The sequence below is a fragment of the Ranitomeya imitator genome, chromosome 1 (assembly GCF_032444005.1).
Source record: "Ranitomeya imitator isolate aRanImi1 chromosome 1, aRanImi1.pri, whole genome shotgun sequence".
Classification (NCBI taxonomy): Eukaryota; Metazoa; Chordata; class Amphibia; order Anura; family Dendrobatidae; genus Ranitomeya; species Ranitomeya imitator.
In genome coordinates, this window is record NC_091282.1 from 723921309 (window position 1) to 724165101 (window position 243793).

A 243793-nucleotide genomic window follows, 5' to 3' on the forward strand; every position below is an offset into this window, starting at 1 on the left:
TAAGCCTCCTTACCTTGACAAGCCAGCTGGTATGTCACTCTCCATAAGGAGAAACGTTACAGCTTAGACCCCAATACAGAAAGACATTTTCTCAATAAAAAAAACAAAAAAAAAAACAAAGATGTAATTGCTATACAAAATACTGTATTAGCTAAAGCAACGCTTACATAGTAAATCCGCAATTATGACTCCCTTAAAGCACCACCCCAGCATTCGGTGCTTCTCATCTAAGGTTCTTAATCTTACTATAAGTTTATGTTCACATTTTTTTTCTCCTGCAAAACCTGCTCTTTTGGCAGTAAGACACTAGAATCAAAAAAGCAGGTTTTGATTTTTATTACTTTTTATGGACATTTTTGTTATGCTACATGTGTCTCATGAGCATGCTGAACTTTTCTATTCCATAACTGCAAACCGCAACCACACGATAAATAAAAAACACAAAAAAGATTTTACACTACTGCACAAATATAGTCAAAGAGATCGGTAAACCTCATCCTGGCACAATCAGACAAGTTGTGTAGGTACAGGATTCGGGCAGGAACCGGTCCGACCACTTCACAAATATCTCTGGACTGCTTCCATCATGTAGTGTCAAATATTAGTAAACTAACCACAGCAAGCAGAGAAAATCATCTAACTCAATTACCCGGTCATGATACACGTGAAATTCCAAGGTTATGTAGCTGGCACAGGACAAGGACAAATAGCTCAAGTGCATGGAGACATACAGGGCCATGCACTGCTATAATCCATCATTGCAAGCATGAGATTATTCCTCCGCTGCCATGCCTGATCGGAGCAGTCACAGGGGGATGATCGTGTATATTATAGCGCGCCTGAGCCCTAATTACAACTCCATAGAGGGGCATGGCCCATCACTCAGCAGCTCTCTGTCCATTTCATTTTCATCATGATTTTGAGGATCTATAAAGCAGTCATTATGAGCAAAGGAGTAACATTTTTTATTTTTTCAGGAATAAGTGGGTTAGTAGAAAACACGAGAGTCTGATCACAAACGATGAGACTACACCTCGTATGACATCCGAGTGTGAACCAATTTTCATGGACTGTAAGAACGGAGAAGGTGGAGAAAAGTTTTTTTTTCTTTCCTCATTCAAGAAAAAATGATGAGACTTGGACCAAATTCTAATAAGAATAATCAGTCCGTTTGTAGGGAAATCAGTGTGAATCTATGCCAAAATGAAATCCCGGAAACTGTTAGGTCGTATCAAGAACATTACTTTGCTACAAAGTGTCAAACTAACCACAGCAAGTTTCAAGATTCCATTTTTTTCTGACATAAACAGCTTTTTTGGATTATTACACCAAATTAAAAGCTCACAAATAGACGAATACCAAAAAACCCCTATGATAATGGGAATAAAATATCACCCCTATGGGAAGCTTACTGTATAGTTTTACTATGGAGTAAAATATATAAACAGTTTGTACACAGCTCCCTCTCTTCTTGGTGCTACAAAAGAATAATCTAACTGTATGACGAAAAAGAGAATTTGGAGCTTTTTTTTTATTACCATTTTGTCTAGTTTTACTAGAAACTGACAGTTTTTATCTCGTGTCATTGTATCACCTCTAGTTTTTCACTTGTGTCATTGTATCGCCCCCAGTTTTTCACTTGTCATTGTATCGCCCCCAGTTTTTCTCTTGTCATTGCATCGCCCCCAGTTTTTCGCTTGTCATTGTATCACCTCCAGTTTTTCGCTTGTGTCATTGTATCACCTCCAGTTTTTCACTTGTGTCATTGTATCACCTCCAGTTTTTCACTTGTGTCATTGTATCGTCCCCAGTTTTTCGCTTGTCATTGTATCCCCTCCAGTTTTCCGCTTGTGTCATTGTATCACCTCCAGTTTTCACTTGTGTTATTGTATCGCCCCAAGTTTTTCGCTTGTGTCATTGCATCGCCCCTAGTTTTTCGCTTGTCATTGTATCGCCCCCAGTTTTTCGCTTGTCATTGTATCGCCTCCAGTTTTTCTCTCGTGTCATTGTATCCCCTCCAGTTTTTCGCTTGTGTCATTGTATCACCTCCAGTTTTTCACTTGTCATTGTATCGCCCCCAGTTTTTCGCTTGTCATTGTATCGCCTCCAGTTTTTCTCTCGTGTCATTGTATCCCCTCCAGTTTTCCACTTGTGTCATTGTATTACCTCCAGTTTTTCACTTGTGTTATTGTATCGCCCCAAGTTTTTCGCTTGTGTCATTGCATCGCCCCTAGTTTTTCGCTTGTCATTGTATCGCCCCCAGTTTTTCGCTTGTCATTGTATCGCCTCCAGTTTTTCTCTCGTGTCATTGTATCCCCTCCAGTTTTCCACTTGTGTCATTGTATCACCTCCAGTTTTTCACTTGTTATTGTATCGCCCCAAGTTTTTCGCTTGTGTCAATGCATCGCCCCTAGTTTTTCGCTTGTCATTGTATCGCCCCCAGTTTTTCGCTTGTCATTGTATCGCCTCCAGTTTTTCTCTCGTGTCATTGTATCCCCTCCAGTTTTCCACTTGTGTCATTGTATCACCTCCAGTTTTTCACTTGTGTTATTGTATCGCCCCAAGTTTTTCGCTTGTGTCATTGCATCGCCCCTAGTTTTTCGCTTGTCATTGTATCGCCCCCAGTTTTTCTCTCGTGTCATTGTATCCCCTCCAGTTTTTCACTTGCGTCATTGTATCGCCCCCAGTTTTTCTCGTGTCATTGTATCGCCCCAAGTTTTTCGCTTGTGTCATTGCATCGCCCCCAGTTTTTCGCTTGTCATTGTATCGCCTCCAGTTTTTCTCTCGTGTCATTTTATCACCTCAAGTTTTTCGCTTATGTCATAGTATCGCCCCAGTTTTTTGCTTGTGTCATTGTATCGCCCCCAGTTTTTCGCTTGTCATTGTAACGCCTCCAGTTTTTCTCTCGTGTCATTGTATCACCTCCAGTTTTTCGCTTGTGTCATTGTATCGCCCCAGTTTTTTGCTTGTGTCATTGTATCGCCTCCAGTTTTCTCATGTCATTGTATCACCTCAAATTTTTCGCTTGTGTCATTGCATCGCCCCAAGTTCTTCGCTTGTGTCATTGCATCGCCCCTAGTTTTTTGCTTGTCATTGTATCGCCCCCAGTTTTTCGCTTGTCATTGTATCGCCTCCAGTTTTTCTCTCGTGTCATTGTATCCCTTCCAGTTTTTCGCTTGTGTCATTGTATCGCCTCCAGTTTTTCTCATGTCATTGTATCACCTCCAGTTTTTTGCTTGTGTCATTGTATCGCCGCAAGTTTTTCGCTTGTGTCATTGCATCGCCCCAAGTTTTTCGCTTGTGTCATTGCATCACCCCTAGTTTCTCGCTTGTCATTGTATCGCCCCCAGTTTTTCGCTTGCCATTGTATCGCTTCCAGTTTTTCTCTCGTGTCATTGTATCCCTTCCAGTTTTTCGCTTGTGTCATTGTATCACCTCCAGTTTTTCACTTGTGTCATTGTATCACCCCCAGTTTTTCTCGTGTCATTGTATCGCCCCAAGTTTTTTGCTTGTGTCATTGCATTGCCCCGTTTTCGCTTGTCATTGTATCGCCCCCAGTTTTTCGCTTGTCATTGTATCGCCTCCAGTTTTTCTCTCGTGTCATTGTATCACCTCCAGTTTTTCGCTTGTGTCATTGTATCGCCCCAGTTTGTTTGCTTGTGTCATTGTATCGCCCCCAGTTTTTCGCTTGTCATTGTATCGCCTCGTTTTTCTTTCGTGTCATTGTATCGCCCCGTTTTTCGCTTGTGTCATTGTATCGCCCCAGTTTTTTTGCTTGTGTCATTGTATCGCCCCCAGTTTTTCGCTTGTGTCATTGTATCGCCTCCAGTTTTTCTCGTGTCATTGTATCACCTCCAGTTTTTTGCTTGTGTCATTGTATTGCCCCCAGTTTTTTGCTTGTGTCATTGCATCACCTCCAGTTTTCCGCTTGTGTCATTGTATCGCCCCCAGTTTTTCTCTCGTGTCATTGCATCGCTTCCAGTTTTTCTCTCGTGCCATTGTATCACCTCCAGTTTTGCTCTCGTGTCATTGTATCACCTCCAGTTTTCATCTCGTGTCATTATATTGCCTCCAATTTTACGTTTGTGTCATTGTATCGCCCCCAGTTTTTCACTTGTGTCATTGTATCACCTCCAGTTTTTCTCTTGTGTCATTGTATCACCTCCAGTTTTCGCTTGTGTCATTGCATTGCCTCTAGTTTTTCTCTCGTGTCATTGTATTCACTCCAGTTTTTTGCTTTTCATTGTATCACCCCCAGTTTTTCTCTCGTGTCATTGCATCGCTTTCAGTTTTTCTCTCGTGTCATTGTATCACCTCCAGTTTTTTGCTTGTGTCATAGTATCGCTTCCTGTTTTTCTCTCGTGTCATTATATTCACTCCAGTTTTTTGCTTTTCATTGTATCACCCCCAGTTTTTCTCTCGTGTCATTGCATCGCTTTCAGTTTTTCTCTCGTGTCATTGTATCACCTCCAGTTTTTGGCTTGTGTCATTGTATCGCCCCAGTTTGTTTGCTTGTGTCATTGTATCGCCCCCAGTTTTTCGCTTGTGTCATTGTATCGCCCCAGTTTTTTTGCTTGTGTCATTGTATCGCCCCCAGTTTTTCGCTTGTGTCATTGTATCGCCTCCAGTTTTTCTCGTGTCATTGTATCACCTCCAGTTTTTTGCTTGTGTCATTGTATTGCCCCCAGTTTTTTGCTTGTGTCATTGCATCACCTCCAGTTTTCCGCTTGTGTCATTGTATCGCCCCCAGTTTTTCTCTCGTGTCATTGCATCGCTTCCAGTTTTTCTCTCGTGCCATTGTATCACCTCCAGTTTTGCTCTCGTGTCATTGTATCACCTCCAGTTTTCATCTCGTGTCATTATATTGCCTCCAATTTTACGTTTGTGTCATTGTATCGCCCCCAGTTTTTCACTTGTGTCATTGTATCGCCTCCAGGTTTTCTCTCGTGTCATTGTATCACCTCCAGTTTTTTGCTTTTCACTGTATCACCCCGTTTTTCTCTCGTGTCATTGCATCGCTTTCAGTTTTTCTCTCGTGTCATTGTATCACCTCCAGTTTTTTGCTTGTGTCATAGTATCGCTTCCTGTTTTTCTCTCGTGTCATTATATTCATTCCAGTTTTTCGCTTGTCATTGTGTCACCCCCAGTTTTTCTCTTGTGTCATTGCATCGCTTCCAGTTTTTCTCTCGTGTCATTGTATCACCTCCAGTTTTTCTCTTGTGCCATTGCATCACCTCCAGTTTTGCTCTCGTGTCATTGTATCACCTCGTTTTTCTCCCGTGTCATTGTATTGCCTCCAGTTTTTGGCTTGTTTCACTGTATTGCCTAGTTTTACTGTCATGTCATTTGTATCGCCTCCAGTTTTTCTCTCGTGTCATTGTATTGCCTCTAATTTTTCTCTTGTGTCATTGTATCGCTTCCTGAATACTTCCATTGCTGATCACAGCTGTCATTTCACAACGTAGCACCGCGGCTCTCTGACTGGTGGGGATGATGACAGCGCGACAAACTTCCGGTGTTCGGGGGGGCCGAACCCGAACAGTAACACAAACTTCCTGGTGAAGTCTGTGTTCGGTGTCCATGCTGAACAGTAGGTGTATGATACGGACGCCAAACTTTACTGTTCGGGTTCGCCCATCTCTACTCTTAACAACTCAGACGCCACTCTGAAATACAAAGTCTGTCTTCAGTTTTTAACAAATTCCCCAAAGAATTTGATGTCCGAATCTGATCCGCAGAACTGATGTGTGTATGGATCAACGAAAGGCCGTGTGCTGTCTGTTTAAAAAAATTGAAAGTGCACAATGGATTTGCATCCAAATGGATTAATCCCGGGGGGGCGTGTCTAGCAGCCGGAGAAGGACGCATGGTGGAGAGCTCCTCCAGCAAAAAGGAGGAAAAAGGTCTTCCCCCAGACCCTACACAAACGTGGACCACCAAATTTTAGTGGGCAATTACATATGGACTAAGGGAGACCCCCAGCGGGTGATCCCCCATCCACGAGGAGCCGTTGCACCGGACCCACGGGCTTGGAGCGGCCTTACAGTTCTCCACTCCGGGCACAGACTGACACAGCAGGCGGTGCAGGACGAGGTGAGCGGCGGTTGTGGGAGGCCCACGGACCCCAGCCAAACTGAGGGGGCAGTGAAGAGGGGACCCTCCCGCCCTTGGATTCCCTGCGGCGCCCGCCGAAAGAACATTGCGGGCGAGCCCAGTTAGAATCCCCGCAGGTGAATCCCAGAGAAGCGCGCGGTTCGCGCTCCACCGGTTCCATCAGGCTCTGCAGGGGGCACGGTGCGGCTCGGCGGTCTGGGCGCGGTGAGCATCTGCGGGGAGAACGCCGCGGCCGTGCTTGGTCGGAGCCCCTGCGGGTAAGTCCCTGTGGAGTGCGCGGGCTGCGCTCCACTGATCCCCTCAGGCTCTGCGGACGGCTCGAGGAGGCTCGGCAGGCGCGGTGTGCACTCACAGAGAGAGCGCCGCGAACATCCTGGAACCCCTGCTGGGAAAACCCTGAAGTGCGCACCTCACTGAAGAAGAGGACAGGGAAGGTAGGACTCCTAAAGGTGGGATAGGAGAACCTCCCCAGGGTACCCACCATTGTGCCGCCAGTGTGGATTGGTTTCCCGCCATTGAGAGGGTGGACGCCATTTTGGGGACGGGACTCCTCATAAAGAAGCACCATTTCAGGGCGGACGTGCATAAGTTACCTGGCACTCCTGCATATTGTTTTGCTTGTCATCCTTGCTGCAGAAGCGGTGCAACCACCCTACCATAGCTCCTTACAGGGTTGTCATTGTGACTTATTTACATTATTATCAGAAAAAAGAACTGCAGCACACCGTGTAACAAGCCTATAACTTACAAGCCCAGACCTCTGGTGACACCTAGTGCTGGTATTGTGTATAACAACTAAAGGTTCCTTTTCCTAGTCCAGGACATTGTATATGCCCCACTAACCTCAAGATCATAACTAATGCACCTCGGAGGGGGCTTGCTGATGGGGGGCTTTGTCTGATGTGGTGACCGCTGCACCCCCATGCTCCCCTGAACACTACCACGGGCAATTAATAGCAGCAGATACATATGGGTAAAGCTAAGAAGACTTCTGGACAACCCATAAGCTTACACAAGGAACCTCCTATAGAGGACATGGATCGATTCTTAAACCAACCACTTCAAACAAAGAACACCAGATCAGCAATGTCGCAAACACCGCACAAAAATAGTTCCTCCCCAAAAGAATCACAGACCTCACACGTCTCTCCTAAAAAAACAACAGACAATGGTGGGGAAGATGTAGACATATCGGAGGACATGAATATAGCTGAACTGAGTAAATACATTAAAGCTCTTCCAACTAAAACGGACCTGGAAAGTTTTGCGTGTAGGCTTGAGAACTCATACAAAAAGGAGATACATAACTTACAGACAGAATTCACATCGCGTATAGAAGATGTGGAAAAGACACAAGAGGATATTTCACAGGAACTTCAGGCGCACAGAGAAATTTTAATGGACCACACCATGAAACTGGAGGAAATGTCATCTGGCCTTGAGGATCTGGAGAATCGCAATAGGCGCAACAATATCCGTATACGTGGCCTCCCAGAATCTGTCAGTCCTCGGGACCTAGACCGTACAGTTCAGAGAATATTTCTGGACATTCTCGGCGACCACGAGGACAACACCATTGAGTTTGACAGGATCCATAGATCCCTTGGTCCTAAACCCACGTCTGAGGCGCGCCCTAGAGACGTCATCTGCAGGGTGCATTATTTCAGAATTAAGGAGGCCATCATGATGGCCTCTAGGAAAAAGGGATCCCTCCAGTTTGAAGGCCAACCAATTCTACTTCTATCAGACCTATCCAGGCGCACCCTATTTCTGCGCAAAGCTCTGAAACCCTTGCTGGAAGTTCTCAAGGAAAGAGATATCCCTTACAGATGGGGGTTCCCATTTCAACTAACAGCATTCAAAGGTGGCAAAAGTGCATACTTTCGCCGGATTGGGGACCTGGCTAACTTCTTAGGAACATTTGAACTCCCATTAATAAATCTTCCAGATTGGCCTCAGGCTCCGACACTTCCTGATGCTCCTCCGAGGTGGCTTAAGGTTCCCCGTTCCAAGAATCGTCATACCAACGAAGGCTCCTCAGATCCCCCATGAAGTTCTCCTCTCTTCATTTGTTCCATCTTCTTCTTAGTTTCAATTAGTTTCTATCCATTGTTGCAATATGCCCAGATACTTTGCTGCATCTGAGTGGTCCCATGATCACTTATTGTTATTGGGCTGAGTCTCCTGGCGGGGCGGTTTGTCTCGCCATGGGCTCGCCTTAGAGGTTTGATCCTAATTTTTTTTTTTTTTTTTTTTGAGCACCCGAGTGCGTGGCGTCTTGTCTGCCATCGGTGAATTTATTCCCCCCCCTTTTTCCTTTTTTTTGTGTTCTCTGATGGCATGCGGGACGTCTCGCAGGTGCAAGGACTATTATCCTATTCAATCAGACATTACATGTTTGCAAATCCTCATTTATGGGACATATCAAGTTCGGGGGGGTTGGGGGGTTCGGTATCTCCCTTGGCTTCCCTTATCCACCTAAGGTGCACGGGCGAAGGGAAGGGAGGAGACTTAGAAAAATACTTTATCTAAAAAATTAATTAAAGCTGCCAAAAAGGAAACAGAGAAGCACATTGCTAAGGAGAGTAAAACTAATCCCAAACTGTTCTTCAACTATATCAATAGTAAAAGAATAAAAACTGAAAATGTAGGCCCCTTAAAAAATAGTGAGGAAAGAATGGTTGTAGATGACGAGGAAAAAGCTAACATATTAAACACCTTCTTCTCCACGGTATTCACGGTGGAAAATGAAATGCTAGGTGAAATCCCAAGAAACAATGAAAACCCTATATTAAGGGTCACCAATCTAACCCAAGAAGAGGTGCGAAACCGGCTAAATAAGATTAAAATAGATAAATCTCCAGGTCCGGATGGCATACACCCACGAGTACTAAGAGAACTAAGTAATGTAATAGATAAACCATTATTTCTTATTTTTAGGGACTCTATAGCGACAGGGTCTGTTCCGCAGGACTGGCGCATAGCAAATGTGGTGCCAATATTCAAAAAGGGCTCTAAAAGTGAACCTGGAAATTATAGGCCAGTAAGTCTAACCTCTATTGTTGGTAAAATATTGGAAGGGTTTCTGAGGGATGTTATTCTGGATTATCTCAATGAGAATAACTCTTTAACTCCATATCAGCATGGGTTTATGAGAAATCGCTCCTGTCAAACCAATCTAATCAGTTTTTATGAAGAGGTAAGCTATAGGCTGGACCACGGTGAGTCATTGGACGTGGTATATCTCGATTTTTCCAAAGCGTTTGATACCGTGCCGCACAAGAGGTTGGTACACAAAATGAGAATGCTTGGTCTGGGGGAAAATGTGTGTAAATGGGTTAGTAACTGGCTTAGTGATAGAAAGCAGAGGGTGGTTATAAATGGTATAGTCTCTAACTGGGTCGCTGTGACCAGTGGGGTACCGCAGGGGTCAGTATTGGGACCTGTTCTCTTCAACATATTCATTAATGATCTGGTAGAAGGTTTACACAGTAAAATATCGATATTTGCAGATGATACAAAACTATGTAAAGCAGTTAATACAAGAGAAGATAGTATTCTGCTACAGATGGATCTGGATAAGTTGGAAACTTGGGCTGAAAGGTGGCAGATGAGGTTTAACAATGATAAATGTAAGGTTACACACATGGGAAGAAGGAATCAATATCACCATTACACACTGAACGGGAAACCACTGGGTAAATCTGACAGGGAGAAGGACTTGGGGATCCTAGTTAATGATAAACTTACCTGGAGCAGCCAGTGCCAGGCAGCAGCTGCCAAGGCAAACAGGATCATGGGGTGCATTAAAAGAGGTCTGGATACACATGATGAGAGCATTATACTGCCTCTGTACAAATCCCTAGTTAGACCGCACATGGAGTACTGTGTCCAGTTTTGGGCACCGGTGCTCAGGAAGGATATAATGGAACTAGAGAGAGTACAAAGGAGGGCAACAAAATTAATAAAGGGGATGGGAGAACTACAATACCCAGATAGATTAGCGAAATTAGGATTATTTAGTCTAGAAAAAAGATGACTGAGGGGCGATCTAATAACCATGTATAAGTATATAAGGGGACAATACAAATATCTCGCTGAGGATCTGTTTATACCAAGGAAGGTGACGGGCACAAGGGGGCATTCTTTGCGTCTGGAGGAGAGAAGGTTTTTCCACCAACATAGAAGAGGATTCTTTACTGTTAGGGCAGTGAGAATCTGGAATTGCTTGCCTGAGGAGGTGGTGATGGCGAACTCAGTCGAGGGGTTCAAGAGAGGCCTGGATGTCTTCCTGGAGCAGAACAATATTGTATCATACAATTATTAGGTTCTGTAGAAGGACGTAGATCTGGGGATTTATTATGATGGAATATAGGCTGAACTGGATGGACAAATGTCTTTTTTCGGCCTTACTAACTATGTTACTATGTTACTATGTTCTTCTTCTCCATTCTTTTGCCCTAACTACACAGATGCATAGTCTAACCTGGTGCGTCAATCCTAACGCACCTTCTTTTATGTTTTCCATGCTCTATTATTTCTTCTTTACCCCACCTTTTTCCCTTCCCTCCTATTGTTTCTTCCCTACTACCCTTGGCTGTCGCGGGTTCTGGCGGACGGGGCTCATGGTGTTGCGGGTTGGCGTGGGGATATTTGATAATGGATGAAATTAAATTTTGCTCCTTCAACGTTAAGGGGCTAAATATACCAGAAAAAAGACGTCGGGTCCTATTTGAGAGTCACAAACAGAGGGTCTCTGTGCTACTGCTCCAAGAGACACATTTCAAAACTGGTGTGGTTCCAAACTGTATCACGAAAAATTACCCCAAATGGTATCATAGCCCGAATCCATTTTCAAAGTCAAAAGGCGTCTCAATAGCCTTCCACAAATCCTTTGTGCCTGAGATCTTAGATTCACAAATTGACAAAAATGGCAGATATATCTTCCTACTCATCACATGGGCAGCACATAAACTTGTAATTGCTAATGTATATTTTCCAAACCAAGGGCAACAGAAGTTTGGAGCCGAATGCAAAAGACGTCTCGAGGAGTTTGCTGGTTCCTCTCCTGTGATACTTGGGGGCGAGTTTAATATTCCTATGAACCCTGCGGTGGATGTCTCTTCGGGTAAGTCCTCATATCCTGCATCTTCTATTAAAAAAATAAGATCCCAGCTGCGCAACATGAGACTGGTAGATGTCTGGAGGGTTCTTAATCCAACAACTAGGGACTACAGCTTCTTCTCACAAATACACAACACTTATAGTAGAATAGACTATTTTTTCGTTTCACATAAGTTACTCGACATGCAGGTAAAGGCGGATGTGGGGTCGATACTGTGGTCAGATCACGCTCCTATTTACCTAACAATCTCACTTCATTCCGCCTCGAGACCAGGCTTCTCGTGGCGTCTGAATGAAAATCTGTTACAGGATCCCATATGTAAATCCAAGATTGATCAAACAATTACAGATTTCCTGACTGACCACGAGGAAGACACCACGTCCCCCACTGTAAAATGGGAGGCTTTGAAAAGTGTAGTAAGAGGCGTCCTCATCTCTCATGGCGCTAGGTTAAAAAAAGTAAGAGCGGCAGAAATACTTAGCTTAACAGAACAAATCCACCAACTAGAAAATAAACACAAACGAGACCTTGAGGCCAGCACATTTGCTAGGCTCTCCTCGGCCAGACAAAAACTGCTATCTTTAATAGACCAAAAATCTAAATGCCTCAGAGAAAGACTCAAGAGCCGCTTTTACCAGCTAGGCAATAAAAGTGGTAGACTCTTGGCCAGAGCCCTTAATCAACGTAATCCCAATACCTACATTTCTTTTATTAAAAACAAAGAGGGGAAGAAAGTGTTTAACACCAAAGATATTCTCTCCAACTTTAGCGAATACTATAAATCTCTATACAACATAGCGGGTCACTATAAAGAGGCCCCACTACATTCTCTCCGTAACAAAATCAAATCATATTTACAGGAACATAAACTACCCACTCTGCCAGAAGGCGATCTACTAGATCTTGAAAAGGAATTCTCAGTGGAGGAGGTGTCTGAAACCATTAGCGCCCTGAAACAGGGCAAGAGCCCGGGCCCTGATGGGTTCTCGGCAGGCTTCTACAAGTCGTTCAACTCACTGCTTAGTCCAATACTTCTGAAGGCTTGTAATTTTGTCTCTCTTGGGGGCTCTTTCCCTACACAGGCACTCATCGCTCACATAACAGTTCTTCCTAAGCCTGGCAAGGACTCTTCTATGTGCGAAAATTACCGCCCGATCTCTTTAATAAATTTCGATATCAAAATATATGCAAAAATGTTAGCCAATAGATTATGCCCTCTTCTACCAAAACTAATAAACCAGGACCAGGTGGGCTTCGTCCCAGGGCGAGAGGCAAGGGACAACACAATCCGAACCATTTCTCTAATTGACAGAGCGGGCAGAGAGGGGGACCCCCTGTGTATCATGTCAATAGATGCGGAAAAGGCCTTTGACCGGGTCCATTGGGAATTTATTTCCCAGACCCTAGAGGAAATTGGCCTAAAAGAAAACATGCTGCGTAGGATCTCCGCCCTATATTCTTGTCCTAGTGCCCAGGTCAAGGTAAACGGTACATTATCGGAATTGTTCCCGATCAGGAATGGTACAAGGCAGGGGTGCCCTCTCTCTCCCCTCTTATATATTCTAACAATGGAGCATCTAGCTGTGGCCCTGAGAAACAACCCATCAATCACTGGTATAAAATTACGTTCTGAAGAACATAAACTAGCGCTTTTTGCAGATGACATCCTGCTATACATTACATCCCCCTCTACGAGCCTACCAAATATCATTTCAGAGCTACATAAATTCGGCCACCTAAGTAACTTCAAAATGAATTCCCATAAATCCGAAATCCTAAACATTTCACTCCAACTCCCCTTGGTGGATCAATTAAGGAGGTCCTTTCCATTTAAATGGTGCTTTGATTCCCTTACTTATTTAGGTATTAAAATAACAAGCAAAACTTCTAAACTGTTTGAAACCAACCTTACACCAACCCTACAAAAAACAAACTCAGACTTGGAGAGATGGCACAAGCTCCAATTGTCCTGGCTGGGTAGGATCAATGCAGTTAAGATGGACCTCTTACCTCGCCTCTTATATTTTTTCCAAACAATCCCCCTATACCTACCAGCTTCCTTCTTTTCCCGCCTTAAACAAATAATTACTCGTTTTATTTGGTCTCATAATCGGGCACGTATTTCATATACAACATTAAGTAGATCTAAACTGACAGGTGGATTGGGTCTCCCGGATCTCGCGATTTATAGTTATGCATCAATAGGAACCTGTATCCTAGACCTTTATCACAGTAAAAACAACAAAAAGTGGGTAAACCTGGAAAACGATCTTAACGGATGTGACCCCCAAGTTGTTCTTTGGACAGGAGGCAGGGGGCTAGGATCGGGCACCTACATACCTTTCCTCACGCGAAACATATTGCTTCTCATTAAAAACCGGAACAAAGACCTTCAGATCACAACTCTCCCAGGCCCCTTAATTCCAATTTATGACAACTCTGCTTTTCCAGCAGGGCTGAATAGAGAGACATTTCTAAATAAGAGAAAAGACTCCAAACCCATCATCCATGATTACTTAAAAGAAACTGGGATGAAGTCCCTTCGGGAATTACTCCCGGAGGAAGAATCTCACTCTACCGATTGGTTCTTCTATGAACAACTAAAAAGTTATATCCACTCAATCTCTAAACAAACCAATATCTACAGGCCGCTAACTCCCTTTGAGATGCTTTGTACATCAGCAAACCCCCCGGATCATACTGTCTCGCTGTTATATAAAATTTTCCAAGAGGGGAGGGCTCCACTGCAGGGTTGGCCATTGTTTTTCTCGAAATGGGAGGGCGATCTGGGAAGGCCCTTGTCATCTGAAGACAGGGAAAAAATTCTTCTCTTCTCTTCCAGATCGTCATTATGCGCGGTATCACAGGAGAGGAGCTATAAGATTCTAGCAAGATGGTATAGATGCCCCGCCATGGTGCATGCGGTGTTCCCCACGACCCCTGACACTTGCTGGAGATGTTTAAAGGAAATAGGCTCTTACATGCATATCTGGTGGGATTGCCCCCCCGTAAAGGATCTGTGGTTGGCCGTCTTTGAACTTCATAATAAGTTGTCTATCACACAGATCCAACCTTCAGCAGGTCTAGCATTGCTGTCTCTATGCGACCTATCAATATCTAGGTTCAAGAGGGGTATCCTCAGACACTTTCTTACCGCAGTCAGAAATCTAATCCCTAGGTTTTGGAAACAAGAAAAATTTCCTACCCGTACAGAATTTGTGGCAGAACTTAATAGCATCTATAGAATGGAGCAGTTGATAAACCAGTCACCAGGTAACGTAGAGAAAACCTACAACATATGGGCCCCTTGGATCGCTTTTAGGGAAACTCCTGAACTGGATCTCTGGGTTTCCAGAACCCGACACACTATGTAGCTTATTGTCGTATGCCTTCGGGCCGTTTCTCGGCATGTATCCTGTCCGCTAGGCTACGGGGGTAGCCACACTCCTTCCCTGAATTCCTCACCCCCTCAATTACCCTTCTCTTCTTCTTCTTTCTACCCTCTTTTCTTCCCTCTATCTTACTTTCTATGTTTGTCCTCCTCATATCCAGTTTTGATTACACATATTATATTTTAAATATTTACAAAGGAAGCTCAGAATTGTTACCAACTATCTCGGTAGTTCTTTAATGTTAATAATTCATAATTTCAGGATAGTCAAGAGCATTATTAATCAGAAAAGTATATCGCAAGAGATAAATGTAACTATGCTCTTCTTGTTTGACTTAAAATTATTGCCTATCATTGCACTGATTTATAAGTTTGTACGGTTTACCTTTATTCTTTACTGCTGTGACCAATAAAAATGATTTATACAAATGGATTAATCCCTTTCCTCCATTGATTAGCGATTTGAAAAATAGGATAAATAATATTATTAGACTGGAAAAGGGTATATACAAAAAGCAAAACATAATGAATACATTTGTTAGAATATGTGTTCCATGGTTGGATACTTCTAGAATGCCATCAAGAGGATTGTTGATGGAGAGGCAAGTTGACCTACTGGGGGAAGGAGGGCGAAGCTGGGCCTAATACCTCACTATAATATGTGAATTATTTGTTATCAGGTGTTTTGGGTGATGTTATATATTTAGGCCTATAATAGAAATGTTTTAGATAAGAATTCTGTCTTCTACAGGTAGTTAAGATCAAACTATTTTGATTGTAAGGTATAATGAATATGAATTACTGGACAGCGTTGAGCTAGATTGTTAGCTATACTGAAATAATGTATGTTTGTTACCCTTAGGTTATCATGTTTGTATGTGATTCTTCATGGGAAGGTTGCTAATGAGGTTTGTAACAAAACTAAATGATAAAAAATTGTTTCAATAAAAATAATTTGATTTAAAAAAAGAAAGTGCACAATGGATGTGTGAATGCAGCATAAGTAATGTTTACACGGACATCATGGCTTCCATTTTTACGGGCTCCATTACTAATGGGTCTTAACATATCACTGACCTATAATAGGTCTGTCAGGTTTTTGTTGCTTTTATTGTAAAGTACAGGGCGGTATCCTATCAGTTTTAGATTGTGCAACAAAAAAAAAAGTGTGAACAGAGCCCAACTTGCGACATCATGTGGGAAATTAATAGTTAGAAAGAGCTGTACATAGGGCATGTACGGCAGCTTTCATCTGGCATACACAGCGCACGTCAAAAGTCAATGCCATTACACAGTATCCATTTTTTACTGGATGACTTTCTTATGGTACAAACACCTGTGCTATTTCATAGAGCAAAAAATTGTGCACCATGTTCCAAATTATTATGCAAATTATATTTTTCTCGGATTTTCCTAAATGGCCGGTGCAAATGACAGCCAGTCTAATAAAAGTCATCACCCGTTAGCGTATACATCGAATTTTATTGAAGAAACCTCCCAGTGATAACAGTATAATCTCCAAAATGAATAAAACCTCAAAATGCACTGTTCCAAATTATTAGGCACAGTAGAATTTCTAAACATTTAATATGTTTTAAAGATCTGAAAATGCTCATTTGTGGAATTTGCAGTGTTAGGAGGTCACATTTACTGAAAAAAAAAGCTATTTAACTCCAAAACATCCTAACAGGCCAAGTTACATGTTACAATAGGACTCCTTCTTTGATATCACCTTCACAATTCTTGCATCCATTGAACTTGTGAGTTTTTGGAGAGTTTCTGCTTGTATTTCTTTGCATGAAGTCAGAATCGCCTCCCAGAGCTGCTGTTTTGATGTGAACTGCCTCCCACCCTCATAGATCTTTTGCTTGATGACACTCCAAAGGTTCTCTATAGGGTTGAGGTCAGGGGAAGATGGTGGCCACACCATGAGTTTATCTCCTTTTATGCCCTTAGAAGCTAATGACTCAGAGGTATTCTTTGCAGCACGAGATGGTGCATTGTCATGCATGAAGATGATTTTGCTCCTGAAGGCACGTTTCTGCTTTTTATACCATGGAAGAAAGTTGTTAGTCAGAAACTGTATATACTTTGCAGAGGTCACATCTTCAGGAACCTTAAAGGGCTCTACCAGCTGTTTCCACATGATTCCAGCCCAAAACATGACTCCTCCACCTCCTTGCTGACGTCGCAGCCTTGTTGGGACATGGTGGCCATCCACTAACCATCCACTACTCCATCCATCTGGACCATCCAGGGTTGCTCGACACTCATCAGTAAACAAGACCGTTTGAAAATTAGTCTTCATGTATGTCTGGCCCACTGCAACCGTTTCTGCTTGTGAACACTGTTTAGGGGTGGCCGAATATTAGGTTTATGCACCACAGCAAGCCTTTGAAGGATCCTACACCTTGAGGTTCGAGGGACTCCAGAGGCACCAGCAGCTTCAAACAACTGTTTACTGCTTTGCAATGGTATTTTGGCAGCTGCTCTCTTAATCCAATGAATTTGTCTGGCAGAAACGTTCCTCATTATGCCTTTATCTGCATGAACTCTGTGCTCTGTTTCAGTCACAAATCTCTTCACAGTATGATGATCACTCTTAAGTTTTCGTGAAATATCTAATGTTTTTATACCTTGTCCAAGGCATTGCACTATTTAACGCTTTTCAGCAGCAGAGAGATCCTTTTTTTCCCCATATTGCTTGAAACCTGTGGCCTGCTTAATAATGTGGAACATCATTTTTAAGTAGTTTTCATTTAATTAGAATCACATGGAATACTAATTCTACCTAATTATCACATTTGAAAAACAAAACAATTAAATCTTTATGACACTTAAATCCAATTTGCATAATAAATTGGAACATGGTGTATACCAACATATAAAATCCCCATAGAGGCTAAAAGGATATACTTTTGTCTCTGCTGGGTGAACGAAGGCCTACGGATATGCTTGACGAATTCCTTAGCAGTGTAGATGAATCGTAGTTTACTGTGTAGTTACATGAACAATCTTTAGTAGCCCAATCGAATAATTTATTAACGCTTTAATTGATCAATCAGGTTTCTGGAAAAGTAATTTCACTCTACAGCTGACCATTTAATATGCCTTCATTAACAACACACTCCTGACATCAATCATATAAATAATTTAAGGTCAGCGAGCTAACAGCACAGTAATTGATCAGTCTCAGCATTGTATCGTGTGCTGCGCTAATTTTGGATGTGACTTAGAGGTGACTCGTCATGGAATTTGTCCATTTAAGGTGCTTTGAGAAAAAAGTTAGGATTTTTTTCCAGGCGTCTTCCTGTGCTTTGGCATGTTCTTTCATTTGTCCTCCCCACAACACTGGCATACCCAGCAGTTTGTGGTGGGAAGCACTGCACAATGGTGAATAAGGGGGCTCGAGTAGGTGGCCGGCGCCAGGATAGCACTGAAACTCCACATCCTTCTGATGAGCTTCCAGACGGGCGACCAGTTGATCAGCATATGCAGCACTTGGCCAGTTTTTGTCATCTAATCCGCTCAAAACGAGAAAAGCCGCCGGGGACCGTTCTACTGGAATAAGACACTCTGAATTTGCTGGATCCAACGGATCATCCATGGATTCTGAAAAGTCCAACTCACCAGTCTCTGTGAACTTAATCTTCTCAGCACTGAATCCAATGCTTGGGATGACAAACTTACCACACGGTAAAGGTGTAAATGTGTTGGCGCCGCAACCAGAGATGCTGACAGCTGCTTTAATCCCAGGTAGGAAAGTTGCCATGCTCAGAGCCAAATCCCCACCTTTCGAGATACCAATGACTCCAATTCTTTCTTTGTCAACCTACAACAGTTTAAGAGCAGAATATCAGAGGTCTTGTGTAATCCGAAAACCTTCTACAAAATATGTGTACGGACCGAGCTCTGCTCTGCAATTTATTCCCAATATAGAGCCGTTCTGCACGATCAGCAAGCCTCCGCTGTTGTGAAACTACAACTTTCAACATACCCGGACAATGGCCTTGGCAAGGTTGAATTTGTTTGACCTAGGCCTTTTTTCAACCTATGTAACCTGGCTCATTCAGATGTCTGATTTTTGTGTACGAGAGCTATTCATGGTTTTCACAGATAGCGCTGGAACCCAAGATAGTCTATGGGGACAGTCACATGTCAAAAATTTTCCACAGACCGAGAGGTCTGTAGAAAATCGTGGAGACATGTCTGATTTTGATCCGAGGATCGGATACAAATCAGCATTGCAAGTTAATTAGTCAGTGAAAAAAATCAGCATGCACTTAGATAACATTTGAGTGCAGTCCATTTTCAAGGACTTACAGAATGGAGCGCCGTCCTTTTTTTAAAAAAATTTCTCCACACACTTGGACCACACTCTAATCAAACTGTGATGGACCCACTGCACCACTGACTGGGGTTATACTGGAGAGATGTAACTAAGTGACTACCTGACCTTCAATAGATCCCCTGATGGTCACCAGGTGCCACTCCAAAGCAGTGCCTGGACCTGCAGCAGCTAACCTAAAGGTCAAAGCAGAAATACAAGGCAGAGAGGGTGAGGATAGAGATGAGGTCAGACAGTCCAAGGTCAGGGCACACAGCACAGTTTCATCATAAAAAGCCGGGATCAGGAGAGGAGAGATCAGACAAAACAAGTAAACAAGCACCTAGACTGACTGGTAACTAGAGACAAGGTATGGAGGGAGAAGCTGCATAATATTTTCCCTGCTGGCAAGGGATAGGCCAGGAAACAAAACTCCATAGGACAGGGCAAGTTAAATGCCTGCGGAGTCTGGCAGTGGCTTCCTATAGCCAGGTGAAGGCTCTCTTGACAAATGAGGATGCAGCAGTGCTTCAAGAGGCAGTTCAGCGCGATGGTCTGACACTGGGAGGAGCAGGTTGGTGAACACAGTAAGTAGGACGCCACTAAGACTTGCGAGTTACCGGCGAGATCAGAATTACTGACCAGAATAATTGATTCGTTTTTCTCATACATGGAAAAATCGGACGTCTAAATGAACCCAAAGGAATGCAGAATCGTAGTTTCACAACAACTGGAATGCTGACAATTCTTTTTCATATACAAGTGCTTCTCACTAAATTAGAATATAATCAAAAAGTTAATTTATTTCAGTTCTTCAATAAAAAAAAGTTAAAATCGTATATTATATAGAATTATTACAAATAGTGTGATCTATTTTAAGTGTTTATTTCTGTTAATGTTGATGATTATGGTGTACAGCCAATGAAAACCCAAAAGTCATTATCTCAGTAAATTAGAATACTTTATAACACCAGCTAGAAAAATGATTTTAAAATCCGAAATGTTGCCCTACTGAAATGTATGTTCAGTAAATACACTCAATACTTGGTCGGGGCTCCTTTTGCATCAATTACTGCATCAATGCGATGTGGCATGGAGGTGATCAGCCTGTGGCACTGCTGAGGTGTTATGGAAGCTCAGGTTGCTTTGATAGCAGCCTTCAGCTCGTCTGTATTGCTGGGTCTGGTGTCTCTCATCTTCCGCTTGGCAATACCCCATACATTCTCTATGGGGTTAAGGTCAGGAGAGTTTGTTGGCCGATCAAGCAGAGTGATACAGTGGTTTTTAAACCAGGTATTGATACTTTTGGTAGTGTGGACAGGTGCCAAGTCCTGCTGGAGAATAAAATTTCCATCTCCAAAAAGCTTGTCGGCAAAGGGAAGCATGAAGTGCTCTAAAATTTCCTGGTAGATGGCTGCGCTGATGTTGGTCTTGATAAAACACAGTGGACCTACACCAGCAGGTGACATGGCTCCCCAAACCATCACTGATTGTGGAAACTTCACACTAGACCTCAAGCAGCAGGGATTCTGTGCCTCTCCATTCTTCCTCCAGACTCTGGGACCTTGATTTCCAAAAAAAATGCAAAAATTTACTTTCATCTGAAAACAACACCTTGGACCACTGAGCAACAGTCCAGTTCTTTTTCTTCTTGGCCCAGGTAAGACACTTCTGGCGTTGTCTATCGGTCATGATTGGCTTGACACAAGGAATGAGACACTTGTAGCCCATGTCCTGGATACATCTGTGTGTGGTGGCTCTTGAAGCAATGACTCTAGCAGCAGTCCACTCCTTGTGAATCTCCCCCAAATTTTTTGAATGTCCTTTTCTTAACAATCCTTTCAAGGCTTCGGTTATCCTGGTTGCTTGAGCACCTTTTTCTACCACACTTTTTCCTTCCACTCAACTTTCCATTAATGTGCTTGAATACAGCACTGTGTGAACAGCCAGCTTCTTCCGCAATGACCTTTTGTGGCTTACCCTCCTTGTGGAGTGTGTCAATGACTGCCTTCTGGACATCTGTCAAGTCAGCAGTCTTCCCCATGATTGTGGAGCCTACTGAAATAGACTAAGAGACCTTTTTTGTCTCTTAGTCTTTACAGATGTTTTGTTAATTATTCTCATTTACTGAGATAATGATTTTCGGGTTTTCATTGGCTGTAAGCGATAATCATCAACAAAAACAGAAATAAACACTTGAAATAGATCACTGTTTGTAATGACGCTATATATGAGTTTCACTTTTTGTATTGAAGAACTGAAATAAATTAACTTTTTGATGATAATCTAATTTTGTGAGAAGCACCTGTATTTGGGGATTGGCTTTTTTATTAAAACACTTTTCCAAACTATGTGATGAGGTCTCTAGTGCTTGAATACATTTTTTGAAAGCACAGATGCTGGATATTTGGAAAAAGATGTTTATTAAAAAAAAGTAGCAATACCTGAGAAAATTAATGTCAAGACAAAAGTTAAAAAATACCTTTGGGTGGCACCTAAGAAATTCCAATGCATTTCTAAAGTAATCCAAATGAAGCCCCCCGAGGGTTTTTGGAAGGTCCTCATAATCAAAATAGGCCAGCGCCATAGTGCAGAAGCCATGGCTGGACAGGAGACTGGCTCTGTGCTCCATGAGACCGCCGCCTGTGCCATAGAGATCAATGAGGGCAGGGAACAGGCCGGGTCCTAGAAGAGATGGAATAAGTCAGAATGATGACATAAACAATAACTCATATACGAGGGGCGATCCAAAAGTAATGATAATCGGTTATTTCTATTGCACACAGAAATTAAAATAAAATGTTTTCTTCTCTCTTAGGTACCCACTAGTCCAGGAAAAAAAAAATTACTTAAATAGACCACTATTCCCGGGAGCTACATTCATTTGAATATGAACTGCCGAGGAGTGAACATCAAAATGGGAAAAAACGAGCTCAGAGCTGTCATCAAATACCTCTGCTTGAAAAAAATGACTACCAAAGACATACACAGCGACTTGGTGGAAACATTGGGGGACTCTTCTCCTCCATATTCCACAGTTGCATGCTGGGCCAAGGAATTTAAGCTGGGAAGAACATCGACAGAAAATGAACATCGTGAAGGACGCCCATCCACGTCCTTCAATGAAGAAAACGTGAAAAAAGTTGAAGAAGTTGTATTGGCAGATCGAAGAGTGACTATCAGGCATGTAGCTGAGGTCACAGGGATCTCATATGGCAGTATTCAAAGAATCCTTGCAAAAGAATTGCACATGAGAAAGGTCTCCACGCGTTGGGTGCCAAAAATGTTAACCGACGAACAAAAGAAGAAACGAGTTGACATTTCAATAGCAAATCTCGAAAAGTTCCAAGCAGACAAGGAAAATTTTTTGTCACGTTTTTTGACCATGGACGAGACCTGGATCCACCACTTTGATCCCGAAACTAAACAACAATCGATGACATGGAAACGAGCCGACGAACCGACGCCGAAGAAATTCAAAGTGTCAAGCTCAGCAGGGAAGGTTATGGCGTCCGTTTTTTGGGACGCTGAAGGAATTATTATGGTGGACTATTTGGAGAAGGGAGCCACTATTACGGGCTCCTACTACGCAGAACAAATAAGAAGATTGCGGGAGGCTATCAAGGAGAAAAGGTGTGGCAAACTGCGGGCTGGAGTGTTGTTTCACCAAGATAACACGCCGGCTCACAAAGCTGCTGTTACCATGGCTACCATTCAAGAAGCGGGCTCTGAACTGGTGGAACACCCCCCCTATTCACCAGATCTAGCCCCCAGTGACTTCTTTCTCTTTCCTCGGCTCAAGGAACACCTCCGGGGCAAGAAATTTGACGACAATAGCGACGTGATAACCGCTGTTGGGGATTTTTTGAGGGTCAAGATCAAGAATTTTTTTTCGAAGGGAATTCTAAGTTTAGAAAAGAGATGGACTAAATGTATAGACTTGTTAGGAGACTATGTAGAAAAATAAATTTATTTTTTGACTATATTCATTGTGTTTAGTATTGATTATCATTACTTTTGGATCGCCCCTTGTATTTAAACAGTTTTCAGCAGGCTCCATATGCAGAGAGGCAGGATCACAATGACAGGTGACACCTCTGTACACAGCTAACACAGGATCTACCAATCAGAATAGGTAATGTCACAGCTCCCCTGCTCCCCCTCTCTGCTCAATGACATTTGAGCACACGCTCATATTGGAAGCCTCAATAAAAAAAGGTTGTCACAAGATTTTGGCCCTTATGTACATTTGCTTTTGCTGAAACAATAGGAGTCAAAAAGCCCTAGTGACCAGTGGGAAGATTGCAAGATTTCTATTTTTCAGTTTTCATATAGATTTTGATGTGTAAAAAAAATTGCCAAAAATGTGAAAAAAAAACATTAAACAAAACAACCCGATTTAAACAATCGGTCATTTTTTGATATTAGTTATGTGTACATGAGTCTTTATGCTGAGTTTTTGGAGTGAAAACTGGGCAGAAGCTCTAAGTTTTTGAGGAGGATTTGTAGAGTTTCCTCTCAATTTCTCCTCCAAAAAAACTTTGCACATAGACAAAAGATGTTTCCTCTAAAAAAAAAAAAAAAAAGCTTCAAAACGTTCTGAAAGACTCTTCCTATTAATTGATGTTATTTCGGTTTGCTGCTCACATGTTCAGTTTTTTTGAGTGCTGTTTTCCTCTGAGTCTTTCTGCTGAATTATTGAAAAGAAAACACTGATAGGACACTCCAAGTTTTTGAGGATAGATAGATAGTCATACATTAGGTACGGAAAGTATTCATACCCCTTTAACTTTTTCACTCTGTTTCATCGCGGCCATTAGGTAAATTCAAAAAAGTTCATTGTTTTCCTCATTACACTCTGCACCCCATCTTGACTGGAAAAAAACTGAAACGTGGAAAGTTTTGAAAATGTATTAAAAAAGAAAATCTGAAATATCACATGGTCATAAGTATTCAGACCCTTTGCTCATTATTGAGTAGAAGCACCCTTTTGATCTAGTACAGCCATGAGTCTTCTTGGGAATGATGGAACACATTTTTCACACCTGCATTTGGGGATCCTCTGCCATTCTTCCTTACAGATCCTCTCCAGTTCTTTCAGGTTGGATAATGAACATTGGTGGACAGCCATTTTCAGGTCTCTCCAGAGATGCTCAATTGGGTTTAGGTCAGAGGTCTGGCTGGGCCAGTCAAGAATGGTTACAGAGTTGTTCTGAAGCCACTCCTTTGTCATTTTAGCTGTGTGCTTAGGGTCATTGTCATGTTGGAAGGCGAATCTTTGGCCACGTCTGAGGTCCAGAGCACTCTGGAAGAGGTTTTCATCCAGGATATCTCTGTACTTGGCCGCATTCATGTTCCCTTCAATTGCAACCAGTCCTCCTGTCCCTGCAGCTGAAAAACACCCCCATAACATGATGCTGCCACCATGTTTCACTGTTGGGATTGTATTGGGCAGGTAATGAGCAGTGTCTGGTTTTCTCCACACATACCGCTTAGAATTATCACAAAAAAGGTCTATCTTCGTCTCATCAGACCAGAGAATCTTATTTCTCATAGTCTGTGAGTCCTTTGTGTGTTTTTTAGCAAACTCTATGGATGCTTTCATATGTCTTGCACTGAGGAGAGGCTTCTGTCGGGCAACTCTGCCATAAAGGCCCGACTGGTGGAGGGCTGCAGTGATAGTTGACTTTGTGGAACTTTCTCCCATCTCCCTACTGCATCTCTGGAGCTTGGGGTTCTTCTTTACCTCTCTCGCCAAGGCTCTTCTCCCACGGTTGCTTAGTTTGGCTGGACAGCCAGGTCTAGGAAGACATCTGGTGGTCCCAAACTTCTTCCATTTAAGGATTATGGAAGCCCCTGTGCTCTTAGGAACCTTGAATATTGCAGAAATTCATTTGTAACCTTGGCCAGATCTGTGCCTTGCGACAATGCTGTCTCTGAGCTCCTTGGTCAGATCCTCAAGATTCTCATTTGGTCTGACATGCAGTGAGCTGTGAGGTCTTACATAGACAGGTATGTGCCTTTCCAAATCAATTCCCAAAAATGTAATTAAACACAGCTGGACTCAATGAAGGAGTAGACCCATCTCAAGGAGGATCACAAGGAAATGGACAGCATGTGACTTAAATATGAGTGAGCAAAGGGTCTGAATACTTATGACCATGAGATATTTTAGTTTTTCTTTTTTAATAAATTTGCAAAAAAATCTACATTTCTGTTTTTTCAGTCAAGATGAGGTGCAGTGTACATTAATGTGAAAAAAATGAACTTTTTTGAATTGACCAAATGGCTGCAATGAAACAGTGTGAAAAATTTAAAGGAGTCTGAATACTTTTTGTACCCACTGTATACCGTATATAAAACGCTGTGAATGTAGCAAAAAGGATGTAAAAAGGTTTTAGGAAATAAAAATAAAAAAACAGTTGCAAAACCTCTCCAGAAAAAAAAAAAACCTCCTGCAAAAATCCCCTAAGGGCATGTGTATGTATTATCTTTATCAGAAGTATCCCACATGAAAAAGCACAACAAAGTATCAGCAAAACAATGGACATAACCATGGAACAGAGACATCGCTGCGTGCGCATAGTAATAGGGACATTGCTGCGTGCGCATGGTAATAGGGACATCGCTGCGTGCGCATGGTAATAGGGACATCGCTGCGTGCGCATGGTAATAGGGACATCGCTGCGTGCGCATGGTAATAGGGACATCGCTGCGTGCGCATGGTAATAGGGACATCGCTGCGTGCGCATGGTAATAGGGACATCGCTGCGTGCGCATGGTAATAGGGACATCGCTGCGTGCGCATGGTAATAGGGATATCGCTGCGTGCGCATGGTAATAGGGACATCGCTGCGTGTGCATGGTAATAGGGACATGGCAATGTTCTCAGGGAGAGTTTTTCAAGCAGAAAGCCCTTCAGGAAACGCTTCTTGTGAAGGCTGAGAACACATGATGCTTTTCAGGCCCTGGAGCACAAAACTGCTGTATTTTTCCTGAATTTTTTTAACCCACGTCATTGTATAATTCACAATACAGTGAGTAATTTCCCAGCAGAGGCCGCCTGACGAACAAGTGATCAACTTCTAAGACGGAGCATGTGCGCGGGGATGTCCCTATTACCGTGTGCCCGCAGCGATGTCCCTATTACCATGCGCATACAGCGATGTCCCTATTACCGTGCACTTGCAGCAATGTCCCTATTACCATACGCACGCAGCGATGTCCCTATTACCATGCACACGCAGGGATGTCCCTATTACCATGCACACGCAGCGATGTCCCTATTACCATGCACACGCAGGGATGTCCCTATTACCATGCGCACGCAGCGATGTCCCTATTACCATACGCACGCAGCGATGTCCCTGTTACCATACGCACGCAGCGATGTCCCTATTACCATGCGCACGCAGCGATGTCCCTATTACCATGCGCACGCAGCGATGTCCCTATTACCATGCGCACGCAGCGATGTCCCTGTTACCATGCGCACGCAGCGATGTCCCTGTTACCATGCGCACGCAGCGATGTCCCTATTACCATGCGCACGCAGCGATGTCCCTATTACCATGCGCACGCAGCGATGTCCCTATTACCATGCGCACGCAGCGATGTCCCTATTACCATGCGCACGCAGCGATGTCCCTATTACCATGCGCACGCAGCGATGTCCCTATTACCATGCGCACGCAGCGATGTCCCTATTACCATGCGCACGCAGCGATGTCCCTATTACCATGCGCACGCAGCGATGTCCCTATTACCATGCGCACGCAGCGATGTCCCTATTACCATGCGCACGCAGCGATGTCCCTATTACCATGCGCACGCAGTGATGGGCTACTTTCACACTAGCGTTTTCTGGCGTACGTCGCAATGCGTCGTTTTGGTGAAAAAACGCATCCTGCAAATGTGCCTGCAGGATGCATTTTTTCTCCATACACTTGTATTACCGACGCATTGCGATGTATGGCCACACGTTGCATCCGTCATGCGACGGATGCGTCGTGTTTTGGCGGACCGTCGGCACAAAAAAAGTTCCATGTAACGTTTTTTGTGCGTCGAGTCCGCCATTTCCGACCACGCATGCGCGGCCGGAACTCCGCCCCCTCCTCCCCGGACATTACAATGGGGCAGCGGATGCGTTGTAAAACTGCATCCTCTGCCCCATTGTTCATTTTTTTCATAGCTTGCGTCCGGCCGACGCATGGCGACGACCCCGTACCGACGCTAGTGTGAAAGTAGCCTTATAGAGGCGGAATCCTGCTGGAAATCACTCACATTTCACACCTCATAGAACTTAAATACGCTATAAAGAAAACCCCTCGTAGTATGTGACCGCCTCTGAGGAAGAATAGGCGGAGAGAGTGTACTGTCCGCAGCGGTCACTCACCGGGCGGCAGGAAGAGGCTCCCCCGCACACGGCCCTCCCGCAGCGGCTCCCGCCTCACCCCTTCCCCCATGAAGCTCCTCTCCTGAGCGGCCTCCGCCAGCAGCAGAGCCCCGGGGGCGCCGTGTCCCGGGTGCAGGGAGAAGCGCAGGCGCAGCGGGCTCCGCACGTCCTTCTTCACCAGCCTCCGGAAAGGAGTCCGGGACCGCAGCGACCACAGCGGCCCCTCCGGCTCCACCCCGGTGTAGCTGCCGCCGTCCAGCGCCGGGCTCCGGCTCACATCCAGCTCCCCGCCGCTGTCCGCTCGGTAGTGAGCCGCGGAGGTGAACAGCTCCCCGCCGTCATCGCTCAGAGCGGTGCGGAGAGTCACGTCCTGCCCGGGGCTCAGCCCGCGGCCCAGGAGCTGCAGAGGCCGGTCATAGAGGCAGCGGCCCGGGGACACGAGCAGCGACACGGCGGACATGGCGCGGCTGCACCGGGGGACCGAGGGCAACGTCCTGTGGAGCCAGTAGACTGGGGCAAAGATCGAGAACATGGTGAGGGGCGACCGGAGATCAGCGCTCAGAGTCCATTAGTCCAAGGGTGAGAGACAGTGCGGGATCTCCGGCTCCAGGAGCAGCAGCGATGCCGGCGCGCACAGTGACCGGGCTGCACCAGGGCTGTAGCGGAGTCTCCTCCGGGTCACAGTTCCCTCCTATTGATTGCACAAGGAAAACTCAAAAGTGAACTGGCACTGAGTTTACATTGAAGCATTGACTGAGGCATTTTCCTCCTGCTTCTGATAATTGGGTGGTCAATCATGAAGCTTGTTTTTCAATCAGAAAAGTGTACAAAAATAGGAATATATATATATATATCTAATATATAAAGGTGCACGCGCACCGTCGCAGCTACAGCCACAAAATTTTGCACAGTCACAGGTAGAGCATCATAGGCTATGTTGTGAGGCGAAATTTTAACACCACACGTTCCAATTCACCAAACAATTTTGCCCCTATCTACATAATGGTGAAAAAGTGAAAGGAAAAGTGTTGGAGGCAAATTGACAGCTGCCAGATGTGAACAAGGGGGACTTAAAGAATGAGAGCGATGGCGCCAAAGAGTATATACCGTACAGTTGCTAAGGTGGGGCCCCGACCTGGGATACCACACACGGGGATATGAACACACACACAAAATGCGCCACACACTACCACGTGCTTGAACACATACACCACCCTCAGCACATATTTCACCACACATACACCAACCTCGCCACATAAAAGTCAAAACTCGCCGCGCAAAATTCACCACATGCAAAACTAGGCTCACGCAAAACTCGCCACACATGTAAAACTCACCTCATGGGAAACTCGCCACACGCAAAACTTGCATACGTGGAAAAATTGCCACATGCACAAAAGTTGCAACACATGCAAAAGTTGCCTCACACAAAACTTGCACATACTCAAAACGCACCACACATAAAACTCGCCACGCGCAAAGCTTGCTGCACAGAACTTGCTACACTAACCTACGCATGTCGCCACACAAAACTCATCTCACAAAAGTCGCTACATGCATGTCGCCACACGCAACTTAACACACAACTTGACACATGAAACACCCTAAAACACACACAAGTCTGGTCCTTCAAAAATAAAAATCTGATTAATAAGCAGACAAACTACAAGAGCAACAAATGTACCATATAGGAAAAACGGCAGCTGTCAGTCACATGACCTGTCTATTATGTGTATGTGTGAGCTAATATATACTGCCAGGGGGAAGGGCTTCCTGTTGGCTGGGGATCTATCAGGCTGCCAATTTAGCTTACAAATACTGAGGTAAAAATACCAAATAACGTGTGAACAAGGTCTAATACAGGAGGAGATGACATACAGGTACATACTATATACAGGAGGAGATGACACAGTTATATACTATATACAGAAGGAGATGACACGCAGGTACATACTATATACAAGAGATGACACGCAGGTACATACTATATACAGGAGATGACAGGTATATACTATATACAGGAGGAGATGACACAGGTATATACTATATACAGGAGGAGATGACAGGTATATACTATATATAGGAGGAGATGACATACAGGTATGTACTTTATATAGGAGATGACATACAGGTATATACTATATACAGGGGAGATGACATACAGGTATATACTGTATACAGGAGCAGATGACTTACAGGTATATACTATATATATAGGAGATGACATACAGGTATATACTATATACAGGAGATGACATACAGGTATATACTATATACAGGAGGAGATGACATACAGGTATATGCTATATAAGATAGATGACATAGGTATATAGAGATGACATACAGCAGGTATATACTATATACACAGGAGAGATGACACACAGGTATATACTTTATACAGAAGATGACATACGAGTGTATACTATATATAAGGGAGATGACAAACATGTATATACTGAGGGGAAAATGAGAGGTGTGAGGTGAAAATAAAGTGTGAGTGCAAAATGAGAGGAGTGAGGGAAAATAGTGGAGTGATGGAAAAAAACAGATGTGAGGTCAAGATGACAAGTGTTAGGGAGGAATGAGAGGTGTGAGGGAGAAAATGAGAGATGTGATGGGAAAATAAGAGAAGTGAGGTACTATAACTAACCACAGATATTTATGTCCAGGCAACGCTGGGCTCTTCAGCTAGTGTGTATATATATATAAATAAATACACACACATATATACAAAGTATATACATAAACATATACAGTATATACATACATACACATATACAGTATTGACATACATATATCCTCACCCATCCCTTGTAGATTGTGAGCCTTCGCGGGCAGGGTCCTCACTCCTCCTGTACCAGTTATGACTTGTATTGTTTAAGATTATTGTACTTGTTTTTATTATGTATACCCCTCCTCACATGTAAAGCGCCATGGAATAAATGGCGCTATAACAATAAATAATAATAATACATACACATATACAGTATATACACATACATATACATACACATATACACACACACATACATATATACATAAATATACATATATACAGTACAGACCAATAGTTTGGACACACCTCATTTAAAGATTTTTCTGTATTTTCATAACTATGAAAATTGTACATTCACACTGAAGGCATCAAAGCTATGAATTAACACATGTGGAATTATATACTTAACAAAACAGTGTAAAACAACTGAAATTATGTCTTATATTCTAGGTTCTTCAAAGTAGCCACCTTTTGCTTTGATGACTGCTTTGCGCACTCTTGGCATTCTCTTGATGAGCTTCAAGAGGTAGTCACCGGAAATTGTTTTCACTTCACAGGTGTGCCCTGTCAGGTTTAATAAGTGGGATTTCTTGCCTTATAAATGGGGTTGGGACCATCAGTTGTGTTGTGCAGAAGTCTGGTGGATACACAGCTGGTAGTCCTACTGAATAGACTGTTAGAATTTGTATTATGGCAAGAAAAAAGCAGCTAAGTAAAGAAAATCAAGTGGCCATCATTACTTTAAGAAATGAAGGTCAGGCAGTCCGAAAAATTGGGAAAACTTTGAAAGTGTCCCCAAGTGCAGTGGCAAAAACCATCAAGCACTACAAAGAAACTGGCTCACATGAGGACTGCCCCAGGAAAGGAAGACCAAGAGTCACCTCTGCTGCTGAGGATAAGTTTAGCCAAGTCACCTACCTCAGAAATTGCAGGTTAACAGCAGCTCAGATTAGAGACCAGGTCAATGCCACACAGAGTTCTAGCAGCAGACACATCTCTACAACAACTGTTAAGAGGAGACTTTGTGCAGCAGGCCTTCATGGTAAAATAGCTGCTAGGAAACCACTGCTAAGGACAGGCAACAAGAAGAAGAGACTTGTTTTGGCTAAAGAACACAAGGAATGGACATTAGACCAGTGGAAATCTATGCTTTGGTCTGATGGGTCCAAATTTGAGATCTTTGGTTCCAACCACCATGTCTTTGTGTGACGCAGAAAAGGTGAACGGATGGACTCTACATGCCTGGTTCCCACCGTGAAGCATGGAGGAAGAGGTGTGATGGTGTGGGGGTGCTTTGCTGGTGACACTGTTGGGGATTTATTTAAAATTGAAGGCATACTAAACCAGCATGGCTACCACAGCATCTTGCAGCGGCATGCTATTCCATCGGTTTGCGTTTACTTGGACCATCATTTATTTTTCAACAGGACAATGATCCCAAACACACGTCCAGGCTGTGTAAGGGCTATTTGACCAAGAAGGAGAGTGATGGGGTGCTACGCCAGATGACCTGAACCCAATCGAGATGGTTTGGGGTGAACTGGACCGCAGAGTGAAGGCAAAAGGGCCAACAAGTGCTAAGCATCTCTGGGAACTCCTTCAAGATTGTTGGAAGACAATTCCCGGTGACTACCTCTTGAAGCTCATCAAGAGAATGCCAAGAGTGTGCAAAGCAGTCATCAAAGCAAAAGGTGGCTACTTTGAAGAACCTAGAATATAAGACATAATTTCAGTTGTTTCACACTTTTCTGTTAAGTATATAATTCCACATGTGTTAATTCATAGTTTTGTGCCTTCAGTGTTCATGAACAATTTTCATAGTCATGAAAATACAGAAAAATCTTTAAATGAGAAGGTGTGTCCAAACTTTTGATCTGCACTGTATATACATATACACATACATACATATATTCAATACAATTCAATTCAAAGAAGCTTTATTGGCAGGATCAAATAAACATTAGTTTTGCCAAAGCAGAAGTACAGTAGGGAATAGGGAGTAGAGACTGTGGGGATAATGGATGGGGTACAGGGTGGGGCTAAGGAAGTCCATGACATATCATGGTTGTCTTTCTCGCAGTCTATGGCACGCACTCACATACTGCGCTGCTATCTCCACCGCGCTCTCTTCATATATATATATATATACACATACATATATATATATACATACATATATACATACACACACACATACATACATACACACACTAGTTGGCCCATGCGAAATTGATGCGCATTGGTTGTTGGGGGCGCAGGCAATTTCTGGAAAATCAAGCTAGTCAAATGTTAATGTATTTAATGAGATGGTGAACACAGACGTATTTGTGTATGTAGATTGGTTAAAAAAATGTCTCGAGGTTGTGGTGCCACCTGCAGGTTGTTTTTTTTCTGAAATTTCTGCAGTTTTCTGAAAATTAATGTCTAAAGGGAATCTGTCGCCTCATTTTTCATATATAAACTACGGCCACCGGCATCAGGGGCTTATCTACAGCATTCTGTAATGCATTCTGTAATGCTGTAGATAAGGCCCCAATGTATCCTGAAAGATAAGAAAAACAAGTTACATCATACTCACCCAGGGGCAGTCCGGGTCAGATTGACGTCGCTGGTCCGGCACTTCCCATCTTCATACGATGTCATCCTCTTTGCTTCCTGTCACGGATCCTACGCAGGCGTACTGATTTGCCCTGATTTGAGGGCAGCGTAAAGTCCTGCAGTGCAGGCGCTAGACCTTTCGGACCTTCCCCGGTGCCTGCGCACTGTAGTACTTTGCTCTACTCTCAACAGGGCAAATCAGTGCGCCGGAGCCGCAACAGGAAGCAAGGAAGAGGACATCATCGCATGCAGATGGGGGGCCCGGACCACGACACCCATCACACCGCCCCAGGGTGAGTAACTTGTTTTTCTTCTCTTTCAGGTTACATCAGGGGCTTATCTACAGCATTACAGAGTGCTGTAGATAAGCCCCTGATGGCGTGGGCTTAGCTTATAGGCCTAAAATGGGGTGACAAGATTCCCTTTAGGCTATGTGCACACGTCAGGATTTCTGGCAGAAATTTTCCTGACAAAAACCTGACATTTCTGCTAGAAATCCGCATGCGTTTTTTTTTCACGTTCTTGCGTTTTTTCCAAATGCAAAGAATAGCGAAAAAAACGGAAAATGAATGAACATGCTGCTTTGTTTACCGCGATGCGTTTTTTTCGCGGAAAAAAAACACTTCATATGCACAAAAATTGCAGAATGCATTCTAAATGATAGAATGCATAATGTATGCGTTTTTTAAAAAAAAAATTCTGTTTCTTAAGTTTTTCATCAGATAACAAAACACATACAATAATAACAATTCCAACAACAATTCCCTTCCTTGGAACCCACCCCGAACCCTCCCCATAAATTCTGTGTGCATATCTTTAACAATTATATTATGGAATTGGTGAGTGACCACTTATCCGTTGTAACAAATACCATTGCGTATTTTCAAATTGAGTTAGTAGTTTCTCTCTAGTTTCTAAAGGAAGCGAGGGAATAAAGAGACCATGTAGTCAAAAATTTGCTCGATAACCTCTCCTTATTTGTCTGAGCTTCCATCCACTCCATTTTAAACAAAAAATTAATCTTTGTGTGTATAAGAGAAAGCGATGGGACCACAGGATTCAGCCAATGCTGTAATATGCTTTTCCTAGTTGCCGAGGCCCAAATCACTAGAGTTGCCTTAATATGTTTAGGCCAATTATGATTTGCATCGTCTATAATGTTAAAGATGGCCCACCATTGCGGCGTAAGTGTGAAGCTGATCCCACACAACTTCTGTAGCTCAAAGTGTATGGTGTCCCAGAGCTCACAAATTTTTGAACAACTCCACAGATGATGGTAAATATCGGTGTTGCGCGATTTGCATTTTGAGCACAAGTATACATTTGAGGGAGACATTCTAGACTGTAAGTAAGGAGTGATATAGGCTCTATGTAAAATCAAAAGGGCCATGTCAGTGTAGCTACTACAGTGCCTACAAGTAGTATTCAACCCCCTGCAGATTTAGCAGGTTTAATAAGATGCAAATAAGTTAGAGCCTTCAAACAAGAGCAGGATTTATTAACAGATGCATAAATCTTACAAACCAAAAAGTTTTGTTGCTCAGTTAAATTTTTATAAATTTTAAACATAAAAGTGTGGGTCAATTGTTATTCAACCCCTAGGTTTAATATTTTGTGGAATAACCTTTGTTTGCAATTACAGCTAATAATCGTCTTTTATAAGACCTGATCAGGCCGGCACAGGTCTCTGGAGTTATCTTGGCCCACTCCTCCATGCAGATCTTCTCCAAGATATCTAGGTTCTTTGGGTGTCTCATGTGGACTTTAATCTTGAGCTCCTTCCACAAGTTTTCAATTGGGTTAAGGTCAGGAGACTGACTATTCCACTGCAACACCTTGATTTTTTGCCTCTTGAACCAGGCATTGGTTTTCTTGGCTGTGTGCTTTAGGTCGTTGTCTTGTTGGAAGATGAAATGACGACCCATCTTAAGATCCTTGATGGAGGAGCGGAGGTTCTTGGCCAAAATCTTCAGGTAGGCCGTGCTATCCATCTTCCCATGGATGCGGACCAGATGGCCAGGCCCCTTGGCTGAGAAGCAGCCCCACAGCATGATGCTGCCACCACCATGCTTGACTGTAGGGATGGTATTCTTGGGGTCGTATGCAGTGCCATCCAGTCTCCAAACGTCACGTGTGTGGTTGGCACCAAAGATCTCGATCTTGGTCTCATCAGACCAGAGAACCTTGAACCAGTCAGTCTCAGTCCTCCAAGTGATCATGAGCAAACTGTAGACGAGCCTTGACATGACGCTTTGAAAGTAAAGGTACCTTACGGGCTCGTCTGGAACGGAGACCATTGCGGTGGAGTACGTTACTTATGGTATTGACTGAAACCAATGTCCCCACTGCCATGAGATCTTCCCGGAGCTCCTTCCTTGTTGTCCTTTGGTTAGCCTTGACTCTTCAGACAAGCCTGGCCTCGGCACGGGAGGAAACTTTCAAAGGCTGTCCAGGCCGTGGAAGGCTAACAGTAGTTCCATAAGCCTTCCACTTCCGGATGATGCTCCCAACAGTGGAGACAGGTAGGCCCTACTCCTTGGAAAGGATTTTGTACCCCTTGCCAGCCTTGTGACCCTCCACGATCTTGTCTCTGATGGCCTTGGAATGCTCCTTTGTCTTTCCTATGTTGACCATGTATGAGTGCTGTTCACAAGTTTGGGGAGGGTCTTAAATAGTCAGAAAAGGCTGGAAAAAGAGATAATTAATCCAAACATGTGAAGCTCATTGTTCTTTGTGCCTGAACTACTTCTTAATACTTTAGGGGAACCAAACAGAATTCTGGTGGGTTGAGGGGTTGAATAATAAATGACCCTCTGAAAAGACTTTTCACAATTTAAAAAAAACAACAAAGAAATAACATTCTTTTTTGCTGCAGTGCATTTCACACTTCCAGGCTGATCTACAGTCCAAATGTCACAATGCCAAGTTAATTCCAAATGTGTAAACCTGCTAAATCTGCAGGGGGTTGAATACTACTTGTAGGCACTGTATATGCAATAAATTTTCTTTGTGTTGTGGTTGCGTCAAGGAAGTCTCCCACTTGAAAGCCTGTGAGATCCCCAGACCACCTTGCGACACCTGTAGTCATACCTTTCCACAACCACTTTCTTCGTATTACTGAGTAAATAATACTGATAGACGTCGGTTGGGACCCTGCGTTTCTAATGAAACCATCCAGATTGGTCTTCCACTCTCCTCTCCCCCCAGTAAGAAGGCATTTCTGAACTAAACTGCGCGCTTGAAGAAATAGAAAAGGGTTGTTGCCAAATAATGGGAAACGGAGCGAAGCAGATTCAAAAGAAAACAAAGAAAAGTTAAGGTCTAGCAAATCTATTGCTTGTCTGCATCCCTGAGTCGCCAATTGAGTATAGAATGACGGTGCCTTACCCCCAAAAAATCCTGGATTCTTAAGAAATGGCTGAAAACGGGAAATCCCAGCACTCAACCCACAAAGTCCCCTACATCGTCTGCCACAACGTTGGGTATTCTTGTATTTCCACCGGAACTTCCTCCCCCCTTAGATGCAGCAATGCCGACAACGAGATATGTGGACACATCTGTTGTTCTAAGCTCACATTAGCAAAATGAGAGATACCCCTTATCCAATCAATGGGAAATCTAAAGTTAGCAGCTAGGTTATACATGTCTATGTCCGGAAAATTAATTCCACCATCTTTTTTTGTCGCCTGCAACTTTACAAGGCCAATGCGCGTCCTACCGCCCACACCCCAAATAAATTTTCGGAAACTGGAGTTAAGTAAGCTAAGATCTGTCTTGGACAACAGAAGGGGCAGAGTCTGAAAGGCATATAGTAGTTTAGGGAAAACTATCATTTTGATTAAATGACATCTACCTGAAAATGATGTGAAATGTTTCCATGAATGAAGGAGATTAATTATTGAAGATATCAGTGGTTTATAATTGACTGTGTACAAATTAGACAAAAGCCGCTATCACCCGTATCCCTAAGTATTTGATAGACCCTTGGCTCCAGTGAAATGGAAACAGTGGATCATGCAGCCTTCCAGTTCTAAAAACTGCCAGGGTCTCTGATGTACTATAATTGACTTTAAAGCCCGAGCACGAACCAAAATCTTTTAGAATTTTCATAATAGCCGGAATTGCTCGGGCTGGATTGGCTATAAATAAAAGAATGTCATCTGCAAAGGCTGAAAGTTTTACAAAATCTGTTCCCACTCTTACCCCCTCAAAAACCGCCTCATTCTGCAATGTTCTCAGGAGTGGGTCCAATGCCAAATTAAACAGCAAAGGGGACAAAGGACATCCCTGGCGGGTTCCCCGTTGAATTTCGAATGGTTTAGATAGGATGTTATTCACAGACAACCTAGACATCGGATTTTTATAAATTGTTTTTACGGCTTCACTGAACCAAGGGCCAAAATTTCGAAATGCTAATAGGTCATACAAATAATCCCATGCCACCCTGTCAAACGCCTTGTCAGCATCTAAGCTGACCACGATTGATTTCGTATGTTTATGTGCTCTGCAATAAGATATAGCTCCCAGAGCTTTTCTAATATTGTAAGTAATAGATTTCCCGTGTATAAACCCGGTTTGTTGTGGTGAGATTAAGTTAGGGATAATTCTTTGAAGTCTGTCAGCCAAAATTTTTGTAAAGATCTTAAAGTCAGTTAAGTAGGGATATTGGCCTATACCCTTCCACTTGCATACGATCTTTGCCCGGCTTTGGAAGGACAATGACCACCGCCTCGTTGAATCGATTGGGGAGACGCCCACCTCTAACCATATCATTGTACAAATCACAAAGGTGAGGCACCAAATGCGGTCCTAGAATCTTATAATGTTCATTGCTGAACCCGTCCGGGCCCGGTGCCTTGGAGACTTTGAGTTTGTTAATAACCTGTAAAATTTTGGAGGTGGATATGGGGGCATTGATTGCCTCCCTCTCGTCCTCAGCTAATGTTGGTGCTAAGTGACTTTTGAGGAATTTCTCATTCTCCTCTCCCCCCTTAGGTTCTAATTTATATAATTCGCTAAAAAATAGTCTAAATTCATTTACTATTTCTTCGTCATTAGTTACCTGGTGTCCGTTGCGATGTTGTATTTTGTGTATCTTTGCTCTCTTCCTACAAGGCCTTGTAAGTAAAGCCAGAACCCTTCCAGAGCCAGAGAGAGTACAAAGGAGGGCAACAAAATTAATAAAGGGGATGGGAAAACTACAATACCCAGATAGATTAGCGAAATTAGGATTATTTAGTCTAGAAAAAAGACGACTGAGGGGCGATCTAATAACCATGTATAAGTATATAAGGGGACAATACAAATATCTCGCTGAGGATCTGTTTATACCAAGGAAGGTGACGGGCACAAGGGGGCATTCTTTGCGTCTGGAGGAGAGAAGGTTTTTCCACCAACATAGAAGAGGATTCTTTACTGTTAGGGCAGTGAGAATCTGGAATTGCTTGCCTGAAGAGGTGGTGATGGCGAACTCAGTCGAGGGGTTCAAGAAAGGCCTGGATGTCTTCCTGGAGCAGAACAATATTGTATCATACAATTAGGTTCTGTAGAAGGACGTAGATCTGGGGATTTATTATGATGGAATATAGGCTGAACTGGATGGACAAATGTCTTTTTTCGGCCTTACTAACTATGTTACTATGTTACTATGTTATTGCCCCACTTGTAATATTTGTGTTTCTGGTAATCTAAATTCAACATGGCCCTCTCATGTGCCAAAGCATCCGCCTTTTCTCTGGCCTCTAAAAACTGTGTTCTTGTTAGTGGGTTATTATTTGACTTGAATGCCTTGTAGGCCTGGGTCAACGATTTTTGTGTATCTACGGTTCTTTTCATTAGATCATTCCTTTTATGACTAACATAGGAGATAATCTGACCCCTTAATACTGCCTTTGACGCCATCCAAAACAAATGTGAGTCATTCCAATGAATACGGTTATCCTCGTTATAAACTTCCCATGACATTTGCAAATGTTTCTTAAAATGATCTGATTGATAGAGGTAGGAGGGGAAGCGCCACCCCCTCTCCTGATGTATTGGGGCCGTCAATCTAGATTTAAATGTCACTGGAGCATGGTCCGAGATATGGATGTTATGTATAGCCGTTTGAATTAGTATGGGGAGTAGTGATGAATGTAGGAGCCAGCAGTCTTTCCTAGCATGGGAGTCATGTACGTGGGAGTAATGGGAGAAATCTCTCTCAAGAGGGTGTTGCAGTCTCCAAATATCCACCAGATCTAGATGTTTCGAAAGTGATTGAATGCTGTTTCCTTGTGCCAATCTGTGGGTGACCTTCGAACAAGATCTATCTATGGAGGTATCAGCCACCTCGTTAAAGTCGCCACCCATAACCACCCTAGATGTATCCCACCCCGCCATTCCCTCCAGTATCTTGACTTGGAACTGTGCATCTAGTGTATTCGGAGCGTAAATATTAATTAGACTATAGTTCATTCCCTCAATTACAATCCTAACTAGAAGAAATCTGCCCTGCGGGTGCTCTAGGGTATCAATAACTTCATACTTAAGGCCATTATAGATTAATATAGCCACACCTCGTTGTTTCTTGGAGTATGATGCCTCTGCGCAAAGTGTGTATTTCCTACTAAGCAAAGATGGGTGATTATTTTTTATCCAATGTGTTTCCTGTAGGAAAATAATATGAAAATTTTGTTTATGTAAAAAAATTAAAACCTTTTTTCTCTTAATTGGAGAATTCAGCCCGTTTACATTCCATGAGCACCATTGTAGAGAACGGATTGTGGTCATCAACCCACACCTGTCCGATTAAACAATTGTTCAACATGTAAATACTTTAAATGAGATCCCCGCCTATCCCAGCGAGTAAGCATGAGACCTCGCCTTACAGAAACAAAATGGATACGCACACAGTAAACCCTCCCCCTCCCCCCACCCCAGTTAACTTTTATAACTATCATCAGAAAGCTCAACTGTAAAATGAACATCATACAAAATAAAAACATGCCACTCAATGGGCAAAGGAGCATCAATATAAACTAAACATCGCTGACGATGAAGGAATCAGGGTAGATCTTGTCGTTCAAGTAGGGCTAGAGTTAGCAAGTGACTGGAATTCCCCACGGAGAAACTCCAGAGCTCTATCTGGGTCATTAAAGGCCCAGTTTTTCCCCGCCGAGTTAAATCGCAGAATTGAAGGATACTGCAAACTGAAACGGATGTTTTTTTCCACAAGGATTTTGCAGGCAGGGTTAAAAGCTTTGCGTTTGGCTGCCATGGTAGCCGAATAATCCTTGAACAAGAGTAATTTATGATTGTCATATAACAGGGATCGTTGTTTCCTGTAAGCTGATAGGATGCGGGTTCTATCTTGAAAATCAAAGACTCTAAAAATGACTGGTGTTGGTCTGCCTCCATCTCCATCCCTAAAAGGTCCCAACCTGTGGGCTCTCTCTATGGCCATTGCACCTGATGGTAGTGAGATGCCGAGAGATTTCAGTAGCCATTCTGAAGTTAGTTTAATCAATTCTGAGGAGGGGACAGATTCAGGAATACCTATGAGTCTCAAATTGTTGCGGCGGGATCTGTTTTCTAGATCATCCACCTTATCCAGGAAGTTTGAAATGTCCTTTTCTTTATTAGTCAGTTTGTCCTTGAGAGCCTTAGTGGAGTCCTCTAAGGGTACCGTCACACAGTGGCACTTTGATCGCTAGGACGGCACGATCCGTGACATTCCAGCGATATCGTTACGATCTCGCTGTGTCTGACACGCTACTGCGATCAGGGACCCCGCTGAGAATCGTACGTCGTAGCAGATCATTTGAAACTTTCTTTCGTCGCTGGATCTCCCGCTGACATAGCTGAATCGGCGTGTGTGATGCCGATTCAGCGATGTCTTCACTGGTAACCAGGGTAAACATCGGGTTACTAAGCGCAGGGCCGCGCTTAGTAACCCGATGTTTACCCTGGTTACCAGCGTAAACGTAAAAACACAAACACTACATACTTACCTTCCGTGTCTGTCCTCCGGCACTGTGCTTCTCTGCACTGGCTGTGAGCGCCGGCCAGCCGGAAAGCACAGCGGTGACGTCAGGACAGACACGGAAGGTAAGTATGTAGTGTTTTTTTTTACGTTTATGCTGGTAACCAGGGTAAACATCGGGTTACTAAGCGCGGCCCTGCGCTTAGTAACCCGATGTTTACCCTGGTTACCAGGGGACTTCTGGATCGTTGGAGAGCTGTCTGTGTGACAGCTCTCCAGCGACCAAACAGCGACACTGCAGCGATCGACATCGTCGTATCGCTGCAGCGTCGTTTCAGTGTGACGGTACCCTAAGTCTGAGATTCTTTGTTCTGCTTCTGCTATGCGCGCTCCATGGGCATTAACTTGTGACACAATCGAGTCTAGAGAAGACTGGAAGGCTGCCAGACGGTTGTCAATTACAGGTGTCAACCGGTCTAAGATAGCTTCTGCAATGGTTTGTGTGTTCTCATTATTAATCTCAGAAGCTTGTGGAGTTGGAGATGCGCCTGCCTGGTTGCGCGTGGAGCTTCTGCCAGGTTTGACGTTTTTGCCCATATGTTTATCCATAATGAGATGAAATGAGTGCCTGTTATATTAAGTAAAGGAGTCAGCGATGTCGTAGTAGGTGCCACATACATCTAGCAGCTAAGTTAGAGAGTTATATAGATCAGTGCTGCCTTCTTTCTCCTCTCCCCACAATAGCTGCTCAAAAGTTCTATGTGGGATCCCCCCTTATTCCGAACAGTGGTCAGCCTGCAGCCTATGTGCAGTGACAGTCAGCGGTATGGTGATTCTAGAGGGGCTGCGCTGCTAGGATGACTCAGGAGGGATACGCTGATGCCCAGCACACAGAGCCGCAGCGTGGTGTATCGTTCCGAAGCCCAACACGTGGGTCTGTAAGATGGCGCAGATCTGACTCCGCCTCCTGCCTTCCCCTCTCCTGCACCGCTCATCCAGCCGGGAGTTTCCCTCGTTCTCGCCGGAGCTGCTCACCCTCGTGCCGCACCTGGCCGGTAAGCTAGATGAGAACTTGGCAGGTGTGCCTCTGTTCCTTCCTCCACCGTCGCAGATTCCCGCTGCAGAGGCTTCACTATGCGCAGCTTTATCTTCGGCGCTGCTTGCACCTTGTGCCTCCGGGGCAGCCGGAGAGCTGGGTCAGCGTTACCGACCCATGTCCGGACCTTATCCTGGAATTAGGTTAGATGGAAGTCGGGAATTTTGCCTCATATAGGGCTCGCGATCCAGGAGCTCATCTAAAAGGCGGCCATCATTAGGCTCTGCCTCCCGGAAGTCCCAATGTATGCGTTTTTATCGCGAAAAAACCTGAACGTGTGCACATACCCTCAAGCTGGAAAACAGGTGAGGTGTACTTATAAAGGGTTAATCCAGGACGGTATTGTTGTACTATGGGCTTAAGCACTAATAGGTAGATAATCACTAACTCCGTATCTGTTGTGCCCAGCCCCATTCTCTGCTGGCACCAGGGCTGCCACTAGGAATTTCGGGCTCCATACTGGCAAAATTTTAAGGGCCCCATTAAAACTTTTTTCAGTTTTGGCCGATATGAGTTATGGCCACCACCTTTCAGGGCTTATCTACAGCGCTCTATAATGGGAGGGAAGGGGCAAGTCTGGTCCGTTGGGTGTCGCAGGTCCGGCGCCTCCCATCGTCTTGTGATGCCGCCCTCCTGTTGCTTCATGGCTCCCTGGCATCGCACTCCGTCACAAGTGTACTTATCTGCCCTGTTGGGGGCAGATAAAAGTACTGCAGTGCACAGGCGCTGACCTTTTCTGGCACCTGCGCACTGCAGTACTTAACTGTGCCCTAAACAGGGCAAAGTACGCCTGCGGCGGAGCACGATGCTGGGGAGCAATAAAGCAACAGCAGGGCGGCATCACACGAAGATGGGAGGCGCCGGACCAGGACCTTCGACACCTATCGGACCGGACTGCCCCTCGGTGAGTATAATAAAATGTATTTTTCTTATCTTTTAAGTCGGACTGGGGGCTTAACTACAGCATTATAGAATGCTGTAGATAAGCCCTGAAAGGCGGTGGACGTATCTTATATCAGCCAAACCTGGTGACAGGTTTGCTTTAAACATTTGTTAAAATATCCAATACAATTTTTGGTATATTTTTATTTATTTTTCAATTTTTAAAATTACCAATAATATCACATACAAGGGCCAAATACCACCGCACCATGACTGAATCACATATTACCACCACATGGTGACCAATAATACTACATACAAGGAACAAATACCATCACGCAGTAGTGTAGCTACCGGGGGGGCAGAGGGGGCAATCGCCACGGGCCCCGCGCTCTGAGGGGGCCCACCCGGAGCTACGCTACTGTAACTGCATCGCGCGCGCCGATGCAGTTACATTCTGCGACAGGGCAGGGTGAATCGATCTCCCTGCTCTGCCGCTATAGGGCCCCTGAGCAGGCGGGGGGGCCCGGTGCCAGCAGTGGGCCCCCCGCCCACTATCGCAATGTGAGCTGTATCGGCATCTAGCCGATACAGCTCACCGCAGTGATGAGGGAAGGAGCGCTGCGCTCCTCCCATCATCCCCCACACTGACAGCGGGCGCGATGATGTCACTGTCCGGCACCCGCTGTCGGTGTAGATGAGCGGGAGCAGGGACCGCCGCTGGAACAAAGAGGGAGAGGTGAGTATTGTTTATAGGATCTGTCTATTGGGGGGGGGGGGGTGTGCTGCCTTATTTATAGGATCTGTCTATTGGGGGGGTGCTGCCTTATTTACAGGATCTGTCTATTGGGGGGGTGCTGCCTTATTTATAGGATCTGTCTATTGGGGGTGTGCTGCCTTATTTATAGGATCTGTCTATTGGGGGGTGTGCTGCCTTATTTATAGGATCTGTCTATTGGGGGGTGTGCTGCCTTATTTATAGGATCTGTCTATTGGGGGGTGCTGCCTTATTTATAGGATCTGTCTATTGGGGGGGGTGCTGCCTTATTTATAGGATCTGTCTATTGGTGGGGGTGCTGCCTTATTTATAGGATCTGTCTATTGGTGGGGGTGCTGCCTTATTTATAGGATCTGCCTATTGGGGGGGGTGCTGCCTTATTTATAGGATCTGTCTATTGGCGGGGTGTGCTGCCTTATTTACAGGATCTGTCTATTGGCGGGGTGTGCTGCCTTATTTACAGGATCTGTCAATTGGGGGGGTGTGCTGCCTTATTTACAGGATCTGTCTATTGGGGGGGGTGCTGCCTTACTTACAGGATCTGCCTATTGGGGGTTGCTGCCTTATTTACAGGATCTGTCTATGGGGGGGGTGTGTGTGCTGCCTTATTTACATGATCTGCCTATTGGGGGGGGGGTGCTGCCTCATTTACATGATCTGTCTATTGGGGGGGTGCTGCCTTATATACAGGATCTGCCTATTGGGGGGGCGCTGCCTCATATACATGATCTGCCTATTGGGGGGTGCTGCCTTATATACAGGATTTGCCTATTGGGGGGTGCTGCCTTATATACAGGATTTGCCTATTGGGGGGGTGCTTCCTTATATACAGGATCTGCCTATGGGGGTGCTGCCTTATATATGGGATCTGCCTATGGGGGGTGCTGCCTTATATACAGTATCTGCCTATGGGGGATTCTGCCTTATATACAGGATCTTCCTATAGCAGGGGGTGCTGCCTTATTCTACAGGATCTGCTTATGGGGGGAGTGCTGCCTTATATACAGGATCTGCCTAGAGGGGGGGAGTGCTGCCTTATTCTACAGGATCTGCCTATAGGCGGGAGTACGGCCTTATTCTACAGGATCTGCCTATGGGGGGAGTGCTGCCTTATGATACAGGATCTGCCTATGGGGAAGTGCTGCCTTATTCTAAAGGATCTGCCTATGGGGGGAGTGCTGCCTTATTCTAAAGGATCTGCCTATGGGGGGGTGCTGCCTTATACTACAGGGTCTGCCTATGGGGAGTGCTTTAAACTACAGGGTCTGCCTATAGGGGTGCTGCCTTGTGCTATATTGAGGACTATCTGGCACATTATACTATATGGCGTTTATCTATGGGGCCATCATACAGTATGGGGATTACAGTGTTGGAGCCATCAAACAGTTTGAAGGCTACTAAGGCGTCAGTATACTGTGTGGGTGGTACTATAAAGTTAGGGGGCATTATACTGTGTATAGGGGAGCTGTACGGGGGGGGAGACTCGGGACATTATTAAATGTAAAGTGGGCACTTATTGAAATAGGGGAACTCAGGTTACTGTGACTATCAAAGGGGCACACAGAGGGCATTATTACTTTCTAGGGGGCAAAATGTGGGCTCTGTTTTCTAGGGCACTTGCACCCGGCATTACTATATTATAGAGGGGTGCTTTAGAATTTAGAGGGTACAGAGAACCACAGAGTAGGTGCAGTAATAGGGTTACATACGGCAGCAGCGGCTCAGTATTGGGGTATTAGGTGCAGTAATAGGGACACATACGGCAGCAGCGGCTCAGTATTGGGGTATCAGGTGCAGTAATAGGGACACATACGGCAGCTGCGGCTCAGTATTGGGGTATCAGGTGCAGTAATAGGAACACATACGGCAGCAGCGGCTCAGTATTGGGGTATCAGGTGCAGTAATAGGGACACATACGGCAGCAGCGGCTCAGTATTGGGGTATCAGGTGCAGTAATAGGGACACATAAGGCAGCAGAGGTTCAGTATTGGGGTATCAGGAGCAGTAATAGGGACACATACGGCAGCAGCGGCTCAGTATTGGGGTATCAGGTGCAGTAATATGGACACATACGGCAGCAGCGGCTCAGTATTGAGGTATCAGGTGCAGTAATAGGGACACATACGGCAGCAGAGGTTCAGTATTGGGGTATCAGGAGCAGTAATAGGGTCACATACGGCAGCAGCGGCTCAGTATTGGGGTATCAGGTGCAGTAATATGGACACATACGGCAGCAGCGGCTCAGTATTGAGGTATCAGGTGCAGTAATAGGGACACATACGGCAGCAGCGGCTCAGTATTGGGGTATCAGGTGCAGTAATAGGGACACACATGGCAGCAGCGGCTCAGTATTGGGGTATCAGGTGCAGTAATAGGGACACATACGGCAGCAGAGGTTCAGTATTGGTGTATCAGGAGCAGTAATAGGGACACATACAGCAGCAGCGGCTCAGTATTGGGGTATCAGGTGCAGTAATAGGGACACATACGGCAGCAGCGGCTCAGTATTGGGGTATCGGGCAGTAATAGGGACAAATAGGGCAGCAGCGGCTCAGTATTGGGGTATCAGGTGTAGTAATAGGGACACATACGGCAGCAGGGGCTCAGTATTGGGGTATCAGCAGGATTAGGGGTTTGTGCAGGTTGAGAATAGATGGTGATAGCTGGAATGTGAGAAGTGAAATGTGTCTTTGTTGTTTTCTCTGCAGACAAGTTATAGCTGGAAGTTGTCATGTCGGTCTGGACTAGATGGAAAAGACGGGAAAAGTGACGATTCCATCATAAAGAACGTCAATGGTAAGTCCTTATCTGTAACTGTGCTGTGATCTCTTATATGCTCTGTAGGGCTGGTATTTACCACTGACCATATGGCGGTAATATCCATGTTGGTCTTTATATAGAGATTATCTTCAGTAACAGCGCGGTCATCTGCTGAGGTTCTCCACTATTAGGGGGCGTCATCGAGTTGTAATCAAGGTTACCTGGTTAGGGGCCCACTCAGAAGCTTCGCCCCCCCCCCGGACCAAAACCCTAGCTACGCCTCTGCCATCACGCCATGACCAGACTACATCATATCAGTGACCAAATAGCACATACAAAGAACAGATACTGCCACACCATGACCAGATCAAATTATCACCACATAGTGACCGAATACTACGATACTGATCATTAATAAAAACAAAACACAATACTAATATCATTGTACACAGGAGATCAAGTACACAGTGTCCGTGTACAGGCAATACAGTGATCACTAGTGACATACACAGGAGCTCTGTATATAGTGTCAGTGCACAGGTAATACAGGGATCACCGGTGACATACACAGGAGCTCTGTATATAGTGTGAGTGCACAGGTAATACAGGGATCACCAATGACATTATACACAGGTGCTCTGTATATAGTGTAAGTGTACAGGAAATACAGTAAACACTAGTGACATTGTACATAGGAGCTCTGTATATAGTGTCAGTGTACAGGCAATACAGTGATCACCAATGACATTGTACACAGGAGCTCTGTATTTACTGTCAGTGTACAGGTAATACAGTGATCACTAGTGACATTATACACAGGACTTCTGTATATAGTGTAAGTGTACAGGTAACACACTGACTTCCCAGTGACTTCTTTAGTTGGAGTCCTTCATCTTCACTTTTCTTTTTCATCCACTTTAAACAGTCATCACTTCTTCCAGCCAGGACTCATCTCTGCAGAAAATAAGTTATCTAGAGCACATTCCCCAATTTTTCCCCAACCTCTATACTATTCCAGATGAAGAAAAAAGTGACCGTGTCACCTTGCACAGTAACAGGACCTCTCCTCCCCCACACTGAAAACAATATCCTCAAGAATAATATCCTTTAATTAGCCCATACAGTAATAATATCCCATATTCTAGACCCATTGTGTCCACTCCTGTCTCGTTATTGCCCCCATAGTCATCCATAATAATATAACGCATCCCATATTCATATATAGTATAATGCACACCCATAGTCATACATTATGTATAATGCAACCCCATAGCAGTATAATGCACTCCATAGTGCAATGCACCCTCATAGCAGTATAATGCAGCCCCATAGGAGTATATTGTAGCCCCATAGGAGTATAATGCAGCTCCATAGGAGTATAATGCACCACCACAGCAGTATAATGCAGCCCCGTCGCAGTATAATGCAGCTCCATAGCAGTATAATGCAGCTCCATAGCAGTATAATGCCACCCCATAGCGTAGAGCGCAGCCCCATAGCCAGTATAATGCACCCCATAGTAGTATATTGCACCTCGAAAGTGTATAATGCAGCCACATACCGCGGCTTTAAAAAAAAAATAAAAATGTTTCTCCTTACCTGGCCGAAGTCCAGCGGTATCCGCTCGATACATCTAAGGCGCAGACCTTTCTTCCAGCGTATGACAGTGACATCATACGCTGGCGACGTGCGCTCTGACGTCAGCTGCTGGCCTGTGATTGGCTGGTGGCTGTTAACTGTTACCATGTAGGAAATCTCCTGCAACAAATTTTAACTGCTCGTGTGTCTTAGCATGCACGATCAGTTACTAAGCTGGCAGAATCTTGCCGCTGGGGGCCGGTGAGCAGAAAGGAGGGGGCCCACGGTTGACAAAACAGCCCAGAAGAAGAAGAGCTGCTCTGATGACATGGAGCAGTTGAATCGCCGGATAGAGCAGGCAGGTAACAATTATCTCCCTGTTAGTTTTTAGACACATAGTCCAAAAAAATAGTCTTAGACAACAAAAATGGTGCATCGACAGCCTGTGCTTGGTTTGAGCAGTCATTCTGTGCTGACCGTCCTTTTTCAGCAGCTGCTCCGTTTGGCTCATCGTTAGGCCTGTAGTATGTAAAAAAAAAACAAAAAAAAAAAAAAAACTTTCCACTAACCCCTTTATGACATTTGAAGTACTATCCTGTCCATGTGCCCTGGGCCTGTGTGACCATGGACGGGCTAGTACGTCATAGCGATCGGCCGCGCACACGGGTCATGTGCGGCCAATCGCGGCTGGGTGTAAGCTGATTCTCACAACTGACACCCGGTATTAAGTGCCAGGAGCGTTCACAGACCCCTCCCGGCACTTTAACCCCCAAAGTCAGTCTGCCTTTGGATCGGAGACCCCGCGGCGTGACACAGGGTCCCGATTGCTCCATGGAGACCCGATGTCTATAGTATGCAGATCTGCTTCATCTGCATGCTATAGAAACAATCAGCCTGCACAAAAGGATTGTCCCATAGTGGGAAAAAGTGTAAAAGTCAGAATGAATAAAAAAAAATAAAAAATTTAATTGTAAGAATATTTTAAAATTTAAAAAAAAAACCCCAATATTTATTCTATCACTAAATACATACCGTATATACTCGAGTATAAGCCGACCCGAGTATAAGCCGACCCCCCTAATTTTTCCCCAAAAAACTGGGAAAACTTATTGACTCGAGTATAAGCCTAGGGTGGAAATGCAGCATTTACCGGTGAATTTCAAAAATAAAAATAGATCATTATTTCCCCATAGCTGTGCCATACAGTGCTCTGCACCGTTCATATTTCCCCATAGCTGTGCCATATACGGTGCTCTGCACCGTTCATTGTGCCCCATAGATGTGCCATATACGGTGCTCTGCATCGTTCACTGTGCCCCATAGATGTGCCATATACGGTGCCCTGCACCGTTCACTGTGCCCCATAGATGTGCCATATACGGTGCCCTGCACCGTTCACTGTGCCCCATAGATGTGCCATATACGGTGCTGCACCGTTCACTGTGCCCCATAGATGTGCCATATACGGTGCCCTGCACCGTTCACTGTGCCCCATAGATGTGCCATATACGGTGCCCTTCACCGTTCACTGTGCCCCATAGATGTGCCATATACGGTGCTCCGCACCGTTCACTGTACCCCATAGATGTGCCATATACGGTGCCCTGCACCGTTCACTGTGCCCCATAGATGTGCCATATACAGTGCTCTGCACCGTTCACTGTGCCCCATAGATGCTCCACATAAATCTCTGCCCCGCCGCTGCTGCAATTAAAAAAAAAAAAACACATACTCACCTCCCTTGATTGCAGCTCCCGGCGTCTCGTTCCGGCGCCTCCATCTTCCCGGCGTCTCTGCTCTGACTGATCAGGCAGAGGGCGCCGCGCACACTATATGCGTCATCGCGCCCTCTGCCTGAACAGTCAGAGCGCAGACGCCGGGAAGATGGAGGCGCCGGCCGGGAAGATGGAGCGACGCTCGGCGGCTGGAACGAGGACAGGTGAATATGCTATACTTACCTAGTCCTGGCGATCCTCGCGCTGTCCCTCTGCCTGGTCTTCGGTGCCGCAGCTTCTTTCTCTATCAGCGGTCACCGGCACCGCTGATTAGAGGAATGAATAGGCGGCTCCACCCCTATGGGAGGTGGAGCCGCTTATTCATTTCTGTAATGAGCGGTCCCACGTGACTGCTGAAGAGGGGAAGAACTGCAGCACAGAAGACCGTGGGACGGCAGGGACAGCGCGAGGATCGCTGGGACTAGGTAAGTATGCCTCAGCGCCCTCACCCCCTCACCCGCCGACCCTGCCACCCACCTTGACTCGAGTATAAGCCGAGAGGGGCACTTTCAGCCCAAAATTTTGGGCTGAAAATCTCGGCTTATACTCGAGTATATACGGTATTTGAATGAAAAAAAAAAATCGAAACCATAAAAGTACACATATTTGGTATCCTCGCATCTGTAATGACCCGCCCTATAAAACTGCCCCACTATTTAACCCCTTTAGTGAACACCATAAAAAAAGGCAAAAAAACAATGCTTTATCATCATACCTCCGAACAAGAAGTGGAATAACACGCAATTAAAAAGACAGATATAAATAAACATGGTACCGCTGAAAACGTCATCTTGTCCCGCAAAAAACAAGCCGCCATACAGCTCCATCACAGGAAAAATAAAGTTATGGCTCTCAGAATAAAGCGATGCAAAAATAATTATTTTTTATATAAAATAGTTTTTATTGTATAAAAGCGCCAAAACCTAAAAAATATATAAATGAGGTGTCGCTGTAATCGTACTGACCCGAAGAATAAAACTGCCTTATCAATTTCACCACACGCGGAACAGTATAAACGCCCCCTCCCCCCCAAAATAAATTCATGAATTGCTGGTTTTTGTTCATTCAAAAAATGTCACGAACTCGTCCAGCAAAAAACAAGACCTCACATGACTCTGTGGACCAAAATACGCAAAAATTATAGCTCTCAAAATGTGATGCAGAAACTATTTTTTGCCATAAAAAGCGTCTTTTAGTGTGTGACAGCTGCCAAACATAAAAACCCGCTATATCGCCTCTTTCACACATCCTGATATTCTCCCCTGCTTGTGCCAATCGCCGGCAGAGCAGGGGAGAATGATGAGAGCCGTGTTCACCACCCGGTGCTGGGGACAGTGCTTACTGTAACGCTTTATTGTAATGCTTCTTCCTCAGCGCCGATGCGTGTCACATGGATGACATCCAAGTGTGTTATGCGTGTGCACGTGTGCTGGATGTTTTGTGGCCCATGCTGACATTAAAAAATGGACATGTCAGCGTGTTTTGCCCACGGCCACACGGTCCGTGGAAACACACGGACGTGCACAGAACCATTCACTTGAATAGGCAAATAGCGCTCTGTTCCTCTCGAGTCTCTCCGCTTGGCTGCCCAATGGTATAAAATTCTGTGACACACCCATGGTGTCAATATGATCACTGCACCCCTAGATGAATTAATTGAGAGGTGTAATTCGTAAAATGGGGTCACTTATGGGGGGGTTCTGCTGTTTTGGTACCTCATGGGTTCTCCCAGTGGGTCATGGCACCTGCAAAAAATAACAGTAAAATCTGGCGCTCCTTCCCTTCTGAGCTCTGCCATGTGCCAAAACAGTGGTTTACCCCCACATATGGGGTATCAGTATGCTCAGGACAAATTGCACAATAACTCTTGGGGTCCAATTTCTCCTGTTACCCATGGAAAAATAAAAAATTGGGGGCGAAAAGATCATATTTTTTCCGCAAAAATTATTTTTTAATTTTACGGCTCTACGTTATAAACTTCCGTGAAGCACTTGAGGGTTCAAAGAGCTCACCACACATCTAGATAAGTTCCTTGGGAGGTCTAGTTTCCAAAATGGGGTCACTTATGGGGGGTTTCCACTGTTTAGGCACATTAGAGGCTCTCCAAATGCGACATGACGCCCACAGACCATTCCATCAAAATCTGCACTCCGAGCCCCGACGTGCGCCCATACAGTAGTTTTCTCCCACATATGGGGTATCAGCGTACTCAAACTAAACAACAACTTTTGGGGTCCAATGTCTCGTGTTACCATTGGGAAAATAAAAAATTGGGGACTAAAAGATCATGTTTGGAAACAGGAACACATGGGCTACTTGCACAGTGAACAGTGCACAGTGAAGTCTGTAGGAACATGCTCACACACCACCAAGAAACTTGAAGACACAAAAGGGCATAGTAGAACTAAAAACACTCAGGTTCAAAAAAAATCACAGTAATCTGCAGGTGCTAGTAAAAAGATGTAAAAATCAGGGTATTTGGTTGATACGTTTTTTGCAAAAAATGTATACTAAGCTGCTCCACCAAACGTCAAGGTATACCCATATCAGAGCAGTCCTAACTGATGTATGCAATCCCTCTCTTATGTATTTAAAAACCTGATCATCTGTATATTACCTGTGTGAACAGGGTTCAGAGAGGAAAAGTCCATGTGGACATGCTGAGTGGAACAGCTTTTGTGCAGATAGCCCAAGAGGAGTGGTGGGTAACTCCCTAGTCTTGTAGACACAAGAGAACAATTATGGAAACAGGAACACATGGGCTGTTCCACTCAGCATGTCCACATGGACTTTTCCTCTCTGAACCCTGTTCACACAGGAAATATACAGATGATCAGGTTTTTAAATACATCAGATAGGGATTGCATACATCAGTTAGGACTGCTCTGATATGGGTATACCTTGACGTTTGGTGGAGCAGCTTAGTATACATTTTTTGCAAAAAACGTATCAACCAAATACCCTGTTTTTTTTACATCTTTTTACTAGCACTTGCAGATTACTGTGATTTTTTGAACCTGAGTGTTTTTGGTTCTACTATGCCCTTTTGTGTCTAAAAGATCATGTTTGTGGAAAAGATTTTTTTATTTTCATGCCTGGGCACATCAGTGGCTCTCCAAACGCGACATGGCGCCCGATCTCAATTCCAGCCAATTTTGCGTTGAAAAAGTAAAACGGCACTCCTTCCCTTCCAAGCTCTGCCGTGCGCCCAAACAGGGGTTTACTCCCACATATGGGGTATCAGTGTACTCAGGACAAATTGCACAACAACTTTGTCCAATTTCTCCTGTTAACATTGGGAAAATAAAAAAAAAATTGGATCTGAAGTAAATTTTTTGTGAAAAAAAATTGAATGTTCATTTTTTTTAAACATTCCAAAAATTCCTATGAAGCATAACTTCCTAACAAAAAAAAAACTGTTTCCAAAATTGTGCAGATGTAAAGTAGACATGAGGAAAATGTTACTTAAGTACTTTGTGTGACATATCTCTGATTTAAGGGCATGAAAATTCAAAGTTGGAAAACTACGAAATTTTGAACATTTTTGCCAAATTTCCGTTTTTTTTTTTCCACAAATAAACGCAGGTAATATCAAAGAAATTTTACCACTATCATAAAGTACAATATGTCCCGAGAAAATGTCAGAATCGCCGGGATCCGTGGAAGCGTTCCAGAGTTATAACCTCATAAATTAATGTTCTGGATCAGATTTTCATCAGTATCTGGTGGGGGGGGAGGAATACAGAAATTGCAAAGCTAAAAACAGACAGCACGAGGATACACATATGGGTGACTCCATTGTCCAGCTCCGTTAATAACATGAATAAATGAACAACCCCACAGAGTTTAATGGGTGCTGTTCTATCTGTAAAAACCCAGCTAAAACATGTATATGTAGAACAAACATCTGGAGGGTCAACGTGGTCAAATCAAGATTTTTTTTTTTACTGCGCTTTTCTGTAAAACAGCTTCCAGATGATGGCCGGTTTGACGCGATTTTGTGCTTTGTGGCAAAAAATAAGATTTGGCGATAGGAAGATTTAAGGACACCCATCATGTGCCTCCTTTGACTGAAAGCTACACCATTATCCCGTTTTTCTGTAAACAGAAAATTGCTTGTAAAAGTGGAGTTTCAAATTTAGATATATAAAAGATATACAGCAGAATAGTGGCCATGTATCTGCTCAACATATGACCACAACCCAGCAGACAAGTTTTACTATATTGCATCGCAATGTGCAGCACAGTGGTTTTTATGCCGCCAGGGCTTGTAGAATGCCGGGCTACCAGTGTAAAGTGCTACAGAGCACATGATTACTGTCTGCCGGTCCTTACAGTTGTCTGCATACAGGCTCTGATTCATTAAGACTGCCATTGTAGATGCCGCTTTTAATTTACAGGGTCCCACTGCAGTAAGGTGCACCTACTTAATTTAACGGAATCTGTCAGCAGGTTTTTGCAATCTGTAATCAAAGAGAAGCATGATGCAGGTGCAGAGAGCCCGATTCCAATGATGTGTCACTTACTAGGCTGCTTGCTGTAGTTTTGATAGAATCTCTGTTTTCTCTGCTGTAGATGTAAGCGAGCTTGGAACGCAGAGCTGTGTATAACCACACCCCTGATTGGCAGCTTCCTGTGTTCACTGTCAACAGCTGCCAATCAGTGGTGGGGGTGGGGTTAGACAGATTAGCTGAACTGCCTGGCATGTGGGACCTAGTCTTGTAGTGATAATCTTCTGCTGATAAAACACTGTTTATATTGTAACTGCCCGCAGTCTATAATAAGTGACACATCCCTGGATTCAGACTCTCTGACCCTACAGTATGCTGCTCTCAGAATAAATAACAAAAAGCTGCTCCATATTTATAAGAGGAGCACAGCAATGAATAAGTTGGGCACATCTTAGAATGCCGCGCACCTTCACTAGAAATGTTACTTTAATCAGGGACTAGTGATGAGCGAATATACTTGTTGCCCGGGTTTTCCTGAACACGCTCAGGTGACCTCCGAGTATTTGTTAGTGCTCGGAGATTTAGTTTTCATCGCGGCAGCTGAATGATTTACCGCTAGTAGCCAGGCTGATTACATGTGGGGGTTGCCTGGTTGGTAGGGAATCCCCACATGTAATCAAGCTGCCTAATAGCTGTAAATCATGCTGCTGAGGCGAAGAAAACGTAATCTCCGAGCAGTCACAAATACTCGGAGACCACCCGAGCGTGCTCAGGAAAACCCGAGCAACGAGTATATTCGCTCATCACTATCAGAGACCGTAATACATGTCTTCGGTTGGGTATGCCACATTCTAGACTTGTTGAAGAATTTGTCTGGCGGGTTTCGCCATGCCCTGTCTCGCCCATTTTGGCGAATATGACGGGGACTTGCATTAAAACACTAAGTTCCAAGTCGCCAAATTTTTCAGGCAACTTCCAAGTTATGCATAAACGTGACATTTTTGAAGATATATATTATACCACCTTTATAAATCGGGGTTATAAAGTGAACCTGACCATGGATTCATGCTGCATGACTGGCAGGCGGCATGAATCAGACCCTGGCCGCCTTACTGCGGCCCCTGTTATATGCATCTCAGATGACTAATCCGAGGTCCCCGGCCGCCCTGTGACACAGCCGTGAGTTTTACATTTTAAACTTTGCAGTTTATTAAATAAGAGGGTGCCGAATACATTAATCATTCTCCAAGTGTCCAATGTTGATAGATGTACATCAGAAGCAAAATGAACTGCGGACCCCCTATCAGCCCAAAGTGATCAGGCACGGCTGACTGTGTTGGGACGTGTGCACACGTGACAGATTAGTTGCAGATTACATTCCGTACCTCTAAATTGAGTTTCTTCTGCAGTATGTGCACAGATTTCTGAAACTGTCAGAAGTATGGGACCGTGGCTGACATTTCTGCAACATATCTGCTGCTGTGTATGAATTGGTCTTTAAGAGGTAGATTCGCTTTTGAAAAAGTGATCAATTTTAGGGACTAAATCCGTAAAATTGTGTCCTTTTTTTTTTTAGCCACGGTCTTTAAAAAAAATAAATAAAAACAAGTGATTTCACTGCAATGTGTGAATAGACCCCCAAGGCATTTCTTTTCCATCATCCCCCAATGGGGTGTGTTAAGGGGAAGCTAGCAGCATGAAATGCACAAGGGGTCCCAAATTTTAAAAAGCTCCGAATTGCTGACGTGTCTGCAGGGCGACTAATTTGGGTTTCTGCCTGATCAGCTCTCCTTATACACAAATAGGGAGAAACAATCTCCACAATCAGGACACACAAATTATGAAAGGTGGTGCACATGGATTAGTCCCTTTGTGAAAGATCGCTGGGCATCACTTGAAGTGTGATACTCTGCTCCTGTATCAGAGAGTGAGCGTATATATTCATATTTTGGAAAGAATAATTCCCATCCAGCATTTCACAACCAGATACTCCAAAGTCTAGAGCCTCGTCCCTGCATGCACAGGGTCACCTCTGTCTCATGGCACATGGATGCTTAGCTGTTCTTTGGCCATGCTAATGTCCCTGGCCCATTCACAGATTTCCGACGCTTTTAGTGAGAGAATCCAGAAGTTGAAAATAGTGGTATTTCAGGTCATACTCCATATCATACCAGAAATTCACTGAAAAGGGAAAAGACAACCATTAATTATAAAGATTGCAATGTCTAGTGGCCCTGAATGCTGCATTTTGTGCTGGAGAACAGGGTTGTGCAGCCGATTCCTGCAAGTATCTTCCAGATGAATGAGACAATTCAGCAACAGACCTGAACATACTTTTACGTGCCATGTCTATTAGTACAACCCCTGGCAAAAATTATAGAATCACCGGCCTTGGAGGATGTTCATTCAGTTGTTTAATTTTGCAGAAAAAAAACAGATCACAGACATGGCACAAAACTAAAGTCATTTCAAATGGCAACTTTCTGGCTTTAGGAAACACTAAAAAAAAAAAATCAAGAACAAAAAATGTGGTAGTCAGGTTGTCATGGACCATTTTCTTCAACTTCCACCAAAGATTTTCAATTGGATTGGGATCCGGACTATTTGCAGGCCATGACATTGACCTTATGTGTCTTTTTTCAAGGAATGTTTTTACAGTTTTTGCTCTAAGGCAGGATGCATTATCAAAAATGATTTCATCATCCCCAAACATCCTTTCAATTGATGGGATAAGTGTCCAAAATATCAACATAAACTTGTGCTTTTATTGAAGCTGTAATAACAGCCATCTCCCCAGTGCCTTTACCTGACATGCAGTCCCATATCATCAATGACTGTGGAAATTTGCATGTTCTCTTTAAGCAGTCATCTTTATAAATCTCATTGGAACGGCACCAAACAAAAGTTCCAGCATCATCACCTTGCCCAATGCAGATTTGCGATTCATCACTGAATATGACTTTCATCCAGTCATCCACAGTCCAAAATTGCTTTTCCTTAGCCCATTGTAACCTTGTTTTTTTCTGTTTAGGTGTTAATGATGGCTTTCATTTAGCTTTTCCATATGTAAATCACATTTCCTTTGGGCGGTTTCTTACAGTTCAGTCACAGATGTTGACTCCAGTTTCAACCTATTCGTTCATTTCTTTTGTTGTGCATTTCCTGTTTTGGAGACATATTGCTTGAAGTTTCCGGTCTTGACGCTTTGATGTCTTCCTTGGTCTACCAGTATGTTTGCTTTTAACAACCTTCCCATGTTGTTTGTATTTAATTCAGATTTTAGACACAGCTGACTGAACAACCAACATCTTTTGCAACATTGCGTGATGATTTACCCTCTTTTAAGAGTTTGATAATCCTCTCCTTTGTTTCATTTGACATCTCTCATGTTGGAGCCATGATTCATGTCAGTCCACTTGGTGCAACAGCTCTCCAAGGTGTGATCACTCCTTTTTAGATACAGACTAATGAGCAGATCTAATTTGATGCAGGTATTAGTTTTGGGAATGAAAATTTACAGGGTGATTCCATAATTTCTTTCCTCAGAATTAAGTGATTCCATAATTTTTCCCATATGCTTGGTTAAAAAAAGTAAGCATTACTGACTACCACATTTTTTGTTCTTGATTTATTTTAGTGTTTCTTAAAGCCAGAAAGTTGCCATTTGAAATTACTTTAGTTTTGTGCCATGTCTGTGATCTGCTTTTTTATGTACAAAATTAAACAACTGAATGAACATCCTCCAAGGCCAGTGATTCCATAATTTTTGCCAGGGGTGTATAGACGGGAGGTCGTGTAGTTTTATTTACTTCTGCATTCCCTGTGGAGAGATGCTGCTAAGTGCCAGATGAGAAATCTGCATTCATCCTTCTAGATGTACAGCATCATCTCTCCATGCCCAATGCAGAAACGAGGAGTGCTGGACAATAGCGATGAGCAAGTATGCTGGGATAAGATGTTATCTGAGCATGCTCCTGTGCTAACCGAGTTACTTCGGCGTGCCCGAATACTATGTTCGAGTCCCTGTGGCTGCATGTCTCACGGCTGTTTGCCAACCATAACACATGCGGGGATTGACTGTTTGTTAGACAATCCCTGCATGTGCTGCGGCTGTCGAGCAGCTGCGGGGACATATTTTTCGAGCACGCCAAAGACACTCAGTTAGCACCCGAGCATGCTCAGATAACACACCAGTGCATGCTCACTCATGACTACTGCACAACTCTTTACATCTGAAGTTGCAGTGTTCAGTAATTCCTTTTGTTTTCCAGTTTAGCAGAAATCCTGTTGCCTCGGCTGCAGTTTCTTTAATGGGAACCTGTCACCCCCAAAATCGAAGGTCAGCTAAGCCCACCAGCTTCAGGGGCTTATCTACAGCATTCTGGAATGCATTCTGTAATGCTGTAGATAAGCCCCCGATGTATCCTGAAAGATGAGAAAAAGAGGTTAGATTATATTCACCCAGGGGCGGTCCCGATGCGGTCTGGTCCGATGGGTGTCGCGGTCCGGTCTGGGGCCTCCGATCTTCAGCAGATGACGTCCTCTTCTTGTCGTCACGCTGTGGCTCCGGCGCAGGTGTACTTTGTCTGCCCTGTTGAGAGCAGAGCAAAGTATTGCAGTGAGCAGGTGCCGGGCCTCTCTAACCTTTCCCAGCGCCTGCGCACTGCAGCACTTTGCTTTGCCCTCAACAGGGCAGACAAAGTACGCCGGAGCTGCAGCATGAAGACCAGAAGAGGACGTCATCATAAGAAGATGGGAGGCCCCGGACCCCGACGTCTATCGTACCGGGACCGCCCCTGGGTGAGTATAATCTAACCTCTTTTTCTCATCTTTTAGGATACATCGGGGGCTTATCTACAGCATTACAGAATGCTTTAGATAAGCCCCTGATGCTGGTGGGCTTATCTCACCTTCGATTTTGGGGGTGACAGGTTCCCTTTAAAAAAAAAATTAAACAAAGCCTCCTCAGGTCCACTGCTGAGTCTCTGCCATTACTTCCAGGGTCTGATAGTGTTTGTAGCACTGACATATCGCTAGCGCTGCAGTCAGTGAGCTCAGTGGCTCTGGCCAAGTTGCCAGTACAAGCCACGATTTGCTGCAGCGCCATTCCTGTCAATTCAGTGATGCAGACAATAACATCCTCAGAGCCTGACCCGGGGAGGGTGAGTAAAGCATAGTTTTGCTGTTTTTTTTTTTTTTTAAATAAACAAACCCATAATACCTCACCTGCTATACAACCATGGGATTGGCGGACATGATGAAACCAAAGAGAAGGCAGATACAGCATTTCTCCGGCCTTCACCGTCACATGCAGAGGTCGGCTTTCACCGTACGATGGATATAAACTCAGATCTGGCTCCAGAGGGTCAACAGGAATCCAAGGAACCTAAGGAAGAGCACAAGGCCGACAGCTGTCAATCATCAAACTCATACATGACGTTTACAGGGCTCTCTGCATTGAATGGAGACTGGAGGAATCACTGCAGACTTTAGGAACTAATCATACCGTACCGCTTCAGGATGCATCTAAAATTTCCATTTTAGCCATGCAATAAATCTTTTCATAGACATCAGTATGAAATATCCTAAGGCCAACAATCACGGTCTGGGGACGAATTGGCTGCAGGTCTCCAGCTCCAAACATAAAGTGGTCTCCTGCAGAAACTTTCTGATTGACATTCGTCTGCCCCAGTCCTGATGAAGAGATTGCAGATCTTGTAGTGACTTGTCACCCAGCAGGGTGCACACATTCCCCTTCGCGTTGTATTATTCATTTGTATCGGAAAACCCAGAAGATCAGTGGTGCATGGGTCAAATCTGCAAAAGCTTTTTCTTTCGGAAAATATTCTCTAAAAACCGAAGCTTTATATTTCTACAGTCATTATGGGAATTAATAGTATGTCCCTCATCCTGGAGATGAACATGGTAGACCGTTCTCTATGACTTTTACCTTGTCTGCATGCTCCTGGTCTATAACCTCAAATGTCCCATCTTCATTAACCCTATATGTGGCCGGCTGGTACGTTTCTAAAATATGCAAATAAAAAAACACCTTGTAAGCATCATTGTCACGTGCTCATTATGAGAAAGAGCAAAAGGAGGCCATAACAAAATCTACATATAAAATGGCAGGGTACAGACCATTATTCTGTGCTGAAAAAAAAGTGACGGAGACTCAGGATGGGTCTCACAAAAAGATGGCACACCCTAGAGAATCTACATGACTCCAGCCTGTGACATATAGCCCATTGTATAATGATAATTATTGGGAAAAGTCCCATACACAGACTGATGGACACATGATTACACTGGACATACCGTAAGGTATAAAGGGGCGGTCACTGGGTGGGTGAAGAACAAAATGCTTCTCTCCTGAAATGACGCAGTAGAGGTTCTCGTAGTGATCTTTGTGCACTGGAAGAAACGGGCATCATGTCAGCCGCAGGTTCACTACTAGGAAATCTGCTCCATTCAACTACATTTTTTGTCAAAGTAACAGAACGTGAATGAGCATTTTTTTCTGATTTTGCAATAAAAATTAATGAGCAGATCGATCCAAGTGCGAAATGGTATTGTACAGGGTGCACAGATGAAAGGGTTAGTCCTAATGTATGTACACACCTCACAAAAAGTTTATGCTATTTGGCTTTCGGGTGAAGTTTCAGGATAATCCTAAAATGCCCTCTAACCTTTTCAGGTGAACTTAATGTGACGTCTCTGAACGCCCATGACCAACTGTTCAATGTCCTAGTACTTTTTGCACAAGTTGCTGTTCTCTAACAAGGAACTTAATGGCAAAACTCACAACAAGTGTTTGGTCCATGAGTCGCCCAATAAATTTTGAGGGTCAGTTAGAATGGTTATTTAACAGTCGTCCTGCATCACCCTGGTCACATGTTGACATCAGGAGACCAAGACGACACCAAACAATTGATAAACACTTTCACCATTGCAAACTTCAAAAGCAGCATGTTGTCAGACGAAAGTGGCCCCTGATCTTAGATAGTCACAGAGTCATCAGCAGGGTGCAACAGAGATACAGGAAGAGTCACAGAACGGCAGAGAAGTGGACGTCTTCTGCCACATCCCACACCGATGACTGCTTCATTGTGAAAAATTACCCTTCAAAACTAGATGATGATGAATGCCACACAACCCCAAGCACATGCAAGGGAGGCGAGAGGCAGCCAAGTGTCACATCAGACCATTCATAACCATTTACATCAGCGTGGTTTGTGTGCTAGAGGACCTGCAAGGTACCAAACCCCACCATCGGTCACAGGCGTTATCTACGCTGGACCAGGGGACCTCAGAGCTATTTCACTGATGAAAGGAGATTCACAATGAGCAGAAATGATGGACAACACAGGCCTAATTGAATCTTCATGGACGACAATGCTCCAGTTCTTTGAGGTCCCATCATTAGGGAACGGCTGCTGGAGACTGGGGGCATTCACATGGAGCGGCCTGCAATATCTCCAGACATATGTCTCCAGAAACCTATGGGATCAGCTGAGTCGCCGTGTAGAGCCTCGTAACTCTCTACCCCAGAACCTCAATGACTTGAGGGCCACCCTTGAAGAAGAGTGGGACACCTTGCCTCAGACAATAACTCGCCTTATGAACAGCAGTACACATCGTCACCTGGAATTAATGCTCAAGGCGTCGTGACATGTTTTTGAGATCCACCATTTACCCACCACTGTTCTTGGCTTTTGTTTCACTAAATTGTTTGAGATAAATGAATCACCATTTCTGCTTCTACTTAAATGTCCGACTCATGAGAAAATATCACTGTAGCAGGAATTTTTATGTTTTCCATCAATTTCACCTGAAAGTCAAATATCCCTAAATTTTTGTGAGTATTGTATTAAGTTATCCACTAAAAAGTCTACTGGAGCCCCCACGAACCTGAGAACAAGGCTTTGGAACCTGGCTCTATAAAGCCGTACAGTCCTCCATGGCACAGAGTTGCGCATGCTCGAGCCCTGCACCATTCATTGTCTATGGGACTGCTACAGAAAGTATGGGCTCTGCATTCTATGCCTAGCAGTCTCAAAGACAATGAGTGGAGAGGAGGTTGAGCATGTGCACCTCTGTTCTTTGCAAGATGGGGCTTTATAAAGTCCAGTTTCTAGGTGCGGGCCATTTGTCTGTACAGTTAGTATCACAGGCAAAGTGAAGGCTCACTAATCATGTTCACGGCGTGCATGCTCAGACACGGCGTGCATGCTCAGACACGGCGTGCATGCTCAGACACGGCGTGCATGCTCAGACACGGCGTGCATGCTCAGACACGGCGTGCATGCTCAGACACGGCGTGCATGCTCAGACACGGCGTGCATGCTCAGACACGGCGTGCATGCTCAGACACGGCGTGCATGCTCAGACACGGCGTGCATGCTCAGACACGGCGTGCATGCTCAGACACGGCGTGCATGCTCAGACACGGCGTGCATGCTCAGACACAGACAAAATCAACCGATTCATGACTACTCAGCCAGATTCTGTGCCCAGAAGAGGGGTAGATCTGACAAAACAGTGCAGACAGGAGGAGCTACCCTCCAATAAATCGTCACCCAACATGAGAGGCACTTAGAGAATTGCGGCAATAAAATATTTTGAGGGGTTAGGACAAATAAAAATCAAAAAGTAGAGTAAAACCCTGTAGGATGCACACATGCTGCTCTCCTGTAGCGTGCCACTAACATCAATGAACACGTCCACAGTGAGGAGATCCTCCAAAGATAAAGTAAAGGGCCCACATGATATAGTGTGCCCAGAATACATGCCTATACTAATCCTGATAGCGGCACTTGTGTGTACTCACAGGACGTTATCGCTGCAGATTCTCCCAGCCAGAAATTCACGGCATCAGGACACTTCCCTGTACCAATAAGAGAACAAAACATATTTCATTAATCTCTAGTTAAATGGACTAGTCTGGTCCGATTTCAACAAGGCAGGCGGTGCTTCACAACAGCAGGAGGGCGATTGTGGATGAAGAGCAGTGAGACTATAGTAAATCCTTGCAAATGTAAAAGTTCATGGAGCGGATTCATCAATCAGTTTTCATCTGAATTCTGGCAAAAAAAAAACACTTTTTGAAATGTCACAAACTTTTTGAGGCAGCTCACAATTGTGCAAAAGTTTTGTGCCTTTTGGCATTCTCGACTACAGTCCCAACTAGGTTCACCTACTTTTTTGTACACTGGTTACAGCTTACCCGGGAACAGGTGGTTGAGCATGGCCGATAAATTCAGTCGCATTTAAGGTACAAAAGTGTTGTAAGCTACGATAGAAATGTAATTCAATCAGTGACTGGAGCAAATATTTTTTTTGCAATGGCACCTGGCAGCTAAAACATGTACCAAATTCTTTAAGAGGTGTGCACCTCCAGCACGACCGTCACAAAGTGCAGGTCTGGATGAATTGGAGACAACGTCCCCCCATTAGGAATGACGTTTCGTACACAGGTCTTAACGAGAAGGATATAGCAATAAGATGTGCCAACTTCATTAGTAGGCGTGCATCTCTTAATGAGTTTGGTGCATTTTATTGGTGGCGTGCACCTTGCCCGAAATGCTACCGGAGGAGAGTAACATTTCTGGCATAAAAACCCAGCCAGTTTTGAAAAATGTGATGGACAGAGTAGCTGTGCCCAGTCTCCTCCCCAGATAAACCCATTTTAGCGGAGATGCCTGAAAACACCAAAAGTTGGAACATTTTTATGCAATTCTGCGTTGTGCAAAAATTTTGTGACTTGAAAAAAAAAAGGCACTAAAAGAAGAGCACCCAAACTTGGGGGCAAGGAAACCTCCAGTGATTGACCACCATCATTTTACCTAGTGCCTCACTCATCCAAGGAATATGACTCTCCACATCTCCTACAAGCTCGGGAAACTCTTCGGTCAGGTTGGAGCACTGTTTCTGGATGTAGAAGACACCCGGAGAAGTCGTCCTCTTCTCAATAACATCCAGAACATCAGCAAAATTCATTGTTCTCTCCTCCGGCATCACAAACTTGTTGTCGTACACGGCATCTGCGTAGCCGTTGGGAGTGACGGCCACACTCACAGCCTTGGATCCTATACATTCCCTTCATGTGAAAAAAAAAAAACAAAAGCTACAAGTCAGCTGTCCAGGATGTACTGATAGGGAACTTAGATTGTGAGCCCCAATGGGGACAGTGATGATGATGTCTGGAAAGCGCTGCGGAATTAATGGTGCCATATAAGTGAGTAGACTAAATATAGAGCAAGTGATTAGATGATCGCAGGTTCAAATCCCCCAAGGAGACTAACAAATACAATAAAAAGTGGAAAAACTAATTTTGAAAAACAATGAAAATATTAAAAACACAAAAATTCAAATCACCCCTCTTTTCCCCCATTCAGAATAAAGATATAAAAAAAAATACATAGTGGTACTACTGAATCCATAAAAGTCCGAAATAACAAAACGAAAAACTCTGTAAAGGAAAAAAAAAAATAAAAAAAATAAACACCAAAAGTTTGGAGTTGTTTTTTTTTTAAGCTGGTGTAATGCCGCAAAAAAATTACCAAGAAGCAATGAAAAGGTCTTTTTCATCCAAAAATAGTATTGATAAAAATGGCGGCTCGCGAGGCAAAAAATAAGCCCTCACACACACCAACAACCAAAAAAATTAAAACGTTATGATGGCAATATCAAATATATATATTTTTTCTTACAAATTTTTTTTTTCCACTACCAAAATATTAAATTTTTTTTTACTAGTTTGGTATCTTACTGACCTGGACAATCTCGATGCCAATTTATTTTTACCACACAATTTATGTCACAAAAACAATTTCCAAAACACAATGTCTGAATTACATTTGTGGGGGTTTTTTCCGCAATATCACCACACTTCACGCAATTTTTCCCCTTTTTCCAGTACACTACAGGGTAAAATTAATGGGGTCATTCAAAAGTACAACTTGTCCTGTAAAACACAAGTCCTCTTTGTGGACTGAAAAAAAAATATGGCTTTTGGAAGAGGGGGAAGGACAAACAAAAACAGAAATTGGCCATGTTGGGAAGGGGTTGAGACATATTTCCAAAAATCATTAAAAAAAAACAAAAAAACAAACTAAAACAAAAAGTCTGATGACCTGTAAGAGGGTTTCCATTTATCAGCGGTAGTCTAGACTGATGGTGACACTAGCAGATGTTCAACCACTGGTGTCACTTACAGGAAGATGTCCGCCGGGTCTGGATAGAGGAAGACCAGCAAGTGACGAGTTATTTTTTACATGATCTGAGTTAGTCAAAGTTATCTGTACACAAAAAGGCAGAAATATCACCGATACCTGAAATCTATAAGAACTACAGCTCCCGTACCGGAGGTAATCTAATGTCCATCTGTGCAGCGCTGGCCAGTGGTTAAAGGCATTGCGGATAATACACGGTCGGTTTGGACACAGCCATTCTCTATGAAACTGCAGAGGAGACGGCGGCTCTTCTAGATACGGAACACAGTCGGTGCCATGTAGATCTGGGAGAAAGGAGAAAAGGGAACGGCGCACATCACAGGCTAAAGAGAAAGAAGACAGACCAGAAATGTCCCACCACTGCAATCCGTGTCCACAAGCCAAACGTCTACAGGAAGAGAGACACCTTTTACAGCAGCAAAGTTTGGGTCCTCATTGTCATCTATGGGGTTCAGGTTCAAATTCAACCCAACAGAATTTTCATTTGTTAAAGGGGATGTCTCATTTCAAAAAAGGGTCTCCAAAATGCTCAGTCAGAATTAAGCAGTGTCCGCAGACTGGCCATTCATTGCCTATCCCCCAACTGTCCCAAGTACCATAGACAATGAATGGAGCAGCAGAGAACTTTGTATCACCACAGCATTTCAGAGCCCTGTTCTTGGGATCGGTACGGGTTCATGGATAGGGGGTTACTGGCAAAATTGGGATAACCCCTTTAAGGTCTATAAAGGTTGTTAAAAAAAAGTACCAAAATTATTTCATAAAAAGGTGTTTAAATTTACAACTTTATAAAAAAAAAAAATCACTTATTTTCTACTGACATTTCTTTTCTAATACAAGTTGCATACAACAGCCGCTAGGGGGAGCTTTATGCTGACACATTGTACAGCCGCTATTGAAATGAATGGGAGCGCCATAGTACGCGCCACCTAGTGGCGGCTGTCTGCACACTTTGTAAGTGTATTTTATGTGTGACACGAGATTTCATCCACTGTAGATGTCAATAACAGGAATATAAACCGCGCCAGCAGCACCTACAGCTGAGAATAGCGAGTACACGCGGCCATCTCCATTCGCTACACTCACCCCGGACCTCCTCTGAAAAGTCCCGCAGACACCTCCATACCGCGTCTCTCACCGTAGTCGCCGCCATCTTACTTCTCTAATAACGTCACGTGACGTAAGAACAAGTCACATGGCTCACAGCAGCTGCCTATAGACGCCAGCGCCCTCCGTGTTCTGCAGCTCAGGACAGCGCCACCTGCTGGTCTCTCCTAGTATTACCGAACACTAGAGAAGGAACCAATGAATCAATCCAGTTGTATTGATGTAGCTATATATTCCAATGCGTCTGTGACAAACAGAACTCTAAACGCAGGTGTGAATTGAGCCTAATGTTATAGCACTAACTGTACAGATCCACAGGAGAAAAATAAAATCAAAGGGTGTTTTTTCCCCCCAAAACTGCAAGTTAACCCCTATCCATAGTATAGTGGAGCTGATCGCTGAGGGGCCAACTGTTGGGACCACCACCGACCCCTGTCCTGAGATCACTTGTGGTACAAGAGATCTGACCAGTTTTCCTTATCCTATTGATAGTGGAGAGTAACCATCATTGTATTTATTTTTTCATAAATCAATAATACACTTTTACACAATAAGAAACTTTCGAATATACCTTATTATTATACATTTTTATAGCACCATTTATTCCATGGCGCTTTACATGTGAATACGGGGCAAATATAGACAGAAATCTCCATCTTCCCCATCCCAGGACTGATCGATCATTCTCAAAATCATCAATTCACATGTAAACTGTATTCAGGGAAGCAAGAACTTCCCATTACTGAGAGGTGACAGCTGGCGCTCATAACATGCTATGTAGGTGGACAGATAGTCTGCCCTACGTTCTCCATAGAACATTATGAGCACCAGCTGTCATCTCCTCTCTCAGTAATGGGAGAACACGTCTTCACCCTATACGGAATGTACCCGAGAGATGAGAATGATCGATCTGCCCTGGGGAGACAGAAGCGGAGCTCTCCGATTGGATTATATGTACTATTGCTTTATGTTACTACACAGAAAATTGTAGAATTGTTTTTTTCCATTCCACAGGTCATGGTTTGTTCATGATTTTTTTTTTAATACATTATATGGTAAAATTAAATTATGCCATTAAAAAAACACAACAACTTGTCCTACCAACAACAAGCCCTCATGTGACTAATTCAGTGGAAAAAAGGGCGGCAAATGTTACACGTGTAAAGATTCCCCCTTGTGCACCTCTGGCCATTGGTGGGACTCGCATCTAGCAGACATTTTGGACATTTCCTGTGAATACGCCTTAATTGGATGAGATGAGATCAACCCTTCTCATGGCAGAAAGGCAGCCTCGTTCAGAGGCGTTTCTCACATACAGTGCCCAGTATAGTCTATGGGGCTGTTCAGAAGTCACTGTATGTTTGCAGAATGTATCAGCAAAAAAAATAAATAAATCACAGAGACATGTCTGCTTATGATCGGAGGAATAAATCAAAATTACCCAATAAGAGTCTATGGGTCGGTGAAAATCACAGACAGCACCCGGATGGGATCAGTATACAATCTGGAGCTGTCCATGATTAATATGAATAGGGAATAGGAGAAGCTTTCGGATTTATTTTTCCAGAAAAAAAAAAATATATCACCGACTGTAAAAACGGACACTGACTGAACTCCAAAACCCCTTAGGAGCCTTTATTACACCATGCAGCAGGTGATGTGGCCGAAACTTGGCTCATCCACAGCAGAATAAATTTTTTTTTTTATAAGGCTATGTGTACACGTTGCGGATTGGTGTGCGGATTTTTCCGCACTGTTTGTGCAAAATCCGCAGGTAAACCGCACTGCATCCGCAGTTTTTGTGCAGACGGATTTCACCTGCGGATTCCTATACAGGAGCAGGTGTAAACCGCTGCGGAATCCGCACAAAGAATTGACATGCAAAGTGTGCACATAGCTTAATGGATGGGCAAGTTCTCCCTGCACCACCAGCTGCGAGGTGCAGCCTTTTAATGGGAACTCGTCATGTTAAACATTGCAGGATGTTATGGAGCACAGGGAACTAATCAGATTGATAGACTTTTTGGGGGAGAAAAGTTTCATTTTATTCAATGACATCTCTACTGTTTTTATGCATAGGAGTCCAGTGGGCGGTCCCATCAGTGATTGACAGTCTTCCCAGTATGACTGTGCATGCGGAGATAGCTGTCAATCACTAATAGTCCCACCCACCAGACTCATCAATACAGATATCAGAGTGTCCATTATTCTCCTTCCCTATACCGTGCTGTCCACAGATCGCACTGCATGGACATGACACGTTCACTTTAAACAATTATACTATTGGTATATACATTTCTGGCACACTGGCCTCTAATTGGGGGATAAACGATTCACACTAACGAGCATCAGTGATCAAGTGCACCAACATTTCAGAGTCATAGGTGCAACACCAGCTCCCCGGAGGTTTTACCAATCTGAACTTTGATGAGTTGAGACTAGAGTGTCTATGGTCAGTAGGACTGAGGATCCAGGCGTCACTTTTTACAATTCACTACACAAATGGTCTATTCAGAAAGGAAGAAAATTAGAACTCTAGCGCCACCTATTGCTAAAACTATGCCAATCTCCAACCACAAACAGAGGGCTCCCTCTTAGATCTTATTCCATTTTTCAGGGATAGAACATGGACCTATTGGGCTACATTCCCACGATGAGCTTTTTGATGTTGAAGATTTTCTGCACCCATTAAGTAAGATGGGTTACTTGTATTTTTCCCCAAAAACTCACCAACAACTCACAGCGGGAATGTAGCTGTCACGAGTCCGACTTATCGGATACCCTGGGGCCAGGGGCTCCTTCCCTGTCCCCAACACTAGAGGCACCCTATCTCACCTTGTCCCCCGGATTATTTCAGATGGTGAAGATGCTGGGGCCACGTACCTTGCCTTGGCTCCTGAATCCACCCTCAGTCTGTATCCTTCCCTCAACTATAGAAGAAGGGAGTAGTAGTGTACCCTAATACACCAACTAGACTAACAAGGGAATACATACAGGGATAAAGGAAAATACCAATCATACAAATATGCTCTGACAAACAACAGAGGTAAACCCCGGGGAGTAGAGGAAGGGAAAAATTAAAGTAGGAGAAGAAAAGGATTTCCACCCAACCAAAACCAAGCAACAGTCTTTAGATACATTTCCCACACTCCTGAACCACACCGCATGAAGCCAACTCTGGCAACGCCTACTTGACAGAGTCCAGTTTATAGAGGAGAGGGAAGTGGCCAACTCTGAATAGCTCAGAGCATCAATGCAGGAAAGCTTCCAGGAGCTGTTAACCGAGATTAACCCCTGCACTGCTAAAAGAATCCTGCACTGTTTAAAGGGAACCTGTCACCTGAATTTGGCGGGACCGCTTTTCGGTCATATGGGCAGAGTTTTCAGGTGTTTGATTCACCCTTTCCTTACCCGCTGGCTGCATGCTGGCCGCAATATTGAATTGAAGTTCATTCTCTGTCCTCCGTAGTACACGCCTGTGCAAGGCAAGATTTTTTTCCATGTTGAAGATATGGATTGCTTATTGTTGTCTTTTTCGTTGCATAGACTTCCTTGACAAAGGCAAATTCTGCCGAAACGTTGGAATTTATGATGTCTGTTGTTCTGTAGTCGGCTGTTCATTAATAAATCTACCTTTTGTAAGCATAAGACATTGTGGACTGAGTGCCAAAGGTTATCCTTTTCTAGTGTTCATTCATTCCTTTGGGCACCTCTCTACGTTATCGAGTGCGCCATTTCTGACCCTGTTATTATATGATTCCATTTACAGCCTACTGAGGTCGCACAGGAAAGTGGAGTAGAGCGGATCAGAAGTCCAGATGACACAAATTAATTCCCAGGACCCGGTCCACTTGCCACTAGATGGGAGCCTTGAGTTCTGGCTCATACCTCCCGAATACTCTATATTAGCCAGCCAGGTTGCACATCACATTACAATGATGTAGTGCCAAGCAGACCAATTAAAAAAAAAAACGAATGCCAGGTGATAGGAGGAAGTTCTCATGGCTCCCATATGGCGGCCACAGAATACTGTCATGGCGGCTGGACCGCGTCCCGCAAATTAATTCCCACCAACTCTATAATCAAAACATAAAAGGCACAGAAATATCATGTGCGCAGTTCCAAACTGATCAAAAATGTCTTGCATATAATGTATATATTTTCATTTTTGTAAATGTTAAAAGGGGTCGTCAGAGTGACTGCAGACTTGTGACTCCTCTAATCGTGTGCACTGTGGGGAGTCTCTGGTTTGGTCGGTCATGTGACTTGTATACTTCTGGCCACAATAAGACTAGTCTGTATCTAGCCTCACTAAGGGTATGTGTCCACGTTCAGGATTGCATTAGGATTTGGTCAGGATTTTATACAGGTAAAATCCTGACCAAATCTGCACCTGAGGTCACTGGCAGGTCACCTGTGTTGTCCTTGCGTTTTTTCTGCAGTGTAAGGACATGCTGCGTTCTTAAAAGACGCGCAGCATGTGCGTTTTCGCGGGTCTGCCGCATGCGTCTTTTAATTCATAGTGGAGATGGGATTTCAGGAAATCCCCTCCACTATGCTGTAACATCTGGACGCTGCGGCTCAACGCGTCAAAAATGCAGCGGTTCCTGAACGTGGAAACATAACCTAAGACTTGCATTGACCGAGGTTGCACAAGTCTAGTTGGCACATGACCGCATATATGCAAATCGCTTACTTGCAGTCACAGGCATGCTGCTCTCGGCACTGGAGAATCCTAGCAGCGTGCATGATGTGAGGATTCAGACTAGTATCTTAAGGCTGGACAACCCCTTTAATCCAAGCTGTATTGTTCTGTAGACTATAATGACCAAATTGTGAATGTTGCCTGAGAAAATTACAACTGACTAGAGCAAAAGTTGACTGGTGTTCATGACCAGCCGGAGCGGAAGGCTTCAGCTCCTGGACCAACACAACTCAAATTTTCTGACATTTCAATAAGTAGGATTTGCTGTTTTTTTTTATTTTTTTTTAAGTGACCATTAAGAACGCATTCTAAGAAACATCCGAGCATGAAAAGAAATAGAAGACATTTTTGACACCTCTTATAAGAACAACGTTCTAAAAGATTCACACTTTTATTGAGTTTAAGACCATGAAATACAAAGGAACAGTTAAAAAACAGCCCAGTCTTCCTCGTTAAATGTGAGAAAGGGGCAAGTCACAGTGCAAAAAAAACAAAATATAAAACGTAACAATTGCTCCAATTGATTTTAAAAAAAAACATTTCAAAAATTGTATTCCCTCTCCCCACCCCATATATTAAAGTATAAAACTGTACTGGAGCGCATGATTGCTGGACCATTGCTGGTAGCTGCTGCAGTGGGGCAATGGAGTTATAGTAGATGCTTAATGCAAAGTGTGTTCTGCCAAATGTTGGACTACTAGCACCAGCATGCCCTGCTAGCCCTAGGGTCATAACTTCCAATTAACCTGCGTGCTGCTGGGCGATTTGCTGTAGTCCGTATAGTGAATGACATGCACGCCGCTCGCCTATGACCTAAGCATTCACTAGGACGTCACCATGCTTCTCGTCACCATGCTCCGAAAACTTTATATGAACATCAACACTTAAGATTGTTCCCTCTTTATAAAGGTTTATTTTACACTATTTACAACAGTGATACATAGATACTAGCAATTTCCAAACGTGAAAGATGGAACCCTTTTGGGATTAAGGAACAGTTTCCCATCTACTGACTGTTCGTTATGGGTTATGTTGGCCGTCTAGTTTCGACAAACCATTGAGGAAGATCAATGATGAAGGGAGGTGTTAGGAGTTTTTTGGCTCTGGGGCCAAGAACTTACCCTGCAACGATCTGTCCTGGCTCAGAGTGCTCACAGACCACTCCCGCCGGCGATTCTCCTGCTTTCTGTGATGCAACGTCAACAGAGCAATTCCTTCTCTGCTGATAGGACGTGACTGCCAACGTCATGCTGATTGACATCCAGCTCCAAGCTGCAGTAGGCTGTGTCGGCTGTCAATTAGCATGATGTCGGCAGTGACGCACTGTCGACAGAACACAGCAGAAGAGAAGGAGGTGCCCTCTCAACGTGAGGAAACAGGAGAATTGCAGCCAGAATAGATGTTGCAAGGCAGATGTTAGCAACAACCTACCAGTAAGTTCTTAGCCCCATAGCCAAGAAACCCAAAGTTACAGATAATCCCTTTAAACAACTGATTAAGTTCTTCTACTTAAATGTAAGCAAAGAGTTAGGGTACCGTCACACCATACGATTTACCTACGATCACGACCAGCGATATGACCTGGCCGTGATCGTAGGTAAATTGTAGTGTGGTCGCTGGGGAGCTGTCACACAGACAGCTCTTCAGCGACCAACGATGCCGAGGTCCCCGGGTAACCAGGGTAAACATCGGGTTACTAAGCGCAGGACCGCGCTTAGTAACCCGATGTTTACCCTGGTTACCAGCGTAAAAAAAACCAAACAGCACATACTTACATTCTGGTGTCCGTCAGGTCCCTTGCCGTCCGCTTCCCGCACTCTGACTGCCGGCCGTAAAGTGAAAGCACAGCGGTGACGTCACCGCTGTGCTCTGCTTTCACTTTACGGCCGGCAGTCACTGAGTGCGGGAAGCAGACGGCAAGGGACCTGACGGACACCAGAATGTAAGTATGTGCTGTTTGTTTTTTTTTAGTTTTACGCTTGTAACCAGGGTAAACATCGGGTTACTAAGCGCGGCCCTGTGCTTAGTAACCCGATGTTTACCCTGGTTACAAGCAAACGCATCGCTAGATCGGTGTCACACACACCGATCTAGCGATGCCAGCGGGAGATCCAGCGACGAAAGAAAGTTCTAAACGATCTGCTACGACGTACGATTCTCAGCAGGATCCCTGATCGCTGCTGCGTGTCGGACACAGCGATATCGTAACGATATCGCTGGAACGTCACGAATCGTACCGTCGTAGCGATCGAAATGGCAGTGTGTGACGGTACCCTTAGACGGCTGTTTAACTCTGAGGAGGATCGCAACACAATGCTCGGACTGGCTGGCGGCTCTCCTGACCAGAATGTGACAGGATGTATTTCTATGCAGCAGTCATGCTCCGGTCAGGAGAGCCGCCGGACAGTCCATGCAATGCTTTCCTCTACAGTTTATTCAGCCGTGTGACTCCGTGTGACATTGAGTTGCCCCAAAGATGTATCTGATCTCACGGTCCAGATCCCTCAAGTATAAAGAAATTCCCCTTACAACATCTCACAAAGACCGGTCAGAAGGTGCCAATGTTGGCGATCCATTACTTTGGACACATGCAGATACCTAGCTAAAATGAACTGCAAGGCTTCGTTCACATGTTTTAGGTTTAGTGCGGTTTTTATGTGCAGACTTCTTAAAAAAAACAAACCACGACATCATAGTGCCTCCTCTTATAGCACCTTTTGAGACGTCTTTGTGCAAAGTCACGAGATCTGTGGAGGAGGAATAAATACAAGAGACGACCGATGTGCCGCCGCTGGTGTGACCAGCCTGTAAGGGTGGCTACCGATATACAGAGAGGGGTGTTTGAATACTATTTACAAAAAACAACTGGCTCAGTTTCCTGACAAAAATCAGGGCAATCGTAAACTAAGATAGGTTTGAGTAAACAAATTTTGGAATAAAAAAAAAAAAATTAAGGTAAATCGGCTGAGTGTAGGTTACGATTCACACTGTCTTTTATGGGGTGGATTCCTAGCCGCTATAACTTGGGGGTAAATGTCAGGACCATTGGGTGGTAGCTTGTGAAGGAGGGTAAATGCATAGCTCAAAAGCCTAAAAACACCCATGAGGACATCAGCGGTAGCCGGAAATGAGGAGGTTTCTACAGTAGGAAAAAGAAAAAACATTCTTAATACTATATATCTATAACCACATGCCCATCGTCACATCCCATCCCCTGCAGGCTTCTCATACCATAGGAATTTATTTATTAGCTTTAACCAACTTGTGTCTTAATTCAAAAACTTCTAGAAAACTTTCTGGTTGCCACCATCAGAGGACCAGCCTCAGTTTACCACCCAGCTGCAAACTGCATGAACCTTAAAAAAAAAAACCAAAAAACAAAACACCTCTATCCCTGCAGTAATAAGAGCACACACGCTTCTCTACTTACATATAATAAAAAACCATCTACAACTTGCATTACTCAACTAAAATAAAAAACGATAAAAGAAAAGCTTGAAGGGTAAATTGACACCTCGCCTCTGCCCACTGTAACAGAATCAGATGGGATTAGTCCTTGTTCAGACTGATTACAGAGGACAAAGCACATGCCCGGTCACGGTCTTATGTCCTCACAGATGCCAAGACTGGAGAGGACGACATGTAAAAACTGTCCGTATATGGGGAGCAACAATACATAAAGGAGACAACGGGAGATTGGCCAAGCCTAACAAATCCCAGGAGCCACACAATGGGCATGTGCATACCGACTTTTTTTTTTGGCGTTTTTGGAGCAGAAAGTCTCCAAATCCACCTCCAAACCTCAAAATTTTTAAAAACTGAGTTTCTGCTCTGAAACTCTGCGACAATGCCTCCGGGTGCACATAGCCAGCCAGTGAGCACCTTTAGTTAATTTTTTTATGCACTTATTTTAGGCTTAAAATTGTTTGTTTTTATGTAACCCAATTCCAAAAACTAACAGCAGTTTGCCTTTATAATGCACGGTTTATTGCTGGCTACAGAATGAGTTGGTGGAGAATCAGTCAAACTCACTGAACCTTGTTAGGGTTCATTCAGACGTCCGTGCTCACCTGTCCGATCTCGGACTACAATGCACGGACTGGTTGGCGGGTCTCCCGATCCAAGCAAGACAGCTACATAGACATTTATGAAGTGGTCACGCTCCGGTCAGGAGACCTACGGCCAATCCGTGCACTGTGGTCCAAGATCGAACAGATGAGCATGGAAGTCTGAATGAGCCCTTACTCTATTACCGGTCTCTTTATTGAAGCCCCTACCGGCTGATTTATGATCATCTATCCCCGTCAGAAGTAACTCACTGATGGATTCTAGGTTAACTCATTCTGCGCCCAACAAGGATATAAAAGGAAAACTGCAATTTTTTATTTTTTTTTTTAAAACAAACCAAGTTGCCAAAGTCCTTTTTAGAGACCCCCAAAAACATGGGAAAACTGTCTGGAAAGAAGGCAGTCAGATATTCATGGTATATGCCACAAATGTCTATCCTGAGATAACCTTTAGGCCGGGATCACACATGCGAGAAACACGTCCGTGTCTCGCATGTGAAATCCAAGCTCTGGCGCCAGCACTTGGGAGCGGAGCGTGCGGCTCCATGTGTTCCTATGTGGCCGCACGCTCCGCTCCCAAGTGCCGGCGCCAGAGCTTGGATTTCACATGCGAGACACGGACGTGTTTCTCGCATGTGTGATCCCGGCCTCAATCGCTAGATCCAAGTAATAGCAGCACTAGGGACGGGCTGTGGCAGATTCAACTTTGCTTTCACCAGAGGTTGCACCATTGGCTGTAAGAGTCAATGCTGGACTATGTGGGCCCCATAGGAGAGCACACAGGTGTTCAAGGGGGTACACCGTGCTGACCTAGTGATTGATGGGGGTCACAAGGCAAGACCCCTGCCGAACAAACATTAATCAGATACTACCCCACCAAATTAAAATGGTCTCCTAAGTGGTGCTGTATTTTATCCAGACTTGCAAAAAAAAAAAAGTAACTTATGCATCATTTATATAGCTGCGGTCATGTGCAAAAAAAAAAAAAAAAAATGCAACAAACATTAGAGATTCTATGCTACCAATCACCACCTGCTTGCTGGTGGTTTCTGACACCGCTCTAACAGGTGAGATGTAACCCATCACGGCTAGGGCATAAAACAAACACACGCTATAAGGAAAGTGTCCATAGACTGGAATTGGAACTTTTATTTTTTGACCCTACACGCCTGATTTCGCACATCACAAGCCCAGTTGTGCCCTTTCCCTATGCTACGTCCACCCTTCTACTCAGCCATCAGGGGCAGAATCGGCATGGGAAAATTGCACTGCGTCCAGATATACCTGCTCTCAGAAACTTTTACAAACTTTCTACAGAACCCGAATAAAATGTACATTTTTTTTTTTTTTTTTTTTTAAAGGGAGCAACAGAAACATACAAAAAACACAAATATTTAAAGCTAAAAATCAATAATTTAAGATATATATATAATGCACAAAATATAATACTTATTCAAGGCTTTCACGTAGTGTACGGGGGTCATCTACCTACAGCCCTAAGATGAATATCCAGCTCACAGTATGGCGGTAACCTGGATTACTGCCATAGGTTTAATCGTGAAGAAGTTCTGCGTCTCTGCAAGTAACCAAGTGCAGAAACAGAACTCTTGGCACCATCCAAAACAAACTAGTTTTGTAGAGGAGCAGTGCTGCGGCTCTGCAGGAGGGACGGTAACGCTGCTGCTGGTTTACAGGATCTACATAACCATAACTTTTTTCTATTTTAGCGTCTAAAATTTTTTTGGCTTAAAAAAACCCAAACTCCTCATATGTGAACAATAATGAAATGTACACGTTCATTCTCTATTAAAGTTTTTTATCCATCCTCTTTTCCACTGCTTGAAGTAAAAGTTCTGAGTACTGCTGCAGGAGAGCGAGCGTCTTGTCATCGCCCAAGTGTCGGGAGCCACGCGGTAAGGAAGGATCAAGCTTTTCTTTGCAATCCTCCTCCTGCGGAGATGAATATTCATGCTTTGCAGGCTCAGGATCAGCATCTTTTAAAGAGTCCAACTCTCTCTTTACCATGCCAAATGTTTTGGTGAGAAGGCCTGCCATCTTGCCATGATCCAAGTTTGCTGCTGGGCCAGCTGTGGTCACCTGAAAAAAGGCAAAAATAGGACAAAAGGTTGAAATGTCAAAAGTTTTTTTTTTACTGCAGATATACTAATCCTGTGTAGAAGTTACACATAAGTGATGCCCGATCGTGTGTGAACAGAGTCTTCGGCGTGCTCGACTACTATGTTCGATTCCCCGCGGCTGCATGTCTCACGGCCATTTGACAACCATTAGACAATCCCTGCAATGTGTCGCAGCTATTGAACATCTGCGAGACATGCAGCCGCAGGGACTGGAACATAGTAGTCGAGCACGCCGAAGACTAATCACACACGATCATAACACTTTATCCAAACACGGTCGCTCATCACTATTACCCAACTTAAAATTAATATGTATGGGATCCCTCAGACTCCACCAACAGATGATGTCAAGGGGGAGAAGAATCCGGCACATTGGATGTCTGACGACCCATCCTTTTGTTCTCCATGAAGAGAAGCCAGAGATGTCTGGCAGAGACTTGCTTATAGAAAGTACAGGAGCGCTTGGATGCGGGAGTCCGGAGAGATATATCCATCAACTAAACCTTTAATATGTTCTTTTCAGATTTGGCTGCACTTGAATTGCCTGCAGATCAGTTGGGATCCCTGTCCTTTCGAGGGTGGGGAGTCTATTAACTGATTGGTGAGTGTATCAGGACCGGGACCCTCAGTGATCTGAATGCAATTAAAAAACCTATCAAATCTGAAAAATCATATTCAAAGTTTATTTACTCTTTAAGCCAAAAAGCTGGAGAACACTTTGGTAAATATGGTATATATTAGAATGTGGTTACAACACCTATTGCGCATAAAGCTAACGAATGAGCATGGGGTCGCGGTGCAACTCACGAACTACAGCAACGAGCAAATTGCTGAAAATCAAAATGATTCCGAGATCTTAAGATTCATCCATCGCGGTCACAGTATCATGCAGGTGACCACATGGACTAACATTAGGCGGTGACGTTTTTTTTACGCAATCATATTCCGCGAGAAAGGGGCCGTATTTGAAGTCGCCATGTAGCCACGAGCAATACAAACACCCTTAAGTTTCTAGAAAAGCTGTTATGGCTTTCTAAATGACTAGTGAAGTGCAAAACGTTTTCTAAACCCTAAATAAATCTGTTTTACGGCACGTTCACCAGAATTATGGCTCAAATTCCTACAGAATTCTGGCTCCTGTTTGTCAGTAAATCTCCCCCAAAGTGTTACGTACAAGATCGTAACTTAAAACCCTTTGAAACCATACTTCTAAGAAACAATGCAACGTACACATTTAATAACTAACAATTGTAATCATATAAGGCAGCAGAGATTCAACAAGATTAAAAAGTCATCCTTCATTTCCTATAGGGGAAAAAAAAAAAAAATTAAAATATGGTGATCTTGCAAAAAAAAAAAAAAAAAATCTGCTGGATTTTTAGCAATAGTCGAAAAGTTTTTTGCAACTTTTTGCCATTAAGGAGTTTTAGGTTTAATTTTGTTTTGTAAGAATGTTCTTTCTAAGGTCTGCATGACTCAAAGACTTTGAAGAAAGAAGTAAGTAGAGTGCCTTGCAAAAGTATTCGGCTCCCTAGAACTTTTCAAACCTTTTCCCACATATCATGCTTCAAACAAAGATACCAAATATAAATTTTTGGTGAAGAATCAACAACAAGTGGAATACTATTGTGAAGTTGAACGAAATTTATTGGTTATTTTTAAATTTTTGTAGAAATTCAAAAACTGAAAAGTGTGGCGTGCAATATTATTCGGCCCCTTTAACTTAATACTTTGTTACGCCACCTTTTGCTGCGATTACAGCTGCAAGTCACTTGGGTTTGTCTCTATCAGTTTTGTACATCGAGAGACTGAAATTCTTGCCCATTCTTCCTTGGCAAACAGCTCGAGCTCAGTGATGTTTGATGGCGATCGTTTGTGAACAGCAGTTTTCAGCTCTTTCCACAGATTCTCAATTGGATTGAGGTCTGGACTTCAACTTGGCCATTCTAACACCTGGATATGTTTATTTGTGAACCATTCCATTGTAGATTTTGGGATTTTATGTTTGGGATCATTGTTTTGTTGGAAGACAAATCTCCATCCCTGTCTCAGGTCTTTTGCAGACTCCAACAGGTTTTCTTCAAGAATGGTCCTGTGTTTGGCTCCATCCATCTTCTCATCAATTTTAACCATCTTCCCTGTCCCCGCTGAAGAAAAGCAGGCCCAAACCATGATGCTGCCACCACCATGTTTGACAGTGGGGATGGTGTGTTCAGGGTGATGAGCTGTGTTGCCTTTTACGCCACACATCGTTTGGCATTGTTGCCAAAAAGTTCAATTTTGGTTTCATCTGATCAGAGCACCTTCTTCCACATGTTCGGTGTGTCTGCCAGGTGGCTTGTTGCAAATTTTAAACAACACATTTTATGGATATCTTTGAGAAATGGCTTTCTTCTTGCCACTCTTCCATAAAGGCCAGATTTGTGCAGAATGAGACTGATTGTTGTCCTATGGACAGACTGTCCCACCTCCGCTGTAGATCTCTGCAGTTCATTCAGAGTGATCATGGGCCTCTTGGCTGCATCTCTGATCAGTCTTCTCCTTGTTTGAGATGAAAGTTTAGAGGGACGTCCGGGTCTTGGTAGATTTGCAGTGGTATTATAATCCTTACATTTCAATATGATTGCTTGCACAGTGGTCCTTGGGATGTTTAAAGTTTTGGAAATCATTTTATATCCAAATCCGGTTTTAAACTTTTCCACAACAGTATCACGGACCTGCCTGCTGTGTTCCTTGGTTTTCATGACGCTCTCTGTGCTTCAAACAGAACCCTGAGACTATCACAGAGCAGGTGCATTTATACGGAGACTTGATTACAAACAGGTGGATTATATTTTTCATCATTAGGCATTTAGGACAACATTGGATCATTCAGAGATCCACAATGAACTTCTGGAGTGAGTTTGCTGTACTGAAAGTAAAGGGGCTGAATAATATTGCACGCCCCACTTTTCAGTTTTTGAATTTCCACAAAAATTTAAAATAACCAATAAATTTCGCTCAACTTCACAATTCTGTTCAACTTGTTGTTGATTCTTCACCAAAAATTTACATTTGGTATCTTTATGTTTGAAGCATGATATGTGGCAAAAGGTTGAAAGTTCCAGGGAGCCGAATACTTTCGCAAGGCACTGTATTCTGCACCGTATCTTTTTTTAATCCAGGATTCCTTTACAGCTTCATGGATAAAAACACACAAAGAACTGATTGACATGATACCTTTACTTACCAATCGATAAAGGCTCAATGCCCGGCGGAGACTATCCTGCAGCTCAGAGGCGATCATTTCACACTGCTCAAAGCTGACAGCTTGTGCTGAAACACAGACGGGCATTTAAATTAACATAGAACTATAATTTTATAATACTGTTACTACATTATGTCAGTGCACAAGACATATGGTTGGCATATTTTAAAAAGGGTTGTCCTATATAAGCCATTGGGAATATGGACATCACAGTGGAGGTAGGCTCTACTGGAGACTGGCCTCAACATGCCAAAATAAGGAGCAGCTCTGAATAGAAATGTAAAGTCTGCAATTTACTCGAATGTCCACCATGTAATGCCACTTTCTCCCTGCAGTAGCAGCCGCAAAGGCAATATGCTTATCAGCAGGTCACTTTGATCAATAGCTGGTCACTTTAGAAAATTAAGAATGGAGTGACATTGTGCATGAGCAACCTCCGCTGCCATTTACACAGGAGCCTAGAGCCACGGTTCTCGGGATTGGTGGGAGTCCCAGTGGTCAGACCCCCAGTGATCGGGAAGTTATCCCATATCCTATGGATAGAGGATAACTTTCACACTTGAGAACACCCCTTTAAAACTTGCAGATTTGAAGCCAAAACCAGGAATCTATTCTATACACGTAGGAAATATGAAAAATATTAGCAAATCTCTATAATTAGAAATGCAGTACAGTTCTTCTGAATCGCTATGTCGCTTACCCCATGTGCAGTAAGTGGCAGTAACCATGGATACCTAAGCTATTGCAATGGGGTAAGTAACATAGCGATTCAGAAGGACTATACTACATTTCTAATTGGAGGTATTTGCTAATACAATTACACCTACTACATAGTTAAAGAGGTATTCACATCTCCAAGATCCTATCTATGGCTCCCATACACATTAAATGAGCTTTCCAGACTCCAGTTCTCATGACCTCTAACATCATGTTTTCAGGATTTCCTTGTTAGGCTGCCATCACGCTAGCAGTATCTGGTCAGTATTTTACATCAGTATTTGTAGCCAAAACCAGGAGTGGGTGATAAATTCAGAAGTGGTGCATAGGTTTCTGTTATACTTTTCCTCTATTTGTTCCACTCCTGGTTTTGGCTTACAAATACTGATGTAAAATACTGACCAAATACTGCTAGTGTGACGGCAGCCTTATTCTCATTAAGCTATTAGAAAATGACACCGGTCCTCTCCCTTGTGCAATACTAAGGACATCCTGATCTGTTGAAGGCAGTGGGGACTGGAGTTTGGGAAGCCAAGCATTAGATTAAAGTCATTGCTCATTTCGGCAGGACTGGATGACCATCTGAGGTGTATAGTGGCCTCCAAACAGATGATGTAGGGTAAGAGTAGGATTTCAACGACTGATCATTTTGTTTTTAGGTGTCTGGCAGCGGCTTTATCCTTTCCCAGTTTGGCGGAGTACTCTTGTATGGGGGAATCAGAGCAGATGTGTATAACCAGCCTTAGATTTCTCGTCTCTGCGTCTATTCCTAATCTTGGCTTCAAAAAGTCAATCTGTGTGCGAATACGGGGTCACCCATGAAAAACAAAGATGTTGTTGGAGACATTACTCCAAAAAGGAGTTACTCCTTGTAGGTAGTCGCCTATTTAGCTTTTCTACTTTGGTTTCACACCTTTTATCATCTTAGATCATCTTAACCATCCTTGACCTCATCACAGGAGATCTAGGACCTCTACAAGACGTCTTTAGACCAAACAATGGTATCAAATAGATTATGAATTTCTAGGCTAGGAATAAGTCTGATCGACTAAAAGGTAGAAAATATGTTTTTCTCATGTAATAGCCTGGGAAGTAACATGCATGAAAACATCCATATAAAAAAGTAAAGGACTTATGGTAAGTAGTATAAATCAAAGAAAAGAAGTGAAGTGCCTCACCATTCTGATAGTAACTTATGGAACGAGACAGGTGAGGACAAGACGAAACAAGCCAAAGACTGGACGGAGAGAGATGAGATGGAGTTGGGAGATCACCTACACAAACTGGGGACAGAAAGGGAGATACCACCAAAGGTTGTCATCTGTGCCCACCTGAGTCGAGAGAAGAAGCTGCATCAAGTGAGGGAGATCTAGGTCTTATAGTTTCAACAGGACAAAGTCCGGGATGATGGTCCGGAGTGTGGCTGATTGTAGAAGCTCTGCCTCTATGCATGGGCTTGAAACCTTCCGGACTTAAATCCACTGTGTCAATGGGTTCATTTATGATCAGGTTTATTTCAACATTTTCTTCTGGACTCTGCTTCTTATGACTAGTGTCCTCTGACTGACCTTTTTCACATTCCCCTGAAGTTTCGTGGTCATTCTTGCAAGTTAAGTCTGCAAAAGATAATCTAGGTTTCCAGCTGCAGCTGGGTGATCGAGGCGACCGTGGTGATTCCATCTCAATTGAGCTCCTACTTCTACCGAATGAAAGAAAAGGTCGGTCAGGCAATGGTTTTGCAATGTCAAGAGTCAAATGTGCCCGATTCTTTGACTGAAAGGTCTTTGGAAAGGAGGAAATTGTACTGGTTTGCAGAAGCGGTTTGACAATTACACTGTCTTTCATTGGTAGCTGGTTCTTCTCGGCTTCTATAGAGACAGCCAAGCTTTCTGCTGCTTCGCAGACATCTTTCACATCAGAACCATTAGATGTCTCCTGTGTTTCGCCAATGTTCAAATTGTCACCAACAGATACGCTTCTGGAGATCTTGGCCATGGAGCTAGTTGTTGGGTTCATATAGGATCTACCCTTAGGCTGTTTTACATCCTTAGACTGGAATGGTAAAGTCTGGCATTCCGTTTTCATCAGCGTTGCTGGCAAAGTTCGCCGGTGTATGGCCTTCTGTTCTTTTTCTGCAGCAGTTTGGGTCTGTGGACGCATTTTGACTGCAAAAAGATTCCACGACAGTAAATCAGAAAGGGCTTGTGCCATCAACTATTAAGATCATGAGTCTCACCATATGCAAGAGGCATGAGAGTCTATTCTAAGCTAACAAAAATAAAACAATCTGAAATCAATATTAAAAAAAAAAGCCAAGAATTCATAATAAAAATGTAAAATAAGGATTTTTGGTACTCCCCATAAAATCTTTCTTGTAGCCTTCATTAGAGGACACAGACACCATAGGTATTAGGCTGCCACTAAGAATGCAACTTATAAATTAAAGGGCCACTGTCACCCCCCTCCAGCCGTTATAAACTAAAGGGCCACCTTGTGCAGCAGTAATGCTGCATTCTAACAAGGTGGCTCTTTTAGTTTTGTGTTCAGGTATTACTAAAATAAAGCGCTTTGAAATTTATCCAAAATACCTCTTTGTCCATGGAGGCGGGTCCTCACTCCCCAGCTTGAACCGGTACTCTGCCGTCACTCCAATCTTCAGGGGCTTTCGGCGCCGCCCCCTCCGCGCTGTTTTCGCTTCAAAACCTGCGCCTGCGCTGTGTACAACTGTGTGGGGCAGGCGCAGTAAGCTCTGGCCGTCTGACGTCCCAGCCAGGCTTGCAGACTGCGCCTGTGCAGACAGTGTGGCCACCTACCTTGGGAATCCCAGCCCCGCAGTGTGTTATGCATTATGCACAGTGCGGGGCTAGGATTACTGGGCATGCGCACTGCGTGTGTCAGCCTGTCACCCAGGTCCCCCGCCTTACAGCGTCTGTATATTCAGCTGATCATGCCTCCTCCTAGCAATCGCCGGGAAAGAATTGCTAGGAGGAGGCACGATCAGCTGAATATACAGACGCTGTAAGGCCTGGGACCTGGGTGACAGGCTGACACACGCAGTGCGCATGCCCAGGAATCCTAGCCCCGCACTGTGCATAATGCATAACACACTGCGGGGCTGGGATTCCCAAGGTGGGTGGCCGCACAGGCGCAGTCTGCAAGCCTGGCTGGGACGACAGTTGTACAGAGGTTTTGAAGCGAAAACAGCGCGGAGGGGGCGGCGCCGAAAGCCCCTGAAGATTGGAGTGACGGCAGAGTACCGGTTCAAGCTGGGGAGTGAGGACCCGCCTCCATGGACAAAGAGGTATTTTGGATAAATTTCAGAGCGCTTTATTTTGGGAATACATGAACAAAAAACTAAAAGAGCCACCTTGTTAGAATGCGGCATTACTGCTGCACAAGGTGGCTCTTTTAGTTTATAACAGCTGGAGGGGGTGACAGTGGCCCTTTAAGTCTGCGCCTCTCCAGCAGGCAACACCTGGCCTGCTGAAACCCAACTATTCAGTCAGTGTTAAAGTAGTAGGAAAAGCAAATAAAAAAAACAAACAATGGAGGCTATGAGAGATTTTACAGCGTGTACCAAAAATCCTCTTTTTTTGGCTGCTTCATTGAGGGACACAGAAACAATAGGAAGTCCTAAAGCTGTCATGGTGTGGGAAAACTAATGATGTTGCAAACGGAGGAATAGCAATGTCTCAGGTTACCACCCGAGCAGCTGACGCTTGCAGTACCCTACTGCCTAGACATGCGTTCCCGGATGCAAAAGTAAGAGCTCTGCTAACAAGTGGACTGAAGATCAATTAGGGACCCCATGGAATGGGAAACACTAAGATAAACTAAATAGCTGGGTGTCGGCTAGCCAGGTGTAGCCTGTTGGGCAGGAGACTTTTTTTTTCAACATGTACTCTAAGTATCAGCCTCCAGGTGGCAGTATATTACCCCTGGTTTCTGTGTCCCTCCCTCCCCCAATAAAGCGCCCGAGAAATAATCAATATTCTTGATTTATAGTCATTCCATTCTGACGCCTTCCCCCATTCCTAAAGGCACTTCGTGTTATTTTGCTGTCAAGGATGGCTTTACATAACACAACATAAGGGTAGGTCCACATAGGCAGACAAAAATACTGCATTTGAATTCGCATGAGGATTTCCCTGTTAATCTGCACCAAAACCTCTTGAAATAAGCGGGAAGGAGGGGCACAAAAAAAACACAGCAATAACTAGAGAAGATTATTATTGCATAGTCTGCTGTTGACACCTGTAAAAAAAATAGCTGAAACATGAAAAAAAAAAAAAAAACACAGCATTTACGCTACATGTGAACACGGTCCAATGCACCCAAATAGATTTGTTGTAACCCAATTCAGAGGTTCTGGAAAAAAATTGGGATTTTTTTTAGTGGCATGAAAAAAAAAAAAAAAAAAATTAAACCAAAAGTAATTCTTGTGTATTCTGCATTGAAAAGCCCAATGCTCTTGTATTACCACCTGGGATTATCTGCGATGTCTGTACACACCCTTTTAAGTATATAGAGGTTTTTTGGTTTTTTTTTTAAATAGGTCTCGGTTGTCCCTGGTACCATCATATTGTCACGCTGGTCAGCGGAACAGTAGTGACCATAGTTTTATTTAAGAAAAAAAATTAGCAGGATGTTTTTTCCCTTATTTTTAAATATTTGAAAAAGGTTGTCCAAGTATATAATATTGATGGCCATATACGTAGGATAGGTCATCAGCAATATCTGATCGGTGGGGATACAGAACCCGGCTAGCCCAATGATCAGCTGTCATGAGAATTGGAGATGAACTATTGATGAGACTAGGAGCAGAGTGCAGAACTTGGCAGAGCTAATAACAGCAGATCAGTGGGGAGCCGGGTGTCATACCCTCATTGCTCTCTGAGATTGATGACATATCTTGAAGATCATATAACTAAAAGAACTTTTTAAGTGCCAAAATTCCAAGAATTCCCATCTGTCCTTGCTCTTACCTTCATGAGCGATATCTTGAACTGATTGAGTTTTGCGTATGCTTGAAACAACGGAGTTAAATAGTGGACCAACTTTGGCCATCTTCACTTCTGCTGGTTGTTTCCTCTTCCTTAAGTAGGCTGGTTTTAGAGGGCTGGCAATGTCTTGTCCCCGAGCATAGATGCCATTTAATGTAGGATACTCAAAAGGACTCCCATTAAATTCCGGACTGAAGTCCTGATCAGACAGATCGCAAGTGCTGGATCCCGGATCGTCTCTACTTTTAAGAGAACACATGGGAAATTCTTAATCATAAAGATGGCAATCTTTCAGCTACGGCAGAGCCGATCAGTATTAATATACATCTACTTTAGGTTTCACTCGCACGTCATTTTTCCATGTATGAGAAAAACGCACCGATAATTCTGATCAGGGTAGTCAGTCATTTATTTTTCTCGTACGTGGAGATATATCTAAAAAAAAGTTTCTCCATGTTAACAGTCTGTGAAAATTAAGACGACATCTGAGTGCAGTCCGATTTTTTCACCAGCCCATCAACTTGCATGGCTGATTTTGATCAGACGCATGGCTCAAAATTGGACATGTCTCCACGATTTTCCACGGACCTCTCAATCCACGAAAAGCCATGGTCATGTGCTTTCGCAGGTACAAGTGCTATCCATGACAAACACTGATAGCAGTTGTATGTTAAAATCTGACCCCTTATATTAAGCATCTGAATGCAGTTCATCTACAGACATGTATGGTTGTGTGTGCATGTCCATGCTAAAATAGAGCTGAAATTTCTGAATTGCTTAAAAAGGTCCCATTGTATGACCCTTTAAAATGAAATACAGCACATACATGGGTCCATCACCGAGGTACAAAACAAGCGTCCTGGGTAAGAGGTTAACCAAACCCACTCGTGTTGATTTTTTTTACCTACTGACCTGGTTGCTGGTACCTGTGCCATCGCTAGAAACCTGGATGAGATACTGGCACATTCATTCCTCTCCGAGGTCAGGACTGGTCCGTCTACAAATGGAAAACAGAGCGTTAAAAGTAGAGTTCTTTCTTACAGCAAAAAATAGTCTGCTCCAATGAAAACAAGGATGTGATTTACTTTACTAGCAATGTCTTATTCAAAAACCTTCCTCACTGACATACCGATGGACTATTCTTCATCACACCATGATTAAAAATAGAGACAGGTGTTGTATAGGTTCCAAACAGGACAAAGTTTTTTTTTTTCGAAAAGTCTTAAAGTATGTGTGGCTTTTACTTTTCTGTCTACAGCACCTATGCAAACCTATGTGTCCCCATGGTTACAGAACACAAATCTTGTGTAGTCTGATTCTACAATCGCACTGTTCAATTCAATTCTTAGTCCCTGTTCTCATCTTGTTTGCCTTGTATATAAAAATGTCTGATGGACACACTATGTACGTTATACCGATAGGGCCTCATCAGCCCCACAGAGGCCCAAAGAGCATCTGGAATCAATCAGACATACCATAAAAAAACAAAAAAAAAAAAAACAGAAAAAAACAATATATAATATTAACATGGAGCGGCATGTGCCACCCACGCTCCATTCATTCCCTCTGGGGCTGCTGAGCGCTGTGGTCGTCTTTTCCAGCAGACCCAGAGAGAATGAATGGTGCGGTGGTTGGCACCTGATCTGCCATTCCATTATGTAATGCAATCCTAGGAAGGAGTGATAACCCCCGTGACCTTTATATGAAAAGGTACCTATTCTGTCCTAGTGTCCCAGCATTGTAGCTACTACCATTAGCCAATAACTGTTTTCTATTTAACCATTCTGATCTACAGCTGCTAAAGGGCCCCGGTGAGTAAAGGTGGCCATAGACCTCAGATAGCGGTTGGGCCAATACTCATTTGTTCACAGTCCTCTCTCCCAACCACTTTGGTTCCCCATCATGTGCTTTCTATGGGGAGAGGGGAGTAAGCCCACTGTCAGATATTTGCTGGCGACAACTTCTCTCCCTTGGGAATTAAAAAAAGAAGTAATTGGGCAATAAAACTCAACACGTCCCAGCTTTATATTCCATCACATCTATTGGTAGTTGGTAGGTCACTATAAGCATTCCCTTTGACTTTGCTCAAATGTGCTTTTTTATTGTGTATGTGCAGTCTTATTTTTTTCTCTTGTACCAATTTTGCTAAAAATGCTGTAAAGCGGGAAAAAACAAGAAATTAAAACTAGATAGACTTCTACCATCATAAAGGCGTTAAAGAGATTGACTGGGATTATAAATATAAGGATCGGCTTCTTTACTGTGTCTGGTATTGGATGATTCAAAACAAAAGTGACCAGTTTTTGCTTCTATTTTATTCCCACTTCTCCCCTGAGTATTCAGTTTATGTTTTCCAAATCCTTCAAATGGTTCAAGAGATATAGGGCTGTATATTAGTGCAAGTTTTTTTTGTTTTTTTTTTTACTAAGGGGTGGGGCTTACTGGGTAATTATGCACAGCATCCTAAAGACATGCCCCAGAGGATCCTGTGAGCCACACTCACCTTGTAAAAAACACAAAAATTAGAACTAAACAACAAGGCCATATCTCTAGAACTTCACGGTGGATTTAGAAAAACAAAAAGCCTGAATGCTCAGAAGTAGGAAAAAACTCGCCACTTTTGATTTGGTGAAAGGTCCTCTTTAGAGAGGTGTCTGCTTTTAGTCTTGGATAACGCCTTAAAAAAAAAAAAAAGAACTACTTGTCTAATATTACAGAAAAATTAGAAAAAAAATAAGGAATTATAATGTGGTAAGAATGAGAAGGGGGGGTGCAGTGTGCAAACATTAAGAAACTTAGAGACAAAAAGGTAATTTATGCAGGGACAATAGGGTGCAAGCAAGCAAAAATTAATAAGGCGATTAAGAAAACAAAAGGAAAACACAATAAATGAACACTCAAATGAACTCCTAGATCATTCAGTGCAGGTGCTGGAATTCTCCATCTCTCTAGGGAATGGTTAGTATTACAAGGGTGGTCCAAGTCAAAAATTAAAAAAAAAAGAAGATTTTTTTTTTAACCTGGGCCATTGTTTGCCGAAAGATTTCCAAAGTGCTGTTTAAGGAACATTTCCTGATCGGGTGTCTGTGGGATATCACCATCTAGAACCAGGCAGGGGGTGTCCAGCTCCTCAACCTCTGCTTGCTCTTCTAGATCTGACGAGTTCCCATCTACACTTAGGGGCTCCGTACTTTCAGAGTCTTCTTGGCACAAGAAGCAAAATAAGAAAGCACGTAAGTGAAACACATTTCAGTGCTGGATGGGAATATGAGATTCTGAAATGGAGGAATCCAGTGTTTGCATGCAATAATTGTGATTAAAGGGGACCGGTCACCAGTTCAAAAGTGACCAATTTTCACGCTCATTGTATTTCTGCTGCTCCCGAGTATTTTTGGTTTTCTTTTCTAAATCCACTGTATGGTTCCAGAGACATCGGCCTTTTTAGTTTGTTCCAAGTTTTATGGTCTTTCCAAAGGGGGTGTGGCTAACAAGGTAAAGCGCCTGAGCAGCCTAAAGACACGCCCCCAAAGAACTCTCCCTGGGAAAGACCTGAATAAAAAGGTTCATATCTCTGGAACCATGTGGCGGATTTAAAGAATACAAAAAACTGAATGCTCAGGAGAGCAGCGGGAATAGAGTGGCGAGCTGGTGACAAGTCTTTACATAATAGCTCAATTGAGACAACAGGTTCAGTTCTACACAAGACAAGGTCTCAGTGATGAAATGGAGTCGACAGATGAAATATTATGAGTTTACAATACTCCACATAGGAGCTTTCACACATTTTATACAGGTTTTTGTCTATGAGGCTTTAACACAACTAGAGAAGTGACAAGTCAGTTAAAAATATATAATATATTTAACAGCATATTGTAATCATGTTAAATATACATGTTGCTTTGTGAATAGTGATGAGCCAACGTGCACAGATGAAGTGCATGCTTGAAAAATATGTTCCAGTCGCTGTGGTGGCATGTCACAATTGTGGCGACTGCCTAACATGTGATGCAATTGTTGAACAGCCGTGAGACAGGCAGGCGCGGCGACAAACATATTTTTCAAGCACGCCGAAGACACTTGGTTAGCACAGGAGAATGCTCAGATAACACCTTATCCCAGCACGTTCACTCGTCACCATTTGTTAAATCAGACTCAATTGGTCACAAAATAGCATTGTTCTCTAAACGATAAACAGGATTTCCAATTCTGTAAAAATAAGACCACAAGAAGATTTAAAACTCTAATGGACCGAGTTTCATTATTGCCCCATTTCAAAATCTCTGCTTGCCGCTATAAAAAAAAATAAAAAAAAATTATATATAATATATATATATATATATATATATATATCTATATCTATCTCGTAGGTAGAACTAGAGCTCTAGTACTCATTTCCTCTCAATAGATAATTTGCATCTTTAACCCCTTCACCCCGCTTTCAACTTCCTGACCAGGCCATTTTTTTCAATTCTGACCACTGTCACTTTATGAGGTCATAACTCTGAAACGCTTCAACGGATCCTGGCGATTCTGAGAATGTTTTCTCGTGACATATTGTACGTTATGATATAGTGGAAAAATTTCTTCGACATGACTTGCGTTTATTTGTGAAAAAAACGGAAATTTGGCAAAAATTTTGCAATTTTTAAACTTGTAGTTTTTATGCCCTTAAATTAGAGTCATATCATACAAAATAGTTAATAAATAACATTACTCACATGCCTGCTTTACATCAGAACAATTTTGGAAACAATTCTTTTGTTAGGAAGTTATAAGGGTTAAAAGTTGACCAGCGATTTCTCATTCTTACAACAAAATTTGCAAAACCATTTTTTTTTTTTTTTTTTAGGGACCACCTCACACTTGAAGTCACTTTGAGGGGTCTATATGACAGAAAATGCCCAAAAGTGACACCATTCTAAAAACTGCACCCCTCACAGGTACTCAAAACCACATTCAAGTTTATTAACCCTTCAGGTGCTTCACAGGAATTTTTGGAATGTTTAAAAAAAAAAAAATGAACATTTAACTTTTTTCACAGATTTTTTTACTTCAGATCCAATTTGTTTTTATTTTACCAAGGGTTACAGGAGAAATTGGACCAGAGAGGTTGTTGTACAATTTGTCCTGAGTACGCTGATACCCCATATGTTGGGGTAAACCCCTGTTTGGGCGCATGGCAGAGCTCGGAAGGGAAGGAGCGCCGTTTGACTTTTCAATGCAAAATTGGCTGGAATTGAGATTGGAATCCATGTCCCGTTTGGAGAGCCACTGATGTGCCTAAACAGTGGAAACCCCCCACAAGTGACCCCATTTTGGAAAGAAGCACTTTTAGCCCCCAATTGTTTTCACTAAAGTTTATAATGCAGAGCCGTGAAAATAAAAAATATATTTTTTTTCCACGAAAATGATATTTTAGCCCCCAAATTTTTATTTTCACAAGGGTAACAGGAGAAATTGGACTCCAAAGGTTGTTGTCCAATTTTGTCCTGAGTACGCTGATACCCCATATGTAGTGGGGAACCACTGTTTGGGCGCACAGCAGAGCTCGGAAGGGAAGGAGCACCACTTTAATTTTTCAACGCAGAATTGGCTAGAATTGAGATCGGACGCCATGTCACGTTTGGAGACCCCCTGATGTGCCTAAACAGTGGAAACCCCCCAATTATAACTCCAACCCTAACCCCAACGCACCCCTAAGCCTAATCCCAACCATAACCGTAACCACACCCCTAACCCTAATCCCAACCTTAATCCTGACTACACCCCTAACCCCAACACACCCCTAACCCTAATACCAGCCCTAACCTCAACCCTAACCCAGTGGCGTAGGAAGGGGGCTGCGGGGGGGGGGGGCGGTCCGCCCCGGGCGGCACAATGCGGGGGGCGGCCGGCGCTGCAGGAGGAGAAAGAAAAAAAAAAAAAAAAAAAGACGCCCCTTTAAATCTTCGGGCGGCGCCGTCCGCCGCCACGACCAGGCTCCCTCCACCCCCGGGCCCCCGCTCTAATACTCACCTCTCCTGGTTCCTGCGGCAGCTTCAGCGTCCTCCGACTCTGCGACGTCCCAGGGCAGAGGGTGCGATGACGTCATCACTGTGCGCGCCGCTCAGCCTCTCTGTCCTGAGCGTCGTAGAGCCGGAGAGACGCTGACTGCACCGGACCTGCGCTAGGAACGGGAGAGGTGAGGATTTTACTTTTTTTTTTTTTTCTTTATGTCTGACTCTGGGGGCAATGCTGGACACACTGGGGCAATACTGGAGACCATGGGGCAGATTGCTGGACACACCGGGGCAATACTGGAGACCATGGGTGGGGCAGATTGCTGGACACACTGGGGCAATACTGGAGACCATGGGTGGGGCAGATTGCTGGACACACTGGGGCAATACTGGAGACCATGGGGCAGATTGCTGGACACACCGGGGCAATACTGGAGACCCTGGGGCAGATTTCTGGACACATTGAGGCAATGCTGGAGACCCTGGGGCAGATTTCTGGACACACTGGGGCAATACTGGAGACCATGGGGCAGAATGCTGGACACACTGGGGCAATACTGGAGGCCATGGGGCAGATTGCTGGACACACTGGGGCAATACTGGAGACCATGGGGCAGAATGCTGGACACACTGAGGCAATACTGGAGACCATGGGGCAGAATGCTGGACACACTGGGGCAATACAGGAGACCATGGGGCAGATTGCTGGACACACTGGGGCAATACTGGAGACCCTGGGGCAGATTTCTGGACACATTGAGGCAATGCTGGAGACCCTGGGGCAGACTTCTGGACACACTGGGGCAGATTTCTGGACATACTGGGGCAATGCTGGAGACCCTGGGGCAGATTTCTGGACACACTGGGGCAATGCTGAACACTGGGGTAATATGCTGGACACACTGGGGGTAATATGCTGGACACACTGGGGCAATGCTGGACACTGGGGGTAATATGCTGGACACACTGGGGGTAATATGCTGGACACACTGGGGCAACGCTGGACACTGGGGCAGATTGCTGGACACACTGGGGGCAGTGCTGGACATACTGGGGCAGATTTCTGAACACACTGGGGGTAATATGCTGGACACACTGGGGCAGATTGCTGGACAACATGGGGGTAATATGCTGGACACACTGGGGCAGATTGCTGGACACACTGGGGGCAGGACTTGAGGCATGGGCAGAATGTAGATACGGGGCATGATTGGAGACACGGGGCAGGATTGGATCATGGGGCAGGACGGATACGATGGAGGCTGATGGGGCAGGATGGGGAGATCATATGGGGTAGAATGGATACTCATGAGGGCAGGATGCGAGAACATATGGCTGGAGCCAGGAATGAGATAAACGGGGCCAGGGTGGGGAATAGTGTTACCATAGGGGCTAATTAAGGGATATTATTACTGCAGTGATGTATTTATTTTATTTTTTGAGTATACTGTTTTAAATGGGGGGGCGGTCCTGTTACTGTGCAGAGTGACACTATATCACCTTTTTTTCTTCATGTGATGTAATGTAGAAGTTGTGAAAAATTAAGTAATGTGTTCTGCAAGCGGAGCTCGAGATAACTGTTATTTCCTGCAGAAACGAGTCCTGGCTGGAAGGAATGATGGAGGTCTGTGCTGGATGAAAGATGAAGGACTTCACCTAGAGACGTCACTGGTGAGTCAGTGTTACCTATACACTGACACTATACACTGTATACTATATACAGCGGTCCTGTGTACAATGTCACCAGTGATCACTGTATTATCTATACATTATATACAGAGCTCCTGTGTATAATACCACCAGTGATCTCTGTATTACCTCTACACAGACACTGCATACTAAGTACAGATCTCCTGTGAATACTGGCACTTATGGTGATAGTATTGTGTTTTTTTTTTTTTTATTACTGATCAGTATTGTAGTATTCAGTCACTATGTGGTGGTAATATGTGGTCTGGAAATGGTGTTGTGGTATTTGTCCCTTGTATGTAGTATTATTCGGTCACTGTGGTCTGGTCATGGTGTGGTGGTATTAAGTCACAGGTTTGGCATGTGGGGGTGACACCATTAGGCCCAATTTAAGTTCTACAAAACAGGAAAACCATTTTTGGTAACCTTTGTGTGTATTGAGCTGGGGGAGGAAGGGGGGGTTTGTGTGTATTGAGCTGGGGGAGGAAGGGGGGGGGCGCCAAACTCGGGAACAGCCCCGGGCGGCAAAAGCTCTAGCTACGCCTCTGCCCTAACCACACCCCTAACCCTGACACACCCTTAACCCTAACTTTAGCCCCAACCCTAACTTTAGCCAATCCTAACTTTAGCCCCAACCCTAACCATAACTCAACCCTAATGGGAAAATGGAAATAAATACATTTTTTTAATTTTATTATTTTTCCCTAACTGAAGGGGTAATGAAGGGGGGTTTGATTTACTATTTTATAGCGGGTTTTTGTTTGGCAGCTGTCACACGCTAAGAGATGCTTTTTATTGCAAAAAATAGTTTTTTCCATCACCACATTTTGAGAGATATAATTTTTCCATATTTTGGCCCACAGAGTCATGTGAGGTCTTGTTTTTTGTGGGACGAGATGACGTTTTTATTGGTAACATTTTCAGGCACATGACTTTTTTTAATCGCTTTTTATTCCGATATTTGGGAGGCAGAATGAACAAAAACCAGCAATTCCTGAATTTCTTTTAGGGGGTGTTTATACCATTCCACGTTTGGTAAAATTGATAAAGCAGCTTTATTCTTCGGGTTAGTACGATTATAGCGATACCTCTTTTATATTTTTTTTATGTTTTGGCGCTTTTACACAAAAACTATTTTATAAAAAAAAATATTGTTTTTGCATCGCTTTATTCTAAGAGCTATAACTTATTTTTCTGGCGATTACGCTGTATGGCGGTTTTTTTTTTGCGGGACAAGATGACGTTTTCAGCGGTACCATGTTTATTTATATGATGATAAAGCGTTGTTTTTTGCCTTGTTTTTTATTTATTTTTTTGTGGTGTTCACTGAAGGAGTTAACTAGTGGGATGGTTTTATAGAGCGGGTCATTACAGACGCGGCGATACCAAATATGTGTACTTATTGGTTTTTTTTTTGTTTACATAAGTAAATGGATTTATTGGAAAATATTTATTTATTAATTTTTTTCGTTATTTGGGGATTTTTTTTTTTTACACTTTATAACATTGTCCCAGGGTGGGACATCACTATGGTACATCAGATCGCTGATCTGACACTTTGCATAGCACTGTCAGATTAGCAATCTGACAGGCAGTGCAGGAGGCTTTCTGGTGCCTGCTCTCAGCAGGCGCCGGCAAGCCACCTCCGCGAAGGACCCGGAAGGAGCCCTGCAGCCATTTTGGATCCGGCGTCTCCTTCCAGAACATCGCGATCGCATCGCGTTGTTCCGGTGGGAGAGCGCAGGGAGCCCCCGTCCATGCGCGATGCCCCTCTATGTCGCTGCCACTACTGACAGCGGCATCAGAGGGAGTTAAATGCCAACGATCGGCGCTAGTGCCGATCGTGGGCATTGCTGCGGGGTGTCAGCTGTCACATACAGCTGACACCTGCACGTGATGACCGCAGTGCTTACCGAGACAGCGCGATCAGGCCGCCATACTAGTACTGCGGTTTGCGGGAACTCAGTTCCCGAAGAGCAGTACTAGTATGGTGCATGTCGAGAAGGGGTTAATATGCCAAAGGATCATTGCAAGGCCTGTAAGTCTCCTTACCCTGGCATGGCAAGCATGCCTCTCTCCATAAGAAGAAACGTTACCCTTTAGACCCCAGTCAGAGGACTCATACAGCCAAATCAGATCTCATGCTTTCTACTGTGGAGTGGCAACAACCCAAAACATTTGTTTGTTAACTGTGATTCTCAATTAACCTTTATCTTTGAGGATTGATATCGACTTTTAGGATTGCTCTTTCTCTACGAAGAGGCAATTTGCATATTTAATTTACCAGGGGAGCAGTGTATGGCCTATAAAAGTCTCCTTACACTGGCAAGTCAGGCATGTAACTCCCCACAAGGAGAGACGTTACCCCTTCGAAAACTTGTTTATACCTAGAAATTGATTACAACATAACTCAGGTGCCTTGAACAGGCCTCTGGATTAAGTTAATGTATTACTATTCACTCACTGCAAGCAGAGACCTTAAAAAGGCTTAGTCTAAACATAAATATGTAATAGGTGTAATAATAATATTAGCAAATACCTCCAATTAGGAATGTAGTATAGTTCTTCTGGTTCGCTATGTCGCTTACCCCATGTGCAGGCATTGCAGTAGCTTAGGTATCCACAGTTATGGCCACTCATATAGTGAGTTAATTGCTAGTGGTCGTAACCATGGATACCTAACCTACTGCAATGCCCTGCAAGGAAAAGACAGGCAGCGCATGCATGAGAGGTCAGAAATCTCATTTACTTAGCGGTACTGTGAAATGATGCATCTTTTTTTCTGCGTCAAAAAAGCAACATGGGAACAAGCCCTTAATCTGTGATCTGTCACTTGGTGCTCTTTGACACTTATACAGCGATTTATCCATCTTGGCAGACATTTCGTCCAAGCACTTAAAGGGATTGTCCACTCCTAGGACAACTCCTTTTTAAACTAAATGCTCGGCCTCAATAAAATAATAAAGTCTGTACTCACAGTCTCCACCTTCGGACAAACTGAACATTGAGAGGAAGCCAAGGCTGCAGCTGATCCCCGACTTCCTCTTCATGTTCAGTTTGTCCAAAGGCGGAGACAGTGACGCCAGAGCTGATTGGACACCGGGCATCACATGTCATTTCACTGCATCACAGCACCGGAACTGAAAGTGCCGACAGCGGGAACGGAGCCGGCACAGGAGGCGAGTATAGGCTTTATCATTTTAAATCAGGGCTGAACATTTAGTTTAAGCAGTTATTGTCCTAGTAGTGGACAACCCCTTTAAGAAATCTTACTAACGCAATTTACATAGGGGTAATGGATAAAGCATGTTGTGTAGCTTTATGACTAGTAATAAAATCTTACCTTCATTGGGGTGCTCTGGACTGGACAGGCGGCTGCTGCTGTAATCAACGGAGCAGGCACTGTCCGGGCTATGCTTCTCCTGAAGGTCCTTGGGATAGACTCCACAAGGCAAGCCTTTTACCTCAAACTCACTGGAAAGTTATAGAATTAGGTTTAAAAATATATATTTATACCTTTAAAAACAAAAAAACACATTAATATCATATGAACTTATCCAAGATTATGGTTCGCACATTTGTATTATTCCCATGGTTTATGCTTGATGGATACACTGCATGTGTACCATCTCGACCATCACTATGAGAAAGTTTATAGCCATTCCTGCCTATCCACACTTGGCCAACGTAGTGGTAGCAGTGGATGTGATACAACTAATCCTAGCTGATAAAACAGGGAATCAAAACTGCACCAAGCAGCCCCAGTAAGTGACATCACTGGAATCAGGCTCTCTGCCCCTACATCGTGCTGCTCTCAGAATACATATCAAAAACCAGCAGACAGATTCCCTTTAATACATCTTTTATCAGTACGTTCAAGAAAAATTTCCTGTATTCTTCAGAATTTAGGCTTTGTGTACACTGGTTTGCCCATATTTTAATATCAAAAGACTGAACGTCACTTCCAAACAAAACAGGTGTGAATAGGTGCATACTAACAGTGGCCATCTCCATATATAGCTAACAAACAAGATGCAGTCTGAACGTTCTAGAATGAAATATATGAAACGCACTGCTGAAAGAAAAATAAAGTGAAAAATTAAACAACAAAATGTAACTCCACGTCAATCACACTTCTGTGAGATCAACCTGTCCAGGTATGAAGCAAAACTGATTGTGAATCAATTTCTCCTCCGGTTGTGCAAATGGCACAGACAACAGGTAGAAATTATAGAAAATTAGCATGACAACCCTTATAAATGGAGTGGTTCTGCAGGTGGTGACCACAGACAATTTCTCTGCTTTCATCCTTTTTGGCCGTTTTAGTCAGTTTTGCATTTTGTCATTGCTCTCACCCATAGAGGTACTGTACAGCAACATGAGATGGTGTCTTTTGTACAACCAACAGGAGTTACTCAGGTAGTGCAGCTCATCCAGGACGGCACATCAACGTCAGTTGTGGCAAGAAGGGTAGCTGAGTGTCAGCGTAGTGTCCTGAGCATGGAGCAGATATCAGGAGACAGGCCAGTACACCAGGAGATGTGGAAGGGTCGTAGGAGGGCAACAACCCAGCAGCAGGACTGCTACCTAAGTCTTTGTGCTAGAAGAAACAGGAGCAGCAGTGCCAAAGCCCTTCAAAATGACGTCCAGCAGGCCACAAATGTGAATGTGTCTGCTCAATCTGTCAGAAACAGACTCCATGAGGGTGGAATGAGGGCCTGACGTCCACAAGTGGGTGTTGTGCTTACAGCCCAACACCGTGTCGGGCGATTGCCATTTTCCAGAGAACACCAAGATTGGCAGAATTGGCATTGGTGCCCTGTGTTCTTCACGGATAAGAGCAGGTTCACACTGAGTACATGTGACAGATGCGAGTCCTTCTGATGCATGACAATGCTAGGCCTCATGTAGCTGAAGTGTGTGAGAAGTTCTTGCATGATGAAGGTATTGATGCTATGGACTGGCCTGCCCACTCCCCAGACCTGAATCCAATCGTGCACATCAAGTTTCGTTCCATCTACCAACGCCACATTGCACCACAGACTGTCCAGGAGTTGACTGATGCTTTAATCCAGGTGTAGGAGGAGATCCCTCAGGAGACAATCTGCATCTTAATCAGGAGCATGCCCAGGCATTGTAGGGAGGTCATACAGGCACGTGGAGGCCACACACACTACTGAGCATCATTTCCTTGTCTTAAGGCATTTCCACTGATGGTGAATCAGCCTGTAATTTGATTTTGTGTGTCATTCCAAATCCAGATCCCCATGAGATATTTTGATTTACATTGATCATTGTTATGTTTTATTGTACTCAATGCATTCCACTATGTAATGAATAAATATCTGCAACTGGAATATTTCATTCAGTGATATCTAGGATGTGGCATTTTAGTGTTCTTTTAATTTTTTAAGCAATGTATATGAAATTGGAATTGCATTATTGCTCTCAAAAATAGGAAAACAAAAAGATGGCTACCCTTCGTAAACACCTGTACACACCTGTTTTCTGTTTGGAAGTGAGAGTCTTCTGTTATTTATACATAGGCTCTCTGACCAAGCGCTCCAACCGTCAGCCTATGGCGGTTTTAATCACAGGAGGATCCTACCTACCCATATAAATGTAGGCTCTCAGCCCAGGAGAGGAAACACATTAGATTAGGCACCCAGCAAAGACTATAGCCTTGTCGCAGCTGCTGGATACACATGAATTGGCCAATTTATGTGCCAAGCATCTTTATTTTTTCCCTATTTTCTAGAGCAGTACTGCAATTCTAATTTCCATCTTATGTCAATTTTTATCTAAAGTAATATCAAAACGCTAAAGAGGTGGCTTGTGAGCCGATCAGACACATGAGCTAGGCTTGGCGTTATCTCGCATTGTTACCTGCATGCATCTAGTGCCTGCTCCTCTCCAATCTCTGGATAGATAACACACTCCTTGCCATCCGGGGTATCCAACTCCTGTTTAAACATCCCGTCCTCACAAGACATGAGCCGTATAACCCTTGGACGTGCATGTCCGCCTATGGGGAGAAATGGATCCTGGAAAAAAATAAGATTTAAATTCAGGGCAAAGTATAATTCGCTCTGGGGCAACAAATGAAAAATATTCAAGGAACTTTACCAAAATATCAGGTTATCCCCCCTATCCATCAGATAGGGCATAACGTGCTGAACGCTGGGACTCCCCTAGTGATCCCAAGAAAGGGGGCCTCCGAAACCCCAAGAACTGAGTTCTGCAGCCCTGTCTTTTATTGTGTGCACGCTCCATTCATAGTCAACAAATTGCCAAAAATATCCAAGTGCTGTCCTTTGCTTCCTCCAGCAGTCTCCTTCATTCAAGGCAGGGCTCTACAGAATTTCATTTTCTGCACGATCTCCAGACCCTCAGTAATTTATCTCCCATCCTATGGATGAGTGACTGATTACGCACAATTTTAGTTTATTTTTTTATGCATTCATTAACAGTTTTAACAGAAGCCAATTGCAAAAATCATTTTTTTTAGCCAATAAATACTAGATTTAAAAAAAAAAAAAAAAAGTGTCCTCAAAACTTGAATTTTTCCATAGCGATTGCTCCAAAATCTGAAAAGATTGTCAAAAACAATATCTGAAGGGAATTTACGGCACAGTAAAGCCCGGAGAGGTAAATTACGGTTCTTGATTTTATTGTACTGAAGCATTATTGATCATTCTATCACTAAGGTTTTGCTTTCTGTGAATGAACCTTATAACGGACTAGATTGTGGCCCGATTCTAAGGCATCAGGTATTCTAGAATATGCATGTCCCCGTAGTATATGGACAATGATGATTCCAGAATTCGCGGCACACTGTGCCCGTCGCTGATTGGTCGAGGCAACCTTTATGACATAATCGTCGCCATGGCAACCATTATGACATCTACGTCGATACTGTGCCCGTCGCTGAATCAGAAACGTGGGATTTCTACATCCTTTATGACATCATCGTCGCTGTACCCGTTGCTGATTGGTCGAGGCCTGGCGGCCTCGACCAATCAGAGACGTGGGATTTCTACGTCGATGCTGTGCCGGTCTCTGATTGGTCGAGGCCTGGTGGCATCGGGTTTTCTAGAATATGCATGTCCCCGTAGTATAAGGACAATGATGATTCCAGAATTCGCGGCAGACTGTGCCCGTCGCTGATTGGTCGAGGCAACCTTTATGACATCATTGTCGCCATGGCAACCATTATGACATCTACGTCGATACTGTGCCCGTCGCTGAATCAGAAACGTGGGATTTCTACATCCTTTATGACATCATCGTCGCTGTGCCCGTTGCTGATTGTCCAGTTTCTGGACCAATTCTAATTAGTGACATGCCCCCTTTAAAAATCAAAGAAAGGGAATACTAGAAGATAGGAGAAGGCAGGGAAAGGGGTTGCAGGGCGGAGGGATGGGATATGCTGGTATGTTCATTTTTGCTTTTTTTTTGTTTGTTTATTGGGGGAGGGGCAAATTATTAGATGTATTAAGTGAAGCAGCACAGAAACATCAGAAGTTCAATCACTTTATACAGTTATGCAGTGAAGCGGTCACATAGGGGTAAGATATAGTAAAAAATAGGAATGTTAAAAGGAGTGTAACAGGACAAGGAGTCTTGTAATGTCACAAGGACCAACATACAAAGCTGAAGATGGGAGAACATGACTCCAAATGCAGCTAGCACACTTTTCAGATCACATTTCAGGGTCAGTAATGATTATGGAGTTTTTACAGATGCAATATTTATTAATAAAGTACATTAATATATGTGCCCCATTAGGTCAGTATAAAAAACACAACGTTATTTATTAATTTTTAAAAGTCATTGAAATACTACTTAAAAGAAGATTAGCAACATGCAAAATCCATATCCTTTTTTTTTTTCCATTGCACAATCATCATAAATAACCATTTCAAACTTACATATAATTTTACGGGGTCAGGTTGCACTTTTGATTCCATAAATGCAACTCCTTGATTTTCTTGGCGTCCAAGGAGGTCGTCGCATGGAGAGAAAGATTCCAGCTGGCGGAGGTCAAGCATGGACTTTACAGTGAGCTCGATGTTTCCAGTGGGCTGAGACCAACGAACGCGCTGCCTGGGTGTTTTACCAAGAGAGTCTGAGTGCTGGGAGACGGACTTGTCTTTATCCTTAAAATTAAGCAAACGTTTGGAAAAAAAGTGTAATCCAGGACCTTTTTTTTATATAAACTAAAAGATGCACCACTGATAGTTCTTTTTCTGCTAGCGAGAAATGGAGACACATTCAGTTGTTTTCATGGCAATAGGGGATAGAAATGATGGGAAAAAAAAGCCGTACGCTCGAAAATCAGGCCCAGACATCGTGTTCAGCCAGGTAAAAAGGATCAGCATTGAACTAGCCTGATCACAGCATGTGAAAACGGAGGCTCATAGCAGTGAGACAAACCCCATTTTCTACAATGAGCTTATTTGTAGACAAATTTGTCCAAATACGTGAAAAATCGTCTGGGCTTGGTCAGTTTCTCTCGTACGTAAATAAATCGCACTTGTGAATAGCCCCATAGAATATTAGTTATGAATGCTACCAAAATGTAATAATTATGATGGACAGCTCAGCCTACAGTAAGTGGCAGGATTCACCCCAAAAGATCTACTGTCTAGAGCAGTGTTCCCCAACTCCGGTCCTCAAGAGTCACCAACAGGCCATGTTTTCAGGATTTCCTTAGTATTACACAGGTGATGGAATTATTGCCTGTGCAGGTGATGCAATTATCACCTGTGCAATACTAAGGAAATCCTGAAAACATGACCTGTTGGTGGCTCTTGAGGACCGGAGTTGGGGAACACTGCTCTAGACCATCCTAAAACTTACCCTTTTCATTTCCCAGAAAGATACACTTCTTCCAAAAGAATTGGCAAGGTCATTGTTCTTCTCAGAACCTAAAATGCAAGATATAAACGCTCTATAAACAAAGAGGAAATTAGAAGATGTGGAAGTGCATTACATTGTAGGCGTAAATACTTGTTTTACATAAAATAACTTTGATATGAACAGTAAAGTGTTCAGCAAGGAAACAAAAGATGTTAGTTCCACGTTGCTTGAATAGGGCCCTGATGCAATAGTGTGGTGCCATAAACGAATTTGCAGAAGGCTCAACCCTATTGCTGGGTGACTTTGGTTCCGATGCACTCTTTCCACTTTTTCCTCTCCAGTTGTTGCAGTGGTCTGGTCATAAAGCAAGATCAAAAAACATTGCATGCAACATATTTTTTGGACCCGGCTATGGATACATCATTTGTGTCCAGCTCAGAAAAAGCAACTAGCCGGATATAACTGATATATGGCAACCTGGCTATAGGCAATTCCTTACCAATCATATCTTCATCACTGCCTTCATCAACCCCATCTTTGTCGCTATCAGATGAAAGTGCAGGTGCCGGGCACATCACAGCAATGGTCTCACGTCTTTGGAAAAAATAAAAAATTGAAATTAGAGCTCACTATGGTGTGAACCTAACCAACACGTGAGCCATTTAACAAACAGGTCATAAAATAGGAACGAGGCAAAAACATATACAACTAGTGCAAATGCTCACATGCTACATAGTCTCTCTGCACGGTCACTGAGCACATCTTATTAATGGCTGCTTTATTACAAATCACACACAAGAAAAGAAAAACCTACAAGGAGGTTACCTGGTATTTGCAGTCTTGCTCGGTGCACATTTTTCGCCCACTTTCCCACGTTGCTTTATTTCAGCGAGTCTTTGGCGCATGTTGATCGTCATCTCGGAGCTAAGACGCCAGATAAAAATGCAACTGGAGAAAGAAAAAAAAAAATGCTCAGTTTACAGGTTTTAGGACATGTTCATAATTTCAGAATTTGCTGCGGATTTGGGACACAAATCTTCGGCAATTAACAATACATGTCAAGCGAATGGTTTTTAAAACCTCATGCACACATTGTGGGAGAAAATAAAACAAACAAAAAAACAACCACATGAAAATCACATTTTTATAGCGGACCTCAATGTAATAGGGTAAAATCCAAATTATGTTACATGGTTACAAAAAATGGTTGTCAGTCCGTGAAAATCAGACCGCACTCTGGTATCATCCGAGTGCCATCAGATGGTTTTTCACGGACTCAGACTTGAATGGCTGATTTCTATTCGACACTCGGAGTAAAATCGGACATGTCTCTTACTTTCCAAGGACAGCTCGGTACAAGGGGGAAAAAAAAAATAAGAGATTGGACATGTGCACAGCCCCATAAAATATCATAGGTACAAGCGCTAGCCGTGAACACCACTAGTTCAAGAAAGTCAGTGGTGTGCAGGATCTCTTCCATGGAGTCTCACACTTAGGTTCTTACCTGTCTCCAGACACAGATATCAGATGTTTGCAGTCATTGGTAAACTTCATCCCTGTCACAATCTCTGAAAGGAGGATTACACAGTCTGAGATTGGTGCTCTAGTAAGGGGCTACATATTTTCATGATTTGATAAGCAATCACTACCTGAATGTCCAAACATGGTGGCCACGCACTCCCCAGTGTAGAAATCAAAGATCGACAAGTTCTTGTCTGAGCAGCTGGTTGCTATATAGAGGCCGGATGGGTCAGTTTGAACCTACAGGGAGAAAGAAGTGTTAGCTGTGGGACAAGGGGCAAAATATACACTCACTCTCACACTCTCTACAAGTGAGAGAGAGTGAGAGAGAGCGTGAGAGAGATAGAGTGTGTGTGAGTGAGTGAGTGAGAGTGTGTGTGAGTGAGTGAGTGAGAGTGTGTGTGAGTGAGTGAGTGAGAGTGTGTGTGAGAGAGTGAGTGAGAGTGTGTGTGAGAGTGAGAGTGTGTGTGAGAGTGAGAGTGTGTGTGAGAGTGAGAGTGTGTGTGAGAGTGAGAGTGTGTGTGAGAGTGAGAGTGTGTGTGAGAGTGAGAGTGTGTGTGAGAGTGAGAGTGTGTGTGAGAGTGAGAGTGTGTGTGAGAGTGAGAGTGTGTGTGAGAGTGAGAGTGTGTGTGAGAGTGAGAGTGTGTGTGAGAGTGAGAGTGTGTGTGAGAGTGAGAGTGTGTGTGAGAGTGAGAGTGTGTGTGAGAGTGAGAGTGTGTGTGAGAGTGAGAGTGTGTGTGAGAGTGAGAGTGTGTGTGAGAGTGAGAGTGTGTGTGAGAGTGAGAGTGTGTGTGAGAGTGAGAGTGTGTGTGAGAGTGAGAGTGTGTGTGAGTGAGAGTGTGTGTGAGAGTGAGAGTGTGTGTGAGAGTGAGTGAGTGAGTGAGTGAGTGAGTGAGTGTTCTTTACAAATGGGTATAGCCCACAGGATCCTCAGAGGCGTGTCTTTAGACTGTTTTGCATTATTACGTTGAGTCACGCCCCCATGGTAAAGACCATAACAAATTAGCACTACGTAAAAAAGAGCCCCCTTCTCTGGAACCATACAACTGATTTACAAAAGAACAAAAAAAATACTAAGGGGAGCAGTGGAAAGAAAATGAGGGCAAAAAAGAATTGGCCAGAGAGCATGCAGAGACAAACCAAGTTTGCGGGGAAAGAACCAGCAGCACATATAGGAAATATCTGCATTGGCCCCAGATAAAATGGCCCCTCAGGAACAAAACTATCAGGTTAGAACAATTTACAAGGGAAGACCAGAGAAAATCGGATTACTCTAATAAAATTAAACTGTGCACACTTGGAAGCCATAAAAATTGGGAAAAAGTCAGAGTCAGCACAGTATATGTGACATGTGGTGTGCGCGCAGTCCTGGCCTTTAGCAGCCAAGTCTAGATCACTGCTCCAAACATTCCCCGCAGATCTGAATCCTGTTTGCTGACCGGGCAGTAATGACAGCAGTAAATAAGGCTGATTAACATTTACTAAGCAAGAAGCCAAAAAAAAAAAAAAAAAAACACATGACCTTCCTAGAAAATCAACTTAACTCTTAAATGAGCAGACAGCAAGCATATGGCTGAAGGAATTTCATAGACCGATTTATGCGGAAGCCTAGTTTATCGGGATTTCTATAATGGTCAGTGGACAAGATACGCCATTGCTTAGAAGCGTAATTTACTTTCAGGAAATTCATTTCTGGAAATGCATTAAGTATGTCTGACAGGTCTCCTCAGAGAATAATGTGAGGATTTGCAGATTGCTCTCTTTTTATTAAGCCCTTGTCGCCTTTACGCAATAATCTGACTCGCTAATTTTGCTGGATAATTGAGCCAATAAAGAACATAATGCACTTACTTTAATGAGAGTCCCGTCTTCACTCTGTGATCCCTTGTACAGCTTTTTCTGCTTCCCGCTGCTGATGTTAAATATCCTAAAAACAGCATTATACAAGCAGGTGCATTACAAAAAAATATAATATTAAACAGATATTTTAGAAATCACTGCGATTTTCTACAACTTCTCATATATTTTACCCAACATGACAAATATAAAATAAAGTTCCCCAAAAACACTTCCCCGTTCCCCAATTTGACTCGCAATAAAGACCGATATTTGATAGCAGCGTATATAAAACTATAAATCAGGTAGGTACGGCAGCCTTTATGTCACCAACCTGCAGACATTTATCCTAATAGCTCTGCAGACACCCCCACATCCCCAATACGGTTGTACTTTTTTTTTTTTTTTATTAAAAACATTAAGTTTATTTTTCTCTCGAGTTCTCCATTAATGACTTCATGAGATGAAAGGATTCTTTTTAGATTTGGATGATATGTTCTCGGTATTTTCTATACACTGCTCATTTGACAGAAGGTTAAATAGGTTATTATGCTAATGATTGGAAATATACAAATATCTGCATTTTTCATTGCTTTTTATCCAAATTAACATTTTAAGAAATGTAGTCCTGAACTGGTATTAGGTGTTTAAAGATACAGTTGTGACCAAAAGTATTGACACCCCTGCAATTCTGTCAGATAATACTCAGTTTCTTCCTGAAAATGATTGAAATCACAAATTGTTTGGTATTATTATCTTCATTTAATTTGTCTTAAATGAAAAAACACAAAAGAGAATGAAGCAAAAAGCAAAACATTGATCATTTCACACAAAACTCCAAAAATGGGCCAGACAAAAGTATTGGCACCCTCAGCCTAATACTTGGTTGCACAACCTTTAGCCAAAATAACTGCGACCAACCGCTTCCGGTAACCATCAATGAGTTTCTTACAATGCTCTGCTGGAATTTTAGACCATTCTTCTTTGGCAAACTGCCCCAGGTCCCTGATATTTGAAGGGTGCCTTCTGCCATTTTTAGATCTCTCCACAGGTGTTCTATGGGATTCAGGTCTGGACTCATTGCTGGCCACCTTAGAAGTCCCCAGTGCTTTCTCTCAAACCATTTTCTACTGCTTTTTGAAGTGTGTTTTGTGTCATTGTCCTGCTGGAAAACCCATGACCTCTGAGGGAGACCCAGCTTTCTCACACTGGGCCCTACATTATGCTGCAAAATTTGTTGGTAGTCTTCAGACTTCATATGCCATGCACACAGTCAAGCAGTCCAGTGCCAGAGGCAGCAAAGCAACACCAAAACATCAGGGAATCTCCACCATGTTTGACTGTAGGGACAGTGTTCTTTTCTCTGAATGGCTCTTTTTTTCTCCTGTAAACTCTATGTTGATGCCTTTGCCCAAAAAGCTCTACTTTTGTCTCATGTTACCAGAGAACATTCTTCCAAAACGTTTTAGGCTTTTTCAGGTAAGTTTTGGCAAACTCCAGCCTGGCTTTTTTATGTCTCGGGGTAAGAAGTGAGGTCTTCCTGGGTCTCCTACCATACAGTCCCTTTTAATTCAGACGCCGACAGATAGTACGGGTTGACACTGTTGTACCCTCGGACTGCAGGGCAGCTTGAACTTGTTTGGATGTTAGTCGAGGTTCTTTATCCAACATCCGCACAATCTTGCGTTGAAATCTCTTGTCAATTTTTCTTTTCCGTCCACATCTAGGGAGGTTAGCCACAATGCCATGGGCTTTAAACTTCTTGATGACACTGTGCACGGTAGACACAGGAACATTCAGGTCTTTGGAGATGGACTTGTAGCCTTGAGATTGCTCATGCGTCCTCACAATTTGGTTTCTCAAGTCCTCAGACAGTTCTTTGGTCTTCTTTCTTTTCTCCATGCTCAATGTGGTACACACAAGACACAGGATAGAGGTTGAGTCAACTTTAATCCATGTCAACTGGCTGCAAGTGTGACTTAGTTATTGCCATCACCTGTTAGGTGCCACAGGTAAGTTACAGGTGCTGTTATTACACAAATTAGAGAAGCATCACATGATTTTTCGAACAGTGCCAATATTTTTGTCCACCCCCTTTTTTATGTTTGGTGTGGAATTATATCCAATTTGGCTTTAGGACAATTCTTTTTGTGTTTTTTCATTTAAGACAAATTAAATGAAGATAACAATAACAAAGAATGTGTTTGCCATCATTTTCAGGAAGAAGCTGAGTATTATCTGACAGAATTGCAGGGGTGTCAATACTTTTGGCCACAACTGTACATTGCTTTAAAGGGAATCTGTCAACAGGATTTTGTTATGTAATCCAACGCAGCATGATGTAGGGGCAGAGACCCGGATTCCAGCGATGTGTCACTTAATGGGTGCAGCAGTTGTGGCAGAATCAGTTTTCTCTGCTGCAGATCAAGCAGAGCTTGAATCCTGAGCTCTGTATAACTCCGCCCACACCACTGATTGGCTACTATCTGTTTACACACCCCTTGAGGAAGGCATTAGCCGAAACACGCGTCGGGGTGGACGGATGTGCGGTATTTGTACACTGTGGTCACTACTCTGTTTGGTATGTATATCTTTTATACAACTATTTTCTATGGTAAAATGATCATTATAACTAAAATGCGAATGATGATACCTATTCATTGATGTGCACTTTATACGGTCTCTTTTTGTATTTTTGTCATTGATATGCATACCTATATCCGCCTCTGTCCTGTTTGTATGTGCTGAGGGTGGCACGGGGGAGTATCCCTATCTGCGGTTTTTATATCTGTCATGATAAATAAAGATTCTTTGTAATTTATATCTATTCGGACTTATGACTGTGTTTTTTCTAAGTGGGCTGTTCTATGTTTACACTGCTTCAGTGTTGGAGGCGGAGTTAGACAGAACACGTTGCCCAATAGCCTTGAGACACAGACCTGTAATGATAATCTCCTGCTGATAAAATACTGATTTTATAGATTAAAAAAAAACAAAAACAAAAAAAAAAAACACACACACAGACCAGTAAGGGATACATAGCCGAAATCAGGCTCAGCCCCTACATAATGCTGCTCTCAAGATTACATAACAAAAACCTGCTGACAGATTCCCTTTATACAATCGTGCCTATATTTGGCCACTGGGTGGCACTGTTCTATATTGATATAAAATTAATTTAGTCTTCGCACCTGCAATGATTACATAGGTACTCCCTCGTACTCAGACCTGAAGAGTTGTGCACCTCTCGGGGGAAAATGTATTTATTTATTTTTTTATTCTATGAATGTATTTGGGGCTAAATAATTTTGCGATATGGTTTCATTAAAAAATATTGCAGTTTGGCTTTAATAAGATCTTGGTTTCTAGGCACAGTTTATTGTGATCTGTTGCCACACATGAAATTATTTTTAACCAAAAATACATACGTTTTGGCAAGGTGGTCAACTTTCCTAAGTGCAGAGATAGGAAATATAACATTGGGATAGGGATCAGAAAAAGTAAAAAGAAACAGCAAAGTTTGTAAAGCCTATTGGTACCGGATATTTCGATCCTGACACCCGATGGCGGCATACTTCAGGCTGGGATCCACATCCATGTCATACAGGGTTGTTTTACGTACTATATGGTGTGTGCGGGTAAAGTGGACTGACCCTTCCCCAGTCTGAAAGAAAAACCACACAGTATTCAGGTGTGCTTAATATTCTTATTGTAGGTGTCGCATTATGACATGCTATCGTCCGTGTATCCGTACTCCCGCTCCCTTGCTCAATTCTATTTCTTGATCGCTTCATTGGGGGACACAGGTAACCGTGGTTTCCAGCGACCCTCATTCACCCGAGGGCTCCTGATGCCATCCTCATAGGTGAAGAGGACCATGGACACCGGCAGGTATGCATGTCTCCATACAAGGCTGTCAAGCTCCGATAAGGAGGCCAGTCCGCACATCAGTTTCCGTACTCAGACCGTGACACACTCATTTATAAAAGTTAACATAACAGAGTTGCTGTTTTCTGCCCAAAATTCCACAAAACCGTTCATTAAGGTTCTTGGATTGGCAAGTAAAATGCTCTATGTATTTATTGTTGCACATTTTAACAGCAAAAAGTGGTCGGTTCATTTAAAGGTTAGTTGCACTATAACATTTGCGCAAAAATAGATAAAATAAAAAAGTTATTAAATAATCACAATATTAATAATCATAACAATCCCTGCATGGGTGTACTCAAGTAAGAGTAAATTTGCCCCCAAATTACAACTTTTTAAAACCATGACAAAATAAAAAAAAAAAAATAGAACAAAATAGAGAATAGACAAAGCGCAACTTAAAAATATGGTGCAAAACAAAATACAGCCTCAAAAAAGGAAAAACTATAGATAAAAAGAGTCACAGGAGAAACAATCTGGTCCATATAATGGCAGAAAGACTTCAAACATGTAAGCCAACTAGCGAAGCACTTGCTCTATATACTACTGGTATGTGTATAGATATTTCATAGCCATACCTGCTCAGCGGTGCGGAAGTAAATGCTTTTATCTGCTCCACAGCTGATCATTCGCATCTTGCCATCGTTGGCTGTAAAAATACCAGATACAGGTTAGCAATACTACAGCGAGTATCTGGGTGGATATAATCGGTGTTCTTTACAGGGAACATCCCTATATTACTGCACGTGACAGCTCACCAGCAAATTTTACAGCGGTGATCGATGAAGAGTGATCGTCCAAGGTCTGCTGAAGGCTGTAGTCTTTGGATGCATCTAGTACATGGATCAGTCGGTCACGGCTAGCAGAGGCCAGCAGGTTCATTCCTAATATGAAATACAAAGTATTGAAGGAATGACATGACACATACACTATAAAGGCACATCTAAATACACACAATTACCGGTTTCTGGCTTAGAATATTCCAGGCAAAGTATTTCAGAATCGTGAGCTTCCACTCTCAATAGCTCCGTCAGAGTCTGCAACTCATGAACCCTGAAATGAAGAATGAGAACCTAGTCCTGCTGATCTAGTGAGAATCTCAGTGCCATTTGTCCCCGCCGCTGACCCAATACCTGAGTGTGCCGGTTCTGTCTCCTGAGGCCAAGTGTTGGCCATTAGGGCTCACGCACACTGAGCGAATCCCAACCTTCGTGTCCAGTGTCTGCACATCAACCTTATCCACCAAGCCAGTGCAGTTACAGTCTGTGTCGAGCAGAGCTTGAGTGTTACCATCAATCAGAAGAATTTTCATCAAGTCCTGGAAAAAGTCAAAGAGCATGGGACGTTAGGAGTATTGATATATGTGCATAAAATACCAAAAAAAGCCATAGTGCAGCATTTTGTACACGCACGCTGCTGAGGATGTTCCTGTGTAGGGCCGTGCCGTGGATGTTCGAAGTCTCCATGTTCCACAGTCGGATGGTGCTGTCAGAAGAGCAGGTTATGAAAGAGTTTGGTGGCAGGCAGGCCTGGTTGCTGTCCTTCATTTCAGGATAAACCTAGGAGGGTGAATGCAAATCAATATATAATAAGTGAATGCTACCTTTTATAGTCTTCTTTGTAGACTCACTTGCTTTACACGGTCCTGGGAGGGGCACTACCAGATGCACATATCTGGGAACAATATGGCGTACACAGCGGGTGGTATACAACTAACTGACCAATGTTCTGGCATCATTCGACCAACTACAGATAACTTCTAATATACCAAGATCCCAGTTCCGCAACCCCAGACCAACCATCTCTGAGCATCACCCCTCAGCCCTACATCAATGAGCCATCATCCATCACTTGGTAACTACATTACTTGTGGCTGGTGGACAACGCGAGAGCGGTCACCTCCATTAACACCAATGTAAGAGGAGACCGAGGACCATTATGTGTGACAACAAAAAGTTATGTCAATGTCTTTCCTTCCTTTCATGTTTTTTTTCACCTTTGCAACTAACAATTTCGGCTTTGTATATAACATTCAACAAAAAGTAAATAAAATAAGAAGTCCCCAGTAGCGTTACTCATCATGTACACGTTGTGGAAAATTCCAGTGCAGCATGGGTCCCAAATCCACAGGTCTTACAGATTTTGTTGTGGATTTGGCTGCAGATTTCCCACTTCTCCATTACTAATCTCCAATAATCAGCTTTACTTTAAAATAAGGTCACTCGGTAAAAATTAATAGGGTGAGGCATACACGACGCCTCAATTCCGACAGCGGAGCAGCCAATGTTTTCCTAGGAAAATGCCAGCGGTCTTTTTCCTGAAGCGGCTTCACTGGCGATTTTGCAGTCACAGTATCTTTTCCTTTGTATGAATGTGGCAGCGCATTAATACCGTAAAACATACATGTGTTATTTTTTTTTAGTTCGGTCAGCATGGCCATACCTCAGCATTCCATACACAGGAAGAGTGGTACAGAGCAGAGTAGACTTTCCCCACTTTCTTCAGATCTTTAATGTCCCACACATAAAGACTGTGGTCATTGTACACACACGACAGCCATTGGTTGGTGGAGTCAAAAGTCATGCCGACAGTGTCCGGGTACTTGGCATCTGCAGCATTGGAGAAGAGGCGGCTGCCAGGGAAAAAAAATAAGATTGGCATAAGAGTACGTAGGTTGCTCTGCCGGACAGAGGGACTGCTACCGGACAGAGGGACAGCTGCCCCCTGTGCCCCCTGCAGTATTGGGGAGAATAGCATATATTCATACAGAACCAACTTTGTAGGTTTTCTTATAAAATCTGCAACACCAAAAAAAAAAAAAAAAAAAAAAAAAAAAAAATCGAGCTTCATAGAAGTGAACAGGTACTGCAGGACGGTGAATGCATACGCAGCGGATTATGCTGCACAAATCTGGGCAACAGTCCTGCTCATCCAAAACCCCACATAGATGAACAGAAGAGATTTTCACTTGTAGAAATTTTTGTAACAATCTGCAGTGTGTGATTCAACGCTTCAGACCCCAGTACAAATTAGAAAAACATCACCCACACCTGCACATTTTGGCTGGACCATGACCCTGGTGTAATAAGGGCTTCCTGACTTTTCAGTGACAGATTATTTTGATATAGAGAAGATTTGGACATACTGAATTAGAACGCCTGCCGCCAGAAGGGTCTGGTAGAAGGTTCTCAGTCATGTCACCCCAATAAAAACACAAAAATGGGGAAAGATGGCCAACGTGCAATGCACAAAGCCCCATATGTATCACCGCAAATAACACAAACTGGAGACTGGGACAGATGGAAAAAGTTCTGAAAAGTTTCTCCGTGAAGTTTACAAACATATGAAAATGGGGTTTGGAAGAGACATTACTCTACAAATAATAGTATAAACTATCTGTGCAAGTAACTTAATGACAAAGCTGTAAAAATCAAGAGGTCAACTAAAAAAAACTGACCCACTTTATGTCTGGCCTAGGGGAAACACTGGGTCTTTTCAAAGCCAAAGCATGCAGCTGTGGGCTGGGGGTCAGCAGAGAAAAAAACCACATGCAGAGACATAGATCAAAGGGAGGACTGTTCTTCCTGAGAAACCCACTGTAGAAAATACCAGGCTGAATGCCATTCACCGAATTCGGGGTTTGCCAAGCCCCAGATGCAGGAATATCCTACGCAAATGTATAATGGAGGGCTGGAGACTCGCAACACTGGGGCAGTGCACAAGGAAAACTGTTGTTTCCTTAGCAGACGACAAATAAATGAATTCACAATACAAGGGCTCATACGACATCCAGAGGAACGGCCATTCTGAAAATGTATGCCCCTTGTTTCCCAATGAGACTGCAAGACTTAAAGGGTTTTATTCAGGACCTAAAAGGCAGCTAATATGTGATCCTAAGGGTTCAGATCCCCACCCACAATGAAGACGCCACTAGTGCAACCAAGTCCAATTTACCCGAATGGTACAGGGTGGCAGCGCCAGGCAAAGCTGCTCTGCACACATGGCCCCTACAGTCTACTGATCAGCAGCACTCATGGGATTCAACCACACCAAAAACGGTCCTTCCTGATGTTTAAAGGAGTTTTCCAGGTGGGACAATTTTTTTGCAGTCACCATTTGCCTGCAGATTGCAGAATTTTGACAGTGTGCAATATGCTCATTATAGAGGGAAATCCTGACAGACAGCTCAAGTGGTCGTCACATTTGCATATATGAGTCAACTAGCAATTTATTCTGTTCTCATGAAGACCACTCGAGCAGGCAAAATGCAGTCAATCTGTGGAGCCTCAAAAAGTTGTGGAAAAGCCCATATCCAGAAAATGATGTAAGGGATGGATGTGGGGTAAGATGGGAATTTATTAACACTGCAGAATTTCATTGGATTATACCTCGCCTCTGTGACTGTGGCAATGTCCACTCCAAGGCGATGTGGCTTTGGCATGGTGTTAAGAAAGTGCAAATTGTTTGGGTTAAAGATGCGCACAGTCCCATCGGCACAACCGCAGAAAATATAGTCTTGGTTGACAATGATGCAGCTCGCCATGGTGGTCTGGAACAAAACAGAATATAATGGTCGCTATAGAGCTGACATGACTAGGACATCCCTCACATTAATGTACTAATATACACAAAGTAGTTTGCTACCTTTCTAATATGATATATTAAAAGAATTCTTAACATTTTGGATCTATACCTTCATAGCAGGAGAACAATGAACTATCCGTAGAAGTTATCACTAGTGATGAGCGAATGTGCTTGGAAAAGGTGTTATCTGACCATGCTCGTGTGATAACCGAGTGACTTCGCGTGCTCGAATAATAGGTTTGAGTCCCCGCGGCTGTTCAACGGTTTGGGTATCACGTATCCGAGCACGTTTGTTCATCACTAGTCATCACCTATCCACAGGATTGGTGGAGGTTTGACTGCTGGGACTCTGATTATCAGAATAGGGCACTTCTATCCCCGAAAGAATGGACATGTGACTGCTGCTCCATCGCTTCTCTAAGGGACGCTCTGCTTTTTCAGCAGTCCCCGTAAAGAATGAATGGAGTGGTGTCTGGACACATCCACTGCTCCTTTCTAAACAAGGCTAAAAGCTGCCCCAATCTGCAGATCCCAGCGCTCGGACCCCTACCAATCACCTATCCAATGGACATGCTGTACAATAAAGACTCACCCTCAGCTCTACCCATTTGTCGAGAAGTCTCCGTTCATTGAATTCGCACAAAAGCCCGGAGGAGGTGATGCAGAAGGTACTGCTCGCCTTCTTTCCTTTACCACATGCAACATCTGTGAAGAAATTGTTCCTGAGTTCCCCCAAAAGGCCTGAGCGCCCCAGCAGAGGAATCGTAGAATTCACCTGGAATAAGAAGAGCCCATAATAAAAACGTAGCCCAAACTACTAAACGTATTAATAGATGTGCTGCACTGTTACATATAAAAAAACTTTTAGATTTTATGTGCAAACACATCAGTTTATTGGCTATCCATTAGTCTGATTAGCAAGATTCTCATCCAGAAAGAAGGAAGATTATACATCTGCATCAGTTATTAAAATGTATACATTGCAGTTCTTTACCATTGGGCACTGGATTTCTTATGAGTAAAAATTCTATATGGTTCATCCATACAGGGTGAACTGTACCCTAACTCTCATCCGATACACCGAAGAAACTAGTGTATGCTGTGATTTTTTTTTTCACGCCATGTAAAAAAATAAATAAAATCAGTCACATGTACAGCCCCATTGAATAACATTGGTGCAATGTCGTCACACTTTCCAAACACCGAAAAGACATTTGTGTGAACTTCGGCCAGAAAGATGAAAACGAAAAGTTTTTACGTGTGGACTTCAGTGTCTATGGAGAGTGGACTATGCAGGCACGGAGAGATTTTCTCTATGGTCATACAAGTGTTTTGTATGCCTCCATTTCTATCTTTTTAGTAGTGTTTAAACTGTTGATTAATTAAATTGCTGATTAAACTAAAAAATAGGATGTTTGCTTTAACCATTTTGGGCCTTGGTTCAGGCATTGGGATCTTTTTTAAGTGCCAAAATGATAAATAAAAAAAAACGACTAATTTTATTGCCTGGTAGAGCTGTTCGGATTATTATTATTTTTTTTTTTAAATTGGACCAAATGTCTGCATGATAAGCCACAGCATGTATAATTTTCTTTTGAGTGTTGGACAAAATGTGCTCTTTCAAGTCTATGGTTGCCCCCCAAAAATAAAAAATAAATCCCATATGGATCAACCATATAGCATGTGATCTTTACGGCTACATTGAAAGCTCTTTAAACATAGGAATCTGTATTTGTTCTGGTAAGTTTTAATAACATGGCAGACACCTGACTTTTATAGCAGAGGACTAGAAACTTTCTATACATTCACTGAGCAAAAAACAGGTAGCTAAAGAAAAATCAGAGCTCCAGATTGAGAATAAAAAACACAGTTGGTTTTATTTGTTGCACTGATGATTACTACTCCTGGAAAACTGATCTATTTCTTCGCTAATGGCAGCAGTGTTTTATTCAGACAGAACAATTGTGAATGTCACAAATAAATGGGTCCGTGCAATATTCCAAGCCCAAATTAATTCTTGGGAGTTACCTTGGAGGACTTTGCTTCATCCAAGTACCAGAACTTGACGTGCCTGTTCCCGGCAGTCACAAAGTAGCTGCTGTCTTCCGAGAAGGAAACTGCTGTTACTTTACTAGATACTTTATTTGCTGCTACAACAACATTTTTCTGAAAGACAAAAAAAGAAAAAAAAAAATATACAGAAAATGTGACTATGAAAAGTAAAGGTCATTTTAACTAAAAGTTTCCTTCACTTTTCAGATGACGACACCTAAAAACGTTTCCACTGCAGACTAATCCTTCCTGCCAGGGACAGTATGTTCTGAGACCAGTGGATACATCTTACGAAGATTTATATAACCTTGAACATTTTGATACAATCATAAATTGACACCCGCATTGGTCAATCCCCTAAAAAAAAAATATATATATATAAAATAAAAAAAAAAACACGACAACCAGCAAAGTAGTGGGTCCCTATAAGATGCTGCTTGACACGACCATTCTTATAAGCGCCCCAATCAACAATTGTGAAAACTTTAAAAGACGTTATTCACAAACTGACGAAAGGTATTGTCAGAAAGAGCTTGTAAATATAAGCAATTTTGCAATGTACTGCTTATTAAAGTTTTGAGCAGTTTCTGAGATATGGACACTTGTTTTCAGCTAGTTGCCTTGGAGACCGACCACTGCTGCTAGTCAGCAGAACATGTGCGGTGCTTCCAAGCAGTTTTCTACTGCAGTATTTGGAAACTAGCCAGGATTGCAGGGCCGCCCCGTTCGCTCCTAATCCGGCACATCCTCAAAAACTGATGAGCTAGACCGCAGCGGTGGTCTGTCTCCTAGACAACAAAACAGACAACAGATAAAAAAGTACTAATATGTTAAAACCAGTTATAGATTTAAATAAGCAGTAAATTAGAAAAGTTCTCGTTTTTACAAGAACTATGACAATATCAGTCTATGACGATAGGGATAATCCTTTAATCCTGCGCAGTTTCTTGCCACCCATGTGGACAAGTCCCAATTTCTGTAGGGGCCCCGAAACACATACTTTGTCATATGCAAGCCCTTGTTATCTGCCAAACAGAGGCAACTTATGGGATTTCCTTCAATCCGAACAATGCCATACATGGAGAGAGATCTCCCCAACAAAAAAAAAAAATCAAAACACAGGAAGAGGTCCTGATAGAAAACAGACACCTCTATGCTCCCAAAGATGGAGGGGTCTAATCCGTCACTTTTGTAGTAGAAGCAAGTATCGGGTCAATGCAGTGATAATGTACAATAGATATAAAAAATAAAAATGAATAAATTCCAAGCGATGGACTCTTTACGACAGTGCAGAAACATCCTCACACGACCTAAAGGGTCGGTGTATAATGCAACAACACAGATCATACTCTATAGAAGACCAAGTGCCGGATAAGCTTCATCATTATGTGCGAGTGTCATCTAGAGAACAATGGCAATCACAGGATAAAGGTGTCTAACAAGATTAGATTATACAGACAGTCCGAGAACAACAAGTACCACTAATAAATGCAAAAAAACATGTCCCGGTCAGAGGGCAATCGGCGACCATTCACGAAACTTCAATGTTTCAGGACAACACAAGAACATACAAGAATTAAAAACACATTTTAAGGCTGGAGTCACACCACCGTGTTCTGCGGTTGGAGTATGGATCGAGTCTGGATCTCCTGACCCGAACTCAACATCCTCATAGTCATATATAAGGACGCAGAGTTAAGGGGAGGAGAACCACGGTCAATCAGGCCGGATTCACACTTCTGTGTTTCGTGATCACACCGCGGTGCAATGCATGAAAGACTTATCTTTGGTGCAAATCAAATAATGTTTCAGGTCCATGGAATAAATCAGCAATGATGAGCTTCAAAACGATAAAGGATATCCTAAAGATTAGATTAGTGGGCGCACAAGATACAATGTTCTGCATCACCGCACTCACCTTCCAAGACCACACATTGACGATCATATCGTGCTGGTACCCAACCGACACGATGTACTTGGAGCTCGGGGAGAAAGCAACGCAGGCAACGCCATACTTGTGTTCTTGTAGTTCCGCCACTTGTGTTCGCTCAGCCACATCCCAAACCCGCACGGCCGGCATGTGCCCGCTCTAAACAAAGGAAGCAGATGAGACAAGTCCACAGCTTTCTACTTCACACACCAGATAAGTTGACATTTTAGTGACTAGTAACAAAGCCATCTTTGCTGCAGACCAAGCACATGTAATAACTGTTCATCTGGTGGGCACTGTTCCCAAATCCCCCATAAACATGGATCAGCTGAGTATGTATAATTAATAAATATATATATATTATTCATATACACATGAATTGGCCAATTTATGCGCTAAGAATCTTCATTTAATCTATTACTGTAAGTTTTATAAAAAAAAATTTTTTGAAAAAAATATTTTTGAGAAGTATAATTCATATTGAATATTTGTTTTCACATGGCCTAGATTCATGTACATGTGCTGCTGTGATAGAGATATATATATATATATAATATATATATATATATATATATATATATATATATATATATACATACATATATACATATATATACACACACACTTTATATATATATACACACATATATATATATACATATATGTACATACATACACACACACACGTACGTACATACATACATACATACATACACACATTTTCAACAGGAAGAGGGCAATGATCTGCTGAAAAAATTCTTAAAATGATGTAAAAAGAAAAAAAAAAGAAAAAAAATAAGTGTGCAGCAATGAAACAATTTTTAACAAATTTTTAAGTTACCTAGTGCAATATCGGAGATTTTTTGTTTTGCAGTAAAATATAAAAGTGTGGGTGCAATCCCAACCTTAAAAGGAGTCTTACAGTTTGAAAAACCCCTATCCTTAGCCTTTTTTTTTAGGGTCTTTCTCACCTTCCCCTGGTCCAGGACATAGTCCGTGCCTGCTCTCTGCATCCGTTCTTGCCTACAGTGCTGACATCACGTTGACAGCAGCTAATCAGTGAGCTCAGTGGATTGTGCTGTCTAAATGGGTAGAGAGGGTGAACTCAGTGATTGGTTGCAGTGCTGTCAGTGTGACATTAGACAGCAACAAATACTTAGTGCTGGACCTGGGGAGGGTGAGAAGAGGGGACGTTTTTTTTTAATCCTATAGGATAAGGATTATTATGCAGGGTATTTTCAAATGGGTGTTTAAAAAGAAAAAAAAAAGTCAGCAGCAAAACACCTGAATTTTTAGACGTCTATAAATGAGACACCTTAACTTCGACAGTCGTAAGTTATGAATTATTATGTTGGAGTAGGAACCACAATAAACAATACAATGCAAATAAAACATGAGGATTTTCCTGTTAGGCAGGACAATGACCTGTAAGGATTGGGACAGGAGAATACTAGGCCCCTAAAGCTTTACAGAGCACAGAATTTTCAACCCTTTCCTAATGAAAATATGGTAATGGGGCCAACACTGGAGGATCGGCTTCTTTAACCCTTATCCGGCTGAATAGGTACAATTGTAACTATTCCGTTTTAAAATTGCAATAACTTTTTTTTGAAAAGACGTAGAGGGCTGAAATTTCGTGACATCTCTACATTTTTGGTCCAGAATATATTGGCCAAATTTCAATAAAATATCTCCACCCGCTTCCGAGATAAGGGGTCGAGATCTTTTTGCATCCATAACAAGCTGCATAGGTACAAATGTACCTCATATATTTTGAATGAAGATAATGCAAGGGAAAAAGCATAAATTTTTTTTAATGATAATGCTATTTAACTATTATAAACAAGTAAAAAACTGTTCATTTACATTATAAAAGAAAATGTAAGAAACTTTTTTTTATTGATTTTCTTTGCAAGTAATGCATGTTGGCTTTGCTACAGAGTGTTCATCGCAAATGGGTTTCACACAAACCACACAAGACTTTCTAGTCTTGCGTTGTTTTCGCCTCAGGTCTCTGCAGACATAGCAACTACCAACAACAGGGGAGGGTCCACGACTACCATGAGGTATTTTGGGGCCAGCTGCTGGCTGCGATGCTACCACAATGCATCGTCCAAGCACCATTTCTACTGCACCTCGAAGAAAATGGTTTCTCATTATCATTTTGTTTGTACTACGATCTTCAATTGCAATCATACACAGCTGATTTGCGAGATCTTTCAGGAACTTTCTTCGTTGATCCTTTGCCCTGAAGCTTGGATTGTGTTCTCTGTAGATGATGTAGGATGCTAACCCACTGACATCAATCATATTGTAGAAAAATGCCAAAGTCCAACGTGATGTTCGTCGTTTCACAGTGTACTCTCCCAACATTTTATCCATAACATCAACGCCACCTTTTGTTATGTTGTAGTATTTTATTATCTCTGGCTTGGCTGCTAGTGTCTCTTCAACTTCTCCCGTCATGTGCATAGATGATAGAAGCACGACTGATTTGTTCTTCTTTGGTACATATGAACAGACTGTTGCATCATGATTGTAGGCAAAATTTGTCGAGTATACAGGCCTTTCTTTGGCAGGCTGCATGTTGTTAGGTAGGAACCTTTTGTTTTTTCTCACTGTACCAACTAGTGTCATGTTCCAGGAGTTCAATACCTTAGCTAGTTCCATGGTTGTAAAGAAGTTATCGGTGGTGACATTTCTTCCAGAGCCTTTATACGAGCTCACTAGGTCCAATACTGTTCGTTCTCCAATGTTTACTTGTCGAGGACCATCAGTGTAGAGCTGACCTTGTAAAGGGTAGGCATTTGATGAGTCACAAGCCCAGAAAATCTTTATGCCATATTTAGCTGGTTTTGAAGGTATATACTGGGTAAATTTAGTATGACCTCTAAATGGAAATAATTGCTCGTCGACGGTGATACAATGATATGGCTTGTAGGCTCTCTCCAGATTACTGTTCAGCATTGTCCAGATGTCCCGTATTGGTGCAGCTTTATCTGTTTGCACACGTTCTGCACGTGTATTTTCGTTGTCAAACCTGATAAATCTGAGTATCATCTTGAAGCGGTCACGAGACATGGCTGCACGTATAAGAGGCAGAGCAGCAACATTCCACATTTCCTCCAGATTCTCTTTGTTGGCTCTGTGCACACCAGCAGCAATCAGTATGCCCAAAAATGCATGAAGTTCAGTTTCAGTAAATTGCTTGAATGTTTTTTGTGGTGGCCGTTTGGAAGAATCAGGAAAACGTTGTACCAGTTCGTTGTTGTAAGCATCACAAACTCTCTTGGCCTTTCGATTCGTTTCCCGTAATATGATGTCACACATCTCGGGAGTCATGATGGACTTGAATAGCTCTTTTGCTGTATATAGGTTGCTGATTGCTGCAGGGCCACCTCTTTGTCGTAGGACATTACGAGATTTTGTTTGTGCATTTGGCAGTGGATTACTGCACCATTGAGTTTCATCCTTAGCAGTCCAAATGTCGCCTGCACTTTGAGGCACAGAATCATCCTCAACACTTTCGTCTGATTCGTATTCATTTTCATGCTCTATGACCATTTCTTGTTCAATGTCTGAATCTTCTTCAGTAACATCCACTTGTGGTACATAGTTTTCATCATCAGATGGAACATATGGTTCATCCTCATGCTCAGAATCAGATTCTTCTAGCATTCGCATTATTTCGTCAGACGTAAATCTGTAAATATGAAAAAATGTAAAATAAATAATTTTCCGAAATACTACATTATTGGCTTTTCACAAAATTATACTAACCTGCAAACACGTTTTCTTGGATTATGGCGGAAACTAGATCCAGCATTACTATCACTCATGATGACTTGCTAGATGAATTTTGGCTTCGTATTTTGTGCTGAATATAAATAAAACATCGTAAAACAATATGTAGATACTAATTATTATCCATTTTTCGTATAAAAATTATACCTATAGTGATAAGTTTCATACAAAATATATGTAAGCCAAGTCCAGGCTGAAAGACAATTTGACTGTTCTGTCCCCACATAATGAGAATAAAGGTATAACTGGCTGTTAGATGCTGTGAGACTTTCCTACCTTCGTTTCCAAGAAATTGAAGACTTCACAAGCCTAGAAATGTGTGCTCACAGCAATGAGATGAACAGCAAAATGGCTAATGAGAGGAGGGAGGCAGGAAGACAAGTAGAAGCCACTCCCAGTTTCAATTAACTTAATTGACAGCAACATAAGTGACCAGTAACAACACTGAACAATAGATATCAGCATAACATTTGTAGCTGAATGAACTTTAGTTTCTGAAACCAAGTAAAGTCTTCCCACAGTGGAGGTATATGTGAAGGTACAATTGTACCTATGCAGCCTGTTAAGGTTGTAAAATTATGCAGCCTGACAAGGGTTAAATCCTATTAGAAGCCCGTGATAATTTCCCCGCTGCCCCATATGTGGCCAGAAATCCCTGACAAATTGCTTAAATCAGAAATCCCAAATATTAAAAAGGATGGAAGTCACAAACAGAGGTGGTAATTTGTGCATGGCCACTGGCAGCCGGGAAGAGAGAAGGTTTTATTTTATGCTGTACATCGGAAATGGAGAATTTTTAGCTGATTTGGTGACTTGTCAATATGATTCCATCCACTTTAATAGTCTTATGTCTGCAAAATCTGGGACACGCCAAACATAAACCTAATCCTGGAGTGGCTAGATGGAAAGCACAACTTCCCGCATCTGCTCTGCAATGTAAACCAGAGAGGAAAACATGAAGTGGGAACTAGGACACGTGCTGCATGGTTTTATCTGGAGGACCCTCAACACATTTAACATCCCTGGGATATCTAGATTATCTCCAGACAAGATCTGTAGGCATTTTAAAGGGAACCTGTCAGCAGTTTTGGACCATAAAAGTTACAGCCACCACCTTTCAGGGCGCTGGACCAAGAAGAGTGACACCCCTCGGACCACCCCGCAGGCGAGTATAATAAAAGCGATTTTTTTGCAAGTCGGGTTGGGGCATTATAGAATGCTGTATATCATCCCTGAAAGGTGATGGCCGTATGTTATACCGGCGAAAACTGCTCATAGGTCCACTTTAAATACAAAATATACATTTCCAGACCTTTAGACCTTAAAGGGAGCAGGTTTTTGCCATTTAATATGAAAACAGCATACTACAGGGCAAGAAAGCCCGATTCCAGGGATGTGTCACTTACTCTACTGCTTGGTGCAGTTTTGATAGAATCCCTGTTTTCTCTGCTGTAGATGCAGCAGTGCTCAGAATGCTGAGCCCTGTATAACAGAGGCCACACCTCTGATTCGCAGCTTGTCGATAACACACAGGAAGCAGCAAATGAGTGGTGGGGTGGGGTTACATAATAGCTAGACTGCTGTGCATGTGACACCTAGTCCCGTGGTGATTATCTCCTGCTGATAAAACACTAATTGTATTGAAACTACAATGCAGTCTGATAAGTGACACATAAGGCAAGAGAGCCTGATTCCATTGATATTATGCTGCTCTCATAATAAATAGCAAACATCTCCTGACAGCTTCCCTTTAAAGGGAATGGCATACTACAGCAAATTATAACCTATCCACCAGGCTCTCATGAGGTTATAACTGCTGTAATCACCATTGATCTCCAGTGCACAGGGTGTGATAGTAAAATTCCTTAAGAGGAAGAAAAATAAATAACATAGCAACATCTAACCTCAACATTAGCTACCTAATCATGACCCCAGAAAAAAAACAAAACTAAAAGAATACTATATATTCTGTGATGGAATAAGTCCTATTAATACTTAAAAATATTGAAATAAATACTTGCCTCTCCAGTAACCAAGAACTTTCCATCTGGGGAAAATGCAAGAGCGGTGATAGTTTTTCTGAAAGAAGAAATGTCAGTAAAGATCAGTAAATTCCTCATCAATAAGGCATAGCCAAGGCCATCTATGACACGACAAGTCTATGCAGGGACGGTTCAGTCCTGGCATTTGAAAGCACGTAGGCCCATGTTGTTCCTCCCCGCAGATGCTCAGTCTCAACTGCACCCTGAGGACGCCAACACTGTTAACAGCATAGCAGACAACGCGGCCCACGACTGGAGAAGCCCATCGGCATTAGCCAGAATAGCAAGATGGCCAGTCCAGCCCGAGTCATGGTCAACAAACCAAAACAGAATACTGAATTATTAAACTGACAACATCCCAATTTTTGGCTTTTTTTTTTTTTTTGCAAGGAGTCGCACCCAAAACCATTCTTCCCTCCTCATGCATGGTACTGTATTGTTAGATAACCATGTCCACATGTGGCTGGCAGCTGAAAAATCTGCACCAAATCGTGCAACACTTCTTTGAATATTCTACAGATTACCCAAAGATACCGGTATTACCTTTTACTTTGCAAAGGGGGCAATCTGCAATATAAATTGACAAGCTGTGCATTTGGAAAAAATGCAGAATTGGTTGATTTAGGTTGGTGGCTTTCCCCTCTCCACAGTGTATGAGTGAGATTTACTAAAATCATATTACATAAAAAGGTCACTACTACAATATGCTGCATGCAAATCCATGGCTGAAATTCCACAGTACATTCGCAAAGTGGGAACGTAAGCCTAAAGTTTCAGCAAGAAGGTTTTTTTTTGTTTGTTTTGGCAGCATAAGTAATTTTACACTTCCAAAAACGAGGTTTCCAATATAGAATGATGCATTTAAATGTACTATAAATCAGAAAAGAACATGAACATGAGGAGGTCGGTGGTTCTAAACCCTGCAGTCTCCATAGACAAACATTGCCAGTGGAATGGGTCATAGCATAGGAGGTCGGTGGCTCTAAACCCTGCAATCTCCGTAACAAACATTGCCAGTGGAATGGGTCATAGTATAGGAGGTCGGTGGCTCTAAACCCTGCAATCTCCGTAACAAACATTGCCAGTGGAATGGGTCATAACATAGGAGGTCGGTGGTTCTAAACCCTGCAATCTCCGTAACAAACATTGCCAGTGGAATGGGTCATAGTATAGGAGGTCGGTGGCTCTAAACCCTGCAATCTCCGTAACAAACATTGGCAGTGGAATGGGTCATAGTATAGGAGGTCGGTGGCTCTAAACCCTGCAATCTCCATAGACAAACATTGCCAGTGGAATGGGTCATAGTATAGGAGGTCGGTGGCTCTAAACCCTGCAATCTCCATAGACAAACATTGCCAGTAGAATGGGTCATAGTATAGGAGGTCGGTGGCTCTAAACCCTGCAATCTCCGTAACAAACATTGCCAGTGGAATGGGTCATAGTATAGGAGGTCGGTGGTTCTAAACCCTGCAGTCTCCGTAACAAACATTGCCAGTGGAATAGGTCATAATACAGGAGGTCGGTAGCTCTAAACCCTGCAATCTCCATAGACAAACATTGGCAATGGAATGGGTCATAGTATAGGAGGTCAGTGGCTCTAAACAAGGCAATTTTGCTACAAGTCAGTTTGCAAAACAATAGATCTGTAAGGGCTAGAATGATCTATGATATAGTGTAAAGGCCAGTCTTTCTAGCAAAAGTCAGGTCGGGCATGATATTGGCATGATTAAATCTACTGTAAAAAGAGTGTGGGTGTTCTAAGTAGAGATGAGCAAATTTGTTCAGGTTCCCTCGTAGACGCCAAGCTATAGCTTACCGAATAAGCTGCAGAGGGAACCATGGAGCGCTGATCAGCTGATTGGCGCCGCAGCTGCATGCTTGTTTGTTGGGCTCTCCGTGCATGTTTCGTGACTGACACAGCCGGGACACATGCAGCTGCGGCACCGATCAGCTGATTATTGGGAGCGCTCCATGTATCCGGGTTTCCTCTGCAGCTTATTCAGCAAGCGCTATAGCTTGCCGAATAAGCAGAACCCGAGCAAATTCACTAATCTCTAGTCCTAAGTTGCATACATGAAACAAACTAGTAAACTAAATCTAATGAAGTGCAACAGACGGAGGGAATAAAAAAGTGATTTTCCATGAATTTTCCACTGATTTCATTTTCAATGAATATTCGCAGAATCACAAATTTTCCCTGTACCAGGACAACCACATTTACGGTTTTTGTGATTGGTTTTAATAATCCATTCACAGGCAGAAGGTTTTTATGGTGCAATAATGTTGAGGGGAAGAAACTGTAGCCGTAATTGGTACAATAATTGAATTTTTGGGGAATGATATTTAAAAAATTACAAACCTTTACATATTTATTTTTTTTTTTTTAAAAATTGAAAAAACTAAAATCTTGGAAATGACAAAAAATAAATAAAAATACTTACTTGCATCCCTGAGGTTTAAAGGGAACCTGTCACCTGAATTTGGCGGGACCAGTTTTGGGTCATATGGGCGGAGTTTTCAGGTGTTTGATTCACCCTTTCCTTACCCGCCGGCTGCATGCTGGCCGAAATATTGGATTGAAGTTCATTCTCTGTCCTCCGTAGTACACGCCTGCGCAAAGCAAGATTACTAGTACAGGCGTGTACTACGGAGGACAGAGAATAAACTTCAATCCAATATTTCGGCCAGCATGCAGCCGGCGGGTAAGGAAAGGGTGAATCAAACACCTGAATACTCCGCCCATATGACCCAAAACTGGTCCCGCCAAATTCAGGTGACAGGTTCCCTTTAAACAGTGATCATCCCCATAGCTGGCCGGTGGGGGAGCTGCCTACTATTTACATGCATCATGCTGGTCTTGAAAATCAAAACAGACTAGCGCCAGCTGCAAATTTTTTTTTAATTTTTTTTTTACCAAGCAGACCTGGAAAAATCACCTGCGTGCACATAGCAGATTGACTTCAATTGGTCCGTGTGCTGTCTGTTACGCACGTGGTTCCAATGAATGTTCCCTTATCATGAGACGTGCTATACAGCACACATAAGGAACCTTACAAATATTTTTTTTTTCACACATTACTTAAGAACCGGTGAGAAAAAGCCAGTGCACAAAATCGGAGGAATTATTGTGAAAAGCTATATCACGTTATGACACGGTCAGACTTGCGAAGAATTTTAAGCCTTGCATTTTAGTTTGACAGAACTTTCTAATGCCTCTATATAAAGAAAAGATTAAAAAAAAAGAAAGAAAAACAGCAGTGAGACGTTTTGTTGTAGCAAGGGACTTTTTTTTTATTAAAACCGTGCAAACCGTGATCTAGAAGACTGTAAAGCGGGATAAATCGAAATGTAAATTAGTTTCTGCTTCTGCCAGTAAGCCCTTTAATATTTGATCATAAAGAGGAGTCTTAAAAGCGAAGAGTAAAGAAGAATTAAGAGAATCTTCACAGTGAAAAATTTTATCCGGGCGCAAATCTGCTGATTGAGACATCACCCAACATGCATAAAGAGCGATCAAGTAGTACACAAAATAAACTGAATATTTTTTGGACACTCCATGCAGTTCCTTTTTCACCCAATTATGAAAATCTTTGCAAAACCATGAGAAACTGCAAAATAAAATATATTATAAAATATGGCAGCGTGTTAATTAGATCAAGTGGGCAGAGCATCAGATGTCCTGATGTCGTCAGTCAGCTGTAGGCTGGCATGGTGCCATATATGATACCCTGTGACTGGCACCCTACAAGTATAATACTAATCAGCCGCCTCTTGTTCGGTGTGTTATACTCCACCCACGAAGCGTTACGGCTTCTGGACTCCGCTGAGAACTAGTATTTGCACCTGTCTTCGTGGGAAAATTCAGACGGACGTTATGCGGCTGCATTTTCTTGTCGGTTTCCATTTCAATATCTGGCATGCCCATGGGTTTCTTGACTCTCAAATTAATGGGATTACAGGCATCTATGGTCATATTAATTAAGCCTACAGTTGAGCTGGAACTTGCGTCCATAATACCACTGCAAAAGGGTCATGTGAGAAGTGTGGCGCCTTATTTTAATCACATATCATAAGATCGGTACGATAAAAAAGTATATATTTTGATACTGTATATAAATATCCATCCTTGATAGAAAAATTAAGGTCATACACTTTAACCCCTTAATGACCGTGAGTCTGTGTGACAATCCAGCAGACGTACACTATAGCTGACAAATTGCTGCATTGGCCAGGGTTAGTTTTTGCACTGACCATGCCTGGTTAACCCCTTAGATGCTGCTGTCAATAGTGACTACATCATATAAATAGTTAAGTGTGGGGGCTCCCTCTATCTCCATCGGCACCCTGAGATCATGGTCGTGTGGTCCTGATGTTTGCCATGGCAATTCAAAGTCAAATAGTCTGCCGGCTGTAGTAACATGTTCAGAAGTTAGCGACATTTAGGTGGTAAAAATACGCATTTTCATTCCTATCATGCCTCTGCATTCATCCTGAAAATCACCTGAAGGGTTAATAAACTACCTGACAGCAGTTTTCAATATGTCAGGGGGTCATTTTTAAAATGGTATCACTTTTGGAGGTTTCCCAATATATAGGACCCCCAAAGCCAAACCCATAGGTCCCTAAAAAAATAAAATGATGTACAATTCTGTGAAAAAAACGAAAAATGACTGCTACACTTTTAAACCTCCTAAAATGCTAACAAAATAAAGTAACATTTTACAAACGGTGCTGATGTAAAGCCGACATGAGGGAAATGTTATTAATGTTTTTCTATGGTATGACTATCTAGATAAAAGAGATCATCATTCAAAGTTTGAAAATTGCTAATTTTTTAACATTTTTTTTTAAATTTCTGATATGCTTTATGTTTATTTACAAAACATTTCAACCTAAATTTACCATTATAAATTATAATGTGCCATGAAGAAAAAAAAAAATCTCAAAATCACTGGGATTTGTTGAAGCGTTCAGGGGTTATTAACGCAAATGGACACTGGTCAGATTTAAAAAATTTGGTCCGGGCACTAAGGGGTTAAGATCCTTCCTCTGATCTTGTTTAGATGTCTTTGTGTCACCTACAAGTATGAAGGAGAAAATAGGATTTCTCTAGGTCAATGATTGACTCTAGGAGCCATGAATAGAGTTAGAAGACAAATGGTATGCACACGCCAGGATTTTTTGCAGAAATTTTCCTGACAAAAAACGGACATTTCTGACAGAAATCCGCATGCTTTTTTTTTGCGTTTTTTCCCCAAATGCTTAGAATAGCGGGAAAAACGCAGAAAATCCGCAAAATTAATGAACATGCTGCTTTTTTTTACCGCGATGCGTTTTATTCCAGGAAAAAAATGCATCATGTGCACAAAACATGCAGAATGCATGCTAAATGATAGGATGCATAATGTATGCGTTTTTAATGAGTTTTTATAGCGAAAAAACCTGAACGTGTGCACATAGCCTAAGGGTAAGTTCACACTGGGCGTTTTTGCTACTTTTTTTATGCCAATTTTCAGCTGCTTTTTAGAGTAGCAGCAAAGCCTATGAGCTTTCAGAAATCACATGCACACACATTGTTTTTTTGTTTGATCAGTATTTTGTGCTTTGCTGCGGTTTTTTTACATAGAGGATGTCACTTTCAGCGTTTTTTGCTGCGTTTTTTCACCCATTGACTTGAATGGATGTTGGAAAAAACGCAGCAAAAACGCAGGTATCATCATTTGCTGCGTTTTTGCTGCTGAAAATACAAGGACATTAGCCTGGAAAAAGAGAAAAAAAAAAAAAACGCACCAAAAAAATGCACCAAAAACACACCTAAATTAGCATAAAAAAATGCAGCAAAAATACGCAGCAAAAAAGTCCTGTGTGAACTTACCCTAAGAGGGAAACAGAATGTAACAGCAAAGGCTGAGGCAAGGCTGACATAAAGAAAAGATCACAATGGCTGGAGAAAAAGTACACAAATGCTGGAAGCCAGGGTACGGGCAGGAAAACACAAGAGTTAGTGTAGTATTGGTTTTAACTGAGTAGTTCTTGAACTTGTCTTTACTGCCTTTAAGAGGAGAGGAGCTTACGAAAAACAACAATAATGTAGAAAGTATCATAAATATAAAATATCAAAATAGGTTATCCCCTTTATATAGTCAATGTCTGTTCAATTAAAAAAAATAAACAAAAGATAGATAACAGATAGATAAATAGATAGATGATAGATAAATAGATCAGATACATAGATAGATAGAATTATTGCCCAATTGTGGCAATGGTTCAGTACTGAAACCATCCATTAGTTAAAACTATGAGTGAGGAGTCAATGAGAAGGAATATGAGGTGCTCAGGACCCCGGTTCCAGTGATTGTAGCAATCCAATATCACATTTATCATCTACCCTACGCATAGATGGTCAAAGTACATGTGTGATAATCCCCAACAACTTTTCAGGACCTGAGAACCCAGCGACACGTCTCTGTAAGCGAGGACTAGTTACCATGACCCAGCGTCACTCACCTGGAGCTGTTCAGGATATGATGCTGTTTGTTCTTTCTTGGATTTAACAACACTACAACACATCTAGAAAAAAAAACATACAATAAAACAATAAATAATGGGCGCAAAGAACATATAATACATATTATTCCAAGGCTGCTCATTACATACACTGATGTGCCCATTTATACCATAAAGGAAGAACATAGTAACATAGTTAGTAAGGCCGAAAAAAGACATTTGTCCATCCAGTTCAGCCTATATTCCATCATAATAAATCCCCAGATCTACGTCCTTCTACAGAAACTAATAATTGTAAGATACAATATTGTTCATAGTAAAAGTTAGTAAAAATTTTAGCAATTCCATTCACAGCTTCCCATTGGGGTGGGGGAGACTAGAAACCAGGTCTCCCATGCTGTCGTTACCACTAGGCTACAGTGCTGCTTTACAGCACACAAAGAACACACGTCATAGCCGTAGAGTTTATATAGAGAGATTGGACTGTCCTTCCATCATAGCAGGTCTGGGTGATTACTTATGTGCGTAAGAGAGCACCGAGAGGCGCGCCAAAGGGGCGGCCCGAGAGCACAAGAAGGTGATGAGAATGGAGACAAGGATTTGGGAGTAAATTGGTTGCAACAAAGATTTGATTTCTTCAGAAACTAGAATATTTGGCAATTTCCGATTAGTTATTCTCAGGATGCCTCTGGTAGTATGATAAATTACTACTTCTATTCTACTCAGTTCAAACTCTATACACAGCAATAAAGTCTTCCATAAGAAGTCCAAGCACACGATGTATACCTCTGACGGAAGGCCCTGATGGATTCCCATACATACTCATATTACAGACAGTACAGTATATATTTTTTAGCCTACAGCTGTACACTAATTCCACTTCTAGATTTCACAAAGATAATGTTGAAAGACGCAAGACGCCCCAGGCTTAGTCTGCCCCATCAGGCTCTGTTACTCACATTAGCCTCTCACACACACCGCTATAAAGAGAATATTGCTGAAATCATTACACAGCTCTGCCTCTTTCAGCAGCACACTGCCAACCAATACAATATGATAAAAATCAATTGTCTAAAACAGGGGTCCCCAACTCCAGTCCTCAAGGTCCACCAACAGGTCATGTTTTCAGGATTTCCTTAGTCTTGCCCAGGTAATATTTGCATCACCTGTGCAATGCAAAGGAAATCCTGAAAACATGACCTGTTGGTGGGCCTTGAGGACTGGAGTTGGGGACCCCTGGTCTAAAACATTGGAGAAGCAGCTATGTTTCCAAACAATATTTGTAACTTGTTTTAACTATGTTCGTGTAGCTGCAATGTACACAGGAATCAGCCAGGAGTGTGGGCGGGGTTATACAAAGCTCAGCATTGTGAGCAGTGCAGAAGAAAACAGGTATTCTACACAACTGGAGCACGCAGCCCTGTAAGGCTACGTTCACATTTGCATTGTTGGGCGCAGCGTCGGCAACGGTTACCGACGCATGCGTCATGCGCCCCTATCTTTAAGGCCTCTTTCACACGTCAGTGTCTCCGATACGTGTAGTGACAGTTTTCTCACGTACCGGAGACACTGACACACGTAGACCCATTAGGATCTATGTGTTTCTGCACATATGCGTGTTTTCACACGGACCGTGTGTCCGTGTGCAAAACACGTAGACATGTCCGTTTTTTACCGGCAGCACGGACCACAATACGGACAGCACACGGAGAACAGTGTGCACTCTCCTCCGTGTGCACGTACCGCCCGCAGGAGAGACAGCGCTACAGTAAGCGCTGTCCCCGCTGCGTGTGGTGCTGAAGCCGGTATTCATCCCTTCTCCCCAGCAGCATTCGCTGGAGAGAAGGAATGAAAAATCAATGTTATTTTATTTATTTTCCCGTAAAAATGCTCATATTCCTCTCTGTAATGAGCGGGACCATGTGACCGCTCTCACACAGGACCTGCTGCCAGCGGCCACCGAGCGGAGACATCGCAGGAGCTGGCTGAGCATTTCCCTGCAGGCAAGCGGGAAGGGGGGGGATGCGCACAGGGGATGGGAGGCGGGAGGGGAAGCACAAACTTTATTTTTAAGAGAAAATAAATTTTAAAAAATTGATTTTTCATTCCTTCTCTCCAGCGAACGCTGCTGGGGAGATGGGATGAATACCGGCTTCAGCACCGCATGCAGGGGACAGCGCTTACCTGTAGCGCTGTCTCCGGCACGGTCCGTGTGGTCCTCAGTCGGCACATGGGCGGCACACGGCTGCCGCACGTGTGCCACACTGATGTGCTACGTGAGCACATGGACACAGATAATTCCGGTACCGGAATTATCTGGACGTGTGAAAGAGGCCTAACATGGGGGGCGCATGGACATGTGTCGGTATGCGTGGTCATGCGTTGTATGACGCATGCATTTTTTGGCGCACCAGACAGGGCGCGGACGATGCTACAGGTTGCAGTTGTGAGGTCTCACATTTCCGAAGAAAAACGAATGCAACGCACCTGCTTCGTAAATGCGCCAAAAAAACACAGTGTCTATGAAAAACGCATAGGGCGCAGGTGCCAGCGTTGAGCCGCGTTTGACGCATGCGCCTTTTGACTTAATGTATTTTTTGGGGCATTTTTGATCTTCAATTGTATAGGACAACGCATGCGTCAAAAAACGCTGCGATTTGTATATGCGTTTGACATGCGCTGGGCGTTGCGTCGACGACGCTGCGCCCAACAACGCAAACGTGAACGTAGCCTTAAGGTACCTTCACACTGAGCGACGCTGCAGCGATACCGACAACGATGTCGATCGCTGCAGCGTCGCTGTTTGGTCGCTGGAGAGCTGTCACACAGACAGCTCTCCAGCGACCAACGATGCCGGTAACCAGGGTAAACATCGGGTTACTAAGCGCAGGGCCGCGCTTAGTAACCTGATGTTTACCAGCGTAAAAGTAAAAAAAAAAAAAAAAAAAAAAAAAAACACTTCATACTTACCTTCCGCTATCTGTTCTCCGGCGTTCTGCTTCTCTGCCCTGTGTAAGCACAGCGGCCGGAAAGCAGAGCGGTGACGTCACCGCTGTGCTTTCCGGCTGGCCGGCGCTCACAGGGCAGAGAAGCAGAACGCCGGAGGACAGACAGCGGAAGGTAAGTATGAAGTGTTTGTTTTTTTTACTTTTACGCTGGTAACCAGGGTAAACATCGGGTTACTAAGCGCGGCCCTGCGCTTAGTAACCCGATGTTTACCCTGGTTACCAGTGAAGACATCGCTGAATCGGCGTCACACGCCGATTCAGCGATGTCTGCAGGGAGTCCAGCGACGAAACAAAGTTCTGGACTTTCTGCAGCGACCAATGACATCACAGCAGGATCCTGATCGCTGCTGCCTGTCAAACACAACGATATCGCTAGCCAGGATGCTGCAACGTCACAGATCGCTAGCGATATCGTTCAGTGTGAAGGTACCTTTAAGAGATACATCGTTGGAATCAGGGTCTCTGCCACTACATCATGCAGCTCTCAGATTAGATAGCAAAAACCTGCTGACATTCTTTTTAAAAAGGGTCACAACAAGGTTTATAACCAAGTGTTGCTGAAACCTGCTGACTTAGAAATCCCGGCAATTCCCATAATACCTGCTGATCACAAGGACTCAGGAAGTCACGCCTCATCTGGGCGTTGGGTCCACACGCAGCTGTAAAGCCGTACCTCTGTGTAATGAGGACATAGCTATACAGTGCATGGTGCCTGTATACTCAGCAAATGTTTTCCATGTGTTCTACAAAACGCACGTCTGCGAGTACAAGCCTATAAAATGTTTTCCGGTGCAAGAATAAAAATCTGTATCCAATACAATCAACACTGCCCTATAAGCAAACCATGATTTATCTTCCCAGATATTTCCCGTGATGTTTCGGCATGATGAAGCGAGTCACGTGCAGACGTGTGTCATGGAGATTACAGGACATGTGTACGAGTCTGCCGTATTATACATTCGTGGGGAGTTTATTGTTCTCTCATCAAAAAGGCAGAACATCGGAAACTAATTAGGACCTCAAAAGGAGGAAAAATATTGGTAAACAGACTAGGAAAATAACCAGAGGGGGCAGACGTCATCAATCATGATCATTAGGGTCCAAGTTTTTAGGGAAGCAGAATTTCCTTATATTCGGAATTGATTAAAGAAATGCACACACACATTAAGGATCTACTATCAGAGAGTAATTGTATAACAACCCCCCCAAAGTATGGAGGAATGAATATCCCCCGTTACTTGGAGGAACAGAGGAGTTGGGGCACAACTTTCTGGATCTGTGACCAACTTTTTAACACTGCAAACTTAAAAGTGCAAGACAAGTGGATGAGGTTTCTCAAATATCGATCCACATGTAGAGTAAAATAGGGCAAGCTGCTGATTTTCACATCCATAGCATATCAATTCAGTAAAATTTTCACCCAGATTTAAAACTTTGTATTATAAAAAAGGAAAAATCTGTAGAAAGAAAAGAAAAAATCCTCAGGATTATTTTCAGTGTATCCACAGGTCCATCACGTTTCAGCAGATAACCCATGTTTATCCTGAAAAAAAAAAAACCCATGGAGGTAGATGCCAATTGCCCTATAATAGGGGAAACATTCCTGTCCGACTTAACATATGGCAATCAGACTAGTTCCCTGGAATGACATCCCATCATATCATATCATAATGATCAAGAAAGGCACTCAGGCCCTTCTTGAACTTTTCTGATGAATAAAGAAATGCAAAATCATTTATTCGTACTGAATCAATAATCTCACTGCTCTTACAGTTAAGAATCCATAATCTCACTGCACGTAGAGTAAAGAATCACAGTCAGTTATGGATGATTAAAACTTCTGCTACACAGAGTGACCTGTGTAACAGGAATGGAGATACCACGTATCCTCTGGACAGGTGGTAGCAGTGTAACAGGAATGGAGCGGTGGTGACATTTTCGTATACCATTCAACAGATGAAAAGTTGAACAAATCCACAGATGTACCCCCCAGGATCTGGCATTTATCAGCTATTCGGTGAATTGGGGATAACTGGGTATTACAACCTGAAAGTATTTAATTTAAAAATCTCATTTTTCTGCTATTACAGTTTTATTCATGTGACATCATTTGTGATAATCATTCCACATTGCTCAATGAGTCTATAAGGGGCCATCGCAAGCCTCTTAACTTGACCTTATAAAATGCAACACAACTCCGAACATGAGAAAAAGTCAAATCCCAGACCAGAGCGAAAGATGCAATTACAACAGCAAAAGTTGTGCCTGGGTGTTCACAAGAGGGGACTGTTCTGTAAACCTCACAGAATCGCTGATGGAAGAGGGCCAGCTGGAGCTTGTGAGGACATAGAGTTCGATGAGGACAGACCATACAAAAAGGAGCGAGCGAGAGCCCTGAAAGAGTTAAAGCAGCGCCATACAGATGTTTGGCGTGACGTACTGGAGCCGACACGCTGCCATCACCTCCGAGGCCAACAGATCTGACTCTTCCCAAACAAGCAAAGGATAATGCAGCAGACCCAACTCCGCACACGACCAGCAGAGACCCCAGAACATGACCTCTTCACGGGAGAACATAAAAAGATGTTCAAAACCGGCCGATACATAGTGTTCAATGTTCGTAACCATTAATATCTACAGAAGAAACGTTGTACTTTCTCTGCCCTTGTATAATTGTGGCTCTCCTCCTGCAGCCGCCCCAGGGCTGTGCAGCTATTTTACAGCATCCTATATTGCAAGAGACTAAATTACCCTTTTCCGCCGACCAACATCTGCCGGCGTGTTTTACTTGCGTGCCAAAAGGTGGAATGACACCATTAACTTTGCTACAAAATGTACCACGGGGAAAAAAAAACAAAAGATTTTTTATGGTACAGGTTTAAAAAAAAAAAAAATCCACAAACCTGCCATGTTACATGGGTTCTGTTTTATGGTGTTCATTGTACAGTAAAAAATTCATCTGATCAGGGAATGTGCACATTTCAGTTGGGTTCCACCGGAAAAAGTGCAGAAGACGCTCCGCATATTAACATCGTGCACAGAAATGTCAAAAGGGAATCGCATGATCCGTCTTAGGTCACTCCTTCAGAGTGGGAAACGGAGATGGTTAAAAGAAGCAGTGACATGTTCATTGGCATTTGCCACAGAACACCAGGATTGGCAAATTCACCACTGGCGCGCTGTGCTCTTCACAGATTAAAGCAGGTTCACACTGAGCACATGTGACAGACGTGACAGAGTCTGGAGACGCTGTGGAGAGTGATCTGCTGCCTGTAACATCCTTAAGCATGACCGCTTTGGCAGTGGGTTAGTAATAGTGTGCGGTGGCATTTCTTTGGAGGGCCACACAGCCCTCCATGTGCTCGCCAGAGGTAGCCTGACTGACATTAGGTACCGAGATGAGATCCTCAGACCCCTTGTGAGACCATATGCTGGTGCGGTTGGCCCTGGGTTCTTCCTAATGCAGGACAATGCCAGACCTCATGTGGCTGGAGTGTCAGCAGTTCCTGCAAGATGAAGGCATTGAAGCTATGGACTGGCCCGCCTGTTCCCCAAACCTGAATCCGATTGAGCACATAATGTCTCGCACCATCCACCAACGTCACGTTCCACCACAGACTGTCCAGGAGTTGGCGGATGCTTTAGTCCAGGTCTGGGAGGAGATCCCTCAGGAGACCATTCTCCGCCTCATCAGGAGAATGCCCAGGCGTTGTAGGGAGGTCATACAGGCACGTGGAGGCCACACACAATACTGAGCATCATTTCCTTGTCTTGAGGCATTTCCACTGAAGTTGGATCAGCCTGTAACCTCATTTTCCACTTTGATTTTTGAGCATCATTCCCACTCCAGACCTCCGTGGGATATTAGTTGTGATTTACGTTGATAATTTTTAGGTTTTATTGTTCTCAACACATTCCACTATGTAATGAATAAAAATTTACAACTGGAATATTTCATTCAGTGATATCTAGGTTGTGGGATTGTGCGTCTAGGTTGTGCGTCAGGAGCCGGCACGGCGTTTGTCCTGATGGTCCATTACATCTCAGGTCACAACATTGAGGCAGATGAGAACCACTTTCACAAATCAGAAAATCTAAGCTTTTCCTCTCTAAATCCAGCTTATCACAACAGGAAAATAAGATAAGCTTTTAATTGCTTTAATCTTTATCAAGATGAACTTCCTGAAGTCGACAAATGCAATAAAAGGGACTGCTCCACCTATACAGTGCGGCCAAGGGAAAACCAATAAAAAAAATGGTAAGATTTGAGATTTTAAAAAAATAAATAAAAAAAAAAAATATATAAATATATATATATATATATATATATATATATATATATATATATATATATATATATATATATATATATATATATATATATATATATATATATATATATATATATATATACATACATATATATATATATACATATATACATACACACACACACTAGCTGAAGAGCCCGGCGTTGCCTGGGCATAGTAAATATCTGTGGTTAGTTATAGCACGTCACTTCTCTTATTTTCCCATCACGCCTCTCATTTTCTCCCTCACTCCTCTCATTCCCCCCTAACACTTGTCATTTCGACCTCACATCTGTCATTTTCCGATCACTACACTATTTTCCCTCACTCCTCTCATTTTGCACTCACACCTTTTCATTTTCACCTCACACCTTTCATTTTCACCTCAGTATATACATGTTTGTCATCTCCCTTATATATAGTATACACCTGTATGTCATCTCCTGTATATAGTATATACCTGTATGTCATCTCCTCCTATATATAGTATACCTGTATGTCATCTCATTCTATATATAGTATATACCTGTATGTCATCTCCTCCTGTATAAAGTATATACCTGTGTGTCATCTCCCCTGTATATAGTATATATCTGTGTGTCATCTCCTCCTGTATATAGTATATACCTGTATGTCATCTTCTATATATAGCATATACCTGTATGTCATCTCCTCCTGTATATAGTATATACCTGTATGTCATCTCCTCCTATATATAGTATATACCTGTATGTCATCTCCTCCTATATATAGTATATACCTGTATGTCATCTCCTCCTATATATAGTATATACCTGTATGTCATCTCCTCCTATATATAGTATATACCTGTATGTCATCTCCTCCTATATATAGTATATACCTGTATGTCATCTCATTCTATATATAGTATATACCTGTATGTCATCTCCTCCTGTATAAAGTATATACCTGTGTGTCATCTCCCCTGTATATAGTATATACCTGTATGTCATCTTCTATATATAGCATATACCTGTATGTCATCTCCTCCTGTATATAGTATATACCTGTATGTCATCTCCTCCTATATATAGTATATACCTGTATGTCATCTCCTCCTATATATAGTATATACCTGTATGTCATCTCCTCCTATATATAGTATATACCTGTATGTCATCTCCTCCTATATATAGTATATACCTGTATGTCATCTCCTCCTGTATATAGTATATACCTGTAGGTCATCTCCTCCTGTATATAGTATATACCTGTATGTCATCTCCTCCTATATATAGTATATACCTGTATGTCATCTCCTCCTATATATAGTATATACCTGTATGTCATCTCCTCCTATATATAGTATATACCTGTATGTCATCTCATTCTATATATAGTATATACCTGTATGTCATCTCCTCCTGTATAAAGTATATACCTGTGTGTCATCTCCCCTGTATATAGTATATATCTGTGTGTCATCTCCTCCTGTATATAGTATATACCTGTATGTCATCTTCTATATATATATAGCATATACCTGTATGTCATCTCCTCCTATATATAGTATATACCTGTATGTCATCTCATTCTATATATAGTATATACCTGTATGTCATCTCCTCCTGTATATAGTATATACCTGTATGTCATCTCCTCCTGTATATAGTATATACCTGTATGTCATCTCCTCCTATATATAGTATATACCTGTATGTCATCTCCTCCTATATATAGTATATACCTGTATGTCATCTCATTCTATATATAGTATATACCTGTATATCATCTCCTCCTGTATATAGTATATACCTGTGTGTCATCTCCCCTGTATATAGTATATATCTGTGTGTCATCTCCTCCTGTATATAGTATATACCTGTATGTCATCTTCTATATATAGCATATACCTGTATGTCATCTCCTCCTGTATATAGTATATACCTGTAGGTAATCTGCTCCTGTATATATATATACCTGTGTGTCATCTCCTCCTGTATATAGTATGTACCTGTATGTCATCTCCTCCTCTATATAGTATATACCTGTGTGTTATCTCTCCTGTATATAGTATATATCTGTGTGTCATCTCCCCTGTATATAGTATATACCTGTGTGATCTCCTGTATTAGACCTTGTTAACACGTTATTTGCTCAGTATTTTTACCTCAGTATTTGTAAGCTAAATTGGCAGCCTGATAAATCCCCAGCCAACAGGAAGCCCTCCCCCTGGCAGTATAAATTAGCTCACACATACACATAATAGACAGGTCATGTGACTGACAGCTGCTGTATTTCCTATATGGTACATTTGTTGCTCTTGTAGTTTGTCTGCTTATTAATCAGATTTTTATTTTTGAAGGCTAATACCAGACTTGTGTGTGTTTTAGGGCGAGTTTCGTTTGTCAAGTTGTGTGTGTTGAGTTGTGTGTGGCGACATGCATGTAGCGACTTTTGTGAGATGAGTTTTGTGTGGCAACATGCGTGCAGCAACTTTTTGTGTGTCGAGTTGCATGTAACAGGTTAGTGTAGCAAGTTGTGTGCAGCAAGTTTTGCGCATGGCGAGTTTTGCGCGTGGTGAGTTTTATGTCTGGTGCCTTTTGAGTATGTGCAAGTTTTGTGTGAGGCAACTTTTGCATGTGTTGCAAATTTTGTGCATGTGGCAATTTTTCCGCGTGTGCAAGTTTTGCGTGTGGCGAGTTTTCCATGAGGCGAGTTTTGCGTGAGCCTAGTCTTTGCATGTGGCGAGTTTTGCGCGTGGCGAGTTTTGAGTGGCGACTTTTGTGTTTCGACTTTTATGTGGCGAGGTTGGTGTATGTGTGGTGAAATGTGTGCTGAGGGTGGTATATGTGTTCAAGCACGTGGTAGTGTGTGGCGCATTTTGTGTGTGTGTTCATATCCCCATGTGTGGTGAGTATCTCATGTCGGGGCCCCACCTTAGCAACTGATCGGTATATACTCTTTTGCGCCATCGCTCTCATTCTTTAAGTCACCCTTGTTCACATCTGGCAGCTGTCAATTTGCCTCCAACACTTTTCCTTTCACTTTTCCCCATTATGTAGATAGGGGCAAAATTGTTTGGTGAATTGGAAAGCGCGGAGCTAAAATTTCACCTCACAACGTAGCCTATGACGCTCTCAGGGTCCAGACGTGTGACTGTGCAAAATTTTGTTTCTGTAGCTGCGACGCCTCCAACACTTTTCCTTTCACTTTTTTCCCCATTATGTAGATAGGGGCAAAATTGTTTGGTGAATTGGAACGCGCGGGGTTAAAATTTCACCTCACAACATAGCCTATGACGCTCTCGGGGTCCAGACGTGTGGCTGTGCAAAATTTTGTGGCTGTAGCTGCGACGGTGCAGATGCCAATCCCGGACATACACACACACATACACACACACACATACACACTGATTAGGTTTTATAATTTAAAAGTTACAGACCGAATAAGAGATCAAATGAACGCTCATCAATAAGATGGTAGATGTTAGTTGTTTTCGCTTATTTTTAGCTTCGTTTCCATGATAAACCAAAACCGTCAGTAACATGCTGTTGGTGGTGCCTACTGTGTCTCCTGTGCACCGACCCATTACGGAGTTATATTTCCGTGAGCATTGATAAAAGCTTGGTTATTTGGCATCTGATGGAGCGTACCACTGAAAACACATGGCGGCAATATGGCCATATAACTGAGGCATTACAAGGGATTGTTTAACCATGACATCCCCAGCCCATACAGTCTACAGAGGAGTGGGAGCACTCATCAGAACCCCCATTACACGAGAAAAAGAGCATTTCATGACTTGGTACTCAAGTTACCTGACCACTGCAGCCAATCACATGCTGCAGCGGTCTTTTGACCGATGAAATGGTCACATACAGTAAATAATTTCCTGCATCTGCGCAGACGACAAACCTTCCAGTGCAGATCTAGGTGGCTGGCGATAGATGAGCATCGTTGGGTTTATTTATTTTCACATATCCCATTCTTTGGGCAAGGTTTGGTTTTGCCCCTTTAATTAGGAACCGGAGCCACAACACAAATATTAACAGAGCCCAAAACTTAACATTTCTTTCTCATAAGGCCCAATGGCGATCGCTGCATCGCTGTAAACGCATTGCAGAAGAGCAGTATTTCTATGTAAAATTAAAAGGTTATGTAAGGAAAGACGAGAGATATTTATTAACAGACATGGCGGCTTTTAATCCTGCAGGAGATACTTGAACGGTCCTGCGGTTCCAGAACAGGAAATAGCCTATAGTTCAGAAATGAGGGACCACCTGTAGATGGTGGAGATGCATGTAACGGGGAATTTGGGTAAAGAAAAAACTAAAAGTTAGATACATTATTCTTCTGGCTATGGATAGGTTTATGGTCGCCTTGTGGCTGCAAGTCCATTTGTTCCATGAAGCAAGCAGACTGGAAAGCTTCCAACCGAGGAAATAACATTCCAACATCAGAGTCCCCGATGTATCCACAATTATGGTTAGCAGCATTTACGCTTGCATAAGCGTCATCACACCGCCAAACATCACAGGCATTATCTGATGAGCGGACAAGGGATTCAGAAACACAAGATAAATGTTTCCACTTTATGGAGAGCAAATTCCCATTTACAGATCCAGAATAATAACGGATATACACTAAGCTAAAACAACAAGCAATAAAGTAATGCAATGGTTTGGTGAGCAAGGGGTTAAGCAGCGTGCACACAATCCATGTATGTGACTAGCTGACACCTCAGTGTGATCACCGGTTGTGAGGTGCCAGCTCGCCCACAGTCACACTCAGCAGCTGAGAATGCACTTCCTTCCTTCACATGCTGGAGCCAAAACAAAAACTGGGACAGGGCTGTAAAAATAAGGACTGCAAGCCCCCCACAGAGCGACGAGACAAAGGGTATGGTATCACAATGTTGGGAGAAGGGGCGCAGAAAAGGGAAGTATGACATTGAAGGAACTAGAATACTTCTGCAGAAACAAAGGGGGGGACGGGGACGTTCAAGGCAGTGATGTCAGGAATCTGGAGTAGCAGCCCAGTCGCGACAACCATACATCAATGTTGAGGTGTAAACAGGCGAGAATACGCGACAGCGGACTTGCCAACGGCTAATGAAAAGACAGAGGCCCGAGTCAGTGGGATGTAGGTCTTTCCATGAAACTCGCCCTAATCCAGCAGTGCCGCCACCGCAAGCAGTCCACCCACTACACCGGCAGTGCCACCACCGCAAGCAGTCCACCCCCTACGCCGGCAGTGCCGCCACCGCAAGCATTCCACCCCGTACGCCAGCAGTGCCACCACCACAAGCATTCCACCCCCTATGCCGGCAGTGCCGCCACCGCAAGCATTCCACCCCCTACGCCGGCAGTGCCGCCACCGCAAGCATTCCACCTCCTACGCCGGCAGTGCCGCCACCGCAAGCATTCCACCCCCTACGCCAGCAGTGCCACCACCGCAAGCATTCCATCCCCTACGTCTGCAGTGCCACCACTGCAAGCAGTCCACACCCTACGTCTGCAGTGCCGCCACCGCAAGCAGTCCACACCCTACGCCAGCAGTGCCACCACCGCAAGCATTCCACCCCCTACGTCTGCAGTGCCACCACTGCAAGTAGTCCACCCCCTACGCCAGCAGAGCTGCCATTGCAAATCTAACCCTCCATCAGAGCTACCATTGAAAATATTCCTCCCCCCAACAGTAGTGGTGCAGTAATTGTAAACCCCTTCACGACACCAGCCATGATGCCATTGTAAAATGTACTATGGGGTGCTGTCATTAGAGATCTGTCCTCAAAAGTCATGTGCTTGAGGTCAATACTGTATATTCTATTCAGACTGTAAATTATTTCTACTGCAAATCTGGTGCAATGCTACACAATGTAGACAGATTACTGATCTGTCACACATACCCGAAGGAACTCTATGGGCATCAGTCAGGCGTATGAACTCTAAAGCCACAATCAGTATGCAGAGCTTGTTGGTGCCCAGAGCTCAAAGTTTCGTAAAAGACAAAGTAAAGAAAAACTTTTTGGGTGCAAATGGATACTAATTACAATCAGAATTAAAAGGGGTAACATGGATTAGGTTTCATTACTTCCCATTCCTAAACTTCTCTTGAAAGTGCAATCGATGACCGTTTCCAGCGTTGCTCCAGCCCTCTTCTCAACGCTCCGGCTCACCTTATGTTCTATGCGCGAGCCTGGTGTCACATTTACAATGCAAGCCTATGGAGTGCCAGAACGAGACTCCACAGAATTACAACGTAAAAAAGACTCCCGACTCTCGCATAGAGGGATCTGGAGAGTTGAAACTGCAGGTCATGAGAGTGAGAAGAAACCAAGGCAGCGCTGGAAACAGGTGAAGACGGCAATCAGTAAGTAGTTTATTACTATTACATTACATACACATTTGCTCAGGGTTAGGGAATAAAACATTTATCAGGAGTGCTTTTTTATGTTAGATTTTATTTTGGGTGTGTTTATTTTCTTTAAGTTTATTTATAAAAAAAAAAAAAACCAAAAAAAACAACATTTTCAGTAAAGCTTCTCATGAACGCATTTCTGGGATTTGTAGTAGTCAGATGGCTCAGGTAGGTCACGTGACCGATCTAGAACAAAGTTTCGGACAGTGGAGGAAGGCAAAAGCTGGATGTTATGGTAAAAGCAAAGGAATTGGGAAGGTAAAAACCATAGACAAGGATATGTAAATGAAGATCTCTAACCAGATTTCACAATTCAAACTTCATGCAATCCTGCTCTTAAACTGGATGAGGCTAGTATACTTTCAAAATTTCATTACCGTTCTGGTGTGGATTTGCAAAGTTATCCAGCCAGATATTAAAATATTCGTTTTTTTTTTGTTTAAGGAGTTCAGCTCTAACGTCTCTTAAAAGGGCCAGGACAAATTTTTTTTTTTTTTTTTTTTAATCATGAGGCAAAAAACTTAACAGGCAGCTAGTTGCTAACAGAGGCAATTACCTGCCTGCTCTACCCAGCAAAGGCTCACAGTAGTCAACGACCTCTGCTGCTGGCGATTCAGTTGCTCCACATCAACAGAGCAGATCTTCCTCTTCCACTCTGTTGACGGGGTGTGACTTCAGACATCATGCTGATTGACAGCCAGCTCCCAGTCAGGCAGCCGGCTGTTAATCAGCAGGACATCAGAGGTCACGCCCCTAATCAACAGCGCGCAAGAGAAGTCGCTGCTCTGTTGATGTGACATCAGCGGAAACTGCTGAATCGCCTGTCAGGAGAAGTCCATGACTGCTCTGTATCACAAGAGCTTGGTGCTGGGCAAAAAAGGCAGGTAGGTAGCTGTGAGCCCAAGAACTAATTAAATACATTATATTATATTTTATAATTATATACAGGTGCTTCTCACAAAATTAGAATATAATCAAAAAGTTAATTTCAGTTTTTCAATACAAAAAGTGAAACTCATGAGTCACTACAGAGTGATTTCAAGTGTTTATTTCTGTTAATGTTGATTATGGCTTACAGCCAATGAAAAGCCAAAAGTCATCATCTCTGTAAATTCGAATAATTAACAAAAAGAACCTGCAAAGGCTTCCTAAATGTTTAAAAAGGTCCCTTAGTCTGTTTCAGTAGGCACCACAATCATGGGGAAGACTGCTGACTTGACAAATGTCCAGAAGGCAGTCATTGACATACTCCGGCTGTTCACAGAGTGCTGTATCCAAGCATATTAATGGAAGTTGAGTGGAAGGAAAAAGTGTGGTAGAAAAAGGTGCACAAGCAACCGGGATAACCACAGCCTTGAAAGGATTAAGAAAATACCATTCAAAAATTTAGGGGGAGATTCCCAAGGAGTTGACTGCTGCTGGAGTCATTGCTTCCAGAGCCTCCACACACAGACGTATCCAGGACATGAGCCACAAGTGTCACATTCCTTGTGTCAAGCCACTCATGACCAATAGACAAAGCCAGAAGCATCTTACCTTGGCCAAGGAGAAAAAGAACTGGACTGCTGCTCAGTGGTCCAATGTGTTGTTTTCAGATGAAAGTAAATTTTGCATTTAATTTGGAAATCAAGGTCCCAGAGTCTGGAGGAAGAGTGGAGAGGCCACAATCCAAGCTGCTTGAGGTCTAGTGTGATGTTTCCACAATGATGGTTTGGGGAGCCATGTCATCTACTGCTGTATGTCTACTGTGTTTTATCAAGACCAACGTCAGTGCAGCCGTCTACCAGGAAATTTTAGAGCACTTCATGCTTCCCTCTGCCAACAAGCTTATTGGAGGTGGAAATGTCATTCTCCAGCAGGACTTGGCACCTGTCCACACTGCCAAAAGTACCATTACCTGGTTTAAAAACAACAGCATGACTGTGCTTGATTGTCCAGCAAACTCGCCTGATCTTAAGGTACCGTCACATTAAGCGACGCTGCAGCGATATAGACATCGAGCCGATCGCTGCAGCGTCGCTGTTTAGGTCGCTAGGAGACGTCAAACACCGGCAAAAGCAGAACAATGCAGGAGCGATCCAGTGACGTACTTATCGTTCTCACTGGTTGTTGCTCCATGAAAAAACATTGCAGGCATCGTTGCTTTTGCTGTCAAACATGACGAATCACGCCGACCAGACGACCAAATAAAGTTCTGGACTTTCAGTGATGACCAGCGATGTCACAGCAGAATCCTGATCGCTGCTGCGTGTCAAACACAACGAGATCGCTATCCAGGATGCTGCAACGTCACGGATCGTTGTCGTTCTCGTTGGAAAGTTGTTCAGTGTGAAGGTACCGTTAACCTCAGAGAAACTATGGAGTATTGTCAAGAGGAAGATAAGACACCAGATCTAACAATGCAGACGAGCTGAAGGCTGCTATCAAAGCAACCTGGGCTTCCATAACACCTCAGCAGTACAGATTGCCTCCACGCCACATTGATGCAGTAATTGATGCAAAAGGAGCCCCAACCATTGAGTGCATTTACTGAACATACATTTCAGTAGGCCAACATTTTGGATTTTAAAATCATTTTTCAAGCTGGTGTTATAAAGTATTCTAATTTACTGAGATAATGAATTTTGGGTTTTCATTGGCTGTAAGCCATAATCATCAACATTGACAGAAATAAACACTTTACAGAGTGATCTATTTCATGACTAATATACGAGTTTCACATTTTGTATATACACATACATACATAAACATATCATGTATAACTCCTTTATCAGGAGTTTACGGCCATTCTGAAATGAATTTTCAAAGTGAGCACACCAGCCTCTTTAAGTCAAATATCTGTTTATTTAATGTATGCAGTTTGTACTGTGAAATCTGATGACAAATCAACTTTAAATTAGACTAACACATGGGGGGGGGGTGAAAAGTTAATAAGTTATAGGACCTACAGGCCTACAGGTAGGAAAGGAGGGTATATGTAGCACATTTGCTCTATATTTATACATGTGCTATTGTGGACACATGAATTGGTCAACTTAATGTTGATCCATTTGTTAGGAAAGTTTACTTCATTGTACCCCCAAGCTGATGACGGTGCACAGACTGGTCTTTTCCGGATTCCCTTCCTGTTTCCTTTAGTGTTTGGTTTTTGCTGATGGTCAGAAAGATCAGAAAACAAGATTTATTCTAACAATGCAGGCTCCCAGATAACAGACCTCCTGCAATGTCATGTGTTTTTGTATGTAGGGTGGTAGGCAAAACTGGAGGTACCATGTATAGTATCACTGGAGTATCCATCGTTACATTCACAGTGGCGTGTAATCGTCACACTGCGAGCCACAGGCATAATGCGCTCCCACAGGTTACTTTGTGCTTCATGCTCACGCTGAATGACAACTGCGAGTGGAAGTACAAGTACCAACGATCTTAGTTTAGCATTCAGCGATCATGACATACTAGTCATTAAAATGAAACATAATACATGGATGAGCTGATCTCCAAAAGGAGAAGACTATTTTATTGTAGGAAGGCAGACCCTTCAGAAAATTCTAAATCCAGATTTCCAGCCTCCAAGTTATTTGTACTTGTGTATATTAGTGAAGTAGTAAATCTTCTTACACCTCTCAACTGGAATTCTAGACCACTCTTTTTGCAAACTGCTCCAAGTCTCATATTTGAAGGGTTAATTCTCCCAACAGCAATTTTAGGGTCTCTCCACAGGTGTTCAATGGGATTTAGATCTGGACTCATTGCTGCCACTTGAGAACTCTCTAGGACTTTGCTTCCATCCATCTCTGGGGGTATTGTCCTGCTGGAAGACTCATGACCTAGGACACAAACTCATCTTCCTGACACTGGACACTACATTGTAAGACAAAATCCTTTGGTAATCTTCAGATTTTTTAAGTCGTTGCACACAATCAAGGCACACAGTGCCAGAGGAAGCAAAACAACCCCAGAAAATCCTTGAACTTCCATCATATTTGACTGTCGTTATGGTGTTCTTTTCTTTGTAGGCCAAATTCAGTTATTATAATAATTTTTATAGTGTCAATATATTCCACAACACTTTATACCATTTTAAAAGAGGACTTGTGCAGACAAATACATTACAGAATAAACATAACTCCAATATCAGAAAGGAGTGAGGACCCTGCACACAAGCTTACAACATGAAATGGGGAGGCATGAAAGGTAAGTGGTAAAATGTCAAAATAGAAAAAGTAGGCGCGCACTTACCCTGTTGCGGTGAATATCACTTTATTAGGACATATAAACAAACGGATAGCAGGGAGGGATAGAGTCAGCCACGGACAACGATCGTTTCGTGCTCTACGGCACTTCAACGGGTCAAGTGGTAAAATGTGCTTATATTGTACTATACAGCCATAATATACTAAATCGCGTTTGCACACAACGCTGCATGAGCCGATAGCTAGAGACTATGTGAAAAGTAAAGACCGAGAGCTATTAAAGGGAACCTGTCACCCCCAAAATCGAAGGTGAGCTAAGCCCACCGGCATCAGGGCTTATCTACAGCATTCTGGAATGCTGTAGGTAAGCCCCCGATGTATCCTGGAAGATGAGAAAAAGAGGTTTGATTATACTCAGCCAGGGGCGGTCCCGCTTCGGTCCAGTCCAATGGGCATCACGGTCCGGTCCAGCGCCTCCCATCTTCTTACGATGACGTTCTCTTCTTGTCTTCATGCTGCGGCGCAGGCGTACTTTGTCTGCCCTGTTGAGGGCAGAGCAAAGTACTGCAGTGCGCAGGCGCCGGGAAAGGTCAGAGAGGCCCGACACCTGGGCACTGCAGTACTTTGCTCTGCTCTCAAAAAGACAGACAAAGTACGCCTGCTTCGGAGCCGCGGCAGGAAGACAAGAAGAGGATGTCATCGTATGAAGATGGGAGGCCCCGGACAGCAATGCCCATTGGATCAGACCGCCCGCCCAGGTGAGTATGATCTAAGCACTTTTTCTCATCTTTCAGGTTACATCGGGGGCTTATCTACAGCATTCCAGAATGCTGTAGATAAGCCCCTGATGCCGTGTGCTTAGCTCACCTTCGGGGGTGACAGGTTCCCTTTAAGTGCATGAGAGGTGTGGACAGATGCTACGGGGGTCATGATTTTGAAGAAAAAAAATGTTATATGGGCCAAACATGGATAGTTAGATAAGTGAGGTGGGGCAATAGCCTAGTCTAAAGAAATGCGTTTTTAAGCCACTCTTAAAATTGTGGGTACTGGAAATTAATCAAATGGTCTTCGGTAGTGCAATCCAAAGAATTGGTGTAGCACGCAAGAAGTCTTTGGAGATAGGAATGAGAATTTCGGATTATTGAGGAATTAAGTTTAAAGTTATTGACAGAAGGGAGGGCATGGGTAGGGTGGTAGACAAAAAAGGGAGGAGATGTAGGGGGTGCTGAATCATGGAGAGCTTTGTGTTTGAGAGTGACAAGTTTATGTTGAACTCTTGAGTGGATGGGCAACCAGTGGAATGACTGGCATAGTGAAGAAGAATCATTGTAGCGGTTGGCAAGGAATATGATCCTGGCTGCAGCATTCAGAAAGATTTGGAGAGGGGAGAGTTAAGAGGGAGATCAAATATTAGAGTTGCAATAGTCCACACAAGAAAGATTAAGAGTTACAGTAAGGGCTTTTGCCAAATCAAAAAAGAATCTACCGTAATTCTAGAGGTGTTTAACAAATGTAGGTGACATGAGTGGGCAAGTGATCAGATGCAGGGAGTGAAGGAAAGATCTGAATCAAAGATGACACCAAAACAGCGGGCATGTTACTGGGGAGTAATGGTAGAGCCACACACGGAAATGGCAATATCGGGCATAGGTAGGTTAGTGGAAGGAGGAAACACGAGTTGTTCAGTTTTTGACTGATTCAGTTTTAGACAGAGGGAGGATAGAAATGGTAGAGACCGTGGAAAGAATCACTGGTATTTTATAGCAATGCAGAGTTAATGTCAGGAGACAAGGTATAGAGGTGATACTGAAAACCAAATTTACTGATTTGTCCAGTAGGGGTGGTGAACAAGGAGAAAAGGAGGAGGCCAAAGACTGATCCTTTAAAAACCCCGACAGTAAGGGGAAATGGAGCCAGCAAGAGACAGTGAAGGAGACAGTGCCTTGGGAGCCCAATAGAGCAGAGCATAGGGAGGAGCTGGTGATCCACAGTGTCAAATGCTGCTGAGAGATGAAGGAGAATCAGCATGTAGTAGTGACCATTAGATTTAGCCGTTAGGCCGGGTTCACAGTGCGTTAATAGCAGCCCGTTAAACACATACAGGTCCTTCTCAAAAAATTAGCATATAGTGTTAAATTTCATTATTTACCATAATGTAATGATTACAATTAAACTTTCATATATTATAGATTCATTATCCACCAACTGAAATTTGTCAGGTCTTTTATTGTTTTAATACTGATGATTTTGGCATACAACTCCTGATAACCCAAAAAACCTGTCTCAATAAATTAGCATATCAAGAAAAGGTTCTCTAAACGACCTATTACCCTAATCTTCTGAATCAACTAATTAACTCTAAACACATGCAAAAGATACCTGAGGCTTTTATAAACTCCCTGCCTGGTTCATTACTCAAAACCCCCATCATGGGTAAGACTAGCGACCTGACAGATGTCAAGAAGGCCATCATTTACACCCTCAAGCAAGAGGGTAAGACCCAGAAAGAAATTTCTCAACAAATAGGCTGTTCCCAGAGTGCTGTATCAAGGCACCTCAATGGTAAGTCTGTTGGAAGGAAACAATGTGGCAGAAAACGCTGTACAACGAGAAGAGGAGACCGGACCCTGAGGAAGATTGTGGAGAAGGACCGATTCCAGACCTTGGGGAACCTGAGGAAGCAGTGGACTGAGTCTGGTGTGGAAACATCCAGAGCCACCGTGCACAGGCGTGTGCAGGAAATGGGCTACAGGTGCCGCATTACCCAGGTAAAGCCACTTTTGAGCTACAGAGAAGCAGCACTGGACTGTTGCTAAGTGGTCCCAAGTACTTTTTTCTGATGAAAGCAAATTTTGCATGTCATTCGGAAATCAAGGTGCCAGAGTCTGGAGGAAGACTGGGGAGAAGGAAATGCCAAAATGCCTGAAGTCCAGTGTCAAGTACCCACAGTCAGTGATGGTGTGGGGTGCCATGTCAGCTGCTGGTGTTGGTCCACTGTGTTTCATCAAGGGCAGGGTCAATGCTTTATGGTGAAGATTTCATTTTTTCAGCACGACCTGGCACCTGCTCACAGTGCCAAAACCACTGGTAAATGGTTTACTGACCATGGTATTACTTTGCTCAATTGGCCTGCCAACTCTCCTGACCTGAACCCCATAGAGAATCTGTGGGATATTGTGAAGAGAAAGTTGAGAGACGCAAGACCCAACACTCTGGATGAGCTTAAGGCCGCTATTGAAGCATCCTGGGCCTCCATAACATCTCAGCAGTGTCACAGGCTGATTGCCTCCATGCCACGCCGCATTGAAGCAGTCATTTCTGCCAAAGGATTCCCGACCAAGTATTGAGTGCATAACTGAACATTATTATTTGATGGTTTTTTTGTTTGTTATTAAAAAACACTTTTGATTGGATGGGTGAAATATGCTAAATTTATTGAGACAGGTTTTTTGGGTTATCAGGAGTTGTATGCCAAAATCATCAGTATTAAAACAATAAAAGACCTGACAAATTTCAGTTGGTGGATAATGAATCTATAATATATGAAAGTTTAATTGTAATCATTACATTATGGTAAATAATGAAATTTAACACTATATGCTAATTTTTTGAGAAGGACCTGTACGTTAACAGCCTGCTGTTAAAGCAAGTGCCATTTTGGCAGCACGCTAGCGCAGATAGAGCATCTGCTAGCTCTATCTGCGCTAGCGGTGACGGACCCGGAAACGCTGCAGCCCGCGTCTCAGGGTCCGTCACTCAATGATGGCACATTGCTAGAGCACGCCCATTGTGGGCGTGCGCTAGCGATGTGTCCGACATTGCTTTCAATGGCGGCGTTAACGGACTACGTTACACCGCGTTATGCCGCGGTGTAACGTAGTCCGTTTAACGGACACCATGAACGCAATGTGAACCCAGCTTAACCCCTTAGTGACCGAGCCAAATTTTTGAAATCTGACCAGTGTCACTTTATGTGGTAATAACTCTGCAACGCTTCAACAAATCCCAGTGATTTTGAGATTGTTTTTTTCGTGACACATTATACTTTATGATAATGGTAAATTTAGTTCAACATTTTTTGTGTTTATTTATAAAAAATATTACAAATTTGAGAAAAATGTTAAAAAATTAGCAATTTTCTAAATTTGAATGATTATCCCTTTAATCCAGATAGTCATACAACAGCAAACCATTAATAAATAACATTTCCCACATGTCTGCTTTACATCAGCACCATTTGTAAAATGTTATTTTATTTTGTTAGCATTTTAGGAGGTTTAAAAATGTAGCAGCAATTTTTCATTTTTTCAAAGAAATTTACCACATTTATTTTTTTAGGGACTTATCCATATTTGAAGTGACTTTAGGGGTCCCATATATTGGGAAACCCCCAAACGTGATACCATTTTAGAAACAGCACCCCTAAACATATTGAAAACTGCTGTCAGGTAGTTTATTAACCCTTCAGGTGCTTTACAGGAATTAATGCAAAGTGGTATGACAGAAATGAAAATGTGTATTTTTACCACCTAAATGTTGCTAACTTCTAAACAGATTACTATAGCCGTCAGACTCTAAGGCCGCTATTTGGTCATGAATTGCCATCGCAAACATCAGGACAACAAAATCATGATCTGAGGGCACCAATTGTGACAAAGAAGAAGCCCCCACACTCTGTTAACCATTTATAATGATGTAGTCACTATTGACAGCAGCATCTAAGGGGTTAAACAGATTTAGAAGGTGCAAATACTGATCGTGGCTGATACAGCAAGTTGTCAGCTATAGTGTACAACCAACAGATGCTGGATTGTCATCTGTATGGGGAGGCTATTCTCTTATATCTCAGGTCAGTTAAAAGACGTATTGGCGGTCATTAAGGGGTTAAGTCAATCATTAGAGACATTAGTGATGGCAGTTTCAGCAGAATGTAAAGAGCGGAAACCAGATTGTAAAGGCTCAAGAAGAGAATGATCTGAGAGATAGCGGATTAAACGGGAGTGGACCATGAGTTCCAGGAGTTTAGAGATGAAGGGACAATTGGAGACAGGTCTGTAGTTAGCAGCGAATTTCTGGTTGAGGGATGGTTTTTTAAGTAATGGATGTATGCTGGCGTGTTTAAATGAGTAGGGAAAAATACCAGATGAGAGTAAACATTTTAGTTAGGCAAGTGGCGACACTAGGAGAAAGGGAGGGAATGGGGTCACTGATGCAGGTAGTAGAGCGAGAAGATGCAAGGAGCCTGCTCCGGTCTTCTTGCGTGACTTTCGAAGACAAAGTGAGAAAGATGCAGTGCAGGAGGTAGGAGAATGCATAACATTAGGGCAGCGGGGAAAAATTTCTTGTCAATGATATCAATTATTTCAAAGAAAAATTGACCATGAGATAATCAGCGTTTAAAGTATATGGTGGGGCATGTACGTTTGATTGAGGAGAAAGTGAAAAGTGTAAAAGAGTCATTTAGGATTATTGGAAAGTGAGGGTGTTGAAGTTGGTTTGTTTGGAGAGGTTAAGGGCAGAGTTGTACGTTTTAAGCATAAACTTATAACGAATGAAGTCTTCAGCCAGACTGGATTTTCTCCCCAGACATTCAGTGCACCTAGAGAGCGGAAGAGGGGAGTTTGTGAATTCATATACTGAGCAGAGGTGGGAGAAGACCAGGTACAGAGTATTCCCGTCTTCATGTGTAGGACAGTTAGCAATGGGGATGTTAAAGTCCCCCATCATGAGAGTGGAGATGTCTCAGGATAGAAAGTTTGGAAGCCAAATGGCAAAGTGATCCAGGAATTGATGGGAGGAGCCTGGAGGGCGATACACAACTGCCACTCGCAGGGCGAAGAGCTGCTTGAGTCTGATAGTGTGGACCTCCAAAAAGGGCAGATAAGGGAGGGATTACAATTACCTGAAAAGTACATTTTGTTGCAAGGAGCAGGCTAACACCTCCAAATGTAAGCCACCATATGAGAGCAGCAGTGGTGTCTGACTACTGGATCCAGGTTTCAATAAGAACAAGAAGGAAATTTGAAAAGTAAAAGGCATGGATGTAGTTTTCAGTAAACCGTAGAGCAATGTGCTTTACCAAAAAGCTCCATCTTGATCTCATCTGTCCACAAGACACTTTCCCAAAAGGTACGGCTTACTCCTGTACATGTCCCCATAAAACCCATGCCCAAATAAACACTCTGGAGACAGATTTAATTTAAAGTGGAAATAAAATGGACGTGCGGTTTTATTCAGGGTTACATAAAATACCATAAAATACTTCCAATATATAAACTTCCGAAATAACATTTAAAATTCTCCAAAAATTCCAAATGTCCAAATCCACCCATACATGGGTGATTTATCACCACGATTAAAACCACACGACAGGAGGAACGATGACATAAAGGGAGGGAGGGTGGGCTCTTCGTTGCTCTTGCGCCAGCAACTGAGGTAATGATAGCTGTCACTCAGATCTGTAAATAAATAAAAACCGCCAAAACACTCTCCACCAATGAAAATGCAGGAAAAATTAGCGCTCAAAAACTGGAAAAACCAGTCTGTCACGAATCACATAGATTCTGACTGAAATTTACATTGCCACAAAATTGATGAAAACTAATAAACTAAGCTCATAGCAGGGTCCATGGGGACATGAGACCCCCGCTTTATTTATTTTCAGTTTACGCGGGGGGGCTTACATTTTGGTACACTGCAATCTAGCTTTTTATGCCCATGTCAGCAGTAGGGTCCTCCTAGGTCTCCGGCCATAGCGTTCCATTTCATTCACATATAGATGGATAGTTTGCGTAGACACTGATGCACCCCAAGCCTGCAGGACAGCTTGAATTTCTTTGGAACTTGATTGGCGCTGCTTATCCACCATCTGGACTATACTGCGTTGTAACCCTTCATCAATTTTTCTCTGCCGTCCACATCCAGTCAAATAATCAAAAAGTTAACAACCCATGGCACTGTAGCTTATGTTGTGTGCCGTGGACAAACTAACATCAAGATCTCTGGAGATGGACTTGTAAACTTGAGACTTGATGATGTTGAACAATTTTGGTTCTCAAGTTCTCAGACAGTCATCATCTTTCTGTTCTCCTTGCTTATAGCGTGGCAAACAATGCAAAGAATGAGTCAACTTCTCTCCTTTTTATCTGGCTTCAGGTATTCTTTTCATATCGCCCACACACGTTACTTGCCACAAGTAAGTTTGAACGAACATCACATGCTTGAAAGTTGCTTACTCTTTTTTGGAAAGGTACCAACAATTCAGTACATCCCATTTTTGAGGATGTGTGTGAAGTTATGTCCAATTTGCCTCCCCCCTCCCCCCCTTCCTCCTGTGTGTGCTGTTCCAATACACACAAATGAAATAAAAACGTGCGATTGCAATAGTTTTGTGGGAGAAATACTTCATTTTCTGGAACAATTTCAAGGGTGTCAACACTTTCAGTCATGTCTATTATACCAATAATGATTGGGACTGAACGTCCATTACTTCTAGCGCTCTTGAGGAGCAGGATTCATAAAAGGATTAGTGAACTACTTTGTGCTGTATTGGTCATACAGGATAATTCTTCTCAATCCGTGGCTTATCTATTATCTCCTGGCTTTCCACCAATTAGCACGGCTATACTACAGTGATGCCCACAGATTACAGCACACGTTTAAAACCCTATTTAACTTAGGTGCCCTTACTGGCTGATCATTTCACCTTGTATGGACTCACTGTGACACACGCACTTTAAAATGGGGCTCCACTGTCCCCTTAGATAATGGTTTCGCTCCTATGATCTCTTTAAAATTATGGGGCGCAAATCGTTTTCAATCTCTTCTCATCTTTGGATACATTACCAGTACATGACCGCTGCAGCTAATCGTTGAACTGTGTGGTTAAGTGCTGCCATAACTGCTGATACAAGGTACATGCCAATGAGGCAAGTCATCACGAGTAGCTTGTAAACAAATCAGCAAGGATTTGGATAATTAGGGTTGGTTTATCTGCTCAGTTTTGGGGAGCACCCGGCAGCCCTGTGTTTCCAGACATGCAGGGCGTCTTTTCAGAACGCAGCATGCCCGTTTACCTTGCGGCGACGCTGCGTTGCCGCAAGGTAAAATCACAGGGCCCTATGAATGGGGTGCGGAGATTCCGGATGTGTGCAATGAACACATCCGAAATCACCGCGCGTATAGAAGGAGACGGCGCTTTGGGCGGAGCGAGTTTTCCAAAGCGCCGGCAATCCGCAATGGGGAACCTTACCCTAAGGCAAGCAGCCTAGTAAGTGACATAACTGGAATCAGGGTCTCTGTCTATATCCATTGTGACATTCCTTTTAAAAGAATATTTGGAAAAAAAAAAGTTGAACATAACATTTCCTATTCCACTGCTGCAAGAGTTACATCAGATAGCAATCTATCCATGCTGTTATAGCTTACAGTTATGCCATTATTTATTTGTGCCTTTTATATAAGTAATAAGTTTGGAACAGAAAAATAATGAACCACCCATAGGAAAAATAAATAAAATAACAGAAAACCTAAAAATATACTTTGCGGCTAAGATTATTAATGGATTAAACCCCCCGCCCCCCCAAGAATACACATGAAAAAAATATATACAGTAAATAAAATAATGATTGTGTAATACTTGTACTTGTTATTTGGATACGAATACACTGGGGTGCTAGATGTGCTCAGCTCCTTACATACCATGTGCACTTTAAAAGCAAAAAAAAAAAAGGTGAAATGCAACAATACTCTTGATGGAATAGTTACAGCTTTAAGACTTTAAAAAAAAAAAAAAAAATGGAGAAGGCTGGAATCAATATAATATTCAGAATGACGATGTTACTTACTGTCTCCTCTCAACACTTGCACAAATAATAGACAGGTGTGTTGACACAAAACAGAATATTTCCCCAAGATCTTGCTCATGTAATTGACCAATAATCAAATTATAATGCAAAGAGACAATATGACGGATCTAATCGCAGCATCATTGAGAAATCATTTTAATATAGGACTTCACAGAACAGTCATCGGTTGTGTTCTGCTCACTGACTATGAAATCAAAAGGTCCTGTAAAAATACCTTCAGGATTATAGGATTTTGGCCCTTACTGGGGTTTGGAGGACTTTGATATTGATGTCAAATCCTTAAGGTCAAAATTATATCAGATCAGTCGCTGGCATGTTTATTAGGGCCAACAATCCGGAACAAGAGTTCATATGAGAGATTTGGCGCTGTAGGTGATCAAGCATCAAGTCATTTTAATAGTTATGATTTGACAATGGTCAAAACATAGAAAATAACAGTCGATAGGTCTCGATCTGCTATGATGAGCAATGTTGAAGACCTCTATGCTAAACTTATGTACGGTATAAAACAACTTGGTTGGAGAATGAGAATGTAGAGTTGGCCGGTCGCAAAAAAGGAAATTTAGCCAACCCCTTTAACTAATAGACTCCTCTGGACTAAACCTTAAAAAAAAAACAACAACAAAAAAAACAACAAGTTGTAGCAGAAGAAAGTATGCCGACATCTGGTTCACACAGAGCTACATCGTGACATAGTCCACATTGCGAGCCATCTAAATAAACATTACACCCACTTCTCACATGAACAGCCTAAAGCTAAACTGCCTCCTTCGATAAATACATATTTTGCATCTACGATCTAGACGGGGGAAGGGGGGGGGGGACGTTTGAGTGTGGACATTTCACCTTTTCTGCACTCCAGGCAGATATATATTTAAAAAAAAAAAAAAAAGTTCTTGTTTTGACCAGCACATGGGAGGAGGCCTAATGTGAAAAAAAAAGGAAAATTATACAGCTGGTTCTTGGCCTGAGGGGTGCGCACAACCATCAACACCTGGTTTGGGAAAGCCAAGCCTGAGATCAACTTGCATGAAGAGATCTATCAAGCAAGACTCTAAAGAACCGTCATGTGCAAAGAAACATCAGGTATCACAATCCAATCTGTACGCTGATGGTGAAATATACACTAGTAACACTTTTCATTTTAAAGGATAGATAGAGATTATATATATATATATATATATATATATATATATATATATATATATATATATATATATATATATATATATATATATATTTTTAGATGGTGGCCCGATTCTAACGCATCGGGTATTCTAGAATATGTATGTATGTATGTATGTATGTATGTATGTATGTATGTATGTATGTATGTATGTATGTATGTATGTATGTATGTATGTAGCAGCCACATAGTATATAGCACAGGCCATGTAGTATATAGCAAATACTACGTGGCCTCTGCTATATACTATGTGGCTGCTATATACACACATACATATTGTAGAATACCCGATGTGTTTTTACAGGCCACGCAGTATATCATGAGACCGCTAAGTCTTCTGGGTAATTTCACAATGCATCTCTTGTAATGGAAGATGGCGGCCGGCATGAGCGCATTGTCGGACAGTGAGTATAGCAGGTTTTTTGTTTTTTTATTATTTTTAACATTACATCTTTTTACTATTGATGCTGCATAGGCAGCATCAATAGTAAAAAAGTTGGGGACACACAGGGTTAATAGCAGCGGTAACGCAGTGCGGTACCCGCAGCCCGTTACCGCTGGCATTAACCCTGTGTGAGCGGTGACTGCGGGGAGTATGGAGCGGGCGCCGGCCACTGACTGCAGGGGAGTAGGGGAGGGACTAATAGGACTGTGCCCGTCGCTGATTGGTCGCGGCAGCCATAACAGGCAGCTGGCGAGACCAATCAGCAATGCGGGATTTCCGTTACGGAAGTTGCCGACAGAAAGACGGAAGTACCCCTTAGACAAATATATATATATACATATATTCACTAGTTATAACAGCTAGAAAACTACACTATGGTGGCCATGACTCGCTTCCGGCCAATCATGCATTCGGTAGCTTGTTGTCCCCCATCAGTTGCTGAATGCCAAGTGGTCAATGGCAGCATGGAGCTTCATCTCTCGTGTTGTGTGTACAGTTATTTATAAAAAAACAAAAACAAACAAACAATGCAGTGAGATGGACACTGAAGATGGTAATGACCGATTGCCTGCAGCGTCCTACCGGCAAAGGCTGTTGTGACTGCCTCCAAAAAATAAGATGGGAGGAGTGACCACAAATTGAAGAAGGGAAACTCTGATGACTAGTGAATTATAGAAGACTAAGGTCAAACAATCCCAAGAGATGCTTTTGGAAAAGTTTAAAGTTAAGCAAAAGTTTGTTTTCTTTGGGAAGAAGAAAAAAAAAAAAAAAAAAAGTTTATACAACAATATTTTTAGTAGGCGATGGAAATCTGTTTAACATTTTTTTTAAAAAATGGGTATGAAGGGTGTTCGGAAATAACCATGACCAACCCTATTCAAGCCCCAGAGTGATGATTTCACGTTCATCGTTCACATGATTGCCGCTGCCAATAATTTTCATGCAAGTGTCACCAATGGGTCAGGTAACGGCGGCCTTAATCATGACCACCAAAAACACCACCACCGGACGCCAGATGATTGAACAGGCCTTCAAGGTTTATTTTATTATTCTAACATATTTTCTGCTTTTAGATTTATTTAATTTTTTATGTCCAGGAAACCCTTCAATGACAACCAACTAAAAATGTTGAAGTATGATGAATGTATGTACTGAAAGAAGATTACGGACGGATTAGAAGTGTCCGGCCGACGGTAATCCCCTCCTACCACTAATCAAACCTCCCACAGATAAGAGGAGACATTAAGCACACACTCACCCAGCGGGATATGCAACAAGGCCGGTCTTTGGATCACAGGAGAGACTTCTTCCAGCTGACACAGTGATACCCAGAACCTTCTCCAATGTCACCTGTCGCACAAAAAAAAGAAAAAGATGTAACCTCAGAACACACGGACAGCTGGACTACTTGTGGGAGAAAAGTCGCCCACTTCACAACAAAGAATTACTGTTCCCTGTTTACTATGTGCAAGTAGGGGCATCTGTTCACAACAGAACTAATACGGGTGACCGTATTTTAAGAACTGTTGCGGCATGGAAAAAATAAAGGGCTAAAATTAAAAAGTGTCAAAGTAAAAACGCATGTTCTTTACACATAAAAATAGTATCTGGTACATTCAACTATTTTCCCCATTTATTACACATATATTGTCTAGATACTTATTGGTCCCCAATTTAATGCAGAAAAACAAGACCTTATAAAATGGGTCCAATGACAGAGCACCTCAATATTCCACAGTACTGGAGACGTACTGTGCCAATTCTGGACCAAATTGCGCCATAAAATGTTATTTCATGAGTAACGACATACTTATTAAGAAGTTTAAATATTTTCTGTGCACTGTCCGACAAGGACAGGGCGAAATCTTACTAAAATGGGGCTTGACGGAAAAGGAACATGGCCTAATAGTGTGGCACACATTTTTCGGTCACAAAGTATATTCAACTAATAGGACTTAGACTAGTCTACCTAAAATATGACTCATTTAATCAAACAGTATGAAACAGTGATTAATATTGAGCACTTTTAGACACTGACACTTTATTTTTAGTCTTTGCCAACCCTAGATGGACTACCACCACAATGAGGCGTCCGGTTACACCTTTTACTATACTCTATGGTGTGTGGAGGGGGAAAGAGTGAGGAGCACTCAACAGTGAGAAGGCGGACATAGTCAGATTAAGCTGCAGTTTCGAGCATCTGCTTAAGCGGTCTCCAGTGATGGATTCACAGCAACAGAGGTCAGTAGTGCTGTATTCACAGCAACAGAGGTCAGTAGTGCTGTATTTTGTCCTCCATTCTAATAGTTCCTAGAGAACTGAAAATTTGATATATAGCCTTCATGGGTGAAAACTGGTTAAAAATGCTAAATGCAAGTCATAATTGTCAGAAGTAGTGGTGTTACTTCTCAAGGACAAACACACACACGTTTATTCTGAAAACTCGCCTGGAACGACAGCTTTATCAGACCAATATTTCAAGTGTTTTACCATCTACCAAACATGCACTTAGAGCAATGCAAAGTAACTGTTGCTTTCTGTACGAATACCATTACATATTTGTGGTGAAATTTAGGCTATTGTTCACACATTGCTTTTTGCTGCAGCCAAAACCTGATCTCTTGGCAGAAAAAAAAAAAGCTGCAAACAAAAAGCAGGTTTTCCTGACTTTTTCAGGATCCCAAAAGTTCAGCTTTGCTTCCACCATACTAGAATGAACAATGCAAGGTGTTAGGTCACCTAGTGTTTTTTAATATTCTTTTTTTTATGCCTGAAAATATAAGGACTATTCTGAACAAAAAAGTTAAAAAAAAATACAGAATAAAAACATAAAACTAGCAGGGGGGGATTGAATTGGTCGGAAATAGTTTACCTAAGACATTAGCAGGGCATTTCGTGGCCAAGAGCTCTTTCATACATTAGTCAGGGCAATTGAGTTGGTCGAGGACCCGAGAATGAGAAAGGACAACAAAGGGGGTAAGAAGGAAGGTTTTTTTTACACACACACACACACACACACACACACACAGCAAGGTATTTCACATCCTTCTGTACCTGCTTTTTTTCCACTCAAACACAGCAAAAACCCATGGTAACTTTTCTTTGCTGTCTTTTGCACTTACCCATTGCTTTCTATGGGTGAAAAAAACCCGCAAAAATGCTGAACAAATTGACATGCTGCAATTGAGAAAAAAAAAAGGCAGCAAAAACAACGTCAGTTAAATGAGTTTAATTTATGTGTCCCTTTTTTAAAGGGAATCGGCCAGCAGATATTTCTTTTTAATCTGCAAGCTGCGTGATGTAGGTGCAGAAACCCCAATTCCAGGAATTTATCACTTGCTGGGCAGCTTTCTGTGACTTCAATACAATCAGTGTTTTATCTGCAGGAGATTCTCACTGCAAAACTTGGGGGTCACATGCCAGACAGTGAAGCTAATCTGTGTAACCCCGCCCCCACCACTGATTGGCAGCTTGCTGACAGTGTACATGGGAAGCTACCAATCAGGGGGTGGGCGGGGTTATTCACAGCTCAGCATTAGGAGCACTGCTATATCTACAGCAAACAAAATAGAGATACATCACTGGAATTAGGGTCTCAGCTCCTACATAACACTGCTGTCAGATTACATAGTAAAAACCTGGCAACATATTCTCTTTAAATGAGAAGGTCTTCATAGTTCCTATTGCTGGATTCTGCACGTAGCAGTGACACACCTTGGATCCTCAGTAGAATCAAAGGACTATACACAGTAGAGAGCATGACTCCTTAGCGGGCAGAACAAGTTGTCGGTATTTTGGAAGTCTTAAAATTAAACCAAATTTTTAAAAATTCAATATCTACTTTATTCTTTGCTTTGAAACTTGAGGATTGATCTTTGAGATTATATTTCAGATTGACAATCCGTGTGAATAAAAAGTTTTACTAACATGATTAAAGAATAAAAAAAAAATACAGTAATAAGGAGGAAAACATAATAGGCCTCACTAGTACGAACAAGTTTAGTGCTTGGAGTATAGATTTTTCTGTAATCGGATCATCTCGCCTCCTGGACAAGTTCCAAAACTACTACACCCCATGTTTTACATTGGCATCTAAATCATAAATATTCATGCTGTCCGCCTTAGGACAGATGCAGTTATGTCAGTGATCTGAGTAGCATTCCCTCAAGAATTTCACTTCATACTGTAGGTGTTATTTCTTTGTGCTAAAGAACACTTTACATCATTTTTACCGAGGGCTGGAGAACGCTGACCCTATGCTGAATATGCATATCCAAGCCACAAATATGTGACACCATATAAAAAAAATAAAAAAATCTTTGTCAGACAGCAATTTTGCGGCTTTCCATGAGTAAGGACCCCCCAAAAATATCTTATCCAAGATAAATGAAGTATCTGTGGTTGACCACGCTACTTACATGTGCAGAGACCATGGGGCCACTCACATTCAGGGATTACCTGCTTTCTCCTGTGTGCATTGGTTTCTTGACATAGCCCAAAAATATCTAACCCTAAAACATTCAGACTCCAAATCTGTAAGATCTCAGACCAGACCCTTTAATTCTAAGACCCCAGAACCCTCTAGAACTTAGGAATTCAGATGTTGGCGTTTCGTAATCCATAGATGGCCCAGATGGACTGCGGGTCTCCTGGCCAATGTTAACAGACTCATAGGCATATTAGTTTGGGCCTGGAGATCCACGGTCGGTTCAGGCATTGTGCTCCATGTACAAAGAAACTTGAGCGTCTGAATTTGTTGATTGACTTTCCAAAGCTTGTTCCCACAATAATCTGGGACATCTTCCTTTTTGTACCATTCGTGCCTCATGGAAAGTCAGTATAAACCAGCCTGTCACTTACAAGAGGAAGTACCAGGTAGGAAAACCCAGATAGCTCCCTGTAGGAAACAGACTGGACACGTTCAATTAATTACATGGTAGGTTTTTGTTTTTTTTTAGCCATGATCTGTGCCCTGTGCAGAGGTCATTGCGCAGGGAGGTAGAGGAGGTGAGATGTGACTATCATCTATTCAGAATGAAAGGTCCGATGTTGTCGATATTAAAGTGTTAACTTTGAATGTAACCTGGTCTATGGTATTACCTGCAGAAAAGTGACCTCTACAGACAAGGCTGTATCTAAGAGGGCATTATAGCGGTATGTACCCAAGGGAGGTTGGATCCTGGGGTGGTCAGGCAGAACAACCAGGCACTTTAACCACCATCTCAAGTACTTAGATACAGGATTAGTATAGCAAGCAAACTTCTGCCCAAGTTCTATAAAAAGTGTAAGCTTCCAAAACAGGATTTTTTTTTTCAGCCCATCACGAGGCTGATATGCCAAAGACAAACCTGCAAGACTTGATATTTTTAAATGATGACATGGACAAATACAGCTCTGGCAAAAGTTAAGAGACCACCACATCAAAACCCTGTCAAGGGCAGCCCAATCTCCAGACCTGAACCCCATTGAAAACATCTGAGGATGATGGATAGTCACAAGTCATCAAACAAAGAAGAACTGCTTACATTTTTGCTCCTGAAGCAGTGTGAAAGACTGGTGGAAAGCATGCCAAGACACATGGAAGCTGTGATTAAAATCATGGTTATTCCACAAAATATTGATTTCTGAACTCTTCCTGAGATAAAACATTAGTATTGTTGTTTCTAAATGATTATGAACTGGTTTTCTTTGCATTATTTGAGGTTTGAAAGCACTGGTTTGTTTATTTTAATTTTGACCATTTTTCTTTATATATAAATATTAACCATTAGATTTCTCACTTAAGGGAACCGTCCAGATAGAACTTGATGCAATGTATTATGTCTAGGACTGGGCATGACAAAATCTAAAACTAACATCAGGTTCGGTTGTCGTGGCTTTTTTCAAGCATTACAAAATTACTTCATGTAAAACAAAGTTCATCTACTAAACTCTCACATAAATAGAATAGGACGTAAACAAAGTTTTCAGTACAAAGCTACTTAAGCATAAGAGCATTTGTAACACCGGTGGTGTTCTATGGAATGCCACATTCTAGGTTCTACAGAGTACAAATGAAAATGGAAACAGAATAAGAACAAAAAGCTGGAACAGAAGGGAAATTATTTTGCTGACCAAGGAATCCCTGGGAGTTAACTCATCTTTTTATATAAGCAGCAATGCGATCTCCAGATGTGCATCCTCCTGACAGCTGCTGCGATACTAATCTTCCTGCAGAAAATCCTCAGAGGTCATCTTCCCCCTATACGCTCACAGTGCCGAATTTATTGATCTGGAGCCACCATGTAATATGCTTACACGGTACATATAAAAAGTATATAATGTATATTTTCATATGTATCATGTAACAATATTACATGTTGGCTTCAGACAAATTCTGCACCTACATCATAAAGGGGAAAAATTACCTCTGAATATATTCTGTAGGAAGATTAGGATCGCAGCTTACATTAGGAATATGCACATCTGGAGATCGTATTGCAAGTTTCTTATATTTACACACTATAATAAATAATTTCAGTAGTTTAGGAATTCTTCTGTAACCAATGCAATTAGTATGTTTTGCAACAATAAGGTTGCAACGGTCTTGAGACAGCTCACTGGCTTCACCCATCACCAGATGTCTCTTGCATGACACCTTGGTAATGAGACACCTTTTTATAGGCCATAAGTTGAAACAGCTGATATTTTTCACTAAGTGGCAGGATTGCCTTCTAATTACTGATGGATTTCAGCTGGTGTCATGATTTTCCATGGCTTTTTGCACTGCTCTTTTATATGTTCAGCACTTTCTCCCCATATATTTTCTCATTATTACACATCTATGGTTTGATTACTTTGTCTTTTGGATGGGAATAAAAAAAAAAAAAAAAAATTATATTTGCATATGACAATCTGGTGCTTTTCATCACCTTCTATGGACTACATTATATACATGGTACTTTTTTTTTTTTTATTTATTTATTTTTAACTCCACATAACAGGAGCTACATAAATGCTCCACACATATGTAAACTAAAAGAACAATAAGATTACATCAACGTATGATATTTTAGTGTGAATATTGGCCATTTACTTTACTGTCACCAGGTACAAACTTCATACATAATTAGATCTCTTAGACTAGATGAACACGCTGTATTTACTTTGAAAAACCATAATAAAATGGCTGTAAAATCCTTAAAATAAAATATCAACTCATTACCCGGCCACCTATCATAATTGACAACTGCTAAAAGCTTGGTCTCCCTGCTGCAGAGATCTCACACTGCTCTGAACAAACTGCAGCTGTCAGTCAGGCTGAGGGAGGGGGGAGCAAGCAGAGACTGAGTACACCGACTCTTGATCCCTCACAGTTTAGCTCAATTCATAAAATGCTCAGTAGTATTAGAATTTATAAAGACATTCTGGCATGGATTTTCAAAGCACATACACCAGTGTCATCAGGTCCATAAGATCTATTTAATAACATTTGAATTCTGGTGACAGCTCCCTTTTAGGGCTGAAGATATCCAGATCTCTGGTCTTTACCACAGGGCAGCAGATTTTAACATGTAGTAATAAGAACGCTTTTGATGTGGTTTAAACCAAATACAAAATAAAGACAAGAGACAAGACGTCAAAGTCCTTCCTTTATACTTTTCCTTCCTTTTTCACAGCCTTTTTGTTTGTGGCGAGTATCCGGAAAAGTACAAAAATAAACAAATGTTAAAATTTGAAAAAAAAAGGAAACTTGATTTTTACCTCTTTGCTTTTAAATCCCACTATCCACACGCAACTCATCGTAGATCGCAGACATTTTATAAAATGTAGATTATGGCCCTTATGGAAAGTTTACACTTACGGATTACATAGTTTAGTCAAAAATTACTACATGTAAAAAAAAAAAGTCTTGGGTGTAATTCACACGTCCAGGTTTCAAGCAGACATCACACAGACGCATCACGGATAGCGTCTCTGTACTGCCTGTTGGAACATTAGAATGGGCAAGTTTGGACCACAGATTGGACCAAAGTAGGACATATCTACTAGAGACAAGGACCCTAATCTAGTGACCACATCAGTAGTCCATGACCACAGAAAGGAAGAATTGTTGGCATACCCGTAGCCTCTTCTGACTAGTAGGCCAGCAAAACATTATACAGGAGTCACGTCGTAAGAATCACGTGTCACCGGGGGCCTAAAAAACAGAAAAGTCGCCAGGGATACAGCTAGGAGGTGCAGTAGGGTGTAGAAGAAAAACAAGGAACCACTAATGGAAAGGATGACGGATCATAAAGCCTGATGAAGGCAGCTGTTAGTTACGGGAACACGTAGCCTCAATAAAGTGACCGTATCTCATACGTATTGTGGTAAGCTCACTTTTAGGCTAATTATTTCCGCAACGAACAGGTGACTTCATCAGCCCATAGAATCAGTCATCTTTTCTAACAAAAGCCAATGGTTCCTTAGTTTGTGTCTTCTACCCCACTGCACTTATTGTGGTTGACACCGTGCACAAGCGGAACTAGGAGGAGCAGCATCTGGTCCACTCTTTGTAAGTTTTCGGACAGAGTTGTGTCTGTAAGAACATCTCGCTAAGGTGAGCAGTTCCGCTTACTTTCAGAGTTACATTATTTACTCACTGTACACTACTTTTTACCTTTAGATTCGTCAGATAGGAGCCATGCGAATCATTTCGACCTGGCACCCAAGGAATACCGACGTGACAACCGGAATAGGGTCCTACTATGACTTCAATCATACACACCTACAAAATCTACATTTTTTATTAGACAGTGACTACTTTATTCACATTAGTCACAGGACAATGCATTGTAAATTTACAACTTACGTTGTATGGATTAAAAATAAAATAATCAGAAAGTAACAAAAAAAACACAAAGCTGCTCCCTTTGGAGTTCGAGCATAGGTAACGGATTATTGCCCAGTGAAGGTAGAGCCAGGCTGCTGAGGATGCCCTCCAATGGGCACTGCAATAACGGCGTGGGACTGGTTATAACAGAGCAATGAGATCTGAATCTAGGTCACGCCAATTAGTGCACTGAGCATTCAGGCCCAATGTGTTTTATTGGTAAGTGGTTAACACAGTGCAAAGCAGAAAACAGACTTAGGAGTTGGGAGAAGATGCTATGCATGATTAATCTGTGTATACATGTATGCAGCACTGATAAAAGTGAAAACACATGACAAGATGAAAAAAAATAAAGAATGGCGCTGTGCACAATCTGTCGTGCCCGTGCCAATTTTTTTTTTTACCCTTTTGCTCAAAATTGCATTTCCTATAACGGCAATATAAAGTTTTAAATCGAAAAGTAACTTCACAAAAAAAAAAAAAGAAAACCCAATATCAGCATGGGTTTACTACGGACCGTTCCTGTCAGACTAATCTCATCAATGCCTATGAAGAGGTAAGTTCCAGACTGGACCAAGGGAACCCAGTGGACGTGGTGTATATGGACTTTTCCGTATCATTCACCCTTTCCTTACCCGCTGGCTGCATGCTGGCCGCAACATTGGCTTTAAGTTCATTCTATGACCTCCGTAGTACATGCCTGCACAAGGCAAAATTGCCTTGCACAGGCGTGTACTACGGAGGACAGAGAATGAACTTCAATCCAATATTGCGGCCAGCATGCAGCCAGCGGGTAAGGAAAGGGTGAATCAAACACCCAAAAACCCCGCCCCTATGGCTGAAGATTGTTCCCTCCAAATTCAGGTGACAGAGTCCCTTTAAATAGGAAATCTAACTTTTTGCAGTCGCCGTTATACCGTGAGTAACAGTGGTCGCAACACTGGGGTCTGTAAAAACCAACCCTAATCAGGTTCTCTGGGGTCTCAGCTACTCCCAATAGCAGAGACCCCCCAAAGAATTTCTGATGCTGGGGGGCGCTATACACTTATTTCTCAGTGCCGTTAAAAAGCAGCACTGATGAATAAGTACCCTTAACTGCCGCCGTTAAAAGGCGCATCAGTGGTCATTAAGGAGTTAAAGTACAAACTGGTTATAAATATATATATTTAAATATATTTAAGTATATATTTGTACTTTAAATATATTTATAACCATTCACAGAATATTTTTATCCTCTTAAAAATAAATAAATGGAGACATCAGAACTGCTGTTTTTCGGATGCCGCAACTCAAGTGCGGGTGATCACAATATATGTTTCACAGAAAGAAACAAGTAGGAACGGCCCTTCCCTACACAAAAATAATAAGCTATCACATAGTTCCACCGGCAAAAAAAATTAAAACCGTTGTGGGTCTCAGAAAATGGTTATAGAAACAAATTTAACTTTTTTTTTTTTTTTTTTTTCTCTTCACTGAGTGAAAAAAAATTTATATATATTTTTTTTACCTCTTTGGGGAATCTGAACCAGGGACCTTCTGAAGTGGGCCCCCAACTACCATGGCAATCTATAATCCCCCTCCCATATCCAACCGTATAGCGGGGAAAGGGTAATGGGCGAATGGAACAGTGCACCTCCGAACCAGTTTGTTTAATGTTGGTAAAGGGTTAAAAGCAGATTTAAAAAAACAAAAACAAAAAAAAAAAACACTTCTGTTTTTTTTGGGTCAATTTAGCTATATTTTAATTTAGTATCTGGAAGAAACACCTTATAATACAGCTATAACCACTGGTAAAAATTCCCAGCCATAAAGAAGTAAACTTAAAAAGGATATTTTGAGATAAATGTCTTCCAAGTACAAGCATATTTTACACTATATGAAAAGGCATTCACTGAGGTCAAATTCGGAAACAGTGTATTAGCGGAGCAGCAGGGCGACCATTGTAGCAATTGTCCTGATTGTGACTGCACGCTCAAGCCTGGATATTGCACTCATCATACAACACATACTTTTTGCTTTTTTGCCGTCATTTTCCAGAACACCGCTACCTTTGGCATCTGCCTCTCCGTGTAAGCGGGATCAGACATTTAGACTTTCAGATGTTTAAGTCCGGAGGAAAATGAAATGGTTGGAGCCAGTATTACATGATGACATTTAAAGGCTACAGCCACGATATCTAAGAATTCTAGAGTATAAAGTGTCTAGAACACTGAAGGTTTGTATGGCAGAGTCAAACACCGGGCCGTCGCCATGGGAACCTGGAACAATGAAATCAGGTTCTGGAGTGGATCCTATACCATACAATGGTGGCTGAATATGAAGGCAGCCATGGATCACACCAATGGTGTAATTGGAAGCTTATGAGCGAAAAGAAAAAAGTCTCCAACCTCTCACCAGTTATTAGTATTAGTCTTCTCATGTGGCTTGTAGGGACCTTTTGAGTGGGCCAAAGCTCCAGTGTCTGTTTGACTGCAACACTTGCACCCACTGTAGTTATGCCCCTGGATAACACATACATTGTTCAAAAGAAGAAGTCAAAGTGAGAGTAAAAAGGTCTAAAACGCATCAGTATGGCACAAGACACTATATGGTGACCACAGAGATTGCATGGGTCTTGTGCCAATAAATTCACCTTACTACAATAATGGGCTACTAATAACTGACATAGGAGATGCCAGTCATGCCTTAGAAGACTGGATGCCCATGTCTGGTTCAGAGAAGTTTTTAGATATGTCGGGAGACTTTGCAGGCATGTCCATTAGGTGCGGTTAGAGCTTTTCGACAGCATTTCTTAAGCAATTCACCAACGAAGAAAAATTGAGCTCCTTGCCTTACAACGTTTTATATTGATGGATGCATTAGCAACATTTACTGGGGTAGCAAAGGCGCAGAACGCTTATCGAACTTTGGATGCCATCTTCTCAAACATCCCAAATATACAATGAAGTTTGTACTGAATACAAGTACCGTAAATTTAGTTGGAATAAATTATTACACTGGGATTAAGATTCCATCAAAAATACATACCGTAATTAAATCAATCCAAAAATAAATACTGAAAGGAGTAGGATTTAGGTTCACACAAAGTAAACAAAAAACACAAGCTACTACTGTATTGAAAGCAAATGGATATTTCCAATATAGCACAAATCATTGCAAATATGCTCTGGGGACTTTGAAGCTGTCTCATAAACCCTAATAAAAGGTGGCATACATCTGTATGACCTAAGGCCATCTTACATCTTGAGCTAGCATAGACCGTCCTATCAAAACGAACATTCCTGCCCGAGAATTCATTCAATGCAATTTAGACAGGTGAAATTGATTATATGTATGAAGGGTTTCAATTAGGACATCCTGGTGATAGACTTCAGATGACTTTAGAGAGGATTTTTTTTAGTAATGGAAGAGGAGAGAGAGCTTAAAGAAAAAAAAAAAAATAGACCATGTTGGGAGGACTCCATTGTGCTACGTGTGATGACCTACATACATAACTCATTGTTTCATTAGTACACTGGACGGGATGATACATTATAGCTGTAAAGAGTAATAAAGTCTTTATTGGGAAAACGTGCACAGATAGAAAGCAAGGCAGGGGACCAGGATGAATCGCACACACCAGCTGGAAAAACACAGTAGGTGTACGTTCATAGGTACACTTTCTGCTGTGGAGTAAAAGTGTGGGGGGGGGGGAAGTTAAAGAACAAAAATTAAAAAAAAAAAAATTTCAGTGCCAAAAATACATCCCCACCCTTCCCTACCAAAATGAAAAAATAATAACTAAAGTGTGAAAGTAGCCTATACTTTGTGGAAAATGTGTGTGTTGCATTAAGATTTAGGAATTAGCTAACAGCACACATTGACTGGCATCCTGAAATCCAAATGGCACCTACGGTAATTGCTGGTCATCACGCTTGCACTAGATTGAAACTCGTGCAGAAGCTTTCCTAAAACTATTCACATTAATGTGGTGCTGGCAATTTTTCCCCATTCACCCACAAGAGCATTTCTGGGATTAGACACATATTGGAGGAAAGGCCGTTCTAGTTCATCTCAAAAGGGGTTTGGTTTGGAAGAACTTGACCGTCACGCACAGAGCCCCAACCACTACCCCATCAAACTCACCTTTGCACCCCTTTTAGGACTATAATTTGTGAACTGGACATTTGCAGAAAATACATTTTTGATGACCATCATATACTCACTCATTTGTAGACCAATTTATGGAAGCAATGAAGAACGGACATAATCCACCACTATATGTGACACCACCAGCCGAGTCACACTAGCTGGAATGCTCAGCATAGTTTGCTCATCTTTCTAAGCTTATGCAGTAAAATATAAAATAATACTAAGCACTTCCTAAGGGACATATGTTTTTTGTGTTAAAGGTGTTGCCCACTACTAGGACAATCCCTTCTTGATCTAAATGTTTGGTCCGGATAAAATAAAGCCTATACTAATTTCATGTGGCGGCACCGTTCCAGCGGTGTTGGCACTCACTGTCCCGCTCTATTTATGACACGTTAGCCCAGCACCCAATTAGCGCTGCAGTCTGTCTCCGCCTTCATATGAATTGAACATTAAGAGGAAATCAGATCAGCTGCAGCCCCGAGACCTATGGAACGGCGTCAGCACAGGAGGAGAGTATAAGCTTTTCATTTTAAAATCAGGAACAACCCCTTCTTGATCTAAATGTCTACATCAAGAAGAAGTTGTCCTTGTAGTTGACAACCCCTTTAAGTAAGAACTCTTCAGCACAAATCAAACATATCCATTTTATGTTTTGTTTTGCTCTGAGTTTATGCTAATCTTGGCCAAATAAACTACACATAAGATTAAAGCCATGCGAAAAAAAAATTAACATGAATTTGTGTGAGTTTGAATGGAGATCTAATGTGTGTGTGTGTGATCCTCCCAAATGACCCTCTAATTTAAGAGAATAGTGGTCATGTTTGATCTCGATATTTCAGGTGTCTGGCAGAACGCCATTTTCCTCTTTCTGTTGGCATGCATGATTGGTTGACTGGAGAGTACATGGTTTGTGGAAGGAAAAACAGAGGTAACAAATGGATACTAAGAACCTTAAGCCTAGTTTATGATTGATTACCAAATATACAAAAAGTATTTGAGAAATTAGGAAGGCCAACAGGCACATGGACTATACAGACAAACAGACAGTCAACGAAGCAACTATATTGAAAAGTTATATAAAAAAATATAACAGGGCAGACAAAGTACGCCTGCACCAGAGCTGCAGCGTGAAGACAAGAAGAGGACGTCATCATAAGAAGATGGTAGGCCCCGGACCGGACTGCGACGCCCATCGGACTGGACCGCCCCTGGGTGAGTATAATCTAACCTCTTTTTCTCATCTTTCAGGAAACATTGGGGGCTTATCTACAGCATTACAGAATGCTGTAGATAAGCCCCTGATGACAGTGGGCTTAGTTCGCTTTCGATTTTGGGGGCGACAGATTCCCTTTAATATTAAATAAAGACCCACACTCACACAGTCAACAGCCTATGTAGGAATATTAACCCCTTCATGACCCAGCCAATTTTGACCTTAAAGACCTTGCCATTTTTTGCAATTCTGACCAGCGTCCCTTTATGAGGTAATAACTCAGGAACGCTTCAACGGATCCTAGCGGTTCTGAGACTGTTTTTTCATGACATATTGGGCTTCATGTTAGTAGTAAATTTAGGTTGATAATTTTTGCGTTTATTTGTGAGGGGGGGGGGGAAGAAAATTTGGCTAACAGCAGCAGAAGCAACATGGAAGAAAAAATTGAACATTTCACTTTTTAGTCACAAAAATGATCTTTTAGCAACAATTTTTTATTTTCCCACGGGTAAAAGGAGAAAGTGGACCCGAAAGTTATTGTACAATTTGTCCTGAGTACGCCAATACCCATATGTGGGGGGGAACCACTGTTTGGGCGCACGACAGGGCTCGGAAGGGAAGGAGCGCCATTTGAATTTTTGAATGAAAAATTAGCTCCAATCGTTAGCGGACACCATGTCGCGTTTGGAGAGCCCCTGTGTGCCTTAACATTAGAGCTCCCCCACAAGTGACCCCATTTTGGAAAATAGACCCCCCAAGGAACTTATCTAGATGCATAGTGAGCACTTTGAACCACCAGGTGCTTCACAAATTGATCCGTAAAAATTAAAAAAGTATTTTTTTCTCTTTTCTTCACCAAAAATTTTTTTTAGCCTCAATTTTTTCATTTTTACATGGGCCACAGGATAAAAGGGATCCTAAAATTTGTTGGGCAATTTCTCCTGAATACAACGATACCTCATATGTGGTCAGAAACCACTGTTTGTGCACACGGCAAGGCTCGGAAGGGAAGGAGCGCCATTTGACTTTTTGAATGAAAAATTAGCTCCAATTGTTAGCGGACACCATGTCGCGTTTGAAGAGCACCTGTGTGCCTAAACACTGGAGCTCCCACAGAAGTGACCCCATTTTGGAACCTAGACCTCCCAACGAACTAATCTAGATGTGCGATGAGCACTTTGAACCCCCAAGTGCTTCACAGAAGCTTATAACGCAGATCCGTGAAAATAAAAAAGTTGTTGTGCAATTTTTCCTGAGTATGCTTGTGCCCCATATGTTTGGGTAAACCACTGTTTGGGCGCATGTCGGGGCTCAGAAGGGAGGGCGCACCATTTGACTTTTTGAACGCAAGATTGGCTGGAATCAATGGTGGCGCCATGTCGCGTTTGGAGACCCCTGATATGCCTAAACAGTGGAGACCCCCTCAATTTTATCTCCAACACTAACCCCAACACACCCCTACCCTAATCCCAACTCTATCCATAACCCTAATAACAACACTAACCCCAACACACCCCTAACCCTAATCTTAACCCCATTTCCAACCCTAACCCCATTTCCAACCCTAACCCCATTTCCAACCCTAACCTTAAGGCCATGTACCCACGTTGCAGATTCGCACTGCGTTTTACCTGAGGATTTACCGCAGATTTCCAGTGTTTTTTTTGTGCGGATTTCACCTGCGGATTCCTATTGAGGAACAGGTGTAAAACGCTGCCGAATCCGCACAAAGAATTGACATGCTGCGGAAAATACAACGCAGCGTTTCCGCGTGGTGTTTTCTGCACCATGGGTACAGCGGATTTGGTTTTCCATAGGTTTACTTGGTACTGTAAACGTAATGGAAAATTGCTACGAAGCCGCAGAGGCCAATCCGCTGCGGATCCACAGCCAAATCCGCACATAGCCTAACCCTAATTCTAACCCTAACCGCAACCCCAGTTGCATCCATAACCCCAGTTGCATCCATAACCCCAGTTGCATCCATAACCCCAGTTGCATCCATAACCCCAGTTGCATCCATAACCCCAGTTGCATCCATAACCCCAGTTGCATCCATAACCCCAGTTGCATCCATAACCCCAGTTGCATCCATAACCCCAGTTGCATCCATAACCCCAGTTCCAACCCTAACCCCAGTTCCAACCCTAACCCCAGTTCCAACCCTAGTGGAAAAATAAAAGTAAATATATTTTCTTTATTTTATTATTGTCCCTACCTATGGGGGTGATAAAGGGGGGGGGGGGTTATTTTGATCGCTGTGATAGAACCTATCACAGCGATCAAAATGTACCTGGAATGAATCTGCCGGCCGATTCGCCGGGCGCACTGCGCATGCGCTCGCCATTTTGGAAGATGGCGCCGCCCATGGAGAAGACGGACTGACGGACACCGGAGCTTGGCAAGTATGGGGGGGTGGGATCGGAGCACGGGGTGGGGGGGGATCAGAGCATGGGGGAGCGGACAGGAGGACGGAGGGGCGCAGAGGACAGGACGGAGGACGGGAGCGGTGGCGGAGGCAGATCGCGGTTTCCAGCCATGGCCGATAATATTGCAGCATTGGCCATGGCTGGATTGTAATATCTAACCAATTTTCATTGGGGGGGTACCAAGATGAAATCCCCAGGGTCTTAGACATTATACTGGGTTCTTTCTGGTACAGGAGAACACTGAACTTATGTGGCCAGAATGTACAGGCAGTTCCTGGATGATGAAAGCAATGATACCATTTACTGGCTTTGAAGTTCTCTAGGCTGGAATCCAATTGCAAAGCTTTGGGACATTTTGAATCCAATGCCTCCAAGTACCGCAGAATGTCCATGAGCTCACTGCTGCCCCGATTACTCAGGAGTACGTCTAGATATTGTCAGGAGGGCATGCACACTACCAAGTCACTGTGAAATCGAGTCACTTCTCATGGACAAGCCATGAGTCAGGATAGTAAAGGAGTCAGAGGTCTATAGCCAGAAGGGTACGTCAAATAGAGGTAAAAGATAAAAATCAGGTAATGGTCAGAGGTCAAAATACCTAGAGGATCAGAGCAAAGGGGTATAACAAACAGATGGTCAGAACAAGTACAAAGATCAGGCAGCGATAGATCAATAAGCAAGGCATTAGACGCAGGGAAAACAAACCACACAAAGCTGAAGCTAGAGCTGGCAGATATCTGGGACTGCCAGCTCAGTTAAATTGCAATAAAGGGAACAACAAGCAACTGGCGAGAGCGCTGTACCTCCCAGTCTCAGATTGGACAGCCCAGCGGTCAATAAAATAAACAGACATCTCAGCACACCCCTGCACCAGACTGAACAACTGAACTGTCAATCACTGGTGCACCAAGACACACTGAGGGGTGAAATCGTTAGTCACCTTAAGGGTACCGTCACACTATACGATTTACCTACGATCACGACCAGCGATATGACCTGGCCGTGATCGTAGGTAAATCGTAGTGTGGTCGCTGGGGAGCTGTCACACAGACAGCTCTCCAGCGACCAACGATGCCGAGGTCCCCGGGTAACCAGGGTAAACATCGGGTTACTAAGCGCAGGACCGCGCTTAGTAACCCGATGTTTACCCTGGTTACCAGCGTAAAAAAACAAACAGCACATACTTACATTCTGGTGTCAGTCAGGTCCCTTGCCGTCTGCTTCCGGCACTGTGACTGCCGGCCGTAAAGTGAAAGTGAAAGCACAGCGGTGACGTCACCACTGTGCTCTGCTTTCACTTTACGGCCGGCAGTCACTGAGTGCGGGAAGCAGACGGCAAGGGACCTGACGGACACCAGAATGTAAGTATGTGCTGTTTTTTTTTTTTTACGCTTGTAACCAGGGTAAACATCGGGTTACTAAGCGCGGGCCTGCGCTTAGTAACCCGATGTTTACCCTGGTTACAAGCGAACGCATCGCTAGATCGCATCGCTAGATCGCTAGATCGGTGTCACACACACCGATCTAGCGATGCCAGCGGGAGATCCAGCGACGAAAGAAAGTTCTAAACGATCTGCTACGACGTACGATTCTCAGCAGGATCCCTGATCGCTGCTGCGTGTCAGACACAGCGATATCGTAACGATATCGCTGGAACGTCACGAATCGTACCGTCGTAGCGATCGAAATGGCAGTGTGTGACGGTACCCTAAGAGAAAAATAATCCAAAGAAAAACAGCATCTAGAAAAGGGATTTATAATCCCCTTCCAAAAAAATTAGGTGTATATAATACCCAATTAATACATACTGCCTACATTAAAGAATAGTGTCTAAACGCTAAATAAAGTGAACAAAAAGGTATATAAAAATGATGCTTTTTATTACCTATAGAAAATACATGAAAAATAAATAAAAGTACAAACAGTAATAACAAAAGGGGAGAAGCCAGCGCTGCTTGTGGTCAGAACGCAATACGAAAAGTGCACATGCACATATTACTTTCTGACTATATATCAAAATGAGACATTTAGCAAATAATTGATCAATTCTTTGAGCCACCCTGCCACGTCCCGTCATTCTCTTGGGGCAGTCCTACTCTACGATTTTTATATTCGCTGTGCCAGGTACGGTTTTAACACATTTAGGAGGCCGTAATGGCACAGCGAATATAACAAAAAAAAAAAAAAAAAACGTAGAGTGGGACTAAAGTGGTCCTTCTCCTAACATATTAAGGAGGCCGTAATGGCACAGCGAATATAAAAATCGTAGAGTAGGACTGCCCCAAGAGAATGACGGGACGTGGCGGGGTGGCTCAAAGAATTGATCAATTGTTTGCTAAATGTCTCATTTTGATATACAGTGAGAAATTAATATGTGCATGTGCACTTTTCGTATTGCGTTCTGACCACAAGCAGCGCTGGCTTCTCCCATTTTGTTCTACAAACAGTAATATATGGTCAATGGTGATGTTTCAAAAGGCAGACAGTTGCACATACATCTCAGGCAGCAGTTGTATAAAAGGTGGAAATAAATAATATTGGAGACTGCTGTCCATGAGGTAGAATAGGTCTACAAAAAAAGCAAATTGTTCCTGAGAATAGAATTAGATAGGAACAGAAGGACTGGAAAAAAATCCTAATGATTGGACCCTATCGCAACAGACGACAATATAAATAAGACTGCGTGCTCACCCATGCAAGTATGTCCTAGTATGAATGTTGACAGCCAGGGCATGAGTTTCGCTCGTGCTTCCTGTGAGTTATATATTCCTATGAGCTATATTAAGAGTCGCCATGGTCAAATTCATGCAAATTGGAGCCATGTGCAATTTATTTATTTTTACCAGGATTATCGGGGCGATTTGAGTTCCAGTTCTTGATTGGTTAACGATTTTAGTTTCCATTGCCCATTCATTCTTAAAATAATTAGACTATTTGCGCCAGTAAAGATTTTCAGTTTGAATAGATCGTTCATCAAAATCTAATGTTTGATTTAAGTACTCCATTTTTTTTTTTTTTTGCGGTGCATTTGCAATGCCAACATCTTATTTCAATGGTAATTCCCTTGGGTGTGTTCATATGATTGATGTAATAATGTATTGTATAATGGCTGCTCACATTGGGAACATCCTATGCAAGTCAGAACATAATCATAGGCACTCCCTGCAAGGTCAAAAGGTTTGGGAGCTCTTGCCACTACAGATAATGCATTTCTACAAAATACTTTCTTTGTAATATTTCTAAACTCCTTTTTCTCAGCTATGCACTCACTTGTAGTGATTGGGAGAGCATTCAAGCCTTACCAGCATCAACCGATGTTAACAATGAGGGTACTGTGCCGAGAGCACTATACTATAGGGTTACGCTAAACCATGGGAGGGGCAACGGGCACCTTTCAATTATATATTATGCCCACTTAAAAAAAAAATAAAAAAAATTAGGTCTGCACATGAAAAGAAACGTATTTCAAATGTCAGCTAGTATTATACTATGCTTTCCAGAATAACTTTCTAATGGAAAAAGTAGTTTAAAAAAAAAGCTTGTATCCCAAGGGAAAGCATTGTTCTAGACAGGAAGAGTACTAGTCATGTACCATGCCCCTAGACTGGCACCACTGGAGTGCTTGTATCATGAAGTTTCCACATTGCAATAAAATAAAAAGTCAGCTTTTAAAAATGAGGCATTAAAGAATAGTTCTTCATTACAAGACATTACTTCCGTCATTGCCAAACTGAATATACATTTTAGAATATTGAAGTACTCCAATCAAAGTTTTTATCTTCTTGATATATTGCAATCATTCTATAGCGCTGTGTACTTACAATTGCTCATTTTGCCTTTCTACCCAGCTAATTCTTCTCTTTTCTCTGCTCTATGTAGAAACAGGAAATCTCTTGTTCCAGCATGTATAATTCTCTTCAACTTTTGACCCATGTGACAGATCTGGAACACATTAATTCTTCTGTGTTTATACTGAACACAGCAAATGTGTTAACATAGGCCTAGATGATGATCCGGTCGGCCAAGAATCTACAAGGTCAATCAACGTGTATGGCCACAAATTCTCAGCAAATTGTTGTCCTATTTTCTTACGCAGATGATATATGTATGGTCCGTTACTAATTATGTACTCATCTTACAAGACTTCTTTTAGCGCAATGTCCTTGTGCGGTTTATTAAACTCAAACATGGTTATTAAATGTGTATTCTGCTCTAAGGATGAAATACATACATTATCTATATAGTCCTCAAGGGACTGTTATTACAGGCGTTTAACCCCAATACAACAAATTTTCATAATTTGTGCACATAATAATAATAATAAAAAAAGATTATATTATATTAGTAAAACTGCCCTCCACTGCAGACGCAGTTTTTAAAATTATCACTCGAGGACCATATTTTACAGCAAATCCAAGGCCTTTTTAATAAAAGTCACAGCACTGTATAGAATGAAACATGGAAGGTCCCAGGGGAAGGGAAGTTAATGCAGTGTAAGAACAGCAGATGCTAACAATGTTGGCCTTAAATTGTTAGATTAATGGAAGAAAAAATAAAAATAAAAAAGTCCAACATTGCTGACGCAGTGAGTTTTTCTTTTGCGCTAAAAATGTTTCACAGATAATAAACTGCCTGCACGGTTAAGATTGGCAGCAGCTGGTATACAACGGTAGCATGACCAAGAATAATCTGTGCTGCTGAAAGCATATTTTTTCATTTAATTTAAAAATACTTGAAAGTGGTTTCAGGGAAAATAAGAAAAAAGGAGAGCGCTTTTTTTGTTCTAATCTTGGAAAATTCCTTTAAAAGGGTATATCTAGGACTTCATGAAAAACAACAACAAAAAAATGTGCCCAAGCACTAACGGGGAGGGGATTGCTACCTACTTGCTTGTTGTGCCCAGCGCCGTTCTTCCCTGAAACAGAGTTTCGTTTTTCCATAAAGTTCCGTCTTTAAGAAGGCTCTTCAGACTATACTGCTGGCAATATTGGAGGGGAACGTTCTTGACTATATGGTCAAAAGGAAACAAATTTTGATGGGAGTGCTAATTTAATTATAAGCTCTGGTGGCAGATTTTCAAAGATCCATGTCCGGCCCATAGATCTGAACAGCTCATTTACATATTAAAGTAAAATGTGGATTTCTCTGGAATAAAACATCAGATCGCAGATATCAAGGTATCGTTTTATTCAGTTCCCTATGACCGATATGCCCATATAGACAGTATAGGAGGGTTGATGCTACTGACAGATTCCCTTTAAAAGTAGTAACTTCTCCAATTTGGTTGTAGCACAAAACAATTCTTAGCTTTTAAACAATAGGTTTAATGCCAGAGAAAAACCATGAATGATGCGATTCAGGGAACAGAATTTGTTTTAGGCAAATAGGCCAAAAGAGGAACACGCCGTGCAGAATAAAGCCAAATCATATTGGCATGACGCTTGACTAATGTGCAAGTGTGCCGAGCGCCATGTAACGACATGGAAACTCTTAAAACATAAAAGGCACATGAATACGAAGGGCGTGATTCCATCTCACTGGGAGGCACCAAAATCCTCAGCATTCTCTAATTAATCCGGAAAGCTCATTTCCACAGTCTGTAATTCTCTTTGTATTGTCCCGTTAAAAGCAAAAAAAAAAAAAAAAAAAAAAAAAAAAAAAAAAAAAATCGCTCGGCAACCCCTAACCAAATATAGTCTTGTTTCCATAGCGACAAAGCTTCCTAAAAAGATCAGTGATGGCTGTTAATGTACTGTAATAATATTAAGCATGGAGCGTATCACTCGTAAAGATCTGATTTGATTGATGTATGTGATATAACCCTCCCCCCCCCCCCCCCCCGATTAACATAAGAAAAAGACAAGAGCAAAACAAGAATTTTGTAGAATTAAAAGAAAAAAAAAAAAAAACATCCAGAAACTAAGGAGATCATGAGAACTAAAAATGAACCCACAAGTCTTGAATATGGATGACGTCCTCTTCTTGTCTTCACGCTGCGGCTCCGGCGTATATTGTCTGTCCTGTTGAGGGCAGAGCAAAGTACTGCAGTGCGCAGGCGTCGGGAAAGGTCAGAAAGGCCCAGCGCCTGCGCACTGCAGTACTTTGCTCTGCCCTCAACAGGACAGACAATATACGCCGGAGCCGCAGCGTGAAGACAAGAAGAGGACGTCATCGTAAGAAGATGAGAGGCCCCGGACCGGACTGCGATACCGCAGTGGGACCGCTCCCCCCAGGTGAGTAGAATATAATCTTTATTTCTCATCTTTCAGGATACATCGGGGGCTTATCTACAGCATTCCAAAATGCTATAGATAAGCCCCTGATGCTGGTGGGCTTAGCTCACCTTCGATTTTGGGGGGGTGACAGGTTCCCTTTAATGTTTAATTTAGTCTTTACCAAAGCCCATCAGTCTTTGTGAGGCCCCGCCATGCACTCAATTCTTATACTCTGGCTAATCAGCATTATGAATTATGATCTTTGTCTATGGTCTGAATGTATTTGTATTGCTACAAAGGCTGGGGAATTGAGGGGTCAAAAAAGTCTCGGCAGCAGACTCTGGTGATCTGCACCGATATTACTGGATTTATAGAGGAGCTGTTGCGATATCATTCCTCCTGGAAATGTGCAAATAAGGACTGGAGACTCTCTTATGCAATACAGAGCTACAGAACAAAGCAAAACATTTCCTTAGAGTTATTTTGATGTGGATTACATACAAGACTGCTGAGGAGTGGAATAGAGAAAAGCTATTTTTTCGCTGAATGAGAGGAGATGCATGCTGCTATTTTTTTTTCAGGATATGGGACAATAATATATTGTGGGCTGATGAATTGTGAGAGGATTATTTATTTATTTATTTATTTATATAGAACCATTGACTCCATGGTGCTTTACATGAGAAGGGGTTACGTGCAAATTACAGATATCACTTACACTAAGGCTATGTTCACAGCTAGGAAGGGGGCTGCGGGTTCTCCCGCGGGTTTTCCCGCAGCGGATTTGATAAATCTGCAGGGCAAACCCGCTGCGGTTATCCCTGCAGATTTATCGCGGTTTGTGTTGTGGGTTCCGCTGCGGGATTTACTCCTACTATTGATGCTGCATATGCAGCAATATGCAGCATCAATAGTAATGTTAAAAATAATAAAAATAATGATATACTCACCCTCTGACGTCCCGATCTCCTCGGCGCTGCAGGCGGCGGTCCGGTTCTAAAGATGCTGTGCGACCAGGACCTTTGTGACGTCACGGTCATGTGACCGTGACGTCACCGCAGGTCCTGCTCGCATAGCAACCCTGAACGCTGTTCCCTCCACCTCACAGAGCGGCGCCGGGAGGAATCCTCCAGTGCGGCGGGGCCTACAACGGGGGGTGGATCCTTCCTCCCCTCCTTCAGTGTCCGGGCGACGTGGGGCGGCAGGAGCAGGAGCCGGTACGGCGGCCGCCAGCATGCCCGCTGGCGCCGCTCAGCGTGGGAGGCAGCGACAGCCGAGGAGACGGGGGTCAGGTGCGGTGGCCCCTCAGCGCCGAGGATTATGCGGGCGGCAGTCGGCTGGCCCTGGCATCAGCGTGCGGCCTTCTGCAGTGCACAGCTCTGGAGTCTTCAACGCAGCAGCGCCCTCTGCTGGTGGTGGCCTGGATATTGCAAGTTCTGCGCCCTCTGCTGGTGTTGGCCGGGATTTTCCTGCAGCTGCGCCCTCTGCTGGTGATGGCCGGGATTTTCCTGGATCTGCGCCCTCTGCTGGTGATGGCCGGGATTTTCCTGGATCTGCGCCCTCTGCTGGTGATGGCCGGGATTTTCCTGGATCTGCGCCCTCTGCTGGTGATGGCCGGGATTTTCCTGGATCTGCGTCCTCTGCTGGTGGTGGCGGAAATTTTCCGGATTCCGGCAGGCGACATTCCGTCGCTTCGGTACGCAGTGCCGGGGACGTATCCGTGGCAAGGAGCCGCACATCTTCCATCGGGCGGCAGGATGCTGGCTCGGCCTTTTCCCTTTCCGCAGCACCAGGGCAGTCGACGGCATCACCGAGTCGCCAGGACACGGATACGGCCGCCAGGAGTTCGGCGGGCAACATCGCGGATCAAGCCGGTCGGGATGCAGGACACCTTCGGCTGGGAGCTGGATCTTCGGCTGCTGGGCTCACAGCACCCAGGCAGCTAGGTGAGAACATTTTCCCTATCTTTAATTTGCCAGGCATAGTTTCCCCTGAAGCTAGGAATAGTGACATTACTTCGGGAGTTGCTAGCGGGGGTATGGGTTTAATCCTTAGAGGTTTAGGGGAGCTAGCGGGCTTGTGGGGGTCCGGTCTTAGCAGGGGGTCTTTGCCGTCAGCTGCTTGGTTGGGAAATACGGGGTCGTTTGAGGGGTCTAGACAGTTGTCTGAAGTTACGGGTACATCCAGCAGTGCGGGTCCTGCGGCAGACACGGGGAGCTCATCAAGGGAGAAGGACGGAACAGCACCAGGGCCTGGGTCAGGAATTGATGCACCAGGTGAGGGAGCTTTGCAGGATAAGGAAAAGGAGGATGTACCGCAACTAGACGATGCGGCTAGGGGGGGAGGTCTATGTCTGCTTCGAGGGCCCGTTAGGGGCACATTTAAAACAAGAGGTTAGGGAAAAAATCTGGAAAGGGGAGTACATAGAAATATTTTCTCTTTTACCCCTAGAGAGATTTAATTTGGATAGACCTAGAAGGGAGGACTCTAAAAAAAGAAGATGAGGAGAAACGGAGATATAGGCTGATTCCCAGATCATTTTCAAATTGGCTGCAAGCTTTCGCTATTATGGCTAGCGTAATCGGGGAGAAGGCCCCGGAAAATTGCTCGGCATTATTTTGTTACTTAGATGCCATAGGGGAGGCTTACAGGACCTATGGGGGACAGGGTTGGTTACGCTATGACGAACAGTTTCGTCAGCGTAAGGCTTTTAGGCCAAGTATCAGGTGGGATCACAAGGACATAGCGTTGTGGATGAGAGTTATGGTCCCGTCCCGTTTAGGTCAGACTAGCCAGCCTTTTCACGGGGGCGCCGGGAGTTCAGGGCAGTCAGGACACTCGGCGGCTTTGCAGAAGGGACTGTGTTTCGCCTTCAATGATGGCATATGCAGATTCGGGAGCAAGTGTAAATATAGGCACGAGTGTTCAACCTGCGGGGGGGTGCATAGCGCTTCAAAATGTTTCAGGGGTAACAGGCAAAAAGTTGGAGATTCAGCTGACAAAAGGGGTGACTCCGGTGCAGTGGGTCGTGATGGAGGCCTTTCTAAGTAGATACCCTGATAGGTCAGCTGCAGTTTTATTGCGCGACGGTTTTAAGGAGGGTTTCAAAATCCCTTATGTTGAGCAGGATGTTAGTTTAAAAAGAAAAAATTTGAAATCGGCGTTACAATTCCCGGAGGTCGTGTCGGAGAAGTTGAATAAGGAAGTTGCTCTGGGAAGAATGGCAGGCCCGTTTGTCGCCCCTCCGATTGCAAATCTGAGGGTGTCACCTCTTGGCGTGGTCCCTAAGAAAGAACCTAATAAATTTAGGTTAATCCATCACCTGCCATTTCCGAAGGGATCTTCGGTTAATGATGGTATTGATCCAGAGTTGAGTTCGGTGTCGTACTTATCATTCGATTCAGCGATGGAGTGGGTTAGAGCATGTGGAAAGGGGGCTAAGCTGGCTAAGACCGACATCGAAGCGGCCTTTCGTTTGTTGCCAGTTCATCCTGACAGTTTGCATTTATTGGGTTGTTTTTGGGATGGCGGCTTCTTTGTTGATCGTTGTCTTCCCATGGGTTGCTCGATTTCATGTGCTTACTTTGAGGCCTTCAGCACGTTCCTAGAATGGGTGGTGAAAGATGTGTCTGGGATACGCTCATGTTCGCACTATCTGGATGACTTTCTGTTTATAGGGCCAGCGGAATCAGCAGATTGTTCGATTTTGTTGCATACAATGGAGAGTGTGACAAAAAACTTCGGGGTGCCTTTGGCGGAGGATAAAACAGTTGGTCCGGTGACAGTGTTGAGCTTCCTAGGCATTGAAATCGACACGGTAGCAATGGAATGTAGGCTACCTGCAGACAAGGTTACCGCGTTGCGCCAAGATGTGGTTAATACGATTGGTTTGAAGAAGATAAATTTGCGCAGTTTGCAATCGTTGTTAGGGAAACTGAACTTTGCATGTAGGATCATGCCGATGGGTCGAGTGTTCTGCCGCCGCCTATCCTTGGCAACAGTAGGGGTAAAGTCCCCTTTGCATTTCATCAGGATAAAGAAAGAGTTTCGGGACGATTTGAAGATGTGGGCGGATTTTCTGGACGAGTACAATGGCAGATCTTTGTGGATTCAGCCGGTGGCAGATGCTACCTCCTTGGGCATTTTGGTGCATGTCGTTGAAATGAGTGGCTTTGGTCTTTTCTTTCATGGTAGCTGGTCAGCAGCGGCTTGGCCGGAAGAATGGAAGGAGGAGGGGTTAACAAACAACCGGCTACTGTTGCATTTGTTCCCCAGGGTAGTTGCGTTGGCCCTGTGGGGTGACAAATTGAGGAATTTGAAGATTTCTTTTCATTGTGAGCATGTTGGAACGGTGACGGCGGTAAACTCGTTGTCAGCGGCTACGCCTGCAGTAGTGAAGGTCTTGCAGCACTTGGTTTTCCTGGGTCTTAAGTTTAACTTATGGATTGTATCTGAAGTTAGCTTGTCAGCGCCTGATCCAATAGTTGTTGCTCTTTCTCAATTTCAGTGGCAGCTTTTCCGGGATTTGGCACCACAGGCGGAGAGCGCGGGCCGGGATTGTCCAGTGGAGTTGTGGAACCTGCCGCGAGGGCCGTAACAGAGTTATTTACCAAATCGCTCGCGGATTCATCTTGGTCTCATTATAATCAGGCTTGGAGCTTGTGGGAATCCTGGATGTCAAGTATGGACCAGGATATGGAGGAGTATGGTTTGTTGTTGTTCTTAGGTCATCATTGGGAGGCAGGTTGGTCTGTGACACGTTTGAATAAGTTTCTGGCGGGGCTAGCCTTCAACCTTAAATGGAGGGGGGGTAAGGATATAACGAAATCCTTCTTGGTTCGGCAAGTTGTTCGGGGTTGGAAGAAAGGCTGGAAGGCTTCGGACGGTCGCCGACCCGTATCTTATGAGGTGCTCTCAGCCATTGAGCGGAAGTTGCAAGAGGTGTGTTTTTCCGAATGGGAAGTGGTTCTGTTCTGTGCAGCCTTTTCTTTGGCCTTCTTTGGGGCATTTCGGTTAGGTGAGTTGGTTAGCCCGTCCGTTAACAAAATACCTTTTTTACTAAGAGAAAACGTGGATGTCGAAGGGAATAAGGTGGTAGTGTTTATTAAGGCTTCCAAAACGGACGTGTATGGGAAAGGGTGCAAAGTGGTGTTGTTCAATGTTGAAGGATCCCCGGTGTGCCCGGTGGCATCCGTGAAGAAGTACATGGCAAAGGGCGGGGTGGTAGACGAGCCATTCTTGGTGCACGAAAATGGGTCTTTCTTGTCCCGTTTTCAGTTTATTTCTGTTTTTAGGAAATGTTTGGCGGCAGCGGGCTTACCTGCAACACAATATAGTGGTCACTCCTTCCGGATCGGGGCAGCGACTGAGGCCGCTAGGTGGGGCCTTGGTGAGGATGTGGTTCGGAGAATTGGGAGGTGGGAATCTTCAAGATTCCAGTCGTATGTTCGCCCAAACCTATTGTGAGTTAGAAGCTGTGTTAAGTTAATTGTTTGTTGCCTTTCTTTCTGTGTTGCAGGGCCTGATCCGATGCTCGTCTGGATCATGGGGCATTCGTATGTTGTATGGGCTGCGTTGCGTGCTGCGGTTCGTCCGGACGGTCGTCAGTTGGGTCTTTCTTGAGAGACAGTGACTTTACGATGGATCGGTAAAAGGGGGATGGTGTGGAAGGAATGGTTACCTGAATTTCATCGTTTTGTTAGACTGGATAGAGTGCCGGAGATCGTGGTGATACATTTAGGGGGGAATGATTTGGCTAAACGGTCTTGTAGGGAGCTGATTAAGGATATCAAATTCGATATCCTGAGGTTCTGGGTCATGTTTCCAAAAGTGTTGTTGGTGTGGTCCGACATCATTCCCCGTAAAAGATGGAGAAGTGCTAGATCACACGAGGGGGTGAACAGGGCCCAGATTAAAATAAACAGGGCCATATCTCGGTTTATGGTGAGGAATGGCGCGTTGGCCGTGAGACATGTGGACTTGGAATCGGGTCAAGGAGCTTACTGGAGAGCTGATGGCGTGCACCTGAACGCGGTGGGTAATGATATGTGGTGTTTGGCTATCCGTAGTGGCATTGAATTAAGCTTGAAGGTGTGGAGGGACATGAATGGCTAAGGTGTCAGGCCATTCGTGTTCGTGGCGGGGGTGGAGGTCCTCGAAGTCGGTGGAAATGGTAAATCGTGGTTCAATGGAGAGGATCTTGAGAGGTCCTGGACACCCCATGAGAGAATTTAACAAGGCGCGGTACGGTTATTCCGCGTGAGGTGGATTTATGGACCCCTGGCATGGGGGTGGGTTCGGTGGACCAGGATTGGTTGTTATCTATCCCTGAGCTGGTGCTTTACGGCTGGGGGTAAGACTCATCCTGGGCTGAACATTGTGGAGTTTTTGGGATACTGAGTTTTTTATAACTTTGGGGCTTCGAGGACCGCCCCTCCTATTCTGGGTTGTCATAAAAGTTCTGTTATCTTTTATTTAATAAAATGGCTGCTGTGGCCAATTAAATCCAACATATGTCTCCGTCTGCTGTTTTGAGTACGTTAGAAGTTTATTCTTTAGATTGTTAAGAGATCTGTTTAAGGGGGTTGGGGTAATTTTTTCCAGGTCACGGAACTCACGTATACCCTATGTCATGTAGACATCTGTGCAAATCAATCTGGGCAAGCACTGTAAGGCACAGACTGACCGTAGGTCTCCCAGCCTAAGCTTGATGGCTTCATACATGCCCATGAGGCTGACCACTCGGGTAAGGAGAGCCGCAGCCAGTCTGTGCATTGCAGACAGTGCTCAGACTGATTTGTACGGAAGTAAGAAACAGACTTAAATCCACCATCACAGCCAAGACAATAGCATGGTCCAATCTTGACGTTGATCAATACAGCACAGTTCTGTGGGCAAAACTGATGAGTACCTGCAAAACCACATACCCAATATCAGTTTGCAAACCAAGTTGATTTGCAGTGTTACTGGATGTTGGAGCGATTTTAGGCCACGTTACAAATACACCTGAGCTGCAGCAGATTCAGGGAAAAAATAAAAAAATAAAATCAACTTTGGGCACGTACCGTATTCAAAGAACACACTTGAGATACAGGAGACACTATTGCAGCCATTATTAGTAACTGCGAATCTCGTGACCCTAATAACAGTATAATGGGCATATATGAAGACCTGCAGTTGGGATGGGAACTGCAGCAATAATAAAGAAGAGACAGTATGGCAGCATGGTGGCTCAGTGGTTAGCACTGCGGCTTTGCAGTGCTGGGGTCTTGGGTTCAAATCCCACCAAAGAGGACACCTGCATGGAGTTTGTATGTTCTCCCCGTGTTTGCGTGGGTTTCCTCCAGGTTCTCCGGTTTCCTCCCACACTCCAAAGAATGGAGGGAATGTAGATTGTGAGCCCCAGTGGGGACAGAGATGATGATGTCTGTAAAGCGCTGTGGAATTAATGGTGCTATATAAGCGAGTAAAATAAATAAAATATTATGGCCACAATACAGTTGTTGGATTTAACTTCTCTAAGGAAAAAAGATGCAATCAGGTTTTTGATGGATCCAGGTAGCCAGAAGCTTGTTTAATCGCACAAAGCAAAAAATAAAATTAAAAAAAGGGTTGTTCACCACCTTCTTAAATGTTAAAGTTCATCAAATTGCTAAAAAAAGAACACACAGTATACTCCTATCCCACAGCGACAGTATGCCAGTGTTGCTGTCTCCTGGTGGTTAAGTGATATTGCGATGTTACATGACCGCTGCAGTCAGAGTGTGGATGCGGATTGGCTGCAGTTTTCATCTGACGGAAAGAAGTCTGCCGCCCATGTATGTTTTTTTTTTTTTTCGTTTTTTTTTTTATCTCATCTGTGGCACTTCATATTTAAGATGGGGTTGTCTGATAATTGACAATAGCTCTAAAAATAGGCTAAAATAATAGACAAATGATTACTACCTATGGGAAAACTATGGTGTTAAGGTCCTGACGGATATCCTAATAGTTTGCCTGGAGAACACATCCCCACCATGGGTATCCCTTTCTCTTGCAGCCAAAAAAAAAAAGAACTCGGGCTAAACTGTAATCAGATTACACCACCAAACTAAAATGGAAACAGACGTGTTCCAGTCCCACAACACATCTACAAAGAGTCATCGGATATTCATTCCAGGCCTGCAATCTTTCTACAATGACACCGAGCTCGGCAGACTTACTTTTACACACTTCTTCTTGGGAGCAGCCATGAAGAGATGTCAGATCCAAAACAGCAAAAGACAAATCTGACCAGTGTCACAAAATCTCTCCTCCCAGTGTTCACCTAGAAATAAAGTTCCCCGCAGCAGTAAGGAGTCGTGTTTCAGAAACATCCACTTAAAGTGTGAAACGCAGGCCACGACTCGGGTGCAAGGCGCACGGCGTCCTTCCAGTAAACGCCTGGGTCTGTACATACAGAAGGCGCTACCGACAAGTGCATTAGTCAGAAGTGTATCACACCGGCTTCTAAAGAGGCGGCTGACACCGCTGCCAGGATCAGCGCACTTTAAAGAACTTGTGTGATCACTTTAATAACTCTGGGAGTATCAGCCTTTTTAGACTTCTGAGGACTTCTAAAAGCTGCATTAATCCATCCAAATTCTGCTTCTCTAGAAAAAGCAGCTTTCATGTACTTCAATGGGGATTTTGTAGATTAGTGGCAATCAGGCGGGATCGGGGCAGGGAGCAGAGAAGGCCTCCATATAAGTAGTGATTAGAGAACATAGTTCATCAACATATCTTAAAAGAATCAGTCAGCAAGTGTTTACCATTTATTCCAAGCGCAGCATGAGGTAAGGTCAGAGACCCCGATTCAAGAGATGTGTCACTCAGATTGTTGTACTTGCAATACAATCAGTGTATTATCAGCAGGAGATTATCACTGCAGGACTAGTTGTCAGATGCCCAGCAGTCCAGCTAATCTTTAGCCCTGCCCCAACACTGATTGGCAGCTTCCGGTGTACACTGTCAGCAAGCTGCCAATCACGGGTATGGGCGGGGTTATATACAGCTCAGTATTCTGATCTCTGTAGATGCAGCAGTGAATACAGGGATTCTATAAAAAAAAATTGCACTAAGCAGCCCAGTAAGTGACACATGGCTGGAATCAGGGTCTTTGCCCCTACATTATGCTGCTATCAGATTAGCAAAAACCTGCTGAGATTCCCTTTAAGCCTGAAAAACACTATTTTAAGTGGGCATAACCTTCTGTAAATGAGGTACTATAGAAAGAATCAGTATTGCCTATGGGTCTATAGTAGGTCAGTGATCGCTCTCATTATATGAGACCCATAATACGAGAATTCATTGAAGACTTCCCCTCACCCACTTCTATTTATCACAGGATGCTGAAACTGCACATGTATAATGATATAAGCCTCTATAGGTTACGTGCCAAATTGCAACTCAGAACTGATAACGGTCTTGATTTTACAGGTGCTGAAGTGGTGTGAGGTTTGATAATGGACCCATTGGAATAGAGCAGTCAATTTCCTTTACTTGAAAGGCCGCACACTAAAGGAGATGTTCGATGAGATGAACGAGGTTTATGGTGATGATGTAGTCAAGAACTGGCATCATCAATTCTAATGTGGTCGGACTTGGGTGCAAACAGCTCTAATTCCAGGGTCGCCATCTTGGAAAATTGTTGCATAACTATTCGCCACCTAGCCCAAAATGTCAAGGCTAGTGTGGGATCCGTGGAAAAGAAAAAAAAGATAATCCGAGACCATCTTCACATGCATAAGAGATCTGCTCGCTGGGTTCCCCGGATGCTCACACCTTTCCAGAAGCAGGAACGAGTCGAATGCTCTCAGGCTCTGTTGATCATGTGCCATGGAAACCAGGGGGACTTTTTCAACAGACTGATCACACAGGATGAAAGCTGGGTCCATCACTATGATCCTGAGACTAAAGTCTAGTCAATGCAATGGAAGCATCATGACTCATCGCCTTCGAAGAAGGCACGTGCCCAACCCTCGGCAGGCAAGGTCATGCTCACAGTATTTTGGGACCAGCATGGAGTAGTATTAATTGATTTCCTAGCAAAGGATACCATGATCACTGGGGCATACTATGCTTTACTACTGAGGAAATTGAGGAAGGCCATCAAAGCCAAGAGACGTGGCATGCTCACCAAAGGTGTCCACCTTCTGCGAGACAATGCACCAGTTCACAACTCACATGTTGCCCAAATGGAAGTATGTTCCTGTGGCTGTGAAATTCTACCACATCCCCTTTATTCACCCAACCTCGCACCATCGGACTTCCACCTCTTTCCAACAATGAAGTTATTTGCGAAGGGCAAGCATTTTGCAGATGAGACTCTGATTTCCGAAGTCACAATGTGGCTTTTGGAACAACTTGACTTCTACAAGCGAGGTGTTTACAGTTGCTTAAAGAGATGGGAGAAGTGTGTGTCCCTAGGTGGCACCTACAGTGGGGCAAAAAAGTATTTAGTCAGTCAGCAATAGTGCAAGTTCCACCACTTAAAAAGATGAGAGGCGTCTGTAATTTACATCATAGGTAGACCTCAACTATGGGAGACAAACTGAGAAAAAAAAATCCAGAAAATCACATTGTCTGTTTTTTTTAACAATTTATTTGCATATTATGGTGGAAAATAAGTATTTGGTCAGAAACAAAATTTCATCTCAATACTTTGTAATATATCCTTTGTTGGCAATGACAGAGTTCAAACGTTTTCTGTAAGTCTTCACAAGGTTGCCACACACTGTTGTTGGTATGTTGGCCCATTCCTCCATGCAGATCTCCTCTAGAGCAGTGATGTTTTTGGCTTTTCGCTTGGCAACACGGACTTTCAACTCCCTCCAAAGGTTTTCTATAGGGTTGAGATCTGGAGACTGGCTAGGCCACTCCAGGACCTTGAAATGCTTCTTACGAAGCCACTCCTTCGTTGCCCTGGCGGTGTGCTTTGGATCATTGTCATGTTGAAAGACCCAGCCACGTTTCATCTTCAATGCCCTTGCATTGATGGAAGGAGGTTTGCACTCAAAATCTCACGATACATGGCCCCATTCATTCTTTCATGTACCCGGATCAGTCGTCCTGGCCCCTTTGCAGAGAAACAGCCCCAAAGCAGGTATGGTGTTTGGCGGAAAAAGAATACTGAGTTGCATCCATCAAACACGACAAGTTGTGTTTCTACCAAACAGTTCCAGTTTGGTTTCATCAGACCATAGGACATTCTCCCAAAACTCCTCTGGCTCATCCAAATGCTCTCTAGCAAACTTCAGACGGGCCCGGACATGTACTGGCTTAAGCAGTGGGACACGTCTGGCACTGCAGGATCCGAGTCCATGGTGGCATAGTGTGTTACTTATGGTAGGCCTTGTTACCTTGGTCCCAGCTCTCTGCAGTTCATTCACTAGGTCCCCCCGTGTGGTTCTGGGATTTTTGCTCACTGTTCTTGTGATCATTCTGACCCCACGGGGTGGGATTTTGCGTGGAGCACCAGATCGAGGGAGATTATCAGTGGTCTTGTATGTCTTCCATTTTCTAATTATTGCTCCCACTGTTGATTTCTTCACTCCAAGCTGGTTGGCTATTGCAGATTCAGTCTTCCCAGCCTGGTGCAGGGCTACAATTTTGTTTCTGGTGTCCTTTGACAGCTCTTTGGTCTTCATCATAGTGGAGTTTGGAGTCAGACTGAGGGTGTGCACAGGTGTCTTTTTATACTGATAACAAGTTTAAACAGGTGCCATTACTACAGGTAATGAGTGGAGGAAAGAGGAGACTCTTAAAGAAGAAGTTACAGGTCTGTGAGAGCCAGAAATCTTGATTGTTTGTTTCTGACCAAATACTTATTTTCCACCATAACATGCAAATAAAATGATAAAAAAAACAGACAATGTGATTTTCTGGGTTTTTTTTTTTCTCAGTTTGTCTCCCATAGTTGAGGTCTACCTATGATGTAAATTACAGACGCCTCTCATCTTTTTAAGTGGTGGAACTTGCACTATTGCTGACTGACTAAATACTTTTTTGCCCCACTGTATGTAGAGAAGGACTAATAACTGTGCCAAGTTTCATTGCTCAGTCCACAGGAAGTAGGGCAGGGGAAATCTATAATGAGCACCCCCTTTTAGATCTATAAGCACGCAAAAAAAAAAAACAAAAAAAAAAAACCTATAACAGTAGATTTAATCAATTCCTATCCATCGTGCTCAACAGCTGGAGCAAAAAGAACATTTTTTTTGCTCCAAGTCAAATGAAAAATGCATTTCATTAGTTCACCTGGTGATGAATAAAGAATAAAATATGTAATGGAACCCTGAATGATGTTATTTAGTATGATCCCTCGCATATAAATCAGACCATGTGTGAGCCGATCACGCTCCGTTCAGATCGCGGCACAGCTTCACATGTGGTAAGCTCGAGCCCTCACCGTTCTGTAATGTGCAATAAACTGGAAATGGAAGAAAGAAAAATATAATGTGGTCTAGCAAAAGGGTATATAATAGCCCAATTTGAAAAATTAAGATTCACTGGGGATTTTTAGAACTCAGACTTCCTGTTGATTCAGGAAACATCACATGTACATTAGCCACAAAGGTCTGACCCTGACCCTTTATTTTGCATTGAGGCATCTAATGACCGTGTGCAAAGGTTATTGTGCAGGGAGGAGGAACAGCTGTGACATCACATATTGCGATTGGTCGATCCTGTATTTTTAGCTGTGTATAGAGATGTTACCAGTCATTGTAATCCTGCCTGCCTGTGATAAGAAAAGAATTGTAAACTCTTCCTGGAAGGATAGAAAGTATGAGTCTAAAAAAGCTCCAGTATGAAAATGGCAAGATACAGTGGTGTACCGCCAATAGCAGAAGGCCATGCGACTGCTATGGGGCCGCCATCAGTGTCCACACCTTGGCCTCCCCTTCACCTGTTAGTGCCCGCACTCCACTAGTCAGCGTGAGCAATGATGGAGGAGAGAGCGACGTGTCAGAGCAGCTGATACAAGGACGTTAGTACAGTTCACCGCTGTACTGAGATGTGGGACACTTCACACCGCACGCTCAGGAGACCGAAGCATCGTGCGGAACAAGGAGAGGTGAGCATTATATTTAATTTTCCTTGTAAATCAGGGCCTGTTGGCCATAATAGCATATGGAGGACCACGGGGGCGCGGATTATATTGTATGGAGGACTAAGGGGAGCGCATTATATTGTATGGAGGACCACAGGGAGCACATTATATAGTATGGAGGACCACGGGGCGGGGCCACATTATATTGTATGGAGGACCACAGGGAGTGTATTATATAGTATGGAGGACCATGTGGGGGGGGGGGCATACTATATGGAAGGCTATGTGGGGCCATTATATGTTGGGGACCATTATACTCTATACAAACAATTATACAGTGTGAAGGTTTGCGTGGGGCCCATCATACTGTGTGGAGGCCATTAAACTACATCGAGGCTGTGTGGGGGTCACAGTTTGGAGATCATACCGTGTTGGGGTCACGTCACCATACTGTGCCTTGGAAGTTGAGGTGGGGTACAGTAGGGTCATTATAATGCGCATGTAGAGGAATTCATGATGGGGGTTTCATATGATATTTGGGGGGCAGCATACTTTAACGGGGGCAGTGAAAGCGGAATCTAGGACTTCAGCAATAGGAAAATGAATATGTAAAGGCTGGAAAGTTATGGGATATGCCCTTTTGTGACTCAGACAATTATTTTTATTTACTGTATTTTGGGGGGCAGGAAGAGGGTGAGGGATGCAGATTAGTACTTCTGCTATGGGGCCCCATGATTTCTATCTATGCCCCTGGCAAGATAGCCAATTTTTTTTTTTTTTTTTTTTTTTTATAAAAGGGTTGTGTTATGAAAATACATGTGTAATAAAGTCAGATTTAAACAATAGGTGATATTCTGATGTTGGCTTCCCTTTAACTGGTAATGCAGCATACAGCACGACATGTACAGAACACAGACCTTTTCTGCAGATACTACATTGACAATGGAAAAAAAAAAATTCAGCACCGACCATGCCAATCTGAAGAACTAAACTGCAACATAACATGCCGCAAACATTCTGACATTTGGTTTGGTCTCAAGACTGTTGAATTATCATTCTCGTCACTACGCTACAAGTCCTCACAAATGACAATTGAGTATTGAAAGATAGGAGACAAAAAAAAAAAAAAAAAAAGCGCAAATAGGGTCTTAAGGTACCGTCACACATAGCGACGCTGCAGCGATACCGACAACGATCCGGATCGCTGCAGCGTCGCTGTTTGGTCGCTGGAGAGCTGTCACACAGACAGCTCTCCAGCGACCAACGATCCCGAGGTCCCCGGTAACCAGGGTAAACATCGGGTAACTAAGCGCAGCGCCGCGCTTAGTAACCCGATGTTTACCCTGGATACCATCCTAAAAAGTAAAAAAAACAAACGCTACATACTTACCTACAGCCGTCTGTCCTCGGCGCTCTGCTTCTCTGGTCTGGCTGTGAGCGCCGGGCAGCCAGAAAGCAGAGCGGTGACGTCACCGCTCTGCTTTCCGGCTGACCGACGCTCACAGCCAGAGCAGGAGGAGAGCAGAGCACAGCGCTGGAGGACAGACGGCTGTAGGTAAGTATGTACTGTTTGTTTTTTTACTTTTTAGGATGGTAACCAGGGTAAACATCGGGTTACTAAGCGCGGCCCTGCGCTTAGTTACCCGATGTTTACCCTGGTTACCAGCGAAGACATCGCTGAATCGGTGTCACACACGCCGATTCAGCGATGTCTACGGGGAGTCCAGCGACGAAATAAAGTTCTGGACTTTCTTCCCCGACCAGCGATCTCCCAGCAGGGGCCTGATCGCTGCTGCCTGTCACACTGGACGATATCGCTAGCGAGGACGCTGCAACGTCACGGATCGCTAGCGATATCGTCTAGTGTGACAGTACCTTAATCCCCAGGATTGTTCTTAATCAATTGTGAGAGAACTGCTCACCTGGTAGTACACAGTACAAGCGTGTAGTTGTCAGCTGCTGCAGATCCACAGGTCGGCGTTGCGACCTCTCAGGACCGTTATAATAAATGAAATGTGGATTACATCTGCGCTGCTGCGACAAATAATAGATCCAGATATACTGTTAGGGTGTTCGGGTGGTTTATTCAACGCGTTTCCAAGCTCAAAGGCTTCTTCTTCAGGAAGTTTCCACACAAAGATATCTTTGTGTGGAAACTTCCTGAAGAAGCCTTTGAGCTTGGAAACGCGTTGAATAAACCACCCGAACACCCTAACAGTATATCTGGATCTATTATTTGTCGCAGCAGCGCAGATGTAATCCACATTTCATTTATTATAAATGACAATTGAGGACATGTTTTCCTACCCTTAGGCATAAACAGCCGAGTGAAAAGGGGGCACAGGGGGAATCTACAAGTAGATAACTAAAAATAAAAAACAAGGTGTTGCCAGCAAATTACAGCAGAGGTGTGGGATTGGTTCAATAGCACCAGCTAATGCCAATGACATGTCAAGTTTCTTCCTTCACAGCGACATATAGAAATGCTTCTCAATCCGTCATATCACTGAGGTCATAGGAGGGGTAGTTTCCCTAAAAAACTGTTTTGAATATATAGCCCCCAAAGCTAATCTGTGCCACTCCATGTAGTCCCACTAATACAGTCTTATTGGTCAAAGATCAACTTTTTTCTAACTAATCTAATTTGTTGGGAATCTGTCTCAGGTAAAACTAACAGGTCAAGCAAATTCTTATCCTCTCTTCTTGCTGACAACTTTATCTTCCAAAAAGTTAGGAGAAAACAAGGAGATCTACTACCTTGGATCTAATGCTTACAAACAGGGAGGAAATGGTTGAGGAGGTAAGAGTGGCTGGGACCCTAGGAGGTAGCGACCATGCCATTTTAGAATTTTGGATAACTAGAGGAGGAAGACCTGTGAAGACTCAGACTTCAAGGTTAGATTTCAGAAAGGCAGATTTTAAGTGACTCAGAAAGAGAATTGGAGGTGGCGCAGTGGTTAGCACTGCAGCCTTGCAGCGCTGGAGTCCTGGGTTCGAACCCCACCAAGGACAACATCTGCAAAGAGTTTGTATGTTCTCTCCGTGTTTGCATGGGTTTCCTCCGGGCACTCCGGTTTCCTCCCACATTCCAAAGACATACTGATAGGGAATTTAGATTGTGAGCCCCATCGGGGACAGTGATGATAATGTGTTCAAACTGTAAAGCGCTGCGGAATATGTTAGCGCTATATAAAAATAAAGATTATTATTATTATCCAATGGCTGGATATCCTTAAGGACAAAAATGTCCAGGAAGGTTGGGAAATCTTGAAAAAGGAGATTCTCAAAGCACAATCGTTGACAATTCTAAAAAGAGGGAAGAATACAAAGCATTTAAGGAAACCAGGATGGATGAACACAGAACTTAAACACATGCTAAAAAGGAAGAAAAATGTTTAGCAAATGGAAAGAGGGAGGCATATTTAAAGAAGAATATAATGCAGTCTGCAGAACCTGCAGGGCACGCATCAGATTAACTAAAGCGGACAATGGTTTAAAGCTTGCAAGAGACGACTAAAGCAGTAAAAACGGATTTTGGGGATATGTCAAAAGTAAAAGAAAAGTCATAGATGCTATAGGATTTTTACAGGATGAAATGATAAGAAAGTATGTTGAGAAAGCTGAACTTTTAAATTCCTATTTTGCATCTGTTTTCTCTCAAAAAGGAAATGTAACATCAACTGATCCTCACTGTTCTATTAAAGGAATAGAAGAATCCAGGATATCTATAAACAAAGATAGTGAGGAAACACTTAGCTAACATAAATTAATTCAAGTCTCCAGGTCCAGATGAATTACACCCCAGAGTACTGAAGGAGATAGCAGAATACATTTTTTAACCACTCTCCATAATCTTTGGCATTTCTTGGAGAACAGGAGAAGTCCCAGAAGACTGTAGAAGAGCAAATGTTGTTCCCATCTTCAAAAAGGTGAAGACAGTGGACCCAGGGAACTATAGGCTGGTGAGTCTGACTTCCATTCCAAGAAATATATTTGAACAAATTATTAAAACAACATATATGTAAATACCTGGATAAGAATGAAGTGATTAACCAGAGTCAGCATGGGTTTGTAACTTATAAGTCATGTCATACTAACTTAATTTCCTTCTATGACAGACTGGGTGGATCAGGGAAATGCTGTAGATATAGTACTGCATATCTTGACTTCAGCAAAGCAGGTGACAAAGTATCTCAAACCATCCTTATTGAAAAAAATGACTAGGTATGGAATGGACAACGCAACTGTTAGGTGGATTCATAAAGTTCTGGCTTAGTGATCGGACCCAAAGAGTGGTCGTAAATGGCTGCACATCCAGTTGGAAGAATGTCCTGGGCCCTGTATTGTTCAACATCTTTATCAATGATTTAGATGAAGAAAATTGAGGGTACACTAATTAAACTTGCTGATGACACAAAGCTAGGAGGGATAGCTAATACGAGAGAGAGCGAGAGAGAACTCAAGAAGATATAAACTGGAGCAGTGGGCAGCAACTAACAGAATGGTTTTTAACAAGGAAAAATGCAAAGTACTACATCTGGGCAATAAAAATAAGCAACAGCACATGTGAAAAAGACTTGGGTATACTAACAGATCATAAACTGAACATGAATTAACAGTGATGCAGCAGCAAAAAAGGCAAATGCAATTCTGGGATGTATTAACAGAAGCATTCAGTCGAGGCCACGCAAAGTCATTATTGCCCTCTTCTCCTGTTTGGTCAGACCTCACCTGGAATACTGTGTCCGAGGATGCACATTCAGTTGAAGTTTGTGCTGGCATCAGTGGGCCCCTCACAGGTCCAGTCAGAGAGGTTTTGATGGTAGAATCCCAGATAACGTTACTTTTAGGGATCAGTGAATAGCTTCGGATAACTCCTTATCCAAATAGCTATAGCGCTTACCGAACAGCTGCATCGGGAACCTGGATACCTGGAGCGCTCACAATAATCAGCTGTTCGGTGCCGCAGCTGCATGTGACGCGGCTGTGTGACAGTCACAACATACGTATGGAGAGTCCGGCAAGCAAGCTGTCCATGAACGTGTTGTGACTGTCACACGGCCGTGACACCGATACATGCAGCTGTGGATTTGAACAGCTGATTATTGGAGGGATCCAGGAAGCCGGGTTCCCTCTGCAGCTTCTTCGGTAAGTGCTATACCTTGCAGACTAAGCCCTCAACCTGATCAAATTCGCTCATCTCAAGTTGTGACTATCACAGAGCCGCGACTCATGCAGCTGTGGCGCCGAACAGCAGATTATCAGGAGCGCTTCAGTTATCAGGGTTCCCAATGCAGCTATTTGGGAAGCGCTATAGGTATTCCGATAAGGAGTTATCCGAAGCCATTCGCTAATCCCCAATTACTTTACCTTTCTACTACACGACATGGATGCTATATTGAGACAAATCCGGCCAGTATACCGTGCGGATGAGATCCTCTACGAAAACAAATTACAATTGCTCTCTTGAAGAGAGAAAAAAATTACAGTAAAAATGGGCAATTGTTAGTTATTGTCAATTGATGCCATGTTAAAGATTACTTCATTGTCCGCTAACCTATTGAGCAGCAATTAAAGGGGGTTGACTAGTTTTCTGGCAAATCAGAGTGAATGCAGACTTCTGAATCCTTACAGCAAGCATATTGCACGCAGTCAGGATTCTCCGGGACAGAGTCACATGACCACTAGTACGCAAATTTGCATACTTCCGGCCACACTGACTAGACTTGCTCGGCATGCGATCACTTGTAGCATACTTGCAATCATGTAGCCACCCTCTCTCGCCACCAATACTGTAAAATCTTGACAGTGTGCAGTGCACGCACTTGTAAGTTTCAGCCTTTGCAGAAAACCAAATAACCCCCTTAAAATTGCTACATTAATATAGCAGAAAGATAACATAACATCAACCTTTCATCATTCTGTTTCTTTTGCACTTATAAGCCAGTTAAAAAGCCTAAACTTTGTTCAGACATTTTTTGAGTCATTGAATACCTCCTCAATACCAGCTGGTGAGACGACAGACTTTCATATACAAGGTATAATTTTGAGGCAGTGTAAAAGGTCACTACAACAGTGATAATTAATGGCACGTCTGGAACCTCTCAGCGCTAAACATTTTGCTGAAAATTTTAATGAACCCTGCCCATCTGCAATACATTGTGCTGAAGGAAGATCCAAGCATAATCCATATTGTAGGACATTCCTTGCTGCCCTGTTAGACCATGCTGTCAACTTTTTTTTCAGAAGCATGAATTGGATATGAAACCTTCACCATAGAAAAAAAAAATAAGTACCAAGCCACATTTTAACTTTCCTCAGTGGCTCATGCGAAGACAAACCAAACCTTAAATGCAGACACAGGTCTCCAACTAGCTACGATTTCTAACGCTTGAGAGATCTTCACTGGTGGTCCACAGCGTCTTCCAACACAAAACATACTGGACATGCGAGATTAATCTGCCCAGTGATCTGCCAGATACAGCAAAACCCCAGTAATGACCGAGTGCGAGGAGTAGATGAGGTGCAGGACTCACCAATGAGCTGAAGGACACAAGCGTAGAGGAGTCTTCTTAGGGAGGGGTCTCTATAGAAGGCAAATTCTTTCTTCTAGGTAAAGACAGCCATTGTCATATTTGACTACGATTGCCCATTATCTACTTAAAATTTAGAAGGCTCTAGGATAAGTATTCATCACGTCTCTTCAGAAGGTCGTCCAGGAGGACATCTACCATAGTTTAGTTTTCCGAGCTTGCAGACCTCCAATGAAATAAGTATCCCCATCAACTTTTGCAAAACTCCATTACCGCTTACTGATAAATTACTATGAAATTGTGGTCTTATGCCCTGTTCATATGTTCAGTTTATTTTTTTTAATGGATCCAATATTTATAAAAATTAAGAAAAAAAAAATATGGGGGGGTGGGATCCGTTACAAACTGAAAGAAAACGGATATAAGGTGTGTATCCATTAACGGATGACCATCCATTAGATTCCGTTTCACATTGACTTTGGTGTTAAAACAAAAAAAAAAAAAAAAAAAAAAAAAAACAAACTCAGGTTTAGCTTTTGGAGGGGAGTGAGTTATCTTTTTGGGAGGGGGAGAAGTGGGAAGTTCGGTTAGACAGCCCCCCGGAAAAAAAAAAAAAAAAAGTTTTAAAGGACTAGGTTTTCTTGATCCTGCTAAAAATGGATGGAAGCTGGACTTGATGGCAAATGGAAGACATTTTAGGACAGTTCTGTCCCCAGATTAATGGATCCTGTACCGGATAGTTAGAAGTCTATAACAATCAGCTTTTTTGTTTGTTTTTTCACAATGTTATAGGAGAAGCCTTAATGTTATAAAGGAACATTTGTGGATTATGTCCGCACTGCTAACCAATTTGAAGCCAGACATAGCGAAAGAATTAATGGTGGTTTATCCAACGCGTTTCAGTGTATATGACTCCTTCTTCAGGAAATATCACATCAACATGCCGATAGGAGAAGCCTTGTAATATATTTCTTTATCCATACCGGAGAAGTACCGATGACACTGATGGAAAACACGGACACACTGATTTTTCACGTATGCGTTTCATCCAGACATGTGAAGGAGGCCTTGTACAGTAAAATAAGGTACACAGACACACTCCTGTCAGATGGAGAAAGAAGGAATGCATTTGTCCTTCCTTTGGCGAATGGTGGTCTATGAGAAATTTTGCCAATGTACAAGGTAGACGCTGTGTGCATTTTACCTAACGTGCATGACGGCCCTTACTCTCCTCTCCCAATAAAGGGCATACAAACATTCGGCCAGGCTTTCATGGTTATGGGGGATCAGGAGAGATAATGATCAGCCAACGAAGATGAATGGGCACCGTGATGGCATTTCTAGGACTGTCCCAAAGCGCTCTGGTGCTCACTATTTCCCAAAAGTGAAGACGTATACGGATATCTTATGCTATTCAGATGCTCCATTGTACGTGTCTAGGGTTGAGGACATGAGCCAATTTAACGGCCTTAGAGAAGAAAAGCCCTTACAGGATCCCTTGTACTAAACATGCATGAAGGGGTGGGCACCGATTTACATCATACCGGTGAAAAAATAATAATTCAGTGCTCTCCTAATCACAGGTCTTTACCTGAAAACATCACCACATTGCAATCATTCTGACACCTTCCTGGAAACATGTGACAGCGATTGCCGATGACAGGAATGTATATAGGATTAGAGGCCCCACTGCTTGAAAACACGACCTCTCTCAGCCCTCTGGTCATAGGGGCCGTAATGTGCTGTAGAAACAAAGTGGAAAGTCGGAGAACATAGCCGAAAGGGCAGCTAAAAGACGACAGGTAAAACTTCTGTTAGAGAACGAAACACAACTTTCAAGTTGTGTGCGCAATTGTTTAACTCCGCATGAAACCCAACAGGCGTGCACCCCAAATCGTCAGAAGCAGTATGGGGCGAGGGATGCTCCCACCTTCCCTTACCTGGAGACCTCGGAGTGAGAATGATCAGGCTTTTCTGATCTACCACAGTGCATTTCTAGTAGATAATCCGGTTCTCTTGACAGATAATGCCGACAGAACTGTCTCCCAGTGGCCAATTCCTCTCTCTTCATTGAAAGAGCACATTCATTCTGGCCTAAGCCGAGCGTGCCTTACACATCAAAAATCTGTAACAGGAATCTGGCTACGGAGTTTATTTAAAAAAAAAAAAAATCTTCAGCACTTCTAATGCGAGTGTACCCTGGGGAGGAAGTGGTTTGGGTCGAGCGGAATAGCCGCTAATTGTCTTGATATTGCTATTGGCTCTATACAAAGTGAAAAAGCAAGAAGCAAGCAAAAGTGATGGCGAAAACTACTGAACAGACGATTTCTGAAAATTCTAAGTTGAAGCATAAAAAGGCTTTATGATCATAGAAGAAAGTTCAATCATGGCACGAATTGACAGCTACACCCTGATCCCACCCAGTCGCTAATGCTAAGAGGGGGCAATTTGTGGCTGTTTAGAGAGAGAGCGCAGCCGATCCAGACTCCTCCGTAGACAATCAAAAATACTCTGAGAGCAAGAAATACTTTGCTTAAATATCTGAAAGTTTGCTTGATTCTTGCTGAAATTTACATTTTTTCTCCTTTTTTTTCAATGCCCAGAGGAAATCAAAGAAAAAAAAAAAGGAAATTAGTCATAGTGACCAAAAAATCAGATTAAAAACCAGAATAAAAACAGACAGGAATGAGTCAGAATATTAACTGTTCATCAAGGCAGAACATGTCTGGCGTAGAATAGCGTTGGAATAAACTGGGCTTCAGCACTTGATCCGAGATGCCCATCATGGGAAATTAGTGTAGAAGCCATATGTAAATCAGATTGGAAGTGCACTGGGGGTGTGTCTACGCACTTGAGAGAAGTTCATCGACACGCCCCTATTGCACTGCCTGATTCGTGTTCAGCTTCGATACTAGATTTCTCATGTATTGGAGGCAAGTGTGTACAGCCATGTCTAAAATGTGCACAATGAGATCAGCGTGCTTGGGCCACCCAATGCTCCTCCAGACCAATTTCTACACCAAAATTCTCATAACTGGCACAATAGATTTCTATAGAAAGGCTTTTGTTTTTTATTGTGGGGGAAGATATCTATGCAGGGATATTGCTAATTCCATATGTAAAAAAAAAAAAAAAAGTACCGACAGGTCCCTTTTTAAAACAGTAAAACTGACTAAGTTTTAAGAGGGAATCCGTCAACAGGTTTTTGCAATTAAAACGTGTCACTTGTTCAGCAACTTGCTATAGCTTCAATACAATCAGTGTTTTATCAGGAGGAGATTATCACACAGGACTAGGTGTTCTGAACACAGCAGTCTAGCTAATCTGTGCAAGCCTGTCCCCATCATTGATTGGCAGCAAGTTGCCAATCAGTGGAGTGGGCGGAGTCATACAGGGCTCAGCATTCTGAGCATTGCTACAGCTACAGCAGAGAAAACAGGGATTTTATCTAAACCAGGCAGCCCAGTAAGTGACACACTGCTGGAATCAGACTTTCTGCCCCTACATCAAGTTACTCTCAGATTACAAAGCAAAATCCGGATGACTGATTCCCTTTAAACACTCACCCAGCTGCTCCATGTTAAGTCTTGTCCAGTCCTTGATACACCGAATATGGCCATAAATGCCCGGCCAGGCAATATCTAATATTATAACTTAGCAGATAGTATAGTAGTTTACACATTATTTGCTTGGATGCAGTTCATGCATTGGATGAGGATGACCGCTACATAGATGGATATGCTGAACGTTACAGGCATCGTGAGCTTATTTATCCATCTCCCTTCACGTTGACAATATAACACCCAGCTGGGAAAATAACTCCTATGTTCTATTCAATAATGAGCAACTCTGTCACCCCTTTTACAAAGCGGTTAATCCGATCCACTGAAATAGGCCATCACCTCCGTCACCTTATACAGTTCTAGGCACATGTGATAGAAGAGATCAGGAGACACGTCATGCAGCGCCTGTGTGCAGGGGGACGTTTATCACATATAAATAAAAAGCCTATATACTAGGATTAGTGAAACGGGATTATAAGATTGCTTTATTAGCGATAACAGATTAGGATGTGTGCATCCCTGCAGAACAAAAAAGTATGCAAGATACTAATTAATGTGATCAATCATTACTAGGCGCACAGAGCCCCATCAATGTTCAGAGAGGTGGTGGTGCCCATACGCTCACAAGTCAGAACTGCAAAAGTTGTATACCGCACAGTGTACCTTATTTTTGATGTGACCCTAGAAATTGCAGTCCTATACAGTTATACGTATATATACGATATGTGGGCACATCTGATTAGATGGAGGTCTGGTATACACACACGCTTCTTCCTGGTGAATGGGGATCTACGATAACATTATACTCCGAGAGTGTGAACTTCCAGCTAAGTCCACGTGCACACCGCCCTAGGTGGTCTTTTAACATCCTTAATGAAAGACCTTATCAGATCTGCTGCAATCTCACCGATGCCCAAAACCACCCAAGCCGCATGCTCTGCCAATGCTGCCCCTTTCCTGATATGGCCCTGTTTATGTAGACCTTTCACCACCTTTATTGGTCGCACCCATGTCCATCTCCATCCAATTTTTCATGTTCACAGAAGGCAGAACGAAGACATAGCCTGCAGAACATATGGCGGACATAGGCCCTGTTTACACATCTATATACCAAGAGAACACAGACATTCTTTTCTGTTCATCTCATGTGATCAGATGAAATTTGTAAATTTTTTCAATGAGAATTAAAAAAAATCCATAAATACTAATTTTACACGGCAGGTGATTTTCTGGAGGACAAGCTGCCGGTAAAGATCAGCGAGTCATAAGCAGATCAGGGAGTGGTGCTATGTGAACGGCTGTCCACTTTGTGTAGACTCAGGAGAGTCCTTGTAGCAGAAGGTGTGCATGGTAACCCAAAGCCTGGCCGTTACGTGTCTCATTGTGGTGACGGGATCCACAGGAAGTGTGGCGATGGCAATAAGCATCTGCACCAGTGCTGGACTCAGAGTGGGGAGTAGGAAAGGTGTGAAAACCTTCTTGGAGAAATCATCAAGAGGTCTATTCAGATCCTGCATGACCACACGTCAAGAGGGGACATCCGCACTTGGTGGTCACCTCCAGAGCTGGTGTCAGGGGTGAGGATTTACCTTGGTACAAAAAGAAATAATAGATAAAGAAAAGTCACACAACTTTTACATGAACTTTCATAGAGATAAGAGCACGATCACTGACCCAGCGGTCACTGCATAGATTACGTAAAGCTCAGGTCCATGACCTTCTCCAATGTACGCTTTACATGACGGGGATGCTACCTGTGCCAGAAAACTACTCCACAACCAATCGATGTTCCATCCACTGGAGACCGCTCGGTTCTTTGAAAGTCAGTCCTATAAGTGGGAGAGAGGAGTCTGTGCTCTCTTGGCAATCAGCAGGTTTATCCTTCGTATAGGTGAGAAGTTCCAAACCTGAATTGAAGGCTCAGCTCACACATTGCAGGTTTTACGTGCAGACTTTCTGCATGGAAAATCCACACAAACATGGTGGACGCGTTTTTACTTAAATGGCATGTCCAGTGAAAGAGTTATGATCTATCCACAGGATGGGTGAGAACTTGCAGATTGGTGCAGGTCCCAGCAATCAGATCCCCCCTAATCTGCAAAACAAAGAACTTTTTTCCTACTTGCAAAAAATGTCTTTTGTTGTGATTTTTTTTTTTTTTTTTTTTAATCTGCAGCATGTCAGTTTCTCTTAAGAACAGCCTATTTGGTGCAGATTTTACTACTTTTTTTCAATTTTAAAAAAACATCATAAATCTGCAGGTTACACCTATGGCCCGGCATTGTTTTGTTGCCTTTTTATATACATTTCCATAACAAAAATAAAAAAGTATGACGAAGTGCGGAAAAGACACACATTTTTGACGTGGACACTTTGCAGATTTCAGTTTAGAAATCCACACTAAATAAGCAGCATGTGAACCTAGCCCTAGGTCCCAATAGTAATAAATCCATATGATCGTGTATACCATAGTAAACCAGCCATGGCACAAGTGCCGATCGTGTTGTGCTAGTATTGAAAAGGTAAAAAAAAAAAAAGACTGCTGCAAGCGCTGAAAGGGAGGAGGATGCTTTCCCCTTGTAGAAACATTATCCCTTTAAAGCAGTCGGATCCACTTTTGCAGTGTAGTGTTTATGCAGATCCTGGAACGTCTGCAGAAAAGCGCTGCCAGAACTGGAACAGTATTTATTCTGGGATCAGAACAGATCCAAGGAGGGAAGGCAGCCTCCTCCTGTCTGATTGGATCAGAACATGTTGCGGTCTATCAGCAGGGTGGGTTTAGCTTGGAGTCGGAATCTTTCCTTGTACGTAAAAAGGCACAATAAATAAAAGCTTTGTGAGACGCCATGTCTAGTGGCTTTAGTCATCATTCACTTGTGTGGACAACAGAAAGAAGAAACAGGTGTCGCACTAGGAAAGCAGAGAACCCTCTAAACTAGGGTAACTTAAAGGACACTTATCCCATCCTTGAAGACGTCTATCATGTTAGCCTAAACAAGTGTCCAAGAGGTTGTCCAAACATTCATCTGACAGACCGATATCTCAACCGCCCTCCTCTCCCCATACACACGAAAGATCACTCTGGCCAAGCAGTTATGTGCCTCCAATGGGGAGAGAGGAGTCACATCTGCTTATCCCCAGATAGGTCATAAACAGGACGCGTTCAGTATCCAAGCTGCACAGGCATCATCAGCGATCCCAGAGATTGGCTGCAGTGGTCGCATGTGCTGTAGTTATGAAATCACCGCTGCAGTCTGTCAAACACAGAGGATGGGTAGCGACAGAGTGCTGGACTGGCTGAGGGATAGGAATTAGGATTTTAGAATTTTTCCCGAGCCTATGGGAAGGGAAAAATGTGCAAGATATCCTATATGGCAGCAGCTAGGGCAACCTGGAAACAATGGCAGGTTGTCACTGCTAGGCCTGAGTGTTGTTTGTTGGAAGTCTCTGCATTTGCTGATACAAAACCTCTGATCAACCATAAGCAAACTTCTCGATGTCTTTCGACATACTGCACACTGTTCCTTTATGGAGATCTACGTCTAACCAGTATGCAGAAAGCTGCACAGCACCCCATGCTGGGAGCTTCAGGTAGTCAGATTTTTAGGAGTTGTTTTTGAAAATATTTTGGGAAAAAATAAAACTGGGAAATGCAACTGTTGCACCCACATGCTAATAGGGTTAATCAACAACACTGAGTTTTGGAACTATCTATAAGAAAGTGGTGCTCGGGAAGGGGGTGGGAGGGGAATTTCACAATGACTTCTTAGAGAAGTGGTGAATCAGTGACATCCAAGGCATCAGGCTGGACCACATGAGCTGTCAGCAAGAGCGCTTCAGCCCGACCATGTCAGAAGACCATGTCAGACGGAAAGGACCAAGGGGAAAAGTGCAGATCTACAGGTCGGTGACTAGATAAAAATAAATAAACCTCAGTCACCCCCTGACAACCCCTTTAGGTTCCTATACAAACGTGTGCGAGGCAGGACCCAAAAAGTCAGTTAAGGGAGAGTTCTATGTCTCCTAGCAACCAAATTCTTTGGCTCTTTCAGACCCATTATATCTTCTCCAGATAAGACTGTTGTACAAGGAGGCAAACCGTCAGTCAGCCGCCCTGTAAACACCTGGAGATAGGTTTGCAGTTTCCATTTCCTTGGCAGACATGGCAACGTAGTAACTGCTAAATAGATTACAAATATTTCTAAGCAAGACATTGATTTTTAAATACTGCAGCAAAAAGTACGAGAAAAAAAAAAAAAAAAAAAACATTTTAAAAGTTTAAAAGGGGACCGGTCACTTGCAATAATAGAAAAAAAAAATATATCTCTCTCTCTCTCATTTCACCTGGTGTAAATACCGCTGTTCTCCTGAATCCAATACTATTTTTCTCTCCTGTATCTCTGTTCCTGAAAGATTTGCATCCATTTTACCATAGGAAAATCTCTAGTCCTTTTCCATAAGCAACTGGGAGTGGTCATCAAAGGAAGACCACTTGTGGGTCACACCCATTTAGCTAACAAGATTATATTTACATACAGGGAAGAGAGGGCCAGAGATTTCATGGGTCTTTATGTAAGCGACAGACCTGTCAGCCATGGGGATCGGGGTGAGGACAAGTCACAAGAGACCAGTAGGGACTAGTTAAGAGATGGGAAGCCCTTGACCGGTTTTACAAAGTATGTTTTCTCTTACATGGCTGAAATAACAGCCAATATCCGACTTATGCTGCCCATGGTATATGCAGCATGAGCCATATGACTGGCTCCCTTTAAATGGGTTCTCATGAGGGGAAAAAAAAAAACAAAAAAAAAACCCTTTGCATATCCCCTATACTGTGGCATCATAGAGGGGGGGAGGGGGTGGTCTCCCACTTGGGACCCTATGCTGTGCAAGAATAAAATGACAGACTAGAGAAGTCCTCTTATAGCAGCTCGGCTACTAGATTTCACAGTACATTATTAGATACTAGATGGTGGCCCGATTCTAACGCATCGGGTATTCTAGAGTATGTATGTATGTATGTATGTATCAGCCACATAGTATATAGCACAGGCCACGTAGTATATAGGAGCCATGTAGTATATAGCAGACAAATACTACGTGGCTTGTGCTATATACTATGTGGCTGCTATATACATACATATTGTAGAATACCCGATGCGATAATACAGGCCACGCAATATATAACATTGGCCACGCAGTATATAACACAGCCACGTACTATATAACAGCCCACGCAGTATATAGCAGCCACGCAGTATATAACACTGCCCCCGCAGTATATAGCACAGCCCACGGAGTATATCACACAGCCCACATAGTATATAACACTGCCTATGTAGTATATAGCAGCCACGCGGTATCCAACACTGCCCACGTAGTATACAGCAGTGTGGGCACCATTTCCCTGTTAAAAAATAAATAAATAAATAATGAAAAAAAAAAAAAATAGTGTTATACTCACCCCCTGGGATCCACCAAAGCTCCGGCGAAACGCGCGAAGCTGCCGCCATCTTCCGTTCCTAGGATGCATTGCGAAATTACCCAGATGACTTAGCGGTCTCGCGAGACCGCTAAGTCTTCTGGGTAATTTCGCAATGCATCGCCAGGAACGGAAGATGGCGGCCGGCGCGAGCGGCTCGTCGGAATACGGAGGGTGAGAATAGCAGGTTTTTTGATTTTTTTTTATTATTTTTAACATTACATTTTTTTTTACTATTGATGCCGCATAGGCATCATCAATAGTAAAAAGTTGGGGACACACAGGGTTAATAGCAGCAGTTACGGAGCGCGTTACCCGCGGCATAACGCGGTCTGTTACCGCCGGCATTAACCCTGGGTGAGCGGTGACTGGAGGAGAGTATGCGGGCGCCGGGCACTGACTGCGGAGAGTAAGGAGCGGCCATTTTCTTCCGGACTGTGCCCGTTGCTGATTGGTCGTGGCTGTTTTGCTGCGACCAATCAGCGACTTGGATTTCCATGACAGACCGCGACAAATGAATATCCGCGACAGAAAAAAAAAAAAAGGACAGACAGAAAGACGCAAGTGACCTTTAGACAATTATATAGTAGATATACGTCTTAGACTTTATGGGACTGGTATAGTTTAAGAGGATTATACAGCCACAGATTTCTGAATAAAAATTAGCATTTTTATTTAGCTGGACTTAAAAATGATAATCTTAAAATTATTTGGCAGAAAGTATTACGCATCCATTCTTATGTGGAGCAAGTACACCAATCTCATCAGATTTAAGATATCTAATATTGTATGGTAAAATCTGGTAGATCCACTAAGTCAACCATATAACAGTGTGTTCCTCCTAAATGCCTGGCTGGCCTTAAAAACGTTGGGAGGAGTGCTTTTTTATCTTAATATATTGCAGTCATCATTATATAGCGCTGTGTACTTACAATTGCTCATTTTGCCTTTCTCTGCTCTTTGTAGAAGCAGGAAGTCTCTTGTCCCTGTGTTTGTCATATCCCTCATCACCTCTAACCCAGCTTCTTCCTCCTCCTTCTGCCAGCGCCTTTTGCAGCGACTTATGTCTCATGCAGGGAAACTCGACCTCCTGTTTCTACATAGAGCTTAGAAAGGTTCAGCTAGTCAGTTTTTAATCATGTGATGTTATAGACCTACTGGAAAAGAAATTAGCTGGGTAGAAAAGAAAAATGAGCAATTGTAGGTACACAGTGCTATATAATATGATGACTGCAATATATGAAGAGGATAAAATCTTTCATGGGGAGGAGGAGGTTTTTTAAGCTCTCAGAGCAAAATCCGATATTTGCCTGGGATGCCATGGGAGGGACTGGGGTTGGTCATAAAAGGGTTGTCTCCGATTAGGCAATCATTTTAAAGAGGTCCTCCAGGATTAAGATACAGATGATCTAAAAGGTCATCCATGTCAGATGGATTGGAGCCCAATATTTTACAGCCCAACCAGACAACTTTTATCAGGATCCACAATAGCCTTTAAGTAGCAGAATTTTTCCATCTTCTGAAGAGACCCGCCACTCATTCAGATACTGAAGCACTGAGTATCGCAGAAGTGCGGAGTTATATAAAGCCCAGACTCCTCCAAAAATTCCAGGCACAGTAAGCAGAAAGTTACCTTTTTTTCCTGCAGTTTGCACTTCTAACGTTAGAACAAGCCAATCTCAGTACTTTAGTACCGGACCACCCCTCTTCCACCATTTGACTGTGCTTACATCTCATTGTACATTGCCACTGGAACTAACTAAGCCAAAATTTTAGAAGTTGTCCTAAAAGCTTTTGGTCTTAAAATGCCAAGTACAGCTTTCTACCTTGCCCACTGACCTGTGAATATCGCCCAAAAGCCATTTTCAGCTCAATCTCTAGAGGATTCCACACAAGTAGACAATCACTTAGCCAAGACAGTGTGGAGGGAGAAGAAGGAAAAAAAAAAAAAAAAAAAAAAAAAAACACACCACACACACACTGCAAACCTCAAAAGAGCAAGAAAAAGAAAAATGCTGAAGAGGCCGATCTGACATCTGCAGAAGAGAAGGGAATGACTCCCAGATGACAGATCCTATTCACGCTGGTGATGCTGCACTATGTGCAAGTCTCACTGGCGATCACATGGACTGTAGCGGGGGACAAGCACGTATCTTATTAAAAGCATCATTAAAAAAACGTCACTGATTATCTAATCCATCATTTCGTGGAATTCTTCCATCACTCTCCACGCAGACAGTGCACCTCCAGCACGCCAGAGCTATTATGACGCCATCTTTTAACTGAACGCAGCTGTACATGGAGCAGAACAGCAATCGCTTATACAGGGGATAAAGTGTAATATGCAAAAGTCACGATGCTGCAGAGTTTCATTAGTACAAGTACATATACAGAGTAGTGATAGGTCTGCAGAGAGGATCGCTGCACATTGTTATCTGGGAGTCAACATTCACAGTCCAGCATTTACAATCAAAGTTTGCACAGCAATAAAAAAAAAAAAAAAAAAGTTACATACTGTTTACAGCAGATGGTCATAGGAGAGGTCATCAACATGAGACTAGAGGGGTCCGACGCCTGACCCCCCCCTAATAGTTAGCTGCTATGTACTGCAGGTTATTTTCCATTCAGCTGATCCGTGGAGGTACCAGATGTCGTACTCCCATCAAACAAATATTGCAGACCGTTCCAAGGGGGAGGGACATAATCAGTCCTAGGCAACCCTTTTAAGAAGGAGTTTTTAATTTTAGGGTGCTTTCACACTTTCAGGTATGTGCAGGGAAAGCTTACTGTGTAAGCAAAAATTCCCCAAAAATCCAACAAAGCCAAAAAAAGACACCACGCAGTATATGCACCGCATGGGAGTTATAGAAAAGAGGGACACATCTAGTATTAAAAGTGGCAGGAACAAGAGATGTGACAGTGTTGACGAGTTATTTTATATATTTTAAAAGATTTCTTATGAAATTTATGAGAGATATATAGACACCCCCAACCTTTGGACCACCCGGTTAAGACACCTGCATGTTCGAGACTCGCTCCATTTACTTAAAAACAAGTTGCGGAAAAAACAGCGCGCACGGTATAAAACCGCCAAAGCAGGTTACAAGTAATGAAAGCCACAGAATGACATTATATATATGATGGCTGGGAGTGTAAACTTGGACGACTTTGTTGTGGCCTTCAGAGCTATAAAAGGACCTCAAAAAAAGAGGAAAAGAACGTTGCTACTGTGAAATGCTACATTCTTTCCAAATGGGGTAAAATACACTGCTCAAAAAAAAAAAAAGTATGGTAAATAAAGGAAACACTTAAAGAACAGAATATAACTCCAAGTAAATCAAACTTCTGTGAAATCAAACTGTCCACTTAGGAAGCAACTCTGTTTGACAATCAATTTCACATGCTGTTGTGCAAATGGAATAGACAACAGATGAAAATTATTGGCAATTATCAAGACACTCAATAAAGGAGTGGTTTTGCAGGTGGGGTCCACAGACCACATCTCAGTACCAATGCTTTCTGGCTGATGTTTTGGTCACTTGAATGTTGGTTGTGCTTTCACATTCGTAGCATGAGACGGACTCTACAACCCACACAAGAGGCTCAGGTAGTGCAGCTCATCCAGGATGTCACATCAATGCGAGCTGTGGCAAGAAGGTTTGCTGTCTCTGTCAGCGTAGTGTCCAGAGGCTGGAGGTGCTACCAGGAGACAGGCCAGTACACCAGGAGACGTGGAGGGGGTCGTAGGAGGGCAAAGACCCAGCAGCAGGACCGCTACCTCAGCCTTTGTGCAAGGAGGAACAAAAGGAGCACTGCCAGAGCCCTGCAAAATGACCTCCAGCAGGCCACAAATGTGCATGTGTCTGCACAAACTGTTTGAAACCGTCTCCATGAGGATGGTCTGAGTTCCCAACGTCCACAGATGGGGTTTGTGCTCACAGCCCAACACCGTGCAGGATGCTTGGCATTTGCCACAGAACACCAGAATTGGCAAATTAGCCACTGGTGCCCTGTGCTCTTCACAGATGAAAGCAGGTTCACACTGAGCAGACGTGACAGAGTCTGGAGATGCCGTGGAGAGGGATCTGCTGCCTGCAACATCCTTCAGCATGACCGGTTTGGCAGTGGGTCAGTAATGGTGTGCAGTGGCATTTCTTTGGAGGGCCGCACTGCCCTCCATGTGCTCGTCAGAGGTAGCCTGACTGCCATTAGGTACCGAGATGAGATCCTCAGACCCCTTGTGAGATCATATGCTGGTGCGGTTGGCCCTGGGTTCCTCCTAATGCAGGACAATGCCAGACCTCATGTGGCTGGAGCGTGTCAGCAGTTCCTGAAAGATGAAGGCATTGAAGCTATGGACTGGCCCGCCCGTTCCCCAGACCTAAATCTGATTGAACACATCTGGGACACCATGTCTCGCTCCATCCAACAACATCATGTTGCACCACATACTGCAGAGGAGTTGGCAGATGCTTTAGTCCAGGTCTGGGAGGAGATCCCTCAGGAACCATCCCTGCCTCTGCAAGAGCATGCCCAGATGTTGTAGGGAGATCATACAGGCATGTGGAGGCCACACACACTAATGAGCATCATTTCATAGTCTTGAGGCATTTCAACTGAAGTTGGATCAGCCTGTAACTTCATTTTCCACTTTGATTTTGAGCATCATTCCAACTCCAGACCTCCGTGGGATATTAGTTGTGATTTATGTTGATCATTTTTAGGTTTTATTGTTCCAGACACATTCCACTATGTAATGAATAAAGATTTACAACTGGAATATTTCATTCAGTGATATCTAGGATGTGGGATTTTAGTGTTCCCTTTATTTTATTGAGCAATGTATAAAACACACAGGCAAAAATGCCAAGTCTGAACATACCCCCAGAGTCACAAGTGCAAGTGAACGAGTGTTATTGACATTCTTAGGATAGGTGGGATCCCACAGGTCAGCCATCCCATAATCGTAAAGTGATGGCATATCTTAGCAATGCCATCATTTGTTAAGGTGAGAATACCCCTTTAAAAGTAATGACCAAGTCTTGTCTCACTTACAGGAGATCAAAAGTGAAACCGAAAATGAGAAAAAGTAGAAGCAGTATAAGGCCCCTTTCACACATCAGGTTTTTGCCATCAGATACAACCCGGCGAATTTTGAAAAAAAAAACGGATCCGTTTTTTTCCGCCAGATCAGTTTTTTTTTCCTCAGAGTTGTATTAGCGCCAGAGGGCCACAGGTTTCATCTGTTTTTTGCCGGATCCATCAAAAATAATTTTTCCGGCGGACAGAGAAAACGTACAGAGGAATGTTTTTTCTGTCCAGCGAAAAAACGCACAGTGACTGTTCCAGCGATAAACGGATGAAACGTGAGGTAAAATGAGTGACTCCGGCTACCGATTCCGGTATTTTTACACTGAGCAGGTCCCATTGCTTTGTTTTTCCATTCCGGAGTCTCTCTCTCGGAACGGGAAGCCCAAACTCTATGCACAGTAAACAAAAAAGGATCCAGCAACTTGCACCGGATCTGTTTTTTTTTTGTTTTTTTTTTTAAATATTCGCCGGATTATGCCGGATGGCTAAAAACTGATGTGTGAAACAGGACTAACTTGCTGTAAAGTGTGCTAGATACTTTCACCGGGGATTGACTCTATGCGATGTTATGTAACACTGCAGACATCTTTGTGCTGAAAACATAAGGATGAATGACCTCGGGGAGATCAAAACATCCAACACCGCGGAGACACCATCACGTGTTTCTCAACGCAGTGATCCAGAACACTGCCCCCATCCCTTATGGGAAATATGCAAATGCATGTAGAAAAGCCGCGGAGACACCATCACATGTTTCTCAACGCAAGCAATAAATAGCCAGGTCTTTCACCGGGAAGGAACAACCACGGGAAGGGTAGCATCCAAAAAGGAAAACCACCTATGCTAAAACATGGTATCCATCCACAGACAGCTGTTTCGGGGTATTTGCCCCTCATCAGTGTGGAGTAGGAAACACGTGATGGTGTCTCCGCGGCTTTTCTACATCTTTGTGCTGAAGGCACAATGTTCTGTGAGCAGCGGGTCACACATTTACACACAGCACTCACATAATATAGTATTGCTGGCTTCAGGCCATTTGACTTTTTTTGCTTTAGATGTCGATTGTGCCATATATGATACCACTTTCCGAGGTTGCCTAACTAGTACAGAATTATGCATCTATAGAGTGGAAGCCCCTTCTTCTGGCCCCTATATATCATCTAGAAATAAGAGACACTAGGAAAAAGAATCCGTCTCATCCATAGAAAACACAGATGGCTTCTTGATTTCAATAGCTGCCAATTAACAGTGGTGACCGTATTCTCCCGCTGGTCAACCAAGCTGCTGTTTACGGTTGATTCATACAAAAAAATTATTAGACTGGTACCTCTCCTGGCATAGCACGCGCCACGAGGACGGGCAGATGTCTCACCCACAGTCCACGTCTAGGAAGAATCTTACTCAACTATGAACAGCTTCATTGCAAATTTGGATGAGACAAAATAATCCAAACGTAGAAGAGCAGACCAGACGGGCGCAGAGTACACATAGGATCAAAAGTAACACTCAGTCCTTTATAGGAGTTGTACCAAACAGCGCCACGCCAAGTGGTAGATCGGTCAGGTACTGCAGCTCTGTCCCAATCCTGAGACAAGGACAGCGCAGTTTCTAAAGAAACACAGCCATATATATTTTGCACAGCCCATATAAACATTGTCCAGTCTTGTTTTATATGAATGGAGTAGAGAACCTCTAAGGCTGGGTGCACACAGAGGGTTTTTTTTTTTTTTTAATGGACAAAGCTACTTGAGGATCTGCATCTGAGCATTTGACAACGATATTGCCGTTTTTACAGTCCATTGCCTCAAGGTAAACCAATGTGGCTGCCATGACAGCTTTATTACTACATAAAGTAAAACTCATTTTCTTTACACCTCCAAAAAGTTTAATAATACGGAATACGTAGTATATAATTATAACTATGCAGAAACGCCATAAAAAAAAATGTATTATCAAACCTTGTAGAATGAAAAATAAGGGTGGCAAAAATATGGTTCTAATAACATTTATTGCAAAAAGGAATCACTCAGTACGTTTTGCTATGTAATCTGAGAGCACCATGAGGTAGGTGCTGAGACCCTGATTCCAATGATGTGTCACTTACTGGGCTGCTTGCTGCAGTTTTGACAGAATCACTTTTCTCTGCTGTAGATATAGCGGTGCTCAAGAATGCTGATCTGTGTATAACCCCGCTCATATCCCCAATTGGCAACTTGTACACAGGAACCTGCCAATCAGTGGTGAGGGTGGGGTTACACTTACACATATTAGCCCGACTGACTGGCTCCTGGCAATTTTTCCTGCAGTGATAATCTCCTGCTGATAAAACCCAGAACTATAACACAAAAGGTTAGTAATTGACAAATCCCTGGAATTGGAATCTCTGCCCCTACATTAGGCTGATCTCAGATTAAATAACAAACCTGCCAACATGGTCCGCATATTGGATTTTAGGAAATTTCATGCATGTGTGGCAAAAATTATAAATATATAGTTAAACAAATGCACAGCATCAATTGACGAGGGCTATGGGTCTGTCAATTTCTGCTGCAGATGTCATCACAATGACACCCACAGCGGTAAATACAATGCAGCCTTATAAAGCAACAATTTGCCCATTCTTACACATCTAATATATTACACACATTGACCTTTGCCAAGAACCCCATAAATAATGTGTACCAGCTGCACGTCATATACCCACCTTGCTACCAATATCTTCTTTTTTGGCCCCAGGCTTGTGCCTCCTCAGCTTTATTGAAGGGGAGCGGAGCAGGTTTTTCAGCCGACTGGTTATGGTGCTTCCAGCTTCTGTCGTAGCCATAATTTACGGTGTAAAAAAAAAAAAAAAAATCCTTTGTGGAGATTTTTCTTATTAATTAAAAAAAAAAAAAAAGTGCACTTTGTCCAGAGCAGCAGACAATCAGTCCTTCTGCATTGTCACATGGTGCACATGGCTCAGGCACCGCGCCACTGTGCCCATCAGCATGTGCTGCTGCCAGTGTGACTTCCCATATTGCTGGCTTTTGTTACCAAGAGGAGGATGGACCGGGTTGAGGGAAGAGCTGTCAGATCCTGCTCACAGGCGACCTGGAATTAGAAGAGAGCAGCAGACGTTAGAAGGGCTGCGCAGGGAATTTATGGCTGTGCTGTGCACTAAGCCGACGCTCATAGGAATCATAGGAGACGGAGCTTTACAACCCAGTTGAAAAATGCAACAATTATAGTATGGGATTGATGCAGTAAATAACCCGCAGACAAGCGTACAATGCAGTCATGTGCTGCGCTGTCTCCGCTTTGTTGGCTGAGCACACAGCAACTAATAAAGCAGCAAGTGAACTCACACACATTAAATGGGCAAACCAATCTTCACACATTGCATCGATCCATAAAAAAGGCTTATTGAGTTTTCGAACAAGATATTATATTAGCAAATTGCCCTTAAAATAATTTTTAAAAAATGCATTTTACGCAAATAATTCTGGAAATTGCACAACAACACAGGTAGTGCGGCCGAAGAGCTAATTATACCGCTGCTGCACCACAGTATAGTGCAAAGTACCTCAGCAAGCAAGTTGAGAAAAGCTGGAAGCATTTGGAATTTTTGTAACTTGCTTGCGAGAATTTGCGGGTGAAGGTGTAACTTCATTAACTTATATTATGCAAGTTTTGGTTCGGTAACTTGCATGGTAGCTAGAGTCGCCATGTATACCCAGCTTTGTTACCTTACTTCCCCCTCCCCAAGAAAAATAAATAAATAACTGATCTTTTTAGATCCCATAGGAATGGTCACCCAACTTTACCATAACTGAACGCTAAATGTGCCTATTTAGGGTATGTGCACACGTTGCGGATTTGGCTGCGGATCTGCAGCAGTTTTCCATGTGGTGTACAGTACCATGTAAACCTACGGAAAGCCAAATCCGCTGTGCACATGCTGCGGAAAATTCCATGCAGAAACACAGCATGTCAATTCATTGTGCAGATTCCACAGCGTTTTACACCTATTCCATTACAGGAATCCACAGGTGTAAAAACGCAGGCGAATTTCGCACAAAACCCACAGGTAAAACGCAGGGTGTTTTACCTGCGGATTCTGCAGATTCCACAATGGAATCCGCAACGTGTGCACATACTCAGAGTATGGGCAATAATGGCAGCTATGTTGGGACGTGGGGAGTTCATCTTCTTTCTCAGGATTGGTGGGGGTCCAAGAGGTTAGACAACAAGCAATCTCCTTCATCCCATACACATTAGGTAAAAGTTGGACAAACTTGCTGGTTTTTGAGGAAGTCAGACAGCCGCCTAATGTGTAAAGGGGGCTTCCGACTTGCCCCTGACAGATGTCAGGATTGTGTACTTGACATTTCAATGGACGATCCTTTTTGGGGAATGAAGTTGCTGTCAGAGGAATCCGGCAGTGACTTTATCACAGAGAACATAGGAGAGCGCCCCTGTATGTGGGCGTCCAGAGAGAAAGTTCAGCCACAAGATATTGACTGTGTTGGTCCAGCATTAAAATAAGCCATCGACATGAGACCTGGAATGGCGTACCCACACACAGCACCCCCCACTGGCCTGATTGCCACAATATGTTTGGCCAGGACATCACCATACACTGTTGTGGCCGTTTTCAGTTGCCAAAGGCTAAGCATTCATTACAATAGGAGTCGCATGTCCAACCATCTAGCCAGCTCCAACACTAGAGATTTATGGAAAGGTGGCCATGCCACTCTCTAGCCACTTTCATGGTACTTTGTAGGGTCTATTATTAGGGTTGTCTGCCAGAAAGGCTCAAACATGTAAGCTCCTAAATAGCCAATGAAAGACAGAGCGACCTTTTGGCTTCCATTGGACTGTTATTCTCTTCCCCTCCCCTCCCCCCTAGTTGTATGTGCTATTCCATACAGATGGGTCATGCACACACAAAAAATAAATTAAAAAGCCTGTCTGCTGAATGTCCCAGGAAAACACCTGTTAGGAGTATTAATTGGGGAAAACCTCCTCTGTGTCAAAATGCAGTGTGAATAGATACTTGCCAAAATGGCTCGCTTCGCTTGTCATATGTATTAATTAATGCACCATCAATGTCAGATTAGCGAGAGACCAACTGATGAGACCCAGAGATAAAGTGGTGGCAGCAGCAGCTCGGTGCCTGACAGCGATGTCCACAACCTGGCAATCATGCCTCCCAATATACCACGTATCCTGCTCACTGCTATTAGCAGTATTAACCCTATACCAGACTGAAGCTCCCTCTTATAACGCCGTAGTAACCAGAAAGAAGCGGCGTAAAAGATGGCAAAGCTGAAACTGATCCATCCTGGTATCAGCCAGCACGCCGTAGTCCTGCATTGTTAGGCTATGTGCACACGTTGCGGATTAGCCTTAGGAATTTCTGGTGCGGATTCAGTCTCTCCTGGCAGAAAACGCACCTGCGGATTTGTCGCGTTTTTTGTGCGGATCCGCAGCATTTTTTGTGTGGTTTTGCTGCGTTTTTACTGCATTTTTTACCACTGCAGTTTTCTATAATGGAATGGGTACAAAAACACTGCAGATCCGCAAAAAAATAGTGACATGCTACTTCTTTTAATCTGCAGCGGATTTTCCGCAACGTGTGCACATCTTTTTTTTCTCATTGATTTACATTGTACTGTAAATCAATTGCGGATCTGCAGCATTTCTACACTGCAAAAACGCTGCAGATCCGCAGAGAATCCGCAACGTGTGCACATACCCTTAGAGAAACCTGACCTTGGATATCCTGGATAACCAAATAGCCATCTCAGCTGTCACTCACCAAAGCGCCCGGTAAATAATGAATATTAAGAGGATCAGCATCGTACTCCTCCCACCATGTTCAGGGACATGCGAGTAACCCATTGATTGGACACAATGATGCAGCCCTGTGCATTCCCCATGACCCTGCAAACATAGCACTTTATCCCTGTGCACATAGAGCCAAAGCAAACTACATATAGCTTTATACAGAGGGATAAACCACCTAGGATCACGCATTTTTCATGCACAATAAAGCAGCAATAAGCCCTGACAATGGGATATATATCAACTTTTGCAAAAAAAAAAAAAAAAAATAAAGTTAATAACGCGTTTTAAGCCATGCATTTTATTCTTCTTCTTCAGAATTCAACAGTGCAAAAAAAAAGTTGCTGTTTTCCAGTCACCTCTTACAGGTGCGATTACGTATTCCTATGTTAATATATTGTTGCACGAAAACACAATAGACCGTATGGGCAGTTCTGTTACATTGTGCTATGCTATCCTACAGTCAGATGGAAAAAAACGACTACACAAGAATGACTGCAGAATTCACTGCTGAACTACAAACTCCAGCATAATCCTCACTATAATTGGCAACACTACAGAGTAAGGCAATGTTCATGCGCTGCGGGGTTTTTTTCCAACGAGCAAAACCTGCTCTCTTGACAGTAAAGAAGCTGCTTACAAACAGCAGGTTTTGCAGCATTATATTAAGGGTATGTGCACATGTTGCGGATTCGCAGTGTTTTTTGAGGTGCAGAAACGCTGCAGATCCGCATTTGATTTACAGTACAATGTAAATCAATGAGAAAAAAAAAATGCTGTGCACACTTTGCAGAAAATCCGCTGCGGTTTAAAAGAAGTAGCATGTCACTTTTTTGTGAATCTGCAGTGTTTCTGTACCCATTCCATTATAGAAAATCGCAGGGGTAAAAACCGCAGCAAACCCGCAAGAAAACCGCAGCAAAAACGTACAAAAAACGCTGCGGAACCGCAGGTGCGTTTTCTGCCAGGAGAGGCAGAATCCGCACCAGAAATTCCTAAGCCTAATCCGCTACGTGTGCACATAACCTAACTCTCGCGAATGCCTATAAAGTTTAGTGCCCTCCCTCAAAAATAAAAAAATAAAAATTTACAGAGAAAACGTACAGAGGAATGTTTTTTCAGTCCAACGGAAAACCGTACAGCGACTGAACCGGCCAAAAACGTATGAATCGCAAGAAGAAATTGCTGAATCCGGCCACCGGATCCATTTTTTTGTACAGAAATCATGCATCTCTCTCTCGTAAAAATTGTATGCCCGATAAACAAAAAGGGATCAAGCCAAAAAACGGATCTGGCGCATTAGTTTTTCACAATTTGCACCAGATTTTGCCTGAAGGCAAAAAACTGTTGTGTGAAAGTAGCCTAAAACTTGCATTAAAAAAAACGCAACATGTGAACATAGTAAAGTGTTTTTGGCATAGTTTGCAGTGTTACTACTTGAATTTTTTTTTTTTATTTTTTTTTTTTTTTTAAATGGTCGAATATGTTGCAAAAAAACACTGAAAACTGGCTTGCAGCAGGTTTAAAAAAAAAAAAAAAAAAAAAGTATGCATGAAATTTTTGAAATCTCATTCATGTCGCTGCCATGGCAAAATGCAGTATTTAAGCCACCCAAAGAAAAAAAGAAAAGCTGCGAAAATGGGTATGTGCACACGTAAAACAATTGCAGGGAACATTTCTCCACCATTTCTGCATCTGTTGGCAGGAAAAACTCTGCAGAAAATCCAGGGCATTTTTACATGCGTTTTTGTGGTATATTTTTCCCCAACTCGTTAGTATGGGTGAAATATGCAGCAAAAATGCTGAAAGAATTGAAATGCTGAAGATTTAAATCTGCAAGGAAAAAATAAGCAACGTGTCCATGAGACTTCAGAAACCTCATTCAGTTTGCTGTGACTAGGAATCCTTCAAGTATTCTACAAATCTGCGCTGAACAAAAACGCAACGTGTGCACACAGCTTAAGAGCGTGATGCAGAAAATCTACGGCACACTTGTGAATAGGAGGTCGATTCTGCAGCACTTGGATGGATTTTTACAAGTGTCATTCGGATAAATTGCAAAGTTAAGGTTGTGAGCACTTTACCTAAACCTGCAACGCTTAAGAAACATTGACATCATCCAGGTACACCCCATAGACTGTGTCCTTCATTCTGATGATCACTGGGGGCACCTTCTAAGATTTAAGAATTTCCTTAAAAGTGGGATCCCGCCCACCCCCACACTGCTAAAATGGGGAACTCAACTTCACCCCCACACTACTGGACTTGTATGAAGGTGCCAGTCACTCCAATCAAACCCTTTGGCAATGACAGGAACAGTCAGGTTTTAGGCTGCAGTGCCCCCTTTTAAATAGAGGAGGTGCATCCTTAACAGGATACTGCTATATTAGGAGTCACACTGACAGAAGTTTAGTGGATTTTTGTACCCAGACGCCGACTAAAGCAACAAGACATAATAATCACTTGCATCTGCCAAGAACGCATCCTATCATGTCACTACTCAAGCGGAACCCTTTTTGGGGGCACAGGTGCCTGTCCCTTAATAAAAATTACACTTTTTTTTTTTGCAGAGATCTGATACTCCACAAATAAGAAACTAGTGTACAAACCATTTGCAAATTAGGCTGTGCTCTAGAGGCGTGGCAATGCACTTGACCGTGCACAACGACTCCCCAGTGCACAACGACTCCCCAGTGCACAACGACTCCCCAGTGCACAACGACTCCCCAGTGCACAACGACTCCCCAGTGCACAACGACTCCCCAGTGCACAACGACTCCCCAGTGCAAATCCAGCCTAGATTTCTCCGATGCATCGGATGGCTACAAGTAAGGTATCATTGTTAATGAGGGACAAGTTACTTTCAACAATCAAAAAAAAAAAATAAATAAATTTAAATAACTGGAATATTTATACACAAGATCTGCAGGGAGATTTACAGATTCTTCCCCTCTCTATAACTGCCTGCTCCCCTGATATAGGGTTTATTGCAGTATACAGCAGCACCTATAGACATCACTGCTCCAACCACAGGGGCTGACACCATGAAGGATCCCCCCTGTTGTGGCTGTATAATCAGGAGGGCTCCAAGCCCTTAGTGACCCACTAGAGGAAGCACTAGGCTTTTCCTGCAGTGCAGGGTCTGGATTTGGGGTAGGGGGTGACAACAATAATTGGAGCATGCCCCCTATGTAGGAAAAAGTGCCATAAGCGAAGTGTGGGGAGAAGCCCTGAGAGCACAGTGATACCAGCACACCCAATGTGGCTGCAGCACACAGCACCTACCTCCTGCCTGTCCTCCTGCCTCAGCGCTGACTGATTATTCCCTGTCTCCAGTCTGCAGATAGGGAGGAGGGAGATGGAGCAGACGACGGAAGCCGGCGAGGACAAACTTATACACTGCCAGACCCAGACACAATGACTGCTGACAGGGCATAGTCCGGACCGGAGAGCTGCCTCATAGTGCTGCCATCTGTGTACAGAGCGACTATGTGTATACTGTATACCTATATATACATAGATGTACGCACACATATATATACTCACATGTACATGTTAGAGTGGGGAGAGCTAACTGCCATGCATACCCTTTAGGCTATGTGCACACGTTCAGGTTTTTTTTTTTCCACGTTTTTTCGCGCTAAAAACGCTATAAAAACTAATTAAAACCGCATACATTATGCACTCTATCATTTAGAATGCATTCTGCATGTTTTGTGCACATGGATGCGTTTTTTTCCCGCGAAAAAAAACGCATCGCGGTAAAAAAATGAGCATGTTCATTAATTTTTGCGGATTTTCTGCGTTTTTCCCGCAATTCTATGCATTTGGGAAAAAACGCACAAAAAACGCACCAAAGACGCGGTAAAATCGCATGCAGATTTCTGGCAGAAATGTCCGGTTTTTGTCAGGGAAAATTTCTGCAAGAAATCCTGATGTGTGCACATACCCTTAGATCCCAGTGTTAAGCCTCTCACCTAACCAAATCAGAGTTCATACTTTGCACTGACAAGGGGCAATACCCTGGAAACATTGTGTCTGCAAACAGATTCTGGTTTGGCTCTTATCCTAAATCATATTGCAAGGCTCCTTGTGTAAGATCGCTACTTCCAATGGGTGGTGCTATAGAGTTCAACTCCTCTACTTGTCTGAAGACAGAATTTGAATTTGCATATTTAATTTCCCAGTGGAGCATGCATGGTGTACAAGTCTCCTCACTCTGACATGCCAGTCCTGTCATGTTTATGTATATATATATATATATATATATATATATATATATATATATATATATATATATATATATATATAATATAACGCTGTGAGTGTCACTCTGTCCGAAGCCTTTATAGACTGCGCAGGCGCGACGCTCCTAGCGTTACATTATAGAGTGTCAGGGAAAAAAAATGGCGCCGGAAGGCGCGGACTGCCGGGAGCAGGGGGTCACCGTGCACATATTTGCGCCCTGATTATGCTGTGGCACTTCATGCCACAGCAATTTGTTACTTACGCCATTCCTTTCCGCCCATTTTCTTCGTCCTCCTGCCGGAATCGGCGCCTGCGCAGTCCGCGCTTTCCGGCGCCATTTTCTTGAAGACACACTACTGCAGTGTGTCTTCAAGAAAATGGCGCCGGAAAGCGCGGACTGCGCAGGCGCCGATTCTGGCAGCAGGAGGACCAAGAAAATGGCGGCGGAAAGAAATCAGGTGGCGCAAGTAACAAATTGCTGTGGCATGAGGCTGTGGCACTTCATGCCACAGCTATTTGTTACTTACGCCACCTGATACGGGGCATATATTATGGAGCAGCGTATGGGGCATATGGATGGGAGCAGCAAATTAAAGAACGGTGGCACAAGATGAGAGCAGCACATGACAGAACGGGGGCGCGGGATGGGAGCAGCACATGACAGAATAGGGCAGCACATGACAGAACGGGGGTGCAGGATGGCAGCAGCACATGACAGAACGGGGGTGCAAGATGGAAGCAGCACATGACAGAACCGGGTCGCAGGATGGGAGCAGCACATGACAGGATGGAGGCGCAGGATGGGAGCAGCACATGACAGAACGGAGGCGCAGGATGGGAGCAGCACATGACAGAACGGGGGCGCAGGATGGGAGCAGCACATGACAGAACGGGGGCGCAGGATGGGAACAGCACATGACAGAACGGGGGTGCAGGATGGGAACAGCACATGACAGAATGGGGGCGCAGGATGGAGCAGCACATGACAGAACGGGGGTGCAGGATGGCAGCAGCACATGACAGAATGGGGGTGCAGGATGGCAGCAGCACATGACAGAACGGGGGTGCAGGATGGCAGCAGCACATGACAGAACGGGGGTGCAGGATGGCAGCAGCACATGACAGAACGGGGGCGCAGGATGGGAGCAGCAAATGACAGAATGGAGGCACAGGATGGGAGCAGCACATGACAGAACGGGGGCGCAGGATGGGAGCAGCACATGACAGAACGGGGGTGCAGGATGGGAACAGCACATGTCAGAATGGGGGCGCAGGATGGCAGCAGCACATGACAGAATGGGGGCGCAGGATGGGAGAAGCACATGACAGGATGGGGACGCAGGATGGAGCAGCACATACCAGGATGGAGACCATATACCAATATAAATGCTCGCCACCCGGGCGTAGAACGGGTTCAATAGCTAGTATATACATATATATATATATACTAGATGGTGGCCCGATTCTAACGCATCGGGTATTCTAGAACAGGGGTCCCCAACTCCAGTCCTCAAGGCCCACCAACATGTCATGTTTTCAGGATTTCCTTAGTCTTGCCCAGGTAATAATTGCATCACCTGTGCAATGCAAAGGAAATCCTGAAAACATGACCTGTTGGTGGGCCTTGAGGACTGGAGTTGGGGACCCCTGTTCTAGAATATGTATTTATGTATGTATGTATATAGCAGCCACATAGTATATAGCACAGGCTATAAGTTCATTCTCTGTCCTACATAGTACACGCCTGCGCAAGGCAAGATTGCCTTGCGCAGGCATGTACTACGGAGGACAGAGAATGAACTTCAATCCAATATTGCAGCCAGCATGCAGCCAGCGGGTAAGGAAAGGGTGAATCAAACACCCAAAAACCCCGCCTCCATGGCTGAAGATTGTTCCCTCCAAATTCAGGTGACAGTGTCCCTTCAAAATAAAAAATAGTTATATACTCACCCCCTGGGATCCACCGAAGCTCCAGCGATACGCGCATGGCTGCCGCCATCTTCCGTGCCCAGGATGCATTGCGAAATTACCCAGATGACTTAGCGGTCTCGCAAGACCGCTAATTCTTCTGGGTAATTTCGCAATGCATCGCTGGGAACGGAAGATGGCGGCCGGCGCGAGCGGCTCGTCGGACTGCGGAGGGTGAGAATATTTTTAATATTGATGCCGCATAGGCAGCATCAATAGTAAAAAGTTGGGGACACACAGGGTTAATAGCAGCAGTTACGGAGTGTGTTACCGGCGGCATAACGCGGTCCGTTACCGCCGCCATTAACCCTGTGTGAGCGGTGACCGGAGGGGAGTATGCGGGCGCTGGGCACTGACTGCGGGGAGTAAGGTCGGCCATTTTCTTCCAGACTGTGCCCGTTGCTGATTGGTCGTGGCTGTTTTGCCACGACCAATCAGCGACTTGGATTTCCATGACAGACAGAGGCCGCGACCAATGAATATCCGTGACAGAAAGACAGACAGAAAGACAGACAGACAGACAGACTGAAAAACGGAAGTGACCCATAGACAATTATATATATATATATATATATATATATATATATATATATATATATATATATATATATATATATATAAAGATATACAGTTATATTAAAAAGTTTGGGCACCCCTATAAATCTTAAGCTTAATGTTTATAAAATTTGTTGTTTTTTTTGCAACAGCTATTTCAGTTTCATATATCTAATAACTGTTGGACACAGTAATGTTTCTGCCTTGAAATGAGGTTTATTGTACTAACAGAAAATGTGCAATCTGCATTCAAACAAAATTTGTCAGGTGCATAAGTATGGGCACCCTTATCATTTTCTTGTTTTAAATACTCCTACCTACTTTTTGCTGACTTACTAAAGCACTTTTTTTTTTTGTTTTCTAACCTCATTGAGCTTTGAACTTCATAGCCAGGTGTATGCAATCATGAGAAAAGCTACTTAAAGTGGCCACTTGCAAATGGTTCTCCTGTTTGAATCTCCTCTGAAGAGTGGCATCATGGGCTCCTCAAAACAACTGTCTAATGATCTGGAAACAAAGATTATTCAACTTAGTTGTTAAGGGGAAGGATACAAAAAGCTGTCTCAGAGATTTAACCTGTCAATTTCCACTGTGAGGAACATAGTAAGGAAATGGAAGAACACAGGTACAGTTCTTGTTAAGGCCAGAAGTGGCAGGCCAAGAAAAACATCAGAAAGGCAGAGAAGAATGGTGAGATCAGTCATGGACAATCCTCAGACCACCTCTAGAGAGCTGCAGCATCAACTTGCTGCAGATGGTGTCACTGTGCATCGGTCAACTATACAACAAACTTTGCACAAGGAGAAGCTGTATGGGAGAGTGATGCGAAAGAAGCCGTTTCTGCAAGCACGCCATAAACAGAGTCGGCTGAGGTATGCAAAAGCACATTTGGAGAAGCCTATTTCTTTTTGGAAGAAGGTCCTATGGACTGATGAAACCAAGATTGAGTTGTTTGGTCATACAAAAAGGCGTTATGCATGGCGGCCAAAAAACACCGCATTCCAAGAAAAACACTTGCTACCCACAGTAAAATTTGGTGGAGGTGCCATCATGCTTTGGGGCTGTGTGGCCAATGCCGACACCGAGAATCTTGTTAAAGTTGAGGGACGCATGGATTCTAGGGTTGAGCGAAACGGGTCGGTAATATTCAGAAGTCGCCGACTTTTGGCAAGGTGTGGGGTCGGCCATGAAGTCGGCGATCTTCTGAATCTGGAATCGGAATTCTGGAATCGGAATATGTTTAAGATATCGGGAATTGGTATCGGAATTCAGATTTAAGTGTAAAATAAAGAATTAAAATAAAAAATATCGCTATACTTACCCTCTGACGCGCCCTGGTACTAACCGGGAACCTTCCTCCTTCGAATCAGCGCTTCCAGGACCTTGCGGTGACGTCACGGTGACGTCGCGGCTTGTGATTGGTCGCGCGACCGACCGTCAGAAGTCGTGACGTCACCGAAGGTCCTTCAAGCGCTGATTCTTAGGAAGGAAGGCTGTCGGAAAGAAGCAGGGCGCGTCCGAGGGTGAGTATATACCTAATAGGAATATACTCACCCTCGGACGTGCCCTGCTTCTTTCCGACAGCCTTCCTTCCTAAGAATCAGCGCTTGAAGGACCTTCGGTGACGTCACGGCTTCTGATTGGTTGCGCGAGCGGTCACATGGGCGGTCGCGCGACCAATCACAAGCCGCGACGTCACCGCGACATCACCGCAAGGTCCTTGAAGCGCTGATTCGAAGGAGGAAGGTTCCCGGTTAGTACCAGGGCGCGTCAGAGGGTAAGTATAGCGATATTTTTTATTTTAATTCTTTATTTTACACTAAAATATGGATCGCAGGGCCTGAAGGAGAGTTTCCTCTCCTTCAGACCCTGGGAACCATGGAAACCCAATGCACTGCATTGGGTTTCGGGTTTCGGCCGACCCCGACTTTTTTATAGGATCGGCCGATTTCACTCGACCCGACTTTTGAAAAAGTCGGGTTTCGTGAAACCCGACCCGATCCTATAAAAGTAAAGGTCGCTCAACCCTAATGGATTCCTCTCAGTATCAGCAGTTTTTTGACAATAATGTTCATGAATCAGTGACAAAGTTGAAGTTACGCAGGGGATGGATCTTTCAGCAAGACAATGATCCAAAACACGGCTCCAAATCTACTCAGGCATTCATGCAGAGGAACAATTACACTGTTCTGGAATGGCCATCCCATTCCCCAGACCTGAATATCATTGAACATCTGTGGGATCATTTGAAGAGGGCTGTCCATGCTCGGCGACCATCAAACTTAACTGAACTGGAATTGTTTTGTAAAGAGGAATGGTCAAAAATACCTTCATCCAGGATCCAGGAACTCATTAAAAGCTACAGGAAGCGACTAGAGGCTGTTATTTTTGCAAAAGGAGGATCTACTAAATATTAATGTCACTTTTCTGGTGGGTTGCCCATACTTATGCACCTGTTAAATTTTGTTTGAATGCAGATTGCACATTTTCTGTTAGTACAATAAACCTCATTTCAAGGCAGAAACATTACTGTGTCCAACAGTTATTAGATATATGAAACTGAAATAGCTGTTGCAAAAAAACAATTTTTATAAAACATTAAGCTTAAGAGGGGTGCCCAATTTTTTTCATAAAACTGCATGCTATTTTGGATGTTTTTATTATTACTACATACACCCAACTCATACACAACATGTACACAGTGGCAGATACACACACACACACACACATATATATAGTGTATCCTCACCCATCCCCTGTAGACTGTGAGCCCTCGCGGGCAGGGTCCTCTCCTTCCTGTACTTGTGTGTGCCTTGTGTTACTCATGTTTATTGTACTTGTCTATATTCCCCCGTTCACATGTAAAGCGCCATGGAATAAGTGGTGCTATAAAAATGTATAATGATAATATATACACACACAGTGTCAGACTGGGGTGTCAAGGGGCCACCAGTAAAATTGACTTTGGGGGGGGGGGCCCTTTTCACCTTTATGAAAATATCACAATACCCTTGTTCAAAAGTTTACCTATATCTCTATATATAATAATAAACTGGGTAGTGTGGTTAATGAATGATGAGATGCTGCTTTTTTCTGTACAGAGTGAATCAAGTGAATTATGCCATGTACTACCCATACAGTGGGGTTGGGGGGCCAGATCTACACAGGGGCCCACCGGGGGATTCCCCTGTTACCCTGTGGGCCAGTCCGAGCCTGCACACACACACAGATATTTATTTAAATGCTATTTTGGATGATTTTACTATTATTACATGCCCCAACTCACATACGATATGCACACATTGGCACATTTTTTACATGCCCCTTTTTATAGTGCCCCCATAAGTTTGGGTTCACACGGAATGCATTTGTTGCAGATTTTACATCCGGATTTCCAAACTGAAATCTGCAGTTTTTCTGCATCTGAAATCCATGCATATTTTCGTGCATTTGTATGTATGTCTTTTTTTTATGTATGTACCAAAAAATGCAACAAAATGCCAGGTCACTGATGCACCATGCAGACTAAGGTCGGGGTCACAGTTGCATGTGTAATGCGAGAAACTCGCACGAGTCTCTCGCCTCAATACCTGGAACTGCATGGATGCCTGTATTTATGTGCAGCTGAACGCTCCGGGCCCGAGTGCTGGCGGCAGCGCCAAGTATTGAGGCGAGAGACTCGTGCGAGTTACACATGCAAGTGTGACCCCGGCCTAAGGGTCCTCGCTTAAAAAATAAAAAGTAAAAAGTAAAAGGTGTGTTTCCACAACAGAAATTGATATGCTAGAGATTTAGGCCACGTTCAGTATTTGGTCAGTATTTTACATCAGTATTTGTAAGCCAATAACAGGAGTGGAACAAATAGAGGAAAAGTATAATAGAAACATATGCACCACTTCTGTATTTATCACCCACTCCTGGTTTTGGCTTACAGATACTTTTCAGCAACATTTAATTATGTCTTATAAATGTAACTAGTATGTGCACTTGTCTTTTCCCTATCTTTATAGGGTTGTTATTCTAATTTTCCCATTTCTTTGCCTTTTTTCCTTTCCCTCCCTTACCATTATACCTGTTTGATACCCTTCCTCCTTTCCTGTTTTCTATCTACCCCTTCCTTTCCCCTTTAAAAATCAATAAATACATTTGAAATACAAATACTGATGTAACAAACTGACCAAATGCTGAACATGTGAACTTAGCCTGAATAGAATCAACAAAAGCTCATTTTCCCTATAAAAACAATGTGGCATTTGGATAAGATTACGGTAGATGTAAAGGGAACCTGTCACCTCAAAAAATACTATTTACCCGTAGGTATAGTGGTCATCTGCAGGTAAATAGTGATTAAAGCAAGTCTGGCTTATTGGAATAGCGGCTACAAGGAGAAAACGAAATGTTATTCTCTCTGCAGCCGCTTGCTTCCAGTCATCCGGGTGGTGCAAGGAGAGGTTAGTCACCAATCACTCGCCTGCACTTGATTGACAGCTTGCTCTGCACACACGCCGCATACAAGGGCTGCAGAGCAGGCTGTCATCAGTGTGCAGAGGAGTGATTACAGCCGCTCTCACTGTATAGTGAGCGCCGAGCGGTAACTGTAAAAGTCCGTTACATTACACAATGTGTGACACTAAAGAACACCTATCAGCCTCTTTTTTTGGTAACATAGGTTGCCATTGTTCTCAGCAGCACATGTCCTGTTTACGCAGGAAGATCAGCTGACAAGAACGATGCTCTGTTGTGCAGTCCAGAAGATCATTTAGCCCAACAAGGACCGCTAACAGTACGTTCACATTTGCATTGTTGGGCGCAGCGTCGTCGACGGATACCGACGCATGCGTCATGGGCCCCTATCTTTAACATGGGGGGGCATGGACATGCGCCGGTATGCGTTGTAATGCGTTTTACGACGCATGCGTCGTTTTGACGCACCAGACAGGGCGCAGAGGACGACGCTACTTGTAGTGTTTTCCCTGCGCCAAAATTCCAGAACTTTACTATTTTATGACAACGCATGCGCCAGAAAACGCTGCGTTGTGTATATGCGTTGTGGGTTGCGTCGATGACGCTGCGCCCAACAACGCAAATGTGAACGTAGCATTAGCTCAATCATCTGGTGATCGGAAGCCTGTTTTTACTGCTTGAATATCATGAAATGAGCCTTCCCACTAACGACAATTGTTTACTGTGTACTCAAGGAGTCAGATCAAAATCGACAATGTAAGTCTATGGATCCATAAAAAAATTGGATCATATGACATGTGAATGTGGTCTGAAAAATTGGATCAATGGCATCCAAGTGTAGGCTGATTTTCACGGACTGACAGTAAGGAAAAGGTGGAAAAACAATTTTTTCTCTTTCCATGTATGAGAACAACTGATGAGATGACACTTTGGTCATAGTCTGATCAGAATTATCGGTTTGTTCTTTATGTAAGAGGAGAAATTGGTCGTGTTACCATCTATATATATAATTGTCTAAGGGTTTTTCCGTCTGTCTGTCTGTCTTTCTGTCTGTCTGTCTGTCCTGGAAATCCCGCGTCTCTGATTGGTCGAGGCCTGGCGGCCTCGGTCACAGCGCCGACGGGCACAGCGACGATGATGTCATAAAGGACGAAGACATCCCGTGTCTCTGATTGGTCGAGGCCTGGCGGCCTCGACCAATCAGCAACGGGCACAGTATCGATGTAGATGCCATAATGGTTGCCATGGCGACGATGATGTCATAAAAGTTGCCTCGACCAATCAGCGACGGGCACAGTCTGCCGCAAATTCTGATGATGTCATAAAGGACGTAGACATCTCACGTTTCTGATTCAGCGACGGGCACAGTATCGACGTAGATGTCATAATGGTTGCCATGGCGACGATGATGTCCTAAAGGTTGCCTCGACCAATCAGCGACGGGCACAGTCTGCCGCAAATTCTGGAATCATCATTGTCCATATACTACGGGGACATGCATATTCTAGAATACCCGATGCGTTAGAATCGGGCCACAATCTAGTACTCTTAATAATATCGTTTCTATTTCTCCCTGCAGTCACACTTCCAGTAAACCTGCCTGACACACTATTTACCTTCAGATTATCACAATATCTGCAAGTAAATATCTGCTCAGTGGTTAGAACTGTATGGTGGCTCAGTGGTTAGAACTGTATGGTGGCTCAGTGGTTAGAACTGTATGATGGCTCAGTGGTCAGCCCTGTATGGTGGCTCAGTGGTTAGCACTGTATGGGTGGCTCAGTGGTTAGCACTGTATAGGTGGCTCAGTGGTTAGAACTGTATGATGGCTCAGTGGTCAGCCCTGTATGGTGGCTCAGTGGTTAGCACTGTATGGGTGGCTCAGTGGTTAGCACTGTATGGGTGGCTCAGTGGTTAGCAGTGTATGGGTGGCTCAGTGGTTAGCACTGCAGCCTTGCAGCGCTGGGGTCCTTGGTTCAAATCCCACCAAGGACAACATCTGCAAGGAGTTTGCATGTTCTCCCCGTGTTTGCATGGGTTTCCTCTGGTTTCCGCCCACACTCCAAAGACATAGTCATAGGGAATCTAGGTTGTGAGGACAGTCATGACATCTGTAAAGTGCTGTGGAATTAATGGCGCTATGTCAGTGAGTAAAGTAAATATCGTTTTTGGAGGTGACATGTTTCGTTATAGCCTATGAAAGTTCTCTAATAACTCGCTGCCCATATGTTTTCTATTTTTAGGCACCGCAAACAAAAGAAACAATTTTGCACGCTCCATAAAACATTTAGGGCAGCGTGTAGAAGTGCATTGGTATCCATGTTTACTGGAGCAATAAATACAGAGCAGCCATGTACACATATGAATGGTCCAAAGAAAAGACATAAACTAAGTGGTGGCAGTAAGATAAAAATCCTTTCCTCCAAATCACACAGAGCACCAACTAATGTCCATCACTAATCCTAATGTTGTTATATGCAGCACAGGCCGTACTTTTCTTTTACACGAGCCTCGTGATAAGGATATTTGTTCTAAACTGTGCTTAAATAAGCATCAGATGAGCAGCGTTGCCTCCTGGAGCCGTGTTGTTGCACAGGGAAGTCGTGTTAAGTCATGTATTAAAAGAAGACAAGAGCTAGCCACGGTGGGCTGTCTACGGGTCACAACGTCTTCAATGGGGTATTAAGCAAAATACAAAGAAATGCAGAGAGGAGACAATAAACTGCGACAAAGTAGACACGAGCCTCACACAATGGCGGCTTCCCGTGAACTGTCACATTAGGGATACTATCCATCTCAGCCGCACTGAGGATGTTTAACTCCACTTCAAGTGATGCAATAAATCCTAGCGTTTACACAAAGAGAGCGGAGTCCACGCTCAGATCAAGTGGTCATTCCCTGCGTATTAGAAATACGTTTTTTTTTTTAGTAAAGAAAACATTTTTTAAGATTTACTAAAATGAGTTTTTCATGTCCATGAAAGAGCGACAGATGCAGCATCTTTGCACTTTTATTTTTTTCCTCCTCTTCCAAACACCATAACTTTATTTTTTTTCCATCCACACATCCATATGACAGCTTGCTCGTTTTTGTTCTTTTTACGTGTCGAGTTGGAGTACATTTTACCATTCAACGTATGGGAAAAATATTGCAAGTGTTTTTTTGGATTTTGTTTTTACGGCCTTGATAAATAAAGGATTAAAGTAGCGAGTTGAAATGTAGTAACTGGTTTTTGCAGACAAGTCTTTGCTAAAACTTGAATCATTACTTTTTCTAAGTAAACAAATACTACGTGTTGGAATTTGTTTTTCAATAATAAATTGTGGTTTGCTAAAATCACAATGGTGGTAAAGTTCAAATCCGCAAGTTGGAAATTAAGGTAGAAAACAATAGGAATGTTGAACAAAATAATAAAAAATTCATGACACAAAATAAACAGCAGTTAGGGAAGTAGACTCCCGACAGAGCAGGAACTTCTCTATTGTTGTATTTTTCTGCTCAGCGCAGATGAAATGGTTTAAAGGAGAACTGACATTGTAAAAATAAAAGCAACAAGTGAATGTGTAAAGTGATACTTCAGTGGTAAATGAATCCGTGATAAGAGGTCACACTATACCGCTATATCAGAGCCAGATGGCAGGGCAGTATACTGCGGAGGCGCATGGTTTGTCAGCAACTCTTCAGCTATAGCTCAGCAAAAAAAGGTCCACGTCATGTTACATTTTATAGATTGGCTCTTCCTAGAAGTTTGTGAATAATCTTTGTGTCTCTTACATGGTTTCTGAATGTACAAGTTACACATCTCTGGTACTTCTGGTCAGAGTGATGCTGCCAGGTTTCTTTAGGAATGTAGAGATTATACTCAATCACCAAGTATACAAATTACTTTCTTTTGTTCCAGGAGAGAGCAGTCTCAAAAGTACCATCTAAGATAGGATTCCACCTTACCAGTTAATGCCAAACCAGGGACTCATTTGTCGCTTATCAGAGTTGAGCAGATCCTGTTTCGGGGTGTTTTCCTCTAATAAGTGTTGAGCAGAGCCTGTTTGCTGAGCAGGGCCTGTTTCAGAGTGATTGCCTCTCATCAGTGTTGAGCAGGACCTGTTTCAGGGCGTTTGCCTCTCATCAGTGTTGAGCAAAGTCGTTTCAGGTGTTTGTCTATCATCAGTATTGAGCAGAGCCTGTTTCAGGTGTTTGTTTCTCATCAGTGTTGATAAGGGGCTATTTCAGGGTGTTTGCCTTTTATTAGTGTTGAGCAGAGCCTGTTTTGGAGTGATTTCCTCTCATCAGTGTTGAGCAGAGTCTGACTGGCTGAGTACCACAAACTTTGAGGCAAGTTCCCAAAGGTTGCCTCAAGGGTGTTGTACTCAGACACTCAGACTCTGCTGAACACTGATGAGTGGAAATCACTCCGAAACAGGCTCTGCTCAACACTAATAAAAGGCAAACTGTTGTGAATTCTGTGGCAGAGCTCCCTCCTGTGGTCACAAGTGGTACTTCTGCTGATTCTCTCTGGGAGCTTCCGTTTGTGGAGGAAAGTGGTACTGCGGCTTCTGAGTTTCCTTCCTCAGGTGATCTGGTGAGGTCGTTAGGTGCTTCTCTACTTAACTCCACCTAATGCTTTGATCCATGCTTCCTGTCAATGTTCCAGTGTTGGACTTGTTTTTCCCTGGATCATTCCTGTGGCCTGCTGCTCTGCATAGCTAAGTTCTTCTTTGCTATTTGTTTGCTATTTTTTCTGTCCAGCTTGTCTAATTGTTTTGCTGGAAGCTCTGGGACGCAAAGGGTGTACCTCCGTGCCGTTAGTTCGGTACGGAGGGTCTTTTTGCCCCCTTTGCGTGGTTTTCTTTAGGGTTTTGTGTAGACCGCAAAGTTATCTTTCCTATCCTCACTCTGTTAAGAAAGTCGGGCCTCACTTTGCTGAATCTATTTCATCCCTACGTTTGTCTTTTCATCTTAACTCACAGTCATTATATGTGGGGGGCTGCCTTTTCCTTTGGGGTATTTCTCTGAGGCAAGGTAGGCTTATTTTCTATCTTCAGGCTAGTTAGTTTCTCAGGCTGTGCCGAGTTGCATAGGCAGAGTTAGGCGCAATCCACGGCTGCCTCTAGTGTTGTTTGGAGAGGATTAGGGATTGCGGTCTGCAGAGTTCCCACGTCTCAGAGCTCGTTCTATTATTTTGGGTTATTGTCAGATCACTGTATGTGCTCTGACCGCTATGTCCATTGTGATACTGAATTGCCTATCACAACAGTACAGGAAGCCAAAAGTGCTAATGATTCTCAATAGAGGGAAAAAAGAAGTTCTGAGACCATTTTTTTTTCTTTGCACTGTGTTTTGCCTTTTTTTTCCCCTTCTACTATCGAGATGGATCCTGTTAAGGTCCAAGCCATCCATGATTGGACTCAGCCGACATCTCTGAAAAGTCTGCAAAAGTTCCTGGGCTTTGCTAATTTTTATCGTATTGCCAAACCATTGACCGATTTGACCAAGAAGGGTGCTGATTTGGTCAATTGGTCTTCTGCTGCTGTGGAAGCTTTTCAAGAGTTGAAGCGTCGTTTTTCTTCTGCCCCTGTGTTGTGTCAACCAGATGTTTCTCTTCCGTTCCAGGTCGAGGTTGATGCTTCTGAGATTGGAGCAGGGGCTGTTTTGTCGCAGAGAGGTTCTGATTGTTCGGTGATGAAACCATGCGCTTTTTTTTTCAGGAAGTTTTCGCCTGCTGAGCGAAATTATGATGTGGGCAACCGAGAGTTGCTGGCCATGAAGTGGGCATTCGAGGAGTGGCGTCATTGGCTTGAAGGAGCTAAGCATCGCGTGGTGGTATTGACTGATCATAAGAACTTGACTTATCTCGAGTCTGCTAAGCGTTTGAATCCTAGACAGGCTCGTTGGTCGCTGTTTTTTGCCCGTTTTGACTTTGTGATTTCTTACCTTCCGGGCTCTAAAAATGTGAAGGCAGATGCTCTGTCTAGGAGTTTTGTGCCCGACTCTCTGGGTTTATCTGAGCCGGCGGGTATCCTCAAGGAAGGAGTAATTGTGTCTGCCATCTCCCCTGATTTGCGGCGGGTGCTGCAAAAATTTCAGGCTAATAAACCTGATCGTTGTCCAGCGGAGAAACTGTTTGTCCCTGATAGGTGGACGAATAAAGTTATCTCTGAGGTTCATTGTTCGGTGTTGGCTGGTCATCCTGGAATCTTTGGTACCAGAGAGTTAGTGGCTAGATCCTTTTGGTGGCCATCTCTGTCGCGGGATGTGCGTACTTTTGTGCTGTCCTGTGGGATTTGTGCTCGGGCTAAGCCCTGCTGTTCTCGTGCCAGTGGGTTGCTTTTGCCCTTGCCGGTCCCGAAGAGGCCTTGGACACATATCTCTATGGATTTTATTTCAGATCTTCCCGTTTCTCAAAAGATGTCAGTCATTTGGGTGGTCTGTGATCGCTTTTCTAAGATGGTCCATCTGGTACCCTTGTCTAAATTGCCTTCCTCCTCTGATTTGGTGCCATTGTTCTTCCAGCATGTGGTTCGTTTGCATGGCATTCCAGAGAATATCGTTTCTGACAGAGGTACCCAGTTTGTTTCGAGGTTTTGGCGAGCCTTTTGTGGTAGGATGGGCATTGACTTGTCTTTTTCCTCGGCTTTCCATCCTCAGACTAATGGCCAGACCGAACGAACCAATCAGACCTTGGAAACCTATCTGAGATGCTTTGTTTCTGCCGATCAGGATGACTGGGTGTCCTTTTTGCCTTTGGCTGAGTTCGCCCTTAATAATCGGGCCAGCTCGGCTACCTTGGTTTCGCCATTTTTCTGCAAATCTGGGTTCCATCCTCGTTTCTCTTCAGGACAGGTTGAGTCTTCGGACTGTCCTGGTGTGGATACTGTGGTGGACAGGTTGCAGCAGATTTGGACTCATGTAGTGGACAATTTGACCTTGTCCCAGGAGAAGGCTCAACGTTTCGCTAATCGCAGACGCCGTGTAGGTCCCCGACTTCGTGTTGGGGATCTGGTTTGGTTATCTTCTCGTCATATACCTATGAAGGTTTCCTCTCCTAAGTTTAAACCTCGTTTCATTGGTTCGTATAGGATTTCTGAGGTTCTTAATCCTGTGTCTTTTCGTCTTTTTCCATACATAACGTATTCCATAGGTCATTGTTGCGGAGATACGTGGCACCTATGGTTCCATCTGTTGACCCTCCTGCCCCGGTTTTGGTGGAGGGGGAATTGGAGTATATTGTGGAGAAGATTTTGGATTCTCGTGTTTCAAGACGGAAACTCCAGTATCTGGTTAAATGGAAGGGTTATGCTCAGGAAGATAATTCCTGGGTTTTTGCCTCTGATGTCCATGCTCCCGATCTTGTTCGTGCCTTTCATGTGGCTCCTCCTGGTCGGCCTGGGGGCTCTGGTGAGGGTTCGGTGACCCCTCCTCAAGGGGGGGGGGTACTGTTGTGAATTCTGTGGCAGAGCTCCCTCCTGTGGTCACAAGTGGTACTTCGGCTGATTCTCTCTGGAAGCTTCCGTTTGTTTAGGAAAGTGGTACTGCGGCTTCTGAGTTTCCTTCCTCAGGTGATCTGGTGAGGTCGTTAGGTGCTTCTCTACTTAACTCCACCTAATGCTTTGATCCATGCTTCCTGTCAATGTTCCAGTGTTGGACTTGTTTTTCCCTGGATCATTCCTGTGGCCTGCTGCTCTGCATAGCTAAGTTCTTCTTTGCTATTTGTTTGCTATTTTTTCTGTCCAGCTTGTCTAATTGTTTTGCTGGAAGCTCTGGGACGCAAAGGGTGTACCTCCGTGCCGTTAGTTCGGTACGGAGGGTCTTTTTGCCCCCTTTGCGTGGTTTTCTTTAGAGTTTCGTGTAGACCGCAAAGTTATCTTTCCTATCCTCACTCTGTTAAGAAAGTCGGACCTCACTTTGCTGAATCTATTTCATCCCTACGTTTGTCTTTTCATCTTAACATGTTAGGGCATGTTAGGTTAGGCTATGGGTTGAACTAGATGGACATATAGTCTTCCTTCAACCTTAATAACTATGTAACTATGTAACTCACAGTCATTATATGTGGGGGGCTGCCTTTTCCTTTGGGGTATTTCTCTGAGGCAAGGTAGGCTTATTTTCTATCTTCAGGCTAGTTAGTTTCTCAGGCTGTGCCGAGTTGCATAGGCAGAGTTAGGCGCAATCCACGGCTGCCTCTAGTGTTGTTTGGAGAGGATTAGGGATTGCGGTCTGCAGAGTTCCCACGTCTCAGAGCTCGTTCTATTATTTTGGGTTATTGTCAGATCACTGTATGTGCTCTGACCGCTATGTCCATTGTGATACTGAATTGCCTATCACAACAGCAAACACCCTGAAATAGCCCCTTATCAACACTGATGAGAAACAAACACCTGAAACAGGCTCTGCTCAACACTGATGAGAGGTAATTATTCTAAAACAGGCCCTGCTAAACACTGATTAGAGGCTCGCAGCCCTGAAACAGGCCCTGCTCAACACTGATTAGAGGCTCGCAGCCCTGAAACAGGCCCTGCTCAACACTGATGAGAGGCTCATAGCCCTGAAGCAGGCTCTGCTCAACACTGATTAGAGGCAATCGCTTCAAAACAGGCTGCCTTTAGGTGAGGTTCTGGCTTGGCATTTATCCCTGCTCATCTAACAAAGCTTGTTAACCCCTTCACCACATGCGCCATGTATGTACTGGGCATGTCGGGTCCCTCCCTTTGATGTGGGCTCCGGCGCTGAACCGATATCTTTCCTGGGACATGTCAGCTCTTTTTTTTTTAATCAATAAATTTTTATTGAAATTTGCAAATATGGTACAGAGGAAAAAAAACTGTGGTATATTCGTATGTTACAGTATACAACAAGTAAAAGGGAAATATATCCGTTAACATACTAACAAACAGAAAAAAAAAACTTAATGGGAGACGGGGGAAGGGAGGGGGGAAGACCCGAGAAGAAATTATATTACAACCAATCCCAGTTGGATACTTCAATCGAAGTTCTGAGAATCAGAGAACGTCATCCGAGACACCGGTATGGCGAAAGGGGTATGGTTTGCATATTCTGCCCATGGAAGCCAAATAAGTTAAAATTTGCCCACTTTGTCTGTGAGTATGGCCGATAGTTTTGCGTTTATCATGTACCAAGAGAGACGTGATTTAACCCCAGATAGTTCCAAGTTTGTTTTTTTCCATGCCGATGCTATAGTTTGCTTAGCTGCTAAAAATATAAATGCGATGAGGGCTCGGGAATATTTAGGAATGTTGGGGATACGCTTGTTTAATAGGGCTTCCCAAGGGTTTTTCTTGAGGTTGACATTTGTTATAGAGAGGATCAGGTGGTATATCCTGGTCCAAAACCTGCGTACAGTTGGACATAGCCACCAGATATGAAGCATATCTCCTGTAGAGTTACAACCTCTAAAACAGTTTGGGGAGTAGTTGGCGACTGCCTTTGCTACCCTGGCTGGAGTCAAATACCATCTAGTCAGCACTTTGTAATTAGTTTCCAACATAAGGGTATTTAGCATTCCACAATATTGTATCAAGAGTGTTGAAGTGGAACTCTGAGGCCTCTAGAGCAAGCCACAAAGGGGGTTCAGTATAGGTGTGGTATAAAGTCAGTTGACCCAGTTGGGCTGCTTGATAATATTTGGAGAGGTTTGGAACCCCCAAACCTCCCTTTAGGCGGTGGCGGTAAAGGGTGGCTCTGTTTACTCTGGGGAGGCTGCCCTTCCAAACAAAGGTATTAACTGCTTGTTGAGCTATTTTAAGATATTGGGTAGGGACCAAGACTGGCAGGACTCGAAATAGGTAGAGCAGTTTGGGAAGGATGGTCATCTTTAATGCACGTACGCAGCCAAGCCAGGAGAGATGCAGTTTACCCCATGACTGACGTATTAAACGGATATTACGGAGCATTTGAGGGTAATTAGCAGTATATAGTCTGGAGTTAGCTTCACTCCCAAGTAGTCCAAATGATTGGTGGTCCATTGGAACGGAAAATCGTATTTTAGTTGTGCAACAGTAAACGAGGGAAGAGATATACAGGTCCTTCTCAAAAAATTAGCATATAGTGTTAAATTTCATTATTTACCATAATGTAATGATTACAATTAAACTTTCATATATTATAGATTCATTATCCACCAACTGAAATTTGTCAGGTCTTTTATTGTTTTAATACTGATGATTTTGGCATACAACTCCTGATAACCCAAAAAACCTGTCTCAATAAATTAGCATATTTCACCCATCCAATCAAATAAAAGTGTTTTTTAATAACAAACAAAAAAACCAACAAATAATAATGTTCAGTTATGCACTCAATACTTGGTCGGGAATCCTTTGGCAGAAATGACTGCTTCAATGCGGCGTGGCATGGAGGCAATCAGCCTGTGACACTGCTGAGATGTTATGGAGGCCCAGGATGCTTCAATAGCGGCCTTAAGCTCATCCAGAGTGTTGGGTCTTGCGTCTCTCAACTTTCTCTTCACAATATCCCACAGATTCTCTATGGGGTTCAGGTCAGGAGAGTTGGCAGGCCAATTGAGCATAGTAATACCATGGTCAGTAAACCATTTACCAGTGGTTTTGGCACTGTGAGCAGGTGCCAGGTCGTGCTGAAAAATGAAATCTTCATCTCCATAAAGCATTTCAGCCGATGGAAGCATGAAGTGCTCCAAAATCTCCTGATAGCTAGCTGCATTGACCCTGCCCTTGATGAAACACAGTGGACCAACACCAGCAGCTGACATGGCACCCCACACCATCACTGACTGTGGGTACTTGA

At 43.1% G+C, this 243793-nt stretch overlaps 4 protein-coding genes across 6 annotated transcripts; all 4 read right to left on the reverse strand.

Annotated features, from left to right (window-relative positions):
- Window positions 1–14845: 14845 nt before the first annotated feature.
- LOC138644061 (acyl-coenzyme A thioesterase 1-like) lies at window positions 14846–28009 on the reverse strand. The gene is made up of 3 exons (XM_069732524.1): window positions 27353–28009; window positions 21440–21642; window positions 14846–18462 (listed from the first exon to the last, which is right to left on the reverse strand). The coding sequence occupies exons 1-3, from the start codon at window positions 27882–27884 to the stop codon at window positions 17863–17865; spliced, it is 1335 nt and encodes a 444-aa protein (XP_069588625.1). The 5' UTR covers window positions 27885–28009; the 3' UTR covers window positions 14846–17862.
- A 27186-nt stretch (window positions 28010–55195) lies between these two features.
- JMJD7 (jumonji domain containing 7) lies at window positions 55196–66423 on the reverse strand. The gene is made up of 8 exons (XM_069732527.1): window positions 66327–66423; window positions 65371–65524; window positions 63852–64105; window positions 62837–62893; window positions 60325–60420; window positions 59957–60033; window positions 59233–59392; window positions 55196–56187 (listed from the first exon to the last, which is right to left on the reverse strand). Exons 1-8 carry the CDS (start codon window positions 66391–66393, stop codon window positions 56099–56101), a joined length of 954 nt encoding a protein of 317 aa, XP_069588628.1. The 5' UTR covers window positions 66394–66423; the 3' UTR covers window positions 55196–56098.
- Window positions 66424–76476: 10053 nt separating this feature from the next.
- On the reverse strand, window positions 76477–225096 carry MAPKBP1 (mitogen-activated protein kinase binding protein 1). 3 transcript variants are annotated; one of them, XM_069732529.1, is made up of 31 exons: window positions 225065–225096; window positions 218658–219043; window positions 160629–160720; window positions 130978–131040; window positions 124450–124507; window positions 118613–118783; window positions 116671–116808; window positions 115235–115417; window positions 114447–114607; window positions 112501–112690; window positions 111471–111617; window positions 111192–111376; window positions 111020–111111; window positions 110817–110942; window positions 110637–110707; window positions 109671–109795; window positions 106147–106222; window positions 104424–104535; window positions 104279–104342; window positions 103600–103722; window positions 103274–103368; window positions 102775–102842; window positions 101844–102071; window positions 99799–99956; window positions 97256–97386; window positions 89245–89424; window positions 87137–87221; window positions 86207–86466; window positions 82553–83386; window positions 80487–80572; window positions 76477–77216 (listed from the first exon to the last, which is right to left on the reverse strand). In XM_069732529.1, exons 2-31 carry the CDS (start codon window positions 218775–218777, stop codon window positions 76926–76928), a joined length of 4713 nt encoding a protein of 1570 aa, XP_069588630.1. In that variant the 5' UTR covers window positions 218778–219043; window positions 225065–225096; the 3' UTR covers window positions 76477–76925. The 3 variants fall into 3 exon arrangements, with proteins under 3 accessions (XP_069588630.1, XP_069588629.1, XP_069588631.1); XM_069732528.1 differs by having other exon boundaries at window positions 89245–89427; XM_069732530.1 differs by lacking the exon at window positions 89245–89424.
- Window positions 120394–122551, reverse strand: LOC138644145 (piggyBac transposable element-derived protein 4-like). Its single transcript, XM_069732531.1, has 2 exons — window positions 122405–122551; window positions 120394–122327 (listed from the first exon to the last, which is right to left on the reverse strand). Exons 1-2 carry the CDS (start codon window positions 122461–122463, stop codon window positions 120521–120523), a joined length of 1866 nt encoding a protein of 621 aa, XP_069588632.1. The 5' UTR covers window positions 122464–122551; the 3' UTR covers window positions 120394–120520.
- Window positions 225097–243793: the final 18697 nt, after the last annotated feature.

Coding starts and splice junctions, on each gene's coding strand:
- MAPKBP1 (XM_069732528.1), bottom strand. CDS start 218,777: ATGGCTACGACAGAAGCTGGAAGCACCATAACCAGTCGGCTGAAAAAC. Junction 111,618..112,500: donor CCTGTGTATGGAATGCTGAG/GTATGGCCATGC, acceptor TCACCCTCCTAG/GTTTATCCTGAAATGAAGGA. Junction 104,536..106,146: donor AAGACGGGACTCTCATTAAA/GTAAGTGCATTA, acceptor TTCTCCCTGTAG/GTTCAAACTGACCCATCCGG.
- JMJD7 (XM_069732527.1), bottom strand. CDS start 66,393: ATGGCGGCGACTACGGTGAGAGACGCGGTATGGAGGTGTCTGCGGGAC. Junction 62,894..63,851: donor TTGGATGAGTGAGGCACTAG/GTAAAATGATGG, acceptor TTATTGGTACAG/GGAAGTGTCCTGATGCCGTG. Junction 56,188..59,232: donor ATCCCATGGTTGTATAGCAG/GTGAGGTATTAT, acceptor TTCCCTTTTCAG/TGAATTTCTGGTATGATATG.
- LOC138644061 (XM_069732524.1), bottom strand. CDS start 27,884: ATGTTCTCGATCTTTGCCCCAGTCTACTGGCTCCACAGGACGTTGCCC. Junction 21,643..27,352: donor GAGCCTCTTCCTGCCGCCCG/GTGAGTGACCGC, acceptor CATCTCTTCTAG/GACCCGGCCTGTTCCCTGCC. Junction 18,463..21,439: donor TTCTTAGGTGCCACCCAAAG/GTATTTTTTAAC, acceptor AAACTGTTGTAG/GTTGACAAAGAAAGAATTGG.
- LOC138644145 (XM_069732531.1), bottom strand. CDS start 122,463: ATGAGTGATAGTAATGCTGGATCTAGTTTCCGCCATAATCCAAGAAAA. Junction 122,328..122,404: donor CCAAGAAAACGTGTTTGCAG/GTTAGTATAATT, acceptor TCATATTTACAG/ATTTACGTCTGACGAAATAA.